At 35.6% G+C, this 288358-nt stretch overlaps 2 protein-coding genes and 1 long non-coding RNA gene across 4 annotated transcripts; 2 read left to right on the top strand and 1 right to left on the bottom strand.

The window, feature by feature from the left end:
• The first annotated feature begins 50646 nt into the window (after positions 1-50646).
• Positions 50647-205841, top strand: LOC113188251 (uncharacterized). 2 transcript variants are annotated; one of them, XR_013342738.1, is made up of 4 exons: positions 50647-50831; positions 117457-117598; positions 175327-175370; positions 205282-205841. It is a non-coding gene; the product is annotated as an uncharacterized LOC113188251 (long non-coding RNA). The 2 variants fall into 2 exon arrangements; XR_013342740.1 differs by lacking the exon at positions 175327-175370.
• Positions 205842-211003: 5162 nt separating this feature from the next.
• LOC144253421 (palmitoyltransferase ZDHHC19-like) lies at positions 211004-219349 on the bottom strand. Its single transcript, XM_077795522.1, has 7 exons — positions 219222-219349; positions 218795-218916; positions 218135-218274; positions 217198-217367; positions 216664-216769; positions 211518-211588; positions 211004-211166 (listed from the first exon to the last, which is right to left on the bottom strand). Exons 1-7 carry the CDS (start codon positions 219347-219349, stop codon positions 211004-211006), a joined length of 900 nt encoding a protein of 299 aa, XP_077651648.1.
• Positions 219350-256753: 37404 nt separating this feature from the next.
• LOC144253420 (palmitoyltransferase ZDHHC19-like) lies at positions 256754-265926 on the top strand. Its single transcript, XM_077795521.1, has 8 exons — positions 256754-256881; positions 257200-257321; positions 257843-257982; positions 258749-258918; positions 259348-259453; positions 263704-263774; positions 264126-264186; positions 265881-265926. Exons 1-8 carry the CDS (start codon positions 256754-256756, stop codon positions 265890-265892), a joined length of 810 nt encoding a protein of 269 aa, XP_077651647.1. The 3' UTR covers positions 265893-265926.
• Positions 265927-288358: the final 22432 nt, after the last annotated feature.

Raw genomic sequence — 288358 nt, 5'->3', positions numbered from 1 at the left:
TACTTTCATTTTCCTTTGACTATTGAGGATGGAAGTAAGGGAATACTTACTGAGAGTTTTCTGGACCAGGTATTATACTAGATAATTTTCACAAAAATTCTAACTTATTGCACTCAGAAAACCTTTTGGGAAATGCTATACTATCCCTGTTTTACCAAAGACAAATGAAAGATTCTATAACTAGACTATGACAGCACTGGAGAACAAATATATAACATTTTGACTTCAAAATTTTATATTGTTAGCCATGTGGAAAATCTGCAGTTACATAATCTAATTTTCTCTCAAGCTTTTCATTTTAAAATTAATAGTAGATGTTGGCATTCTGAGAATTTGAGCAACCCCAGATGAAAGGAAGTAATGAAACTTTTCTCCACAATTTTTGGCTAAAAAATTACACACAAAAATCTACATTTATGATTACCATTTTTTTTTTTTGTACAATTGAAAAAAACACAAAGCAAAGTTCAATGGTGTTTCTCTCTATACGGTAGGCAAGATATCAATACTGGTTTAATTGAATTGAACACAAAAGCTCTACCACCAAGAACCAGAAGTCTGGTATAGAAAAAGATTTCCGAATTATTTTGCAGTCTAGGTTGCAATTTTGGCTTCCAACCTGAATTCCAGTTCATTTAACAGATTTATACCTTTCCAAAGTCCCCTTAGTTAATATTCCTCAGGCTATAAGGTTGTCTTTTGTCTGACTTATCACAACTAAACACCTTTTCTTAGCCTTTAAAATTTTTTAATATCTACCTTACTATAAGAAGCTAACTTTAGGATAGAAGTATGAAAGGAATGTTAGAGAATGAATGGAAAGAGAGAAGCCATAGAATACTATTGTGAATGTTTTGTGTCTTCAAAATTCTTAGTGTGAGTTACGTGTAACTCTTTTTAACTCTGAGTCATATGTGTTTGTCATGTTTGTCTATAAGAAAAATAAACTGCTTTTCTCACTTTTTCTTGCTTTTTCCATCTCCCTTTATGTACTCTCTATGGATCCTGCCTGATCCCCTTTTCCCTACTGGAAAGATCCCTGTTTACTCCACATAATTTTTTTTCAGATTCTCTTCCTGACTCTTCTTTGATGTTCTTCAGTCAACAAACTTGGTCTGCCTGTACCCTGAAAACAGGGTATAATGAATGGATTGTCATATAGTTAAGTGTAACATAATTAACAAAATGAGGTGGAAATATGGAATTGTATTTAAGAAAATCTGAAATTCAAGTGTGATCCAGAAGTATAGTTGATAATCCTAGTTTCTTTAACGTAAGTACATCAGTACTAAAGTAAAATTACTTGACTGGCAAGTAAACATTTCCAGATCGAAATCAGAGAAATGATGGGTGATGCTATGGACTGTTTCTTCTTTCTGGTATTGTTTTTGTTAGAAATTAGTACAATTTAGTCAACTAGTCTACACTGAAGGTCGAACTTACTTTCCATACAATTGTAGTATGGTATTCATGTAGTAGGACTTTGGATGGAAGAAATAACATTACTGCATTGATCTCTAGATCCAGTGGTTGGCAGGTAGAGTAAACTAGCAAAATAGCCTTTAACAAATCACAGTTTCATTCTGATGTTCTTCTATCCTTTCTGGCTGTTTGTTCTATTGCTTACACACTAATGTCATAGCCATAGCAGATGGGCTCCGGTCACTTTTTTTTCTGATTTCCCTTTGGTGGCCTTAGTTTTACCTGGACATCATCTGCCAGGCTTCCCATGTGTGGTGAGCATTAGGTTTTACTTTCTCTCCCCTAGACCATGTGGCTATCAAAATGGCAGCTCAAATTCTCTTCTGATTGCATCACAATTTCCTTATTAAAAACTGGTTTCACTGATCACTTATAGTCCAGAATTCTTGCTTCCACAGTATCAATTTTCTTCTGTTTGTGACAAAATTCCTACTATGATTAAAGAAATATTTTTCAGTTTAGTATTTTAAGGTTTAGATGGTGGAATATTTTAGGATTCCTAAACCATCCACCCTACTGGAGATGGAAGCCAGGTTCCCGCTGTGATTCAGTTCCTGATGATAATTGTGGACCAAACTGTATCTTAAGACATTTTAACAAAGTAGTCAAGAGCTGATTCTGATAAAATTTATGAATTCTTAATCAACATTTAGGTGTTGGATGGAACATCTAAATTTTAATTACAAGCTCAAAAATTCCTGAATTTTTGAATTTATATAATTATTTTATCTTTAAGCCTCAGTTTCCTTATTTTCTACAGAGAAAATATATTATTATTATCATGTGCCTCAAAGGATTATTTTAAAGACTAGATATGTATTATGAGACATGCGAGGGAGGAAAGGCACGGTGGTGGCAGGTACTGTATTTTATCTATCTCAAATGGTAGCACTGTCAATTTTCCCTCCTGAAACTAGCAACAGACATTTCCTAAGTGTCTTATTTTGCTCCTTCACTCACCATATACTGGGAATGGCTCTAGCTTTACTTAAATAATACAGAAATAAAAAATAAAACCTGGCAGCTGACATTTACTGAATGTTGGCCAAGTGTCAATAGACTAGGTGTTCAACATTAAGAATTATGTCATCCACCAGATGCAGTGGTGAACGCCTGTAATCCCAGAAGCTTGGAAGGCTGAGGAAGGAGGATCAAGAGTTCAAAGCCAGCCTCACCAAAAGTGAGGTGTTAAGCAACTTGGTGAGACCCTGTCTCTAAATAAAATACAAAATAGGGCTGGGGATGTGGCTCAGTGGTTGAATGCCCCCTGAGTTTGATCCCTGGTAACTGCCCCCCCGAAAAGAAGTCATCCCACCAATCCCAGAGGCATATTGTATACTTCCCCATGATAGGGATATGGAAACTGAGGCTTAGACATGTAAAGTAATTTGTTCAAAGTCACACATTTAGAAATAAATGGAGACAATTTAACTTTGGAGGATATAGTCTTAACATCCTATAATGTTTTTGTATGAAGTCAGAGTTCATACAGAGAATTTTGTGCATATGCATATTTGACTGTTTCTACTCCATTATAGTCACCCCTTCTCCACCAATATTATGACTGTTATAATCCTAATGCTATTTCAAATTTTTGCTTTTACCATTCTGCCTTTCCCAAAGATCAGCAGAATCAAATACTTCCTGTTTTCTGCTCTCTCAAAAGCACCCATTGTGGTCTCTAGTTACTAATTTCTCACCTGCCTTCTTCTAAATATTGTCTTATTTCCCAAAACTCTTTTATAATTTTAATTAGGATGATGATGATGATTGTCTCTATTGTTATTATTTTAATCATCAGAGATGAATACATTACTCTTTAAAGGGCTCAATGTTTGTTTTTTAAATGAAAAATCTATTTTTGGATTATTTATGACTTCTTTGTTTCTCTCTTTCTTTCCTTCTATAATACTAGGAATTAAACCCAGGGCTTTGTATATGCCAGGCAAATGCTCTACCACTGAGCTACATCCCCAGCCTTGATTAATACTTCATTGAGAATCAAAGAATGTCTAACTTCTGATTGTTCACAACTGCCTGTGAACAATTTAACTTTGGAGGCTATACTTTGAAATTTGTTTGCTTCTGGGTCCATCCCATCCTGCTCTATGTTGGCAGCCTTTCCAGGCTTGGGTGTAATGCCTTGTGTATTTGTGTTCATGGGCCCCCAGATCACCATAGGTTTTTAATAAGTCTTCTTCTAATCAGTGTTTTGAAAATGGAGGTTTGTGCTTTACTGTAGTCAGTTATGTAGGTGGCTGTGACCAGGCCCTTTTCTTTAGCTACAACCACCTTCCTAGAATTGTTTTTCTTTCCTTAGCTCCATTTACATGGCTACAGCCTTTCAGAACCATATATTGCAACAGAATTGCATTTTCTCTTAATAATAGTAGGATATCATTTTTTTTTTACCACCATGTTATTTATTGGTCCCTTGGTTATACCAAAAAACTAGGATTCTCACACATGGTATCAACTGTAGCTCTGGTAGCTGAAGATTTACTACAGGCCAGCATACATTTTCAGATCTCATCTCAATGTCCTGGTGTTATTGCAGAAGGATATTTGAGCCTGAATCTTGAGCATGCCCCACATCTGGACATTCCTGTGTGTGTGTTTATGTTGATCTGGATAAAAACATAATTCAGGAAAATTATGCTTTCAAATTTAGGTTTGTCTTTAATATTATCATTGGTGTCACATGTCTGTGATCATTTTCCCTTTGGTAAACATCACCTTCTTTACAAAATCATTGTGCAGTTTGCATGCTTTAGAGATAAGGCTAAGTCTCTGTCAGAGCACTTAACCACAGGTGTAAAAATGTGATTAAAAAAGAGACTGCACATTTAAGTAGGAGTTAATTAGAAGTGAATTCTTAATTGCAAAGTTACATAAGCATTTATGCTTTGTTTTACTATCCCAAGCCTTTGAAAGTTGCTCTATAAATGCAAATTGCTTCTTACATCATTCATGTTTTGTATTCATGACATTGAAAATGTGCATTTATACTGAACTAAGCTTAATAATAAAATACTAAATATAAATATCTATTAAATAGCTACATTTCTATCAGCCAGAAAACTACATTTCTCTGTTATCTTTTAAACATGTACCTATGCTGATGAGATACAAGTTCTATCTTTGTGTCTGATTAATAAAGTATAAAAATAAAAACTCTTCAGACTGATTAAAGTATAAAACTTTAAACAGTTTTAAAGAATATTTTTATTGTGGTTTAACAGTATTTAAATTAGACAGTTTCTGAAAGTGAACTGCATGCTAGTTGTAGTACATTAGTTACCTGCTGATAATTTAAAGAACATCTTCCAAGATTCATAAAGGTGGTGATTTGCGAACTCTCAGAATATGCTGTTGCTGGAAGCATTTTATCCTTCACTTTGCCCTCCCCATGCAATCTCCACATCAGAAGTTTGGGTACTATAGTTTGGTTCATACACTCAATTAAGACCAAGACTTAAAACTCATGGGAAAACAAGTAGGATCCTGTCCTTACAAATATAAGCCAGGAACTGGTAAACTTCACATCCCCAAAGCTTCTATGTTGTACATATTTGTTAATAACAATAAATTATTTTAGGAAAGTGCTGTCAATTATTTATTTATTATTATGTCTTTTGGAGATTTTTTTTATATGCAGATTCTGCTTAGGGAATTTGAAATGGAACCCAAGAGTTCACATTTATTACATTTTATACTGCAGATGCTATTGTGTACAGACCACACCTAGAGTATTAAGGTTTTAGGACAAAGGTCTGCAAGTTTTTTTCTATTAAAATGTGTCTGCAATTTATATTGTGTTTTCTTTTCTTCCCTATATCTCCATCACCTTTCTTCATTTCCCATGTTATAAAGTTCCTAGGTAATATCAGTATTAGATGGCATTTATCATACTCATAGAACCTTCAAGAGACTCCTCAAAGAGCAGAGTTGGAAAGTAATAAGGGTTCCTTATTCTTTGGATAATTTCTTCCTTGTTTGTTTTTCAGCATCACATAATTCAAATACTTAAATTATGCCCTATCATTAACTAGCCAGGCATTTTAGTCATCTTTTTGCCACTGTAAGCAAAAGACCTGACAAGAACAATTAGGGGAGGAAAAGTTTATTTGGGGGCACATGGCTTCAGAGGTCTCAGTCCATAGATGGTCAACTCTATTCCTAAGGGCCTGAGGTAAAGCAAGATATCATGGAAGAAAGTTGTGGTGAAAGAAATTGGCTCAGGACATGGCACAAGGAAGGAGAGAGAGATTAACCTCAGCTCACAAAATACATATCCCTAAACCATATCCCGGGGGACCCACTTCCTCTAGCCACACCCTGCCTGCTTACAGTCACCACTCAGTTAAACCCTATAGAAGTATTAATGCACTGATTAGGTTAAATCTCATAACCCAATCATTTCCTTTCTAAACTCTTGTATTATCGCACACATGAGCTTTGGGGGACACATAATATCTAAACCATAACATAGGTCATTATTGGTTACCAAAGTTGAAATCTATGATCAGATTGCTCACATCCAATCATTTTGGCTATTGGGGCTAAGATTAGACTCTCCCTCTGGATAAATCTTTTTATCTTCCAATTGTAGCCTCCTTGTGGAGTCTATTACTCCAGAATTGCCATTTCTCTAAATTGGTAAAGTAGGTTCACATTCTCTATTCCATAGTGAGCAAACATAGTATCAATATTTATAGTAACCTGTACTTCTGCATTTCAGGTGAAAGAAAATTAGAAAACATGCCAAATTGTGTTGGTATTAGGTATTACTCCATTTTCTGTTGCAAAACAGAATACTTCAGATTGGGTAATTTATAAATAATAGAGACTATAAACTGGGTGTGGTGATACACACTGTAATACTAGAGACTAGGGAGATGCGACAGGAGGATCACAATTTTAAGGCTAGCCCAGCAACTTAGTGAGGGCCTCTCAAAACCTAAAATATTTGTATCAGTTTACAAAATGATTGGTAAAACCTATGCTAGAGCATCAACATTCCACAATTCATGTCTATGTACTTCACTTGAACAGGATTACTCATACCTCAAATACTTTTTTTTCCTGTTTTTCCCCTCTGCAAGCCTGAATCGCATTCATCTCTAAGAGTTGGTTCTAGACAATTTTCTTTGATGAAGCAGTGATTCCTCTTATCTCTCTCTCTCTCTCTCTCTCTTTATATATATATCTCCTCTGTTGCCTTTCCATTCATTTGTTTTGTATTATGGTTGTTGCTATCTGACATTTTCTTTATTGGTCATTAATCCCCAGATAATTTGACTTTTCCAAGAAATGAAGGATCATATTTCTCTGTTTAGAACCTGGCAGAGAATCAGACCCAAGTTTTGATCAATGTATTGTTCCTAATATACAATGATCCATGTAGTGTGTACATTAAATTTAATCTTGGTGAAGTGATGAGTGAATTCTTGAAAGCATTGTGGATATGTGACAGAATAAAAAGGAAGGGTACTAAATCATTCAGGCATTGTTATGGAAGTTCTGGAAAAGGATGTTTTATGTGTTGTGTTATTAAAGAGGTAGTAATTGTTTTTTATGAATGATGGTTTATGTATTATTGCTGCAACTTTATTTGGAATCAGGCAGATTCTGATAGTCTAAACTGATCATGATCTTTAGGATAAATGTAGTTGTTATAAACGTTATAAGCTTGTTCTCTGTGTGTGTCTGAGAGAGAGAGAGAGAGAGAGAGAGAGAGAGAGAGAGAGAGATCTAAAAGGTTCTTCCTTCATTAAGTTCCTGTGTTAATAAATATATATAAAACAACATACACTCCCTTTAATACTTGGTGGTTGGAAGAGTATTTTGAAATGAAACCTACATTGTCAAAGACATTTGATAGAATGTCTTTAGGAATATATTTTTAGAACACTTTTAAAAAGGATACAATCTTCAAAATAACTTCCAGAAGATTATGCATTAAGTATATTTCTTTCATTTTTTCAGAAGATTTCAACAAGCTGCACTTCTTGTTTATACATGAGGTCCAAAATTTCCTATTTTTAGGGTTTCCCATTTGTTAAATTGCTTAATATAAATTAAAGAGCTAATAAATGTGAACCCTGGTTATGAAAGTTCAGACAACGTGACTAGTGTTGTTTATTCTAGATCTGGTTCCATTTGAAAAGATTTATTCTTTAATTTCTTAAAATAAACAGAAAATAACTAATTGTGGAGGACGGATTTTTAAACATCTGAAGTTTATCCCAATTCTCTGCAATAATCAGTAAAGGAAGGAAGGAAAACTAGTATGTTTTGTGGAATCAAATGTTTGTTCCATACCAACAAAAATAGGAATTAGGAAGTATAGATATCCATTTTGTTACACAGCTCACATTTTCAGGGAATATTGCAAATGTAATGGCTTTCAATGAAAATCGTTCAAATGTCTGGTAAATTGCTGTCCCACTGATGACATGTAGTTTATCTCATTTGGCATCAAGTAGTTTTGATTGCCTTTATAATGTTGTAAATTTAAGAAATAATTACATCCATTAATGTTTTACTACTAAGTTAGTATCCTGATGTCGTTCAATTTCTAGTTTTATTTTTATTTAAAATTTTACAAACAAGTGATTGCTATTGTTATTAGGTTATACTCCTTGAAAATTTAATTACATTATAGGCCATCAAACTATGTTTCCTAAAGTATTTTCTCCTTAGACTGTGTGTTGTTTTTATAAAATTATCATTTATCTTGTGGTCAATTTTTCATTAATTTTAATATAAATGGACTTTATTAAAAATATATATTTAGCTAATATAAAAAGTTAAATTATAAACAAGTAAATGCTTAGACACAGAAATTTCTTAGCAAGAATTTATACTACTCAAACATTTACAGAGGCATGAAAAGTATGATCAAAATACTAACAAAATATGAAAGATTATTTATAACTTCATGATGGTAAGTAATCCCAGAGAAACTTTTGAAATAAATTATGATAATAACATCCATTAGAATATTATATAAATATTTAGAAGAATAAGGAAAAATTGTCTATACTAATAAAATAATGTATAAATTTTAAAATAAGAAAGCATTGAAGAACTGGACTTATTTTTTATTTAATACTTTTAAAAGTAATACACATATAGGCTAAGTAATATATACATTAATATATATGTTTGTATATAAAACATTCAAGAATGTCTATATATCAGTTTATAGCCTATGTCAGAAAGAATCAGCCAAAAATGATTAATGAAAAATTTCTATTTTAATCAGTCTATTCAAATGACTCTTGAGGATAGGCGTTAGGGAGCCTGAGCTTGGGGGTAGATGGTAATTTTTTCTGTATTATTTGAATATTTCATTATAAGAATTGTTTTTGTAATTAAATAATACTAACAATTGAACTTACCATATTTCCCCTTTTTCTGGGTGTAAGAGAATTTGGATAGAAATGAAATACACATCTTTTTCTCAAAAAATGAAAAGGCAAAAATTAAGACTCCAAGACTTTTATCCAGTGTTGTAAGAATAAAAGGTGAATGAAGTAAGAATGAGAATTTGTTATATGCACCACTCAGAGGAAAGGCTATGGTTGGCACTTTTTGATATTTTCATAAGAGGACTGTAAAACTATACAATTTCATAAGTTTAGAATGACATTTGAAAGTATATCCTCCTGTGTAATTGTGTGGCTTCGTTGTCCTGCTGACAGTTTTGATTGGCACTTAGTTATTGGTTGTGGAGACATAGAGGATGGTGATTTTTTTTTTTAAAGTAGCTGGGAATTCTGTCATTTTTCCTCTCAGAATGCCTGAGTGGAACATCAAGATCATAAACTATCTTTTTCTAATTTCACTGAGTAAATGAGGGGGTCTCTTTGCTTTAAAAAACAATTTATTAAAAGTAAGAATGTCACATTTCTATGAGTACAAATTAAAGGATACTTTGACCAAAATATTCACTTGCTCTTCTGACAGCATGAGCAGCAAAATCTCTCCATTTTAATCAGGCTTCTAGACTAGTGTTGTTCATTATAGACCAGGTTCTACTTGAAAAGATTTATTCTTTAATTTCTTAAACAGAAAAATAACTAATTGGAATGAGGACAATAGCATTTTATTCTAGATCTGGTTCCATTTGAAAAGATTTATTCTTTAATTTCTTAAACAGAAAAACAACTAATTGTGAGGAAGACAATAGCATTCATGCCTATAATTTCAATGCTGAATATATTACCTTAATATTAAGCCAATATCATATTATATAGAAAAGAGGGGGATGTCATTACTTCCTGAATCAAAAATAAAACCTCAGAAGATAGTCTCCAATGTGAATATAGAAAAGAACCAATTGCTTCTTAAGACTTGTACTTTAGCATATTAAGTTAATGATCCCTACGATTCTGGAACATAAGCCAAGATACATTTGATACATTTTGGGGAAGCTCTGTAATGTGATTATTTAAAGAATTATATTGATAGCTATTATTTGTCTATCCCCCAATATAACATTATTTATGATTTTACAAGCCAAAAATTTATGTTTTGAGGTCATCTCTAAAAGTTCTCCTGCCTCAATATTATTTACAAGTCTTTGTTCAACTTAGTTTTTTTTTCACTTCTCCTTTTGGTAAAGGAACTTCAGCAAATCATCTTTTTGATCATTGTCAATAACTTGCCTTTTAAAAAATTTTTTATTTTTGGTGGTGTTGGATATCAAACCCAGAGACTTGTGCATGAGAGGCAAGTACTCTACCAACTGAGCTATGTCCCCAACCCCATATCTTGCCTTTTTTTGAATTTCAAAAGTTATAAAAAATATCTTGATTATAAATTTTGTGTTGTTTTGACAACCTGAAATTTGTACATTTTAAGTTTTCTGGTTATTCACTTTCCTTTCATTGCTATTGTGTTAAGGAATTATGACTTTATATTATTGTTTTTATATATGGTGAATATGTTTGCTGATATTGCCAATTGGTGTGTCTAAATAATCACCAAGAGTATATTTTTTAGAAATCTCATATTTAAATATGAAATTTTGATTTTTTTCATCTTGCAGTATTTTGGAAAGTTTTTTATGGTAAAATATAAAAATGATTGTGATGATTTTTTTTCTGATGAATTCAAATCAGACATTAGATATATGTGTTTTGTTAAGCATTCTTTGGAAACTGAAAAAACAAGTTATATCCCATATAAAGTAATTGAATACATGTTTAGATCAAAACTAAAAAAAACCAAATGAAATTGGAAAGAAGAAAGGCAAATGAATTAATAAGTTTCTTTGTTTTTCTGGATACTCCTTTGAAATCCAGAATGATATCTGAAATTATAAATAATAAGTAATACAGGAAATGTGTAACACAGGAAAGTGATGGCAATTCTTAAAACTTTTTTTCTTACTTCTTTTATGCCAATATCCCTGTTGAGAGTCTTCCTTGCATCATATTCCAGAAGTGAAACTTACATTAGTAAATCTTAAATTGACTTTTTTGTGGGGAAATTTCTTTAAGATGTTGTGTTGTGCCAGAAAATGTTTTACTTTTGTAGAGAAAGAGCACAATGAAGTTGTGGCACAGGAATAGTGCAATGGAAGGAATGCTGTCTTAAGAGGTTTGGATTCTGACACAGTTGTGCTAAATAATTGGACCTAAGTTCAAACATGTTACTGTCCATATCACAGCCCTTATTTCCATGTTTCCAGCTCCCAAATGTTATGTCTCCATAATACCAAGTCTCTATTGATCAATAAGTATATTGTCACATTGGCTCATATAGATTCTACAGGTGGTAAACTTAATTATACGTGTGGATTTATTATTAATATTATTGATTTTGATAAGTGCAGAATTCATTAATGCATCAGCAAGTATTTAATGAGTAATTACTAAGCTCTAGACTCTGAACCATGTAGAGGATGTGTTGGATGAAGCATATGTGGCCATCTAGCACTATTATTACTCACAATTATAATGAAGAGTAAAACTTCACATGCCACTTTAAACTCAGAAAGATATATACTAATAAGTTATGATGCTAATATTGAATTAACATGATCACTAAATTATATATATGTCCATACATTGATTTACAGCTCACAAAAAAGACTTTATTCATATTTAAACATTTCAATCTTTATAATAACCTTTGAGGTGGTTATAAAAGACACATAAACTGCTCTGCTCCTGTGAAGTATGACATGAAAAGTGGCAAATAATAAATGGGCTCAGGGCAGGAGACATTGGCAGCAGGGCCAAGCTGCAGCACAGGCAGTTCTGCCTCATGGGCCTGTGCCTGTGTTTGAGGTGTCTGTGGAGGGGGAATGCCAGGTGGAGTGTGGTTAGTCTCAGCAGGAGAAACACAAATGAAGCAAAGATCTACAGAGAACTGTGTGCTTTTTGAAAAGGTTTCCCTTTTTGGCAACTGAAAACTAGTAGAGATGGCAGGCCTCACCAGGGGTTATCAAAAACCCACTTGGGCACAGCTTCCCCCTAGCTAGATGTGTGATTAAGATGAGGAGGTGCATCGAGAATCCATTGTAATATGGAGGTCAAACATCTGGCATCAGACTTGAGTAATGGCAGAGGACAAAAGTGAAGCTAGATCTTATACAGATGACCCAGATCCCCCTCTGCTGCTCCCCCTTTAACTTTACTCCGCCCCACCTCTATCCGCCATGTCATTCACATTTGTATTGTAGCCTCTCATACTGCTTTTAATTGTGGTTACATGGAGATTTGGAGAAGGAAAATAGCTGAACTTGATTCATTAAAAATGTGGCTCAATATATTTGTTAGGTGAAAAATTAACCTTGTAAATGTTACTGTTGCTTTTGAGAAAGCAGTAACCTTCAAAGAGGCAATGGTGAAGCAAAACTCACTCTAATAGTGTGTTCATCCACCTTAAGAGGAAAGAGAAGTGGCCCAACCTTAGAATATACAGATATTTATAAGCAGTAGTAAGTGGCTTGGTTGGATGCTTACGGGCTTAGAGAAAGAATGGAACATAGATGATAGAGTCCTTGCTGGAGGTATGTATGTAGATCTAGGGAAGTGGAAACAAAATGTGTACATTTTTGTGTCACATACTGATAATACCAGAGCATACCACTATGGAGAAGGCACTAAACAACCAAGTAGATAAAACAACTTAGCTAACTGATGTCAGACAGCCTGTATCATTGGCCACTCCAGTACTTGCAGAAAAGACATAGAGGTAATAGCCATGGAAGAAAAGAGGGGACTATGAGGGGAATCCACAGAGGAGAAGATGGAGATAATGAATATTAATTACATTAATTATAACCCTAATGGGCTATAATTTTGTGGCATAGGCTTTATTCATACCACTAATCTTCTGTAGGTCTGACGCAGTAGAAATCTATCATAACTCTAAGTCTGGTGGCTCCAAGTAAGAACATACAGGAAGTAATTGATCTGAGCAGCTCAAGGGATATACTAGGGTGAATGCTGTTATGTGTTGTCTGGAATGGAGGTATTTATTCTTACAGTTTCTAAAAGTGCAACAGACTGAAAAACTCAGTTCTTTCTGTAAATGAGAAACTCTTGGTTCTTTTTATAAATGCCTTTGGCTGGGAAGAGGTTCCCAGACCAGGATCACATCCCCTTACAGTAAGTAGTTTATACTCAATAACTGGTCAATGCAACAGTGTAAAGGTCTTTCATCCTCATCACAATGTAAAGCAACTGTGAGGGTGTTTTGGTGTTGGCTGAGGCCTCTGCTGAAACCATACACAGCTCAGTTTCCTTCATTGTCCAACACTGCCTCTTTTCCTTCCCTCCATCCTCTCCTTCAGTGTACAAGTGTTGATGCCAAGGGTTCCCATAATAAATTCTCTGCCTGATGATCTTTAATCATAAAATGTTTTCACAGGGAATACTCCCAGCAGCAGGTAATGCAACATTTATAGCCAAGTAATTTTAATTGATATCACCAAAGCCCCCCAAATCATTTGATTCAAATTTTAGAAAGAAATATAAGTTCCTAGGGACTGCTGTCTTGAATCTGCTATTCTGGTGAGTTTATTTTTCATTTTTTTTCTTTTTCAGTAGAATGCACTGCGGCCAAACTACTTATTAATAGTGTTGCACCTGGAACCATTAGTTATAATTTAATGAACATAATCTCTGTTCATATTTAGTACAGTGAAAATGGAGAGGTCTTCTGGAGCCTGGGTTGCCTCCTTACAACTCCATTGATGGCTCATATTGTATAGACAACACCAAGGTTTAAAGTCCCTCCAAATTGGGAAACTTGATAAGTGATGTGTAGAGGTAGAGTCCCTCTGAATTCTTTTTTTTTTTTTTAAACAACTGCATGTGAACCTACAATTTTCTCAGAATGAAATGTTTAATTTTAAAAGTTCTATAAAAGAGGTTACCTGTCCCTCCTTCCCACTCCCCAGTAGGATTATGTACATCTTTTGGGAAATGTTTTCTGTGCTCAATGCTTAGGATCCATTGTGGCTGAATTCAGACCAAAGACTTTAGGCCTTTATAAAACAATTTAGTTATTGGCCAGTTTTACTTTGAGGAGAAGCTGGAGTCTTTTCTGCAAGAGAACTAACTTTAGATAATCAATTGCTTTTGTCATGCTTCTAAAACCTTCATATGCAATCATGAAGAATGCGTTATAACATGTCACTGAGAGAAATTATGAAGGTTTTCATGTTCATCCATTTTTTGTGCTTTATTTTATTTTCATTGGTTCCTTTTAGTTATACATGACCATAGAATCCATTTATAAATAATTATTTATACAAGCATGGAATATTCTGCCCACTTCAGCATTCTCTATAATAGACTGTGGATAAGACCTGCTTTGAAATCATATACTGCTTTTTGAAGGTAGTGCTATTTAAAAATATTCTATAGACTCTTCTTAGGCTTACTTGAGGCTATATTTGGAAAATAGGAAATATAATACCAAATGAAACTGAAAATTGATGAAAACAAACTTAAGAAGAATATACTCACATAAAGTTCCAAAATATGGAGTAGTGATCAATCCTCATAGTCTCACATCAGGTTTGAGCCACCTAAATCTTGAAGTCCATGTTTGTGTCACATGGAGCCTATGCTCTGATAGGAACCAACCAAGGACATCAGTGCCTTGGGTTAGTGCAACTTTGCTGTGACCCTGAACTGAGGTGAGCCTCTTCGTACTGAGGCAGGGTACAGAGGAAGATGTCAGAACAAACTGGTAGCAAGGCACACTTCCTAAGAGGGATTCCTTTCAAGAATCATACATTGAACACCCCTTTCAGGTTCAGTACTGAGATTTATGGTTTGCATTTAAGATCTGGTTAAGCCAGTGGAGTTCCAGGTGCTGGGACAACCAACATTTATTTGGAGGCTGCTTTACTCTCTCCCTCCTAGTCACAGTGGAAACAGCAGGTTACAAAGATTTTGCTCATGAATTTCTCCTTCTAAAAGGGTACTGACACCAAAGACCATTCTCCAGAATTTTCCACTTGTCTGTATTCATAAACTGTGTAATGCACTCCTTTGTGGTTTTGATTAAATATTCTTTAATGAAATGCCCAGACTTCTCCTTTCATGCTTTTCATTTTCTAAATTCTCCCAATGTGGATTTTCATTGTGAACAAGGCAGGGGAAACTTACCAGGGGAAATCATTCATTTATGAGAACAACTGAATTTTTTATGGTTATTAACTTAAATAGCAGGGATCCTTAAAAGGAGAACTAAATAATTCAATAAATAAATCTCAGTGATATTCTTTGTGCTGCTTTTCTCACATTGACAAAATGTTGAGTCATGGGGACACATATATACCATTTCCAGTATAAGGCCTTGGATAGTTTCTTTGATGCCATTTCTTCTTTTTACTTCTCTTCTAAAAATAATGTTATTTTCTCAAGCTGTTGGGCTGTGACACTACCAATTTCTTGAAATGGAGAGAACATGATCTTATAATTCAATATACTCAAAAGGTTGGGCAGAGCTTAATAGCCTGAGAAGACAATATCAGCAAATTGTGTTCTGCCATCTGCACCAGTCATGAAGATTACAGATTCTCAGATTAGCATTTACCTAAGAGACAGAAGAAAGCAATTATGAAGACATTTAATACATTTCACATCTCTTGATTATTAACTTTCTCTATTTTAAGAAAGAATAGGTGGAAATGTGTGGCATGTGATAAGAGAGCTGAGCAATTTCCTGACTGCAGCAGGGTTCGTTTATCTAAGTATTTATTGACATCAAACAGAAATTTTGCTTATGATCAGGGTAAAAATACAAAGCAATTATTCTGTTTTTTGTCTCATTGCTGAAATATATTTTATCCTATTTAAAGTAGAATAGAAATAAAACATACAGAGAAGTGGGCAAAACTAAAGACTATATTTACTGTGGGCAAGGACTGATTATTTGCACTCCTTAAGCTATATAAAAGACTATGCGATGATTATGGTCATCTGAGTCTGCCATATGTATACAATCACAATCTAATATAATCATGTGGATCCATTGCAATAAAATAATAATCGACTATGTTTTGTGACTATTTTGGAAGTAAGATATGATTCTAAGGTGATAAGATACTGACTTTTTGTAAGGAGTGGGAAAAGAGAAAAAAAAAAAAAAAAAGCTTGGTTCCAGCATCTCTAGCTCATGATCACTAGAATTCTGTTGTCAAAAATAATACCTCCCAATTGTATGACTGACTGACTCAAACTGAGCATCTGCAGAACTGTTATCACTGTACCTACTTACCTTCAAGTCTTCATCATTGCATCAGAATACCTGGAAGCATGCCCTTTAAACAAGCCTGCCCATGGCTGGTTTTCTTTTATACTCACCACTGAGTACAGCCTAATGTGCCAGACAAACGTTTACCACCCTGCCTATTTTCCTAATATCTAGTATTTCATAAAACATAGATTTATTGGTGGTCTAATATATTGTTCAATATTTTGAGAGCTTCTAGCCTTTGAAAGAATTCATGTGCAGTAATTTTCAGACTTCCTTTTAGCACATGGCACTTAATTTCCCGTGGAAAACAAGATGCAGATATCTTATCTTCTGACATTGGTTTAACTTATTTCTTGTAAAGTAACCAGGAGACAAACAACAATTATATCTCTCATTGATTTGTTTTCTTGGTCTCAAATGTTAAAGTATATGATGGGTTCTAGCATCCAATTTCTTGTTTGGGGAGACTATTGAGAGATTTGAGTCACAGTGTTTGAGTTTGCTTTTGAGCTTTATTTTCAGGGCTAGGCAGCTAATTTTGGAAGAGAATCACCCTAATATTTGAAGCAAGGATATAAGCACTCTCTTTAGACACTGTAAAAGAAACTTCAGCCTGGATTAGTGTGTCAAATTGATAATGTCAAAGAGAATCCATTCATAGTGGTTTTAAGACTTCTTTGAAAAAGGTTTAAATTATGCTTCCATTTAAAAATTACCTTTTAAAAATATATAACTAAATATATGATTTAAATATGTTGGACACTTGATATTTGTGTATGGTGTTTCCTTCTTGTCATTATAAGCACATCATGCAAGCCTAGTATCTTTATTTCAGGAAGAAATTTAATGCCTAGAGAATAGCTAGGATTTAAAAAAAAACATTAAGTGCAAGTAATTTGTAAATTAATGAATAAGCTTTATCTTAAAGCTTCTTAATTAATATATAGAGACATAGAAATTGAATTTCTTGGTTACAAATAACAAATCTTTTCAACATTTGAAAATTTTAAAAAATCCTGTTTACTTAGTAGTTTTGATTTGTAAACACGAATCAAAATGAATACCTTCAAGATTGCTTTTCCTGTGGAGAAGTTCCTACATGAGTACAGGTTCTGTTAATCTGCTTTTCTAACCAAGTGTGATTATAACAAGCTTTTCACCCAGGGGCCAGCTACCTGCCTCAGGTGGATGGACCATGAACAATTTAGATCACTGATTCATTATATTCAGGCAAAATGTAGTCAGTTATTAGATCCATGATTTACACAGAACTTTTATTTAAAGAATCTGGGAGTGCATGCTTCTCATTGAATATTTGCCACAGGTTCATAGGGGTAAATGTTGTGTGGCCACTTCCTTCGTAAAAGCTATTCACTAGATAGAGAAGTCACAGCTATTGTATTTCAATATTTATATGAGTATATTGTAAAGGAATGGGACTTCCAGTTCACACATCATGCCATTTCTTCATGTAGATGGCCTCAGGTAATCATATTTTTTTAAAATATTTATTTTTAGGTGTAGATGGACACAACACAATGCCTTTATTTTTTATGTGGTGCTGAGGATCGAACCCGGGTCCTGCTCCTGCTAGGCGAGTGCTCTACCGCTGAGCCACAATCCCAGCCCCAGGTAATCATATTTTTAAGAATATATGTAGTGTCCGGAGTAGCTAAGAATAATAGATCATTTGCTTCTTGCTGCTCACATTTGCTGAGACTCTTATGAAGATTTTCCCTGGGCACATGAATCAGTTTAATAATGATTGCTGCCAGTTGGTGGCTAGACATCAGACTGCCAGCCTACTCCACAGCATTGCCATCTGCTATTTGGATTCACAGTGTGTTGCTGCTATGCACCACCTCATTAAGAACGGGATCCTTGTGAGCCATAGACAGTAGCTTATTCAAGTGAACTGAAGCCAGCTCCTCCCCAAGCCAAATTTGTAGAGGCTGCATGCATCTCAGCTCATTTGGAAATTGCTCTGTGCTGATCAGGCAGTCTGATAGCTCATCATCTCTGATCATTTAGGTGTTAAGTCTTTCAAGCCAGCTTCTTGTTTCAATGCAACATCAAAATACAAATAGGATTATTTCAAAGAGTCAAAAAAATTCAATCCAGTTTTTTTTTTTTGTAATAGAGTCACATCTTGAAATTATTTGTTGCTATTGGCTTGCCAAGTACAAATATTTTTGTAAGTTAAATAGTTAAGTGTATTTAATCCACTGAACTTTTTTGGATAGATCTCTCAGTTTTGAGGATTTTTATTTTTTATTTTTGTGGGATTCCTACTGCACAGTTTTTATTTCTTGGAAACAGATTTTCAAAGACTTTCATCATACTTTCCCTTTTCTTTTTCTACTACATTTTCAAAGGCAGCAGTGAAATGCAAAATATTTTTATTTGTTAGCAAAGAATGCCTTTTATCCAACCACTGATAACTTTAGAGATTTAAACATTTTTTTCAGAAAAAAATTTGCACAGATCATATCATATTTAATTCTTCTCATCTACCTCAATAGGTAAGGTACCATGAGCACTGGAGAGTCACATCTCAAAATTGGGCTGGTTTCAAATTTCAAAGGAATTCATGGGCAGCAATTCAAGGCCTGGACCCCATTCCCCACATGAAGACTTAGCCCAGTTCTCATATCTGCACTTTCTGGCAGTCAGAATGTGAATCTTAAATGCTATGCTTGTTGAGTACTCAATGAGAAAAGGCTTTTGCTGGCAAACAGCATCAGGAAATGGGGGCTCTCAGACTGAAACTCTTGAGATATAGTTTAATCTTCTGGATGTTTATTAAAAATGCCTTTTAGGGATAGGGGTATAGTTCAGTGACAGAGTACTTGTCTAACATGCACAAGGTCCTGGGTTCAATCTGCAGTTATGAAAGTGAAAAAAAAAGTGCCCTTTGGGTAAACACTTGTAAACAAGAGAAGAGGCAGGATTTGGTGGAGTGAGAAGCTAGGTTGTAATGCAGGTCTAGTAACAACACCACACACCACAGGAAACTCTGGGGTTAGAATGGCCTTCAGAGGAAAACACTGAGCAGGGATCAATCACTGGATATGGACCACCTTGCCAAGGAGTGTGACCTTAGAATGTGATTCTCTGTGGCTGAGGCAATTCTGGAAAAGGTTTGACAGCTGCACCTTGCTTGCTAACAGTTCACCTAGCAAATGGGGAGCAAGTCCCTCTTTGAAGGGGGATCTGGGCCACTCTTCATAAAGCTACCACATAAAGGGACAGATCACAACATGTCATTGGAAAAGGTACAGGAAACAGTCACATGTGAATAACTGAGAATCTGGCAGTGAAGAAACTTTCCAATTTTGTTTCTCTTTTAACATCCTATGAGCTAACTTTCCACAGAACACAATTTGATAAATATCTCCACAATTGTACAGTACCTTAAAGGCTCTGTATAAAGAACTGCATATAGATGGTTTGCTCCTGGCTCACCTGCCCTTCAATATCTGTTTATCATTCCTGCCTGAAACTTTGGTGTTGCCATAAATTGACTTGTAAGTCAAATACTCAGGTGTAGGAAAACTGGCTTTATTTTTCCATAACTGAATTTATTTCTTAAGTTCTCATTCTATCTAGTGGGAAACACACACACATACTCCCAGATCCTTAATCTTAGATATTTTCCAGATAAATGTAGTCATTACATTTTAAACAAATTAACACAATATTTTCTCTTTCTCTTAGTTTCCTGAAAATATTATAACAAAACCTGTATACTGGGTAGATTATAAATAACAGAAATTTATTTCTCATACTTTTGGAGCCTGAGAAATCTAGATCAAAATGCTGGCAAATTCCTTGTCTGTAAGCTCACTTAATGTTCATGAACAACTGTTTTTTCCATTGTGTTCTTCCATGGTGGAAAGGAATTTGTGTAGTTATTAAAAAAAAAATACCTCAGGCAACTATACAAATCTCCAAAAGGGCTCACTTTCTAAGACTGTCACTATGGGGCTCAGAATTTCAACAGATGAATTTAGTGGGTGTGGGAACATAAACATTCAGACCATAGTTCTCTTCTACCCAGGTTTGTACCTAAGCTCCAGCAAACGAGGTGATATCATGGCATCTGATTCTTGGTTGGCATCATTGGCATCAACTGAGTTGAACAGAGTGCTTTCTGGAATTCACTAGTATTCCTCTTCGTGCTGGCATCCGATGCATTCTAGGACCCCTACAAAGGATTCACACTGCATCTCTGCCAAGAGTCTCTTGGGTCTGTCAGCTGTTAGGATAATTTCTTTATGTTCTTAACTATACCAAGAAAACATTTTCTTGACCTCCCTCCCCCAACCACATGGTGATTAAGAGGTGATTAAAAAGTCCCTGGGCAGTCAGTGCTTATGTTTCTACCTCAGTATTCACTGCCAGAGTGTCAAAGCCACTTTCGCTAATCAGACAGGAGCCAGGGCATGAGTCTCTCCATTCTTAGATAATGCACATTTTCTCTGGGGTTTCTTTTACATTCTATTTTTCAATATTGAACTCCTTGTCAGGAACTTTAAACAGTAATCAACTTTCCTGTTTTTCTTTTCAATCATAATTTACATTTTTCTAACTTAATGCTAAGATTTTTCTTTTCTTTTTTTTCTCCTCTGAGTGAGTTTGGAGGAGTAGGGCTTGGAGAAAATTCGCTTGACAAATATTCTTCCAACACTGAATTTGAATGTCATGATTTTGGTCCTTGAAACTAAAGAGCCAATAACTAACTTTTCTTTTGCATGTTTCTTTTGGTGGCTCTTTTGTGGCTTCTTTTTCCCAAGACATTCTGCTTACAATTTAGTTTGAGTGGGAGAGTGAGCTTGGGCAGGGGATAGGTACTGAAGGAACAAAGTGTTTGCCTGTAGAGAAAAATGCCCACTTTTATTTCTCTAGTTTATTCCATTAGTCTATTATTATATCATTGTACCAAGACTACATAGTGTCAATTTCCGTAGCTTTGTGATGGGTCATGATATCTGGAGTTAGTAAGCCCTATTGAACTTACTCAAGACTGGCTTGGCCTTTGTAGGTTTTTATTTCCATATACATTTTATATTGAGTTTATAAATATCCTTAAAAAAGTCTCCTGGTATTTTAATTGGGATTACATTGCCTCTGTCTATAAATACAGAAGTAACTTCAAGAATATTCATCTTGAACTATTGAGTCTTCCATACATTAACATTGTTTATATACCTATTTATTTAAATCTTCTTTAATGTCTCTAATATTTTATGGTTTCCATGTAGAAAAAAAATGTAAATCTTACAATAGGTTTACTCTTAAATATTTGCTGTTTTTGACATTGTTGCAAATATTATATATTTGAATTTGTTCAATTGATCCAATGTAAGGATGTGCAATAATATGATATTTTGACCTTGCTAAATTTATACAGTCATTCTTGTGATTTGCAGAATATTTTGGAGTTTCTACATTCATAATCATTCAGAATAATTCCTGCTTTTTCTCTCATCTCACTTTTTTATTGCCCTGGTTAGGACATAAAGAAACGCTGAACGAAGGTGATGAGAATGAACATACTCATCTTAATCTCAATATGGGGTTGGCAGGAAGATTCTTTATTTTACCTTTTCTCTTGTGGTATCGTGAATGCACCCGAGAGTGCTTTACTATTGAGCCATACCCTCAGGCACTTTTATTTTGAGACACTGTCTTGCTCAGTTGTCCTGGCTAGCTTCAAACTTGAGTCTCCTGCCTTAGCCTCCTATGTTGCTAGGATTATAGGCATGTTACTCTGTGCCTGGCTATCTGTAGGTTTTTAATAGGTTATTATCCTTATCAGGTTAGAAAGGTTCCCTTCTGTTTGTAGTTTGCTGATAATTTATATTGTAATGATTGTTGACTTATTGGCTTTCTCTTCATCTACTGTGGTTATAATATGTTTTTCTTATTTATTCTGTGAATTATTTTTTCAAATGTTAAACCAGCTTCATGGTGTATTTGTCTCTCTACTGCACATTTCATTTGATAATGTTTTGTTTAGTTATCTGAGCATCGAGATTTGTGATCTTTATTGGCCTCAGAGTAGAAAAAGAGTTAAGCAGCTAGCCTCTGATTAATTTCTCTCTGAGAGACATCCTGGGGAATGTTTCAGGAAAGAAAAAAGGCAGGCAACGTAGGTGAATCTTCTTGTACACATATTGATAACAGATTTCATGAAAATACTGTAATATTAATTCCTAGAAGGTAAAATTTTATCTATAAATTGTTTTCACAGGATATCCCTGATATAGGACTGATTATGAAAAAGAAAATCAGACTATAAACTTATAAAGCATGGTTCTCAAGAAAATATTGTATAAGTTACATTAACCCTGGATATGAGGAAGAGAAACATCCTAACCTAACATGTTGTATATTACAGAAGGTCATGAGGCTCATATCATTACATCTTAGCCAAAAAGTTCATCTAATTCAAGAAAGAAGGACCTTGGTTTCCAGGACACTGTTCAAGACCTCTGTCTACTTTGCTTGTGCTCCATGACTTATGTATCTTAAGATGAGTGTAACCCTATAATGAATAAAATCCCTTATTCTTATGAGTTTTTGAGTCTGATTTGCCAATCCTTATACGTTATTTCCATTTATAATTTTCTTTTTTTTGCAATGTGTCTGTCAGATTTGGGTATCAAAGTTATGCTTATCTATTATAATGAGCTGATAAGTGTTTATATTTTCCTATTAGGTTTAAAAACCAGTAAGCTTGGTATTTTTCCTTCTTAAATGCTGGAAGAGCTTTCCAATGAATTCATATTTCTGGATAGCACTTTATGGATTGCTCTGTGCTCCTCCTCTCATGGAAGATGCCAGAAAGGCACCTTCTCAGCATGGCAATAGGTGGGTGTGTTCTCCTGAGATATCTCTATCTTCTTTCCTAGTGGTTAGGAAGGTGACTATGGTTAAACTCAGCATAAAGTTGGTAGAGAAGTGAATTTTAACATTTCTCTAACAAGAATTTATTTATGTAGAGGAACTTTAGCAGGACACAGTATTTATCAACTCTGTGGCAGCCTTGAATGCCCCCCAAAATTCACTGTCAAAACTCAGTTGCCAATGTGATAGTATTAAGAAGTGGTATATTTAGAAGTTGATTAAGCCATGAGGTTGGAACCCTCATGAATGGGACTCATGGCCATTCAAAGAGCTAAAAGTAACTAGCTAAGCCCTTTGGCCTTCTGACCCCTCTGCCATGTGAGGACATAATGTTTGCCACTCTAAACACTGGTACTTTGACCTTGGATTTCTATCCTCCTGAAATCAGAGAAATCAATTTCCGTTGTATAGTAATTATTTAGTCTCAGATACTTTGTTGTAGCCCCACCAATGGATTAAAATAGCATCCTAGCAAGAACCGGAGGGAATAGGGCAAATCCACTGCTACAGCAGGTCTTGGAAGCCTAAAAATAGAGATGGTCAACACTGATTTGGTAAAGGGCAGCAGAAGGAATAAAGAGGCTGAATACATAAATATTTTATTTTATATGGATTAATATTGTGGAAATTTTTGTCCATATTTTTTCATTATTTTCTAAATTACCTTAGTGGACATATATTACATTTCTTACTGGGGAAAAAAGCTATTAAAATAAGTAGTCTGAGATTTCTTGAATTAGTTTCCTACTAAACAAACTTATTAAAAAATGTAGGGACTATGGCTTTGCTCCCTACATTTTTAAATAAATGAGCAAAGAGAGGTGTGGCTGCTGGTGTGTGTGTGTGTGTGTGTGTGTGTGTGTGTGTGTGTGTATTTTCCTGGTAGCCTTGATGAATACCAGAAACTCACCATATACCACCAGGAGAAAAGGCAGAGAGCAAAGGATACCAGAGATGATGAACTAAGTAAGGATAGGGGTGATGCTCAAGCACACAGGGATGGGGTGGGACTTAGTCCTTGCAGAACCTGGGTCCTTAAGACAATAGATGAGGATAGTCACTGAGTTCTCAGCCTCTGAGCCAGGCAGTGCATGACAAGCCTCTGATCACTGTCATCTTCATGGTTTATGAGGCCAGAAGCCAATAATTTTTTTTTTTCTCATTTTTACAAGCTTGTTTAAACTGACGAAGACGAATCTGTGACAGAGGCAGCTTCTGGTCTCCAAATCCTAAAATATTTGCTATTTGGCTCCTTACAGAAGAAGTCTGTCAATCCCTTAATTAGAGAGTCTATTTAGAAAAATTTCTTAAAGTATTTAAAATTCTTACCTGGGAATGGGCTTGCTGGCGAGGAGCCGGGTGTGGAACGAGTGTGCCAGGCTGCACTTGTACTGCGCGGTGTAGTACTGCCCAGGCTCAGCAGACTCCTAACTTAGAATCCACTTCAGAGAGTGTCAAACTGCACCTCTGAGGAGTCCAGCCTGGAAGTGGGGATGGCCTGGCCCTTCCTGGTTGGTCCAAAAGGGTAAGAATGCTCACCGCGGCCCTCGAAGCATCGCAAGTGAGGGTTCCGAGCTTCCCACCAGGAAGGCATCATTGTCATTCCTGGAGAAAGCCAGTGAAGCCTCCACCAGGATTTCTTTTCCGCTCTGGGTCGTGGTCACTAGCAGGTTCCAAGGGGTGTGCAGGACAGTAGCTAACTTGGGGTAAAGCACCAGCAGGTTGGGCAGTCCTCTCAGAGCTTACACATTGCCGGCCCCGCCCCGCGCAGGCTCCGCCCCGCCCCGCCCCGCGCAGGCTCCGCCCCGCCCCGCCCCGCGCAGGCTCCGCCCCGCCCCGCCCCGCGCAGGCTCCGCCCCGCCCCGCCCCGCGCAGGCTCCGGCCCCACGCAGGTAGTCCGTTGCCTTTCGCGCGGGTGGGAAAAGCGCGCGCCACTCCCTGGGCTCCCGAGGGCGGAAGGCCTTTGCAGGATTTGGAGAGTTGTGAGCATTGTAACCCTTCACCCTTAAATCCTGCCCATGTTTGAGCTATACAAAAGACAATTACGTGAGATTCTGCTTAATAGCTCAGTGTGTATACCCTGAGTGTAAGGGGTTTCCTACCTCAGGGTTTCTCAACCACCGGGCTGTTGGCGTTTGGGGCAAGAAGGTTTTTAGAGCGTGCGGAGGGGTCATGTCGTGTAGTAAATAATCAATGTCTAGCGGCATCCTTGGGCTATACCTACTAAATGCCACCAGCATCCCCTCCTTCCCCAATTCTGACAATCCAAAACGTCCCCACACATTGCCACGTACCTGTGTGGTGGTGGCGAGGGGAGCAAAATCGCCAATATCGACATAAGCCATATAACATCGGATTCACGACAAGGATCATAATTAGGAAATGTGACATTGCTACATTACTGTAATCAGGATAGAGTTCGAATATTTTGACTTCCTCAAAATATATTTGTTTATGGTTGGTAAAAGAGAAGCCTGAGATTAAGTAAACTGGGACACATATTACATTTAGTTGTCAAATCTCTTTAGATTCCTTGACTTAGAGCAGTTCCACAGTCTTTGTTTGTTTCCCTCCCTTCCTCCCTCCCTCCCTCCTTCCTTCCCTCCCCTCCCCTCCCCCTCCCTCCCTCCCTCCCTTCCTTCCTCCCTCCCTCCCTTCCTTCCTTCCTTCCTGGAATTGACATTTTTTAAAAGCCTAAGCCCGTCTGCCTATTCTGGAATATCCTTTACTTTGGACATGTCAGATTTTTTTCCTGATTATCTAATTGAGAATAATTATATATTCACATATATACACATATATTTACATATATGTGTACATACATGTATGTGTTTTAGTGGTAATTATACCAAGATAATTTTATATCCAATTTTATCTGTTTTCCCAGGACTATTTTCTATTTTAAATGACTGCCTTACATTTTTTAAAAGTACTCCCCTAGTGTTTTACGAAACCATTTTTTATTATATGTATGTAAAATTTACATTATATTTGGGTCTACATATTTTTAGTTATTTTCATTGATTATTCTACACATTTGTTAAATTTAAGCTGTTTTGATTATAGAAACTATAATAGAGTTCAGTATCAGGTGAGGCTGGTCCTGACTCATTGCTTCTTTGTGTATGTGCATGCATATTTGTGGGTGTTTTTATTATTGCTTATTTTTTCGGAATTCAGAATCTAGCTATATAAAAATACTTTAAATTTTGCATCAATTTATGATATTGCATTTTCTTATTGAAGAAGAGTATTTATTTTTCCTTTTACTCAAGTCCCAATTTTGTGTCTTTCAGGAAAACTAAAGTTTTTCTCCTATAAGTTTTTCACATTGTTAAATTTATTGCTGATATTTCTCTCCTGTTGTTAGTGTAAATTGAATCATCTCCTTTATTTTCCATTGTAATTGTTCATTGCCTAAAACAAAGAGCATATGGATTTTTACATGTAATTTTATATCTTGCTGCTATATTTAATCTCCTATGGATTCTAGGAGTTTTCTGTTGATTCACTTTGCATATCTATTTACACTTTTATATATTGCAGTGATTACTCGCTTTGAATTTCAAATCGCTCATCTTTAGCCATCTTTGGTTCTTGTGTTTATTTGATACACCCTCTAGTGTCCTAATGGTGTCCTTTCCACATGTCTTTTACTTGTGTAGTATTGTACAATTTAAAATACGTTTATTTGCTCCAGACCTAGAATCAACTGTTTCTCAAGAAGCATTGCCTTCATGACAATGATAATTGGAGACTACACTGTGTGCACTTAAAGATGCTCATGGCTAAATGGCTTGTGGTTATTTCTCAGCCTTTTCAATACAAGATCTAGAAACTGTAGTTTTTAAAAGAAAAAGCAAGAATTTGTTATATTATTTAAGTTTTAATAAAACACTATAGGATTTTTTTACTTTTTTTGATTTTGTGTTGCACCTTTTCGCTCTTATGCTGAAAAAGCATAGTTCCCAATGATTCTAACATGCTTATTTACTTTTTCCCAGGTCAACTACTAATACAAATTCTAAGTGTAATTTAATCAAACTAGGTTTGTTTCATGTTGTTTTCAAATCTAAGTTTGCTTCATTAAAAGGAAGTTAAATCCAAAGTGGGGGGGAAAAAGCAAGTGGAATATCTAATTCATGTATTTAATCCTCTAATTTTTATTGCTATAAACACATATTTGAATTTTGTTTTACATATCTTTACCTGTATTTTGTAGACACCAATGCTACATTTTCATTCTTTTCTAGATGTTCTCAACATCAGTTGATATTTTCATTTGATTCAAGCTCCATTTAATAGAAAATTTCAAAATTTTAAGGTGAGAAGTCTTTCTCATGTTTTGATTGTTATGAATTCCTAGTTTTATCATAGTGTTTTTTTTTTTTTTTTTTGTGTGTGTGTGTGTGTTTTTCTGGGGACTGAATTTAGGGCCTTGTGCATGCTAGCAAGCATTCTACCTATAAGCCATATCCCTAGCCCCATCATACTATTAATAGAAAATATGATTTTTATTTTTATGTAATTTATTGAAGTAGTCATATCTAAATTATGGAATCACTTTTCATAATTTTTGTCATAGATTAAGTATGTTATTTGCATATTTCAGTTTTTCTTTGAATATCTTTTATTTTTTGCTGAGGAGAATGCTGTTATTTTCTGAATATTTTTTCTATGTCTTTTGATTTCATTGTGAATTGTAGCATTATAAGATTTGTGCATGTAGTGCTGGTAATGGATTTTGATCTCCATTCTTCTTTTTTGGATTTCAAAAATCTTGATTTTTTTTCTTTTTTTAAATTTGCTTTTCTTGTTATGCCTTTGTCCATCTTTTCTTTTGTTCATGTCATTTCTTAATTTTTTTTCTTTAAGTATGTCTTTGTCTTTAAAAATAGCAGTTAAGTTTTAAGTTTTTCTTTGGGATTAACCCAGTTTTTGTTTTTTTTTTTTTTTTTTTTTTTTTGCTTTAAGTAATGGGGTTAAGCTCTCTGTTGACTATTATACTTGGTCTGTTATCTCATTAATTATATTAACATGTAATATATGACGTGTTAGATGGCGATAAGTGCTATTGAGGAAAACAAAGAAGAAAGGAAGGGATAGGAAATGTTAAAGGGAATATTCCATTTTAAATAGGTGATCAGGGGAGGTCTCTCTGAAAACATGACTCATTTGGATGATTGAGGTCAGATTGTTCTTGAGGAGAGAACAACTTGGGGGAAAAGCAGGGCACAAGAATGTCTGGAGTGATATCAAGAACAGCAAGGGAGCTGGTTCGTGTGACTGTCTCTCTTTGGGGGCTTATGGATATTGTATTCTGGGATGCACTCAAACGATGCAGCATAGTGGTTTCATATTTGCTGACTTTGAAAGTTGAATTACTAAACACCTTTCCAAACCCATACCATTTCACTGATCTGTGAACATCTTCTTCAAATTTTTGATGTTTCAGTTTGTACTTTGTATTCTACCTCCAAACACATCCAATACAGATCACCATTTAGCTTTGGGCTATTTATCTGAAGATACGAGTTTATATGGGAAATTTCTGTTGCAACACAAGAATCAATGAAATGTATCTTGACTAACAAATGTTCAAAATGCAAAATAATATTATTCTCAGAAGCTCGATTAAAGGCCAGAAAATGAAGGATTTTTTTTCCTTTCTGGTAATTATTTGGAAAAGTCATATATTCGGCTTAAAATCTTTTTCCTTTTTTTAAACTTTTTTAAAAAAAAAGAAATCTAAGTTTTTATAGAAAACAGAATGAAATGAGTGTATGTGCGAGTGAGGGAGGGATAAAGATGAATTTAATCTGTAATTCAACAAAACAGTGTCCAGGATGGGAAGAGAGAAGGAACAAAGTTTATTATCTATATGCAGGATCACTTCTGCCTTGTCTTCTGCTTCATTTAAGAGCATTTTGTCTTTAATTTTCCCCTTTTCCCCTTGTTTCTTTTTCTTGAGTAGGCTGTCACAGTGAAATATTGTCTACCCAAGGCACAACTCCTATAGAAAACTGAACCGAGCATTATAAAATAGGACACAAAACAAAAGGCTTCATCTGAGAGCTGAGATCATCTTGCTGGCAGGTGCACACAGACCAGGTTCAGCAATGCAACAGTGTTTCTCAGAGCCAAGGGGGTTCTGCAATTCTTGGTGCACTATTGTCTCCTGCTTTCATAAGTGCACATTTTAGCGCAATGTGAGCATGCTTTCATGCTCACATTGAACATTGGATAAGTAGTTTAAACAGAATAATTTAAGGAATTTCTTTTTAAAATTCTAAATATCAAATAAATTCCAAAGCAGCTTGTTCTTCTCCCTGATAGGGTGAAAAGGAATGTGATTCAGATTTTGTCTAAAGATTCTAGTTTCCTTTTTAAGTTTGTGAGGCTAGCAGAGTCCAAGGCAGTTGGACTCAGAGTAGCTCAGAGATAAATTGACAAAGACAGAGCAGGGAGTAGAGAAAATGGAGGGGAAAATGTGCAAAAAGATGAGAAAAGGAATGGAAATTTCTCAGAACAATTTTGATATAGATTAGAGCTTTTGAAGTGGAGTGGAGACACAAAATCTATGGAGCTGATTTCCTGGTCCATTCTGCAATGTTTGAAGAGGTCAGGGACTTTGTCCTAGATGGAAGTCTACTGTGTGCAAATACGTGTTTTGAGCATAGGGGTTACATGTTAAGTGCTTCCAGTTTCAGAACTCTGTTACCCATGGACTGCTATCTAGTTCTTGCATGCCCCAGTTTCCAGTGGAATTAAGGAATAAGGTTCAGAGGATCTGTAAATGTTATTTAGAAGCTGGGATCTTGCTTCAGCAATTGTTTTGTGCTCAGACTCTTTGTGAGGAACACAATTAGAGAACCATCTTTTAATATTCAAAAAATTAAATACATTCCTGCTATGGTAAACCTAGACATGCAGCCTGAACTGCTGCTGAAAAGTTTAGTTTTTGACATACATACCACTAAGAGTGTCACTTCTAAAGTGTCTGAAGTCCCTATTTTAAAGGCACAAATTAGTTTCATAAGCAAATCACACGCATATTTAATTTCAATAGAGAAAAGGAAGAATTTGGAATTTTGCATATTCTTGAGGGCAGTGAGAAATTTTATTAATAAAACTGCTATAAGAACACAAAATTCTGCCCTTTAATTACCTGAGGAAGTTGCTGTCTAATGGTTTTCTTATGTTGCCAATATATGTTGACTTTTTACATTTCTGTCTGTTCCATTCTTTATCAGATCTCTGTAGATATGCCTATTGAAAATAGGTTGGAAACTCACACGTTTTTTTCTTCAATTTCAGAGAATAGATGATTATGAGACCTGTTTTTCAAAAGGAAGCTTAAATTTAGTTATTCTTTTAGAGTGAAGAATGAATTTACCATTGTCTTTTCACATAAAATTCATAGCTTATTGAAATCTGGTTTTGCCTTTTTAATTGTTGCAATCCAGGTTGCTCCTGTTTAATTGTCTTAAATTATATACTGATATCAAACAAAATACCAACACCAATTTCTAACAAAACTGTAACTATAAATGATTCCAAAATTTCATTGAGTCCCTGAGAAGTGACTCTGTAAGTGTACTATGGGATGTACTATAGAGGAATTATTTTCTGTTAGGTGGTAGTGGTGGGAGTTAGGATAGTGGAAGCTCACAGGGTTGAAGAAACATGTTGACAATAGCAATATATATTTTTAAGGCCTGTTTTAATTCTCATGTTTTGTGATTCTCTTGAATATAAGACATAGCCTAAAGTATATTTTTAAAAAGTGAAAATGTTCTAGTTTTGTATGTGAGGTGGTTCACTGTCTAATATGATTACCAAGAAGCATGCTGTCAAGGCTTCATTGTGTAGGGTGCTAAGTCAGGTGCTGATTAGAATCAGCACCAACTGTATCCTCATCTTGAAGATGTTTATAATAGAATGTGAGAAGAATAATAAAAATGTCCAAAACAGAATTGAAAGCAAAGGTAAGATGTTTAAAATTTTAGTTAAATGTCTTTTACGAGCCTTTATTAGTGCAGGGCAGAGGGGTTAAAACTGTTAAAAAAATAAACATTTGTCTCAAATTATCTAGCTTAAAACTAGAATTTATTAAGTGTAGCTCCCCTGCTTGGATAGAGCAAAGAAGGAGTGGTTTCTCCACCCTCCACCCCCATTTCTAGTTTAAGCCCAGATCTTCTCTGTCTGGGATGTTTCTGATTAAAAAATGATGGCAATCATTAGATTGTTTCATAACTTATCACCTGTGCAAAGCCAGGTGTACAGGTAGTTGAAATGTCCATGCAACTGAAAAAACAAAACAAAACAACAGAAAAACCAAATGTGCTTCCATGATGCTGAAAAACATCATGAAATTGCTCTAATGTATACAACAAATAATTTGCTTGTCTTAATCTGATCTGTGGGAGGTTTATATGGAAATGTCATCTTCCCTCTATTCAAATTGCCTTAGGTTTCTGGGTATTGAAAAATATTTTGTATACTTTAAAATTCTTTTATAATTGATGTGGCTGTTTGCTTATAGTCCAAGTCTAATTTGTAAGCTGGAAAGTTCATTTATTTTTTCATCTCACATCTGTTACATATTTACTATGTGTCAGGTATGATGGTAGCAATTGGTTTTTCAGTTAATTTCAAAACTTATTTATATCATTGTGAGTTCTATTTGCCTTAATTCCAAGAAATACAGTGTGCAAAACAGATCATGTCTCCATCAAATGGGCCTTTCACAATTTACGTAAATCTCTAGTGTAGAACTTTTTTTTTTTTTTAACATTAATTTTGCTGGAATGAGAGCAGGGTCTGGATTTGGTCTTCACTGTGTCCTCAGCATCTAATACAAAACCTGCAACACACTAAGATACAAAAAGGATGGACTGGATAAACAGAGCAACACATGCATAGGCTTGCTCTTTCAGAGATGTCTTTGTTAGGTGCTAACACCATTTCACACTGTAGGATATCTTCTAGAATAAGGCAAAACCTTTATTTTAAAACTCTGTTGTATCTTTCACCCAGAATTAGACTGAATATTTATCTGAAGCTCCTTAATATGACGATGAAATATGATTCAAGTCATATTTTGTAATAATTTTGTAATAATCTTCAGTTTAGAAGAGTATTTGCTTGAACAACTACTTTATACTAACTTGAGAATATTTTCCAGTTTGCTTGGTAGGTAAAATAATAAGGCTTTGGAGAAACAGTTTGTGTTGGGGAAATGGTGACAATTGTTCTATGAGAAATTTTTCATACCATCCAGTATTTAGTTGCTTTTTGTGTATTCAATGGGTTTACATCCACATAAACATTTTTCTATTTGTGTACTGAGTATTAAACAGTGCTGAAAGGAGATAGTATTCATGTGTTGCCAAAAGTTTATGCAATTCATGTGAAATTTCTGATCATTTTCATTTAGAGTAGAAGTAATGGTACTGTAGCAAAATGTCTGGCTTCATACTTATTGCACAAAGTCCTCTACTGTTGAGTACACTGTGCACTGCAAAAAAGATACCCATCTAAAGTGCATACTGTTTAAATCAGGTATTACATATTTGAATATTCTTTGAGACAATTTTATGGGCAGTGAAATTTTTCATTTTAGTAAACTCAGCATATTATGATATATTTTATATGGCAAAGGGAAGCAAAGTGTCTTGAAGAAAAGGTACCTTGTTTTTTTAAATTTGCACAAAGGCTTGATATGAGTTAGTGGTGGCCTGAACTTTAGTAAATTAAATAATTCGGTTTTTTTATTAGTCAGTTTTGTGTAATGCAATAAAATATCTGAGGCAGGTAACTTAAAAAGAGAAAAAGTTTCTTCACTTTACAGTTTTTGAGGTTCAAAATCTGAGTTTGTGTGATCCGACTATTTTGCCTTCTGGTTAGGGGAGTAGAATATCATGTGGAAAACTTCTGTTAAATATCATGTGGAAAAACTTCTAGTTAAATATCACTGTATTCCTCTGCTGTTCCTCAGGCCACTTCACCCTCTTGCTCACTGCACTGAATTCCTCTCAGGTCATCTGCTTACGTCTGCAGGTTTGGTTCCTACATTGGTACTCAGGGCTCCAGGTATAGAGTGACTATTACAGGGTGATTGCTTCCTGCTTCCTACATACTGTGGCATGATTATATTCATAACTCTCTAATGTGTATTACAAGATGTCTTATATCTACTATTATTTAACAAAATTATATTTATTTTGCACAGGTTGCCATATAAGATTTTTTTTTTGAAAAGTGTAGATGAACTCTCTGACTCCTTGAGGAGTTTATCATATACTGTTTCCAAAAATCAAAATGTGAACAATAGTGAGGGCAACCTTACTAGAGCTCTAGGTTATTTAATTACCATTTAGGAGAAATTTTTGGTTCAGTTAATTAAAGTGACTATAATGCATACAGTGTTGGACAGCTAAGAGATGGGTAGCCAAGGAGGATCTTATATAGCTTTGTTTCTATGATCTGTTTCTATGAATAATTCACTCACTATTTTTTTCCCGTTTGATTAACAAAGGACATGACACTAAGCACTTACTAAAAATCCTTGATATCTGTTTACCTACTTTTTTTTCCTTAAAAAGTGCATGAAACTCTCAGTACCATGTGTACTCTGAATCAGTCTTTGGAACAAGAAGCTCTGCCTAGTACAATACTAGAAGATGCCAGTTATAACCCAGCCACAATTTATAGGTATATACACTGCTTTGCTTTGCTTTGTGTCTTACATCAGAAAAAAATAACAAAGATAGGTGAAGTAATTAATTAGAAGATGAAGGCAGGGAAAAGGTTTCTGGGTAAAGGGTAAATGTTTGGTAGCAGCAGGAGAGGGAGGTAGAATTGGATAAATGTTATATCATAATGAGAGCAATGGCCAGCATCTCATTCGGGGGTTCTTTTTCCTGCTGAGGAGGATGTAAGCCACCTGAAAACTTTAAAGTCTCAAAGAATTAGTGAAGAACAAAACACAAATAGAAATATATGTACAAAAAGTAGAGCTCCTGATAGGTCTAGTCCACATGGATACTGGAACAAAGGAAAGATGGCTCCAGTGGTTTATTTAAGGGTGTACATCAAAGTCAGAGATAAAGTTTCAAGGGAGGAGTCTTGCTTTGTGATGTCTTATAGTGAGCAGGTTGATTGGCAACTTGGCAGGTCACACCCATCTCATGTGCTATGTGGGACATGGCAGAGCAGAATAGAAATTCACACTGTCCCTGGGCAGTTGACCAGAGAACATGTCCACTGATCATTCCCAGACACCAGATATCTCTATCCACTAGGCTTTCATGAGTGGTAACCTACACACACATTCATGTTTAGCTCATGACATCATATTATTAATTCCTTAGAGCTTCCATAACTAATAACCTCAAACTTTGTGGCTTAGAACAATAGAAATATGTTCTCTTGTAGTCAGAAGGCTGGAAGTCCAATATCAAGGTGTTGCCATGGCAGTGCACCCTCTAAAAGCTGGAAGGAGGACTCCTTCCTTGTCTCTTGCTGGTGCTAGTGGCTGGTGGCAATCTCTTTTTTTTTTTGTCAATAATACTTATTCATTCCAATCTCTGCCTTTGTTTTCAAACACCTTCTTTTCTGTGTATCTCTGTGTCCAGATCTCTCCCCTTTTATTTATGAAAACATCACTCATTGGATTAGGTCCTGACCTACTCCAGTATGACCTCACTTTAACTTCTTTTCAGGAGCATTCTTTGTCCTATTTTATCACCAGAATTCAAAGGAACTTAGTATGCATGCAAGAAAGCAGCTTTCTACAGATAACACTAACTTGCCCTAATTCCCAGGATGCATGAGATAAAGTCAGTGTCCTTTAAGATAATTGATGTCTGCACACTTCAGCTCAGACTCACTGTCATTGTTTTGGCGAGTGGAAAGAGATATTTCAGGGACATGGTATTTTCTGTTATCATTTTCTCCAAGGATGACATGGGTGGTTGGCAAACAAGTCATCAATTGTAGTACTGAACTGGTTGCATATTCTAATCTTAAATTCTGAAATCTGAAATATTCCCATATCCTGAGTTTCTGAGCACTGACATGATACCAGAAGTGGGAAATTCTACATCTGACCCCATGTGATGGGTCATAGTTAAAAGAAGACATGTGAAAAATATTGTGTAAAAATTTTCAGGATATGTGTATAAAGTATATGTAAAACACACAAGAAAGTTTGTGTTTGAACTTGAATTCTGTCCTTATTATATTCATTATATTTTTGCAAATGTTCCAAAGTCTGTGAAATATAAAATCTGAAAGGCTTCTGGCCCTAAGCATTTTGGATAAGGAATACTCAATCTGTATAATGGAATTATATAGAAAGTTAAGGTCCTGTGGTACTGAAACAAGGTGAGTGTGAATTGGCCTGGGGGGAGGAATTGGGAAGTACTTCTCTGGGAATATAGTGCTTTACTATGTTCTCAAGCCAAGAACAGATATAGAAAGAAGTCTGCAGCTGCCTGAGCAAAGATGACAGAGAAACACGCAATAATAAACATGTTTACAGATCAATACTTACTGTTCAGTATTACTGTTATGAAGGCTTCATTTTGAGGAGACAAAGAATAAATGTTTCTATTTCCTTTCCTCTAAAATGGAGATAATTTTATCCCCTTTATAGATTGTTATAAACACTAATCAGCTGGAAGATTCCAGACACAAAGTCATGATAAGGAGATGGAAACATTAATTGTCTTGATTTGATCAGTGCACATTGCATACTTGTTTTAAATATCACACTGTATCTCATAAATATGTGGGATTATTCTATGTCAATAAAAAAGTTTAAAAAATACTTAAGGAAATGGCAAAGCCAACTACTGCAATTTGATTATTACACATTGTATTTATTTATCACATGTCCCGTAAATATGTACAATTAAAATAGTAAGAATTAATAAAATAAAATTTTAAAAAGTGCCAGTATATATAGAGTACCTAGCACATACATAGGTGCTCAACAGTGTGAGTTCCTTTATTTCCCTACCAACTACTCTGTCTTCTTTTTTTCTTCTAATTTTCCAAAGTAGAAAACTCCTATGGTGACTAAGTTATCATTTTGGAAATGTTGACATGTTGAGGAATATGGATGGAGGAAGTATGTACTTTTTCTGACCGGCATTATGGCTGTGTTAGCTTTTGGTAGCTGTGACAAAATACCCAAGAGAAGTAATTAAAAGGAAGAAATGTTTATTTTGGTTCATGGTTTCAGAGGTTTCAGACTGTGGTTGCTTAGCCTCATTGTTTTGGGACTACGGCAAGGCAGAACATCATGGTGGAAGTACATGGTAGAGCAGAAGTTCTCACCTCTTGACAGCAGAATATACAGATAAAGAGAAGAGAAAGAGAGAGGAAGTGGCCAGGGTCCCAATAGTCCCTTCTGGGCACATCCCCAATGACCTAACTACCTTCCACTAGACCTCATCCCCTGAGGCTTCCACTACCTTCCATTAGAATCATGGGCTATCAACCAGGCCATTAGCATGTGGGCTTTGGGGGACATTTCAGAAGCATACCATAACAGTGACATGTTTAATTGAATGGAGACAGTCCTCAGCAGTACCACCAGCAGCACTTCTTTGGACACTTTCCAGTTTTCTCTTTCATCAGAAATAGTATTCAAGGAAGGCACAGTTCTAAAAGGGCACAGTAGCTTCATCTGCCTGTTTGCTCTCCTGAGTTCCTTGTTGAACACTGGTCACATGCACTGAAGTGTCTGGAAAAAACAAAAAACAAAACTTTGATGGATAGTCTTGTGTCTCCAGTCTTTTCTTTTGCTACTTTGAGGTCTCTGAATTTGGATGTGCATTAGGAAGCAGATTTTAAGTGTTTATTTTTTTTTCCTGAAGTCCATAGCTTCCATGACCCAGTAAATAATCAAGTATCATTCCTTTTAGAGGGTTTAACCTACAATTTGGTATTTCTTTCAAGAAGCTTTGCCTCAAATACTGAATTGGTTAACTGGGAAGAGTTACCTAGTTTGGAGTGATTTTCTTCCTCCTATGGTTTGTTGTTAGTAAGAAACTATTATATATGTTCAAATATTTCTCAAATTTTTGTCATTTTCAAATACCTTTGTCATATTCAAATACCTTCAATTTTGTAATTTGCTTAATATTTTTATGAAAATTCTCCAACATTTTAAATATGTTCATAAATTTAGCCTCATCTTAATAATAGTTATGAACTCATAGGCATGATGTGGTAGATTTAATACTGTTTTTTATATATATATATATATGTGTGTGTGTGTGTGTGTGTGTGTGTGTGTGTGTTTGTTTGTGTGTATATACATCTATACTTTTTATAAGCAAACCTAAAAAAAATTTATTCATCACTAATAGAGAAGTTGGGAATCACAGCCAAGTCATTTGTTTATGTATTCTCTTTGGCTGTTTTCAAGTCACGATAACACAGTTGTTAAGACAGAGACAATATTGTTTGCAAAGATTTGGCTATTCTTTTTAAGAAAATTTTTGCCAAACACTGACCTAAAATTATCTCCATACCATCAACACACACATGAACACTCTATGAACATTGCTCTAGTGAATTTTTCAAGAGACAGTGCACATTAAATCCTGAAAACTTTTCTCCAGAACCAGAAAATACCCTTTTATTCCATAATTGAAATATCTAATTATAAATAATTTATGTTCTGAAAACTTTGGTGAGAAGCCTGTTTGAGACCAAAGACATAGGCATTAAGAATAACTGGTGTATTTTTAAATAAAGGGAATGTTTGCTTATAAAAACTTGTAATGACACAGAAGTGCAAAAAGCAAGAAGTAAATATTTCCCTGCAAGAAAACTCCAGTCTCACCCACTAAGAGCCTTCTTTTTATTTCCTCTTAGTCATTTTCTCTGCATTTTCAAGGTTAAATTCATTCCTTTTGTTATTTAAAATATAATTATTTTTTAATTAAAAGAGAGTATATGCAACCTAGTTTTTATAACTTGGATATATTTCTGCTTAGAAAGTTAAGCAATATGTCTAAAATTATGAATTTTTTTGTCTTGAGTTTTATTGAAATATAATTTACATACTATAAAATCATCCATTTTAAGTAAGCAATTCTGATTCTTAGTAAGTTTTAGACTTATATAACCATTAGCACAGTCCAGTTTTAGACTATTTTCATCTCCTACATCCATTGTAGAAGATTCCTCATCTTTATTTGCTATCCATCTCTATTTTTACCCCCAACCCTAGGCAACTAACTGCACATCTATAAATTTACTTTTTCTGGACACTCACATATGTAAATAGAATTATATATTACATGCCTTTTGTGTATGGTTTCTTTCACTTAGCTTTTTAAAGTGACTTTTAGGTAAAAGAAGTGTTCCAATAGCCCAAGGTATCTTTATTCTTTTGCTTAGGATTCTCTATTTGATGTTTGTTTCCTGGCCTTTTGAAATTTTCTTTGGAGATAAGCAGTGATAACTATACCAGGTAATATTTACAGACCTGGTAACCATTCACTTTCCCCTCTGCAAAACAAGTAGGCCTGCTGGCTCACAGGCTGTGTTTATTTCAAATTTTGGTATCTGTTACCTGAGTGGCAGGTTGGCTAGCGGGATCCTGACCACAGCTGATGGTTCAGCTTGTTCAAGGTGGTAACTATCAGGGCAGTGGTTCTCAGTGGAGGTGGAGATGGGTGAGGATTACTGTACAGAGTATCTGTTGCGGGGATAGTCTTTCCAAGAGATTCTGATATGGACCCCACTATGTTTTCTGCCCACAAGATTGAATGCTGCTATGAGGGTTACATTTAGTATTGAGCTAAATGCACTATTGCAAGTAGCACCATGGTTTTGGGGTTTGTTCTTCTTGACTAAGGAGAATAGCCAGTGTAGGAGAAGAAAGTATCCCTACAAACTGATGCTAAAATGTCTTTGGTCTAGGTAGAGAAAATATACATAAACCTCTTATGACTGTTCTTAAAAAAAAAGAGTCACCTCTTATTGCTGTGCAGACATTTGGTTTATACTGTCCTTTGATGATGGGCTTTTTTCCCCCTTCCAGTCTATACTCACTGCTTACTTTAAACTTTCAGAATGAGGGAAAGTTGGGAGTGGGGTAGCTCCCCACATGGCACCATGCATTTGATTGTACAGGATCGAGTAACAGGCAGAAGCCTATCAATTCCTGAACATTTACTTTTGTACTTTAATAAAATAATTACAGGATATACTTTCAAGTTATAGGTCAATGACATCCTTTAAGTTTCAAGGAGGGGATAGAAGTAAAAGATGATTTTTTAAAATGAGTGTAGAAAGACTTGCAAATTAAACAGCAATGTATTAAATTCTGAATCTCAGTGTACTGTGGAATAAAGAGGTAGTTGTCAGTCAACTTCCAAATTATGGTATTTTCATCTCTGTTGGAATTTCTTGGAAGTGATTCCCACTTGAAAGTTTATAGTGAATATAATACACCATTTCTTCTGATCAAAGAAAGTTACTTAGTATCAGGAAGCTATTTGGAATTAGAGTGTTTACTGAGTAATTTTTAAATTAAGTCTGGCACATGGTTCTCATTGTTTTAAGAAGGAACAAAGTACCTCAGCAGCCCAAAGTCAAACCATAAGCATTTTGGCAAATGTAAAGGTTCAGCATAGCTCAAGATAAACTCCTTTTTTTTCTCTCAAATACTACATCAGTGTCCAAGTGTGTTCTATTGTTAGTTCAGGTCTTAATATGAGCAGCAAGTGAGTATGGCTTATTTGTATAGCAAGAAAACAAAATTTGAATCTACTTATTGAATTGTCCTCACTTTTATCCACAAATAATTTATCACCCACGTCCCAGTACAGTCAGTGGAATGGGTTACTCTTTGGTGGTATGGGATGGCTAAGAAATAAAAGCTAAAAAAAAAAAAATAGAATGGTGAAATAACCACAGAACACAGAAAGTAGTTTCAAAAGTGAGGACAGAACAGGCAAGCTGACCAGATGGGTCCAGCTTCTCACCAAGTATGGAGTCCGAATTTGCTTTATTTATATTGGAAAACATCCAGATTCTATGGAAAGATCTTCACAAAAAAGTTTAGAGGTGGGGGCAGGTAGGATGCTCAGTTCCCACGGGGTTACACCCACCTCCAGTGTTCATACATGGGACCTTTCCAGCAGAGTGTAGGAGAAAGTCATGTGCATTAGGTGGTCTGTCTCAGTGGGAGTGCCACGGGAATTTTCCAACGCCAGACCTATCTCCACATTTTTCTGGTTTATTAGAGGAGCACAAGGTATGGATAATTATTCTTTTAAAAATGCCTTTTATCTTTAATTGTCATGTACTACGTATTTTTTTCCATAGAATATAGTAAATAGGGGAAAACTGGGAAAGATATTGCTTGGTGCAGTTCCCAGCTTTCTGTTTTTAATATATAATTGTCCCTCTGTTCTAATGTGACTTCAATAAAGATCTCAATCCTCCAAGCAATACAGTCTCCTGTGAAATGAAGGGTTAGTTAGAACAGATGACATATAGAGTGGTTGACTTGTCCCAGTTTGCCTGGTATTTTCCCAGTTTCAGCACCAAAAGTTCGAGGTTCCAGGAAACCCTATTTAAAAACTTTTAGTTCAGGGACTTCTCCTGAGAGTCCCCAAAGTCCCTGGAAAACTGGGAGAGTCAGTTATCCTACTTATATAGTTCTGTCTGAGACTAATATTCTGTGGTTATGTATTGAGAAAGAATATTTGGCAGTGTTTATGAGACAGGACCACATAAGACACTTAGACTGAAACACTGAATATATATTAACAATGCTATTGTTTTCCTCTTTACAAACAAAGAAATCCTAAAGGGTGAGTTATTTAAGTACATTTTGGGTGAAAACAGGCTTTGTGTACTAGCTTGTGACAAATATGCTAATATTTTATTTGTGGAAAAATGGGTTTTTTTTTCTTCCAAGAAAATATCTCACAAATAATTACTTGCCAATGCTCTGGAGAGTCAGAGTTTTATGCAACCAATCCTTGATTGTGAGCCTCACATGTCTCCTCTGTTAAGTCCAGTGTCGTGGAGAGCACTGGCTTTTAGTCAGGCAGTTATTGCTCTTTGACATATTAGCCATGGAGAAAATAACTTCTCTGTAATCCAATTTCTTTGTTTATAAAATATGAGTAATAATAGGCCCCTGGTGGGGTTGTTGAGGGACCAGAGCACCCTGGCATTTAGTAAGAGCCCAACAGGTATTTGTCTTTTTTCTCTAAACAAGGTGCTTTCTGTTCTTATTAAATCCAAGGGATTTGGATCAGATCAGGATACAGATGAGAAAGACACTCTTTACAGACATGTATAGTTAAAATGTTTAACATATATATATATATATATATATATATATGTATATATATATGTATATATACATATATATACACACACACAAACTCACACACATGCACACACACATATATAAACACACATATGTATGCACATTTACAAATATATGCATGTTTATATACAATTATTTATTACCTGTTAATAATCCCAAGAGAGCCAAGGCATCTTCTAAGTGCTACTAGGATCCACCCTAGGTCTTAAAGTTATAAAGAGCTAAAAACTGATTTAACTTGTCCAATATCCATTAAATCTAATAATTTACTTGTATTTTAAAAACAAAAGATAACAAAAAGCTACAATTTGCAGGTGATACTTTCCAGAGTGCTGATGTGTAGGTTACTCTAAGGTGGTAATCTTAGATTTAAAAGAAATAGTTTAGGTCAAAAATTCTTAAGTGTATATAAAAAACAATGACTAATGAGTTATAACAGTATATATGCCAAGTCAGAGCATCATTATCCTAAGATCTAGAATAATATAACACCCCTCAGCAGTTCTACATGTATACATTTCTCAGCTAGGGGACTCACCTCAGTTTGTATCTCACAAGCCGAGCCTTTTTAACATCCTCATTTTCATTTGTCCATATAGACAAAAATATTGGCCACCAAAACCACAGCCTTTGAGAGTTGGATTCTCTAGTTCAAGGCGTGTTAACCAGAATGCTGCTGCATACCATTGTGTGCATGGAGGTGTCAAAAGGAATGGTCATCATGTTTAGATGAATGAATAGGCAAACACATGGCAGGCATATTTCTTGTCCTCTAAGAGTTTATAATTTTGCTGAGGAGGTACAATTTTATGAAATAAAATAAGCACTTTAGCTGAGATTATTTAAGCATAAGCTTATATTTTCTCCTTGAATACAAAAAAAAAAAAAAAAGGACCAGGGCCACAAGTGATGCTTTCAAACTTTTTCATTGGAGCAGCAAAAACTAGGCAAGTGCTCTACCACTGAGGCCCCAATGGAGCTCTTGACAAGACGCACCTAAACTAAATCTAAAATTCATATAGGGATGGTGGTGACAAGTGTATGTAACAAGAGAGGGTCAGAGAAATTCTAAAGTGCTAGAATGAATAAACTCTAAGAAAGAACAACACTACTCTGTTTTATAACAGATGGAGAAAGCCTGGGGGAAGAATCATGCACTCTGGTAAGACTGCAAATATCCCCACAAACCAAAGGCTCTGATTTATGGCTCTGGGATTCCATATGGATAAATGGGTGTAACAAGCAGTACTAGAACTGCTTTTTGGAGTAAATACATCAGGCATCTGTGGAAAAGATTTCAGTGTTTTAGAAAGCTGAATGTTGGATACATCTTGGTAGTGTGATTTGAGGATTCCAATTCTCTATGAAACTTTTGAACAGAAAATCCTGTTAGTAGGAATTTCTGTGTGATGAACATCATTTCCCCTTGTCTCTTTCTAATTTTGCCTGGAGAATACTGTAATGTTGTTAGGGTAGAAAGAATAATGAAATGACACTAATGATGATGATGGTAACAACAACCAACTTGTAAAGTTCTTTGAACACTGATGGAAATATGATTAGAATAATGTAATAGTTGATAAATTATTAATACTAATTTTCATGAAAGTCAAGGTCAAAGAAAACTCACCCATAGGGTTTGGCAGGGGGACTAAATTCATGAGATTTCCTTTAGCAGGGTCATGGAGCAAAATAGTTTCCAGCCCTGGGAGGCTGTGATATCCTTCCTGTTTCTTTTCTTCTGTATCCATTCTGTATTATGCTACTTTGTCTCTAATGTTCCCCTCCCCACCACATACCTTCTGTTTTTTATTGAAGACCTAAGGATATTGTGATAATTTCGATTATTGCTTTTGCATTTATGTAGCTGCTTTAAAATTCTCCTCTTTTTAGCAGCTGCAGCCAGACAAACATGAGTCAGTGGGAGGGGCTTAGAGGAACTGTCTCAGTTCTTCAGGGAGCAGTAACCTTTTGGCAGCCTAACAAACAGAACATTTAAAGTCCAGTGACTCCAAAAGCTCACTCAGTCCATGTGATAGCAACTGCAGTTTTCCCAAGATCTGCTTTTTTTGAGAGGGAGTCGGGTTTCTGCCTATATAGAGAGACACATTCCTGTAGGCTTAATTCTGACCTCATAGCTAAAGTGGATACAAAATAAAATCTGGAGAAAGCTGGGAAATGATAAGGGGGTGGGGGGAAGAGTAGGAGGAGGGAGTTTGCAGATATGGAAGTTAAAAGGCTTTATTCACTTTTAATAGCATTTGTTTCCTGTCTAATATACAGCCCAAATAGTGAACCCTACTTAATCTTTCCCACCTTCCAGTAGTTCAGGGTATCATATCTTTCTTTTAACTATATTCACATAGATTATTTTCAAAGTGTGTTTTCCCTACCTATTAGTCCTAGGGAGACTTCTGGATGATGGGTATTATCAACTCACTTTTTTTCACCTGTCCATTCTCTGGATATGACAGTGATTTACTTCTAACACCTGATTGCTATTGCTATTTTACAAAGATGTCAATTTGATCAACCTAATATTAGGAAGAAAACAAAGATAGGCATGGATTGTTGACCTGTAAAAAAAAAAGTAAATTATTTTTATTTCTCCATTTTCTTGCATGTTGTTCCCAATACATATTTTTCTTTCTTATTCATTGCTTGTCATAAAATCAAGAGTGAAGAGTAAAAGAATATTGTTTAGAAGGAATGAGTCATGAAGGTTTTGCATATGTGTGTGTGGCAAGTAGGAATAATCTATTCTTTTGCTGAATGAAAATTAAACAATATGTTCCTTGATAGAAATTTTGCAAAGATCATGTGTCACAATCAAGAAATCTGTTTATACTGAAAAAGGCAACAAAAGTGATAGTATCTTACTTTACATGAAAAAAAGTGGCAATTAGAGGTCAGTTGATCCCCACAGACACAGTCCCTATGAGATCGGAAAGATTTACTTGATGAACCAGGTACCAGTTGAAGTTCTTAGCTGCAAACACCAAAAACCTCTCAGATATGAAGAAAAATAATTTGTTGGAAGGATAGAGGGTTTCCTAGAAATTGAAGACAGGGTTAGAGATCAGATTCAGAAAGAGACTGGGAAACAAGGGAGGGGAAACAGCTACAAACACAGCTTAGACTGCCCATGGCAATAGCCTGCTTTGAGTCAGTCACTATCCCTGCTGCCCTTGTCACTGCTGCTCCCTGCTGCTCACCAGCTCACCACTGGCCCTGGCCTCAGGTATGGGGCCAAGAATATTCTTTGATTCTTCCAGCAACTTGATCTCTCTCAAGAATCAAAGGCTTACAGAAGAGCATCTAATTGGCTGAACCAAGACCACATGCCTTTTTCCAAACAGCTATGAGTGTGTGCTCAAGGTGTGTGGGTGTCGGGGATATTACAAGGTGGGTATTTTAATTCTGACTCAATTGAATTCCATCTATTTATTGTCCAACAGTGACAAGATGCTTCCTCTCCTTTTCTTTAATAATATTGGAGGCAGTAACATCCCATTTTGCAGTACTTTGTACATTGGTTTTATTGTTTTGTTCTATTCATAATTTACATGTCTGCTTTTCTCCTTGTGACTATTAATTTATGGAGAAGAGGGACTATGTTGAGTTTTTAGCATTATCACCTACAATGCCTAACAGGAATAAGGTGCATAAAATATGTAAGTTCAACAAATCATATTTAGTGAGATATCACAGGGAAAGCTAGCATAATGCTTATAAATAAAATAATAATAGCAATAAGTATTGATGGACACATGCTATATATGGTCCATTCTATCATTTAATCCTTGTAACAATGCTGCAAAGTCTGTTCATTTCTTTTCTTCATTTTATGAATGAGGAACTAAGCCTCAGCTTAAACAAATTGTTCTAGTTTATGTAAGGGAAACTGGCAGGGCAGGGACTCCAGCTAGAGCAATGAGAGGCCACACAGCCCATCCTCAGAACTATACTGCCCCCCTGGAGGAGGATCAGAGAGAGAAGGAAAATGGACCCAATCTCAGAAAACAGACTAGACCCCGAGCTGGCTATTCTCTATTCTTAGATGTTCACCTAGAGAGTGGGTGGTAATTATTTGATGATCAATGATCCAAGAAAGAGTTGTTTTTACAAAATTTTTTGTAGTTATAGATGGACAGAATACCTTTATTTTATTTATTTTTATGTGGTGCTAAGGATCAAACCCATGCTAGGCAAGCACTCTGCCAGTGAGATACAGCCCCAGCCCAAGGAAGAGTTTTTATTGATAAAAATTAAATCTTCTTTTAGATTTAAAATAATACTGGTGGAACTGGTATAACAAAGCATTCCTTATTCATAGCATTTTTGACTAGGTGTTTGCCTGTAATATAAATAAAATATAAGTAAATCCAAGAAAAGTATCCAATTAGCATCTTTAAATTTTGTATCTCATATAAAAATCTTTTTCTTATTTAATTAATTGAAGTCAGAAAATGGAACTTCATATTTTACCATAAAACTTAAGAATTTTAAATGTATTTTCTTTCTCATCAAAGATGAATGAAAATTGGTAAAGTGCTTGCTTTGCATGCACAAGGCCATGGGTTCAATCCCCAGCACCCCACCCCCCACACACAAGATGAATGAAAATCATAATCAAGTTTTCTGCTTTTGAGAAGAAGTCTTGGTCAAATATTAATAAGCTTATTTTATAAAAAAAATCATCCAAATTTTTATAGGCATGAGTATATATATTTATTTTAAGGTGATCTATAACTGAGAGGGAGCACATATATGCTTTTATCAGAAATGATAAAGACATGGTTTGGAGAACTGTTACTACAAAGTTGCAGAAGGCCTGGCTTTCACATATTCTGAACTTGAAGACATTGCCTCATTTGGAGTGAGCATAGATGAGTTGGTCCTCCTTGGGGAGACAGAATCTAGTAAATCTATAGAGTTACCAGCCAAACTTAAAGGCATTTAGAGACAACTGTTTTGTATGTGAATAATGAATTGCTAGAGTAAAGATGTATTCATGTCATCATTTTATTCCTGTATAAGTTTCAAGTACATGAACAGGTAGTCAATTGGGACATAAGGGAGTAGTTTGAATTGAAGTAGCCTGTGGGAAAGACTTTATAAGTCATCGAATATTGAGTCATTGACTATTTGTAGTGGAGGGAAGAGAGGTGAGAGGAAAGAAAGAGCAAAGATATGAGAGAGGCAGGCAATTGTTTATAAGCCTACAGATTGTTAGAGGAAGCGTGGAAGGAAAATTATTAGGTTCACTAGGAGAGACTGGGAATGGAAGCAGAAAAGGGACATACAAAGATCAAGGCCTTTAGGGTGGGAGAGTTCTCAGAGATGATAGGCTTCCAGGTGACTGGAGTGGATCACAATTTGCACTTGTTTCCCACTGAGAAGTTCAAAGACAGTGGGATTGCAGATGGAGGGCTGTGAGTTTTATCTTGGTTACTAAGGGTCTTTAATTGAACCTGGAAATGTGTCTTGGAGGTCATCTGATGGTGGTGATCAAGATGTAGGAAAATGCATAAATGAGCAAGTACGCTGCAAAAGAGGATGCTGAGAGTGGAGGGCACTTGTTTGGAAGCAGCAGTGAGGGTATGTAAGGCTGACTCCTCCAGCCAACTGAATTAAGAGAAGTGGGAGTGAGTGGCTTCTACTTGAGAGAAGACTGTGAGTGACTATCAAATAGGAAAGTTAGGATGTCCAATGTGGATAGGAGAAAGCACATCCCTTTTTGGTTCTTTAAAAAATTATTAACACACTCTCAATGTGTAACAACTATGTTGTAAGTCACATTGGACATTGGGAGTTTAGAGATTTTAAACAACAAGCTATCATGAAAAATGGGTGAACTTTGACTTTAGCTGGGGTTAATTTTCCCAGCTGCTATTATCTGCTGCTCTGTGGCTCTGTGAAATTTCTCAACATCCCTGAGTCTGTTTCCTCATGTATAAAATAAGAAGACCAATAACTTGTAGAGTTATTGTAAGGATAAAAATATTGTGTAATTATATTGTCTATCAAAATGCTACCTCATAGTTTCTATTACAGTAGTCCATCCTTATCTGTGGTTTAACTTTCTGTGGTTTTGTTTACCAATGGTTGGTAGCAGTTTGCAAATATTAAATAAAAAATTATAGAAATAAACAATTCATAAGTTTTAAATGACACATCATTTTGAGTACCATAAGTGAGACCTCACACCATCTCACTTCCAGCTGCCCAAGATGCAAATCATCTCTTTGTTCTGCATATCCATACTGAACACAGTACCTGCCCACTAATCAGAGATTGAGTGTTGTGGTATCTAAATGCTTACATATAGGATTTGGCACGCTCTAAGGTTTCAGGCATCTATTGGAGTTTTGAACATGTCCCCAGTATATAAGGGGGAACTATTGTATTATTTTCATTGTTATTTTGGTTACTAATGTTATAATATACTTGAGCAGATGAACATACATAACCAACAATGAATTGGAAGAAAGCCCAAGTTTAAACAATACTTGACGACTTTATAAGCTTTGGAACTCTGGGTTAAGTTGATTGCGCTACCCAGGCCAATACACATTAACACACTGCAGCCTGGAAGGCCCAGTGTCCATCTTGGAAGCATGTTGTAGTAGATGAAGCAATTACACCATAAATTAGAGAAATCATCTATTTGGGCTTCAGACTGTTTATTTGTTGGGACAATAGACCTCTACCTCCTATTGGGTTGTGAAGATTGCAAGAGATTGTGTAAGAGAGATTTCTTTGATAGCTGTGAAGGGTGTATCCACAGAGGGTGTTATGTTTATGAACACTGGGCAGAATTTCTAGTGACTGCTGTTTCCACCATCCTGATAAGACACTGTTGCAATAGCTCTGCAAAGGAGTAATAAACCCAAGAGGAAATAAAGGAAAACAAAACAAGCCAAACAATAACAAAATAAAAAGAAAAAATGTTTCACCTTATAATTGAAATATTTGTGAATCATCAGAAAGACAAATTTTTGTAGCTCTGTGGAGAGAGCTTATCTGGTAACTTCCAGTGTTATCTAGTCAGTCACTAGAGAACATTTTTCTTAGCAACCAATATTGTAATATGATGAGATGTGATATTTTTCTCAGACATTCTTGGATTCTTAAAAGGAAAAAGCAACTTCCATTTTTTATTTGGAAGACTATCAGGAAATGGATTTCTTGGCCACTGTTATTTCTATGCAGACTTCTATGGCTTTTCTCTGTAACCACCCAGCTGTTTCTAGCACATAGCCATCCCAATGCCCCCACCAGACTCTGAACTGCTGTTGTATGGTTGAAGCAGGTTCTTCTGCTCATTGAACTCAGTTCTCAGTTTTATTTGGTTTTCAAATGATGGATTTCATCTAAAGTTTTTTTTTGATAGTAAAAGTAATAATTGTAATATTATTATGATAGTAATAATAGGTAAAAGTGAATAAGTGGAAGGGATTGGTTCCCCAGAAAAATAACACCCATTTGAGACCAGATGAAGAGATTAACATCCATAATAATGCTTGATGTACAGTGAATGTAACCATGTGCCAGGTGCTGTTCTTGAATCTTGACATGTTTCAACCTGAGTAGAATCCTCAGTACATTACAAGTTTCTTGCTCTTACTGCCGTATTTTGTGCTGATAGCCCAAGTATCCTTACTCTTAGGGGACATGTATCCTCAAATTTTTAGGCTTATTTTAAGGAGAATCATGAAGTTGGTCACCTTTCATTCTTGTGGTCTTGTTGATAGCATCAAAGGCTGGAGGAATTTTTTTAAAAAAGTATATATATTTAAGGAGTACGACAGGATGTTTTAAAATACATATTCATGCTGAAAGGCTTACTACAGTCAAACAAATTATCATATCCACTTATGGAAAAATTTTTATGGGCAGATTTGTGGAAACTTGTTAACTTCCTCCTGTGGGTTGTATTCTCATGTCTATGTCTCTACTGGAACTTTCTCCTAGTTTTTTAAAATCTCTTGATGAGGCGTTAGAAATAAATTGCTCTCCCTTTGACTTTAGAGACTGATTTTGGGTGACAATCATATAACAATAAAGGGAACAATGATATTATGGTCATCAAGAGGCAGGAGGCTTGGGTTGCTAGTAGTGTGTATAATGACTATGAATTTACTGTTACTTATAAAGTACGCTAAAGAGGAATTTTTCATTATGAAACTAGCATGATAGATTTTGAGATTCTTAAATCTGTCTTTGCAGAATTATTCTGTTCTAATTTGTTGAAATGTGACACTGAAACTTTCATTTATAAATGTGGTACTGACATTGTAACTGAATTTTTATGAGTCTTCCTCTTTATTTAAGATTGTTTAAAAGGGATGATTACTTTTTTAAGTTTTCTAAAATTTATTTTCTTTGACCAAATTTATGATTTTTTAAAAAAAACATAAGATTAAAAAATATTGTATTTCTAGAGCTAGAACAGAGGTGTATTCTTATTTTGTCAAATATTTTAGCCAAATAAAGAGCCAAATAAGGGATGTGATCCTTCTGTAAGCTCTTAGAGACAAGGGTAATAAATAGTACACTCTCAATTCAGTCACTACTGGAACATTCTTGATATTTTTTCAATAATAAGAATTGATATTTTTGTATTATACAACTTAGAAATATTAAATCACCATTCCAAATGCCCTTTATTGAGATATGCCATATGAGACAAATGCTGTGGTGTTTTTACTGGAAAGCTGCAATATTCCAGTGATGGCTGGGCAGTTATTAGGTGACTTGAGGGAAATGGGGTAGCGTAGTCCTCAGCTTCTATGTTGATCAGACAAGAGCCCAGCTGCCAGGGGAGTTGGGCAAGAAGCTTGGCCCAGGGGAAGTATCCTGGCCTCTTGGGCACAGCTCTATTACCCTCTGGGCCTGTCTGTTGTCTTCCCTTAGTCACGCTTCATGCTAACATGAGAGGAAAATGCCCTCACTGGAACGTTAGAACATGAAGGGCTTTTACAAGTGTCATTTCTGACAGCTTCTGAAAGGGCTTTTCAGCTGTCACTAGAACCCTGCTGGGTTAAACATATTTCTTAACATGTGGAGGAATGGTGAGGCTTACAGCCTCTGCTTGCTACTCTGTGCTGCTCCTGGACCTGTTTTCTGCTTGGCTTGCCAGTATTCTAATCCTGTGGGGCTCGCAGCTGCCGCACACTCATACCAGTTTCAATTTGGTGTTTCCAAGCTCTGGAAGATTTCGCCACTTCTGCTAGAAGTTCTCCCAGTTGTTACCACCTGGATGGCTTCCAGTTCAGAGGAAAAGCTGGAGAGACCGCCCTCCTTCTCTTAAGTATGAGCTGTAAGTTTGTGGAGGACAGCTGTGTTAACTGCTTGAGCCATGTCACTGCAGAGGCTGTGCAGAGGAACACTTAGGGTCACTCCCCATGTTTTTCTAGTCCCCTCTGTTGCTTCTTGCCAAAAGAGTATCTGGGTTAACTTCAATTTCCTATTAAGCAGGAGATCTTTCCTTTGTAGGACTACAGTATAAACTGGTGATGATCAGTCTTGACATTTAATTCCAGTAGCTTTTTAAAAGGGATCTACCTCGTGTATTCAAGTGAAGCCTTCAGTTTCTTGCTGTTTCCAATCTGTAAATATGGGTTCCAAATTTGTCAGGGTAAAGTGTATCTCCCAGGAGTCATGTGGATTTTTGCAAACATTTTCTCATTTAATCCTGGCAAAAGCCCTATGATCTAGTTACTTTACTCCTGTTTTAAAAATAGAGACAGTTCAGAGGACTAAGTATCATACCCTGATACAAATTTGTAAGTGATAGAAATAGTTTCAAAATCAACTTAGTCTAATTCCAAAGCCAGTGTTCCTTCACTTGAATATACTTATTCCATGATCAGTTCATACCTTTAAAAACATATAAATGTCTTAATATTCATATGTGAAGGCTATTTACCTGTCTTGTTATATTCTGCCAAAACCATGCCAAAATTATTATCTAGTTTATAAGATGTGATAAATATGTTTTCTTATTTGTGCCAAATGAGAGCTATACCTTAATATTACACATGCCTTTTGATGCTATGAAATGATACCAAAACCTGTGCCTACATGTGGCATTTTCAGAAAAGTTCTGCTTTCAAAGTAGATTTCTAATCTATACCTTGCTGAATATTTAAGATAAGTCAGCATTTTCTGAAAGGGTACAAGCAAGAAAGGACATTTTGGTAGAGGCTTGGACATGTATGTTGGTATCTTCTAGAAGACTTGTAGAGTACTAGCAAGTTCTGGATCTGGATCAGAAAAGGAGGCCAGAGAGCAGCATAGTTAAGACTATGGGTCTATGATGCAATAGAGTTGGGCAAACCCCATCTCTGTCACTTAGTAGCTGTATGATGTTAAGCAATTAATTTCTTTGATTCTCCATTAATCATCTTTAATATGGATATAACGTTTCCATCCCCTTCCCACAGATTTATTGACATTAAGCAATAAGATGTATTCTTCATACATTAGTAAAATATATGGTATACAGTAAGATCTGATGAAGTGTAGCTATTATTTCCTAGGACTATCAATGAAATGCCTTCTATAATTTGCTAAAGTGTTTATATTTTTGGTAAGATCTTCATAAACAATGTAATCAGTAAGCACCACATTAAATTGATGTTTATGCCAAATAATACTGAACTGCATGGATCAGAAGTTTGTGAAAGTGTAAAGAGCAAGTTTCAGGAACAATATATGAAATAACAATGTACTAGAGATGTATAGAATAAATGACAGGTGATAATATAAAGGGGGCTGAATTGAATTGCACTGATTGTTTGGTTTGAGAAAGAAGGAACTAGGGTAATTCTGGTTTAGGCCTGGTTGAATGGGTAGTATTAATATCCAAGGAAATGAATCTAAGAGTAAGCAGATTTAGGGAAAATATTATTTTTGAGGTATGTGATTTAGATGCCTTTGGAAGAGCCAGGTGAAAGCATGTGACAAGCACCTAAAAGAAAGCCCAGTGCCTAGAAGTTGCTCAAAAATATTAGGTGAATAAATAAGAGAGTAAACATGGGAGTCAAATATCAATAAATTAAGGTATGAAATTTAATGATGTTCCTTAAGAAGGAGAAGAAATCCAGGGAATAGGCCTATTGAGATCTGCTAACATATAAGCACTCATAAAAATAAGGTATCTCAGAGGAGAGATGGAGAAGAAATGTCAAAGAAAGGGAAATAAATCAAGGTAGAGTTTTGCAAGGGCAAGGAATTATTCCAGTTATTGTTCCAAGCTGTCTTCTACAATGTAAATATTCACAGAGTGGACAAATAAGATGTACTATGAAAGGAATCCACATTTGATGATGAGATTAATCATTTTTCACCTTTTTAAAAGTTCCTTCAGTGGAGGTAGGGGCAATCAATGACTTGAAAATAATTGGAGATTAGGATTTGAATGTAGCAAATGGTGATTGAATGTAATGAGGTGTTCAATGAACATAGTTGTCAAGAGATGGGGAGATGGGGTGGGGAGAAGATTGAAATAGGGTTCTTCTACTTGACTATATGAATGCATGAGCAGAAGCAAAAAGGAAAACTACAGGATAGAATAGCTTGTCCAGTAGAGAATTGAAGAGATTGGAAGGGGTCATCTAAAGAGCATGTGCAATGGAATTAATCTTGAATAATAGGAAGGCCAGGTTTCTGGCTGTTTTTGGTAGAAAAAGGATGAGATGAGTCAGAAAGTTGAGAGGGTCCATATTTACTAGCTTCATTGCGCAGAGGAGATTAAGTTTCTGTTGAGTACAAAATGGATTATAGTGAGAAGGGGACTTGAAGAGACATTGGAATAGATGCTGTGGCGAATTAAACCAGAGTTGCATAGCAGTGGTTTGATGATCCTGAATTTGGAGACAGAATATTTGGTTTATTCTAGGAATGATAGATGGTTGCATTGATAAATATAAGTATAGCTGTTGGGAAAGGAATTGTGGTACTGAGGATAATGGCAGAAGTTGTGTATAATGAAAGCATCCTGGGTTTGGGTTAGGGAAGGAACAAGTCATAGGAGGAATTAAACAAGGAATAGACTAAACATCACAAATTTTGTATGGTATGAATATATAGTGGACATCACCAGGTGCTAGCAGCAGGTTGCCTGATTCCATTCTTTATCTGCTTCTGTGAATATTACAATGGGAGGGTCAGGGATCTCCTGCCAAGTTGAAAGACTTCAAAATGTGTTTAATAAAAGATGTAACTATTTTTTGTTTAAAACTCCAGCCCAATGTAGAATGTCACTTACTATGTAATTTTAAACACTCAGTTAATTCTTGTGATTTTTGGGGGGTGACAAAAACAAATAAAATCAACTTGTGGGGCTGGGATTGTAGCTCAGTGGAACAGCACTTGCCTAGCATGTGTGACGTACTGTCAGCACCACATATAAATAAATAAAATAAAGGTTCATCAACAATTTAAAAATAAATAAAAAATAAACACATAAGCAAATAAAATCAACTTGTATCTAACTATTACATTTATATTCAATTCCAAAAGTAAAATGTTCAATTAGAGTCAACAAGAAACCCCTAATCTGAGGTCTTTCAGATTTTATTTTTTTATTCCAAAGATTTCTGAAACGGGGCTCCTGGTCTTTGAGGACAGAAATTGTTTTTCCTATACTAGGGCAGAACATAAAGATCTTTAGATTAAGGAAATTTAGGTTATAATATTGTAGTTTATAATGACAATGCACATACAGTCTTAATAGGCAAATTGAGCTAAATATGTGTCTTTCAAAAAACAATTAGCTTCAGTTACATTAGAGGCAATTTCAAAGCTAAACTAGCATGACATTTCATGAATCATTCCTATCTTTATATAAGTTGACCCCTACATACAAAAATGAAGTCTTTTAGAATAAATTTATAACTACATATACTGATAAGTTGAGAAATTTTTAAATGTCACAAAATTGTCATAAGCAATAATTTTATTGGAATTGCTTTTCACAAGAGAGTGCTTCTCTTTATTACTTCTGAAGAATTTGTTTTTTGGATACACTCTGTGTTGATTTCTGTGAAAAGTAATAATGCTATTTATTTGAAAGGTCCATTTTTTTCCTTGAGAATAAACTGATTCTTCTTATTCTTTTGTCTAATATACAAGCATTGTAGGTATAAATCAAGTTACAAATTAAGTTAGATAACAGATTGATTCTGACAATTGTGTTCAAATGAAGTAGCCTGGATCCAGTAAGATTCTATTGACTTCCAGAAATGGCACTTGGGATAAACTTGTGGTACTAATGTGATGGTTACGGCTGGATATTTGTACTCAGCTGTGGTACTAGGATAAATATAAATTGGTAAGATTGGATAAATAACATTGTTCAGATGTTCTGAATGATGGCATATCTAATGTAATTGTATTTGCTAGTTTCTATGTGTTGAAGCAAAAAATGATTTTGAACCATATATAATTTTGATAGTGGAATTCAATTCATTTACTTCTATAATATGCTACAGATTATAAATTTTCATTACAATGATCCAATCACTTGAGGAAAGAATGCATTTTAAATCAGTTTTCATGCCAAATATATCATTTGTGGAGCTATGCTGCTTAAATTTTGACAAACCGATTTCCTTACTAAATTTGAAAATAAAATGAAAGCATTAAAGCCATCTTTATTAGCATCATGATATAGTAATACATATATTCCTGTAATAAATATTAAGAGCTACTAATAGAACAGCTTTTAAAGTGGGAGAATTCTCATACAGACTTATGGTAAATTGTTAAGATATGATTTTGAAGGCCTGGGTATTGAAATATGACTTAAACATTTAAGAACCCTATCAGCCCCTCTAGGTAGATAATAAATATCCCCTTTAGATAGTCCAATGAGATGTTGTGGGCTCTAAAGCCCAGGCAAAATGGGCTATATTTATTACAAGATTGTGAAAGACTATGTGATCACTCGCTAATTGATTACTACAACTTCCTTATGAGTTAAAAGGCTGATTTTACTTATTGTTCTTTTTGTATCTGGTCACTGTTCAAGAGGCTAACACTTGAATCAATCTCTTTTGGACCCAGTAGCTATATAACTCAATTGTATGATTCTGAGTTGATGTATAATACTTAGAAATTCATTGATATTCTACTTTAAAAGATAACTCATTTTATCAAAGGTTTTATTCCTATCCTGATGCACTTATCTCTTACTTCTTAATTTTAAGTTTAACTTTGTGGCTTGCCAGTGTTTCTGATTTCTGTCAGGCAGAATCATAGAATCATGATTAGAAATAATCTTTAAAGTTTCAGGTTCTGACACTAAGCATGAGTTCCCTCTTTGATATTTCTGAAAGATGGGCACTGGGCCAGGATCATAAATAAGTTTTATTCTCTGGATTCTATAGGAAGAACACCCTAATTTGTGTCTCTACCTAGTAACCCTGGTGGAGGAGGGGTGATTGCAGTTTTTCAAAGTCAACTTTTCAGTTAAGAGGCAATTTTAATGATTTTATAGTTTTATTTTTATTTAAGGTAAAACTTCATTGGCAGTGGCCCTAGGAATAGTATGGAACTTCTATTTTTTTCAGCATTTTTAATAAATGATATGTACATCTTTGGAAAATTCTTAGCCTCTCCACATTGTAAAGACTAAGGAAGTGTGTTTGGAAGAGAACCAAAAGGGTATGTATGACCATAGACCATTTGATAATATTAATCAGTCATCTAAACAGAATCCAGTACCTATTATCCAAGAAAAAGGGAGAATGACCCTGAAGATAACTTAGAAAGCATCAGAGCTGCCACTCCTATCACAGACCCAGAGTAAAAGGACCAATGGTACCCGCAGGATCTCAGTGCATCCTATCTGGCACTGCCTAACATCACAGTCTCTGCTTACAGTACTCCAGGTACCATACCCTTTCACTGCCCCAGTTATGACTCTTGAGGTCCCTGATGTAGTGTGGGCTGTATGCAACATATCCAATGGGGCATGCATCCCTATCCTAATTTTACAAGACAGGTCTCCCTTCAGAGTCACAGATATGGGACCCCACCTCCAAGGATCCATGGGGCCCAGGTAGAGAACTGGTGTAAGGGTAGGGCCAAGGCATAGAGATGCTGGGGTGGGGTAGGGTCACTCATGGGGTAATTTGCTTGGAGACATGGGAGACTCCGCCTGGCAAAGCTGTGGGGGAATAAATTCTTCCCCAGTGGTTTAGGAGGGTAGAACCTTCTTCAGGGAGACTAGAACATCCACCCAAAGAGGATTTTTCTTGAATTTTAAGGTCTAATGGATTTTATTCCATTGGATTTTGGACTTGAATCCTGTTACCCCTCCTTTTTTTTTTCCTGGTTCTCCCTTTTGAAATGGGAATATCTTTTATATGCCTGTCTTGTCCCATTATTGTACTTTAGAATCACTTAACTTGTTGGTTTAATAGATTCACAGATGGAGAGCAATTTGCCTCAGGATGAAATGTACCTTGAGTCTTCATTTAAGAGGTAGCTTTAATGATTATAGTTTTACTTTTATATAAGATAAAACTTCTTTGGAAGCAGCCCTAGGAATTAAGGGCCTACTAATTTAGATGGTATTTAATGAGATTTTGAACTTAGATTTTAAAGTTGATGCTGGAATAAGTTAAGATTTTTTATGCCATTAGAATGGAATGAATGTATTTTGCAAGTGAGAAGGATGCAGAATGCCATGGGCAATGTTTGCATCTTCTCCAAATTCATAACTTAGTCTCTAATATAATGGTATTACGTAGAACCTTAGGTAGGCAATTAGATCATGAAGGTGGAACTTTCAAGAGTGGGATTGATGCCTTTATAATAGAGACCCCAGGGACATCCCTTACCTCTTCTTCCACATGAAAATACAACAAAGAGTAGGCCTTCTGTGAACTAGAAAGTGGGCCTTTGTGAACATCAAAACCTGCCAGCATGTTTGTTTTGGACTTCCTTGCCTTTACAACTGTGAGAAGCCAATTTCTGTCTGGATAAGCCACCTAGTCAATTGTATTTTATCAGAACAACACAAATGGGCTAAGACAGATATTATTCAATTGTGGAATAATGACATCTTTACTACGTGGAATCTTTCAATCTATGAACATTGTACATTTCTTCTTCTATTTAGATCTTCTTGAGTTTCTTTCATCAGTGTTTATTTGGAAGTTTTAACATGCAGATCATATGCATGTTTTGATAAGATTATTCCTGAGTATTTCATTTTCTTTAGAATGATTGTAAATGTACTGTTTCCCTTCCCCTCCCCTTCTTGTACCAGGGATTAAAACTGTGGGTGCTTAACCACTGAGGTAAATTCCCAAACCCTTTTTTTATTTTGAGGCAGGGTCTCACTAAGTTATTTAGGGCCTTGCTAAGTTGCTGAGGCTGGCCTTGAACTTGCAATCCTCCTGCCTCAGCCTCCTGAGTTGCTGGGATTATCAGAATTTGCTATCTTTATTTTAAATTTGTCATATTCACTGTTGTATATAGAAATGCTATTGACTTTTAGGTGTTGATCTTATGTCTTGCAACCTTACAGAACTTACTTATGGTTCTAGTAATATTTATTTTTGTATATTTCTTGGGATTTTCTATGCAAACAATAATGTCATCTGCAGATAGGGAATCTTATTTCTTACATTCCAAGCCATAAGTCTTCCCCCTCCCCCACCATTTATTTCTTTTTTTATTGCAGTTGAGTGAAATCGTGAGAAAAGGCTTTCTTTCCTTGTTCTGTTTTAGGAGGAAACATTTAGTGTTTTAGCATTAAGAACATTTGTTTTCCCTTTATCAAATTAAGGTAGTTGCCTCTCTCTTCCTAAACTCCTCAGAGTTTTTCTTACATAATTATGGTTGTAAAGTTTTGTCAAATACTGTCTCAATCATATCAATTGATACGATTGTGTAATTTTTCTTCTTTAGATGTTAGTTTGGTGGATTACACTGATTAATTTTTAAATTTGAAACAGCCTTTTATATCTGGAATAAGTCCCAGTTGGTTGTGGTATTTAATTCTTTATATACATTACTAAATTTGATTTACTTAATAATTAAGGATTTTATGTGAAAATTTATGAGAAAGTTGGTCTGTACTTTTGTTTTCTGTCTTATCTTTGTATAACTTAGATATTTAAGTAATATTAGCCTCATAAAGTAAGCACTGGAGTGTTCCTTATTTGCTGGAAGAGATAGTACAGAATTAGTAGTGTGCATTCTTCTTTAAGCATTGGGTAGAGTTTGCCAGTGGAACCATTTGACCTAGAGATTTTTTTCAGAAGTCTTTAAGTTATAAATTCAATTTCTTTTGTGGTTATAGGACTAGTAAGGTTATTAGCTTCATCTTAATATTTGGTAGATTTTGGTGTTCAAGGAATTGGTACATTTCTTCAAACCTGTTGAATTTATAAGCATAAAGTTGATTGTAGTATTACTTTATAATTTTTAAATAACTGCAGGATTTGTTGCAATAACCTCTGTTTCATTTTTTACATTTGTAATTTTTTTCTCTCTTTTAAAATAATTAGCTAGAGGTTTGCCAGTTTTATTAATATTCTCGAACAAGCAGTGTTTTGCTTCATTGATTTTTCTGTCTCGTTTTCCTGTTTCCAATGACACACATTTCTGTTTTTTATCTTTATTACTTTTATTTTTGCTTACTTTGGGTGTATTTTTCTTTCATTTCTAATTTTGGAGATAGCAACTTATTAATTTGAGACTTTTCCTCTTCTCTGATGAAAGTTGTTTTCTCTCAATCATACTTTGTTTTTCACATATTTTGATATATCTTAATTTTCATTCAATTCTTTTCTATTTTTAAAACTTCCTTTGAGTTTATTTGATCCATGGATTGTTTAGCCATGTATTGTTTAATTCCCATAAGTTTAAAGATCTTCTGTTATGGATTTCTAGTTTGAGTCTATAGAGTAAAAAAAAAATAAGTAAATTTCAATTTAAAAAAAATGTTAAGGTTTGTGTTGAGATTCAGATTGATGAATGATTCATGGGCACTTCAGTAAAACAGTATATTCTATGTAACTAGGCATAGGTGTCCTTTTGGTTGTACTGTTTAGATGTGTATATCATTGCTGATCTTTGTCTAGTAGTTTTTTCAGTTGATGAATGTTAGATATTGAAATCCTCAACTATGATTTATCTATTTTTTTAACTCTACTAATTTTGCTTGAAACTATTTTCTTGTTTAGTGTGTACACATTTGAATTATTATTTTCTCTTGATGGATTGATCCCTTCATCATTAAATAATATCATTCTGTAGAAGCTTTATATAGCTGTGAGAAAATCCTTGAGAAAATCAACTTAAAGGGGGAAAGATTTATTTTGTCTCATGGTTTCAGAAATTTCAGTCCATGGTTAGCTGATTGCATTGCTTTGGGTCTGAGGTGAGGCAGAACACTATAGAGGAAGGCAGCCAGGAACAAGTGTGAGGGTGTGGAGAGAGAGATAGAGAGAGAGAGAGAGAGAGAGAGAGAGAGAGAGAGAGAGATAGATAGATAGATAAAGGGCTAGGGACAAAACATACCATCCAGGGCACACTTCTGGTGACTGACTTCTTCCAACTAGGCCCCACCTCCTATAGTTTCTACAACCTCCCAATAATGTCATAGATTTATGAATTCCTCAATAGATTAATCCACTGATGAGGTTAGAGCTCTCATAATCTAATTGCCTTCCCAAAGGCCCCACCTCTGCACATTCCTGAATTGGGGACCAAGCCTTCAACATATGAGCCTTGGGAGGTATTCCAGATCAAAACTATAACACATTCTTTGTCCCTAGTAATATCCTATTAATTACTTGAAATACAGTGTAGCTTATCAGATATTAATACATCCCTCTACATTTAAAAAAATGGATTTTCTATTCTTTTATTGTCAACCAACCTATATTGAATTTTCTGAGTTTCCTGTGAACAGCATAAAATTGGATCATAGTTTTTTTATTCACTTTGACAAGACCATATTAGTTTGCAGGTCCTGGCCTCATTTTGTAAATTTGATTCTGGTGGAAGCTTAATTTTTAAGAACTTTGTGCTGCTGTTTTCATTTATTAGCTGTTGAGTGCTTCTTGGGCTCCCACGGGTCTCCCCAGTGCAGGCTCCTGGTGCTTCTGGCTGGAAGAAGGGAGAGTATGGTCTAAGATGATGATAAGCACTTCTTTCTGCCTGCTTTGGTTCTGCCTAGGAGAAGAGATTCTCTGGTCCTTGTGGACCAAAAGGCAGCTTGAGCTGGGCTACTTGATGTCCTGGATTCCCATTTGCTGGTGCTGTATGGTAACCCTCAGTTGGGAGAATAGTCTTGGGCCCACATAAGAGGAGAGTGCTTTCTTGGCCTTTTTGTCAGTGGAACTTCTGATCAGTCTTCAGTACTGCTAGGCCTTCTGGGTTTTTGCAGGGTTTCCATTTGATTTAGGAAGAAAAAAATAATAATAAGCCTTTCTGGATTGCCTTCTGTTGTTAGCTTGATGTTGGGAAATACCAGAACCGAGTAACTATCTTCTGTTCAGTTAGAGATCATGAAAAAGTCTAGTGCTCTATCCTTACAGTCCTGGGGTCCCTAATCAGTTTGTCTTCCTGTCTCTACACTTCTGTGTTTTCCTTTAGTTGCCTCTTGTGTTATGCTCAAATTGGGGACCTCCAAAGACCACCAGAGACCCAAGATTGATGTAAGCAGCAAAGAGGTATTTATTGCGAGCTAGCTTGGTCCTCAGCGCGCACACACAGCAATTGGTAACACTGAGAGGCCCTGAGCCCAGGGTTTGCAGCATTTTTACACATTCTTTGGAGAGAGCAGGGACTTCACATACATCATAGCCTTCCTTAGCAAATCATCACACACCGTGGGAAAATCAAATAACAACTCTAAAACATGATTAGCACATTCACTGGCAGGAACAAGTTGGGTAGGGGGGATTGGTCACTACAAAAGGGGGATTCATTTAAACTGATTGGTTTAAACCATGAGGATGTTGCAAGGGGAGTACATGCCAAACTGCAGGGCTTCTAGTTTAGATACTGGTCACCACACCTAGGTGGAAGCCATCTGGAATTTCAGATATGTGATTATCTTGGCCTATCTGCGGCTTTTCCAAGAACTGTTTCCACAGAGCTTTTCTGTAGTTTCTTTTTCCTGACTTTAGGACTACAATAAGTCAGAGGTTAAGTTTCAGAGCAAAATAAGATCCCAAGCAGAATGAAATTGCTTAGGTCTTTCATTTGCATTATTTCCAAGAGTTGTATTTATACTTACTACACATTGTCAAGGAGCAATGAAACAAATTTATGCCATGTTTTCCACTACGCACTATATGTCTTAATTCTAGGAAATGCCCTATGACATGGGAATATTTGCCTCCAGGCTGCCTACTTCACAAGATGTTTTTCCTCAGTTGTTGCTGCTATGACTGTCAAAAATGTTTTGAAAATATTAAAAAATATTTTATATTATTTTAATTCATAGTCTAGTAAAAATGAAAACCATGCATTTGGGAAGATTACATTTTAATATTTTTCCAGTGATTTTGCATTCCTTCTAGTTTTTCCCAATAAATGAACAAGGGACTTTTGAATTGTTCTCCACATTATTGTCAAATATTATAGTTTTTGGTATGTAATTTTACCCATTTAATAAGTTTATTTATATTTAATCTATTTCATTATTTTAGATCTTTAAAGATGACATGAATTTTGTATCTGATGTTCTGAGGTATAATATGTGAATATGGAGACTTGCATCATTTAAATAATTTAGATATATCGTTATTATATACATTTTATTCATTTTTTTCTTTTAATAGCATTTTACAGGGATTTAAATACTCTCAAAATGTCATTGATAAAATGGAGGAAAAACAGGAGTTTAACAGAGCTATGATCTCTGTTGTTTGTTAACATTGCACTCTTTTTTCCCCAAAAGGGTCTATCCATCTACAGAGCTTCATTTGTTCTGAATATAGGTTTTGCTCTCTCATATTTCCTATGATTTTTTTTTCATTCAATGTTTACTCTAAAACTTCTTCTTTCTGGTTCACACAATTCTGATTAGGTTCTTTTAAATGAGGGAAAATGTTCTGTTATACTATCAGTCTGAGATACCTTTTGATTGCTTTTGTGTTTGTGGGTCAGTGGTTTTCTTTTTCATGAATATGTAGGATTTATCTTTTTATCTCCTTTTAATAAAAGTTGTCAGCTTTTAAGAGTGATATAATTAAAATTGCACTTTTATAATTTTGACATGGCTATCAGGGAGAGGAGTACAATTTTAAGATATGCCAACTAGTTATATGAGATTTGAACCCAGATATTAGCCTTTGGGCTGATCTGGCTACCTGTATGACACTATCATAAATCAGAATTTGAAGAATTGTTGTCAATTAAATGGGCTCTTTAGGATTATGAAGTTGTTTTGGGCATTCATATAAGATGAATATTTCAGTTTCTGACTACTAAAGTGTTTTGTTCTAACTATTCACTCCTAGGAATTCATGGTCATATAAGATATAACTATTATCTAAAAATGAACGTTATGGTTTGGATGTTAGGTGTCCCCCAAAAGGTCATGTGTAATACAATGTAAGAGAGTTCAGAGGAGAAATGATTGGGGTGTAAGAGTCTTAACCCAATCAGTGATTAAATCCCCTGATAGGAATTAACTGAGTGATAACTGAAGTGGTAGGGTGTAGGTGGAGGAGGTGGGAATTGAGGTGTGGCTTTGGGTATTTATTTGTATCTGGCAAGAGGAGTGTTGCTCTCTGCTTCCTGATCACAATGATATGAGTTACTCCCTCTGCCACCCTTTTGCACCATGATGTTCAGCCTGACCTCAACCCGGAGCAATGGAGCTATCCTTCTATGGACTAAGACCTCTGAAAATGTGAGTCCTCAAATAAACTTTTACTTATCTGTAATTGTTCTAATCAGGTCCTTTAGTCACAGCCATGAGAAAGCTGATTAAAACACTGACTTGCTCAGATGAAACTTATTCACTCTTAGTTTTAGACAATTCTTATGACCCAAGGTAGTTCTCAAACTTATTTTTCTTATAAATAAACATTCCTCCACCATTTTAATATTTTCTCTATCTCATTCCATTTCTCTGGACAGTAACTCAGTTGTGTGATATGAGAAACTATTTTAACACTCGGACCAGAGGAGCAGGAGATGCCACAGTTAAGTCCATGGCTTTATAATCTGAATGCATCCAAACTCCAAAACTGAGTAGTTTAACTATGTAAACTTGAGCCAGTTAATTGAAGTACTTATACCTCAAAACAAATTGAAAAGATGGTGGTTTATATTTTGGGTTGTCAGCTTTTAAGAATGATATAATTAAAATTGTACTTTATCTGGCCTGAGGCCCACCTTTATCTGCCCCCCTATGATTGATTTATTTTTTTCCTTACTGGCGTAATTCACATGCCATAAAATTCATCCTTTTATGTGTACAGTTTACCATTTTTCTACATATCCACAAGGTTTTGCAACCATTACCATTATTAGATTTCAGAACATTTTTATTGACCTCAAAAGAAATACTGAACCATCCCCATAGAACCCCTAGAAACCACTGTTTATTTTCTATGGATTCTTTTCTGGATATATAATTTAATAGAACCATAAAAAATATGGTCTTTCATGTTTGACTTCTTGCACTTAACCTGATGTTTCAAAACTCACCCATGTTGTGGCAGTATTTCATTCTTAGTTGAAGTGGAATTATATTCTGTTGCATGGATATATCATCTTTTGATGTGAGCTACTCAGTCACAGTCATCTTCCACTTTTCCTTGCTACGAGTTTTTGTGTGAACCTATTTCAATTATCTTGCTTATGTACCTGAAAGGAAAATTACAAGGTCACATGGTAACTCTGTTTCTGTGTTTAACTCTTTGAGGAACTGCCAAGTGGTTTTCCAAAATTACTATATTATTTATTTTACACTCCATCAGCTGTGTATGAGGGTTCTGATTTCTCTTTACACATTGCTACATCATATATTATTATTAATGTTATCACAGTCATTTTTATGAATGTGAAGTGGTGTCTATTATTTCATAGAGGTGTTGTTTTACATTCAGTTAATGATTAAAGATGTTGAGAATCTTCTTATAGGCTTATTGGCCAAATGAATTATCTTTCAAGAAATGGTTTATTTTCCAAGGCATTTTCCATATATTTTTTTCCTATTTTCTGATACTGAAGATTGAACCCAGGAATGCTTAACCACTGAGCTACATCCTCAGCCCTTTTTATTTTCTTATTTTAAGACACAGTCTCTCTGAGTTGCTTAGGGCCTTGCTAAGTTGCTGACACTAACTTTGAACTTCTGATCCTCCTGTCTCAGCCTCCTGAGTTGCTGGGTTTATAGGCATGAGTGACTACACCCAGCTCATTTGTCCATTTTTAAAATGGGTTATTTATCTTTTTATCATTGAGCCTTAGAATTTTTTTATATTAGATTGTAATCAAATATATCATTTGCAGGTATTATCTTGCATTCTATGAGCTGTTCTTTTACTTACTTTATAGTGTCCTTTGATGCACAAGAATGACTTTACTGTCATTAATTTTTTTCTATATATTTTGTTCTCTATATTATTAATTTATGCTGTAGTTTTTATTATTTCTTATTATTTATTGGTTTTTTATCTTCTCTAGTTTGTTAAGGCTGAGAATTAGATTATTTATTTCACACATCTCTTATTATAATTACCACTTATTATATTTTTATAACAATCTTTTATCTCTGTAAAACAGATTTTAATTTATTTTAATAAAGGGCAGTCTGTAATTTTTGTTTTCTACAAAGTGTCCATATATCCTTATATATTGCAGACAATTAGATATTAGTGAATTGAACTGATTTTCATGCATCTCTCTTCTGTTTCACGTTTTTTTAAAACACTTTCATTTTATTTATTCTTTACGTGTTGCTGAGGATCAAACCCAGTGCCTCACACATGCTAGGTGAGCGCTTTGCCATTGAGCCCCAGCACCAGCCCCCAAAGCAGTTTGAGTTCTTAATAGTTTCTGTCTATCCTAATTTCATAGCATCCTTACTTATTTGCCGGACTCCATCTGTTTTCACTTTTAACCAATGTATATATTGTGTGTTCATAATTTTATAACCTGAAGCAAATTATACCTGTTTTCTTCCTCAAACACCATACTGTCTTCAAAATAAAATCTCGTGTACTGAAGACAGCAACTAAAATTCTCTCATCTCTTAAACTTATGTATATGACATCCAACTCTAAACTATATCTATATGTCTTGGCCCCTTGAACAAGCTCTGTGGTGTCATGGTACACATTGGAATAACATGAAGAAATCGACTATGCACAACTGCTCTTGACATGGGTAATTGTCTAAGGGTTTCTGGCTGTTTCATTCTTTACTCACCTGCTCCCTAGATTTGAGAACTTATTTCATCACAGTTCTAATTTATTTATGACACAACTTGAGGAAGCTTTGTGTTGTGCTTATGTGCACTTGAGCCTTGTTCCTGTCTCCTTTTATGGGAAACCTTCCCCTGCCCTAATTTCATAGGCTTCCCTCCACCTGCCTCACCTACCACTTTGCTTTCATTGTCAAAATGTATACCTGTATTTTAAGATCTGACTCTGATGTTGCCTCAAAACCTTATCTGGACTTCTTTTTGTTTTTTCCCTAGCATCTTTTTCATATATTTAAAGATGAAATTGCAGATATTCTCTATGGTATTAGTTATATCCTTGTTACCATCTCTTTCTTCATCTCCATAAGGTTGCAGATTTTTATTTTCATACTATTCACTTTTTAATCTACTTACTTTTAAATCTTTCTTGGCAGATAAAATAGTAACCTACATATATAGACATAGAATAAACTTTTTCTAGTTGGATTGCTAGCATATACAAGTAATATTTTAGGCTACAAACTGAAGAAAACAATTAGATTAATAGAACTGTTAGTCATTTCTTTAAAAAATTAATCTTGACTTTCCTACCTCATTTTCTTATAATCATTAGTTCAATATTTCTTAAACATTAGTGTGCATAGCATAACCCAAAGGACTTGTTGAAACAGATTGGTAGGCCCCAAGTTATAGTGTTTCTGATTCTATAGCTGTAGGGCAGTGTCTGAGTTTAGCCTTTCTAATAAGTTTGCATGTGATGTTGATGCTGCATGAGGTTACAAATATGATTATTTTGCTTTATGAAGTCTTGCAAAAATATTTCGAGGATTTTTTTTGCATATGTATAACAGGTAGAATTGTTGGGCATACATGAAAACTAGAGGTTTTCAATACATGAAAAGTTGAACTCCACCATACTTCATTAGTCTTATGCGTAGGTGATAATGACTTTCCTTCAGCATATAGTTTTTTTTATATGTAATGGTATTCTCAATTTGCAGACATATGATGTTGTGCCAGAAGAGTTTCTCCCTGTGGCTCAGGAATTAAGAAAGATTCTTAGATCCTCTGTTTTTTATTTATTATCCACTAGATGTTAGAGGTCACGAAGTCTACATTATGGTTGTGTCCTAGTTCTGAAGCAAAGAGGGAAGAAAACCAGGTGCAGACTCTGATTCCATATTGAAAATAACTGATGATAGCAAACGTGTAAAAGAGAGATGAAAACAACTAGCAGTGAGATAGACACATGTACCTTGTGCCACGTGATTTTTTTCTTATATCCTGTGAAGGGCATTTCGCCTATAAATAACAGTCAATTATTAAAGGCAGTGTCATTTTAATTATGTTGTGATTTCACCATGGCTTTATGGATGACACTTGTGAAGCTGGCCATCATTTATAACATTGCTTCTTTGAATGATGCTTCACAGTTCCAAAATAGTAATTTGTAGATCAACTCAGGGAGCACAACATACCTACAAATTAGGTACTGCATGTACTGCAGTTTCTAAAGCATATTTATTCTGCTCATTTCCTAAAATGGCCCATTTGTTTACAATAGAGCAATAATAGGAACAGGTGTTTAGTCTGTGTAGAGGAATTGACAATTTCCTACAGACATCGTTTGTTTACATGGGGTGGCAATAATGATGTAAAAACCATAAAACACCTTCTTTGTGGAATTTGCAAATTCTTGTTCTGGATGAAGTGAAGGCTAAAAGCTATGTCTACAGTAGTCAATGTGATGAGCATTCTAAAGCTATTTTGTAAGTTTCTCTTCTATTGGACATGTTTGGTTGGTAGGCAGAATGAGGAGGACATTTAGGAAGGGAGGACCAGAATAAGGTAATCAGACTGGCCAGGACAGTAGGAAAAACACTGGCAGTGACAGTAGGAAAAACAAAAACAAAAATGAAACAAAACAACAACAACAACAAAAACAGTGGTTAAGAAGCTTTAAATGCTCATTTTACCAAATTTTGTATTAACTATACGGTGTCAACAATAATAGCTAGGTGAGTGATTTTGTGTAGGGGATAGAGTGACCAAATTTTACCAAATGGATTCCTGAAGGTGACTCTGAGTCATGAAATCAGCATACAGGATGTTTATGAGAGAGGGTTCTTAGACCAAAATCTGAATTATTCAGTCTTCTTCAGAGAAACAGAACCAATATGATATATTGGTAGATATTTATAAGAAGAGATGAATTAAAGGAACTGAATTATACAATTATGGAAGCAAATAAGTCCCAATATCTATCATCTTCAAATTGGAGACCTAGAAGAGCTGGTGGAGTAATTTGGTCTGAGTCTGAAGAAAAAAGTACCAGAAGTAGTGTGAGGGAGTAAAGCAGAAGTCTATGGTCACAGGTGAATAAGCAATTACAGGGCTCTGGGCAGAGAGGAAGACATTAGAAAAATATAATATGGTCCTGCTTGATGGAGCATCATCTATGTTTCCATCAACTCATACACAGTATTGTTAGTTTACATGGTAGCCCTGAACATAAGCATTAATGCCACTTTACAGAGAGAGGCTTAAAAGGAAAAGTGGCTTGCTTGCTGGAAGATGAATAAATGCCCAAAGCAGACTCTCCAAAGCTTGTTCCTTGACTTTTCCCTGAACACACTCAAGAAATTTAGTTACATAGATTTTTGCAAGCAGGAAAAATCCTGTAGTGGCCTCAGACTGTATGAACACAGGCGTCTGGAAGCCACCCCAGGTGTGAAGTTTTAGGTGATAAGAGCTGTAAGAATTAGTAACAGAAGCTGACCTGAGCTTGGCCCACACTTAGGCAGAGGTGGGGGAGAAACCAGAACAGACAGTAGAAGCTAAAATTGGTGTTTCTCATCATAATGAGATTGCTTACTGACTGAACCTTGGGTTTGTTAGTGGAGAATCAGGGTTGCAAGTAAAACTCAACACTACACTGAATTGTACAAAGGACTTAAAGCTTTCTTAAGTTTTCTTTCTTTCTTTCTTTCTTTCTTTCTTTCTTTCTTTCTTTCTTTCTTTCTTTCTTTCTTTCTTTCTTTCTTTTTAATACCTTTATTTTACTTATTTAATTTTTATGTGGTGCTGAGGATCAAACCCAGGTCCTCACACATGCTGGCCGAGCACTCTGCCACTGAGCCACAATCCCAGCCCTCTTAAATTTATGAAAATAATTGTAGATGTTTGGGTGTAGAGTGTAATGTTTTCAATACATGTATACATTGTATAATGATGAAATCTGAGAAATTAGCTTCTCCATTAGCTCTCTATCACATATCTCTTTGTTGTGAGGGCACTAAAAATCCAGTCTTCCAGTTATTTTGAAATACATAACATGTTACTATCACCTATATTCACTCTACTGTGGCATATAACACCAGAACTTATTACTTTTATCTAATTACAACTTTCTAGTATCTTTTCTTTCCTCTTTCGCCTCCTACCTCAGCCTCTGCTAAATATCACTTTACTCTCTACTTCTGTGAGTTCACCTCTTTTAGATTCCACATAAGAGCAAGACAATATTGTTCCTTTCTTTCTATGTCTAGCAGATTTCACTTAACCCAATGTCTTCTAGATTCATCTCTGTTGTCACAAATGGCAAGATTTTCATCTTTTTAAATGACCGAATCATATTTTCATTGTGAATATATACCACATTTTAAAATCCATTCATCTGCTAATGGACATTGAAGTCTACTCCATGTCTTGGCTACTGTTGCTACAGCTGCACTAAGCATAGGAGGGTAGACATTTCTTCAGCTTATTGATTTTAATTCTTTGGGTCTATGTACTGTAGCGGGATTGGTGGATCATATGGGCATTCTAGTTTTAGTTTTTTCAGTAACCTCTATACTGTTTTCAGTATGGCTGTTGATACCAATAGTGATATCTCACCTTCTCACCAAATATTTATTATTTTTCATCTTTTTACAATAGCCAATCTAACTTGAATGAGGTGATGTCTCATTGTGGTTTTAGTTTGCATTTTTTTCATGATTGAAGATGTTGAACATTTTTTTTCAAGTATTTTTGTCCATTTTTATGTCTTTTTTGGAGAATATTTATAAGTCCTTTGTCCGTTTCTTAATATGATTTTTCTTTTCTTATTGAGTACTTAGTTTTTCTGTGTGTTGCAGATATTAGCTCCTTATCCAATATATGATCTGCAAATATTTTTTCCCATTCTGAAGCTTGTTTCTTCACTCTGTTGTTTCCTTTACTGTGCAAAATCATTTATATTTGATACATTTCCATTTGTTAAGCTGGGCATGGTAGCACTTACATAAAATCCCAACTATTCAGAGGCTGAGGCAAGAGAATCACAAATTTGAGGCCAGTCTGACCAAATTAGGAAGAACTTGTCTCAAGAAGTAAAAGCTGGGGATATAGCTTAGTGGTAAAGCACCCCTAGATTTAGTCCCCAGTACCAAATCACACCACACCTTACCAAACCAAACCAAACCAAACCTCATTTGTCTATTTTTGCTATGGTTGTTTGTGCTTTTGACATCTTATCTAAGAAGTTCTTGCCCAGACCTATGTAATGAAGATTTCCCACTATATTTTCTACCCCAAAAAGATCTATGGATTCAAAGCAATCCCTGTTAAGATACCATTGATATTTTTCACAAAAATAGAAAAAAAATCCTAATATTCATATGAAACCACAAAGACCTGTTATTATTCATATATGAGTTCATGTGTGAGACACTGCAAGAGTTTTCAGAGGTATAATGCCTTTACCTAATCAGTTGAATAATCCACTGAAGGATTCATTAGTGGTGACTGTATGCAGGTAGGGTGTGTCTACAGGAGATAGGTCATTGTGGGTGTACCTTTGGGTTTTATATTTTGTCCGTAGTGAGTAAAGCTCTCTGCTACCTGGTTGCCATATCTGGAGCTGATTTTCTGTGCCAGATCCTTCTGTCATGATTTTCCGCCTCTCCTCTGGCCTAGAGCTATGGACTGAATGGACAATGGAGTGTACCTCTGAACTCTTGAGCCAAAACAAACATTTTCTCCTCTAATTTGTTTTTGTTGGGTATTTTGGCCACAACAATGCAAAAACAGACTAAAACAATCTTGAGCAAAATGAACAAAGTGGGAGGTATTTTACTACCTGACTTCAAAATATACTAAAGCTATAGTAATGGAGATCATGTGATACTTGTGAAAAGACAGAAACATGGGGCAACAGAATAGAGTTCCCAGAAATAAATTGTTGCATTTAAAGCCAACCGATCTACAAAAGTGCCAAGAGCACACACCAGAGAAAGGATAATTTCTTCAATAAATGATGTAGGAAAAACTGCATATTCCCAGAGAAAAGGGTGAAATTGAACCTTTATATCTTACCATATAAACAAACTCAAAATGGATTGAAGATTCATGTTTCACCAGAAACTGTGAAACTCATACTTTTATTTTCTGTAAAGGATTTTTTGAGATCTACTTTCTAACTAGTGTGCAGGGGGGAAGCAATTGCATGTAATCATTTTAATCTGATAAATTATATGAACTCCAGAGGTAAATCAATTCTTTTATACAAAGTCCTGGTCCTTCAGATTTTTACTTCCTCACATTTTCCTTATAATATTAGAGGTTGTGAAGGTATAAGTGGTTTGGCAAGATTGTGCTGGGAAAAGATGGTGGAGCACAAGGCGCCATGAGAAGGTCCGGATACTGCCTCCTCTACACTAGGCAGTAATTTCTCAGGTCAAGTGGAAATATCTTAGCTCATACTCAGTTATCCCAGAGAAATGTCCTGAAGACTGAATCTAACCTTTCCTTTGACAGTCCCATGGGCCTCCCTGAAATCAGCTTGTAAGATTTGATTCCTAACTCTGGTCTTTCCTGTTTCTTCTAGTCTCTGGGCCATTTGACCTCTACAGCAAGTATTTCTTTTACCAGACAGAACTATCAGCTTCCCTTTGTGTCTCTCCACAGTGCATGTGGAAATACCTACCTATTGTCCATGCCTCTTAGGAGCTGAAGAGATGTCCAGAAAGGCATGAGCCTTCTACCTCTAACTAACAGCAGTGCACCACCTCTCTGATTCTAGAATGGCCACTCCCATGCTGATCTGAGAATAGCTTTTAAATCATCACCTGATAATTCCAGAAAGAAATGGGGCTAAAGCCTGCTGGCTTTGGCTTGACCCTTAAACTCTTTACCATGCCTCCTGTCTTAAATGAAGGGGAGAACAAGGAGGACAGTGTTTGCTTCTACCCCTTTTTCCTTTCACAGACTCCCTGCGGTTTTAGGATTTCATGTTCCTCCTTCCTCATAGTGTTTTTCACCTTCTTTTCCAGAGCAACAATGGTGGAAATGCTGCAGTGGGGTGGGGTCAGGGTGGGGGAGAATTGAAAACACATCAGCTCAATATTCCCAAATGTTTCTTTTCTGTTAGCTATGGCACACACAGTGAATCATCTTTGCACTCTCCCTCAGCATCCTAATTTACTCTGTGTAATGCCTTCCCACTATTTGCCTTAATTTCTACTGACTTATAATGCCTTTGAATTATACATTTTGCTGAAGTGGAGGAAAAGCCTTTCTTAAATTTTTCAAATAAATTACTGAATTCAATAGTTTAAAGCAATGTACTCTTGTACATTGCTGGTGGGACTGCAAATTGGTGCGGCCAATTTGGAAAGCAGTTTGAAGATTCCTGGGAAAGCTGGGAATGGAACCACCATTTGACCCTGCTATTGCCCTTCTCAGACTATTCCCTGAAGACCTTAAAAGAGCATGCTCCAGGATGCTGCCACATCAATGTTCATAGCAGCAGAATTCACAATAGCTAGACTGTGGAACCAACCCAGATGCCCTTCAATAGATGAATGGATAAAAAAAATGTGGCATCTATACACAATGGAGTACTATGCAGCAATAAAAAATGACAAAATCATAGAATTTGCAGGGAAATGGATGGCACTAGAGCAGATTATGCTTAGTGAAGCTAGTCAATCCCTAAAAAACAAATACCAAATGTCTTCTTTGATATAATGAGAGCAACTATGAACAGAGGAGGGAGGAAGAGCAGGAAGAAAAGATTAACATTAAACAGAGACATGAGATGGGAAGGAAAGGGAGAGAAAAGGGAAATTGCATGGAAATGAAGGGAGACCCTCATTGCTATACAATATTACATATAAGAGGTTGTGAGGGGAATGGGAAAATTAACAAGGAGAGAAATGAATTACAATAGATGGGGTAGAGAGAGAAGATGGGAGGGGAGGGGAGGGGGGATAGTAGGGTATAGGAAAAGTAGCAGAATACAACAATTACTAATTGGGCATTATGTAAAATTGTGGATGTGTAACCGACGTGATTCTGCAATCTGCATTTGGGGTAAAATTGGGAGTTCATAACCCACTTCAATCTAATGTATGAAATATGATATGTCATGAGCTTTATAATGTTGTGAACAACCAATAAAAAAAAAATTCAAGTAAAATAGGATTGTTAAAAACCAATACCCCCCAGGTTTATAAGGCAAAGACAAGGAAATCATACTTGGTATAGTTGCACTATGGGCAGGAAGTAGAAAATAAATAATCAAGCAAAATCAAAGTAGGAGGAGACCACTATTAATGAAAAGAAGAGAAAACCTATGAATTTCACAAAACTTGCATAAGAATGATATGCTTCATACATACCCATTATATATAATAACCCTTATATAGGTATCATGTAGGTATTGAAAAAAAAAAAAAGAATCTCTTGGCTTCTTATTGGTCAAAGTATTAAAAAACTGTAGTTAAATTTCTCAGAAATTGAAATATTCATACACTTATTTCTGATGTAATTGTGATCAATACTTTTAAACCCATGGTATATGATCAGAAGTCTAAGAGGTCACAAGAATAATTTTAAATCATTAATATTAATGACTTCTTATTCATTCAGTTTCCTTTAAAATCTCATCAATATGTAGTTTACTTTCATTTGCTATTAATAGACTATCTCTAACATTTGACAGCTTAACAGTGTTTTTACAATGCTTGTATTCTAAAATGCTATGTAGTTGACAGTCTTGCTACTCAGAGTTTCCTCCTGGTTCAGAACAATTGGCCTCATATTGAGCTTGTTATGCAGAATCTTAGGCTCACTCAAACCAATTGCAGCAGAATCTGCACTTTAATTACATCTCCCAATAACCTTTATGCACATTAAAGTATGAGAAGACTGGTCAGCAACATGGCAGAATACCTTCTAAAGAGACATCATTAATTCACTTAGTGTGTTTTAATAAAACACTTATAACAATTAAAATGGAGTGGAAGTAAATCATCCCTTTGCACTCTGGCTCATATATATATATATATATATATATATATATATATATATATATATATATATTTTTTAAATCTGTGCACATCTCTTCCCCTAAATAAAAGAGACAGCTGTTTACTTTGTACCTGGGTTATGCCTTGTGCAGGCTCAGTTAGGTTTCTGTTAGTTAAGCTGGCTAAGTAAGCATAGCAGTGGCATAGCTATGGCATCAGCAGTTCTTCTGGCTACCTGTTACAACAAACGACATTAAAACACTCCCAAACAATCTTGTCTCCAATTCTTTCCTTCTTGGTACCCCAATAAAATCTTATAGTAATTGAAAGCAATGTAGATTTCTTGCAAAAGTAAATCTCTATGAATAAAATCAGTTGGTATATGGAAGGGACCTAATTTTATTGAGCAGTTCCATTCCTCCATACCAGTTAAAACCGCAGATCAGAGAGGGATGGATGTGTGTGGGTTATACAATTTCCTTATACAATTCCCTTAGCAATTCACCAGGAAAGGTCTCTACAGACAAAGCAAAGTAAGGACTTAAACAAAGATCTTACTAATGCAGACCAACCTCAGAACTGCCAGTATAGTTGGAGATAAGAGCTGCTTTGTTTTCCCTCTCTGTTCCTGCTATTTCCTCTTGTCTCAATCTTCCATTTAGCTTTTCCTTCTTCTATTACTCTACCTTTTTAACATCCCTCTGATCATCTACCTTTTTCTGTGTACACCCATCCTTTCCTGCTCAATAGTCTTTTGTTACTTGATTAGCTCAGTAGTGAGACTGATTTCTAATCCTAGCCTACTTTTAGTGATCAGAATCCCTAAATGGGCACACTCAATATCATGGAGCAGAGAATTATGAAAAATAGGGTGGTTAGGTCTCAGAATCCAGTATGCCTGGTGAATAGATGTAAGCATCTAACTTTTATTATGGAAGTCCAGCAATTATTCTAAAGATGATAACAGTAGCTACATTTGAATTCCTATATCATGTTCCTTTACTTAGTACAGAGCTTGGAGGCAAATGTCCTTATTATCATCACCATCATCATTGCTTTTGGAAACTAAGGCTCAGATGAAAACCATTTCCATTGTTAGTGAACTACTGTATCAGAATTCACATTTATGTTTGACTCTCAAATCACTGCTCTTGCTCCAATGGCCTGCTTCCCTTCTGGGTGTCTCAGCAGATGAGCACTGCATGAATACAAACATGTCTGGCAGCAAGACTATGTGTGGCTATGCAGCCAGGTTGCCATATGGTGGGCATTAAGAAAGTCTGTTTGGAAGTAAGAGAACATCTGCTGTGGACTCAAGGTTTAGGGGCAGAATTTGAATGCTGAAAGTGTGGGCAGAAACCAAGAAGGGCCATTCTTAGGAGAACTGGGATTCATGACAGATATAATTTGCAGACCCATCTGGAGAGAACATGTGGCTAAGTCCTAGTGTCTACTTACTGAGAACTAGGGACAAAGTCAAGGAAGAAAAACAAGGAGGTAGGAGAAATATATCTCATTTGTACAGGATATGAACAAGTGAATTTTATTACATTGTGGAATTCTCTCTAATGAACATGGAATTGGTTCCAGAGAATGGCATACAAAAGTGAAGATTAAAACAAGAAGGAACAGATATTTTTTTTGTAGCATCCTTTTGCAGTATTAAGAGATTTAAGTGGAAATTACAGAGTGAGGCTTAAGCTGAATATAAATGGTATGATCCAAGACTCAGGACTCCAAAGGGGAACAGATACTCTGTGAAGGCATTGTTCTTCTGACCCCTAGAACTTATGAAATATTTTTCCTGCTTCCTAATAACAATCCAAATTCTTACTGTGGACAAAGAACTCTATCTAATGTGTTCCCTGTCTAGCTCTCTGACCTCCACTCTGTCAGTTTCTCCTTCATTCACTGTTCTTTTAGGGTTGCTCAAAGAGGTGCTGGTATTTTGGCCAAGAAAATTCTTTCTGGAAGCAGAAGTGCTTAAAATATTATTAGATATTTAGTGTTCTTGACTCCTGTTCATGAAACCCTCATGCTATCACATGACATTCAAAAATGTCCCCACATATTTCTGACAGTCCAATGGAGACCTGATCTGTGGCTTTTTGCCATCCCTTCTCTTTAATATGCCAGCTCATTACTACCTCAGGGTTATCATGTTTGCCTGGTATCTTCTTCCCATGATGTTTCTCTCATTTTCTGGTATACATATCACTTTCTCTAAAAGCTTTTATCAGAGAATTTATCATGATTGGAGATGACTTTCTTTTCTTTGCCTTTTTCTTCTCTTTTCCCCTCAGTTACTAGAATGAAGTTTTTATGAGAAGGGGATGTATACTTTACATTCATCAGTGTCCACTGACACATAAAAAACTGCTTGGTGTACAATAAGTCCTCAAATGGTATTTAGAATCTTATAAATAAATAATCCTGAGTTTGCATATTATGCATCACAGGAAAGACAATCATTTTCCCAGATAACATAGAAAAGATTTCTGCTTTGGATAGAAAACTGAGCTGCATATCAACTGTAAGTGTCTTCTGCATCTGTTCTATAGCTTCTGAAGGAGAAGGACTTTCATCCCATGAGCCTTTAGTTTCCTATTAGTATTCATTTACCTAAAGATAAATGAGACTGTATAGCTAATAACATAATTAAATCTCTCTCTTGGAAAGCATATTTTAATAATGAAAGGAATCTTTACTTCATCAAGACAAACTACAGGACATAGATTCATAAATATGGAATCAAGAGACTGGATGTGCCCTAGTCTTCCTAGTTCTTCTGAAATGATTGGAAAGATAATAGAATCAGTAAAAACTCTCAAGGAAGAGTCTTGATTTTGAAATACGACAAAACCCGAAACCTTCCCAAACTCAAAGCATTGTTCATCCCATTTTTTTGTTGTATGTCCTCTGAAATCCTGGCTTTCTGATGGGTACTGAGAATGGTAGGTTTTGGGGAGCACTTCATTCAGCTGCCCCCATAAGGCTTATTTGTTTCAGAAGCATCTCAACCCAAGCCTACAGGTAGAGTACAGTTGTTTCATGAGTACCAATATGTCTAAGCACTATACAATGTTTCCACCCCAAGCCTCAGGGGTTCTTTGAACATAGGTAACACCAGTCCTTTGAGAAAAGCATAATTGAAGTTGCTCTAGTTTGCCCTTTGGGTGTTTCCAGTTCACATACCCAGATCTTTCCTGGTCAAACTGGATCTGGTTTCAGAAATCTAACACTTCTGGGACCTAGAACTCCTCTGGTTGCCAGTCCTTCATGATATTTTTGTGTACATCCCTACCCATTTTTCATTGCTGACTTATATCAAGGTGGCAGGCTTGAAAAGGACATTTTCCAGAAGTCTTTTCAATTAACTCCAGTTAGGTGATGGCAATGTTAGGCACTCAGACTGCTGGGGAGCAGGAACAAGGGGATACTGGATTGTTTTCCATTTCTCTCTGCTTTTGTGTCTGGCACTGGCTGTGTTTTCTCTGTGATTCAGCTCTTGCCAGGGGACTGAACTCCAGCAATCTGGCCCATGGTGGTTAAATTCATGCATCAACTTTACTTGGCTCTGGTACCTTGTTGTTAGTTAGGTCATATTCTAGTCCATATGCTGCTGCAAAGGTATTTGTGTTCATGATGAGCAAGTCCAGTATCCATAGATTTTACTTGACACATACATCAAAGAGGTTTGGCAAGCAGGCTGATCTTTGCAGGTTTCCTACCCTCCCATGTCTGAGCCATGTGCATACTAATATATTCTAGACCTTCCTGTTCTCTTTCTTTTAGGTTACAGAACCAATCTTTTATTGTTAAAAATAGGGGCTAGGGTTGTGGCTCAGTGATAGAGTGCTCATCTAGCTCACGTGAGGCACTGGATTCAATCCTCAGCACCACATAAAAATGAAATAAAGATACTGTTAAATATAAAAGGGAGATTATTTGATAAGGAAAAAAGAAGTTAAATTTAAAGTCTGCATCATACTTGAGTCAGAATTGTTAATAGTGAGTTATATAAAGATGGTTTAGAGAGAAGGCATGCCTTTCATATACAATAAATGACCAAAATAGTATTGTGGCTGATAGGTAACATTCAAATGGAACCAAGGAATATGATGTAATGTATATTATAAAATACAGATGATAATCAAAGATTAGCCAAGTTTGACTGCCAAGGGTAGATTTGAAAGGGGGCCCAAGAGTCCTCCAAAATCTTATGCAAAAATGTTATTTAGAGAGAGGGGAGTGAAAGGAGGGGAGAGGGGAGGGGGTCTGGGGTTAAGAAGGATAGTAGAATGAATTAGACATTATTATCCTGTGTGCATAACTGGTGTAACTCTACATCATGTGCAATCAGAAGAATGAGAAGTTATTACTTCATTTATGTATGATGTGTCAAAATGCATTCTACTGTCATGTATAACTAATTAGAACAAACAAAAACATTTAAAAAGAAAATTTTAAAAATGTGATTATGCATTTTTTTATATGGAGAATTCATAGTGTTCATTAGAATCCCAAAGGGAGACTCTGAACCCCAATGCTATGAACTATAGTTTTAAGAGATTATTTCCTTGCACAGACATTGAGTTCCTTGTGGAATTTCTGACCTAGCAATTTCACTAAGGCTACTCCTGGTGCTTTTGCTAGTGTTGATTCTATTGAAAGCCCCTGGTCCTTGACCTTCAATGGGTTGTTAATATAGGAACTTCTTGTAATTCTTAAAATCAATCTTGAAGGGTGGTAGAGAATGAAGAAAGGGGAGTTTGCCGAATAGTCATAATAAAAACGATATAAATAAATTCACTTTATCTGTATTTATTATAATTTATGTTGTAGCAGTTTCAACAACAACTAGTTCTGTAAAGTATTATCTTTTAGCACATAGATTTTTTTATATAATCACCTTACTTTAAGGTATTCTTATAACCACAATTTTGCTTATTTTAGATAATGGTCCTTCAAATTCAAGAAAAGTCTGGCTCTCTTTCTTTGGCTACCTTTTCTTTTCTGTGTTGTGATTACCAAGAGGAAGTTGTGTCTATTTTAATAGTATATATGAGGGTAGATTGAGATTTTGTGGGAGCTTGAGGCTTATAAATTTGGGGCTCTTCTTTAAGAATAATTAAATATTATGATCACAGTAATGCTAGGGACTCTTTACTGTGCCTTAAACCAGTGAGGGTCCCTGGAGTTTGGGTTTCATTAGTACCACACATTGAGGATCCATTCACTAGGGGAACAAACCTGTTTAACTTTTACATGTTGATGTTCAAGGTTAACTTTGCCCATTTTCTTTAATTTGAAATTAGTACAACCTTTAGGAAAGCTGCCTGGCCAAATTATTTGTTCAATGTTAGTTTGAGGTATTATACAAACGGGTGCTCAGAGAGAACTGATTGGATTTACAGGTTCCAAAGAATAGAGCAAACTAACCCTACAAATCTATTCCCTTGAAATGGTCAGAGAAGTGTCTTAGTTTAGGGAGAAAAAAATAATAGAATGGAAATTTTGTTATAAAAGGTTAGTTTTTGCTTTAAGAAGTCATCTATTTTATACTCTGAATAAATTTGTAAGGGAAAACCAATATTATTGTGGAATCTTATCCATGGGTGTCACTATTTCAAAAATTATCCTGAAGAGGTTGAGAATAAGATTGAGTGAATAAGAGAGAATGGAAGGAGTTAATTGGAAAAAATAATGTTATATACAAAAAAATTGGTATGATCATACAAATAAAATTTGCAAAAGTGCCATTAAAAATTTCATCTTATAATTAATTTGTAGGTTGCTAAATGCTAAAATTTTGAATTTATTAAAGACATGCTTGATTACAGGAAAAGAAGAAAAACTTGCGTGGCTTTGAGAAGAAATAGTCTTAGGAACAATTATTAAAAGTATTTTTAATATCAGGTTAAAGTAAAAGAATTGCATTTCTTCTACCACTTCATGACATAATCTGGTGAAGAGCCAATCAATTAAAAATATAGTTACAAGGAACTTTTTGGGGGGAGAAGACTCAAAGCAGTAGAAGTCCATGGACATCTTTTTCTTCTCCTCAGCCCAAGTGAAAATTGGCCCAAGTGATAAACCTCGATTATCCTTTTATCAAAGAAGTTTACTCATTTGCTGGTGAAATGGGGAATTATATCTCCTGAACAGAATAGTATACAATTTTTCTTATGGAAAATAATTTTATTTTTCTGTTACATACTTTTAAAAGATACGGTGTTTTCTTAGGTATAATTATTGTTTCATGTGCAAATGTGTAACCATCTAGGGTAATATTTAAATCTCTGCCTTGAATTTCTTTAGAGTTTTTGTTTAGATATAATAGGCACATAAAGTGATGATGTTAATGTATTGACACAAGAAGCAATATTAAAAGGTATTCTATTTTTCAACTAGACTATATTTCTCATTGTATGCAAACATTCATGTGTGTGTGTGTGTGTGTGTGTGTGTGTGTATGTATGTATGTGTAGATAAACAGAACCTCCAGCTGACCTATTATGGGCAGGTAACATGAGTAAGAAGTAAAACTTTCTTTTGTAAATCATTGAAACTTTGGAGTTATTTGTTACTGCAACATACACTAACCTATTTAGACCTGTATTGTCTGAAATTAAGGGTAGATATGGCAATGTTTTGACAAAAGTATAGTTCTGATGACTCAGGTTGGGGAAAACAAAACAAAAGAACCTCAAAAACATCAAAAGGAAACCAAATACCATTTAACACTTGGAGTTCTTTCAAGAATAATTGCTTCAATTTCTATAGATTACAATTTCATTTTTGATAAGGACTCTGAAGAATCTGTTGTACTGTAAAATTTTTAAGAAAAGCTGAATAAATCACTTGGAAAATTCATTATTACCTCTAAATATGTACAGTGTTACACAATAGAAACCTGTTCTTACCACTTTGGGTATAGCATAGGCAATGCTCATTTTTCTTAACAAAGTTGAAGCCTTGCCTAACTATAACCTTGATTTATAACATGTACCAATATGATGCAAACTTGATAATTTTGTGTTTTGGGTCTCTCACTAAACACATTTTATTGATTTCAGAGTTGGACAGTTAAAGGTACTCTAGAGAGTTTTAGAAGATGCCTAAAAATGCTGAAGTAGTTGGCATACTCTAGATGAATCTTCATTTCCTTCAGAGTGTCACTTTTTTGAGGCAGGAACCAAATATTATATTGTTGTAGGTAAGTTTTTTGAAAGAGAGCATATAATTAATTTCCCTGCTTTCTAACATTCTTACTGTCACAAATCTTTGGTCACCATTTCCATATATCTGCTCTAGAAAAGGGTGTTTTTTTTTCTCATTAATTCCAAATCACTAAGATCTTTGAATATATTTCTGTCATATATTTCTTATTTCTCTGAGGCTAGAGAAACTGACTATGATGTGTAACTTTATGTGTCATCTGAGTCCCACCGGTGCCCATATGTTTGGCTAAACACTATTTCTGAGTTTTCTTGTGAGGTTGTTTCTAGGTGAGATTAGCATTCAATTTGGTAAACTAAAATAAGCAGATTGTGAGTATGTCTCAATGTGAGTATGCATCAGACAATAAAACAAGGACCTGTAAAGGGGGAGAATTTACTCTGACTCTTAATTCTTAGGCCCTTAGACTTCAACTAGAACTACAGCACTGGCCTTCTCAGTTCTTCAGAAATGCAGATTATGGCATTTCTCAGTCTTTGTAATCACATGAGCCAAATCCCCCCCCCACTCCCTCTCTGTCCCCACTTTCTTATCTATCATCTGTTTAATCTACTCTGTTTCTCTGGAGGACCCTAAGAAATCACTTCCTTAAACCTTTCTGTTCCTGGATATCAGTCTACTTTAGAGGTTCTATTTGTCCACAGGAACCTTGTCTTTATCTCTGGGATCCTCTTTCTCTTCTTACCATTTAGATATTGGTTAATAGTATCTTTTTAGTTGGCAACCTATATGTTAATGACTTATATATCTTTAAAGCTCAATCATTGGCATAAGAACCATATTAAAAATATTAACCATATTAAAAATATTGGGATATTCCTTGTATGACTTTTCCCTCACCAGATGCCTCCACTTGAAACCTGGTCTTTCTTTTATATTTCTATAATTGATGAATAAAACCTCCATCTGCTGAGCTATTAAATCAAGAACATGGGAGTAGTTATAGGTCCTTTCACATATGTTTAAATCCTATTGTTTTGACTGCCTAAATTTCTTGAATTTATCTCTATATATCCTTGTTAAAGCTGCCATATTTCTTATTTTTTTTCACCCCAAGAATTAATTTATTAAATAACTAGCTTCTTAGCTAGTTATTTCTTCCTATCTTAGCTTTTTAATTTATCTTTCACAGGACAATCAGAATAATCTTTCTAAAGACAAATCAGAATATTTCACTGCTTTGAGCAAAACCCATCAGTGGCTCTCCATTGATTTAGAATTATACTTCAAACACTTTTCATTTATTTATTTATTTGTTTGTTTATTTTTATTCGTTGCTCAAAACATTACAATGCTCTTGACATATCATATTTCATACATTTGATTCAAGTGGGTTATGAACTCCCATTTTTACCATGTGTACAGATTGCAGGATCACATTGGTTATACATTATGGTATATAATGCCCCTTAGAATTAGTTGTGTCCTATCTTTTCATATGTGGTCCAGATGTATATGTTTTATTTTACTTTTCAATCAGGCTATTCCTTTTACTGAGATCTATCTCAGTGTGCCTGGAAGTCTCTGGTTTTAGCTCTGAAAGTGGGTTTAGTTACTCCATCAGGCAACCCAGTAATCCTGTGTATTCCAGGAAGGTTTATCACTTCAGCTTAGACTATCTTTTTTCCTTTAGTCTTCCTGAGTTATTCTTCAAGGGTCTGCTTAAACTGAGTTCTCCTAGAAATAATTTTCCAATCCTTTTTTTTAAAAAAAAATCCAGGTCAAAACATATGTACTTGTATATTCTTTGAGGGAAGGGATTACTATATCCTACTTTAATCTGGTCCTGCTTGCACACTTTGCATTCTTTGAGAAGAGCTATTCTGTGTTGTTAATCTACACATCTCTTATTTGAAGCACATCTGTCACAGTGTTTATCACATAATTGACCACTGATAATTGTAAATATTTCTAGTATTGTATGGTATACCCAGGATGTCTATCTTGTGCTCTATTCCGTAAGCATCATAAATATTTTTTGAGTAGGTATTTCCAAATATTTCCATTATTTTTACCTCGAAATAAGATGTTATAGTTTTCCTCATTTAATTTATTGCTATTCACTAAAAAATACTGATTATTTTTATTCTTCAATAGATCCCTTATATTATGCTTAACATTCATTTGTATATCTCCTACCTGCTGCCTCTGTCCTTGAAGATTTAGAAGGATTTGGAATACTTAATAATATTTCAAAAACAATTTCTTATAACACTTAACAAAGCTCTCAAACATACCAAATATATATTGGTGTGAAATATAGGAGTAAAGGAATTTGACTTCTCCTTTCCAGAACTTTTCAATCCAGGTGATAAGGCAAGCATATAGAATTAACTATAGGATATATTTTAAGGATTTCTCTTGGCACTGAGAACTATAGAAGGAAATTACAAATATACAAACTAATGATAGGGAAATTTCTTCACCTAATATACAAAATATTTGGTTTGTTGAGACAGAGAGAAGTAGTGTATTTAAATTGTTATTTGCCATGTACAACTAATAAAAGCATAATATTTGAAATAAAAAACAGAATTTCTCCCTTTTCCTTTTGTTGCTTTAATTTCTAGCTTCCCCAGTTTTAATTTTTAAGAGCTTCTAATGTACCATTGTTTCTTTTTAATAGAATTATGCTCTTTGTTAATGGTGTTATCTCATTTCTTAGAGATATGAATAATAGTTTTTTATAAATGATTTCTTATATACTGTATTGCACCTAGTTTTTCTGTATTCCTGGTTTTTTTTCTGTTTATTTATTCTTTTAGAGGATTCTTTCAAACAGTTGTGATACTTTCCTCTCTTTTCATATTTAAGAGTGAGGAAAGAGGAAGTTGATGGAAAGCTGTGGGTCAGGGCAGTATATGCTGATGTCTTTGCTGTGCTTGTGTATTCTCCAAGGGTCAGGCATTGCCAATGTGGTGATTTTGAGAGAGAGGACTTTAGAAGGCCATGAGGGCTTATTTTTAATGAATATGATTAAACCCTCATATAAGAGTTTTCATACAGCATTTGACTCACTTGCCCTTCCTTCTTCCACATGAGGACATAGTCTCTTCCCCTCCAGAGGGAGTGGCCCCAAGGCACCATCTTGGAAGCAGAGAGCAGTCCTCACCAGACAATGAAACCTGCCATTTTCTTACACAAAGATTTCTTCAGCTGCTAATTAATCAATTGATTAATTGATTTTTTTTCTCTTAGGATGGAACCTTCTAATATACTACCCTAGGATAGGGTTTAATCTCCTCTCTATAAGGAGAGAAGAGAAAGAGGGCAGGGGACTACTGTTCACTGAGAGACTTCACATTCCTGTTGTGAGTTCTCACCTTTGCATCCTCTATATAGGCCTGGTGGTTTAACTCTGCAGCCTTCATATTAATTTTCCCAGAAAATAAATCTCTTATATTTTAGGGGTGAAGGAATGATGGTGTGGAGTTGAGGAAGGATAACTACCAAGATGTGAGGGGTGGTTAGGGAAGGTCTACAGATCTTATCTCTTCACATGAAAGGTTTCAATTAAAACTTTGGTTTCAATCATACGTCTTACTCATACCCCATGTTTTCCTGACGTTTCAAATCTGAGTTACTAAGGCCAACTGACATTTTTTTTTATTTCCTCCTTTATAGAATACCCAGTTCATAAATTCTTTCATATATTAAATCTTTTAATCCTACATCGCTTTTTTATATTAAAAAATCTGTTGACATCTCTTAACTTCTGTGGTCTTCTATTTGTTTTCCCTTGTGGCTTCTACCTTTTATTTTAAATCCCTATATTTTTATTTGGAAGGAATTTCAGGACAGAGGAAAAACAGTTGTACATGTTCAATCTACTGTTGTTTCAAATAAATTCATTTTGGATTAAATAATTATTAAGCTTTTATTTGTTAATTTTCCTTGAAATATTTATTAGTTTTTATACCTTTATACTCTGCTTCTCATTTCTTATAGAGCAGAGACACTTTCAATCATTTTCTAGACATAAATGCAATGAAGTGTGTTGTTGGCCGCATAAGGAATGGTTTCTTCGGAACAAAGCCTGTGGACTAACTGGAAGCTAACCTTCTTTAGAAATTCTAGAAAATGCTGGATTACAAACATATCCCCCTTTATCTAGGGGTTTTGATTTCCACAGTTTCAGTTACCTGTAATCAACAGTGTTCTGAAAATATTGAAGTGGGAAATTACAGAAATAAACAGTTTTTAAGTTTTAAATTGTACTGTTCTGAATACTGTGGTGAAATATTGTGCTGTTCCACTCTGTCCTAAACATGATATGAATCATCCCTTTGTTCAGTGTATCTGTGCTGTGTATGTTACGCACCTGTTAGTCACTTAATAGCTGTCACTGTTATCAGGTTGATTGTCACAGTATGACTATGCTTGTATAAAGGGTTTAGTATAATAGTCTGTGGTTTCAGTTGTCCACTGGAGGTCTTAAAACATGTCCCTGTAGATAAAGGGGACTACTCTGTACCTTATTCCTAAAAACATTATGCACAAGTAATCTTTTTACTCGTTTGCAAAATATTATTTTCATGTGAAACGAAGTTATAAAAGAAAAAAATCTTAAAATTTTTGAAGTGCTAGTTTTCTACTCAGTCTTTTTTTTTGTTTAATGTCAGACATAACTAACATATAACATATTTTTCTTTTCCTTGTTTTTCTTTGTACATTGATGTAAAAAAAAAAAACTTTTTCCATCTCCAGATTTTGTTGATTTTCTTCCCTATTTTTGAATGTTCTATTGAGTCAGCCCAGGTCAAACTACCCTGCCCATTCAATTGTTCTAATGAAAATAGCAAACCCTTCTTCTCTTTCCCTGCATCCTCCTTCCCTTATCCCAGCCTGTTTTTCAGACTTCCACCCTAACAATGGCTTAAAAATAGATGTAATCCTAATCCTAGAACAGAGATTATTAACTTGAAGTCATCCATGGTTGGTGAAGTTCAGAGGTGTGTGAATCCTTTGAATTATAAACCCCAAATAATGTTTACAATTATTTATAATTATTTTATTTAAGAGGAGTGCTTATTCAGAAATTTTTATCATATTCTTTAATGTCTGTACTACTCTCAACTATTAAAAATTACTCCATAGAGAGTTAAGTTGGGAATAACCATAAAAATAGCTGATGATCTCAGTACTCATGCCCACAGAACATCTTCATTATTTTTCAGGAAATGTGGTTCCTAAAATCCAAATGGCATTTCTATTCAATTGCCATTCTCTTTTACCTACATAAAGATAGAAAAAGAATAACTTAGTGAACTGTCTGTCAAAATGAACTATACATATTTTCATTAGGTAACAGAAAAATGGATCAGTTGTAAATATAATTTGCATATCACAGAAGTGTCTAAATTAAGGACAGCTCTGGAAGAGCAGATAGCCATTTTTTAAATTATATATGACCAATGTGGCATTTTTTGATATGTTAGTAACTGAGGTCATGTTTCATAGGAAATGTCATACCTATCTATGTAATTTTGTTTGTTACTTTTAAACATAGAGTGAGTCCACTAATTCCTATCCCACTCAGAACAATCATGCTTTGTTTTTTTCCTATTTGTGCAATTATGAATATTTCACCTCATTTAACACTTTTATGTTTATGCCTATGAACATTTTCTGGGAAATAGACCAGAGCCTTAAAAAAAAAAAAAGTTATTAGCTTCCTTGACTTCATCAGGTTGTTTGTGGAGAGGCGATTTCACAAACACACAACAAATCAAAGAGATATGATATCTTTTTATGTTATTGGGCAACATGGTGGAAAAAAAGTGGAATTTGTGAACTTTATTACTCAAGGTGACAAGTTAATATGTGGGTTATGGTGTGCAGCTCCCAAGTGAGATTTGTTGCATCCTCAGAACTGCATAAAATGTCTAAAGAGAGAGGGAAGCCTCCATACCCCAAAGAGACTCCCGAGGAAGTAAGATTGGAAACTTACAAGTCCACAGGCAATGTGTGAAGTGGAGAGTGAGGAGAAGACTGCTTACATGAAGAATTTTAATTATTTGAAAGTTTCTTTTCTTCTTACTAGTTTTGGTAGAGGGAGGGCAGTGAGGTAAGGAAGTCATCTTTCAGATGTCTTCCCCCCCACACACTAAAGACAATGAATGGTTGATTTAGTACAAGCATCATAGAGCTGAAAAACAAAACATAGAATTAAGTCAAAATGATTCTATAGTTGTTATTATTCCTATGAATTTCTGCACTTTCACAGGCATATATCTCAGCTAGGAGAATACTACTGGAAATTCCTGGTCTCTGCAAAGAGGAGCTATTAGTTATTGGGAAAGGTGTGCCTATTGAATGGGACAGGCCTGTACTGGGGCTGCTGCCACAATACTCATGATTCAAGGTTGTACATTTCTTCTTTTCAGGTAAGACAAGGTGAGGTACATTACTTGCTGGGTAAGAGAGGGGAGGAGATTAGTTACTAGGAGCCATCAATTCATTATTATCCCATTTAGTATGTACATACTAAAAGGATCATAAGAGGATCACTGAACTAGATAGGCCTAAATCATTCTTTTCAACCTGTCCATTAGAGCCTTGTCCATCCTGCAGTGCTGGAGTAGATGGTGAAAGTGGAGACTAGATAAAGTCAACACTTCTACAATTAAATGAGGTCAACCGTTTCTGTCCTGGCCCAAGTAAATGATGCTTCTATGTCAATTTTCACATGCATACTTTGGAGGAAATTAGTATCTCATATTCTCATCTCATATTTTCCATAGCATTCTTAGAAATGTTGGGAAACTATTTTGAAATCTTTGTTAAACCTAGGATTTGGGTTCAAGATTTTTTTTTCTTTATATAGGTCTTCTCAGTTTAAATTGTTTCATATCTTTACCTTTTTATTTTACAAATACAAAACAAGTTATTTGTTCATCTTTGGAAGGGCTAAAATAGTATCACCGATTGGAAAATTATAGCTGTCCACTTGGACCAGAATTCCTTTTTTCTTTTTTTAAATTAAGTGACTAATTTATTCTAATTATCTACCTTTTTTTCTAAGATTGCATACAATTTTTGATCTAAAATAACACTAGATTTACAATATCGGATCTTCATTTACTAAAAAAAATATGAAAGATCAGAACCTATATTTGGGGGGCTACTGTTTCCCTGTTAAATCAGTGAGTGAAATAGCCTCAAAAGGACTATTCAGCCAAATTCAAGAATACATTATTTGAGACCCCACTGCATGTCAAACTCTGTGACAGGCATTGGGGAGAAAACGGCAAATGTTACATCATCTAGAAAAGTAAGTAAAGATATTTAACAAACAACTCTAACACAATTTGATAAGTGCTGTGATAGAGAATTTGGTTCTGTGATTTCAGTGTCAGTTAATCTCATCTTCCCAAGAAAATATTATGTAGTGAGGAATTGTCATCTCAGTGCACCATTGGAAATTACTACTTATCAAGTTGTCATTTACTTGGATAATTTTAGTAGGTATTGCCTAACAGAGGATGCTGAGGGAAAATATAACTGTTTTCAGTAGAGCCCCCTTTGACCTGCAAACCATGATATTCATAATATTTAGTACATAGTGCAATTTAGCCACCTGCCCCTCCAGTCTTCTGGTGAAGGAAAAAATACTTGGTTTCCAAAAGATTTAGTATGAATGCATGCCCTCACTTTCTTCTTTGGGCCTCCCCCACCCCCCTTGAGAATATTTATGGGGTACAAATGTAAATGCTTCAGAGGTTTTGAGCAAAGGTGTTATGGATACACTCCTGATTTACTACTTATCCCTAGGCTGAATTTTAATTGATCTGATCTTTTTTTTTTACCACCAAAGCTTTATCAGCTTTATTTTTTAATCACATAGAAATAATTCATTGTGTGTTTCAATCTAGGAGATCCCTGAGTTTCAGAACTCTGAAGGAAGGGCAACAAAGGAAGAATTAGTATATGCTTTATATTCTGCTCTTATTTATTATTACCTGCAGCTTTAAGAGTTAGGATGAATACCTAAAATGCTGCACAATTGCTTCTTCCATAGTCACCTCCTGTGAACCACAGTGAGCCTCCTTGGCTCTTCACAGCTTATTTTGCCAGGTTAAAATGTACTTAGCACTGCTCCAGAGGCACTACAGGGCCCTGTATGGTGCTTGCTCTGCCTCCCTGTTTCAGTAACCATGAACATGAGGTATCCCATCCCCTTGCCCAGCGCTTAATGACATAAACTAGAAGCCTGATCTCTGTTTCCAGCAGAGATCAGACCATTGTAACCCAAAAGAAGGGGCATGGTCACATTAGATGAGCCACCACTATGAAAGAGGCCTTGAGTATGGAGAAGAAACTCACTCAGGGATTCTGGAAGCATTCTGGAACTGGTTATAGATTGGATCTCTTTAGTTAAAACTCCTATGAGATTTGGGCAAAAGTGAGTGAATAACTTGAAGTGATGGAGTTTTGTGATCTTAATAAGTAATATTGTTTAACCTGAGTTCTTGATACAGATTTCTGATATTCTGTCTAAGTTTTACAGAATGATTTCTTTTGAGTAAATTGCCTTACTCCTCTGAGCATATTCCAGGTAACCTAGTTCTCTTCACTGTGAAGAACTGATAGAGTTCTCTTTCCTTGGGGGATGTTTAAAAATACATAAAGAAAAATTATATCACCTTAAGTACGTTGAGTTTAAAAACATGCAGTCAGCCCTGCCAAATTTTCCTTCACCTTGGAGAATTAGAATAATTATTAAGTGTGCAGACAAAACTAGGTTTCTCTTGCAGGCAGATTTTTATGATTCTGGCTTGGACTTTTGTTCAAGAATCATTTTCATTTTCTTAGTGTAGCTAAATGAAGTTGCTGCAGGTAGGCCAGAGGGGGGCACCAAATCATCATGATTGATAGAGCAGTTTGAGTATTCCTGGGAGGCTTCACCATCAAGCCTGTGAACGTTGTGTCTGCCATGAGCATTTTGGGTGGAAAACAGATTGAAGTGTCTGTTTACCGAATCATTGTTAATCCAGGAGCTCACACACCAGCTTCAGTGACTCCAAATATGCTCAACTGCTGAGGAAGCACCAGTTGGCAGCTGTGTGTTTGTAAACATGTCAGGAAGCCTCTGTCCTCTTCCACTCTTTCCTTCTTTCCTTCATTCATTGGATGGAGGTGAACTGTGGGAAGAATTGAGATAGTAGCTGCTTTGACCTTGGAAGGCAGGAGCACAGGGATGGATCTTTCTCAATGAGATAGCAAAATTATTGGCAGTTATCGAGATTTAATTGTTCTTGATAAGTTGTTGAAGTATTTGGTTTTCAGGAAAGGGCATGCAGTGTACAACATTTAATATTCTCCTTTCTTAGTCTTTCAGAGGAATTGCCTTCCTTTATCCTATTTCCTAAAGGAGGGTTCCTAAATCACAAAACAAAATGGTTCCACCACAATTATTGGAATTTATCTAGTATGGAAAAGTATTTCATGCTTGTTGGTTGTTACTACCCATTAGTGATCTGTAGTTTGCTACCTGTCTTTATTCACAGTGGATTAATTTAAGGCAAGGTAAGGGTTAGGGTAAAGTAGCCAAAACATCTTCTGTCTCAGTAGGGAGGGTATGAGTGTGTTTACTCTGTTCATTGTTAATGTGGGTTAGATTTCAAGTCTTTGTGCAAGCATGTTTGAATTCCAAACGTGATTAATTATGATCATGAGAAACTTAGAACTCACTTAAGTCCTAAATTCTGCATTGTCTTCTCTTTTCCTCTTCGACATTGTGTTTGGCACTGGACCACTGAGCTACATCCCCAGCCATATTTTGTATTCACAGAAAGGGTCTCACTGAGTTACTTAGCACCTTGCTTTTCCTGAGGCTGGCTTTGAACTTGCAATCCTCCTACCTCAGCCTCCCCAGCTGCTGGGATTATAAGCATGCACTACCGCACTAGGAAAACAGGCTTTGAGGATCTTAAAACATTATAACCCAGTGTTTAAAAACTTGGATTCCAGAGCTAGACTGCTTTGGTATAAATATAGACCCTGCTGCTTAGTAGCTGAACGATCCTGGTAAATACCTCCCAGTGCCTCAGTTTCCTCATCTTTAATGTGCAGAAATGATAGTATCATAGTGTTAGTGTGAGAATTACATGACTTATTTTTTGTAAAAATGCTTAGAATAGACCTGATGTATAGTATTTCATGAGTATATGAGAAATAAATGTTTAAAGGTGATGTAAAACCCATTATAGTAGGTGAAGACATTTTTAATTTTTCATAGACTCTTACTATCAGGTGACTTGATCCTGTGCTTAGCTCCCTGGCTGGTATTTCAGGACTGTACCACCATCTCTTATGCTAATAGAAAGCTTTAAAAGAGAAGAATTGGAATAACAAAAATCTTGCACAAAGATCATATTACACTAACTCTTAACATAATTTATTTAGCAAACATCTATATAGAACTTACTGTGTGCCACAGACTATTTTAAACACTACACAAATATTAACTCATTTAATCCTCATTATAAAATGAGAATACTTGTTGAATTTCAATTAAGTGATGTGAGAAAATTTTCTAGCTTAGTGTCTGATATGAAAATCCTTCAATAAATATTTGTTGAAGGAATGAATACCTGTGAGTGACTCAATCAATCAGTCTATCTTGTTTGGCTATCAAAAAAGTAAACAATACAGCAGGATGTTATATTAAGTGGCTAATGTATTCTCAGAAACTGGAAGAAATTGAGACTCTTTTCCTACAGTTTTGATCAATTTGTACTGAGGGGACTAAAGAGGCTTAATTGTTCCCATGCCTTTCTCAATACTAAGTAACTTTTTTTTTTTGCATTTTGTCTGAATGTCATAAAATTGATGAAGTCTTTGATTATCTTTAGACTATTAGATTTAACCTATATTTGATCATTTGAGACCAATATTCTTAAGTTTTTAATTTGTATTTTTATTTTGGATTTTGAGCACAAAGTATTTTAGTTTCCTTTATAACAGCAAGATTTGTAAATTTTCACTTGAATTGTATCTTTTATGTTTGTTCTATTTTATAAAAAATTTGTATCAAATTTCTTTATTTGTCACTGTCTGTAGAAGATTAGTAAATAGTACTTAATATTTTATATTGCTTTATTATAATTTTAAAAATCTGCATATTAATCCTGATAAGTAACTTATTTTAAAAAAATAATGTTGGACTTATTTAACATCATTTGGGAGCATTTAACAGATAAATGCCAGTTTTTTTATGAGCCTATAATAAATGTTTTTATTCAATAGGCTTTTGCTTCACTCACTGTAGATTCCTTTTATACTCACTAAATTAGTTGCTTTAGATTTAAATTCTACTGTTCTATCATGTTAACTGTGACACACAGTTAACATGATAGAATCAATATAAAAAGAACAACTGAAGATGTCAATAGCCTCTGTACTGCTTTTCTCTGACTTTCTGGTTATCCATCAAAATTTTGTCTCTTCCTAATCCATGACAATATTCTGGTGAAGTGGAATTTATTTATTTTTAAATGAAACTATTGAGAGCCAAAGGGTACTTGGAAAAGTATGGGTAAGTTTTCAGGAGGAGCTAAGGTCCCTTTGTAGTCATAAAGAAGTGTAGAGGAAGGATCAGATCTGTAATCTCTTATCTCTGAGAAGAAATGTTACTGACACTACTGGAGCAGACATGGGTGATTGTGGACAAGGCAGGTCAGGGGCGTCAGCAAGTCTAAAGTCACAATGTTGTTAAAAGTAATAGTTGAGGAATGGGGCTGCCCTGTGTCTCATCCAGTGGTAAATTGAATATTATGAATTGAGGGTAAAACCTTTCCCAACCCAGGTGATTGGCCTAATTAAATCCTGGGGAAGTGGCTTTTTGAGTGACTTAAGTATTCCAGTGTAACTTCTACACCCCTGTTTGGGGTAGCCCTGAGATAGAGGTGGAGGCCAGCTTCCTCGTTGCATATTGTGGGTTTAATGAAGGGGTGAAGGACAGAGTACTGAAGAGGTACCTTTGGAAAATCTGGATTTCAGCTGGAAATGGAAGCCTCAAGTTTGGCAGTTGTGACAGTGGGTAGCTTCTCAGACCAGAACAACAAGTTTTGATAGGGTTTGTAGTACCTTCCAGCTTAATGTGACACAACCAAATTCTGTCTCCTGAAATGAGAGGTGTGAGCTATGGGTCTTAGAAACCAGTAAATATTGTAGAGGATTCCTAGACATATCAGGATAAGGTAGTGGCAGGCTCTCTGCAGAACAGGTACTGGACTTGTTTATTCAATTATCAACTTCTCCATGCAGATACTTAATGAAAATCTAGGTAGCTTAAGAAATATTTGTGAAAATATTGAAAGAAATTAATATTTTGAGTATTGTCCTTTAAAATACTTTTCAGGTCTCATTATTCACATGCCAATCTGTGAAATAGGACCCTCAGTTTTCAGTTTACCTGTCCCTAGATCCACTCCCACACATACATGTTCAGGTATCATATGCACCCTCATGTACTCCCTTCTGCCCTTTCTGCCTCCTCTCTGGGTAATATCTATCCCTGTCTCATGGACTGTAGCATGTTGGCCTCTGGTCCTCACACCTCCATGAAGTCAGATTGAGCCCTTTGGCTTCCCTGAACTTGCATGGTTCATCATGCATCCAAAGATTTCTCAGTTTTTAACCCCTGCAAATATTGCCCATACTTTAAGGTTGAATGAGACTTTGGATAAATATTTAAAAATCTGAAACCAAAGTTTTCCAAAGGTACCTCTTCAGCACTCTATCCTTCATCCCTTCATTAAACCCACAATATGCAGTGAGCTGTCCTCCATCTCTATCTCTGGGCTACCCTGAAATAGGATGTGGAAGTTATACTGGAATTCTTATTTATCCAAACTTTTACTTCTTTGCTGATCTTCTGTAATTTATATTTTATGATAGAGTAAAACCTTCCTGAGTAGGGTCCACACCTTTGTTGTCTTTTGTTATCATCTATTTTACTATGCTCTGTTGATGCTTGAATATAAACCAGGTTTCTGTTATATCGGATTGGATGAAAATAGGATCTATTGGATAAATAAAAACACACTTATAGATGGATTCTGGAATTTGCTTGCTGATAGGGGCTGTGGCTATAAACTTTATAAGCTTAGTTTTTAATATGTTGTCAACAAACACAATTTCATTAAGGCATAAGTAAGTATTTATTCTTATGAGGAAGGGTGTGTTCACCTAAACTTTTCCCCAAATAAGTGACAAAACATCTTCTTTTCTATGATATCCTGGAAAAATACCAGTTTTGGTGTTTTGCTGCATGAAGTATCTCCTAGTTTATATTAATGATATATTGACATAATCTCTCTTGAATAAAAAATCTTATTAAAATGAGTGTATTGTTTATTCTATGAAATATAATTAATTTTTAGATAGTTATTTTTTAGTTGAAAATTTATTGAGTTAATAGAAATGCTTTGCATAGACTTCCAAAGATTTTATCACATGCTTTGAAGTTTCATTTTTCTTTGGCATTGTATGGTCTTTAGGAAATCCTTTAAGTTAAATATATTAAAGTAGAAACTGAAAGAAAATAATTAGAGGTAAAGCAATAAATTTGCAGACAGAGATTTATTTTTGAGATTTCTTTAAATAAATGTCCACTGCTATATGTTTTTTGTTTTATTTATTCTATTTTGTTATACATGACAGTAGAATGCATTTCAATACATAGTACACATATATAGCACAATTTTTTATTTCTCTGGTTGTACACAAGGTACAGTCACATCCTTCGTGTCTTCATACATGTACTTAGGGTAATGATGACCATCACATTCCACCATCTTTTTTACCCCCTTCCATTCCCTTTCCCCTATCCAAAGTTCCTCTATTCCTTCCATGTTCCCCATCACCCTCAATATGTATCAGCATCCATATATCAGAGAAAATACTCAGCCTTTGGTTTTTGGGATTGGCTTACTTCACTTAGCATGATATTCTCCAACTCATCTCATTTACTTGCAAATGCCATGATTTTATTCTCTTTTAATGCTAAGTAATATTTCATTATATATATATATATATATATATATATATATATATATACACATCTATCTCACATATTCTTTATCCATTCATCTATTGAAGGGTATCTAGGTTGATTCCACAGTTTGGCTATTGTGAATTGTGCTGCTATAAACATTGATGTGGCTTTGTTACTGTAGTATGCTATTTTTAAGTCCTTTGGGCATAAACCAAGGAGTATGTAGCTGGATCAAATGGTAGTTCCATTTCAAGTTTTCCAAGGAATCTCCAAATTGCTTTTCAGATTGGTTGCACCAATTTGAAGACCCACAAGCAATGTGTTTTAATTATATATAATTAAAACTATTAATGTCTCCAAGAATTAAAATACTGTTGGAAAAATGTTAACTTTCAATTTATGGACTCTTAGGTAGACTTTAAACTATATATACAATAACATTTTTCTTTGGAAAAATAAACAAATCAGTGGGCATAAGCCAATATGTCAAAGTGCTCATATTTCCTCCATGTACTGACTGAGTTTATATCATATATTAAATTTTCATCATTCTCCATATTATATTTACTTTTCACAGGATCACACTAAGTCTATTCTAGGCAACACAGAAATCAACACTGTTAAGGACTGATTCTGTGGCTGAGTAGTTTCAGATCATTTTGAAATTGAAAATAGTGAAACAATTGAAAACATATCAATTGTATGTTAGAAGGAGTTAAATATGGAAATTCAATGAATGCAATTCATGTTAAGAGTGTGTTTCTTTGGAGCTGATACAATAATTTCTGTTGCTGATACAAATATATATATATATATATATATATATATATATATATATATATAAATAAAACAATGATTGTTTTCCTCTATGGTCCTGAATAGAGTATTTATCCTTTAACATGTTAATCACCTCCAGTAAAATTAGTGCTTTATCCTGGTGAAATGTAGATGCCTCTTTGATAGAGCTTTAGATCCAATTGTGGTACTTTCCCTAAGAGCAACTCCAAAGGAAAGGGCATCCTCTCCTGAAACAGAACTAAAAGACCCAACACATTTGAAACTAAAATTTTCTAGGATCTTATTTATTTATTTGTGTATTTATGTATTCATGTATTTATTTATTTATTCTTTTTAGTTATACATGACAGTAGAATCCATTTTGACGTAATTATAAAAGCATGGAATATGTCTTATTCCAATTCAATCCCTAGTACCTCTTCTTCTTTTCCCCTCTCCCACCCGCTGCTCCCTATCCACTACTCTACTGGTCTTTTTGCCATTTATATATAGTTATTCTTTTTAAATCAATTTCTTATAGATGTACAAAATGGTGAGATTCGTATATGTATATAGGAAAGTTAAGTCAGATTCACTGTCGTTTCTTTTCCTATTCCCCTCCCTTCCCATCACTCCCCTTTGTCTAATCAATTAAACTTCTATTCTCCCTCAACCTCTCTTATTGTAGGTTAGCCTCCACATATCAGAGAAAACGTTCGACCTTTGGTTTTTTGAGATTGGCTGAGTTCACTTAGCATGGTAATCTTCAGATCCATCCATTTACCAGCAAATGTCATAAAGTTATTTTTCTTGAAGGCTGAGTAATAATCCAGTGTGTGTGTGTGTGTGTGTGTGTGTGTGTGTATGTGTGTGTATCACATTTTCTTTATGCATTCATCTGTTGAACGACAGCTAGGTTGGTTCCATGACTTAGCTATTGTGAATTGAACTGCTATAAACATTGATGTGGCTGCATCACTGTACTATGCTGATTTTAAGTTCTTTGGGTATAAACATAAAAGTGGGATGCCTGGGTCAAATGGTGGTTCCATTCCTAGGTTTTTAAAATTTTTTTAAAAAATTTTAATTTGTTACATATGACAATAGAATGAATTACAATTCATATTACACATATAGAGCACACTTTTTCATATCTCTGGTTGTCCACAAAGTAGAGTCACATCCTTCGTGTCTTCATACATGTACTTAGGTAATGATGACCATCTCATTCCACCATCTTTCCTACCTCTTTGCCCCCTCCCTGCTCCTCCTCCCCTTATCCTCTTTGCCCTATCTAGAGTTCATTTAATCCTCCCTTCCCCTTCTTTAGCTCCATCCATTTGTCTGCAAATGTCATGATTTTATTCTATTTTAAGGTTGAGTAATATTCCATTGTGTATATATACCATATTTTCTTTATCCATTCATTTATTGAAGGGCATCTAGGTTGGTTCCACAGTTTAGCTATTGTGAATTGTGCTGCTATAAATATTGATGTGGCTGTGTCCCTGTAGTATGCTGTTTTTAAGTCCTTTGAGTATAGACAGAGGAGTAGGATAGCTGGGTCAAGTGATGGTTCCATTCCCATTTTCCAAAGATTCTTCATACTGATGTCCATATTGGCTGCACCAATTTGCAGTCTCACCAGCACTGTATAAGTGTGCCTTTCCCCCCACATTCTTGACAACACTTTTTGTTGTTTGTATTCTTAATAGCTGCCGTTCTGACTGGAGTAAGATGAAACCTTAGAGTAGTTTTGATTTGCATTTATTGAACATTTTTTCATATATTTGCCAACAATATGATTCTATACCTAGAAGAACCCAAAAATTCCACCAGAAAACTTCTAGAACTAGTAAAAGAATTCAACAAAGTAGCAGGATACAAAATTAACACCCATAAATCAAAGACATTTCTGTATATCAGTGACAAATCCTCTGAAAGGTAAGTGAGAAAATTACCTCATTTGCAATAGCATAAAAAAATACTTTGGGAATCAACTTAACAAAAGAGGTGAAAGATCTATACAATTAAAACTACAGAACCCTAAAGAAAGAAATCAAGGAAGACCTTAGAGGATGGAAAGATCTACCTTGCTCTTGGATAGGCAGAATTAATATTATCAAAATGACCATAGTACCAAAAGTACTATACAGATTTAATGCATTTCCAACCAAAATCCCAATGATATTTCTCATAGAAATTGAAAAAGCAGTCATGCAATTTATCTGGAAAAATAATAAGAGACCCAGAAAAGCTAAAGCAATCCTTAGCAAGAAGAGTGAAGTAAGTGGCATCATTATACCAGACCTTAATGTATATACTACAGAGCAATAACAAAACAGCATAGTAGTGGCACCAAAATAGGCTTGTAGATCAATGGTTCAGAATAGAGGACAGAGAATAACCCACATAATTACTGTTATCTTATATTTGACAAAGGTGCCGAAAACATACATTGGAGAAAAGATAGGCTCTTCAACAAATGGTGCTGGGAAAATTGAAAATCCATATGCAACAAAATGAAATTAAACCCCTATCTCTCACCTTGCACAAAACTCAAAGTGGATCAAGGACATAGGAACTAAACCAGAGACACTATGTCTATTAGAAGAAAAACTAGGCCCAAATCTCCATCATGTCAGATTAGGCCCCAGTTTTCTTCATAAGATTCCCATAGCACAAGAATTAAAACCAAGAATCAATAAATGGGATGGACTCAAACTAAAAAGTCTCTTCTCAGCAAAGGAAACAATCTGTGAGGTGAATAAAGAGCCTACATCTTGGGAGCAAATTTTTACCACACACATCATATAGAGCACTAATCTCCAGGAATATATAAAGAACTCAAAAATCTTAACACCAAAAACCAAACCCAATCCATAAGTGGGCCAAGGAACTGAACAGACATTCCTAGGTTTTTGAGGAATCTCCATGCTGCTTTCCAGGTTGGTTGCACCAATTTGCAGTCTCACCAGCAATGTATGAGTGTACCCTTTCCCCCACATCCTCGCCAACATTTATTATTACTTGAATTCTTAATAATTGCTATATTTACTGGAGTGAGTTTTAATTGCATTTCTCTGATTGCTAAAGATAGTGAGTATTTTTTTTCATATATTTGTTGACCATTCTTATTTGTTCTTTTGAGAAGTTTCTGTTTAGTTCCTTTGCCCATTTATTAATTGAGATATTTGGTGGGTTTTTTTTTTTTTTTTGAGTTCTTTGTGTATCCTGGACATGTCCTCTCTGAGGAGCATGTGGCAAAGATTTTCTCCCATTCTGTAGGCTTTCTCCTTATGCTCCTATTTGTTTCCTTTACTGTGAAGAAACTTTTTAATTTGATGCCATCACATTTGTTGTTTTTTGATTTTACTTATTGTGCTTTAGGAGTCTTGAGGAAGTTGGTTAATATCTGCTTTTGCCATTCCTCTGTATTTATCACTGTCCTCTTACCAGTACACTGTATTTGAAGGTTTAAAAAATGGTGTTGCTTTTTGCTGCAATTTTCACTTATTAATTTAGGAATTCTGGTAAGTGCCAGCAACAAAGGACTTGCATTAGGACATTTATTTGTCCTGAGGATCATCACGTTCACCATGGTATCAGGGCATCCAAATACTGGATAACTAGTTTTAATACAGAGAAGAACCAGAGTTTGATTCTTCACTTAAGGATGATACCAAAACATTGATTAGTGACTTCGTTTTGCATGTGAACAAAATAAAACACAGTAAACACTATAATTTCTCTAAAGTCACATATGTACTGCATGACAGAGTCAAGATTTCAGCTTCACTCCATCTGGCTTCAATACTCTTGGTTATTTCACTAGTGGGATCATTAATTATTTTTCCTCCTTTAAAAATATTTCCTCTGTATTTTACTAAATTATATATGCTGTTGATTCTTTTAAAATTAAGCAGCAAATGTTAATAAAATAGAGAAAAAATTTTATTAATTTTTTATTTATATATGACAGTGGAATGCATTGCAATTCATATTACAAATATTACACACAAATTTTTCATATCTCTGGTTGTATACAAAGTATATTCACACTGATTCATTTCTTTATACTTTGGAGAAAACATATTTTTGTGTGATCTGAAGAACTGACAAAAGGGATTATTTTTCCTATTAATGAGAAATGTATTTCCATTCTTCATTTCTGTCTTGGATTGTTTGCTGTGATTCCTCCTCCCATCTTATATAGAAATGACCTGAAGACAGACTAAAGCAATGTGTTCTATAAGACTGAAACTATATACCCTGACTTCTTGTTCAATTAATGAATCTGTGATCAGTCTGTGAAAAAATCAGCATGTACTATAAATGAAAATATCTTGAGTTTTAAATCCTTTTTTAAATTTTAATTGATTTTTTAAAAGTAATGACATTGGAATGCATTACAATTCTTATTACACATAAACAGCACAATTTTTCATATCTCTAGTTGTATATAAAGTATGTTCATACCAATTCATGTCTTCATACATGTACTTTGGATAATAATGTCCATTATATTCCACCAGCCTTACTAACCCCCAGCCCCCTCCTTTCCCCTCCCACTCCTCTGCCCTATCAAGAGTTTGTGTATTATTCCCATGCTCCCCCTCCTTACCCCAATATGAATCAGCCTCCTTGTATCAGAGAAAACACTCAGCATTTGTTTTTTTGGGATTGGCTAACTTCACTTGGCATTAGTTTCTCCAATGCCATCCATTTACCTGCAAATGCCATGATTTTATTCTCTTTTATTGCTGAGTAATATTCTATTATGTATATATGCCACATTTTTTAATCCATTCGTTTACTGAAGGGTATATAGGTTGGTTCCACAGTTTAGCTATTGTGAATTGTTCTGCTATAAACATTAATGTGGCTGTGTCCCTGCAATGTGCTGTTTTTTAAGTCCTTTGGGTATAGAATGAGGAGAGGGATATCTGGGTCAAATAGTTCAACATACATAAATCAATAAATGTAATTCATCACATCAATAGACTCAAAGATAAGAATCATATGATCATCTCAATAGACACAGAAAAATCATTTGACAAAATATAGCACCCCTTCATGTTCATATTCCTAGAAAACTAGGGATAACAGGAACTTATCTCAACATCATAAAGCCTAACTACTCTAAGCCCCAGGCCAACATCATTCTAAATGGAGAAAAATTGAAGGCATTCACTCTAAAAACTGGAACAAGACAGGGATGTCCTCTTTCACAACTTCTACTTAACACAGTTCTTAAAACACTGGCTAGAGCAATCAGACAGATGAAAGAAACTAAAGGGACACATATAGGAAAAGAAGAATTTAAATTAGCACTATTTGCTGATGATATGATTCTATACCTAGAAGACCCAAAAAACTCCACCAGAAAACTTCTAGAACTAGTAAGTGAATTCAGCAACGTAGCAGGATACAAAATCAACACCCATAAATCAAAGGCATTTCTGTATTTCAGTGACAAATCCTCTGAAAGGGAAAATGAGAAAAACTATCCCATTTACAGTAGCCTCAAAAAAAAAAAAAAAAACAAAACACATGGGAATCAACTTAATGAAAGTGGTGAAAGATCTATACAATGAAAACTACAGAACCCTAAAGAAAGAAATCAAAGAAGACCTTTGAAGATGGAAAGATCTACCTTGCTCTTGGATAGGCAGAATTAATATTATCAAAATGATCATGCTAATATAAACACTATACAGACTTAATGCAATTCTGATCAAAATCCCAAGACATTCCTCATAGAAATAGAAAAAGCAACCATGAAATTCATCTGGAAAATTAAGAGACCCAGAATAGCTAAAGCAATCCTTAGCAAGAAGAGTGAAGCAGATGGCATCACTATACCAGATCTTAAACTATACTACCAAGGAATAGTAACAAAAACATCGTGGTATTGGCACCAAAACAGCCTGGTAGACCAATGGCACAGAATAGAGGACACAGAGACTAACCCACAAAATTATAATTATCTTATATTAGACAAAGGTGCCAAGAACATGCATTGGAGAAAAGATAGCATCTTCAACAAATGGTGCTGGGAAGATTGGAAATCCATATACAACAAAATGAAATTAAACCCCTATCTCTCATCATGCACAAAACTCAACCCAAAGTGGATCAAAAATCTAGCAATTAAACCAGAGACTATGCATCTGGTTCTAATAGAGTTCTAAATCTTAATAAAAGCATAAAACAGTAAGAACAGTTCAGAAAATGTTTAAAACTATTCACTATTTATTTGCTTTAAAAATAACTAATTGATTTATTTTTTATGTTGCTGGACCCAGAGACTTACACATGTTAAGGAGCACTGTGCCACTTAGCTACATCCCTAGCTCACTACTTAATTTCATCAAGTCCCACACAGGATTCTGTTTGGATCTGGAAACTTGATATGAAAAGCTGCATGAAATAATCTTCATTTCTCTTTGGGCTAAGTGTGCCAGCCTCCTGGGAAAAGAGAAAAAAGTTTTGGAATATTTTTATATTCACAAAGTTGCTCTTTTTAGATGTCTGAGGAAAAGAGCTACAAGGAGGATAGAATATGTTGCTCCTGTTCTGACTTGTCTGCTTACTAAAACTAGCTGATACTGTACACTTTAATGACCTTTCTAGAGTCAAAACCAACATTGGCATTAAGAAAGAGGATTTGGAACAGAGAACTGTATTTATGCTGGGAATCAGCCCCACCACAAACTGCACATTTTATGTTACTTTGTTCTGCCTGATTATACAAATATGTATAATTTGTATCTATATTTGTATCTATGTAAACAGAACAATCTCCTCAGGACTTCATTCTAGGCCAGGGAGGGAGAATTAGAATGACATGGCTTGATAATTTACAGAATCAGTAACCACTGAGATTCTTCAACATCCATTAAAACATCTCCACTTGAGCCACGTGTGTAAGTGAAAGAGTTCAAAGGTATTTCAAAAACAAGCATGTGAAGAAAAGTCATTTGATTCTGGTGTGGTTTGAATGTATGTGTCCCTTTGAAATTTGTATGTTGTAATTTAAATTCCAATTTAAATGATGTGGGGCCTTAAGAGGTAATTAGGCCTAGTGGGATTAATGTTCTTATAGAAGAGGCTTTTGTGAGCGCTGCCTGACTCTTCCATCTCTTCTCAATTTGAGGAAATAATGATTGTCCTTTTTTATCTTTCTGCAATATGAGGATACAGAGCCAAGGTATCACCTTGGAAGCAGAGAGCAGCCTTTACTGTACATTGACTCTGCCAGCACTTTGATCTTGGATTCCCAATTTCCAGAACTGTGAAAAGTAAATTTCTACTCTTTTATATGTTACCCAGGCCTGGACATTTTGTTTTAGCAGCATGAGCAGAATAGGACAGATTCTGAGAGTCATATCAAAAGTACTTTATAAAATATTCTAAATAGTGAATGATTAAAGATTAGTAATGAAGGACTTGGCAGTGAAGAAAAGCCATGAGTTGTGGAAATGGAGGGATATTTAGAGACACAACTGGCTTAGTGAACTCTCTCTAGGGAAGGTCTTAAATGACTGAAAAATCAAGTGCACCTCTGATCTGAACCCTATTTTTGTGTAGGTCCTACAGTAAAGAATGCTCAGCTTCAAGAGCTTCTTAAGAACATGGTTCCTGGGCCCAGCATGGTGGCACATGACTGCAATCCCAGTGGCTCAGGAGACTAAGACAGGAGGATTGCAAATTTAAAGCCAGCCTTAGCAATTTAGCAAGGTACTAAGCAATTTAGTGAGACCCTGACTCAAAATATAAAGTAAAACAGGCTGGGGATGTGGCTTAGTGGTTGAGCAACCCTGGGTTCCCTGTCCCTGGTTGTAAAAAAAAACAAAAAACAAAAACAAAACAAAACAAAACTTAAAAACTCAAAAACCAAAACACACACACACACACACACACACACACACACACACAACCAAGAAGAATATGCTTCTTACAGCTTGGGGGTCTGTAGCTGTAATGAATTGTGGTATAAGTTAGTAACTTTCAAAATTAAAGAATTATTTTAAAACTATTATTCTGTAGAAATAATATTTTCTAGAAAAATACAAAAACATCCAAGATTTGAGAATCACCATTGCCCTACAGCAATAACTGGATCATAATTAGCCTACAAGTTTTATTAATGATTTTGGGATGATAAACATCAACATTTTCCTACACAGTATAAATTTCTTTGTTTTACATCAAATGGAGGCAATGCTGGATATTTGGGTGATTGACTTGTACTGTTAGGAGAAGACTCAAGAATATTGATTATTTCCATGGCCTTAGTATCTTAGGAAATAAGAGAAATAGCTAAAGTGAAAACTGCTAGTTGATTACTTCTCTGAATTATTTAATGTCCATAAATAGAATATTTTAGAGATTTTAACCAAGGAGAGAATTTTTTTCTGCATAACTGCAACCTGAAAATTCTACCAAAGTACAAGTGGAATAAAAATCTTTCCACTGAAACAACTTATAGTGGATAAGGGATATAATACAGCAAAAAATAAAAAAATAGGCACACAGTGGAGATTACTCAGAGCTGGGAGAAATTTTCTGAGGTAATAAACAGTTGAAGCCAGGATTTTCCAGAGTGTTCTGGAAGAAAACACCTGCTAAGGAAATGTAGCTGGTATAGACAATATTGAAATTATGAATTTTAGTATTTGTGATAAAGAGACCAAAGTTATTTGTAAATGCATTGAAAACAAGTGATTAAAAAGTAGTGATAATCTTAAATAGATATTTGTGGATGATATAATCAGTGTCAAATACAGAGTCTGCACATGGAAAACAAGTAAGTGACTAACCAAATTTGGGGCCAAACTAGGATAGTGCAGAGTTATTTTTCTTGGCGTCCTTGATTCTCCTCCTCCTTAGGAGCTGATTGCTAATCCCAGGACCAGACTGTAAGATTCTGTAAGTGAGGGATAGATTAAGTGTGTGAGGATGAGTTTAGCTTTAGTTTCTGTATCAATAACAAATTTTTACTATTCAAAATCTCCTCTTGATTTCTAATAAGGGTGGCCCCTCCATGGGGACCTTTATTTTGTTGAAGTGGGTGGCCTGGAAAAATACAACTTGCTGACCTTAAGGATGGGTTGAATTGTTTCACTTAAAGAAAACGGATAGAGAGGTGAAAGGTTTGTTCTGGGAGAGGAGGTTACACAGAGAGAGTACTAGCAACTGAATGGGACAAGAAGTTTGTGATAAATAAAAGCAGTTTTAAAAAGAGCATTTCTGATGTTTTGATGGGCAGGATATATTGAAATTTGCTTTTTTTTTTTTTTTGGTTTTGTTTCCACATGGCTCCTTCATTAAAGTGACATTATGTTTGGAAGTGTTAAAGAAATGTAAAAATTGTCAGAATCAAAATGGAGTCACTTGTGTTAACCCTGACAAGAAAAAATAAATGAAACCAGGATGTTATGGAGGAAGGGAATGCCTGTTAGGTAACTACAGAGTCACAAAACTCTTCATGTACTACCTTGCACAAAGGCCACCACAACTTAATAAAAGAAGTAATTCTACAGTGGCATCTGCCAAGCCACTGTGTAGGCAGCCTGCAATTGACACCACTCTTGTTATTAATCACTGTGGCCAAGGATTATTGTTTCAAAATATGATGTAATTTTTCTCAATTTTGTCTGTAAAAACTCCCTCTGGCCTTAACCTTTTTGAATGTGTGCATATGCTATCACTTCCATATTCCCATTGCCATGCTCTGCTATTCCCAAATAAATATCATCATTATTTGGAAAATCTCTGATTTTTTAAAAAATTTAGGTTTGTAGAAATGAGTGCATGTGTGGGTGTGTGTGCGTAGTCTATGTGTGTGTGTGTGCTGACAAATGACCTATCAAGTTTAACTTTAAACATTTTTAGGAGGAGAAGGGAATCCCAAGATGGCCAGACTCATTTAGATCATAAGAGAATAAATTGAATTTTAAACTATATCCAGTTATTTTTCTAAAATCTATAGTGTGTATTTAATTATTCTCTTCTTTAACTTTATAACATATTTATTTAATCCCCCATTACACATAATTAACTGAATTGAGGGAATTTCTACTAACAGTTGTAGTCAGCCATCTGTGGCTTGAGGGTCTAGTGGGTAATATACTTTTTTATAGAATGATTCCAGAGAAATTTTTATTTCTGTTGACATGAGCTCAACATAATGTATGCCTACAAGTTACTATAATTTGCAGATTAATAAGATAGTTTATAAGCTTCTTATCTGTTTTAGTCAATATGTAATTCTTTATTCAACTAATGAGGGATTGTTAGCATATAAATAACATTCTGAGAGCATGCCTTGCCTATTTTAGTAAGTCAAATACTTATTCAGTTGGTGATAAAAGCAAGATCTAAACTCAAGAGCACTTTATGTCTTTCCTCAGTTGAAGGTCTAACACAAAATAAATTCAGTTTCAATATTATTGATTAGATTTTTAAAAGCATTTTGCACTTTTCCTAAAAAATGCCTTGAGGCATTAACCATAAAATTAACTTGAGCATCTGCATGTACTTACAGCAATAATGATATATATTCAAACTGAAATCAGGAGCATGCAAATCAAGCTTTATGCCCAGTAACCCTTAGAATATTGAAGGATACATTAGAGATAAATGGTTATTTTAATTAGGAAGAGTGAAAATCTTTCTTGTGTCCCTTAAAAAACAAAACCAACCAAACAAACCATGTTCTGTACTTCTTTCAGTAAAACGGCCAAGAAAACAAACTACTGTTTGTCAATGATTAGAAGTTATCATTTGAGAGAGCTCAGCTTAGCATATGAATTTCCAAAGTGCCTTTTCTGTCTGATCTCTGTCACAGACCCTCAACACTCAGAGTGTGTGGAGGATGGCTCTGCACGTCTGTACCACAGGCACCAGCCATCTTCCATGGCATAGATGTATGAGTCACAGGTGGCTCCTCAGTGCACCTGCTGCTTGGGAGCTGTGTGCATCCATTGTTTCATAAAATGAATTTTCAGTAGTTTGCTAGGGGATCCTCCTTATTTATGCTGTCTTCATTTTTAAAATAATTCAATATATAAGAGGGAAGATTAGAGATACATAGTACATCTTGGCTGGGGAATAAAAGGAGCTTTGAAATAGTGCTGTACCCCATTTTATCTTGCACTGTGATCCCTTTTATGCTGATGGAGTAAGAACTTGACAGTTAAAGATAATTAACTCTCTTCTGGCTAAATAAGCCTCTTTTAGATAAATATTTAATCTGTCCAAAATTCTAACTCATGTCCGGCCTACTTCTTTTCTTACAAGTGGTACCACCTCCTGCCACCTCCGTCTCTGCCTTGTCAGGATGGCAGGTAGGTGCAGGAGGAACATAAGTTCTGTCCCAGTGCAGGTGAGAATTAGAAGCCTGGAAGCCAGAGGAAGATCCCATCCACCCAGCCCTCCATACCAGTGTGTGTGCTGTGTCCTGTTTGCTTGCGATCAGGGAACTCTGCCTTGGCTGCTTTGTTTGTGGCTATCCCATCCACTGTTCTTTCAGAGTAGCAGTGAGCTCTGAGTTGTTGGGCTTCTCTTGATTTCTCCTTCTTCTTCTCTATTTTTCTCATGTTATAGATCCTGAAGCTTTAGCTGTGCTTCTCATTCAGCTCTAGCTTGACTACAAGTCCTTCTGGTCTCCATCTCAGGATCACTTCTCTCTGACAGGCATTTGAAGTCCTCAGCAAGAAAACACAACCATTCCTTTTGGGACAGAGGATCCTTTGGTATTGCCTAATGTCACAGAGGCCCTAGAGAATGTGGGTACTGTCTTGGGCCTTTTCACTGTTTATACATGCCTTCCACCATAGAGGCCCTTGATTGGCAATGCTGATTTGAACAGTTACCTTTCAGAGTTCCAAATAGCACTTTGTGCCCCTTTAATGTAATCTCTTGTCACTCCTGACCCTCAACTGTAAGTCTTTGTAAACTCTCTTTCTCAGTGCTATTTTCCTCTCATTTTTTCACTGCAGAAAAAATATATTTTATATATGGGAAATATAAAGGAGCTGGGGAAGAAATATAAAGGAGCTGTAATCCTTAGTCAAATACGTATCTCATTCCCAGACCTCCAGAGCTTGTTGTGTGCTGTGACATTAGATTCTTTGATGCCTGAGTTCAGATGTAGGGCCAGTGTCTGTGTTAGCAGGTTAATTGGTAAGGAGAAGATCAGCCCCAGAGAGCATGCAAGGAGGATCTGTTGCAAAAATCTTTGTCAATAACTTCATAATAATAGCAAGAAGACTGTAAGACAGTATGGGTTTGTTTTCACAGTTTGAGAAATGAAACTAGTTCAACAGCTTTTGTTTTCTTCTTTGCTTAACCCTTCATTTAAATAAGAACCAATTACTTTATATATGCTATATTCTTAAACAGAAACTATATTAACTTTTAAAAGCTACAGTAAGAAAAACAATTTCCATACATTGGATGGCTTAAACAACAGAAATTGGTTTCTTCACAGCTCTGAGACTAGAGGTCCAAGGTCAAGGTGTGGCAGATTTCTTCTGATCCTTCTCTCCTTAGCTTGTCAATGGCCCTAGGCTTACTGTTTCCTCACATGGCCTCTCTTCAATGTGCACTCATTCCTGATGCCACCCCTCTTCTTAGAAGGATATGTCATTTTGGATTAGGATCCCACCTAAGAACCTCATTTTAACTTAATCACTTCTTTAAAGACTTCATCTCCAAATTTGGTTTTATTCTGGGGTACTGGGAGATGGAACTCTATTTTATGGATTTTAGTTTGCCACAATTCAGTCCATAATGGCAATTTAAATTCTAAATTTTAAACTCTAATCAGTAAGGAAACAACTGCTTTAAAGAATCTTTAAAGAACTTTAAAGAATCATTGTCTTCCTCACTTTATATTCAATCTCCCTTTTTCACAAAGTTTAAACCTAGTTAATATTTTAATATCTATTTCTCCAAATAAATAAACAATACTCATACCCAAATGTAATATTTATATTTTTAAATTTTGATTTTGTTTTCCGAAAGTGGAGTGGTATTCTATGTATGGTTGTTGTGGTTTTTTGTTTGTTTGTTTTCATTTGATGTGCTTTGGAGATCTTTCCATCTTTCTCACCCTTGGCATTGTTGACATTTGGGGCTGAATAAATCTTTGTTGGGAGAGGGTTTCTCCTGTGCATTATAGGATGTTAACAGCATTCCTAGCCTCTGATCATTAGACACCTGTGACACTTCCTTTCTGCCTGCTTTATCAGTCACAAATGCTCCCAGATATTCATTGGCAAATATGCCCTGATGGGCAAATTTGGTCCCAGTTAAAAAACCACAGATACAAAGAGAATTTTCTATTTTTTAAAAAAATATTTTAATCAAAACATAATAATTATATATGTTTATGTGGTACTTTGTGATATTTCAATACATGCATGTAATGTATAATGATCTGATCAGGTAACTGCTATGTCTATCCCTTCAAACATTTGTCACTTCTTTGTATTGGGAGCATTCAAAATCTTGTGAGTTATTTTGAAATATATAATTAAACATCATCTGTCCTAGGTACCCTACTTTGCTGTAGCTCTACAGTTTCCAGATTATGGGTTTCACCATAGTTCATTTACAAACCCATATTGATGGAAATTGAATATATTTCCATTATCTTACCATTAGGAACAATACTGCATAGACCATCATTACATATATTCTTTGTTACATGTGCTGACATCACTTTAAATTAAGATACTTAGAGATTTAATTGCTGGATCAAGGAAAATGTATATTTTGATACATGCTATCATATTATTCTTCAAATGTTTTATGCAGTTTTTATTTCCACAAATGAGTGCCCATTTCTCCACAGTCTTGTCAAAGTCTAGTATAAAATCTTCCAATTTTTTTTTCTGAAGCAACTAAAAAATGTTATCTAATTTCCTTAATTTGTAGAAGTCAAACATCTATGTACTTGTGTTTCTGTTTTTGTGCTCTATTCATATTTCTTCCTTGAACCTTTATAAGGGTGGTTTGATTTGTAGAAGTTCTTCATATTTATTCTGATTCCTAATACCTCTACTGCTACATGCATTGCAAAAATTTTCTTCCATTTTGTTGCTTATTTCCTAATTTCATTAACACAAGCTTTGTGGCCCAAAACTAAGTTTATATGAACTAAACTTTTTAATGTTATTTAAGAAAGCTTTCCAAACCTTTATAATACACCTCTTTATGCATTTTTATCATGTTTCACTTCTTATCATTTATATCTTAAATCCAGCTATATTTTATTTTTAAAAAGAGTTTTTTTTTTTTTTAGGCTCTCAGCAAAATTGGGAGGTAAGAGGAAGGTACAGAGATTTCCCATTTGCCCCATTGCCCAACATATACAATCTCATCCATCATCATCATCAGGGGTAAATTTGGCATAATAGATGAACCTACAGTAACACATCATAATCACTTAATTCCCTAATTATATTAAGTTTGAATCCTAATGGTGTACATTCTATGGTTGGACAGATGTATATGTCATATATTCATCATTATAGTATCGCAGAGTATTTTCACTGATTTTTTTTAAAAAAATCCTCCATGATCTGTGTATCCATACTTCCCCCACCCCAACCTCTGACAACCACTGATCTTTTAATTGTCTTCATAGTTTTGTCCTATTCAGATGTCATATAGTTGGGTTCATATGGCATGTGGCCTTTATATATTAGCTTCTTTTACTTTTTAATATGCATTTAAGTTTTCTTGATGTCTTTTCATGGGTTAGTAGCTCAAGGGAATAATTTTCCATTGTCTGGATTGACCAAAGGTAATTTATCCATTCACTAACCGATGGACATCTTGGTTGTTCTCAAGTTTTAGCAATTATGAATAAAACTGCTATAAACATTATGATGCAGGTTTATGTGTGGACTTATTTTCAACTCCTTTGGTAAATACTAAGAAGGATTATTGCTGGTCCTGTGCAGTGATAAGAGTATGTTTAGTTTTGTAAGAAATTGCTATGCTGTGTTCCAAAGTAGTTATACCATTTTGCATTCCCATCAGCAATGAATGAGAGTTCTGTTGTTCCACATTTCTGCCAACATTTGGGGGTGTCTGTGTTCTTGCTATAGTAATTCCAATATATTTGTGGTGTTATCTCATTGTTTTAATTTGCATTTCTTTGATGACACATGGTATACAGAATTTTTACATATACTTATTTGCCAGCTGCATATCTTTCTTGGTGAGGTGAATGTTAAGGGGTTTGGTCCATCTTTTAATTATGTGATTTATTTTCTTACTGTTTGAATATTGAGAGTTATTTATATAATGTGGATAGTAGCTCTTTATCAAATATGTATTTTGCAAATATTTTCTTCCACTCTGAGTGTTGTCTTCTCATTCTCTTGCTATTGTATTTTGTATAGCACAAGTTTTTATTTTAATGAAATTCAGCTTATCAATTATTTCTTTCATGTATTGTGACATGAGTGTTAAAAGACAATTGTTGTTCCCACAGTCAACAATTGTCTTTGATTTTTAATTTTTTAAATTTTTGTTAATTTTTATAAAGGATGAACTCTGCATCTAAATTTTTTTTGGCCTGTGAATGTTCACTAGTTTTAGCACCATTTGCTGTAAGTACTACATATTACCTTTGCTTCTTTGTTGAAGATCAGTTGACTGATCAGTATTTATGAGGATCTATTGCTAAATTCTCTAATCTCTTCGACTGATCTATTTGTCCATTCTTTCATTAATACCTGTCTTAATTACTGTAACTTCATGGTAAATCTTAAAGTCAATTATTCTCAGCCTTCCAATTTGTTTTTCTCTTAAATATAGCATTGGCTCTTCTAGGTTTTTTCCTCTATGTATAAACTCTAGAACCATTTTGTAGAAATTCACAAAATCACTGATGGGGTTTTTAATTGAGATTTCTTTGAATCCATAGATCAAGTTGAGAAGAACTGACATTTTGAGAATAAGTTAATGAGTCTTCAAATCATGATCATTAAATACTGCCCATTTGTTTAGTTCTTTAATTTTGTTCACCAAAGATCTGTGTTTTTTCTTATATACATCTTCTCCATACTTTATTAGATTTATACCTAAGTATGTATTTTCCTTTTTTAATGAAAATGTAAATTATATGGTCTTTTACTTTCAATTCCACTTGTTCATTGCTAGTATACAGGAAAGTTACTATTGACTATTTTTCATCAATCTTGCTTATGCTCCAACTGCTTTTCTTCTTTAGGAGTTTTTTTTTAGTGGACTATTTTTGTACATGAACTAAACACAGGAAGAGCTAGAGGAGCTTCAAGGAAAACTCAGGAAGGGCTAGAGGCAGAGATTTCAAAGGTGCTGCTGAAAAGAGCCCAAAGCTTTAGCAGAGATGAAAAAAAATCAATGGATTCTTTATATTTCATTATCAGTTCTGCACTCATACTGGATGACTACAAACCCGTTCATGTTCAGTGGAAAGTTAATTAAACTTTATATTCAGGAAGGAAAACAATGAAAGAAGTTGAAAGGGCCCCAAAGCATATAACACTAGCAAGATCATACATGAAAAAGAGCACAATAAAAACCTAAAGTGGGAAGTGACATCTATTTCTTCCTCCCTCACCTCATCTCCTCCCAGTGCTTCCTCCTCTTTCTTACCTCTTTCCACTGCCCCTCTCAGCTCCTTGCAACTCCATGAACACCCTAAGAAGCTGCTGCTGTTGAACTTGCCACTTTGATCAGAGCACTCTCATCCCCAGATGTCTCTGCCAACTAGCTCACTGTCTTCAGTATAGACACCTAGGGAGTAAGACATCCCTGGGCACCATCCTGTCTAATAATATGCCTCTCCAACCATCTGGCCTGGATTTCTTTCTTTGAAGCACTTGATATCTTCTGCTGTGCTTTGTATTTTTACTTGTGAATGTTGATTATTTGTTGTCTGTTTCTCTCACTGAAATTAAAATTCCAAGAGTGATTTTTTTTTTTTTTTGCTTTCTTTCTTTGGCTCATGTTTTATCTTCAGTGCCTGGAACACTGATTGGTGCTCAATATGTATTTGTGTTGAATGACTAGATTGGGGTTACTGAGTTAAAATGTGGGGAAGATATGACACGAGTGTCATCATCTGATTACTGATTCTTCTTTATAGGGACCTAAAGGTATTTTGTCTAAGATACATAATGATATTCCAGGATAAGGTCAATATACTTTTAGTATATATTTGGTTTGTAACATGTAGGGGATGTCTAACATGTGATCACTGATAGGGCATATTATATGTGTTGAAATAAATGTTGTTGTCAGTAACTTAAGAGTTGTGTGAGATTAGGAAGCAGGAACCAAGGGAGACAGCGTTACTATGATATATTTCCACTTTACCCGTGGTTAGTTTGTACCTCTCTATGAGGCCATCCAGGCAAATCTTTCTGTTTAAGACTCCTTTCAGTAAGGTGCACTTTTAGGCAGAGATTTCTCCTTTACTGAAAAATAGAATCAATAAAATATTAGTGAGATGTTCATTGAAAACAAATAAGTCAACCAAAAGAGTTCATGCATATATTTGGGTAAAGATATATTTTTTCTTTCATAGTAGCTGTTTCTCAATAATTATCACTTTTTTCTCTTTACCTTATGATATAGTTACATGGAAAATATAATAAAAAGTTAATTTTTTTTTAGTGCTGGGGATTGAACAAAGGGCATCCCAGGGCCTCCCACCTCTTAAATATGCCTTCAGTTACTGAGCTACACCTTCAACCCTCACTCCCTTTTTGGAACTAAACACAATTTTAATGAGTGCTGTAAGTGTGCAGGGGGCCAGATAAAACCTTTGAATCCTACATTTCAATCTTGAATATTTTGATAAGATGTCTGTATCATTTTACAATATAAAATAAAATATATCAAGTGACTAGAGATTACTGAATTGCAATAACAACCATTTTCAAATCCTATTTCATAGTCTTCTGAAATCAACCCTATCCTCTCAATGCATTTGGAGTTTTCCTGTTTTAGAACAAAGAAATACTTTGGACTTTCCCCCAAACACTTGCTGGCTTTGTATTCTAATAAAGTATATATATATTCCCATTTGTTCAAAGAGATTGCACTGCTAAAATTTATAGTTTAAATCGAGATAGACCTTTTAAATTTGTAAATTTTACAAATGTCAGTTTTGTAGTAAGACACAATTGAATTTTTCAATTTGATTATATGTAAGGAACCCCAAATGTTTATTTATAATAAAAACATTTTAAAATTGATCAAACTGTATCACCCAATTCTAGTAAATTAGAGACTAATTTTGTCCTCAAAGATAAAATAAAATATGTCCCTGAAATACATGGGAAAATAGGAAGAGAAATAATAGACAAAATTAAATTACTAATTCCAATACTTAGTTCTTGTGCTAGTTCTGTATTTCTGACAATTGTGATGAAATTCAAAGGTAAACATATACTGAGAGACAATGAACTTTCCTTTGAATGAAGCATGCAATTGCTATCATTTCTAAGCTGAACATTTAAGCTAGATGAAAGAGCTCATGTAATTGCTTTTATGTACACTGGCAACATGACTGCTAAGACTGTTCTATCATGTAGTACCTAGTGGTATTAATGATGTTAAGGGTGGAGAAATAATTCACTTTGATTATTAAACAAATAGCTTCCAATTTCAACTTGTTATTTTTTAAAAATCCTTTGCCTGTTTCTGGATTTTGCCTTAATATCAATTTTAACAGAATCATCTACTACAGGGCTTCTTTTTTCAGGGATAGCACCCAGGAATAGGTTAACTAATGCTTTTTTGGAAAGGTTATTTCTAGAAAGATTGTTAATTCTTCGGCACTTTTGTCCAACTTAAAACTCATAAATTTAATTGCTTAATTGGCCTAATGAAATAGTACTCAATAAGTATTGAGAGCTTACTGATTCAGTAGGAATCCTTAACAATAAGTATATTGCTGTTATCTAAAAGCAGACAGCATTGCTGTGGATCCAAAGACATTTCTCATTCTCAGATGTTTTTGAAATGAAATAGAACTGGTTTCCAGTGAACATAGATATAAACCAGGGCTAATGATATTTGTAGAAAAAAGTGCCCATAAAACTGTGAGAAAAATAAAATTTCCTTTGGTTAAAAACAGAAATCTCTTTAAGAAAAACTTTCTAGTCAAGCCAAACTTACCTGACTTATGTGGTGGTCATTTTCAAGGCCCATGTTCTTTTTAAAAAATTTTGTTTTAACTTTTTTTTCCCCCTTATACAAATGGCAACTAGGTTATTTGGAGGCTAAGTATTTATTTTTGAAAAGAGATAAAGGAAAGAACAGCTTAGGAGCTGGAGTGGTTTTTCTCTTTCTTTTTCTATCTAAATATTTATGCAGTTGATCTTCTTGCTGCCAGGCACATGGTATTGGATATCAGCGTACTAGCAAGGAAAATATCAAGATTGCACACTTCTTTCTGCATGTCATACTTTTATAGGATGGTCACTCTGGAAATAATCATTGACAATTATTGCTTTTCATTACACAGTGTGACAGAGACCCTTGGACTATTATCTTTCCATGGCGTTTTCATTACAAAGCCCATCAAAATAAGTTTTATTGTCTCAAGTATCCCATGTGTTATCCAGAATCACTGTTCAAAGCTGATATTATAAACTACTTCATACATTTATGTTTTGATCTGTCAAATGAAACTAATATATTACTGTCCAAAGTCTGAGGATGTGGTAAAATAATACCTATGGAGTCCCTAAAAGAAACTAACCATTGTATGATACTGCCTTTAATTAGGGCTCCAGGCCATTCTTTGCCATTAACCAGTACATTTTTTTGTAGGCTTTCTTTATTTCGACATTTCTTCTGAATACATTGATGTTTTTGGAAATTCCTTGTTAGGTCCCCTGCAGTGGTATGCTGCAAAGTGATCTTGGCTAACACAGAGAAAAGGATGGCTTACATTATGCATTTTGCATTTCAGTCTATAATTTTAGAATCCAAATACTACTTCATTTAAGAGGGGAGTAAAAAGAGGGTGGAGCTAAACACTAAAAGAAATCAGGAATCTGTGTCCCATTACTAAAACCCTGCCACTATAATATTTCATTTGAGCAAGAAATGCCTTTATTAGAGTTCAGTGTCTGTAGAATAAGCAGAGTTAACAACCAAGGTGTCAAATATAAATTTATTATAAAATTGTCTGTGTGAATTTCTGTACTGGATAATCACACCCCCCCCCCATTAGTTATGCTTCAGAGACCTATTAGTTTCTCATTAAACTGAAGGACTGAAAATGCACATTGAAGAAATCAAACTGACACAGAAAACCAATACATTCTTTAAGAGCTTTTCTTTGGTTGTATGCATGCTTGTAAAATGTGAGTAGTTTTAGAAAAGAAGTAACATCTTCTGAAGGTGTGTTTGAGTTCATACTATTTAATATCTGTGGATAAAAAGTATTAAAAGACCATGAGCATAAGGAAAGTGATTTAAGTTTTGTTTGATTCTAATTTATTGTGGAGATCATAACAATTCCAGTGTTTTCCTATATAGTTTTAGAAGTTGTTCATTGTGCATGCAAAGACTACCAGGATCAGTTTCTTTAGGCAGGGAAGAAATAGAAGAGATTCACCTAGAAAAGAACTTTCAGAGTCCCAAATGTCTCCCAAACCTTCTTCAGGAGACCAGGGCTCTTCATGCTGTGCAAAAGAGCAGCCAAAGAAGTCAGCTTGTTTTCATCCCTGTAAGTCTCTGCATAGTAGTAGATGATGAGTCTGGCTCTTGGCCAGAGACTAAGTGTGATTTTTTAGGTTTGACCATGAGAAATTACAAGAGTTTTACCTGGCAGACTTTATGGGGAAAGCACTTATCTTTCACCAGATTTGGTGAATAAACCAGAGCATTGCAGTCTATAAAGGGAGGGACAGGACCTCTGGATGGTCATGTTTTTATGCTTATCTGCATTCTTAGCCCAGACGCTCTCTTATGGTTTGGATATAAGATGTCCCTTCAAAGCTCCTGTTAATGCAGAAGTGTTCAGGGGTGAAATGGTTTAATTGTGAGAGCTGTAACCTAAATAGTCTATTCTAGTTGCAAAGAAGTAACAGAGTGGTAATTGTAGGCAGGTGGGGCAAGGCTGAAGGAGGTTGGTCACAGGATGTATTCCCTGAAACAGTTGCTCTGTCTCCCTCTCCCCCAGACTTCCTGACCCCAGCCTGAGCTAACCAGTTTTCCTCTATTGGATCCTGCCCTCATGATGTTCTGCCTCACCGTGGACCCAGAACAATGGAGTCAGCTGTCTATATAGACTTAGACCTCTGATGCTATGAGCCCCAAATAAGGTAATATTCACACCTGAGCTATCTTCCTTCATCCATCTGCCATAGCCACCTTACGTTCTATTTTTATAAGAATTTCAACTAATTTAGCTTCATTTAAACAATACCCAACACTTATTAGATGAAAAATTTGTGCTACATACTATGTTGAGGATATTGTGTTAAAAACTTTACATCTTTTACAAAATATTGGAACAAAATATAGATGAGTAATGCATAAAAGCAGATCAGTATAGTATTACATTGCAGAAGATTAGTTCTTTACAATAGCAGGGTGCTGTCTAGTAGTAGCTGAGAGAAATAGAGACAAATAGGTGGAAGACTCTTGTTATCTAGCAAAATTTAGGGAGTGTCAGGATCCTGACCAAGTAGAATGGAGGTCAGAGAATGGTACAAACATTAAGTTACTGAAATGTTTGAAAGAAAAGTAGAGTCATATAAATGGAAACTGATAAGCATCAAGAAAGGGAGGAAAGGTCTGGTGCATTAATGAAAGGTCAGCCATGCTAATTTCATAAACAGACTCTGACTCTAAAGCTTCCATCCCAATCCTGTATATATAACCAAAGGTTGGTAGGTGAGCTGGTGAGACTGCTTATTTATCTGTTGTACTGATGATAGTTGGCTTATGATCTGGAACATCAAGAGGGCTCCTAACAATTCAGACTAGTAAGTGAGAAGGAAGTTTGAGCATCCTTCATTATTACTGGATAATCTGTTGAATAGGAAAGATATAGACCTTAAATACAAGGACTTCTGTTGAGAACCAAAGCCAAAAGGGCCCCAGCAAACTTCCAGCTGCCAGCAAACTTCCAGCTGCTGGCTGATGATTGGCTCACAGCGGCCCCAGCAACATCTAGCTGATTGGCTCCTCTGCGGTGATGTTCATTGGGCTGTTTCCCTGCCCTTTCAGACCACGGAGCTGCTGATTGGGGGACTTCTTTGGCTCTGCCCACGCGACCCAGCCAATCGGCCTCAAGAGCAGGAGGATTGGGGGAGGTGGTGAGGTTTGTGTGGGGAGAGAGGCTTGTGGGAAGCCGGTGGTGGCAGTTGGGCTCTGAGGATTTTTTCCTGAGGAGCTGTTTTGTTTGGCTTGTAGTTCTAAAAATAAAGTTAGTTTCTTTTGACAAGTGGCTCCTGAATTGTGCCCAACCAGACTGCAGCAGACTTCTGTTTCCAGTTTTGAGGTAGAAAATTGCAAAAGAGTATTACTCCCAATATAAGCTGAGACAATCCAATAAACTTTAATAGCAAAAAGCTAGGGAACCACCGTGAACTAGTTTATAAGAAAGGAAAAGCCCTTCCTAGCAGAGAAGAACCTATGGCTACTCTCATCCCTGGAGGAATAATAGACAATGTACTGGTTCACCATGAACTGGATGAGAAGAAACCAGTGGATTTTAATAAACATTTAACAATGTGTGAGGATTGATTTGTTGGATGATATTCCCAGGAGACCCATTCAGAGAGCAATCTCACATCTGCCCTCCATTCATTGCTCTCCTAGAATAGAGAGTCAGCATGAAGGCTTGGACCTGGAGTGAGAACTGAGAGAAGGCCCCCTGGTATGCATGCAGATTTACTGACTACAGGGCAATGGCCCAGTGACTGTTGGGGCAGGACAGAAGACTATAGAGAGAGATGTTCATGGCTTAGGACAAGAGTACAAAGGGAGCTACACACATATCTTAAAAGATGGTGGTGGGCTTAAAAATAATGGAACTGGAGCATTGCTGGTGTTTGAATCACACTTCTAATCCTGCTGGGGAAATATTTGAGGAATCAGTAACAAGAATTTAAATAAAACTGCAACAAATCCAGACACAGCTCAACTATAGATTGGATTGACTCATTCTGGATCTGGCACAACATCATTTCTCTTGCCTTCTGTTGGTCAAAGTCAGTTAATAAGGTAGTGCAGATTCCAGGGTAAAATCATCTACATAATTTGATGTGAAGTATATATGTACTGAGATGGGAGGAGTGTTGGTGACCATATTCAGAGATTAGTTAGGATATATTTATAAATAACCAAATAATAAATTACAGGCTTTAAAAACAGACCAAAAGAAATTAGAAAATACTTCGAGTTGAATGATCAAGAAAGTACAAACTATCAAAATTTATGGAAAGTAGTTAAGAAAGTTAAACAGAGACATAGAGAGAGATTTATAAGAGAAGATCACTGTAAGGTGGGGAAGGAAAAAAGAGAGAAGAACCCTTTCGATTCTATACATCAACATAAGTTAGAAATCACTCTACTCCTCCCTCTATCCCATGTGCTTTTATACCTGAAGTCTTCTACTTTTCCCCTCCTGCAAGGGGTGCTGAGAATCTTAGCAAATCTTTTTAACAATATTTTATTGGAATCCTTAAAACTAGGTGCTTATATAAGGTAAAGAAAATATAAGGTAAATGTTTTTACTTGACATGTAAGTCTCTCAAAATTTCTAGCCAGTCTTTTGCTCAACCAGTTGACAGGTTGCTCACATAGGTTAATACAGGAAAGATGTGAGTTCCTAGAATCTGCACAACTCCAGATAGAGGACATCCTTTGTGTCAGCAAAATCCATAGCAACCAGGAAAAAAAGGCTTGCTCTTCCCTTGTCACAGCCTGATGATGAAGTAGCAGGAACTATTACCAAGCAGATCAGCCACACACACTGTCTCTAAAGGGTAGATCCTAAACCTTGGGCCAGGTTAGTGCAAGATCTCTGTGAAGGGGCATTTTGTCTGATGGGTCTTCAGAGTTCTCATGCTTTGTTCAAAGATAAGACACTAGTAAATGTCTTAAAACTCCAAATTGGGGAAATCAGACATGGAAATAATGATTATTAAGCACTTCTGATTGCCATCTTCCAGGAGCCGAGATACTAGGGATCTTGACCCAGGAGAAGATGCTGTGAAGATGGCGTTAGTGAGACACTTGTTGTTCCTGGGGGGTCATCAGCAAACCTTTGATGAATGAAAGCTCACGGAATAGGATGTCTCTTGGCTATTGTTCTGGTGGTCTGGACAATAGCCAAGAAACCCGATTCTCACAAGTAATTTCTTGTTTGATATACAATGGATAGAGAATGTTCTCAGTGTGATAATGACAGTGGGGTGATACAAGTTGGGGACTAAGCAAGTTCATCTGAGTTTTCTTTAAATCTGTGGCTCACAAATGAAAGCAATTCTGTCATTCTGAGGGATGTTTGGCAGTGTGTGGAAATATTTGACTGTCACAGCTGGGGATAGTTGAGCATTTCTAGCCTCTAGTGGGTTGAAACCAGGAATGCTGCTAAACTTCCTATACATCATAGGACTGCCCCCAAGGTATTATTTGAATCCAACTGCAACAGTGTTAAGATGGAGGAATGCTATTTTAAAAGTATATTTTTGTCATTTGTTCTTCGGGGAACAAGGATTTTTATTCAGAGAAACAACTCAAAAGCAGTGACAATATCAACAGTGGTAAAATCTTATGCAGTTTTCCACAGGGTTTATAGTTCAGACCCTTGAACCTCAGAACAAATGGGAGAGTTTGGTGTCCTACTGATTCACCCAGAAAAAATAATTTTCTCATAGCATTAGCTATTCTTGGCCTTTTCCCTTTTTAACCTTTCAGATTATATTACTTAAGGGAAAACAAAACAAAACAAAACAACAATGATCTATGCACTCTAATGAAACTTGAGTAACAGAGATCAATGGAAAATAAACATTTGATGTTTGGAATATAAAAAAAAAATGAAAGAGTAGATAGTAAGTTCATTTCCCTTTGCAGAGCTTTATTACCTTCTACTTTTTTTCTGATTCTGACCAGAATCTATTCACATGTAACCTCAATTAGTTAAAAGATGCAGCATAAATACCTTCCAGGGGAAGGCTGATAACTGAGTTCTGGTGGGCTAATTGCATTTCATCTGCTCATTTCTGAATGTCACCACAGATTAAAGCATGTGAAAAATTAAATAATATGAGATTGCATAGATTCTGGGGTAGAAAGGTTCTTGACCCATATTAAATCCTATCTTTGCTTAATTTCAGTGGAATTTATTGATCTAGAGGAAAATGTGGACTATTGAGCATTTAAACTTGTCTTAGATAGCTAAGGAAATCAGATTGTTGGAGTTGCAGTAAAATGGTTTAGAGGGTTTGGAATGCACTCCCTTAAATTGCTGATGAGGAAGTGGAGGCTATAAGCTGGTACGTTGCTGGCCATGGGTCACAAGTTAGTTGCAGTGCTGGGACTAGAGGCCAGAACTTCTCATCTGAGCCTCATATTCTTGTAGCACAATTTCCAAACTGTAGTTCAGAATTACTTCTGGGTGGTTGGAACTGTCCAGAGTAAAGTGTACCAAGGTCTGACCATCATGTCTTGTATGTATTCTAACTACTTTCACATGTTATCTCACATCAAAAAGCATTCTTATTACATAAATAGAACTAAAGTGTTTGTCTCTATTGATCAGAGGAAATCAAAACTCAACGATATGGAGTAACCTATTTGAAGTGAAATAACTAATAAAAATAGTCGTGTTTTATTGTAGTACTATCCTTTTCTGTTCATTATAGGTTTATTACAGAGGCAAACAATTCTACATGGGTATGAAAGGAGCTTTTCTTCACAGGTTGCTTACTCTATGAATTAGCCCATTTGTTCCTTGTAGTTATTACAAGAGGTAGCTATGATTATTAATCTCATTTGCTGATAAAGAAAATGAGGTTTGGTGAAATTCAGTAATGTGCTGAAGTCTATACCACTAGTAAGTATATACCAAGATCTGTTTTATACTAAAGTCCACATTTTAATCATTACTATATAGTTTATCATTGTTCCTATGGTGTTTCTGTGGCTATTTTGGTAATTAATACAATGTTCTGATTGGAATAGCCATTGAACACCCAGTTTTGTGCTTGATGTTCTGATTTAAAAGTGAATATTTTACATTTTTTTATCACTACATGATGTTGGGGAGAATGCAGACCATTGGCTAAGATAATTTTCTCCTCTACTTTTATTCAGGAACTCCTAACTGATTTCCCTCTCTCAGCATTCCTGCATGTATCCATCTAATCTAATCTACCTAATGCAGCAAGAGCAGTCTTTCTAGAAAAGGGATCTCATTATGTCACTACTTAGAAATCATTAATGAATTACTCCTAACTTCAAAGACATGATACTCCATAATCCATTCTCTATTATATAATTTTACATCCTGCTTATCCATCATAGGCTTAGTTCCAGTCATCCTTCAGTTTGATTGTTTCCTAATTAAGTCATGCAGCTTCCTGTGTGTGCATTTTCACATTCTTTGAATTACTTCTTCATGCTATCCCTGTCTCCCTTTCTTGCCCCAACCTGGCCCCTAATTCATTGCTTTGTTTTTTAAAATCCTCTTCAACAATTTTACTTCTGACTGCTCACCCAGTGAGAGATTGCTCAGGATATATATCTATTGAAAACATATCACTGTAATTGATTATTGATTTTACTTTCCAACTATGCTATGATTTATTTGATAGAAGGAACCATTTCTCATTTCTTTATTTTTCTAATGCTTACTTCAGTTCCTGGCATATGATATCAGGCTAATATATCAAATGAATTGTTGTGCCCAAAGAATTTTGATTATTGAGTAGATATGGAGAATAAAGTAGAGAGGTGAGTGAAAGATAGTTTCCAAGGAGATATCTGGAAAGATCTTTTTAACTGAAACAATACTCAATACTGCTGTAGAAAAAAGCAAGTGGGTAAACATGGTTTATTCACATTCCATGTTGAATATAAAAATATGACCATAAAAATAGTAATTTCCAATCATATACATATTATGTGTTTAGTTGAGTGGGTAGAAATTTAGGATTCCTGGACAAATTCATTTTTAAAAAAGATTCTGTTATTTTTTTAAAATTGTAAAATAAATAGATCTTAAGTTCATCTTCAAGTCATGTATTTGTTTATGAATATGAGAGGAAAGAAAGGAGCTGGATTTCTTGCTCTATCTTCATGTTTTCTTTCTTCTATTACCTTTTTTACATTGTTCATGCAGAAGCAGAAATTGACCCTAAAGTTTAGGAGCAACTGATCTGTAGCAAATGAGTAAACTGTAGGAGCTTGGTCAAATGGAATGCTATATACAAATGGAAATTTTTTGGTAATTAAGTAGTTCTTAATAACATTGTGTAAATATCATTCATTGAATTAGCAGACTAGGAGTTGTTTGCTTTAAGATACTTATGCTTATTATTTAATATTTAATAGCACTTGTTAAGCAATAAATTTGTTTTTTCTTTATGTGGACTTGGCTATTCTCAATTTCTGTACTGTGGAAACCCAGTCTAGGTTGGAAATAAAGGAACAGAGAGAATAATCCTGTGAGGAATAAATTCACTTCATGGTATTTAAACAGAAAATACCATAGTGTAGCAAGTACATGGATAACTAACAACTTTGCTTTTCCTGGAATGGACATATATGGTTACTTCACTATTGTTTTTTCCCCTCCAGTATGTATGCATATCTTTTGGCCAAATTTGGCCACAGTATGTTCTCATTCTACAGGATGTTGAACATACAGAGTACCTCTAATTCTCTGGCAGAAGGGCTAACAGAAGCTTTGAGTTATTTTAAATACAGAGAACTTATTGTGGATGCAGTTTGTGTATAAAATATATGAGCTTGCACAATAAAGGTGTGCACACACACACACACATATACACAAACATATACATACATACATACATACATTTTGTGAAGAGAGGACATCAATCACTTAGAGTCTCCTAAACACATACATTCTGCTGACTTCTCTATAAGAAGTCATCTATAATGCCATTTAATTTAATTTTTTCAATAATGCTAAGCAGTGTATGTAACTGTCACAGTCATTTTATAGATGAGGAGACTGAGGAACACAGTCAAGATAACCTGATTAATTAGTGCCAAAAGCAAGGCTTAGAGAGAGTTTGGCTTACCCCAAAGCCTGTGTTCCTTTTCCATGCCATCTTACCTCCCTGATTCCACCAGCATTCCTCTTTGGATCCACTATCTGCCATTCTTAGGAAAGTGTAGTGGGTAGAAGTTGGGAGGATTCGCAGCTTTCTCCACAGCTTTACAATGTCCAACTTTCCTGCCTTTTTTTCTTCCTCTATTATTCCATTGGAAATCCTTTCCTCTTCTGAATACATTTGCTGAGGAAGTCCTCTGCTGGCTGCCCTGCTGCTGTGTGTTTGGATATCGCTGCCCCATTCTTGCACTCTGTATGGGGTTTAGTCTTGTCTGCTTCATTACTATCCACTTGCTTTCCTTGTACGCTCTTCATTTCCCATCTTTCCATTGTAGGACACCACCCAGTGCTCACCTTCTTAAGACTTGCCTGTTGTTTAACATCTACTTTAGCTCACCCAAGAGACTTCAGCATTGGATAAGTGGTTTCATGTGCTCTTCTGGTCCCATTTATTTCACCTGTTCCCTGCCACAGTACAGCTGGGAAAAATAACCGGGAGGTGACAAGAAACTTGAAGGTTGAAGCAGGAACTGCTTTATTATGGAACAACAGCGGTATATATATACCTAACTGATTACACACAGCTTGACTCGGTTAGCATCATCCAGATACAGCAATCAGCCAATAAGGGATCTCCACCATCTCAATGGCTCTGTGGCATTGCCTCACAAACCACTCCTCCTGGCAAACTGCCAGGTGCCATCTTGACTTGATTCGCGGCCCCCAACAGTTCCCTTTATAAAACAGATGCTTACTTTTGCTAGGAAATTCCCCTCTTTAAGTAGAAAAAGACTTACCTATGAGAGTACCTCCCAGGAAAATATCTTCTCAAGACAGAAGATAAACTCTTCAAGGTCTTCTCTTGTTTTATTTGCAAAAGATTCCGAGTTCCTATGATCTGTAGATATTAAATCATACAGAAGGTTAATCCAACTTGCTTCCAGACCTGAATTTTCTAGTACATGTTCCAAGGAGCACTAGTCCTATAAGACTATCCTAAAAAAATTAAAATCACAGAGACATCTCTCTCATGCCAATGACAGGATATCTGAGGTGGGGAGGAGCCATTCCCAGAACTCTGTGCTCCTTGTGGCATCACCTCTGGCTCTTACTTCTGACCACATTTCCCATCTCTTCACCACAAAGTACCCAGGAGACCCACTGAAGGAGGTTACAATTATATCTAACAATCTGTCTTTTTCTAAGATGCAATCCCTGCATTCTCACTTTCCTGCATGAAACCCAAACCTCTAAGCTCATCCTTCATTCCTCTTATTCTCACATCTTCAATATGGCTATGCACATTCTCCAACAAGTAGTCTGAGTGTTCTTTTCTCCCCACTACACATTGTAGAGCTCATGATATCTGTATAAATCAGGAAAGGCCTGGTTTTACTATGGCAGCAAATCACAGAACATATGCACACATGCATACATGTGCACACGCACCCCATTCTAAAATACCACTAACCCCTTAAAAAACTATGTTCAACATTGATTGGCAGGGAGTCAGCTCTACTTAGTCATCCAAAGATGAAACTGATAAAAACTTCACAATCTTCTATCAAAAACATCTGGAAATGAAGCCTTTGTGGTGGTTTGAACAGGCTAAGACTGAAATGGGTGAATTGTACAGGGCTCCTCACCATCTCAGCTGGAAGTGATTCACAGCACTTCTTACATTTCTTTTCCAGGAATGGTCAGATGACCCTGCCTATGTACAATGTGATTGAGAAATTTTGTCTTCCATGTGCCTGAAAAGGAAATCACCAGGAATATCTATCCTATTCATTTAAAAAACAACACTTTCATCAATTTCTTATATTTTCCTTCAATTTCTTTCTTTAAATAAAATTTGATTATTGCTAAGGACCCTGATTTTCCTCCAACCCTCAAATGTTGGTTCCTTTTTCTCTCGAACCCATTTTTCCCTGTACTTGTAGGTGGAATAGTGTATCCTTTGTTCACCAGTTCTACTTTCAGAATAAGGGTTTCCCCTTGCTTTCCTTACTCCCCTGAACCCCCATACTCCCCAACATCTTGGATCCTTTAATACACAGGACATCAACTGGATCACTGATGTCTTCCTTGTTACAGCCATCTGCCTTCTTCCTGATGAGTCCCTTTCTTCCCTTTCACCCTTACATTAATGGAAGATTTTAGCACTTACTCTATTTTGACTGACTCTGTTTTCTCCATTGTGGCTTCATGTTAGCTTTGCATTGCTTTCATTAAAATACCTGACTAGAAGAACTTAAAGGAGGAAAAGTTTATTTTGGCTCACAGTTTCAGAGAGTGAGCCTGCTATCTGCCAACTCCATTGCTCTGGGCCTGTGGTGAGGCAGAACATTATGGTGGAAGGGTATGGCAGAGCAAAGCTGCTCAGCTCATGACAGATAGAAGGCAAAGAGAATGTGAGGTGCCAGGGAGAAAATATAAACCCCAAAGGCTGTCTTCAGTGACTTCTTTCTCCAACCACACCCTACCCTCCTACCTTTACTATCCAGTTAGTCCACTCAAATTATTAATCAATTGAATTAATCTATGGATTAGGTCACACTCTCATAATCTAATCATTTCACCTCTGAGTATTCCTGCTCAGAGCTTTGGGGGATATAACAAGCTTATTTATTAACCTTGGTGACCCAGTTATCTACAAGGGCAATACATTCCATATCTTGTTCTTGACTTCTTCATTACACAGTGTTTTGTCTTTTTCTTCTATTCTGAAACAGGTTCTCTTGATCATACTCTAGATCTTTGCCTCAATAACCTCAATTCCTCCCTTGTCATCGCTTTTTATTTTTCCATGTCCATTGCCTTGTAATGGTCTGAATTGTATCCCCCGGCACACACATTTAAATGTTGAAATATTAATTACTGTATTGGAGATAAAATCTTTAAAGCAGCAATTATGTTAAAATGAGGATATTTGGGGGGGCTAATCCAATGTGAGGAGAAGAAAAAACAGACAGTACAAAGGAGTGACCATGTGAAAGTATCAGAAGAAGGCAGTCATCTACATCCAAGGAGAGAGGCCTTAGAAGAAATCAATTCTATTGGAACCTTGATCTAGGACTTCCAGCCTCCAGAGCCATATGAAAATACATTGCCATTGTTCAAATCACCAGTCCTTGATGTTTTGTTAGGAGCGCTAGAAAACTAGTGTGCTCTCTAGTGTCCTGTGATCTTTCTCTGCCCTTCTTAACTCAGATTTCATGATCAAATAAAAAATACAAATAAAAAATAATCATGCCCTTCTTTTTTTTTTAGCCCCAGGGTTGAACCTACAGGTGCTTAACCACTGAGCAACATCTCCAGCCTATTTAAAAAAATATATTTTATTAGAGGCAGGGTCTTACTTAGTTGCTTAGGTTCTCACTAAGTTGCTGAGGCTGGCTTTGAATTCATGATCCTCCTTCTTCAGCCTACTGAGCTGCTATGATTACAGGCATGTAACCCCATGCCTGGCTTCATGCTCTTCTTTACCTCTTTGTTGTTTTGGTTTCTTATCTCTCTGTTGCATGTTTTATAGTATAAATCTTGCAAAGCTGCCACTCTGGTGACACACAGGTTTTTGCTTGGATAAAACCTATAGCCAAGCAGCCATGCATGGTTAAAACATACCCCTCTATCAGTCTATGTTGGGTTAACTCATTTTCAAGATCTTTCTAATTATTTACTTTCCTCTTCACTTGAGAAGACTGATTCATGCCATCTTCTTGTTCCTCAGACTTCTAGTTCCCTCTGTATTCTCAGGCAATGATTTCTATTTTTCTGGATCCAAATGAAATGAAAGGGACCCCCCCCAAAAAATCTCCTTCTATTAAGTCTACCCAATTCCTTGATTCTATTCCTACATACTCTAGTATCTTGTTTGTGGGAATGAATGAATGAATCATCCATATGTCTGGCTATGGCACAGATTTGCTTGTGCTCTGGATCATCTACTCAAGAAAATTGCTCCTGAATTTGTCCTCCATCAGTGCTCCATCCATTCTGAAGGATCATTTGCATCAGCATACCCATGTATCTTAATAGTTTTTTAGAATAGGTATGGATATGCTGCAGTTAATGTTCCTGAAAGCAGAGCAATGATTTCATTTTTTTTTCACACACATCAAAAAATGTATACAGGGTGACTCTTCAGCTCTCTTCCTTGAGTGACACAGGTGCTCTGGATCCTCTTACTTGTGTGGTCACCATCTCAATATATAGCTTGTAAGAGGAAGATAGAGGTAAGGATGGAAATTATGCAATTGGGATTTTTTTTCCTGGGAAAATCTGTGTTAGAGATAAACATTGAAAAAGCCAAGATGTATGTGTGTGTGTGTGGGGGGTGGGTGTGTATATACACAAACACACACACAAACACACACACACATGTTCATTTAAAGGAAAAAAGTTTATTTTAACAACAAGAAGGAAAAACTACTTAGAATCCTTTTATAGAATAATTTACCCCTACTTAGAAACAGATTGCCCCACAGCTATATACAAAAGAAAGGTATAACATTTTCCTTGGTTTTATAATAAAACATGAAAAACATTAAAGTTCTCCAGTTCATAAGGTATTCAAGGGTTTTTACAAAGTGTTTTGTTGGTGTTTTTATTATTTATTTGTTTGTTATTGTTGTTGTTAAAACAGTGACAGCAAAATAACTTAGTGGAATATACAGATTAGACCTGCACTAATGAAGAGAGGTGATGTTTTCACAGAACAAGTGTTTTCCCCCAACTCCTTTCCATTTGATGTCAGTTAAAATATATCATTGGTTATTTAGTTTTGAAAATTAATACAATATGACATAATACCTTTATTTATTTTTATGTGGTGCTGAAGATCAAATCCGGTGCTTCATACATGCTAGGCAAGTACTTTACCAGTTTGGATTGGGCAGAGTTGGGTAAAGGGAGGGGAGGTGTCATGGGAGTAAAAAGGATGGTGGAATGAGATGGACATTATTACCCCATATACAAGTATGACTACACAACCGGTGTGATTCTGCACTATGTATAGACAGAGGAATGAGAAGTGGTGCTCAATTTGTGTACTGTGTGTCAAAATGCATTCTAGTGTCATGTATAACTAATAGGAACAAATTAAAAAAAATAATTCAACATCCTCATGCACATATAACAGCTACTTAATGTACAATAAAAGAACAAGGAAGGAGAATATAAAAGAATAGAGAAGTATGTATTACTGTAGTAGTCAGGGTGTGGTGGAACCAAATTCAGTTTTCTAATTGAGAATGTATTCTTGATCCTAAGAATAGAGTTCTGGACTGAAGTAGCAAGTTCTATCTTGTTTGCTTCTGGAACATATCAATTGCATATTCTTCCATTTCCAACTGTGCAGGTGTGTCTGTTTCATTAATTGGCTTGCTGGTCAAATAGTTCATTGACCAACACTGTCATTGACAACAGGCTTTCTTTAGTTTACTAAGTAGTGTGTGACTCTTAATCCTAAACTGCACCACAGAATCATTATGCACTTGCACCTTTAAATTAATTGATGGTTGTTATTAGTCTTTACTCCTTCTTGGGCTTTTTATGGGCTATGATGAGGGGTGGAATTTAATCAGTTGCTGCTTCGCAGCAGAAGTACCAGGTTCATGCAATTGAGCACACCAGTACCATCAGGAGCTGGGACAGGATGGAAAAGTCAGGAGGTGACAGTGATGGATAAGGGAGTACAAGACATTTTAATTTTAACTCTTTAATCTTCTACGTGGGAGTTAATCTGCCATTGGCAATTAAAATAAAGATAATGCTCTCCTTTGCATGCGCTGGACCTAGTATTAGAGTTTTCTTTCATTTTGTGTGTGTGTATGTGTGTGTGTGTTCTCCACAATACACTTACCTTGCCTTGAGGAGAGCAAGGGTGTTTTCATTCAATAAGTGTATAGTTGAAGAGAGGGGTTGCTCTTTGTTAACTTTTTTTTCTAACTGTACAGATTCTTGCATAAAACCTGGATCCATTAATGAAATGAAACTAATGGTTGCCCATTCTAGTCAGGGTTACAGCAAGTGGATTTGTTTAAGCCTTTACATTACTTATTGGGATTTTCACATTATTCCAACCTAGTTTTGATTTTAAGAACCCATCTGCATATTTACTAATATGTCCTTCAAAACTAATGGAACTAACGGAGAAGAATATGGTGGACAATTGTCTTTTGTAATATAACCACACAAAATATGTGACTTAAAACATTTTAATTTATTTAGTCCATGATTCTGTGGGTCAATGTTCCTCTGGACTTACTGGTCTGCCATTGGCTGGCCCTCAGCTAGGCAGCTCTGTTTCATAGGGCTGGCTGGCTGTAGGCTGCTCAAAGATGGAGGTGACTGAGCTAGTGTCTTTCATCCTCTCTAGGACAGTCTAGGTGTTTACATGGAAGCTGAGCAGAATCTCCCAAAAGAGAGAGTGAAAATCCAAAGCCCTTAAATCTAGAGTACAGACTGAATTTCCAGTACAGTAAATTCTCAGTTCTGCCTCAGACTACAGATGTCAAGGTTCAATGTCAACCCAAAGTCATGGAAAAGGGAAATAGGCTTCAGCTTTAGATGAGAAGAGCTGCAAAGTCAAGTGAAAATGGATATATGAAAAGGAAGATAAATAATTTATAGTTATCTTGTAATGTAACACATAGGACAAACACTTGAATAATGTAGTCTGACATGTTTGATTTTTTTTCCAGTGGCCAGCAAGGAGAGCAAACATCAGAAGTATTTCTTTGAAATAATACTTTCCTACATACTCTCTCTTTGCTTAGTTCTACTGTCACCATTAAACAAAGAAAATAGTCATCATTTAAAACTAAATACTTCAGTATCTAAGCTAATCCCCACCTCCCCAAGTTGAAATAGTTTTGCTGAAAGAGGAAGTGTGTTGATTGCATTAAGAATGACCAGAATATTGAATTCTCCAAGTGTTCACCATCTGGTGTTTTAAGACCCAATATACAAGTAGTACCACTTTTTATAATGTGACAAAATGAATTTACATGCATATCAAGTAAAGGACAGTGGGCCTACAGGTATGGATTGGAATTGGATAAGAATGATGCCCTGTGAGATAATAAGAACATGGTTATATTGCTGAAATAATCATAAGCATAATAGTAAATTGATCTTCTTGTACGAGATACTTGTATAACTCTGCTATCTTAAATAAAACACAGCCCTTTTCAATCCATAGGAACAGACTATGTTTTAATGGTTATATACATCTAGGGCATGAGGTTTAGATACATATGTGCAAAAACACAAGATATATGTATATATGTATGTATATATGTATATATATGTGTGTGTGTGTGTATATATATATATATATATATCACATACATATACACAATTACTGAGGTTGAATTTAAACAAAAGCAGCTGTAAGAGATCCATTATTAGTTAGTGGAACATTTTAATTATCAGTCCTGGCCTGACTCATCATCTTTTAAAGAAGATATTTAAGAAATATAATGTCTAAATCATAAGATATTTGTGTGGATGGCTGGATTTTCATGGAAAGTTTTCACTCCCATGAACCTTTGTCTCATTGCTACTGGGGCTTTCAAAACTTGGAATTTAGATTCAAATCAAACTACATCTCCATGCAGTGATTTTTGGTACAGAAATTATATATTTAATATCTGTCTGTATCTAGACTACTGTAAGCTGCACAGAACCATGAGAAAACAAATTCTTGCTCTCTGTGGTAACTGAATGGCTGTGGTTGCTGCTGAAACTGTGAAGTAATTTTCTATTGTAAAACCCATAGTAATAGAATTCAGGAAGTTGGAGCACTAGGGGTACTGAAGAGGGATGTGTATGGAATGGTATTTAATGACTCACTGGGTAGGATTGGAGGTGTTCTTCAGATTAGAAAAAGGAAAGTAGTGGGTTGGTTGGAAAGATAAACATAAGCTTTGAATTGAGAAGAGAAGGAGTTCTTCAAGGACCCCTTAGTGGGTCCCCTGAAGTTCCCATGATGGTGTCACAGAACCTAAATCCTGACACAAACTGCAAGCAGCCTTTTTCCTTATTGGCTAGTGTAACCTGATTAACAAAGTCATTGTAGGTAGATATGCTTTAAAACCTGGAAAGCTATGTACAAAGAACTTATCTTCTTCACTGTGAGCCCACAGAAGGAGTGATGGAACAGAGGGTAGGTGGTAAGTGGATTTTTTCTTAAAGAAAATATTGTTGATATGCACCTCTACCCCACACTCCCCTTTCCACAGCTTTTCTCTCAAAGCTATAATTCCTTGGATTCCTTGGGGACCATTCATAATCTATCCTACATAGTCTTATGAATGTCTATCTTCTGTATTCCATTTATTTTTTACAATCATTCTATGATGTATTTATAGGTCACCAATCCTATAGCTTCAATGCCAAAATCCTTTAGAAAGTTCTAACTTAAAAAGTTCTTTTTGTAAACAAATAGCCCAATCAACAAATGGGCCAAGGACCTGAAAGAACACTTCTCAGAAGAGGATATACAATCGCAGTAGACAGACCACCCCAACTGGAGGAGGGGCCCAGCCAGTGCCTTCGTGGTAGGCAGACCATGTGACCCAGAGAAGGGGCCCAGTGGCCTGCCTGTGGGGTAGACAGAACATCCCAAATGGAGGAGGAACCCAGCCTCCCGCCCATGAGGTCACCCTACTGAACTCTGGACAAACATAAGGTTTCCCCAACACCCCTCACCTTATGATAAAAACTGATGGAACTGATCTTGGAAAATCACACCAACCCTTAAAACCCACCAATTGGTGTGCATGGCTACCAGCTCTGTTCTGCAGTGGATCAGGCACCTGGTTTACATCTCAGAGAATAAGAGTAGAGAGGCCATAGGTGGAAGTTCAAGTCCTCTCACACTGACTACCACCACCATCCTGAACCCAGTGACTCAAGCTAGGAATAGACAATGCCACCAACTGGAAGAAAAGAAAACAGAGTTCTGAGAGACATTTTTTTCTTTATTTTTTTCTCTTCTCTCTCTCTTTTCATCCATTCATCCAGTCTCCTCTATCCTTCACCCTCTGGTCCTTGCAACCTCAACATATGTGAAACCAAAAATTGTGCATGAAAAAGGTCTTTAACAACTGAATCACCAGAATAATATAATATAGAGGAATTGCATATGCCCCACCTCCCTCCCCCCTTTTTATTTCTTTTGGTTTTTCTCTTATATTCTTTTTCCCACTCTCTTTTTTCTCTTTCTTTCCTTGTTATTTGTTTTTCTCCCTCTATCCCACTTGCAACCCCCTAAATTTTACTATTTATAACTAGGATAATCTAATAAATACAGATAGGAATTTGAATCTATACATTCTTCCATAAATTACCCATCTATTGGTTAGAGCTTTCCAAAGTTACTAAGTTAGATTAACCCAATACCCTCAGTCCTTTCCCCCTAAACATAACATCCTACACCTGAAATTCAGTTTTCTTCAAGCTACCAGAAACGGTATGTCTTTCATGAAACTAATGACTATATTTGTAAACGATAATTGAAACCAACATTTGTGGACATAAAGTCTAGCTATAAATGTAGTAATAAGGAAAACGTGTGCTTAGATGATGTACTATTGATATTGAGAACTGTTAACATTGTCTTTCTCCACAAAAGGGAGACTTTGCAACTATACAAGAGCAATATAAATATATAGGGGGAATATCAATAACACAACAGTTACAAAAAGCAGAAAGAAACATGAGGAGTATGAAAAGACAAGGAAAGAAAGGACCACAAGCAATGCAGGTCAATTCAACATTAGAAGAGGTAATATCTGCAGCAGATGGAATGTCAGATAAAGAATTCAGGATATACATGCTTCAGATGATCTGGAGTCTCAAGGAAGACATCAGAGAGCAAAATCAGAAAATGAAAGATCACTTTGACAATGAATTACATAAACAAATCCAAGAAGCAAAAGATCAACTTTACAGGGAGATAGAGGTTATAAAAAACAAACAGAAATCCTAGAAATGCAGGAAGCAATAAACCAAATTAAAAACTCAAATGAGAGTACTTCCAGCAGAGTAGAACATTTAGAAGATAGAACATAAGACAATGAAGACAAAGTATTTCAACTTGAAAAGATCATAGACAGCTCAGCGAGACTGTTAAGAAACCATGAGTAGAACATCCAAGAAATATGGGATAACATAAAGAGACCAAACTTAAGAGTTATTGGGATACAGGAAGGTTTAGAGGTCCAAACCAAAGGAATGAGCAATCTGTTCAACGAAATAATATGAGAAAACTTCCCAGACTTGAAGAATTAAACAGAATCCCAAATCCTAGAAGCCTACAGGATGCTGAATGTGCAAAATCATAAGAGATCCACACCTAGACACATTATAATGAAGATGCCCAACATACAAAACAAGGAGAGAATTTTAAAAGCTATAAGAGAAAGGAAGCAGATTACATTTAGGGGTAAACCAATCAGGATAACAGCTGATCATTCAACACAGACTCTGAAAGCTAGAAGATCCTGGAACAACATATTTCAAATGCTGAAGAAAATGGGTTCCAACCAAGAATTGTGTATCCAGTGAAATTAAGCTTTAGGATGGAAGATGAAATTAAAACCTTCCATGATAAACAAAAGTAAAAAGAATTTGTAGCTAGAAAACCAGCTCTTCAAAACATCCTCAACAAAACATTACAGGAAGAGGAAATGGAAAATAACAATGAAAACCAACAGCAGGAGGTAGTACAGTAAGGGGAAAAATAATCAAAGAGAAAAAAACAAATCATGTTAAGTAACATAAATAAACAAATATGGCTGGAAGAACAAACCATATCTCAATAGTAACCCTAAATGTTAATGGCTTAAACTCACCAATCAAGAGACACAGGCTAGTAGAATGGATCAAAAAAAAAAAAAGATCCAACAATATGCTCGCCTTCAGGAGATGCATTTGATAGGAAAAGACATATATAGACTGAAGGTGAAAGGTTGGGAAAAATCATATGACTCACATGGACCTTGGAAACAAGTAGGAGTATCCATACTCATATCAAATAAAATAGACTTCAAGCCAAAGTTAATCAAAAGGGATACAGAAGGACACTACATACTGCTCAAGGGAACCATACACCAACAAGACATAACAATCATAAATATATATGCCACAAACAATGGTGCAGCTATGTTCATCACACAAACTCTTCTCAAGTTCAAGAGTCAAATAGAGGATCATACAATAATTATGGGAGACTTTAACACACCTCTCTCACCACTGGGCAGATCTTCCAAACAAAAGTTGAATAAACAAACTATAGAACACATAATACAATTAATAGACTTAATTAACATATATAGAATATACCATCCAACATCAAGCAGTTACACTTTTTTCTCAGCAGCACAGGGATTCTTCTCAATAGATCATATATTATGTCACAGGGCAACTCTTAGAAATTATGAAGGAGTAGAGATAATACCATGCATGCTATCTGATCATAATGGAATGAAACTGGAAATCAACCATGAAAGAAGGAAGGAAAAATCCTGCATCACTTGAAGAATGAACAATAGGTTACTGAATGATCAATGGGTTACAGAAGACATCAAGGAGGAAATTAAAAAATTCTTAGAGATAAATGAAAACACAGACACAACATATCAGAATCGATGGGACACAATGAAAGCAGTTCTAAGAGGAAAATTCATTGCTTGGAGTTCATTCCTTAACAAAAGAAGAAACCAACAAATAAGTGATCTCACACTTCATCTAAAAACCCTAGAAAAAGAAGAGCAAAACAACAGCAAAAATAGTAGAAGGCAAGAAATAATTAAAATCAGAGCTGAAATCAATTAAATTGAAACAAAAGAAACAATTGAAAAACTTGACAGAACTAAAAGATGGTTCTTTGAAAAAATAAATAAGATCGAAAGACCCTTAGCCATGCTAATGAAGAGAAGAAGAGAGAGAACTCAAATTACTAGCATACGGGATGAAAAAGGCAATATCACAACAGACACTTCAGAATTACAGAAGATAATTAGAAATTATTTTGAATCCTTATACTCCAATAAAATAGAAGAGAGTGAAGGCATCGATAAGTCATATTATCTGCCCAGATTGAGTCAGGAGTATATACACAACCTAAACAGACCAATGTCAATTGAGGAAATAGAAGAAGCCATCAAAAGACTACCAACTAAGAAAAGCCCAGGACTGGATGGATATACAGCAGAGTTTTACAAAACCTTTAAGGAAGAACTAATACCAATACTTTTCAAGCTATTTCAGGAAATAGAAAAAGAGGGAGAACTTCCAAATTCATTCTATGAGGCCAACATCACACTGATTCCTAAACCAAACAAAGACACTTCAAAGAAAGAAAACTATAGACCAATATCTCTAATGAACCTAGATACAAAAATCCTCAATAAAATTATGGCAAATCGGATACAGAAACATATCAAAAAGATCGTGCATCATGATCAAGTAGGATTCATCCCTGGGATGCAAGGCTGTTTCAATATATGGAAATCAATAAATGTTATTCACCACATCAATAGACTTAAAGATAAGAACCATAAGATCATCTTGATAGATGCAGAAAAAGCACTCGACAACGTACAGCATCCCTTTATGTTCAAAACTCTAGAAAAACTAGGGATAACAGGAACATACCTCAATATTATAAAAGCTATCTATGCTAAGCCTCAGGCTAGCATCATTCTGAATGGAGAAAAATTGAAGGCATTCCCTCTAAAATCTGGAACAAGACAGGGATGCCCTCTCTACCACTTCTGTTCAACATAGTTCTCTAAACACTGGCCAGAGCAATTAGACAGATGAAAGAAATTAAAGGCATAAAGATAGGAAAAGAAGAACCTAAATTAGCACTATTTGCGGGTGACATGATTCTATACCTAGAAGACCCAAAAGGGTCTACAAAGAAACTACTAGAGCTAATAAATTAATTCAGCAAAGTGGCAGGATATAAAATCAACACGCATAAATCAAAGGCATTCCTGTATATCAGCTACAAATCTTCTGAAATGGAAATGAGGACAACCTCCCCATTCACAATATCCTCAAAAAAAAAAAATACTGGGGAATCAACCTAACAAAAGAGGTGAAAGACTTATACAATGAAAACTACAGAACCCTAAAGAGAGAAATAGAAGAAGATCTTAGAAGATGGAAAAATATACCCTGTTCATGGATAGGCAGAACTAACATCATCAAAATGGCGATATTACCAAAAGTTCTCTATAGGTTTAATGCAATGCCAATGAAAATCCCAATGGCATTTCTTGTATAAATAGATAAAGCAATCATGAAATTCATATGGAAAAATAAAAGACCCAGAATAGCAAAAACAATTCTAAGAAGGAAGTGTGAATCAGGCGGAATAGCGATACCAGACTTTAAACTATACTACAGAGCAAAAGTAACAAAAACAGCATGGTACTGGTACCAAAACAGCAAATGGACCAATGGTACAGAATAGAGAACACAGAGACCAATCCACAAAATTACAACTATCTTATATTTGATAAAGATGCTAAAAGCATGCAATGGAGGAAGGATAGCATCTTCAACAAATGGTGCTGAGAAAACTGGAAATCCATATGCAACAAAATGAAACTGAATCCCTTTCTCTCACTGTGCACAAAAGTTAACTCAAAATGGATCAAAGAGCTTGAGATCAAATCAGAGACTCTGCGTCTGATAGAAGAAAAACTTGGCTCCAATCTCTGTATTGTGGGGTCAGGCTCCAAATTCCTTAATAGGACACCCATAGCACAAGAGTTAATAGCAAGAATCAACAAATGGGACTTACTTAAACTAAAAAGTTTTTTCTCAGCAAGAGAAACAATAAGAGAGGTAAATAGGGAGACTACATACAAATTTTTACTCCTCACACTTCAGATAGAGCCATAATATCCAGAGTATACAAAGAACTCAAAAAATTAAACAATAAGAAAACAAATAACCCAACCAACAAATGGGCCAAGGACCTGAAAAGACACTTCTCAGAGGAGGACATACAATCAATCAACAAGTACATGAAAAAATGCTCACCATCTCTAGCAGTCAGAGGAATGCAAATCAAAATCACCCTAAGATACCATCTCACTCCAGTAAGATTGGCAGCCATTATGAAGTCAAACAACAACAAGTGCTGACGAGGATGTGGGGAAAAGGGTACACTTGTACATTGCTGGTGGGACTGCAAATTGATGCAGCCAATTTGGAAAGCAGTATGGAGATGTCTTGGAAAGCTGGGAATGGAACCACCATTTGACCCAGCTATTCCCCTTCCTGGTCTATTCCCTAAAGACCTTAAAAGAGCGTACTATAGGGATACTGCTACATCAATGTTCATAGCAGCACAATTCACAATAGCTAGACTGTGGAACCAACCTAGATGTCCTTCAGTAGATGAATGGATAAAAAAATGTGGCATTTATACATAATGGAGTATTACTCTGCACTAAAAAAATGACAAAATCATAGAATTTGCAGGGAAATGGATGGCGTTAGAGCATATTATGCTAAGTGAAGCTAGCCAGTCCCTAAAAAAAAAAAAAAAAAAAACGAGTGCCAAATGTCTTCTTTGATATAAGGAGAACAACTAAGAATAGAGCAGGGAGGAAGAGCCTGAGAAGAAGATTAACATTAAACAGGGATGAGAGGTGGGGGGGGGGAAGGGAGATAGAAGGGAAATTGCATGGAAATGGAAGGAGACCCTCATTGTTATACAAAATTACATATAAGGGGAAGTGAGGGGATAGGGAAAAAACAAGGGGGAGAAATGAATTACAGTAGATGGGGTAGAGAGAGAAAATGGGAGGGGAGGGGAGGGGAGGCAGGATAGTAGAGGATAGGAAAGGTAGCAGAATACAACAGACACTAGTATGGCAATATGTAAAAGAGTAGATGTGTAACAGATGTGATTCTGCAATCTGTATACGGGGTAAAAATGGGAGTTCATAACCCACTTGAATCAAATGTATGAAATATGATATGTCAAGAACTATGCAATGTTTTGAACAACCAATAATAAAAATTAAAAAAAAAACAATAGGCAAAAATATGCCAGACAACTAAAATCAAGGAAAGTAGGTGTTGACTTAGTGTTGTGATACAAAGAATATTCAAGATAAGGTAGGAGGATTTTTATAGTCAGAGAATACAGTTTTCATGAATATATAACTGTCCTGAGTTATTGTGAATCAAATAAATATCACAAATTATTTTAAGAAAATCTAAAAAAGAAAGTGAAATGGTTATCCTAAAATATCATTTACCTCAATAAAGTTTTAAAATATGCAACTTCATGGTGAAAAATAACTTTAGGAACATATATACTAAACAGTTCTTCCCCATTGATAGATCAGTACTCTAAAGCATATGAGCTGGAAATGTTAACATCATTAGGAAGAAAAATATAAAGTAGTGCTACATCAGTGTCCTACAACCTAATACATTTTTAATTTTCTTATTATGTTTTGTTCATACCATGTTTTTACCTTTTAGCCCGTTCCTCCTTGAAATTGTTGTATAATATTGTAAAAATAAGTAAAAATAGTCTGATCTAAAACTATTAATGGAAAATTTTTTTCCATTATATATTAAACAACTTGAGTGTTCTGTAATTATCCTAAACAATGTTTTAAAGATTTCCTAAACATGTGTATTTGAGGATGAAAAAAATAGTCATGATGTTATTCTAATAGATTTTACAGTTCTACAAAACCATATGTGTCATTGAAGTATTTGTGTTTTTTATATATATGAAAATAATTTATTGTAAACTTAAGCTATATAAATGGAATAATAAAATTGTAATCTCCTAAGTTAAAAAAATAAGATGATATACAATCAATCAACAAATATATGAAAAAATGTTCATCATCTCCAGCAATTAGAGAAATGAAAATCAAAACTACTCTAAAATTTCATCACATTCCAGTCAGAATGGCAGCTATTAAGAACACAAACAACAATAAGTGTTGTTGAGGATGCAGGGAAAAGGAACACTCATACATTGCTGGTGGGTTTGCAAATTGGTGCAGCCAATTTGGAGAGCAGTATGGAGATTCCTTGGAAATCTGGAAATGAAACCACCATTTGACCCAAGTATCCCTCTCCTCATTTTATACCTCAAAAACTAAAAACAGCATGCTACAGGGACAGAACCACATTAATGTTTATGGCAGCACAATTCGCAATAGCTAAATTGTGGAGCCAACCTGGAAGCCCTTCAGTGGATTAATGGAAAAAAAAAAGATGTGGCGTATATACACAATGGAATTTTATTCAGCAATAAAAGAGAATAAAATAATATAATTTGCAGGTAAATGGATGGCGTTGGAGAAGATAATGCTAAGTGAAATTAGCCAATCTCTAAAAAACAAATGCTGAATGTTTTCTCTGATATAAGGAGGCTGACTCATAGTGGGATAGAGAGGGGGAGCATGGGAGGAATAGATGAATTCTAGATAGGACAGAGGGGTGGGAAGGAAAGGGAGGGGCTAGGGGATTAGCAAGGATAGTGGAATGGGATAGACATCATCATCCAAAGTACATGTATGAAGACTCGAATTGGGTGTCAACATACTTTATATACAACCAGAGGTATGAAAAAATTGTGCTATATACATGTAATAAGAATTGTAATACATTGTGCTGTCATTTATTTTAAAAAAATCAATAAAAATTTTTAAAGTTTCTTTTTGAAGCTTTGGTAACAATTTCAATTGCCATAAAACCACAAATAAGTTTTATCCCTTTCAGTGAATTATTGATACATTTTCCTGAAGGAATAACAATGTTTGCTTACTAAGTGCTACCTCAGAAATTGGAGGTGTTATATAAAATTCAGAAAACTCACAATATTGTTCTCTAAGAAAAATTCTGAATGTAGTCATAAGGACATTATGTAAGAGATGATGGGTATGTATTTTCTTCACACTGAAGGGGGAGTCATGTTTAGTGAGTGCCTGGCTTCATAACCAGGAACCTATGGACAGGGATTTCAACTCAGGTATGTTTAAGGATGATAGTTTCTTTCTTTACCAAATTGGAACTAGTTTTAGGGCAAAGAAATGAAAAATCATCATTTTAAATGAATAATGAAAGATGGCTTTGTGAGCTGCAGCTACAGATGAGCATCAATTTTTAATCCATTATTCAGTTTGTGAAAGATGGAAGAACTTTCTTTTTTTATACGTTTGCAGAAACTCATTTGTTCCTTATCCCTTTCTCTTTAGCATTAGTCCTGGGATGACACACAGGCTTCCTATAATACCAAACCAAATGTCCTCTCAGTTACACAGGTAGAGCACGATGAGGTCAAGCAAGTTCCAAACACAATCCCTTTACCCAATTCTTCTACCCTAATATTCTTCAGTGTCATAAGTCTGAACTTATGACCAGTGTTAACTCTTTTCAGGTCTTGATTCTTCACAAAAGTCTATATCTGTGTTCTTTTTCTCTCCCTTTTATATACTCTGGGAAAGAACATTGTTGGTGTGGTGCTATCTCAACTTCTTCTGGAGTTACTTTTAAAGGGTTGATTTTACTTCTTTTCCCAATCCCATGGTTCATCTCGATAGATCAGGTGATTTTATTGATTCTGTGATTATAGTTCTATTTATTATAGAACTAGAAAAGTATGTAAGACAGAACTCACCTATTTAATATAATCATCTTCTTTTGTATATAAAAATGTATATAGGTATACCTAGAACAATGAATTAGGAACCAGAAAGTTAGGTTCTGATTCTTGCTCTTGGAAACAAACCAACCAATGAACCCAACAACTTAAACTTGAAGTTTTGTTTCATCATCTATTAAAAAATGAGGGGAAAATATATGATCTACATATGGTATCCCAGCTCAAACAATTTTGTCAAGTCTTAATACTATATGGAGAATACAGCAACTCTGAAGTAACATCTCTAAAGTGAACTTTAAAGACTTGTAACTTTACTTTTTCTTGTCTTTTATTCTTTTCAGTTTTTATACTGTTCTCTTTTTCTTATTGTTCCTTTTCCAGATAGTTCTGATTTTGCTACTCTAGGCGGGGGGACAAGAGACAGAGAAAGCATAGCAATTATAAAAGATTGAGAACAAGTGAGATGAAACCATATTTCTGTGGAATATATTTATATGCATTTTGTATTTTCAAAATAAAAATAGATACAGTCCCCCCTTCAAAATTAAAAACAAACAAACAAACAAACAAATAAAACCCGACCTGGTATAAAATTGTAGAGCATGTAGTATTAAAATTTTCTTTCCTAGTGGGTAAAAATCATGTAGATATTTAAAAACACTTTTTTCCCCTAAAAGACTGCTGCAAACTTGTCTTGAACATGTCAATTCAAAGTGTAGAAAGCAACAAAACTGTCACCTGTTCAGGTTGGGTGTGATTTTTGTCCTTTGTCTTTTCTGTCACTTAACTTTGCAGTCCTTGGCTTTAACTTGGCCCACTTTTCAAAGATGCAGTTGTGTCAGTTTCAGGGGACTGTTGGTTCTTCTTCCCCAGTTGCTTTGGGCCAGCTCTGGCCTCTGAACACCTGTGATGGAGGCAAGGCTCAGAGTTGATAACTCTGAAGAGGCTGCTCATCCCATGATGGATTTCAAGATGTGCTGAGCCTTTGGGACAGATGAGGCATGATGTTACTAATAAAAGACATCCCTGCTGCTGATAGGGGGGAGGGAGCAGATGTGAGGGTAAGATTCAAGTGACAACCTTCTCAGTGTTCCAGTGATACAGGATGTTGTAGAAAGGGGAGTGGTCAGTATGTGCAGAGGTGAGACCTGAGTGTGGGCAGTAGAAGATGCAGCTTTCAAAGATTTCTGACCTTCTGCCTGCCAACTTGGAATTAGATTTCTTGATGGAGGGGGAGAAGGACAGTAGAGCTGGAAAAGGCAGATGCCAAGAAAGATTACTGACCCAGCAACCAGACAAAGGATGCAGCGGCTGGCACCTGAGGCACAGAGGGACAGAATAGTGTAGCTGGCTGGTCTAACACAAAGGGCTCAGTGCCAGAGTCTGAACTGCTGGAGAGTGGTCTGAGGTGGCCTTTTCTGTAGAGAAATAAAGGGAAAAAATGTGAAATTTATTATCTTTGGAAAGATTTTTAGAGTTGACATATAGAAGATTATTTAGCTACCTTTCTCCTATCATAGAAGCATAAGCTTCTATACTCAAATTAATAATATTTAAAAATAATCCCAGAAATATTACCATATTTCCAGTTCCAGATTGACATAGTGGGATTTGACAACAGCCCTCCTTCACTCCCTGACAGTGAATGGTAAGTGACTTTTCCATATTTCAACTATTGTCCCAGAGTAATATTATTGACTGAATGACCTCACTGGTTCCATCAGAAGACAAAGCTACACAAATGAGAAAACTTTATATTTTAGGAGCATCCTTCAAGGCATTTGCTCTGGTCTCTCCCTCCACATTTGTTTCTCATCATATATCCATAATCCACTAGATGTCGCTGTTAACTCAGGCCTTTGGACAGCAATAACAGCAATGGGCCTGCCCTTTTGTGCCAGGGGAAAAAAACAATCTTTGGAAGTGGAGGATAATGCTATGGACTTTAATAAGACCTCTTTGCTTGGCATTTTTATCTAAAAATAGATATTACATATGCTATACAATTTGGTTGCTATTTCCCTTTCTGCTTTTGAAAGGGGAGAGACTGAATTAAATGTGTTTCTTCCCAAGAATGTACCTTACCTTTTATCCTCACTAATTCTTTTTTTTTTTTCTGTATTTCTTTTATTTTATTTTATTTTATTTTTTTATTATTGGTCGTTCAAAACATTACATAGTTCTTAATACATCATATTACACGGTTTGATTCAAGTGGGTTATGAACTCCCACTTTTACCCCGTAACTAATTCTTAATTCTCCAATGAAATATAGCTTTTACCCCTATACTATGAGGAATATTTTTTTTTTAGAAAATTAGGAAAATCACCATCCTGTGGACATTCAGAATATATGAAGGGATTCCAAATATTTCTCCCCTAATCTCTTACAAATCTTAGAGGGTTTCAAAACACAGCATATGATTTTTAGGAAAAATGATGTAATTAACTTAGAAAAGAATCCTGCAAAGGACAGGGATTCAGAGTTAAAATTCTGTCTTTATGATGAGTCTCAGATACATGCTTGAACCCAAGGGACAGATGTTACCATGAGTTTCAGGTTGTTAAATAAAGGTGTTAGACACACAAAGCACTTATTTTCCTACTAAATTTCCTTTTTCTTTACTAAATATTGGCTACAGATGTATATTTTGAGATTTACTCATTAAAAATATCAAAGTGCTATTTAAACATGAAATTAAATATAACTAAGTAGCAAAACATTTATAAAGTGCTTGTTGAAAATATATTATTTATAGCATCTAAATAAAAAGCTTCAACATAATTTTACTATAGCAAGTTATAGCCCATAATGAGTAATAGCAAGATGATAGCATTAAAATAATAAATAAAACTTTATAGAATATATCTTTAAAAGCAAATTAAGGCCTTACTTGAGTGGATGGTACAACATGAATCAAGTTCTTTTTTTTGAACTTAATCAGTAACCATTTAATATTTGTGTCTTTAACTTTTGGCTGCTTCTAGTAGTTACTGAGCCAGTTGACCTCTAAAGTAGAACTACATCAATCTGCTTTCTCTCTGACTGTGATACCTCAGGATTTATAGGTTATTCTGCACTGTAATTTTACTCTATAGAGCTAACTTTCACCTATGGGCTCATGCCAGCTCACTTGAACTCAAATGGGGACGATAGCCCTTGAGGTGAAGTTGCCATGGACTTTAGGAATTTGAGGGCCCCATTCTTTCCTTTCCTCTCCTCTACTTAATCGTCTTGCAGTTTTACCTTCCCCTTTTCTTCCCTTCTCTCCCTTCCTTCAGTTCTCTTTTTTTCTTCTGTCCTTTTTTTCCCCTCTTGCCTTCCTGTAGTTTTTTGACAATTCGATGTATTATAGAACTTGTATTACAGGTAGAATCATGACCACCTCAAGATTAGTTTGCAAAGACTTCCATGACAAATTACAACAAACTCAACAACCCAGACAACATGTTTTTTATTCTATAGTTCTGGAGGTCAGAAGTTTGAAGGTGTCCCAATTTCAGGTCTGTGGTCCCTCAGGAGGCTCCTGGAGAATGTTTTCTTGTCTGATTCAGCTTCTAGACCTGTGTTCTTGGCATCTTTTGGCCTTCCACTCTTCCCTCAGAGCCACCAGCCAAGCATCTTCAAACCTCCTTCTCAGTGAATGATATTGCCTTTACTCTTTTGTGTCATATTGCCTTTTGCCTCCCTTTTGGGACACTTTTGATCACATTTGGGGCCCACCCAGTAGCCCAAATTAACATCTTCATTTCGTAATCCTGACTTAATCTGCAAGATCCCTTTGTAAGTCCCCAGTAAACATTTACAGGTTCCTAGAATTGGGGCTTGTGTCTCTTTGGGGGTCTTTTTCAGCCTCCCTCAATTTCCTAGCTGTGTCCTTGGGGAATTTTCCAAGGCTCTCTAAATTTCAATTTCTTACCAGTGGTGTTTCTGTGGGATTTTAGTAAGAAACTACGTGTCAAATACTTAGCATAGTGCCTGTCAAAAAAAAAAAGACCTCTTTAAATTAAAATAATTTAAATGCTAATGAATACAGTTCCTACTACTAAGTATAATTATCTTAAATACCACCTAATTCTTTTTTTCTCTTTCATCTTTTCATCTCATCTTCAATTGAACTTCTTTCCTCACTAATCTACAAAAATACTATTTCATGGTCAACAATCTCCAGATTTAAAGACCAGTTCTTGGGGTTCATGTGAGGAACATTTAATTAATAATTTAAACTTTGCTTGGAAACACTCCACTTACTTTGCTTCTGCCATATAATATTTTCTGTCTTATTCCTTCTTTCACACTGGATATTTTTCTTATTTCCTTTGTCATCTTCTTCTGTCATCTACTACAAAACATTAGTGATTCTCAGAACACTTTTGGATGCTTACCATCTGTTTTCTATGAGGTGCAGAGTAGTCTGAAGTAGGTCAGGACAGTGGGACCGGACTACAGATAGTCAGTCCTGGGATATAGCTGAGGTATGGTCTGGATCATATTTTTCAGTGATTGTAAGGCCTTGCTAATAAGAATTTTGGTGTTAATCCTGGTGATGCAATGCCATGGGAGGCTTTGACATTGGTGAGCTGGCTGTGTGTTAGTTCAGGCTGCTATAACAAAGCATATTCTAGGTGGCTTATAAATAGCAAAAATTTATTACCTGTAGTTCTAGAGGCTGGAATTCCCAGATCAGGTTGACAACATGGTTGGGTGCTAGTAAGAATCCTCTTCTGATTTGTAGATTATTGACTTATTGTATTCATACATGAGGATGAGAAAGAGTGTAAGAAATCTCTAGGGTCTCTTATAAGGGCACTAATCCCATTCCTGAGGGTTCTACTTTCACCTCCCACAGCCCTACTTCCTAATATCTTCACCTTGAGGATTAGGTGAATTCTGGAGCACATAAACATTCAGTCTTTTCCAGTGATGCTGATAGTGAAGAACTCTTTAGTTATTTATTCCCCATAATGCCTACAACTGAATGATCTCTTTTCTGAAAACTGCACAGCCCTTGAGAATATAATATAATAAAATAATATAACATAATTGTACCTGATACTTCTGGACTTGGATCAAAACCCACAGATTACAGGGCTTTGAGGAGAATGACAGGGGTTCAGCTCTTATTTCCTATGTTTAGTTATGATATGGGAGTTTCCTATAAATAGGGAAAACACCCACCAATTGTGGCTGTGATTTAATTGGGACAGTTTCATAGTACACTTCTACATGAATGAACCCCAACTGTGGCTGATGTAAGGACAATAAAGAACATTTGTCTTTAGCCTGCTTTCCTATTCAAGGGACCAAAGTGCAGGGGAGTGCCCTTATAGAACCTACATAGAGCCAACACTTGGATACCTCTTTTAAAGGTGAAACAGATAAACAGTTCATGTTCAACAGAGACATAACAACAACTAAAAGAAAGAGAATGGTGGACTTGTCATCAGGCATTGTAGTTGCTCATGTGATTAGGTATTTTACTGTTTCCTCTTAACTGCCACTGAAGCTCAGATGGAGGTGCTGTCTCTGTAGACTTGCACTTGTAACCAGTAGTGTGTCCTGCTTTTGTGGAGGGGGGAAGAAATTTGAATAAGATATGAGAGAATCTTAACTAAAAATAGAGAAATGTTATAATCATCAGCTGAAAGATCTATAAAGAGATTGTTATCTAGGAGGAAAGAGGGTGATAGGTGACATTATTTGGATTATTTGGCTAAACAGTAAAATAATTTCAGTTTTAATTCCAATTACTAAAACCAAGTAGATCCATATTTATGTTATTATCATGTTGATTCTTACAAAAAAAAAAACTTTGAGTTGTTACTGTTTCCATTTTGTAAATGGGTAACAGGAGGTTACATGAAGTCAAGTAATTTGCCCAAGGACACAAGGATAGCAAGATGCAGATGAGAGATTAAAACCCTCATCTCTCTGACTTTGACCTCTGTGTCTTTCTAACCCACAGTTCTGCTCTATATAGAAAACTGTTACATAGGTTCCATGGCAGTGGTGAGTTTAAATAAACTTAAAAAATAAATAACTTTTAATCATATTATAATTCCACGTAGAGCAAATCATCTAAGAACATATAAGATAGACTGAAACAAATAATGGACTAATTCTGAAGTTAGATTTTGTTAAGACTGCAGAAAGACTTCCATTTTTCTCTATCAGGTAGCTCTGGATTATTTTAACCATAGTATGTGATTATCATTTTTGTATTATCTATTTGGCTTCATTTTGGAATATAAGCACAGTATCCTATTTTTGTCCTCCTTCCTGATATTTTACTATCACCTAGAATCAAGGATTGGCACTTAATAGGGCTTCCATATATATTTTTGAGAAAATAAATGAATAAGGAAATTATATTTAAGCTATTGCCTAAATTTTACCCTAAAGTCTTAGGGACAAAAATGGAGGAGTAAAGGAGGAGGAAGAGGAAAACTAAGTATAATCCTATCATGTTGTTAAAGAGTTAGTAGATGAGGTCACATGAGCACATCATTACTGGAAAAATTTACCTTCCTAATGGCTTTAATGACACTTGAATAACAACTCTGGATAAAAGCTAGTTGTATCAAAATTCCTTTTTTTTTTTGGCTGCTTAGGGTAACTCAACCATTAAGCCACATCCCCAGCCCTATTTTGGGTCTCACTGAATTGCTTAGTGCCTCACTTTTGCTGAGACTAGCTTGGAACTCAGGTGATTCTCCTGTCTCAGCCTACCAAGCTGCTGCGATTATAGATGTGCACCTCCATACCTGGCTCTTTTAAAAATGGTTTAATGAGCTGTCAATCTGCTTCTACCTAGCCTAAAATTTCTAATATTTGTATCACTTATTTGGGTAGGTAGGGATCTGAGCTTTTGTCAAAGTGAAATTCAGACAAAAGAATATAACTTTTCTGTTGGAGGGTCTGCTAGAGGTTTTTTCCTAGGGACACTAGAGATATTTTTTTGAGAAAAATTATCCTCAAGGGAATTTGACTTTGATCCAAAAATGAAAATTTATTGTTTGAGTTCAGGAGCATGTCATCTGTTTCTTAGCTTTTTCTCTGAGCACCCATAGACACATATCTGAGTCATAGGATAGATATGGATGTTTGATAGAGGGGAGTGTTTCTGTCAGCATTTTCACTGCTGCAACCAAAAGACCTGAGAAGAACAAGTAGAGGAGGGAACGTTTATTTGGGGGATCACAGATCAGAGGTCTCAGTCCATAGAAGACTGGCTCCATTCCTTGGGGCTTGAGGAAAGGCAGAATATAATGGTGGAAGAATGTGGTGGAGAAAAGTGTCTCACATTATTGCATCCAGAATCAGAGGTAGGGGGACACTTCCCTCACCATGGATGAAAAAAATATACCCAAAAAGCACATCCCCAATGACCCATCTCATCTAGTGATCTCCTACCTGCATACAGTTACCACCAAGTCAATCTGTATCAGGGGATTAGTTTACTGATTAGGTTGAGGCTTTCATAACCCAATCATTTCACCTCTAACCCTTGCATTGTCTTACATATGAGCTTTGGGATACACCATATTTAAACCATAACAGAGAGGTTCTGAGAAGACAAAATGAAAAGCTGTTACACTCAAGTCATTATGAAATATCAAAGTCCAATCAGCCCTACCTTGTTATCTTAGTCCAACCCTGCTAATGCAACTAGGACTAGACCTTGAATATGTTGAGCAGCAGTGGTCTAACCATTCATGAGCTAATGAGAAGTGACTTGCAAAACTCTAAGATGGTGAAGGGGATTATGGAGTGAAGGCCAATGAACTATTAATATTGTAGCCAGTAAGAATTTGTAAGTAAGTTTACTTAGAGGTTTAAAGAAACACAAGTACTTTTCAAAACTCACCAATCCATACTCTTCCTAAAAGTAAAAACATTCTGTGATTGTAATAGTTTATTAACTCATTCAACTTCTAGCTTTCTCCATCTTTATGTGAACTGAATTAATTCAGAATTACCCTTTCCCTGGTCTTCTCAAACTGGCATTAGTGTTCTGGCATCAGAGGGAGCCATCTGACCTAAGTTGGTATCTCTCCCATGCAGGTATCTATGATGTTACTCATTCTGTCTGGTCTTTAACAGTTGGCATTACTCCCTGCTACCATCATCATAAATGTTGGTGTGTTACCATCTGGTACCCTGTTGCAAAGCTGTCCACTATGGGACTGAAGTGGGGGTAGGGGGTGGGGTGGAGTCCTCTGTCACAATCACAGGACAGGACACTTCAGGACTAAATTTCGCATCTTTATAGCCACCAGAGAGATTGGACTTCTCTCCCATTCTATTCTTGGCTGAACAAAATCTTTGTTGACTGTTCCAGGCTCTCTCAGATACAGAAACACGCTTTGTTCTATTACAGTTTCATCACTGGGGCCATGCAGAGTGCTGAGAATTTTAGGATTTCTTCCCTCTTTAGAGCCCCCACCTAGGGAAAGATGTTTTCTCTTCATATTCCAAAATGTTTCTGAGAGTTCTAATGTAGTCTGCTATTCTGGAGCTGGTCAAGTCATAATTTGATTATACACAAAATTGGAGGCTCAAGATTATATGTATATAATACATTCAACTGAACTCTTAATTTCAACCATATCTATTCCAGTGTTTCTCATTTCAGGAGATGGTATCCCATGTACTCTGAAAGTCAGCCTTAAGTGCTGCCTTCCATCTGTTCCCTGCATTTACTACAACACCACTATGGTCAGCTCATCTTACAAAATATACCGCAAACGGGACCACTGATTATCATCTCCAGCAGGACCATAGAGCCACCAGTACTTCTAGATGCTTCTATCTCAGCAACCTTCTGGTCTCTCCATATTTACTCTGTTACACAAAGATGACAGAGCAGTTTTTTTTTAAGAATATAAATCTGATCATGTCACTTTATATAGCTGAAAACCCTGTTAATGGCTTTCTATTACATTTTACACAAAACAAAAACTCCTTACATAGACTAAAATATTTTGCATGATCTAATTTTCTCCTTTTTAAATCAAATATGAATTCTCTTTTCATCTACTTTCCTCCTACTCTGATAGCCTTCTTGTAAGTAGGAAGATTTCTTCTACCTTAGGGCCTTTACCTGCCCTCTTTCCTCTGGAGAGCTCACCCAGCTGTCCATAATGTAACTGGATCTTTGTCATCCCTCAGGACTTGGCCATAGATGATCATATTTCCTATTATTATTAAATTATCTCCAACCACCTTTGTTATTTATCTTCAGAGTTCTTCAGTGATAATAATATACCAGTTCATTGTCTGTAACTCTAAGCTGACTACTAGCCCCCCCAAAAGGTGTCATCTCTTTTTTTCATTGATGTATCCCCCTAAAACCTGACATAGAAAATGGCGCCAAATTATGCTAAATTTAATGTTTGTTACATCAATGAATACTTGCACAAGTGCTAAACAATATCTTTGTTAAGACAGGGGAATATGGTACCAGATTTTCCTGAATTCAATTCCTTTCCTCTTGTGTGATTTTAAGCAAGCTGCTATCCTCTTTGTAACCAGGTTGTTTATGGGTACAGTGAGGTCATAAAAGTATCAAACATATAGAATGGTTTTAAGATATAATACATTATGTATTTTATGGAAACATTCCTGGCACATAGCAAGCACAGTGTGTTAGCCATTATCAGAGGAGAGGAGATGGAAATTGTTCATGTGGACATAAAGAAAATGAGGGTGATGCATGCCTGTTATCCCAGTGTCTCCAGAGGTTGAGACAGGAGGATTACAAGTTCCAGGCCAGCCTCAGCAATTTAACAAGGACCTGAGCAAATTAGACTTTGTCTCAAAAATAAAATAAAAAGTATGGGGGATGTAGCTCAGTGGTAGAGAACCCCTGGGTTTAGTTCTCAATAGAGTAAGGGGCAAAGAGGGAGGCAGGGAGAGGGAAGAGAGATAGAAAGAGACTAACACTGGTACTGACAGTCCAAAAGAGCAGCAGAAATGGACATCAGTGGTTGCATCCTAGCAGAGAAAGGGGCAGGTATAGTAGCTAAATCAGAGAGAGAGAGCCTGGAAAATTGAGCAATCCTCACTGTCTGAAAAGGGGGCTCAAGGAAGAGTTTGGGGGGGCTTTGTCAATGGCAAAGCAGTTATTGCATAATTTTGTCTGTGGTTCAGAGGGAACTGTCTTTCATTGGCAGGTAAAGACTGCTCCTGATTTTGGCATGGATACATGAAACTGATATTTTTTAGTTTGTTTTGCTCCATGAAAAAAAAAAAACAACCCTGACTAACCATCATAAGAGAGGAGAAATGTGCACACTTACAGACCTGTGGTTTGCTAATTGCTTATAATTCTCATATTACTGTCTGCCACCAAAATACCTTGGCCTGACAAGATCAGAGCTACTGTCATCCTTTTACATTTGATTTTAATTTACATGAAATAATGTTCTTCCTGCTCCATTTCTCACAATCCTTTTCTTCTCCTCCCCTGTTCATTTTTCCTCATCACTTCAAAGTCGTCCTTTCAGCAATGTCATCTTCTCTCACTGTAATGTGCTTCACCTTTACACGTCTCATAAAATGCATTATTTTCATTTCCAGTTTATGTCTTATGCTGGCACACTTCTGAGCACTTAAACCTAGAAAAACTGACTGTTTAATAGGAATGATTTTGCTTTGGTTAACAAACATTTTGGCTGTCATTTCCTGATATTCAAAACTTTCATCTTCAAATTTAATTTAGATATCAAGGGAACAGTAGAAAACTCGTGGCTGCTTCTTGTTTCCCTCCTTTCTTCCTTTTGTTTCCACACTTTTCTTTCCTTCCATGTCTTTACAACATACTTGTAATGTATAAAAGATATGTTTTATATTGTATTTTGGCTTGTGGTTTGTGTACTTTCTATAGCTTGAATTAGTAGGTATATAAAAAGCTTTTGTTAAAAAATTATGCTCACGCAATACCCTGCATTTAGGATTAAATTCAGCATAAGATCATTGGCACTGCTTGATGTAAATATATAATGCAGAAACTCAGGGACAGAGTTTACTTTCTTTTTAGCTCAATAATTATGCATTGGTAGCTACCACTTTCTGAGTCTGAGTAGTGTCCTAGATAAACTACAAACTTGCTCTAATTATTTGTAATTTTATGTGCTTTCACCAGCACTACACATTTATCATTATTTATGACCTTTACACTTGTTCTTCTTTGAATTTGGAAACTTTCAATGCTCTAAATCCTTCTCTGTAGTAAACTCAGGTTAGTTTCGCCTCCTGATTCAAATCTCACCTCTTACCAAACGCCACCACATTAATAAAATCATGTGCTGAATGTTCTGGCCAAAAGATTTTGCCTTTGCTATTTTTTCTCCAACAGATGATGACTACTATCCTTTTGAATTATCACATCCATTTGAAAAAAGGAACTAATTAGTCTTTATTTAAACAGGAATATCCTGTGACTAATGTAGCTAGATTCCTGTGAAAATTTACAAATGATAGTGAGGAGGTGATTTTTCTCTCCCAAAATGTAATTTCAAGAATAATTTAAATGAAACATGATGAAGTGCTCATGCAGATATCTTATTTCTATCACTGATATGTCTGAGTGCCATATACTTGGCAGATCCTCAGTAAATATTTCTTCCTATTCCTGACTTTTGTGCTGGCTTTTGGAAGATTTGCATGGAGTTTTCAAATGTATATATATATAGATAGATAGATAGATAGATAGATAGATAGATAGATAGATAGATAAGACTTTCTGTTTTCTGCAGTGATATCATGGCTGACAACTTGATACTTGTGTGTGGATGTGGTCTGGCAAGATTATAGTCCCATCAGTATTCTTTTCCTTGCTGCATACAAATGCACTTGTGCACCTTGGCTTGCGATCCTTTCTTCAATTATGGAAAAAGCTTCACTTCTTTCTTTCAGGGCACATGCTTTGCTGCACTGTTGGAAGTTTTGTGACAATTATAAATTTATTTTTCTATTTCCTGTTACAGATTCTTCTTCAGCTCACTAAAACTGGCTGTAGTTTTATTTTATTTTTCATATCATAAATTTCATGTATGCTATCCATTTCAGCAGAAATGCTTATAAAATAACAATTTTTCCATGTTTCCATGACTTTGGTGAAACTCACTGTGAAAGAGAACAACAGAGAAAGAGAACACACTTCATAATTGAACAAAGAAGAGAACATTAGAAACCTGTGTCAGGAGTAATGGTACTTATTGCCTCCATTGATTCATTGATCTTGCATTTAAAATCTCTAAACAAGCACTTACTAATTGACTATTCCTGGGACTTTGTTTTTGTCTTCACTTCTGCTTAATTTCTTAGAGGAAATTTTATTTTACAATTTAAGGAGAATTTGATTTGATTGGCCCCATACTCTTTTCCTGGTGGCCCTTCATGGTTAGAATGTATGACATCTGTTCACAATGGGTTGAGTTGCCTGGTAGCACTTCAGAAGGGTTCTAGTTGTTACAGCCATAGGAAGTGAACTGTAACACCCTTCTTTTTTGACCTTTTAGTTTTTTGTTGTTCAATCCAAAATTGGCATTGGATATTATCCAATACTGATCTGGATTTGATGCTCTATCTGGGTATTCATGGTTTTCTTGCTATATGAAATATCTATTTAACTCTCTATTCCAGAATTCTTTGACGCTGATAACAAACTTCCAAACAATACCAACTTCTTCTCATGTATTATTGATTGAGACTTGAAACTTGATGAAGCCTGCATACATTTGTTTTCCTTAAGCAAATTATTATTTCAGAACAATATGTATCATCATAGTCAGAATTATTCTATCTTTAAGTTTCAGGAGAAGAGTTGTCAGCATGTATAGAAGCTTCCAGATAGTATGGATATATTGGGTAGTATGTTATGTTAGTGTTTACAGAATAGCGTACATAAGCTTCAAGACTAAATAAGACTGGGACCAACATGCTGTGTAACATTTTTGGTCATGAGGGAATTAACTAATCAATTTAACTTATTTCTGAACAAAGATATGTCTAATGTATTATAACACTGTGCCTATCCTCTAGTGCTCTTTCCTCAATACTCTTACAGCTCTGCTGTCTACCATGTTCTCCTCATTTCTTTGAGAAGGAAACACACTGACATGTGTGAGAATATAAAATGAGTATGTTGACTCTAGAAGTGCATCTAATGACCAGAGTACTTATAGTTGATATTTGGTCCAGAGCTCCAAACTTCTGATGGTAGCACCTGGAATTCTCTAGAATAAAAATTTAAGATGTAGGCCACAGTGATGCTTCTCAAACTAATGTGTACATGGTTCAGCTGGGAACCAAGTGAAAATGCAGATTTAAGTTTAATAGACTTAATGTAGGGCCTAAGAGGGCATTGCTACAATTTTGTACTTGAGCTCATGCCTAGGAGAGCATTTTTGAATTTAAATATAAAACCCCTAACTGTTATGGATTATGAATAAGATTGATATTCTTAAGTGCCCATGTAGAGGAATTGAACCCAAGATGAAGGCCTTACCATAGATGTTCATATACTGAGTTGATAAACTCAAAATTCTCAAGCTGGAGTTTTGACTAAATTCTTCATTCTGAACAGCCCTGAAGTTACACAAATTCTGACATTACTTATGGCTTCTCAAGTTTTATGGAAATGTAGAGACAATTTGGATGGATGGAGAGAGCATGGAATGTAGAGGCAGAAGAACTGGGGTTAAGCCCAGCTTTCTTCCTCCTGGAGCCATGATCTTGAGCAAATGATATATTCTCTTTCAATTTCCATTTTATCAAGTATTGATTTGCAACAATAGTAAAATGTAACTTTATAGGTTTGCTTTGATATCAAATATGAGAATTATATAATACTGTTTTGTAAATGATGAGTGCAATGCAAATATTAGTTGAGGGTTCTTTAACCTAGGAATCATGATTTATACTATATCAGAACACTGATATTGCCCAGTGTTCTCAAAATTTTTGTTAGTTTTTGAAGCAAACATTCTGAGTAAGAATGTAGGTATGTTATTGTTTTCCCTAGATATTATGTGTATAAAGTCATGGTTATAATTCTAAAGTTTAAAATAAAAACACATTTTTCCCTTAAAAGATCACCATTTTCTTTACCTTTCCAATGTATCAGGGGTTGCTGTATGAGAGTTGGTACAGAACTCTGCTTGGAAGTTCTAATTGGTTTTCTGAGGTGGCTGGGATGGTATTACAAGTTATCCACAACTTCAGAGAATTGTTTGATTAACATAGAGGTAACTTTGGTCTGAAGAGAACATGCTTTCCTCACCCCTAGGGAAGAAACTGGCCTGTAGGCAGCTTACATTTTAATTGATTTCTCAGAGTATTGACTGTATTAAATCTTATGCAAAATGCTCCATAACATTTGTCAGTGATAAGTGATAGGAAAGACATTAAAAGTTTACTGAACACTTAGGAATTCCTTATTAGGCTGCATTTATTGAATGCCCTCTGGGTGGGAATAATAATGCCTGCAGTTATAACTTACAAATTATTTACACATATTCTATTTTGACACATTTTTTTCTTTGAATGTTTTCCTTTTTGAATAAAAGTCCATTTTTGTGGGGCTTTGATTTATCGTTAATATATTACAGACCTCAGTGAAATTTTCCTTTCAGAAGGAATGAGAGGAGAAGAAGTAGAGCTGAAAGGAAGGAGGGATGGAGATAAGTTGGAGGGAGAAAGGAAAGAAATAGAATGTTAAATACAAAAATGTTGTTATTTTCCAGAAAACTCACTTGGACTTCATGCCCAAGAGCAGAGGAAGTGGTTTAGAATAACTAAATATGTCAGACTTCTACACCATTTTAGAGCATTTGGGGGCTAGAGAAAGTTTTCCAGGTGAATTTTCAATAGCATTTAGACAATGCTAATGTATTAGATATTTTGGAGTTAATATCTTACTTAATTAGTTAAAATGTATATCAGTGAGCCTTGGAAATGCTCAGTAGCTATTTTGGCATGTGTTTAGTGTGACATAATTCAAGTTTGCTTTTCTTTATGGACTCTCTGGTTTTCTTTTTTTCAACTTTAGCCATCTTTTCATGACTGTCATTTCTCTTCTATATTGAGGATTTGTCAGAATACTTGAGGATTTATAATGGAAGTATATGTTATGCTAGACCCCCAATGTCTTTCTTTTAAGACAAAGTTTGAAGCAAGGTAGATGACACTTTCCATGGACATGTTTTTATGGCTTCTACTTGTGCTCACGTTTTCTTTTGTGTTATTAGATGCATTTCAGACTGGCACAGACATGTTGGTTCCAGAGGTAGAGTCTGGGTGGTTGCATTCATTTCCATTCTAGTTCACAATGAGTAGAGAAAGGAAGCAAGACATTTCTGAGAGTTTGAAATAAGTATTATTTACAGAAAACAAAATTTTATATTTCAGATACACATGGCATCTATTTTGTCTGTTCTAGTGACTAGTAAATCTATATCTATGTATGAGGAAGTTAGAAATATGAAATGAAACAGCCAGCTATTAATCAGTTACTAAACAACTTTTCCAAATGTTTCCTGCTTGAATTCATCCATTTATATATAATAATATAATTTATGTTTAATCATATCCAAAGCCTTGCCAAGTAGTAGTTGTCTCACAGGAATTTTTCTAATGAATACATAAGCATCTCTTATATTGATCATATTAATTGCTTATATGAAAAAGATTTAAGTACTTGAATAGTTTGGCTGAAGAAGGATAAACATCTCTATAATCTCATATATGATATTCATTTGCTTAGTAAACCCTTTTCTAATGGATTATGTAAAAGCAAACTTTATAATTGAATGAATACAAATTATCCTGAGTTTAGGAAAAAACAAATTAATGAGGGTTTTATGATCTTGAGTTCCAGGCCTCTTCATCACCTGATCCACTATGGGACATAATATACCATGAGCTCCTATGAATGACTTATATTTCCACATTGACTATTCTTTCTCTACCAGCTTTTAAATGAATCTCTAGATAATTTTGAGAAATAGAATTTTCATTAGCATTTAGACAATCAGGTGACTCATTATAATGATATGGTGACAGCACTTTTATCCTCTCAGCATTTATGTACCTAGATCTTCTAGAACCTTTGTCACTCAAGGCATCCTGGATGAAACTTTTCTCATATTTTAAGGTATCATAAATTCATTTTAGGTATTCTTAAATATGGAAAAAGTGGAATAGCATATCTCAGCATGACAGAACTTTTGATGTTAGTTTATAAAAAACACTTTTTGATGCACAAATCCTGATTTCTAGAAAATATTTTGTTTTTAATTTCTCATTCAATATGAAGAATTTTATACATATGGGGGCAGGCAAATATTCATATGCCCTTCCATCTATCACAAGCATGCATTTTCAGTCATAAAAAACAGAGAAAAATTCTTTATAATCATAAAGAGGCAAGTGAATATATAAAAACCACCCACATGTAGGGTCCTGTACCTGAAAAAGAGCACTTTGATTCTGATCAGAATCACCAGTTGATAGAAGAAATATAGGAAAATAGGTTCATTTTGAATTAATTCCTCTAAAAATTTTCAAGAATCTCAATTTTCAAGAATCTCTTCTAATCCTGCTTTCTGTTTTTTCCTTAAATGGATATATGATCTTCTAAATCATAGATTTGAGTAAAATTTTCACTGAAATTTCTTTTTTTCCCCCAAGAATATTTCTTCATCTCAGCAAATTTCTGATTCTTGGGCATGTTTTCCGAAGTTTGTTCTCTATAATTCTGCTTAAACAAGATATAAGTAGGCCTTATGATCTTCTTTCAAGTAAACTAAGAAAATTCTAGATATATTTGTACATTTATTGAAAAAGTATTTGACACAATGCAAAATGCTATAGATAAAATGCAACAATGCAAATTGCTATAGATAAAATGCTGGGCAAAATGTCTATGATCCCTGTCTTCATATTGCTTGTGGTCTAATAAGGAGAATAGACTCTACCAACTAATTGCACAAATGGGCAGCATCTAACTGAGATTCCTGTAATAAACAAAAAGTACAGGGCATTGTTGTAGATTGATTTAGTATACTTCTACACCATTTTAGAGTTTGGGGGCTAGAGAAAGTTTTCCAGGTGAAGAGGGAAGGCAGAACAATGAGTGAATGAAACAGCTTGTGCCTAGGACTTGAGATAAATAGAAACACCATGTACCAGGAACTTAAATAAGGTTAAATATAGTGAAGGCACAACAAGGAGGTTGGTAAGATGAGCAGAGGCCAGAACAAGCCAAGAATCAATGGTTTTATTAAAGTCCATTTCTGAAGGAGAGTGACAAGATCAGATTTTCATTTTTCAAGTAGCATCTTAGTTGAAGTATGGAGATTTAAGTAGAAGGGTTTGTTATGGATTGGACTGTGTTCCACTAAAACTTATATACTGAAGTCCTAACCTCTAATGTGACTATATTTGGACACATTATAAAAGTTATAAAAGTTAAGTAAAGTCAATCTGTTAGGACTGGTATTCTTAGAAGAAGAGAATGAGACACTGGAGCTCTTTCTCCATCTCTCTGTACATGGGAAGGCATTGCTGTAAGGTGGTCATTTGCAATACAGGAAGAGAGGCTGTGTTAGTTACTGTGACCAAAATACTCGAAACAACTTGAAGTAGGAAAACTTATTTCAGCTCACAGTTATAGAGATTTCAGTCCATTGTCTGCCAGATTCATTGCTTTGGGCTAGGGGTGGGTGAAGCAGAATATTATGGAGAAAGGATATTGTAGAGGAAAGCTGCTCATCTCATGGCATCTGAAAAGCAGAGAGAGAAAGGAAGGGCCCACGGGACAAAATACATTCTACCAGGGCATGCTCCAGTGTCCTACTTCTTCTAACAAGGCCCCACTTTCTATAATTTCTATCATCTCCCATGAATCTATTCAAATTATTAATCTATCAAATGGATTAATCCACTGATGAGATTATTAGCCTCATGATCCCATCACTTCATAAAGGCCCTACTTATGGACATTGATGCTTTGGGATCAAGCCTTTAAGCACATGACTCTTTGGAGGACAGTTCAGAATCAAACCATAACAGAGTCATCACTAGATATAAAATTTTTAATCTCTTTGATCATGGATTTCCAGCCTCTAGAACTGTGAGAAAATAAATTTCTCTGTTTTAAAGCCTACCTAGCCTGTGGTATTTTTCTTATGGTAGTTTTATCAGACTAATATAGAAGGAAATAGTGGATATGAGAGTCCTGGTAGGAATTCACAGCAGTAGTTATGGTAAGACAGATTGGTAATTGTCTTACAATGCTAATGGCAAATATAGACAGTAATGTACAGAAATGCATGAGTTGTATTTGGAATTAACAGAATTGATGTTGGATTATGTATAAAAGGCAAAGGAAGCTGGGCATGGTGATGCATGCCTGTAATCCTAGAGGTTCAGAAGGCTGAGGTAGGGAGATCATCAAGTTCAAAACCAGCCTCAGCAAAAGCAAGGCACCAAGCAAGCAATTTAATAACACCCTGTCTCTACATAAAATACAAAATAGGGCTGGTGATGTGGCTTAGCGGTTGAGTGTCCCTGAGTTCAATCCCCAGTATCCAAACAAAACAAAAGGCAAAGTAAAGACTGAGATTAAATTTTCTTATCTGTATAAGTAAATGAATGGTTTGCACACTTTAGGAATCAACCAGAGAAGATCGCGTTTGTGTCTATAACACTTTATTTCAGTGACACTTTTGGACACATTGAAAGTCAAATGGGACTAGAGCTGAGAAGGAGAAATTAAACAAAGATTAATATATTTGGTTACTGCATAATTTCTCAGAACTTTTAATATATTTAATATATTGATGTGAATTTTGACTCTCCAATACAGGTTATAATTATTTGAAAGTTTTTAAACTTAGAGTTATTTTCTCAATGAGAGTATTTCAGAACTAGTATCATATAAAATACATTTAATAATTGCTGGTCTCTATCTATATATTTTTTTTAATCATATTCCTTCTCTACTGCTTGAGATCAGTAGTTTTATTTTGTTTAATAAAATATTTTTATACTCATGATGGCCAGGGTATTTGGAAGCTGAGGGAATGAATGAAGAAAGATTCAATATAGGAAATTTAGTTTCAGAGTTTTTCAGTGAGTATTGCTAATGTCCTTTAGTCTGCCTTGTAGGAGCTGAGTCATACGCTGAGTATAAAATTAAACTTTTTCTACCTACAGCCTCTCGAACTTCATACCTTCACCAAGCCCACGCCCTTGTCCCCTTTATACAAGTTGCTGAATATTTTTCAGAGACATGAAATTCTCAAGATTGAACTCCATCTTGAAAACTTGGAAAATGCCTCCTTTGAGTTGGCAAACACCAAGTTTTCTAAGTTCTTACTAGAAGGCTCAACTCAATTGAGTGTTAGGGGCTCAGAATTTAGATAAAAAGAATTATATATAGTATAGTCCTCCTTAGTATTTTTAGAATATATGAAGTCATACTGTATGCAAACTTTTACAACTGATTTTTTATTACACACACACACACACACACACACACACACACACACACTTACATGTATATACATGTATTTTTTTCCTGGAAATTTATTCACCTAACTACATGTAAATGTACCTATTTTTTAGACTACTACATAATGTTCTTAGTATAATCATATCAAAATATATTTAGATATTCAATTATATCTAGCTTAAATAAAAAATTAAACCATGCATAAGGCAAATTAGTAGGAGAACGAGGAAGAGGGAGATCAAATATAAAAATTGATTTGGCCTGCTCTTTCCAAAATATTATAAGAGTATAAAAAGTTTATTTATATTAATGGCTTCTTGTTCATATTTATTTTGGAGAGATATGACCAACTTAGAAGATTTTTCTGATGAAAGACTTTGTGCAAAATTTTATTCCTGGGGCTGGGGCTGTAGCTCAGTGGTAAAGTGCTTGCCTCAAAAGTGTGAGGCACTAGGTTCGATCCTCAGCACCACATAAAAATAAATAAAGATGCTGTATGTTCATCTATAATTAAAAAAAAAAAAAGGCTGGGGATGTGGCTCAAGCTGTAGCGCGCTCGCCTGGCATGCGTGCAGCCCGGGGTTTGATCCTCAACACCACATACAAACAAAGATGTTGTGTCCGCCGACAACTAAAAAAAAAAAAAAAATTAAAATTCTCTCTCTCTCTCTCTTAAAAAATAAAATATTTAAAAAAAATTTATTCCTAATGTGAAATCCTCCATGACACATTTGTTCCAAAAAATATAATTCCTCACTTTTTTAATGTTTCATCTTCATTCTATTCAAATCACCTAGAACCTTGAATTCTGGTTATTTGTGATAACTTGTTAAGGCTGGCAACCTGTTTCTTTGTGCCTCAGTAGCTGTTTCATTATGGTTTCAAAGATGATTTTGGTTTAAATTTTGAGTTAACTTGATTATTCAATTCTGGTTGTTAGGTCATCAATGGGATTCTTTAGTTTCATTTGTATCATTACACTATGAAGGGATATTTTTTTTTTACCTGTAAGAATGGAGGTTAATAATGATTCAAATGTTGCCCACAATATATCTGTTGGTTATTCATACTTCCTAGTGCCCCTTCTACCTTAGTAGATTTTTGTCTTCATGACATACAGCAGCAGAATAGTTACTAGAGAGTCAAAGCAATTTTCTAATTGCTACAAGATGGAAAAAGGAAATTATATGAGCCATAGTTTTCATTAGTTTTCATTATAAAATGTTCATAAAAATGAGGGTCAACCTGTGTTATAATAAAATGTTAATAAGACTCTTAAGAAGATAATAAAAGAAATATGTTTATTGCTAGGTTAACTACACTCAAATCTATTATTCCTCAACTTACCTATAGGGTCTGTTTTGGTAATTCAAGTAGAACGTAATCAGATAGATACTTGCTTTTCTTTAGGAAAACTTTCCATTGATATGACATTTTGTCATGGATAATTTTAATTTTAGCATCTTCCTGTGGCAACTCACAACAATTGGAGGTATATTTTATATGTGCTCAAATTTTCCTGCCATAATATGTTTAGTAGCAGTTTAAATCAACTTTATTTAGGGAGGGATATAATCCCCTAAGATTCTTTGCTGCTCAAATGAAGATCATAGTCAAGGAACAATTACAGTGCTCAGAGCTTAGGAATTCCAAAGCAGACGCAAAAGTGAAAAGCCAGAGTCTGCTAAGAGTTAATAAGCTACAATAGAATGAGTGGAGTTTCGTCTTCTATTTTTTTTTCATACTTCTTTTCTTGACTGTAAGCAACTATAGGAGATGTCAATTTCCTGCCATTTTCCATAGCAATCCTTCTGTCAGCTGAGCTCATTGGCCTGTGAACTCTGCCTCCTTCAATTCACTGTTGTGGAATCTGACCTTCCTGGGTGGGAATGCTGCTGAACTGCTCCTCTGAAATGTCAGGAGATATTACTAATTGCAACTCTTGCATCTTATGACAATAATACATTTATTGACAGGATATAAAAATTATAACTTGGCTTTTTAAAAAATATTCATTTTTTAGTTGTAGTTGGACACAATATCTTTAGTTATTTTTTTTTTTAATTTTTATGTGGTGCTGAGGATCGAACCCAGGGCCTTGCATGTGCTAGGCGAGTGCTCTACAGCTGAGCCACATTCCCAGCCTCTAACTTGGCTTTTTACACCACAGGAAAAAGCAAAATTTTAAGTATGCTTTTAGCTTTCTATAACAGTATTCTAGAAATGATGGTCACTTTTTACTGGAATTGCTGATGACCTTAACTTTGGATGTAAATTATCAGTAGGAAGCAATGTTATGTTAACCACAAAAGAAAGAGATGAAAGCTGTAGCTTACATAGAGTAGGCTGGAGTTGCTAAGAACATAGGTTCTCTGAGTTTCTTAAACATAGTTTCCTTTGGTTACCACATTCTTTAATAAATTACAAACAAATGGAAGACAGTGTCTTCTCACTCTTTTGCATAAAACTATCATTGCTGAATTCTGGGTATTTTGGTCTCACAGTGTGCAATCATGGCTGGCTATTGCTCTTTCTGGTAATTATAGCAACTGTGCAGAAAAGTGCATCTTATCATCTGTAGATGATTCTTTCCATGATTTGAAAACAATTGATATGGAAATGTAATTCTGGAGACACCACGTTTAGCTTTTAATTGTAGAATTTCAACACACACTTATGCAAATATAGGACTTCATACATGTGACTTACTGTCAGTGCTTATCAGCATGGTGAAAATTTTTAGCTTTACAGATGAACCTAATTTACTGCTAGGTTAACTGCATTCAAATCTGTTTTTCTTCAACTTACTTGAAAAAGGTCGTTTTGGTAGTTTAAGTAGAACATAATCATATAGATACCTGCTTTTCTTTAGGAAAACTTTTCATTGATATGAAATTTCCTCATGGATAATTTTAATTTATACCATTGAAAGAGTATACAGAATTTTATATTGATGGGAAATATAGTGTGTGTGAAGTAGGTAATTGAGAGCCTTGATCTTTTTTGAGGGAGGAAAATAGTGAACATTTTATTTCTCTTTTCTGAGGGAGGAAAATAGTGGACTTTTGATTAAGAAAAGACATTAACATCCCCTCATTCCCTCCTGAAACCTCTCTCAGGATGAAGACACCATTGGTGTTGCAAGCTTCAAATGAGAAATACGTGCGGAGTTTCAGCTTTTGGTTATCCCAGTGATATGAAACACTAATTTTCTGCGATAAACTATAAGTTCAGAGAAAATAGGATTTCCTAGCATTCCATTTTTGGACATTCTCTGAGTATCCACCAGAAAATGCTGTGAGTTGCTTCTGTCACTGTGACTAACATAAGCTCTTAAAACTGTTGAGGAGTTATAATTCTTTTTACTGACTTTCAAACAAAATTCTTGATATTATTGTGCCTTAACTTTTATGTTAATGCAATGACAAAATAAATGATCAAATGAAAAAATTTCAAATAAAACATTATACTTAAAATTTTAACCTCAAAAATATCTATATGTATTGTCAAATTCAATGACCATTTGATTGTAGGTTTTGCATGTCACTTCAGTTTTTAAAAAGTTTTAATATATCCTCTGGGATGTCCACATTACTTGAACTGGTTTGAGCTAATACTGTGGTAATAATCTTTCTGTGTAGATTGCTTATGACTTATGCTTTTACTCCATGGTTGGTATGTTTATGTTGTAGATTATACTTTACCATACTGTTTCTATGCTGAGGCTAGTTGTGCTCCTATGTACAACAAAATTGTTTGTACTTCAATAAATTAATAAATATAATAATAATAAAAATAAATATGATTTATCATATTCTAAAATCCAGTATCCATATATTTTAGAGTGTTTAGTGCTGACTTCCACCTTTTGATTAAAGACCTATTCTTTTGAGCTTATTGATACTTAATTTATATCCCAGAATATGGCCCATTCTTGTAAATAGACCATATTCACTTAAAAAGTATGTATTTGGCCATTGTAGGATAAAGTGTTTCTCTAAATGTAAATCAGATCAAGGTGAATACAGTGTTATTCAAATCTACATTGTTATTGATTTTATATCTCCTTGTTATATTAATCACTACAAGGATATTGAATTCTCTGTAATTTTAGATTGGTCAATTTCTTCTTTTATCATTTCTCATTCATTTTGACATTATGTTATTAGAACCATAAAAATTAAGGATTTTCAGATCTTCTTGAAAATTTAATCCAGTTATCATTATAAAATGACCTTTTATTATCTCAGGCCATATTCGGTGCTGTGAAATCTACTTTGTGTGATATCAATATAGGTACTTCTACTTTCTTTGATTAGCAATAATGTAGGATCCTTTTTCTATCCTTTTACTTTAAAATTATTTGTATCTTTTATATTTAAGATGGGTTTCTTGTAGGCACTCCATGGTTGGGTTTGCTTCTTATTCAATCCATGTTTAGATCATTTACACTTAAAGTGAAAACTACTACCATAGTTATCTATATCTGTAGTCTTCTGTTACATTTGATGACAATGTAGTTTTCCCTTTTTCAGGTCAAAAACAAAAAAGAGAATAAGAAAAACACTCTTTGAATTATAACTGATTCTTATATTTCTCATATAATCTCTATCCAATTTGTTAGGACCCTCTGTTAGTTTTACCTTAGAACTACATTCTGAATCTGTGACTATTTCTCAGTGTTTTCACTGAGCTTCATTTGAGTCACCATCAAGTCTGATGCTTGCTTGGATTTGAGGTGTGGGTCCAAGTTAGAGTCAACCAAATGTTGGAAAAAATACTTTTTGGGTATTGGATCATCCTTAATTGAGCACAGTATTATACATTCACTAACAATGTAGCTATGTTTATAATAAATATCTTTAGAAAATGTGTGGTTCTTTTGCTGGAGAGCTTTGATATGAAAGAATTCTGAAGTGGCAATGTGATAGCTTAGATGATAGCTACATTTGGATCAGTCTTAAGTGGTCCTATAGATGTTGTCTGAAGAGACTTGATCTGAAGGAAATCTAGAAGTCAATTCTATTTGGGACCTTCTAGTTGGAGATACAGAAGATCAGTTTCAGAGTAACAATATAAAATGAGAAAGGGCATTCTTATCCCCCTTTTTTTAATGGAAATCTGCTGTATAGTAGGATGGAGAAAAAAGTAGCTTCCAAAACACAAAGAAAGTTTCTACCTTGATTGAATCACTTTGGCTTCAAATCCACATGAAATTCTGGATGAACATATTCAAATTTGAAATAAAGGGGTAAATATATTCCTATTTATCATTTTTTTTGTCATTAGCTATTGTTTCAATCAGCTTTGCATCTCTGTGGCCAAAAGAGCTAACAGAAAGAATTAGAGGAGGAAAAATCTATTAGGGACTCATGGTTTCAAAGGTCTCAGTCCATGTGTCGTTGACTCCATAGCTTTGGGCACGAGGTGAAGCAGAACATCATGGTAGAAAGGTGTGGCAGAGGAAGGCAGCTCCCAATAACAGACAGAAAGCAGAGAAAGAGGTCTGCTCATCAGAGACAAAATATAAACCCAAAGGCATCCCTCCAGTGACTTCTCAGGCTATATCCTACCTGCTTACAGTTACTATCCAATTAATTCATTTCAGTGGATTAATCAACAGATTAGTTTACATCTTTTGTAATCTAATCATTTCACCTCTGAACCTTCTTACATCATCTCACATGTGAGCATTTGTGGGACTCCCTCATAGCTAAATCATAGCTGCTATATTCATATATCTGTGAGAGAAGAATCAGAATGGCAGGTTCATAATAGAATGAACTCTTGGGAGGTAGGGGAAATGGTAGGAGGTGGGGCCCAGTTGGAAGAAGTAGGTCACTGTGATCCTTCCCTGGAAAGGTATATCTTGTCCCTGTCCTCTTCCTCACTCTTGCTTGCTCTCTGCTTCCTGGCTATCAAGAGGTGAACATTTTTTTTTCTCTGCCACACCCTCCTAACCATGGTGTTCTGTTTCACCACCAGTCCAGAACCAATGGATCCAAGTGACCTTGGACTGAAATCTTTAAAATTGTGAGCCCAAATGAATGTTTTCGCCTTTAAGATTTTTATTTCAGGTATTTTGTTACAGTGACAGAAATGTAACACACTCATTATTATACTACTATTATGAGGGTAAAAGGAAATACAGAAACCTTTTAAGGAGTATTTTATCTTTTTATGTTGGATGGGAACACCTCCATTCTGCTCTTCCCTTTCCACTTTCTTCTTATATCCACCTTCATGAGAGAAGATTGTTTACTGAGTCATATTCAACAGGTAGGTGGACCAGTAAATCAAAATCAGGTGGTTATGCTCTATTCTCTTAAAATAGCTGGGCATAATGGTAGACTCAGGTCAGTTCTATCTATATCTTCTACTTTTAAATTTTAATACAAAACTGCCTAGTTGTTGGAAATGTATTTTTCTTCATATGAGTATGCCTTCTCACAGAGAACATACACATAACATGCATGAACAACAAACATGCTTTGGTCCTCTATCATAATGTGGAAAAAGGGAAGAATTTCCTCATCAAAGATGAGAGCAGAGGATTCTGTTGTCACTATTCTATTCATGGGTAATGCAGGCTGATGGCCAAGAATAGGAAGTTGTTATTTTAATAGTCTGAGAGTTCCAGAGGAAACTAGAGGAGGGGCCACCACTGTTGTCACTGGTCTTTATTGATTCAACACACCTATCCTATAGCCAGCCAAAGGCAACCCTTAAGGGAGTGGTGATTGCCTGAGCATAAGAAGATTAGTTTCCTAAGTGGGAACTGATCCCCTACCTAAACACAAAGTTTAGTTTCTTAGAGCAGATGTCAAGGATTTTTCTATAGTTTAGCTCTTACAATGAAATTGCAGATCATATTATTAGGCCTCTTTTTCTGTTTTAGAAGGCAATATGGGGCAATACTAACACTGGCCATGGATTTAAATATTGGATTCAGATCTGAGATATGCCACTTATTTGCTCTTTGTCTCAAGAACAGTCTTCTCTTATGGAAAATAGAACTAATAATGGAAGCTTTCCTGAAGATTCACATTAAGGATCAAAGAAGTTTGTAATTTTAATGGGTAGAATGAGTCCTGAGACATAGTAGGCAATAAAAAAATTAGTTATTATTACTAGTTTATAAACAAAACTATGCTTTGGTCCCTATTCATTACACATTGCATTATATTTCCTTTGGGAATGCCTTGGAAAGAATGGGTGATTGGCAGGACAAGGTTTAGGAATTTCTGGGTCTCTGGAAGCATTATATACCTCAATTGAGTGACTTTTAACTATATTCCTAAAAGAACTATGGTGGTTATTTCAATTAGATATCCAGTCATCTGTCAAGATTAGCATGTTTTTCAAATTATTACTGTGCAGTAATTACCTGAAATCAATGAAGAGTCAATGTGAGAACCCTCTCTGTCTAGGGAGAAGTGAACTATCAAACAGAGGGGTGAGAGATTAGCCAAGGACTGAAAAACTATGTACCAATAAATTAAGATCAGAGGCCATCTGTTCTGATGGGAATCTCAGTATATCATTTTTGAAATTGTTTTCACTGCTCCTTGAGTTGTTTTTGTATTATCTTAAAATTGCAACTTTTTTTGAGAGAACAGGAAAAAAAATATTCTCCTTGCAAAGCTATTGGAGCTGAGAAATCAAAAGACAGCATTAAGACATTGAGTATTGCATGTAATCAAATTGTATATTGGATACCAGAAATCAGAAGCAAGAGGAAGCTCTTTTGAATAAAGTATCCTTTGAAGGAACAATGTCAGGTCCTGGCACATGGTTGTTGTATGCATGTATATCAATTTTACTAATTTAATCTTGATTTCTTGGATGTTTAAGTATTATAAGAAATCATGGGAATGGCTAACCAAAGTGCAGAGGGAGTTTATTTTGATTACAGTACTCATTGCCTGAGTTTTTTCAGATTGATACCTTAAAATCAACCCAATTTTCTAGAGGAACCTTCTCAAATTTCACTTAAAAGTACAGTAGATTAACTTATAAACAATTGTGCATCTGCTTATAAAAATATGTAAATTTGAAGAAATGTTAGTGATTTAGCTTTATTTTTTAAATTTTTTTTAGAGAGAGAGAGAAAGAGATAGAGATTTTTTTTTTTTTTTTTTTTTTAATATTTAGTCTCTAGTTTTCGGCGGACACAACATCTTTGTATGTGGTGCTGAGGATAGAACCCGGGCCGCATGCATGCCAGGCGAGCATGCTACCACTTGAGCCACATCCCCAGCCCCCTAAATTTTTTAATATTTATTTTTTGGTTGTAACTGGACACAATATCTTTGTTTTATTTATTTATTTTTATGTGGTGCTGAGGATCAAACCCAGGGCCTCCCACGTGCTAGGTGAGCGCTCTACCACTGAGCCACAATCCCAGCCCCAGGGTAAACTATTAACATACAGTTTTCATCACTACAAATCCTGGGATAAAGATTTTGAAAGTAGCAGGCAAAAGTCAAGTTTAAATTCACAGGTCATTGAACATATGCCTGGTAGCCCTCTGGACTGGGGTGGCCTGTCAAAGGGTCTACCTCCTCCAAATGAATTTGTACTAAGACCTTCATCAATTATTCAGGTCATATAGGATAGGCTATTACAATACATATTAAGAGAAGAGAGTAAGAATATTAACTGAATTTTATATATCTATGGTGCAAATACCAGTAATCTGAATATAGTAGATTACTCCTGAGTATAAGACTATAGAAAAAATAAAAAAGGTGGGTGGGGTTGTGATATTGGAGAAAGTCTTGGGAGGTAGCCCCATTCAAGGAAATATTATACGCTTTAGCATTCTGTAGAGATTTACTCTATCCACTACAGGTAACATATTTTACCTAATTTTCTTTATATTCAGTTTCCTCATCTGTAATATGGGCACAATATCTCCTACTTCCAGGTTGTTATGAGGAGTAAATGTACCATCTTATGCAGGAGAGGAAGTGATTAGTGCCTGTCAAGTACGGATCTGGGGATTTCAAGTGACTTGCTATTGCCATCTAGGAGAGTCCCTCTGTATTACTCCTGGAACGTGATCCCTCCTTCCACTTCCACTGTGTTTTCTGTTGTTCCACATCTACCAGGCTAGTCTTAGTCTTCTAACTTCTACTGAAAAGATTTAAAAAATTCCTTTTTTGTTGTTGTTGTTATTGAATGCTTCACTCCAGGAAATATGAGGGAAAATGGTAAACCTTTTCAGTGCTGCATTATCTCATAATACATCTCCCACTGCAGTTTAATTTATGTTTTTTTCGACATAATTTTTAAAGGCTAAAATAGATTTTCAATGGGGGGAAGAATAATAAGAAAAAAGGAGAAACAAATAGGTGTAAATTGAGAGGGAAGAGAAACTTGATTATCTCTGTATTGGAGCCTTTGCTGATGCAAACAAATAAATGGTGGCAACTGATGTGCTCTGGGCTTTGCAGAGCCCTGGAGTGCTGCCAGCCACTCTTCACCTTAATATTTAATAGGCATTTGTACAGAAACACCACATAAGTATAAGAGATGTTAATTGCTATTTTTTCTATTTTCATTTACAGATTATTAGTTATAAAATAAAAAAATGTTGTTTGGTTAGGTTGAAATTTTAATGTTGAGCTCTTAAATTTTTCCATGAGATAATTTTTCAGTGAAAAGTTAGTAATAAATTATTTGTATTTGTATCATGCCTCACTCCAAAGACATCAAAGTCCTGATCAGAAACTCACAGAGACCTAGGAAGAATTCTAGGCTCTTCTGTACTCAGTTCAGCTCTTCCAGAAGTGCTGCTTATAGCAGTGGGTGCAAGCCAGAGGGAAATTGTCTCTTTTATGTACCATCAGCTTCTTGAAGTTCTGCTCAGTTATTGACTTATGTGCAAGTATTGCAAATCCTGAAAGCTCATGGCCCTTCTGATTTTAACACAATCACTGAATGTTTATATTTATCTAAAATCAGTTTTAGTATGGGGAGAGTTATACAAAATATCTATACAGAAACACCAAATAAAACAGTTTCTAATAATCTCTTAAAAGATTGTAGCAGAAAGAGAAGGCATACCTGATGGTAATCAGATTGTATTTTAGAAGAGAAATCATCTAGGTGGGACATTTCTGAGCACTCTTAGCTTGTGCTCTTTTAATGCAAGATGTTATCACCTCTGCTTTTAATGTTATTTTCACATTTTTTACTGTGAACATTTTTTTTTCCTTTTTGTATCCTCAAAAGTTACTTCCTCTGAGAGTTTTATCCAGACTTAACTATAAGGCTGAATATGTCATTATTTAATACAATCTAAATGTTCCTTCTAATCTAGTATTGTTTATCCATAGTACTGTAATTATAACTATATGTTTATTTCTCTAACCATGCCAAGAACCGTTTGAAGAGAAATCATCTATCTTATTGTTTTCTGAATTTTTATTGTCTAATGAAGTGCCAGACACAAATTGTTCATAAATGTTCCTAGAAAGAAAGCTTTTTATAAATTACCAAAAGTTTTTACAAGATCCAAAACTGCAAGAGATATTTCAAAGATGCTCTTTTCTGCTTCTACCAAATCAGCATCATGTCAGGGGATGTTCTAGTATTAATGTTTTTAAAATAATTAAACCATTTCCTGTATTAAATTTAAATGAGCATTCAAGTAAAGAATAGAAAAAAAGGAAGCAATCTGTAAAAATAAAATATTGATAAGATAATTTGTAACATAATTAGATTTTTAAAGTAAATTTTGTTTAAAGTGGGAAATTTTTGGAGCACAAACAGAAAAAAAATGCCTTGTTTTCAACACCTTTATTTTTATGTGGTACTGAGAATTGAACTCAGTGCCTCACACATGCCAGAGGAGTGCGCTACCACTGAGCCACAACTCAAGCCACCTCCCCCCCTCCAAAAAAATGCCTTTTTGTGAAAGACCAAAAGCTGTTTCAATTTCTGGAAACTTCTACAGATAGTTAAATAAATTCTTTGCAATATCAACCCCAAAGCAATATAGGCACTGGCTGGCTCTTGTGTGTTAAATTCAGCTCTTCATTTTCTATCTAGTTTTGTCTGCTTGAATTTTTACAGTGTATGGTCCTATTTTGAAGAAAATAAGTGCATCCTCCCCATTCTTCCTTACTCAGTAGAACCTTGAGGCAGTTTTTCAACAAAATAGTTCCGTGAATTTCTACAGACCACAGAGCAAGTAAGCTGTAATGAAGAGAAACTTTCAGGTCTCTTCTCTGCAATCCCAGTCTACTCTATGAAGATTAAAATGTTCTATCCTTAGACCACATATTACAGTGGTCTGCAAAAAAGTGTAGATTTTTTGAGGTAGCATGACCACTCACAAAGAAATAAATATACATGAATTACAGAGGCTTAAAACAACATATCTGGAATGAAGAGCCTTAAAAATATTACATCCACTAATTCCATTCCTTCTATTTTGAAGAAATTCTCAGATATTAATGCCAATATTTATGCTGAACAACTTTACATCATTGTTTATCTTAGTAAAAACTGGAGGACTATTTTATTCAACAATGTAGACCAGGTAAATAAATCACAACACCTCTATATGACAAAATATAACACAAAAGTTCAAGTGTTGGAAGATTTTTATAAAGATGTTTGAGAATGACTACACTATAATATTATGTGAAGAAAGACAAGAACAAACTGGTGCATAATACATGAAATTACTTCCTTAGAAAAAAGTATACATACTATCATACATATTAGGAAAAAATGAAGAAGAAGGAATTAAGAACATTACATGCTTTAAAAATGCTTTTTAATTATCTTACAATGAGAATATATTGCTTCAAAAATATCAAAGATTTTGAACAGGTACAGACCTATAGATTAAGTCTGATCTTTTGGGATCTTAGTACAGTAAGTTATTTCTGACGGTATATGCAGCACATAATAAGTTATAAGTGATAACAAGTTATCCTGGAAAATGCAAGTGGAATTGTAATACAATGAATTGGAAGTAAAAAATACTGCCTGGGACTTGTCTTTGTCTTGCTGCTTAAGCTTATCTGGAAACATGACAGTGGAATTCAGTATGTATATTTGGTAAAATTTTCCACATAATTCAGAAACACATCAGTAACTATCCTATATTAATTTGATTTGAGATAAAGCTTAAAATGAAAAGTTGAGAATGGATGAGAGGAAGGATTTAACGTCTGATAGGAAGAATAAGTGAGGTGCTCAGAGGCCTTTGAAAAGGAGATAATCATTGAAATAGCTTTTCTAGTAGTGCATTTGCTTGTTAACTAGATAAGGAAGACTACTTGTTACCTTATTACTTTTTTAAAATCCTGAACTGAGGGTAAACAGAAAAGTAATGAATAGATATAATTTTTTCCAGTGTTTTATTTTTATCTAGTTCTTATACCACAATTTTTTGAGTCAGTGTTTATTCAGATTGACCCCAAAATTTGGCAATTTGTAACTTCCTTCAATCAATTTTCTTCTTTTTCATTGAATTTCTTTCTTTATTTTTTATTTGTTTTTGGTTATACATAACAATAGAATGTATTTTTACATATTATAATATAAAGAATATAACGTCGCATTCTTCTAGTTTTCTCCATGTGAATTGTTTTGGTCATATATTTATATATGCTCATAAGAAAGTAATGTCTGATTCATTCTACTATGTTTCCTATTCCTACTCCTCTTTGTCTAATGGACTTCAAATCTTCCCTACCCTCACCTGCTTATTGTGATTGAGCATCAATCCAATATCAGAGAAAACAGAGCACCAGAATACATAAAGCAAACATTGATAGAACTGAAGAGAAAAATAGTAACACATTTGTAAATTATCGGAACTGTAATACAATACTTCCAATATGGATAGAACATAGAGACAGAAGATCATTAAAGATACAGAGGGCTTGAATAACATTGTAGATAAAATGGACTAGCATACATGGAATATTCTCCAGGAGAGATATATATCTACATATGTGTGTGTGTGTGTGCGTGCGTGTATTTAATTTAGAAAGATTGAAATAATACCAAGTATATATTTTCCAATTATAGATGAGATGAAACTATAAAGTAATGGTAGAAGAAAATCTGGAAATTTTCCCAAGAGGTGAAAATTAAACCACCTGATCTTGAACCAATGGATCATGAAGAAATCAAAGTGGAAATTAGAAAATACTTGAAGACAAAAATGAAAATACAATATATTAAATCTTATGGGATACAGCAAAAGTGGTATTAAAATGGAAGCTTATGGTGATTAATACCTGTATTAACTTTACACCTGGATGTAGTTTGGATCCTATGTGTTTTCCCAATGTCCATATGGTAAAGGCTGGGTTTCCAGCGTGATACTATTGGAGCATGAGGAAATCTGTAAGAGATGTGGCTCAGTGGGAGTGTTCAGGCTGCTGGGATCATAACTTTGAATGAGGTGGAAGGAATCCTACCCCTTCCTATTCCCTCTTTTACTCCCCTGCTATGAGGTGAGCAGTTTTTGTCCTCTGTGCACGTCTATCATGGCTTACTCTCTCACCACAGGTTGAAAGTAACATGATCAATCAAGGATGGGAAACTCCAAAACTGTGAGTCAAAATAAGCCTTCTCTTTTTATAAGTTGATTTATCTCAGATTCTTGTTACAGTAATGGAAATTGACTAACATACACTTCCAGGAACTAGAAAACAAAACAAAACAAAATAATCCCAAAGTAACAGAAGAAAGAAAATAAAATTAGAGCAGGAAAAAAATGAAATAGGTAATAGAAAATAATCATTGAGATTGAGTTGGTCCTTTAATAAATTAACACAGTTGAAAATTTTAGCTAGATTAACTGTCTTGGTTTGTGCTGTTATAACAAAATACTTTAGAATAAGTAATTTATACTCTATATAGTATATTAAGAACAGAAATTAATTTCTTACATTTATGGAGACTGGAAATCAAGATCAAGATGCCAACCCTGGTGTCAGCTGAGTGTTGCTTTTTGCTTCCAAGATGGCATCTTGTTGTGTCCTTATGGGCTTCAAGACAGAAAGGCAAGAGAATACTTTCTTCAGAGCCTTGAAACCTTTTATAAGGATGCTAATCCTGCAGCCATAGTTCTTTTTTTTTCCACAATTTTTTATTGGTGCATTATAGTTGCACATAATGATGGAATTTGTTGTTACATATTTGTACACGCACACTATATAACAATATAATTTGGACAATATCACTTCCCATCACTCCCCCTCCCTCTCCTTTTTCCACCCCTTGAATTAATTTCTGCTCCTCCCCCCCCCCCACTTTTCTTTGCCTTTTTTTCCTCTATACTTTCCACTGTGAGAATAAACACAGGACTCTTGACCTTCTGGGTTTGACTTATTTTGCTTAACACAATGGTTTCAAGTTCTGTTTTCCTGCAAAAAAAAAAACAACAACATTTTTTTTTCATTTTTCTTTTTGTACACATACCACATTTTTCATAATCATTCATCTGTTGATGGACATCTAGGCTGGTTTCATAGTTTGGCTATTATGAATTGTGCTGCTATAAATATGGCTATACATTTATCATTATAGTATGATGATTTTACTTCTTTAGTATAAACACCAAGGAGTGATATAGCTGGTCATATGGTGGTTCCATGTCTAGCCTTTTGAGGAACTTCCATCTTGATTTCCATAGTGCTTGTGCTAATTATAGTCCCTCCAATAGTGTAAAAGTGTTCTTGTTCTCCATATTCTCTCTAGCATTTGTTAATATTTGTATTCTTGATGACTGCCATTCTGACTGTGTGACATAAAATCTCAGTGAAGTTTTGATTTGCATATCCCTAATTGCTAATGATGTTGAACATTTTTCTTATGTTTGTTGGCAATTTGTATTTCTTATTTTGAAAAAATGTCTGTTTAATTCATTTATTTGTCAATTGGTTTATTTCTTTTTTGACATTGAGTTTTGGAATTATTTATTTTAATCCTGTCAAAATACTAGCTAGAAAAGATTTTCTCCCATTCAATAAGTTATCTTTGCACATTCCTAAGTGTTTCCTCTGCTGTGCAGAAGATTTTTAACTCGATGCCATCCCACTTACTAACTCTTATCTCATGAGCTTTAAGAAAGTTTTTGCCACAGTTCTACATATCATTGCATAGGAGATTAAGGTTCAACATGCATAAGGGAACACCATCATTCAAGCTTTATAGCATTCCACCTTTTATCCCCAACACTCATGTCCTCACATACAAATGCATTCATTTTATTCCAGCAGCTCCTTAAGCTTTTGCCTCCTTTTATCATTTAAAGTCTAAATCCAAAGTCTCATCTAAGCAGTGTCTACATCTTATGTGAGACTCAAGTATGATTCATTCTTAGGGCATTTTCCCTCCAGATATGAGACCATGAAGTGAAACAAGTTATGTGCTTCTAAAATACAATGATTAGTACAGGCAGGTGGTAGACATTCTCATTCAAATAGGGATATATAGACAAGAAAAAAGGTAGGAAATCCAAAAGTCCAAAATCAACACTAAAGTTTAAGGCTTGAGAATAATCTTTTGGACTCTGTAATCCAACTTCCAGACACTGGGATGGGGGTTGGGTCTCCTAAACTTCAGGACATACTATCCTCATGGCTGCTGGGTATAGTCCTGATTGTACCTTTATTAGGTTGGAATCAGGTGTCTGAGGGCTCTCCCAGGATAGGGTTGAATGCAGGTGAATATACAGTTCTGAGATCTCTGGAGTAGCCCTGTTTCCCTGTTTCCACTAAGCATTGAACTAATGGGAACTCTGTGATGTTCAGAAACCCAAAATTTCCTGTCATTACCCTAGTGGGGACTCTGTACACAGCCCAGCCTCTGTGGAAATTCTGATTAGGTTTCAAGGCTCTTTTAAACTTTTTTTTTTTTTTCAAATCTAGGTTGGGGTATCTAGGTCTCTACAACTCTTCCACACTTGTGCCTGTAGTGTTAGCCCTATATAAATGTTTCTGAGGTTTACAAACTATATATTTGTATATTATATTTGGCCTGAATAATGCATTACCTGCTTGGGTAATGCAGGGGAGGCATAGTAGCATTGCATGAGAATACAAAGAGAAGAGATTTGAGGCATTACTAGTGGTGAGCCCCTGAACACCAAGAATTCATTGAAATGGTTCTTGCATTAAGGCTCTGGGGCTATGAAGAAGGTGACAGCCTTGAAGATCTCAGAAATGTCTTCAGGGTCAATCTCTCATTATCTTGATGAATAGATTGTGGCATCCTTCCATCTATTTTAATCTCCTTTTCAAATTATATTTTAGCCACACCCTTGATATTCTCTCCCTAATATACCTTTTATTATTCTTTATAATTGTGTCAAGATTATAATTTTCTAAATCTTTAAATTCTGCTTCACTCTTGATTATAAATTATAAATTTAATTAATTTAACTCTGTAAGTAATTGAGAAGCCATAAAGCACCTTTAAAATTTTGCTTAAAGATTTCTTTTGCCAAATATCTAAAGTCATCCCTCATAAAAATTGCCGATTCCATCCCAATTCCAGATTTTGATCCCAATCCTTAGATAATTCCTAAGAAGACTGAGGTTTTCCATACAGCTCTACTCTTCTGAACCCTTACCAGAATCACTCTTAATGCTCTAACAGTGGAAAACTAGACATTTTTTAGCATGTACTTATAAACTCATCAAGCCTCTACTAGTTCCAAAGTTACTTTCATATTTTTGATCCTTATCTTATAGTATAAACACAAATAAATTGAAAACATACCAATAACTTTATTGTAAAACCTGAAACTGCAAAATTCCTAGAAGAAAACAGGAAAACAACCCTTACTAACATGGTCTTGGTAATGATTTCTTGGATATGACACTAAAAGCATAGACCAAAAAAAAAAGGGAAAAATAGACAAATGGTACTACATCAAACTAAAAATCTTTTGCACAGCAAAGGGAAGCATCAGATTGAAAAGGGAACATATGGAATTGTAAAATATATTTGTAAAATATGTATCTGATAAGGGGTTAATATACCAAATATATAAGGAAATTTTACAGCTCAGTATTTAACAAAAGAAAATGGGTCAGGGTCTTTGATAGCCTTTCTCCAAAGAAAACACACAAATGGTCCAAAGATATATGAAATGAAGCTCAATTGTTAATCATTAGGGAAACTCAAGTAAAAATTACAGAGATTATCTCATCATGTATGTTAGCATGGTGATCATAAAAAAATGTGTTGATGAGGGTGTGGAGAAATTATAATAATTGTGTACTCTTGATAGGAATGACAAATGGCACAACTACTAAAGGAACAGTATGGAAGTTCCTGAAATAAGTAAAAATAAAACTACCACAAATTTAGCAATCCCTCTTATGGGCATTTATCCAAAGAATTAAAAAATTAGGATGTTAAAATGATATTTGTACACACATTTTATTGCAGTATTATTTACAATTGCCAAGCAACAGAAGCAACCTAAATGTTCATTATCAGATGAGTATATAAGGAAAATGTAGAGCATACATACAATGGAATATGATTCAAACATAAAAGAAGAAGGAAATTCTGTCATGCTACAAGTAAGATGAACCTTGGATAAATTAGGCTATGTGATGAAAGCCAGTAACAAAAGGACAAATATTGCATGATTCCATTTGTATCGAATATCTAAAATAGTTGAATCCATAGAAAGAGAAAGTAAAATGGTGGTTTTAGGGACTTGGAAGAAAAAGAAGTGGAAAGTTGCTGATATATATATATATATATATATATATATATATATATATATATATGATATAGATGTTCCAGTCATTCAAGATAAAAAAGTCCTACAAAGCTGATGAAAAAATGTGTTTATTTTTAATAATAGTGTACTGTAGAATTCGAATTGCATAGATTCAATTTAACAATATGTAATGCCAAAAAATCATGACAAGTATGGATTATGCCAAGGAAATAATATTGTTTAATATTTGAAAACTTTGATCACTACATTTTTCCACATTAACCAAGTCAAGGGAAAAAGGCTTGATACCTTATTAGAAAATGAAAAGATTTGACAAAATTAAAAATACAATTATAAAAGTTTTACTAAGATAGAAAAGAAGGGAAATTTCTTCATTTGAAAATAGTATCTACAAAGTATCTATACCTAAGTGATACCTGTTATGATTTGGATATCAGATATCCTCTGAAAGCTCATGTGGCAATGCAGGGGTGAAATGAGTAGATTGTGAAAGCTGTAACCTCATCAGTAGATTAATCTTTTTAATCTGATTGAACTACTGGGTGAAAACCATAGGCAGGTGGGACACAGCTGGAGGAAGTAGGTCACTTAGGGCAAACACTTACTGTTTATATTTTGTCTATGACCCTCCTCTTCTGCCTCCTGGCTGTCAGAGCTGCCATGAGCTGCCATGAGCTGCCATGAGCTGCCATGAGCTGAGCAGTTTTTCTATATCATTCTCTGGCACCATGGTGTTCTGCCTTACCTCAGGCACAGAGTGTTGGAATTGGCTGACCATGGTCTGAATATCTGAAAGTAAGCCCAAAATAATTTTTCCCCTTTAAATAACTTTTGTCAGATATTTCATCACAGTGATGAAAATCTGACTAACCCTAATGTAATGATAAAATATTGAAGGCTTTGTTTTTTAAAGTCTGAAATGAGATGAGAATGCATATTATCTCTTCTTTTCAACACTATACTATTGTTAAAATCAGTATAATAGTGCAAAATTAAGTAAACAAGTATATTAAAAATGCAGATGTTAAAGCAAGTGTTGTCTGCAAATGATATAATTTGAAATTTAAAAGAATTCAGTATGAATATATTTTAGAAAAATATCAGTGAATTTAGCCACTTTGCTGAGTGAAAGTAAATATAAAAATTAATTTTATTTTTATATACTGGTAACAAACATTCATAACAGTGTAAGATATCAAATATCTAAAAATAAATACAATGAAAGATATGTCAATTCTCTCCTCTAAAGTTTCAAATACGTAGAGTAATGTACACAATGAATGAGAAGATTTCATATTAAGAGGTCAATTTAACTTAAATTGTTATATAAATTCAAAGCAATATTCATCAAAATCCTGACAACATTTTCTTCCAAATTTGGTTGATGAAACTAAGGATACAGAATAGCTAAGATGATTTTGAAAGAGAAAAAAAGATAGAGTAATGAAATTAAAGTATAGAACATTTCTTTTCTTTGTTCCCCTGCATTGGATGTTGTTATTTGTTTAAAACAACCTGTTACAGAGGTTTTTACTAAGCTCCATGGTAACCACAAAGCAAAAACATCTAATATTTATGCTAAAATTGAAAAGTGAATAATCAAAATATACTGTCATAAGAAATCAATTAACCATACATACACAAACATACAAAAAAACACAGTAAAAGACAAAGTAAGGAACAAAAGGTGTATAAAATATTTAAAACTCAAGGAAAAAATGACAGAAATAAGTGTCTACTCTTTAATAATTATCTAAATGTAAATGGATTAAATCTTTAATTAAATGCAGAGAGTGTCACATTGGTTATGAAAACAAGACCCAACTCTATGTTGTGTAGAAGAGAACTGCTTCACTATTAAGGACACACACATAGACCAAAAGGGAATGGATGGAAAAATAAATTCCATGCAAATAGAGACCAAAGAAAGCATGAATACTTTTCTTTCTCTCTCTCTTTCTTTTGTACTGGGGATTGAACTCAGGAACCATTTACCATCAAGACATGTGCCCAACCATTGTAATTTTTAAATTTAGAGATAGGATCTACATTTATTTCAGATAAAATGTACTTCCAGTCACAAACTATAAAAAGAGACAAACAAGATGATATATAATGACAAAGGCATCAGTAGAGCAGTAAGTTATAACATTGTGTGTGTTTGTGTTTGTATTCCCCAAAATCAGAACACTTAAATATATACAACAAAATTAATAAATTTTAAGGAAAATATAGTTTGCAATATAATAATAATAGGAGACTTTGATATACAATTTCCATCAATGAAAAGATCCTACAGACAGGAAATAAACAAAGAAACATGGAATTAAAGCCACATGATTCATTAAATGAACCTAATAGACATCTACCAAACATTCCATCCAACAGCTACAGAAGACAAATTTTTCTCAATTGCATATGGAACATTTACAATTTAGATCATGTATTTGGCCTTAAAATAAGACAAAATCATATAAAACTCTCAAAATCATATCAAAAATATTTTAAGACAAAAGAAATGAAAACAAAACAGGCCAAAAGTTATAGGATACATTGAAAATAGTTCTAAGAGAAAAAGAATTTACATGTACTTACCCTAATGACAAAAGTTTAAGGAAATAGAATATTCTAAATATTCTCAGTTTATCACTATGAAACTTGTACATGAATCAAAACATCACAATGTGTCTTATAAATATGTGCACAAATTATGTTTCAAATAAAAAATGAAAAAAGAAAATAGTTGCAGGGCTTGCTTTTTTTTAATAATATCATCTTTCCTCTAGAGACAGTTATTGCTATGAATTTATAAAAACACGTTACTTTTTTGAACATTATATAAAATGAAATAAAACAGTGAATAATTTTTGTGCCTGTTTTCTTTGACTCAAATAGTGTCTGAAGGCTTTATTCATGCTATTGATTGTCTCAGTAGGTTTTTGTTTATTTTTTATTTTGTTTTTGTTGTTAATATGCTGGGAAGTATGAATATAACATAAGCCTGAATTGTTTTTCCATTTGTAGTCTTTCTAGTTTGTGCTTGTTAATATAAACAAATCTGTGTAAATTTATGTACAAGTCATTTTATGGGCATATGTTTTTCTTTGTCTTGGATAAGTGCCTAGAAATTGCTAACGTGGTAAAATACAAACGTTTGTAAGAAACTGAAGAACAGTTTTCCCATGTAGTTGTACCAGTTTGATCTCTCACCTATAATTTTTGAAAGTTTTATGTTTCATTTTCTTGTGAATATTTGTGTTTAGTCTTTTAAATAATGTTTTTAATATGTCATTCCTTGATGACTAATGATTATTACAATCTTTTAAAGTGCTTATTGTCTATTCCTATATACTCTTTTATTAAAAACTCTTTTTGAGTTAACTGTATTTTATTTTTCATTTAGTTGGTACATTTCTTATTGATTTGGGTGTTATTTTATATGTTCTAGATATGAATCCTTTATCTGCCAACTACAACAAATATTTTCTCAAAATCTTTGGATTGCCTGTATGAGTCAATATTTTAAAATAAACATGTTAAAAAAATTTCCCAATATATTAATGAGGTAATCACCAAACTTTTAAAATGGTTTCTATGAGATTTCGAATAATAGAGGTTTACATTTTCTACTGAACAAAATTTATTTACATTGTTATGAAGAGTGATCATTTTATTATTAGGAATAATTTGCATCTCTATCACTTTTCTGCAATTCAATTACTACTTCCATAGAGCTATAATTTCCCCATCAATAGAAAGTTAATGAAATGGACATGCCCTGTATAGAAAGAGATAATTCCTAAAATATACACTAGGCAGTGCCTAGCACTTCATTAAAAGGATATTTCATAGCCTCTGTCTGTTTACAAGTATTGGATGATTTTTCTCAACAGTATTCTCCTTTTTATTCCACTGAGAAAATAATCTCTAAAACTTATTCTTATTCACACACAGAATAAATCTAGATTTGGCCAGATAACTTATGTAGATGCATCAGTAATTTTAATTAATTCAATATGTGTTCTTTTCCTTTATTTTTCATTTTTAGTTATACGTGCCAGTAGAATGTATTTTGACAGAATATACATACATAGAGTATAACTTATTCCATTTAGATTTTCACCCTTGTGGTCATATATGATGTGGAGTTAACCTGGTGTCTGCAAAAATAGAATCATACAATAGACAGTGACTACTAAGTAAGTCCACAGTATTTATTCTTTGTCTGAACATTTATAAGGATTCCTGGGTTATAATTTTAAAATACTTCATTAACTATTTGTATGGATCAAATAATTAGAGGTCCTCAAAATTCACGTATCAAAATCTTCACTTCCAAGATACAGTATTATGAGGAAAGGTCTTTGGGAGGTGATTAAGACATGAGGGATATGAATTGGATTAGTGCTCTTAAGAAGTTGAAGAGATCAGATTTTTTCTACTGCCATGTGATGATATGGTAGTAAATGCTGTTTATGATGTAGTAATCAGTTTTTTACCAAACATCAAATCTTCTGGCAACTTGATCTTTGATTCTCAGCTTCCAGAACTATAAGAAATATTTTTCTGTTGTTTACAGGCTTTTCAGTTGATGATACTTTGGTATAACAGCCCAAATGGACTAAGACAGTGCTCTTCTAAATTGATTTGAGGAAGCCAAGCCCAAGGAACTCCCTCCATCAATTTTTGCCTTCATATTTATAAAGTGAAGAAGTTACTTCTTGTGGAGAAAGGTTTCTATGGCGCCTGATCTGCTAAGTGAACTTTTACCTCTCAAGAGATTTGAGATTTTGTGAACCTAGATATCAGGCAAAGTCACTGAAAGGGTTTCATAGTAATTAACTCCTTAATATTGTGTTTGTCCTTTGTAACTAGAAAATAATAGACTTCTACATATGACCCTAGTAGCATAATTGATCTGCCTAATCAAGGACTTATTGAATCTATGAAAATAATGGATATTTCCATGAACTATAAATGATAGTCTGTAGAAGTGTTTGCATTATCTGGGTTTAATGAGATTCACAGTTCATTTTAAAGTGGTATGTTTCAGTGTAGAAAAGAATCTATGAAGGCCAGTAGCAGTGGCATACACCTTTAATCTCAGCTACTCTGGAGGATAAGACAGGACGATTGAAGTTCCAGACCAGTCTCAGCAACTTATCAAGGTCCGAACCAACTTAGTGAACCTCTGTGTGAAAACAGAAAATTAAAAGGGCTGATGATTTAGTTCAGTGATAAGGAATTAAAAAGGATATTTCACAGCCTTTTCAATCTTTGCCAAAAAATCTATTAAATTTCAGGATTTATATATCTTAAGAAAGGAGAGAAAAAATTCTTCTCATATATCCATACAAATAAAACAAAGTGGTACCCAAATATTGCAAATACTCATATTTAAATTTCCCTTTTCAATTATTCATTCTATAAAAACAATTCTTGTTTTACTGGATTTTTGGTCAATAGCCAACTTCTTGACTGAGAAAGAAGTCTTGAGACTCTGAATTAGTCCACTGTTATTATCTAAAAGTATAAAATGTGAAGTGGTGTAACTTATAAGTCTGAATTCAGGACTCTATACTTTGAAGTATCAGAGTCCAATATATCTAGTACAGAGCTTACCAAGATGCTCCCCAAACATCATTCCTTGTGGAAGACACAAATTCTGACTTGGAGCTTATAATTGCACCCATAGGCCATGATTAAAATTAAGGAGAAATAATCTGAAGTTACAAATGACTGCTTTTGTATTTTATTTATAACAATAGCCAAAAATATCAGAGTGATAAAAAGTAAAATTATTTTAAAAAATTGTATAGAGCAGTTTGAGGAAAATTCCATCTATAAATATTGATCTGATTAATAAACATTGTATATCTTTCTATATTTGTTTTCTTTTTTTAAAGATAGAGGAGAGAGAGAGCGAGAGAGAGAGAGAGAGAGAGAGAATTTTTAATATTTATTTTTTAGTTCTCGGTGGACACAACATCTTTGTTTGTATGTGGTGCTGAGGATCGAACCCGGGCCACACGCATGCCAGGCGAGCGCACTACTGCTTGAGCCACATCCCCAGCCCCCTTTATATTTGTTTTCTTTAAAATATTTGCAGTGGTGCTTTGCAGTTTCAGTAGAAATACATGGCACATATTTTAATATTTTGGGATATTTAATGTTTTTGATATTGCCATCTATTTCTCTAAGGAAATTGAAAGGTAGATAGTTGAGAACTATAGGTATTATATAAGATTTAGCATCATTAAAAGTTGTGAATAAAAATAAAACAACTTTCTATCTTTTACATATTCCTTTACATCTTCAGTCTTAGTCAGTTAATCTTGCTATAACAAATTAAAACAAATCAAGTGTATTTCCCATAGTTTTGGAGACAGCAAGTCTGAGATCTGAGTGCAAGCATGGATAACTTCTGATGAGGGCTGTCTATTAGATTGCAAACTGCTGACTATTTGTTTGTTTGTTTTTGTTTTGTTTCTTCACATGTCAGAAAGGGGTGAGAGCATTCTGTGGTGTCTCATTTATAAGAGCACTAATTCCACTCAGGAGAATCCCAGCTTCATGACCTAACCACCTCCCATAGGTCTCATCTCCTAATATTGTGACTGGGGTTAGGATTTTAAAAACGAATTTATGGGAACACAAACATTCAACCCATTTTACCTTCTTTATGTGTTAAAATTCAACATATTTAGTACAAAATAATGTAAAGTTACTATGAGGCACATAATAATGAAAACAATAACAAAAATGCATATAAATTTAAAAATATGATGAGTGATCAATCATCTAGTAATCAGTAGCTATTATAGAGTTCTGAAATATAGTATATAAAATGCATATAAAGTTGGAATTATTCTTAGTTATTAATCTTCCAGTAATAAATTCTTCTTAGAAATAATCTAAATATCAATAATTATATATTTATCACTCAATTTAGTTCAGTGAATCCTTGCATTGTGCTCTGGAAATAGTATGCCCCACAGTGTCAATTGGTGCTTCAAATATTTTGCAGTTGTGTTATTACATGTAAACATTTTTAGAACTATTATTTTTAATTAATAAATTAACATTTTATTACTATAAAATGATCAATTTTTTTCCTGTAATTCCTTTTGTCTTGAACACCATTTTGTATGTAAATATGTCTACTTCAGTTACCTTGTAATTAGTATTTGCCTTGTAATTAGTATTTTCCATTCCTTTTAATCTATTACCATCTATACACTTAAAGAATGTCCCTTGTAAGCAGTATTCAGTTGGTTCTTGATTATTTAATCTGGCCTGACAGTGTTCAACAATTGGCATTTTTTTCCCATTTACAGTTAACACAGTGGTATGATTTTAGTATTACTTTATCATGTTAATATTTGCTTTCTATTTGTATCATCAGACCTTTTTAATTTATATATGAATTTCCTGCATTTTATTTTTAGAGAATTTTATTACAAATATTATGTCTAAAGGAGAGGAAATTGATATAACACTTCTTGATCTGGAGAATGGGATCTCATTCCTCCTTTATGTGATTAGGGTGTGATTCTTATCATTCAGAGTCCTTTGCATATAATGTTGAGATAAGTCTTGTGATAGCTTCAATTAAATTGAGTTCATCCCATTTTCATCTTGTAAGTAATTTTGCTGGGAGAAAGTTTGCTGTATCTTTCATTTTTTTTTTTGATTCATCGGCAATAAGACTCAAAAATCCTGTCATTGTGAGAATGCATAAAATTATATTTTGAGTCCCTCCTATGTGGCAGCTCTCTGCAAAAATTTTGGGGTATTGCTGATGCAGAGAATTGTCACACCAGACAGTTGATTTTGTGCTTGGGCCTTTTCTAAACTCCAATTCAGTCCCTACTGTCGCCCAAGTTTTATTTGACCCATGCTGTTCTTTACAAAATATTTTCATTAGTCTGCCCAAGGTGTGGAAGATGCCAGTTTGTTGAGGTTTTCCTGGAGCATCTATTCCCCTGTAGTCATATAGAAAGTTAGGACTATTCTTTGGTCTAGGTTTCTCTTCTTACCACAGAACCAAGGTCTTTTTAAAAATTATTTTCTTTCTAAAAGCATAAATATATAGTGTTTTGCCCAATAATTCTTGGTGTTTGAACCTAAGAATGTTTAGTCTACCTTACTTCCCATTTTTCTGAAATAAGAATGAAAGCCATATATTTGTCTTTACATTATGATTTTAAAAAGGACAATATAATCGTATTTTAAAACATTAATGTGCATTAGAATTATGTTAAGACTCTAAAAATATAGATATCTTGGTACTATAGTGGACTGTTCAAATTTATTCAGTTTGGGGCTAAGCCTCAGGGGATATGTGTTGTCCAAAAGATCCTCAAGATGATTTTGATGCAAATTAATATTTTAAAAGAATGGCAAATTAAATAAATAGTTATCTAAAAAAATCCATGATATTTATCTACTTTTTATATTGCCAGTGTCCAGAATAGTGTTAGCAAATTTTCAGTTTGTATTTGTTGAATGAATGGGTACATTTATTGTGGTCACTTGATTTTGCATGTAAATTATATATGGGATGATTTAGACATTTCTATGTTATTTCAATAAACTAAACTGTAGCCATATTAAAAGACTGAATCATTTAATTCATTTCTTTTTTTAAAAAAATTACTTGTTCTTCTTAGTTATACATGACAGTAGAATGTATTTTGATATATCATACATACATGGAGTATAACTTCCCATTTTTGTGGTTGTACATGATATGGAGTTACATTGGTCTTGTATTCATATATGAACATAGGAAAGTTATGTCTGATTCATTCTATTGTCTTTTCATTCCCATCACTCCTCCCTTCTCCCCACTCCTCCAACCTCCCCACCTACTATGAGTCAGCATTTGCATATTAGAGATAAAATTCAGCCTTTGGATTTTTGGTATCGGCTTATTACACTTAGCACAATAGCCTCCAGTTCCATCCATTTACTGGCAAATGCCATAATTTTATTCTTCTTTTTAACTGAGTAATATTAAATTGTGTATCTGTATCATATTTTCTTTATCCATTTATCTGTTGAAGGACACCTATGTTGGTTCCATAGTTTAGCTATTGTGAATTAGGCTACTATTGATGTGGCTGCATCAGTATAGTATGCTGAATTTAAGTCCTTTGGGTATATGTTGAGGAGTGGAATAACTGAGTCAACCTGTGGTTACATTCCAAGTATTCTGAGGAATCTCTTTACTGCTCTCCAGAGTGGTTGCACCAATTTACAGTTCCCCCACCAATGTATGAGTGTACCTTTTTCCCCACATCCTCACCAGCATTTATTGTTGCTTGTATTCTTGATCATTACCATTCTGGAGTGTAGGTTTAATATGCATTTCTCCAGCTGCTAAAGATGTTGAACAATTTTTTCATATATCTTTTGACCATTCATATTTCTTATGTAAAGTATCTGTTCAGTTCTTTTGCCCATTTATTGATTGGGTTATTGTTTTTTTTTTGTGTGTGTGTGTGTGTGTGTTAAGTTTTTTGTTTTGTTTTGTTTTCTTTGAGACCTTTATATATCCTGGAGATTAGTCCTCTATCCGAGTACAGGTGGTAAAGATTTTCTCCCATTCTGTAGGATCTCTGTTCATATTCTTGATTGTTTCCTTTGTAGTGAAGAAGATTTTTAGTTTGATACCATCCCATTTATTGGTTCTTGATTTTACTTCTTGTGCTTTCAGAGTCTTGTTGAGGAATTCAGTTCCTAAGGTGACATGATGGAGATTTGGGTTCACTTTTCTCTTCTAGTAGGCACAGGTCTCTGGTCAAATGCCTAGGCCCATGATCCACTTTGAGTTGAATTTTGTGCAGGGTGAGATACAGGGGTCTAATTTCATTTTGTTACATATAGATTTCTACTGTTCCCAGCACCTTTTGTTAAAGAAGGTATCTTTTCTCCAGTATATGTTTATGGTGTCTTTGTCTAGTATGAGATAACTTTATTTATGTGGATAAGTCTCTGTCTTCTATTTTGTACCATTGGTTTACATGTCTATTTTGGTGCCAATACTATGCCATTTTTGTTACTGTGGCTTTGTAGTATGGTTTAAGGTCTGATATTGTGATGCCTTCTTCACTTTTCTTGCTAAGGATTACTTTGGCTATTCTGGACCTCCTATTTTTCCAAATGAATTTCATGACAGCTTTTTCTATTTCTGTGAATAACATCCTCAGAACCTTAATAGGAATTGCATTAAATCTTTATAGTGCTATTGGTAGTATGACCATTTTAACAATATTAATTCTTTCTATTCAAGAAGGTTTACAATAGTCATTGATACAATAAGCAGAAATTATGTGACTAGTTCCCTACAACACATCAAGTTTGCAATAGGGTTTACAATTTCAAATGCTAAACAGGGAGAGAACAAAAGTGACATACAATGTAATGATTATGAAGGAGAAGAGAATATAGAAGCAAAAAATGTAAGTGTGAAAGAGAGAACAATAGATATTGACCATTAGTGGAATAAAAGAAAGAAAAAGAACCCAGGGAAATAGGTTAGAGAAAAATGTATATCTAACGTAAAAATTTTAAAAAATTAAAAGTAAAAATAATGAATCAAAAACAAAACTGAAATATACTCACCAAGTGTCCTACTCCTTAGCAAAACTCATGCAGAAGAAATAACTGGCTTCAAAAATGTTAGAAATGAGGAGAAAAAAAAAACAAGTATGCTTATGTATGAAGGTTTATAAACCATTAAGGTCACAATTAAATAGAGAAAAGGAAAAAGAGAGAATTTTTTTCTGAAAAAAATCTCAATTAAAAGTTAAAGAACTGTTTCCATTGGAGTTCAAAATATTTTCAGCTTCTCTTCTCAGCAATGTTTTGTGGGGTCATCTAGAGCATGATACACCACCCTCTGGATTGCTGGAGTGAGAAATGCAATCCCATAGGCAGAATTGCTGGAGGTGGGGTTTAGCCTTAGATGGGCTCCAGGCTCTTTATTGAATGCCAATTGGTCTGGAGATTTTAAATTAATACACTCCAGGGTCCAGCAATTGCCCATCTACACTGGAAGACTGTAACCCAGGGATTTCCCCTGGGTTTCACTCCTGTGTTGGAGGAGCCAATTCTTAGACCACTATATTGTCTGCAGACCCCACATTTTCTGATCTCGGGTTCAGTCTCCAAATTTAGTCTCCCCTGCCCCTGCCCTTTTGAATTCCCAGCCAGGTGCCTGTCTTCCAGCTGGTCTTGTAAGCAGCAGATTAGAGAGAGAAGGGGAGAGCTGGATGAATTTCCATGACCGATATTCTCTTGTATAAACCTCTCTACGTATCTGATTTTCTCCTGGCCACTTAGGCACACACTATGTCATGCAGTATGGGTTTTCCAAGCCTGGATTTTGGGCAAAACTCTGGTTTGCCAGAAGTCAGGTCCCCCAGCTGCCAGCCCTTACACTTTGGCTGCAAAATGGTTTCTTTCATGTCCTCTGCACTCTGCCAGGAGAAAAGCAGCTTCTTTCCCACACAAGGATATTTTGCAACATGCCTTTCCAATTAGTTTGGCAGTGTCTTTGATCTCTAAGCTCCTTGTACCCAGACACACCTCAGGCCTCTTAAAAATGTGGGTTCCTTTAATTCCCTTATCCCCTCACTCTGCTTGTGGAGGGATCATTCTTACTGGTACCTCTGGCTATGGCAACAGCTGTGGCACTAGCTATTTCTTCCTTGTTTTATTGTATCCAGCCTCCTGCATCCCTAATCAGCTTTGAATTTCCAGTTTTAAATTACAATATAGTCCTACTTTTTTGGTGTTTTTGTTCAACCACCTTGCTGAGAGTCTGCCTGTCTGCTTTCTTTGTTTTGCACTATGGAGCTGTAAGAAAAATGACCTTCTGTATTCCGCTACCTTGAAAACAATTATCTTGTTTCATTGATTTTGATGAAGTTAACAATGTCCTCCTTGTTGCTTAATCCAATGGTCAGTTTACCTTACATATCCTATTTGACCGCTTTGTAGAGTGTGGTATTAGTTTTCTTCTAAAAATAAAGATTTTCCCTTGCATTTGTTGACACCACAATTTTCTGATTTTTCCCTCCTTACTGGCCTCTTAACTAGATTTTTTAATTCTTCTTTCAAAATCTGGAACTTCTAATTTGCTTTTGAAAATCATCACAGTTGTATCAGTTATCTTTTGCAGGGGTGCAAGTAAATTCCTTTTGCAAAGAAATTCACATCAGTTGATTATTTTTTGTGTGTGTGTATGTGTGTGTGTGTGTGTGTGTGTGTGTGTATTCTCTTTCAACAGTAAACATTTAAGTTTTCTTTATTGTGGCTACTTGCTTTGATGCTGTGAATATAAAGAACCTTAGGATGCCATCTCTGTCCTTAACGATTTTATAAATCAAGTATATAATGATATTGTTATAATTCTGAAAAATTCTGAGAATGCTGGCTAAGCTATGAAACATAGTTTCCTTTATCCCTGAAGACTTTATACATTCCCCTTTACCTTCTATTTTTATTTTCTTGGAAATTTATTTTAAGTATTTAGTCCCTTCAAGAGCAAAGAGGAGTAAGGTAAGAGGGAAGAAAGAAAGGAGGCTCCCAAGCTTTGTGGTGCCTGCGTCTTGTTTACCACAAATAAGCATAAATGAAATTAAAATGCACTTTAGTATTTAACTTTCTAAGGGGTTCTTAGAATTTCACTGAGTTTTATTTCCACAACCTTTAATTATGCTGATGGAGAAGCTGGATCAATGTGTGTCCACATGCCTATCAGACATGGCTATCGTTCAGTGTCCAGAGCCTATTTTTCATTAAATATCAATAATAGTTCCTACTGGTAGGGTTTTGTGCCTGGGCTCTTACTTTCTAAGTGCCGGTTCGTTTCCTTCTTCCTCTGAATTTTCTTTTTATTTCTGGAGATCAGTTCTTCCAAAGACAGTGATATTTTCATGGCAAGATGTTCTTTTCCAAAACCAAGACAATAATTTTAGGTCTGCAATTTATCTGAAGGTTGGTTTTTCCTTTGATTGTGGCTCCTAGCACCAAAAAGTGGAATAGCTGGGTCAAATGGTGGTTCTATTGTAACTTTTTTAAAATAAGGAATCTCTATACTGCTTTCCAGATTGGTTGCACCAGTTTTGAGTCTCACCAGCAATGCATGAGTGTGCCTTCCCCCCACCCTCGATCTTTGTTAATACTTATTTTTGTATATATTCTTGATAATTGCCATTCTGATGGGTGTGAGGTGAAATCTTAGAGTAGTTTTGATTCACCTTTCTCTAATTATTAGAGATGTTAAACATTTTTTTTCATATATTTGATGATAGATTGTATATCTTCTGAGAAGTGTCTGTTCAGTTCCTTAGGACATTTATTGATTGGGTTGTTTGTGGTTTTTTGGTATTAAGTTTTATGAGTTCAAACTAAAAAGCCTCTTCTCAGCAAAAGAAACAATCAATGAGGTGAAGAGAAGACCTAGAGAATGGGGCCAAATGAATTTCATAATTCCCTTTTCTATTTCTATGAGAAATCATTACTTTTAAATCATACCCTTCCTGGGAGAACACAAATGCATTGATCTTATTTATGAACAGCTTCAATTTCTGGTCAAGGGTGTGGGCAGATCTTTGAAGGAGAAAGAGCTTAGAACAAAGCAGTTTATCAACTAGTAAACTATCACTAATCATGATAGAAATCATGTCACATATTCCTCCTCTAAGATATACCAATACTTTCTAGCATCTTATAAATCACTATATTCTGGTCCCATATGTGTAAGGTTAATTTTAAAATTGCCTTTTAGCAAATATGTATGCAAAGAAATTTCTAGAACTATTATGCATTGCTTTTTATCATTGTCATGCTGAGCATATACATCCAACAGTGAGCCATGTATCCCATATGAAGCCTGAAAGGTGAATCCTTCAAGCACAAAGTAACATAAAACCACAATGACTTCAATAATAAATATGAGAGTTACTCAAATACCTTATTTTTAATAATAACACAACAATTCAGATATATTTATATCTTATTTTATAAAGGTAATAAGCCTATTTTTGCTCTGCATGCTGACTTATACAAAAGAAACTGTCACTATACACTGTTTTTTGGAGGTTTAGGGTTTTTTTTTTCTCCTCTAGTTTAACACAGGATAGAATTAAACTTCATGATCTCTGACCTCTAATTACTTTTTCACTACTGACTGAACCTCTTTTAGTCAAAAGGTAGGTTTAATTACATAAGAAATTTCCTCAAATCATCAATTCATATGTAAATTTTTTTCCAGATTCTCATTGGCCTTTAGGTTTATAGGACCAAAGTGATCTTGTCTTTATCCATGAATACCTTTTAAAATGGTCGATTACTGAATATATTTTTTTTCTGTTGACTCAAAGAATGAAAATAGTTATTTTTTTCTAAGACTTTATCTATACAGACTTTATGGGATATCATTGAAATAAGGTGATCTTTTAAAAATCATTGGTCTTTTAAAATAAATTAATTAACTATTTTAACAAAAATAATATGATTCATTGCTAATCTTTGAAAATAAGTACATTTTTGCTTATAAATTCATAAGCCACAAAACTTAATTTGCTGACCCATATATGAATGGAATCTCAGCATGTTGGATAATCTATTTCCAGATGGAAACATGTGGCAAACAAGCACATTTTCTACGACACAGCTAGAATAAAAAATCAACCTATACAGCAACATAGAGGGAGTTGTTTAATAACATTCAGAGTGCATGACCCATCCTGAGAGTCTCCTTAATGAATCATCTCATCCCGTATTCTTTTTCAAAATATTAAATGAATTAAATGTTTGGCTCACTGATAAGTGGGATTCAGCAAAAGTAATTGAATGTGGTAATTGAAAATTTGTTAAACCTGTCAGTGCACATCATTATCAGTTTTAAATCAAACACCACACAATTACCTTACAATAGTTATAGTTGAATCAAGTCCATAATATGGTTGAGTAAGTAATGCATATTTTTCATTAAATTAGACTCCAAGTAGGTGAACAGAATAAAGGTTGCATGTGTGAATGGTACAAATAAGGTAAAGTACAAGATTTATGGAGTGCTAAACCCATTTCCTGAAGCAATGTGGGCTAAATAGCCTTCATTACTGCCTCTTAGCCAGCAGACATGCATAGATCAGGCAAAAGCCTAAAAATTAAAATGTGCTTAACTCCAGCCCCTGGCTTATGATTGATTTACCAAAAGTAAATAATCTGATATGTGACCATTAGTAAGTGCTAGATACTCTCCCTTTTCCATGTTTACCACAAGAATACTGAAAATTGCAAAAGTGGAAAATTAACAACCTTTTATTGTTCCTCATGTTTACATGGGAAGGCTTGTAGGGAAGAAGATACCATCCAGTTCTTCCAGCTGATTAGTAGTTAAAATCATTTCTTTAATGGCTAAATTCATGACAAAAACCCTACTCAGATTTATTCGATGGTAGAAAATCATTAGAAGTTATTTGTAAAGATATATTTGTTTAGCATAAAAAATAAATTGTAATGGTTGTAGGATGTATTCACATATACATTCATAAAATATTTCAGGTGAATAATATGTTTTGGGAGATGACTATTTGGGTAGCACAGAGATAAGAAACGTAGGACAATTGTACAAATCCTGGCTATAACTCAGTTATATTCTGTTAGACTAAAGACTGAAAATTTTTTGATATTCAAAGGTCATCTGGTGCAGTTTTTTTTTCTGCTATGACTAAAAGACTGACCAGAAGAATTTTAGAGAAGGAAAATTTTATTTGGAGGGGTCATGGATTCTGAGGTCTCAATCCAGGGATGGCCAGATCCATTCCCTAGGCTCAAGTGAGGCAGAACACTATGATGGAAGAGAATTTGGGGTAGGGGAAGAAGCTCACATGATGATCAGCAAGGAGAGAGAGAGAGAGAGAGAGAGAGAGAGAGAGAGAGAGAGAGAGAGAGAGAGAGAGAGACTCCACTAGCCAGATACAAAATTTATACCTCCAAAGTTATGTCCCCAATCACCCACCTTCTCCAGCCTTTTATTGGCCCTTAATTACCACTCAGTTAATCTCATCGAGGGACTAATTCACTGATCAGGTTAAGGCTTTCATAACCTCATCACTTGTCCTCTAAACCTTTTTTCAGTATCTCACACATGAACTTTTGGGGGACATCTCATATCCAAACCATCACAGTTTCCAACCCCAGTACAGACCTGAGCACTTCTGCGAAACCTTGCTGGAGACATGTAAACTCATCCTTCTGAGTTTCCATGCCTTGTAATCACAACATGTTGGCTCTTGGTGAGCATTCAGGCATTTTTCTGATTAGTAATTTTAGGCATGTTTTGGGATCTTCAAATTAGAGCTCAGCTAACAACTCTGTGGCTTATTGACTATTAAATGAATGTATAATCTATTTAATGATCTGTAGGTATTCTGACCATGGAAATAGACAGGAAAGCATTCCCCTGGTGAGCAAATTCCCAGGGGGTAACTGGTGCCCCCATTCCCATGATTGGAATGCCCAGCAATTCCTTGATGAGGCTATTAAGATAACTATGCAGATACACTACCTGGTTTACATAGTGACATCCTTTGAAGGAGAGAGGCTCTGTGTTTGCATTAACCTGGACCTTATTTCTGTTAGCTAGCACTCAGAGTTTAAGGAACACTGGTCAGAGTGTAGTCACTGGTGGTGGGTAATCTAACTTTTTGGGTTATGAAAGATCGACAACAGAGAATGGTAGGACTACTTTTGTCTGTCATCCTTCTGTCTGTTTGCACCTTCCCTGTGTGTATCTGTGTCTGTTCTTTGTGCACCTCCTCCACAATTCTCCCTGCACAGGTGTTCCTTTACAATGGCCACTTTTATCTACTAATAAAGGGATGTTTTTTCATCTAAGATATGACCCTAAACTGCCTATGAAGAAGGCAGGAAATTATTCTGATATTTGGTAAGTTGATGTAGAACCTGCCATGTTTGTGTCATATAAATTAGTGTCTTTTTTTAACTTATTTTAAGTATTTCCACTAGCATTTTGGCAGGTGATATTTTAAGGGAATATCATCACTTTGAGGCTGTGAGTCTGCATACAATTTTCTTCATTCATTGGCCATTGATGACATTTTATCTCATCTCTAGTTGTCCTTAGCTTACTAGATTTGGACACTTGGCTTCACCTGGGTTATGACCCTTCTTTGGAATCATTATACCAGCCAGGTTAGGAGTGTAGGAGGACCTTATATATATTAGCTATTGATATTTTTTCTTCTCTATAAAAAATGAAATCAATACCTAATGTAAAACATGTTTGGAACTCTACAGATTTGTTTTTAAATTAAAGATTGTGTAGTTGAATGCAAGTATATAATAATCTTAGATCTTGTGATTTTGAGTAAATTAGGCATTATTTTATAAGGGTCCTGGCCTTACCTGAGTTTTTCAAAAATTTTCAAGTATGAATAATAGACACAATCATCATTTAAATATCACCTGAGTCTGTGGCACTGTACCATATTATCTAGATAGATGATGCAAAATAAATAAAAGGCAGACCTTACCAAGAAATTTACAACTTAATCCAGATGAACATGTATGAAATATAGAGCCAATAAATAAAAACCATTTTTACATTAGTTCTAGGTATTGTGGTTCAAACCAAGCTAAGTTTTGTTGAAGAGTAGAAATACATAACCTCAGAAAAGCACACTGGCTACATCACATAAAGCAACACAGTTGTACATCATTCAGATCATGATGAACTGTAAACAAAGAGAGGTATTATAATAGAAAATCCAAGCCAGTCAGCTTTCCTCAGTCTTTAACACTGGAAATATACCCATATTAGGAGTGAGGTTACATGAGCTCAAAACAGACCCTCAGCTCTCAACATTCACACAAAACTAGAACACCAATGAGATAATAGGCCAGGGAATGGTTTGAACAGTTTTAAATATTTATTTATTTATTTTAGTTTTCAGTGGACACAACATCTTTGTTTGTATGTGGTGCTGAGGGTCGAACCGGGACCACACGCATGCCAGGCGAGCCGAGCATGCTACCGCTTGAGCCACATCCCCAGCCCCTTGAACAGTTTTAAGAGACAAGAAGACTAATATGTTTTTAATCACCTCAAAAATGATTTCAATTATTTTTTATAAAAATCTCCAAAACATGGCAAAATTTAAAAATAAATTTGTGTACCAGTATCTTAACCTTTAAAAATTTCATAATTAACACATTTCTACATTTTTTTATCATGCACATAGTCACCTATCCTCTCCTCTATACAACCACTCAGCCATCTATGTTTTTAATGCATTTGAAACAAGTTTCAGATTTCTACATACTTCCCACCTAAACAGTTCAGCATGTATATAGTATTTTGTTTATACTTTGGGTTAAATGCCTCTGCTGTGAAATGCACAAATGTTAAAGGTAACATTCAACTGACCTTAAAAAAGTGTATAACCTGTAACCAAAACCCTTATTTTTAAAGATCTACTCTTAAACTTTTGAGTATCAAATATCAAATATCATTGATATTTTTATCAATGATCATGTAGAACTTAATGGGAAGTTAGGGGGAAAGCATATTCTATTGACTTAATCCAAGCCAAGGACAACCATTGTTTTTTTTTTTTTTTTTTGCAGATTCCTTTTTTTTTTTATTGGTCGTTCATAACATTACATAGTTCTTAATACATCATATAACACAATTGATTCACGTGGATTATGAACTCCCGCTTTTACCCCGTATACAAATTGCTGTATCACATCAGTTTCCCTTCCATTGATTGACATATTGCCTTTCTAGTGTCTGATGTATTCTGCTGTCTGTCCTATTCTCTACTATCCCCCCTCCCCTCCCCTCCCCTCCCCTCCCCTTTTCTCTCTCTACCCCTTCTACTGTAAATCATTTCTTCCATTTGTATTATCTTGTCTTGCCCCTCCTTTCCTCTTATATGACATTTTGTATAACCCTGAGGATCGCCTTCCATTTCCATGCGATTTCCCTTCTCACTCCCTTTCCCTCCCACCTCTCATCCCTATTTAATGTAAATCTTCTTCTCAAGCTCTTCGTCCCTACCCTGTCCTTGATTACTCCCCTTATATCAAAGGAGTCATTTGGTATTTGTTTTTTAAAAAATAGTTTTCCACCCACCAAAAATTAGTTTACCTGCTTTAGAATACCAAAATAAAAAAATAGAATTGAATAGTATGAACATTTTAAGGATTCTTTCACAATGTATATTTTTGACATTCATCTTCTCATTGTATATAAATACTTTTTTTTTTCCTTTATCGTTAGTGGCATTCCATCCTATGAATATGCTGTACCTTGTTTATCCATGTATCCACTGATGGACATTTGGTTTGTTTTCAATTTTGGATCATTATTGCTCCTAAGAACATTCCTATACCAGTCTTACGGTGCATATATGTTTTGACTTTTCTTGTAGTGAAATTGATGAACCACAGAATAGGCATATGTTTAGTTTTATAAGAACCTATGAGACTCCTATTTTATGCTCTCACCATCAATAAATGAGAGTTCCAGGTGACCTATATCCTCCCCACATTTGGCATTTTTCTACACACACACACACACACACACACACTTTTTTTTTTTTTTAAAGAGAGAGTGAGAGAGGAGAGAGAGTGAGAGAGAATTTTTAATATTTATTTTTTAGTTCTCAGCGGACACAACATCTTTGTTGGTATGTGGTGTTGAGGATCGAACCCGGGCCGCACGCATGCCAGGCGAGCGCGCTACCGCTTGAGCCACATCCCCAGCCCCACACACACACTTTTAGCCAAACAAATATGTATGCATAGTTGTATCTATCTGTAATTTTAATTTACACTAATAAGTGTAAATTAGTCTGGGCCCAATCAAGACATAGAAACCATGAAGTAGTTTAAACTACAGAATCTTAATTTTTAAAAATTAAAATAGTTAAAAATTAACTATTAACCCCTCCTAAAAAAAGAGAATGAAAACTTATATAAGAATTCTGTATAGTTTCCTAGGACTGAGAGAGAGTAGCTCTAGAAGGACAAAACTGAAAAGGGGCCCTCTCTCCAAGGATGGAGCTCAGCACTTGTCAGAGAAGGTATATATTAGCCCACGTAATAAAAGAAAATTCCTTGGTTTGTCCAGGCTAATGATGATCTTCAAAACCAGGTCAGATTGATAGGTAATAGACATAAGTGGTGGGAACATAGGCTTAAGGGGATCATTCTATAAACTGGGTCTATTATGCTGACCCCATGTGTTTTCTTTAAAAAAACAACTTACTTGGGGCTTCACCTGGCTTAATTGGATAGAGTACGCTACACTCCTCAGCAAACCATCTATTGTCTGCAGGGGGAATGCAGGCCCCAAAGGCTGCTCCCTGATGACAAGAACACAAGTTACTCAGAAGGGAGTGCAGTGACTTTGACTTTCACTCAGACTGAGATTTCAGAACGGAGGGAGACAAAATAATCGAAGCAAAAACCCCTAAACATAAAATCTGTAAGAACAAGTTCTAATCAGACCCATCAGCATGGGCCAAAAATGACCCAAATTTGCCTTAGATTTTTAGCATGTCATTGGAACAGTAAACTCTCCCCTGGTGGGGTACAACAATGCACATTGGAGACTAGAAACTCTGATGCAATCCTGCTGGCTGTCAGTAGTCAAGATAAGGACTTTGGTAGCACTCCCTGGAAACTTCAATGGGTCCCCTATAAAACTGGAGAGCAGGAAGGGTGCACTGTTATTCTCTCTGAGGGGACCCATTCTGTTCCTCAGGAGTGTTCCCCCTTATCCCTTTTTACCTGAGCTTTCTAATAAATCCATCCCTTACACGGTGTGTCTTATCCCTTCTAATAAATTCATTTGTGAGCATATGCTATAATGTACAAGCACCTGAAATTTTTCCTGTGTGATCACAAGAACCAGTAACCAAGGACTTCCGTGGTCACTTCATCTCCATGGTGGGCCCTTACTCTGTAAAAACCACCCAGCAGCTCACCAGAGTGGGGGGAGCAGACCACCAGTAATCAACACTGGCCATGCAGAAGGGTGGGAATCCTGCAGGCCCCAACTCATAGACTTTGGACCTGCAGAAGGAACAGAAGCAGGGTAGGAAGTTATGGGTCTCAAAGAGCCACACTGATTCTATAGAGGAAATCAGGGGTTTTGTGCTAGCAGAATGTCTTCAGGGCACTGTTTCCCTGTGCGGCCTGGGGAAAGTTACCATCACAGCAGACTGAGGCCAGGCATGGTGGTGCAGGCCTGCAGTCCCAGAGACTTGGGAAGATGAGGCAGAAGGATCACAAGTTTGACAACTTAGTGAGACCCTGTCTCCGAATGAAAAGTGCTAGCACAGTGCAGTGTCGCATGCCTGGGCTTGCCTGTAATCCCAGCTGCTCTGGAGGCTGAAACAGGAGGATCAGAGATCAAAGCCAGCCTCAGCAATAGAAGAGGGGCTAAGCAACTCAGTGAGACCCTGTCTCTAAATAAAATATGAAATAGGACAGGGGATGTGGCTCAGTTGTAGAGTGCCCCTGAGTTCAATCCCCAGTACCAATAAATAAATAAATTAATTAATTAATTAATGTATGTATGTATGTATGTATGTATATATGTATGTGCTGGGGATATAGCTCAATAGTAGAACACCTGTGGGTTCAATCCCCAGTACTACTACCAAAAAAAAAAAATATATAGTCAGAAACAAAGGAGAGAGAGAGAACATCTGAGATTGCAAGTCTGGGTGAAGCTATGTGTTCCAGGCCTGGAATGAGGTGAGGCCTTTCTAACCACTTTTCAACAACCAGAAACTGAGGAAGGGGCCCTTCTACTTGTCCAACACTCCAAGAGCGCCCTCTACTGGGAAAGCTTAACATTGAGCTCACTTTAAAAGAGAAATGCTTAAAGGAATCCTGTGGTCACACAGCATATACTGAAGCGGGGATTCGGAGCTCAAAGGCAAAAAAATTGATAACTGGTATAATAACCAATGATATACAATTTTCTGTGTGCAGTGACTGTTCACCCCCCCAACACACACACACCCCTTTCTCTTTTCAAAAAACCCACCCTTTGCACTTGGTCTTGCTTCAGCTCTATCTGGGTACATGACAGCAGCAGTAGAGCGCCAACCCTCGTGCATTCTTATGCTTCTTCTAAATGGTTTTGATTTTACAAAGAATTGCTTCAAAAGACTTTGGTATGTAATTAATATATATATATATATATATATATATATATATATATATATGGATTGTGAATTTTGTCAGAATCCAAATGGTGTCACTTATGTCACACCCTAACAAAGAAAATGATAATGAGTAAAGCCTGAAGGATATGAAGGAATGAATGAATGAATGCCAAATGCAAAATGTATCACAAAAGACTCTACCAGAGGGCTCTGGGTGTAGTTCAGTTGATAGAGTGCTTCCTGAGCATGCAAAAGTTCCTGGGTTCAATCCCACCTTATAAGAGTGCCACACCTGTACATACAAATGGCTTTTTTGCATGGACATCATCATCTGTTTAGGCTGACACTACCCTTGTTATTGTTCCTTGCAGCCAGAATATTGTTTCAAAATAATTTTTGTAATCTCCTCAGTCTTTCTTGGAAACTTTTCCTTGTCTCAACCTCCTTGAATTCACACATGGTTTACTATTGCAGGAGTATTCTCATTGCAGGGTCACTCCCAAATTAATTTCCTAATCTTTGGAGTCTCCCGCTCCCAAAGAGACTAAAGTGTTTAAAGGGCTGTTTATGTAAGCATTAGAAAAGCAGAATAATAGTTTGTAGTTCAGTGGTAAAGTACTTTCCTAGCATTTGTGAGGCACTGGGCTGGATCCTCAGTACCACATAAAATAAATAAATAAAGGTATAATGTCCATCTACTAAAATAAAATAAAAGGCAGCATAATTATCTGACTTTGGAATCTGATCATATGTACTGAATTACTGCTTCTATATTGACAGTGACCTGGGGTAAGTTGCTTAATGTCACTCTGCCTCAGTTTCTTCTCCCATAAAATACAGATAATAATTGGACCTCATTGGGCTGTTATGAGGAATAAATCGTGAAATATTTGTAAAGTACTTAGAATAGTTTCCAACATATGATAGGTTTTGGTGCTTAAATATGTTTTTATATATTTCATGTTCACATACTTATATTAATTATTGAGCTATTAATCTTTACCAGTACATAAAATATCTTAAATCTGTCAGTAATAGAAATTTGCCCCCCAAATATACGCATGCTTTACAGTCTTTATTGTCAGAAAAAATCAACTTGTAGAAAACATATCCTAAAGGATTTATATCTAATTTATTTTTCTAGATAGACTAAATTTCAATTTGAATAAGACTGTCAGAGAAACAGATATTAGCTACCTTGTCCTTTACCATTTTTACAGAAGAGAACTTTGAAATTGTTGCATCAACTTTGTATCAAGAGACAGAAGTCAAAATTACAAAATATATTTCTGCATTAGTTCAGGGTGGAGTTCATAACATGTCTACTAGATTATGTAATGTGAATAGTCTCAAATTTCTAATGGTGTTTTCCTCTCTCAAATATATTTCACATCCATCTAAACTAGTGTTTCTTTGCACAGAGAATGATATTTCCTTTTTGCCTCCTGTAAAGTTAAATTTCAAAAACTTACTGATCTCCTGGGGATGGATATTGGACAAATTGTATTATTACATTATGTGCATGTACTAATATGTATACCATTATCTAAAACTATAATGCACCAATAACAAAAAAATTAAAAGATTTACGGATCTCAAAGATTATTTGAACCATCTCTTTATCTCTAGAGATTATCTCCAAATTAGTGCAGAATGGTGACCAATTTTTGACATTTATATTTGAATATATGGAAAATGCTGCATATTCTATCTTACAAATAGAAACTTACCTGGAGTTTGTAATGTCAAAGAAAGATTGCATCCGATGGAGTTAAATAGGCAAGGAAGACTTACAACACGGGGAGAGATAGAACCCAAATCCATTAAAATAAAGTTGAAGAGTTTTTAAGCTCAGGGATGAGCTAGTGAAAAAATACTGCAGAATTTTAAGGGATACGTTGGGTCAACCAATTGGCACATAGTTAGGCTCCCACCCTCCCACAGGGACTGGATATAGGGCCTCTATCTTCCTTATGTTTACATTTCCAAGTGATGGCTCCCAGGTCCTCGAGAAAGATTCTCTTGGGTTATAGAAACTGGCCCTTGACAAGAGGAGATTTATATCTCAAAGAGACAGAGCACAAACTTTGTAATATTTAAAGTTTTTTAAATTAAATTCTTGAAGAAAGAAGATGTAAAGCACCTACAATTAGGAAAAATCCTATCTAAAATTTAGTCAAGGGAAAAGTGAGACCTTCTTAGGAAATCAATCTAAAATTAATAAGTTTTAATAGTTTGAATACACACGTAAACCCATAGGAATGGGTAACTTGGTCTATTTAAAGATCGATCCTAATTTGTAAATTTTTAATGATGGTGTGGAATTTTACAAATCTGGGATTCTTCTACCTTTTCCTGGATGTGTCCTGTCCTCTTCTACAGTGATTATCTATCTCCTATTATGAACACTGCTGAGATTTTTCTGGGACAATCCTCAATTAACTGGCTCACATTTTGTCTCAGATACCCACTGAATTGTGAAGCTTCAGTTACTAAAGCTACCTAAATTGACAATTTTCTACCCAAGACACTCATGTGTACACCTTTCCGGGCTGTCGTGAGAAATGATGGGGATAATGTATGTAGAAGCACATTGTGCATTCCCTGGAAAGTAGTTAGCATTTAAATGGTGCTTTTTTATTTGTTTAATCTTTTATGCATTTGTTTCACTTTATTATTATTATTTTTTAACCAGCTCTGCCCCTCTTCTTTTTCGAACTAGTTCCCTGCTCCAGCTTCCATCTACCTGTCTCCCATCCTTACCTGTGGGAGTTTATGGCCCCTGAAACACACCATTTGAAATTGAAAGCAACTTCCTGATAGCTGCTTTTGTACACCCTAAACATCCTCATATTAAGAATGGAGGCCATGCTAGGAAGCCTGAGACTGACATTTCTGATTAGCCCAGCAAAGTCTATATATCACCTGGCTTTTGTTTCTAAAAAATTGGGACCACTTATGTAGGACCTCAGAGAATCAGTCTAGTTGCTTCTCCACAGTTTACTCAAACTGCATAGAATTCATTTTCTTTTTTCATCATTTATTCTTTTCTTATATTGGTGGGTGGTTGAATCCAGCCAACTTATATGCAGACAGGCTTCCTTATCGGCTACCAGTAACACCACCACTGATGACAGCTTGAGTCTGTGGGTCCAGCAGTAGTGATACCTTTGCTTCATAATGTACTTCTAGTCTACCTGCTCACATGCACTCCCTGGTCCTGACTCTCTTAGCTCTCTCAACACTTAACATTGAGGAGGGGCAAGGCTGACCTGTCTGATCATCCACAATCACAGGATCATCTCTGGCATCCATAGGTTGACAGAGTGGCCCTTGCATCCCTGGTACATCCTGCACCTGAACACTCACAAAATGTCCTGAAAATTTTGATTCTGTCTTTTAAAAAAATAGGCTCAAAAATGGTTCAAAGGAAAACATATGGGGAAATAAAATTTGTTTTAACATTGGAAGGAGAAAGGTTTTGTTTGTCTTTTGGCTCATTTCATTTTTTGTTGTTTTGCTTTCAAGGACTCAAGGATTAGAAAATGACAGCATGGGAGAAGAGCAGACACTTGTGGGTGATGACTGTCTTGGGGAATCACTGGAGAATCAGCATCCTGGTAGGAAAAGACCATGCAGCCCCTGACAATGGAAAGTCTAAATTGTTTTTCTTCAGTTCCTGCCTCTACAGGCACCCTCATGCCAAAATAACTCAATTCTTGGTTTACTGATCAAAGTGAGATCATTTAGAACATTTTAATTTTTTTCTAAATTTCTTCTCATTTGCTCCTGTTCTCAACTCATCTCCCACTTCAAAGGAATATCCCATCCTATTACTTGGGGCGCTATGTGTTCAGCAAAGTAAAGAATATCTGTAGGTCTAGCACATATTGCAACTCTATTACAAATATTTGAGAAACGATTACAATTTTCTTGAATAATGTGTACTATGTAACATGTAGTATATATAAAAAAAAAGATTGAAAAAAAGGAGTGAAATCTAAGAACCAGAGAATATTATCACATTTCTTGAGCTCACTCTGCCATGACAATAACTTCATGAATGTTTTATAATGAAGGATGGACTGAATAATGATCCAAATAAAATTTTAATTTTCTTTCATTTAAGTCTATTCGATAGTTATTATGCTTATCTCTTAAAGAGGATAAAATAGCACTTTTCTTTTATTCACAAAAGAAGTACATTCATGTGAATACATACTATTGTGTAATTATTTTATAAGTCTCTTCTGTAACGCTCAAAGAATTTCAAATATAATCAATATTAAGTGGAGCTTTGAATGTTGACAGAGTCACAAAATAATAAACAGGGAAGGCTCAGAAAGAATATTCATTACTGGGAGACACAAGAAATGTGCTTATGGAAGAAATGAAACATGGAGTCAAGACTGGCTTTTTTTTTTCCCAGTGGAATTGGTGCATTTCTCCTATTAAACTTGTAATAACCTGGATCCAAAACATATTTAATTAATGGATCACTGCTGCAATAGTGTATCAACATGTACTTAGGGAGTCTTCAATTCATGGATCACTGCAATGATAGACTGCAATGGTCCCTTACCTTCAAGTTAATGCTTGTTATCCTAGGACACTAACAAGAAATTCCCAAAAGCTCATTAAGTTCATCAAAAGTATAATTAATAAAAATCAGTAACAAATTGCTAAGAATTTTAAGAAAAATATTTATAAAACACAAGCTTTCTTCCATTGCATTCTACCTCATTCTATCCCATTTGAAATTCAAAACAACTTCCTGATAGCTGCTTTTGTATACCCAATATATCCTCATGTTGAGATTGGAGGCCATGCTAGGAAGCATGACACTGACATTTCTGAGTAGCCCAGCAAAGTCTACATATGTATATCATCTGCCTTTTGTTTCTAAAAATTGGGACCACTTATGTGGGACCTCAGAGAATCAGTCTAGTTGCTTCTCCCCAATTTGCTCAAACTGCTTTGATAATCATTTTATGTTAATGTTGAGCTTTTCCTAAACTCTATCTTTTAATGAGGTATACTTAACTCTGTCTGCATTTTTATCCCAGGACTGGGAATTGAAGTCAGTGTGTTCTACCACTGAACTACATTCCCAACCCTTTTATTTATTTATTTATCTATCTATTTATTTATTTATTTAATGTTTGTGGGGAGGAGGGTACTAGGGATTTAACTCAGGGGCACTCTACCACTGAGCCACATCCCCAAACCTATTTTGTATTTTATTTAGAGCCAGGGTCACACTGACTGCTTAGCCCTCACTTTGGCTAAGGCTGGCTTTGAACTTGTAATCCTCCTGCCTCAGCCTCCCAAAGTAGGTAGGATCACAGCTATCCACCATCACATTCAGATCCTTTGTTACTTTTTAAAATCTATTATGTGCATCATTTTCTTAGGCTTTTTCATAGAAAAATGGCAGTTTGAAGCCAAGTATCTAGAAAATGGACAATCTGGTAAATGAAAACAGTCAAAAGATAACTGTAGCTGATTAACTGAGATTGACACACACCTCCCATCACCCAGTCAATGACAAGGTGTATATTACTTTACATTAAGACTTTTTTTGGGCATATCATAATTGTTGACAGACATGGACACTCTCTGTTTTATAAGAAAACTTTATCAAACACTGTTGATAATGCACGTGGAGCATTTTAAATTCCCCATAGAATTCAGTTCTGCTTTCTCTCAATTGACAGCTATTCAAGAAAAACATTACATTATTAAAAATGCCAAACAATAATAATCATAAAATATATATGTTCATATATGTATAATAATCACTCTATTTGTTTTCACTTCCACCTCCCTTCTATTTCAGGGTTTAAGGTACAATTCTCACCAGCACTGAATATTGTCTGAAATTATGTGGCAAGTGGTATTCTCTGGTTTTGATTTGTATTTCCTTAATTACTAATGATGTTGTGCCACATATGATAATTTAAAAGGAGATGGGAGGATGGTTTAAATTCTTCACCTCAAATGCAAGAATATTTACTTTTCAAAAGTCTACTCTGTTTCAAAATGGCCTTGAACACTATCAGGTATACACATATGCCTTTCTCAGAGATGTGACCTTGCTTTCTTCTTTTCTGGACCTTGGGTTCAGAGACTGAACTTCAAAGTTGATAACCTGATTTCTATAACCACGGTATTCATGTGTAGGAAAAGTACTTTAACTGTGCTGAAAAAGGCATCTAACTAGGGTACTTCAACTATGTAGAAAGATGAGTACATTCTTATTTATACCCCAAACAAGAAACCATATAGCTGACTAATAAATGTCTACACTCCTCAGCTAACACTTTCGGCTCTCTAACTCAGAAGCAGAGTGATTGTAGAATAATGGCAGAGGGTAGATTTTGTCAAGTTCTGATTATAAATTCTTGACCAATAAATAACACCAAGGAAGTTTGAGGAGGTAGAAAGAAAACTGAGGTCCAACATCACATTCCTTAATGTTTCTGCATATGATCATTTGCATGAATAGACAAAAGATCAGCAATGTCCTTCATTAAGCTGACTTCTCTCACTAACCAAGTAATATCCTTGTAGCAAAAGGACCTTCTCAGTATTGACATTTCAAAGTGGCTAGCTTCCATCAAATTATAAATTTCCAAGTTTTTATCCCAATGATTAAAATAACCTCAAACATATTTACCTAAGAAGTGAATTATGTTGGGATTCTTTAATTCTTTCATCACCAAGAACTCATTAAGAATCAGTTCCTTCTGTGGTTGTCTCTGAAAATTAATCTGTTTAATAGCAACCTATAATGGAAATGTAATTAAAAAACAAATCAGTGGTTTTCCTAATTCTCTGAGAAAGTAACAAACACCAAACTGTTAATAATTTGTACTAACATACTATATATTATTACATAGTGAGATTATAACTGACAAATGAGTAGTATTTTGACTCACACACTGAAAATGTACAGTATTTTCCATTACCTAGACCCTAAATATTTTCCAAATTTTCCTTGAAGTTGATTAGCCAACCTAAGCTCAGCCCAGTGCCAGGAATTAATCCTCTTTTACTCCTACCTGGGAAAATACTTTTTACAATATTTGCTAATTCATGATATAATGCCTTATTTGTTCCCCCTAAAGTGAGAATGGTATGAAATTATATAGATTAATTCTTAGAACATATCCAAATTTAAAAATTACATTCCTATTGATTATGCTTAGCTTCATCTAGTGTTTCTCCTAAAAGAAAGCTAATATGCAGGTAGAAGTATGAAAAAGTTGCTAACTTTTATTGACCCAGAGCCACATCAATAGCAGTAAAAACTGTGCCAGAAAACCTAAGGGGAAAAAGACACAATCAGAATTAAGACTTGTAAATCACAGCCATTTATACTATCCAAAGACTTTGCCCTTCTCACAATTGCAAAAGGATCAAAGAACACTTAAGAATTAACATCTTAAACAAAAAAGGAAAGAGAAAAGAGGAGGCAATCATTGTAACCAAAACTTTTATTTGAACTATTTCAGACCTACAGAAATATAGGGGGGAAAGGTAAATAACAGAGACTCATGAATACAGGGAAGAATTTCAACCATCTTCCCATCTCTTTTTAAATTATCATGTGTGGTGGCACATGCCCATACAAGGACACGGGAGTCAGCTCAGTACCTAAAATAAATTAAAGAATAAATAAATAAATAAATAATAATAAAAATAGATAAGTTTACTTTGGTTTCTGATATATCTCCATATGCATAGGTATTATTTCATTTATTATTAATTATTCAATATATAACATCTCTTATTTTCATGTTCAAAATATTCAGGTGATTTTCAGTATTTTTATTACTAATAAAATTAATGTTAAATTGAATTTAGTTGTTAAAAAGAAATATCCATGAAAGTTTACAAAAATTCTCATTCTACATTCTACTAATTCAATCTAAATTCACAGAACACTTTCGACAGATTAATAACATTCCTCTCAAGCAACAGAGGAAAGAGCTTAGTATAATTTAAAAACAAATTTCTGAACAAAATCAGAATGGCAGACTCAAAGATCAATACTTATTGGTAGGATTCAAAACCATTTATGTATTTATTTACTTTTTTAGGACTGGGGATTGAACCCAGCTGTGCCTCACCCCCAAGCTTACTCCCCAGTCCTTTTTAATCTTTGGATCTAACTAAATTGCTCAGGCTGGCTGAAAACTTACAAGCAGGCTAACTCAGCCTCCAGAGTTGCTGGGATTATAGGTGGGTACCACCCCCTAGAAGCTAAATGTATGGGTTTTTGCCTTGCTTTGCTATTGTTTTTGCCATGCCAAGGATGGAACCTAGGACCTCATGTATCCTAGGCAAGCTCTCTACACTTAACTACATGTTCAGCCCCAAATCAAGGTTTTTATGGCCTATCATCCTGCAGTAAAATTGTGTCTTAATTATATCATGGGTAATTTTTTCCATCTAATAATCCCTGGCCATGTATGAGAAATAATATTCAAGAAGAAACAAATTTTCTCAAAACATTTTACAAAGATATAATGCCTAGCCTCCCTTTCTCTTCAATGAGCCAATTAAAATGAATGAAGCAAACACATCCACTATCATGAGATCAGGATCCAATGGCAGGCCTCAGAGCTCTGTCTGGGAACTGCATTATGTGTCACCACATCATAGTCCCCTGCAAGTCCCATTAGTAGTTCTCTCTTCCTGGCTCCATGTAAGGTGATTACTATGGAAAATCTCTCTTAGCTGGTGAAGAATTTCATGCTCAATTGTCCCTTAAATGACATTCAGGCTTTGAGAGAGATGTAAATATAAAAACATAAAATACATAATTTGGGGAAGAGAAAAGTTCCAAGTTTTAGATATAATAGTTATACACAATAGGAAAGGGAAAAACCAGTGAAATAGAAGACTTCCTTGGAAAAGAGGACAAAATATAGAAAGCAAAAAACCAGTGAGTTAAGTGTTATGACTTTTAAAGAAGCCATAAGATTATTTGTCAAAAAAGCAGTAACCAGAATGTTCTATGGTATAGAAAACTTATGGTTTAGTCTTATTATGTCTTTGTCTATCCAGGGACACCTCAGTGTGTTCTGAAGCCCTGTGACCTGAACAGTGCACCTTCCAGTTCCATAATCCCGATCCTTAGGCTCTAATTGCTTCAGCTTCGCAGCCAGCCCAACAGGAAGGCTTTCTCCCAATAGGTGTGCAGCCCACAGACACCCCTGTTTCAATACACACCCACTACTCCTCACACCTCCTGTAAAGTTGCAGACTGGCCACTACTTGGGGGGACTAGAGTTGGAGACTTGGATGCAGGGAGGTGTGTAGGATGTTGTGCTGGAATGTATACCTCTGTTGGCTCCCATTCAGTCCCCAGCTCTATTTGCAGACTGACAGCTTGGGTCATGTACCTGCAGAACAAAAGTTCAAGGGCAAGGGGTCACTACCACATTGGCCAGTTCTCCCTCACCACCCTCACAGCTCAGCTTGGAAAGCATAAAGCTCAGGGCTCTCATCCAGAAGCATCATCCAGGCAGCTGTTCCCCTCTACCCCCATTTCTTGTAGCAAGAACCTACAAGGACAAGACAGAATGAAATTCCCAGAGGCTCCCAGAGTGCCATAGACAAAACCCCAAAGGGATGGAGCAGGGAGCATCAGGGTCTTAGAGCTGGAGATTAAGGGACCAGGGAAAGGGACCCAGCTTCACCCCATCCCACCAGCCCCAGGGTCCACCACTTCAGCCCCTGGTTTACCAACTTACTTGGGTCCCAGTGGCATACACATCTGGATGTAACAATTTTTGAAGCAGCCTTGGTCAAAGGGATTGTCAGGCTGGAGGGAGATGGGGATGGAAAGAGGAGTTCAGAATCAGCAGGAGTGGGCAAGACCATCTCCCAGTGACAATCCTTAAGATGGTAAAAGTTAATGCAGGGCTCCATACAGACCTGTGGAAAGATTCCAAGGGCAGGGGAGCCCAAGAGTACCCAGAGCCTCCAGCCTTCCCAGGCTTCTGAAAGAATGACTTCCCTGGACACACTTGTGAGCAGCTCTCTTCAGACCAGTGCTGACACTGCACCCACATCTCCTGCCTTCTCAGGGCTCCCTCATCACCTTTTACTTCCCTTTGCCACATAGTTCCTCTATGTCCATTGGCCACACATGTCCTCCTGCCATGTCCTTCCAGATATCATTTAAGACATTTCTAGTGCTGCTCTGCTCAACTGATGCAATAATGGTGTCTTCATCCTGCTCCCACATTATTTTCTCACCTCTTGGTTTCTTTCTAAAAATATATCTTCATTGACTTTCACACTCTGGGAAGGCAGTGGAAGCAGAAATGCCCAATCATATTTTCAGAGTCACAAATCAGATGGACCAGGAAAATCTGGGCTGAGGCCTTTAGTACTCAAAGCATTAAAGGTCATGCTCCAATGTCAAATCCTCCCATGGACACTGACTAGCTTGTACTCTTTCTTACTCTATTTTCTCTTCCCTCTGACTTCATCCATCAGTCTCTCCCATTTCTGCTCCCAGACTAGGTTGAGTCTCACCCCAACCTCAAGAGCTTTAACTAGCAAATATTCTGGAACAATTGCAAGTGACCCAGAAGCACCTGTGTTCACCCCCAATTCTCCATGGCCTCCACAGTAAGACTTTGATCTTCAACACTATTGTGCACAAGAAGGAAAGAGGATTTCACATCAGAACATCTCTGGAATACACCCAAAAAGCAACAGGAACCATTGTGCTCTATGAGGTTCTGCCTCCTTTAAGGTATTCACAGCAATAAAGAAATTAGTTTCCTTCCAGGTGCAATGTTAGATGCCTGAAATCATAGTGACCTGGGAGGCTGAGGCTGGAAGATCACAAGTTCAAGGCCAGCCTCAACAACTTGTGAAGGCCCACAGTAACTTAGTGAGACCCTATCTCAAAACAAAATATATTAAGGATTGGGGTACATATGGTATAGAAAAAAGCTGAAAGGAATGATAATTAATAAACTTTTAAGAACTGTGCACTGTTTGAATACCCCTACTCTCTCACACTCATGGAATACAACCCAACCTGAATAGAATCCAACACCTCTAGAGTACCCAGAGCAGCATCTCACACTGGCTCCACTCTTGTGGCTCCTGCTCACATTCTGGGTCTCAATCAACAGACCAACATCAAATGGTCTCTTCTTGTCCATTTTTTGCCCAACTTCTTGCTGCCTCTTTTACTTCCCTGAACTTGGAGACTCAAGACATCAGAATTCTCTCTGTCTCTTTATCTCTTTTCTTCTATCTCAAATGTTGATTATTTGTTTGTTGGTGCACTCACTTATTCAAATGTTACTTGTATACTGGGTACTGAAGAACCCAGGGCCTTGCACATGCTAAGCACATGCTCTACCACTCAGATACACCCCAGCAAGAAATATTTCAGGGCATCAAAACTATCTCAGTCAAAGCAGACGTGGTTGTATATGCCTGTAATCCCAGTGACTCAGGACACTGAGGCAGGAGGATCAAAAGTTAGAGAGGAGCCTCAGCAACTTAGTGAGTCCCTGCTTCAAAATAAAATATGGAAGGGACTGAGGATATAGCTTAGTGGTAAAATGTCCCTGGATGCAATACTCAGTAGCAAAAAAATAAATAAATAAACTCTAGTCACTGCACTGGGTTTTGAAAACACATTACAAACAGCATGGCCAGCCTACACTCAGGGTCAAGAGTGCAGCTGCAACATGAGGCCCTGGGCACTGTGGGGAGTTGCCAGGGTTGTGCAGGGAGAGGGTATCAAGGGACCTATATAGGCAACCTAGCTCATACCACCCAGGTACATGCAGAGGAGACCCCCAGAGCATTAACCATTAAGACATGCAAGAAGGCTAATTCCATTATTTCTGGTTTCAGAGGCTGTGTTCTGTCCAGAAAGAGTAGTCTCAAGAATGTCTGCTGGCTCTGCCCCTAGTTGAGAGCATCATCATGAAAGAAAGGGCAGGGTCTGGACTGCTGTGGGCCAGGAAGTGAAGGGTGGAGCTAGTGAGCACTGTCAACTCTTTCAGGGAATAAGGCACAGAGGGTACAACAAGTAGAGTGGAGACCTAGGATGTTAAAGGTGAGAGTTACCTGGGTTTTAAGATGAGACACATGTAGCTGACCACAGAAGGAATGGTAGTAATACTAATAGTAGCAGGTAGGACACTTTCTGGTACCAGGCACTGTTCTATGTGTCTTGTGTGAATTAACCCATATTTCCCTGTTTTTAGACATTGGAAAACTTATAGACAAGGGGTGTAAGTAGCACAGCCAAGGTCTTCCTGCAAGTCAGTTATAGAACTGCAATTTGGAAAATGTGCTCTTCCCCTAGATTCCTTGCCACCAAGCACCAAGTCTAGGAGGAGCTTCCGGGTCAGGGAATGGAATAGGGAAGGGACTGCAAGTTGGAACATGGAATTAGTGCCTGTTTCAGGTGCTGCAGATAATGGAAAGGAGCCCTGTCTGGTGAATCCCAGAGTGCAGGCCACATTTAGGTCCCTTGAGACTGGGCAATGTGGACATGGAGGGCCTCATTCTGAGCAGAGCAGAGGAGGAAGGGCAATGGCCTAAGGCCTGACCTGGAGCTAGAAGAATCACAGGATGGGGGAAGGGAAAATGCTGCCAGGGAAACTAAATGATGAACTGAAGCTGGAGAGAGGAGGAGGAGGGCAGGCCACAGGGCTGAGGAGTAAGGGCTAAGCAGAGGAGTCACAGGGGGGAGGGGACCAGATATGGCTGTGGTGAAAGGGTGACTAAGGATGGGAAATGCTGAGCCCACAGGCTCCTTTGTCTTCCCAGCTGTCTCTGGGTCTGCAGCTTTCCCCTTCCCCCATTGGCACTGCCCACAAGTCTTCCTGAAGGAGCCTTTAGAGGAGTTGTTGTCATACTAAAGTTGTCCCGAGGCTGTCATGACCACCCTTCTCATTCCTGTTCAACCCCCAAATGAAAAAGCAATAAAGACCCATAGATTGGAAAGAAAGTAATGAAACTAATCCCTGTAGAGGACATATTTTCCATGTAGAGTGGGAAACAACAAGTAATGCTGGGGGAGAAACTTAGTGGTGGAGCATCCCTGATTCAACACACATTACTGGAAAAATAACACTACTAAGAACTCTTGCTCTTTGGCAGATGCTATGAAGAAACTGAAATGAGAAACCACGAATCGCAAGAGAATATTTACAAAATGTGGATCCTCATATAATATACAGAACCCATATGGGTGGCTGATTAGACATGATAATATGCTCATCATCATTACTCACTAGGAAAACACAGACTGGAGCCCTAATGAGATACCACTACTCCTGTAATGGACAGGCTATAATTTGAAAATAAAACAAAATACCGACAAATGACAGTGTTAAATGTTGGTGAGGAAGTTTAGCAACTGGAATTCTCATGCATTGCTGGTAGAAAGAACGAATGATAAGGTGGTTTCCTTTATGTTGTTCCACCTAAGTTTACTTTGTAACTCACAATACCCACCCCTAAAACTTTTCCTAACAGACATGGAAACTTGTGTTCAGATGCTTGTACACCAACGTTTGTAGCATCTTTCTTCAGAACTGCCCCAAAATATCTGGTACAGTTGTCCAAAACTGTATACTCAAGACTTGGTGGTTGAGACAGGAGGGCTAAAGCTAGCATCTGTAACTTAGCGAGGCCCTAAGCAACTTAGAGATACTGCCTCAAAATGTTTTTAAAAAATTCAAAAAGGAAAAATAGAGGGGACTGGGAATGCTGCTAGGTGATTAAGCATCCTTGTTTTCAATTCCTGGTAGAGAAACAAAGAACACACAAAGAAAAACTACTGCCCCAAGCTAGATACAATGTAACAATCCTTCAAATGGTAAATGTCTTACACTATGCAGGGAACCCATACAGTACTATACAGAAATAAAAGGAAACAGACTACTGATATGAGCAACAACATAGATGACTCTCAAATGTGTTGTGCTAAATGAATGAAGCCAGACTAATAAGCACACAACTGCACCAATGCATGATTCTGGGAAGCAAAAAACCACAAGGATGTGGGGAGAGAAATTGACAAGAGATGAAAGGATTTTCTGGAGTAATGAAACTGGTCTCACCTTGACCATGGTGGAGAATACTCAATGGTATGCATTTGTCCAAATCCCAAACTATAGACGAAAAGGATAAATTTTATGGTTTGTAAAGTATTCCTCATTAATGACATTTTGAGGAAATTTTACCATGGCTTCCAGGTTTGACTTCATCCAAACTAATTACCAGGGTTGAGTTTCTGGGCCTTTCTAATCTTGACCCCATGGGGTTAACCTCATTGCTCATGCCACCCTGTGTTTAAATTAGATCCCTTTCTCCATTGTTGTCTTCACACCCTACTTCCATGTTTCCATGCCTTTGTGCACAGGTGTGTCTCTCACAGGCAATGCAATCTGGCCTTCTTCCAATCCAAAATCACACACCATCCAGGGTCACACAGAGTGGCATGTCCTATTCTACAGCCCTTGCCTTGCCAAACTCCCAGTTTCTTCCTGTCTGCTACACCACTCAGAACCAACCCCATCTCTTCGAGTGTTCCTGGGTGTCAGCTGGTGTTATTCTGATTGCAAGCTGCTTATCATCATGAGGGCAGGATGTTCCTACTCACATCTATACCCATCCATCAAATAACACACAGCCTAGTTCACAGTAGGCTTTCAATGCAATGCGCCCAGGAGGGAGCATGACCATCTAGCTCCATGGGGAGGAGACATCTGGGCTGCATCTTAAGATGTGGGTCAGGAAGGACTCAGGGGCATCATCAGGGCCAAGGGAAGTGGAGAAAGCAGAGATAGTGCCTAGTGGCAGAGGTGGCCAGCTGGGTATCAGGGTAAACACATTTGGTCCCCTTACCTGGGTCTCATAGGGGCGCCTTGCGGTGGTCACCGCACTGGCCTTGATGAGCAGCTGTAGGATGAGTGGCAGCAGGAGGCCAGCGGAAGGTACAGCCACTATGATGCTGTGCACAGGCTAAGAAGCCAAGCCAGGGAACAGTTCCCTCCTGGCCCCGCCTTTCCATCAACCCCTCCCCTTTAATTTTCGTGCCCCAACTGCCCCCACCCACCAACTCTTCCTCCCTGGACTGGACACTTAGTCTACTACACCTAAGCCCAACCTCACCCACTTCACTATGGTCCTTCCTGTCCCACTTCAACCTTCTTTCCCCACTCCATGCCCCCCCCACTCTGGATTCTCAATTCCACAGGCCATGTCCTGCTCCACCCCCACTGGCCTTCAAGGGATCCACCAATGGTTCTCCCAACTGACTTCTCCCTCTAGCCCGCCCAGTCATCCCCACCTTCAGTTACCCAGCCCCTTGGCTGACCACCCCTCCCTCCCCTCCACCAGAGCTGGTTCCAGTGTGGGCCCTTGGGACCATGTGGATACGTCAGGGCTCGGTCCATGAAGGGTATGTTGCTTCTGTGTGCCAGGAATACCCGACAGCTAGCCAGCACGGCACCCAGGTAGAGGCACAATGAGAGGAGGAGCAGCATGTAGAGCCTGATGTTGCGGTGCCCCACACAGTTGTTTACCCACCTGCAGTGGTGGTCGAATTCCTAGGGGAGAGGAGGCAGCACTGAGGGTCTATCTGGCCTGGCTTCCAGCACCCCCAAATCCTGAGGCCTCCCACAACCCAGCCCTCTAGGCTTCTTGCTCGTGGGCCTACACTTGAGCTCCCATCTCCAGGGAGAAAGCGGCATTTCCATTGCTAGAGAATAGTTAGCACTCCATGGCTTATCAGTTCACCTGTCATGACTGAGGTCTTTAGAGACAAGACCTGCCCAGTGTCACTTGGAACAGGATGTAGAATAAATCTGGGCCTCTATTTTCTCAGATACTGGATAAAGATGAAAGAAACAGCCTTTCCCAGCCAGCCTTGTGCACTTGTAAACCAGGGCAGGGTGTGCACACAAGAGAAAAGCACTCAGAACCCAGGAAGCCCTCCAATTGGGACACCCAGAGGGGGACAGACAAAGATCCCCAGAACAGGGCAGCAGCTGGCCTAAAGGTCTGGGTATATAGTATCAGCAAGGCAGGGGATGGGTCAGTCACTGCCTTTCCTCCCCCTGACTCCACCTGGTCAGCACGGATGGGATGCCCTTTGCATGTCAGCACCAGTGCAAGCATGGCCAGTCTCTCAGGACAGGTGCAGACACAGAGCCAATGACATATGTAAGTGACCAACAGTGTGTCAGAGCTACTTATAGCAGTGTGGGAAGATGGTCTCATAGGGATCCCTGGCCCCCTTATGATGGGTGGTTCCTTCTCCTGGCTAGGTGCCTGGGGATGGGTTGGTGAGTGGACCGGGAGGACGAGTACTCACCTCCACACAGATGTTGCAGGTTTCACAGTGGTGTGTTCGGGGCAGGCGGTGGAGATGACATTTGGCACACCATGGCATTAGGAAAGATTGGTTGTTCAAGTATGCCACATAGGGTGCCTCTGGTTTCTGCTCGACAGAGCCTGGCATGGGAAGAAGTTTGGGTAGTGGCAGGAGGCCCTTGGAGCACTCTGCTGCTTGGGGCAGCCCCGTAGATTCACAAGACAGCAAGAGGGTGGGGAGGAGGTGGGCAGGCGAATCCAGGTTCCTGTTGAGCAAGCTGACCACTCACATGAGCTGGCAGTCAGAGAGAAGGGGGTTTCCAGCCAGAAGAGCTCTCTATGGAGCTCCACCCTTTGGAATAGTGATCAGTGATTAAAAACTTGTGTGAAATAGGAAGGAGTTAGGATCAATTGCATGGTTTGGAGGAGCCTGCCTGGCCTCTTTTGCCAGCCTGATAGGTCTTCTAAAACACTTGGAAAACCTCCAGGATTCTGTTTTATCACACCTCAGTGGCTTGGGAAATAAATTGCCAGCACCTAATTAAGGATGACATTGAGAGAAGGGATTCTGAGGCCCTAGGTGGGGTGAGCAATTCAGAAATCACCCCTATAGGCCCCAGCCCTTGGGCTGCCCCTCCTTCTCCAGGTTCTGAGGCCTTACCTCTGTGCAAGATGCCTGGGTCTGATATATTCATGCAGATGAGGCTGTAGAAACTGAGGAGACAGAGGAGCCCAGTGGCCACTGGAAGGGCCCATTCTCCACTCTGGGCCAGGGCTCGGCAGCTGAAAACAGAGCCAGACTAAGTTCTAGTCTGGGGCAACCCAGAGTGCCCGATGAGGCCTGGCCTTCCTGAGATAGGACTCACACCATTAAGGACAGTTTTAAATATCTAGGCTAGAAACACGCCACAGACACCATCAAATGTCACTAGCATTATCCACAGTTTCCTAAATGCATCAGGCACTCTAGATCTCTATGCTTCTGACTATATATCCTTCTTCCCCTTCCTGATCTTCTCTCTCCCCTTCCCCGTCTCTTCACTATCACTATTTTCTTTGTAAGCTAGCAGCTTGCATGAGATACTCACGGGATGGATAAAAAGAGGCCACTCAAAGTGGCCAGTGCTGCCACATTAAAGGATGCCCAAATGCTTGGCAAAAGCCAGACAGATGTGGCTGGAGTTTTGGGTGAAGGTGAGAAAACATTTGAGACCATCTTGGCTCAACGCCTGCTCTCAAACAAATGGGAGCCACCAGATGGCTCTTCTGGGTTTGTACCCAGAGTGCCATGACGACAAGTGTGACATCAGAGAGGTTCTGGAATGGGGGCTCTGGCTGCTTCCAGTGGCTTCTGTGAGTAAAGATCCTCTGCCCCCACATACACATGGTGATGTTGGGAGTCAATCTGCTCTTATCTTTCCAGATAATTTTTGTGTAAAGTTTCATTATTGAGAGAAACTAGTCTAAGGATTTTTAATATGTAGAACTCTGTTTAAATCATCACTGTTAGTTTAGAGGATTAAACTACACTATAGATTCTGAATTTTTCTTTAAAACTATACTTGGTTAAAATAAGAACAAAGGTGTAATTATGGTGCTATTACTTGCTTTTTGGTATACTAGTTGTATTCATATATTTCAAACTAATATTATTATGTCCCCTTTACAAGTAAGACCTACACACTGTTAAGGAGGTAGTTTAACAGTGTTCAGCTAGTGAGAGGCAGTCAGGATTTGAATTTCATCCAGATTGTCTGGTTTCAGACTCTATGCCCTTATCTCCATGCCCTTTTTCTTCAATGTGTAAGTCCCCGGAGTGAGTAAAAAAGCATCCTAGTGATTAAAAGTTTACTTAGAAACATGTAATAGTCTATTATTTCAATCCAGATAATTAAATTATCATCATTTCCACTTCTTTTTCTTCATAAATTTAGTGTTTATACTAAATGAATCATTCTTCTAGATATATTAAATTAGAGCATATTTGATTTGTTCTATTTCCTCCCCCCCCCCACACCTGTTTAATGAATACTTAGTCTAATCAGTCCTCTGTATCTGGCTTCTAAGGATGAATTCTTAAGTTTCTATTCTCATTATCTCTTGCCTGCACTATTCTGTTAGCTGCTAAAATGTCTCTTTGTCTTTGGTATCTCTAATCCCAATTTATCACACACACTATGTTCTAAAGTACAACTCACAAGTTACTAATTTTATGATATGAGATATAGATTAAGAAGGCCTTAGTGACAGGGATTCTGCTTTCTATTTCTTACCTCCAATTTCAATCACAGTTATTGGAACCTAGTAAATGATTATTAAGATTTTATTGAAGAGGTAGAGTCATAGATTTCTCCCACCAGAAAATGATGTATTTCATTTTTTTAGTGAGCTTCATCAATATCCAAATATGAATTGTTGACTGGAGATATTTTATCATGTTACACATAACAATTTTAATTACACAAAATCCTGTTTCTTATCATTAAATTACATAAATTATCTAGTATAATGTGCTATCTATACCAGGGTTCCATACATAATGAGTGAGTGACTGGGTTATAAAATCAATCTATTAAACTATATAGTGATAGAATGCTAATTTGAAGATAATATAAATTCTGATCAACTAGTAAATAATGCATATCTAAAATTTAGTAAATATTATCTATGAATGTTTTAGAAATGGTTTATAGACTATGTTTGCCTATAATTATAAGCCTAAAGAAAATTAGTGATTCCTAATTTATGGCCAAATTCACTTTTAAAATGACATTTTAAAATGTCTCAAAATATGACTTTTGTGGACAAGTCTTACCTTTTTGAATTAAAAATAGAAGACTAAGCAAAATCAATTCCATTTATTTCATGATTCTAATTCAATGCTTGGGTCAGAATTAATATTCAGTAAATGGTTCCTTAATACATGTTTTAGAGTAACTTTTTTTTTTTTTTTACAAAGTGTATTGAACTTACTCATTTGGTTGGCCAGGGAACTGTTGAAATGTTGTAGACATAATTTACCTGAATTGGATAAGTACTTAAAAGTTAATTAGCTTAAATGTGGAAAGGTCTGTTGGTAAATAATATAATCAAGTACATTGGTAACTGAGTGCTGTTTCTTGAATTAATGTCAGTAGAGGCCACAGCCCTGTTCTCCTTGGTTGTGTTTGATTTCATACTTTAGTTAGTGACTTATGCAAGTGGGAGAAGTAGCTCAAATATGACACAAAGCTAATAGGACCATACAGAGAATTGAAAGAAAGAGATGTTCAAATGATCCATTGAAAGACACCATCAGCATCTCAAGTGATCTTAAAGAATTTGAATGAGAAGCTAAACCCAATGATGAAATTTAATAAAAATTTTATGTAAAAATATCTACTCTTGAGATGACATGATTCACAAGAAGTAGATGTTTAGTAAATATTAAGGAGCTTAGCAGATTATAGATTCAATAAGCCTGTCATTTTTTTAATGTTGATTCTAAAAATGCTGTTTCTATCTGGAACTGCTTTAGAGGGACAGATGGAGCTCAAGTCTGGTTGAGGATAAGCCTATTGTACTTTGTATTAATGAAGCATAAATATAAACAAAAATCACAGAAGTGTAAAAAGCATCTAGAGCATCGTGTCTAGTTGTAAGTTCTAAAACTGCTATCAACTAAAGCATCCAGGAAATGTTAATGGGATGGTAACAGTGGTTAGAAAACATGTGATGAAAGATTGAAGATGGTAATAATGTGTGTTCTGGAGATGAAAATAACCTCAAACAAGACACTAGATGATTTCAAATGTTTAAAGTAAAATTAGCCTTTCTCTAAGTGACTTCAAAGTCTTTCTCTAAGTGACTTCAAATGGAAGAATGGATTTGAGCGATTAAAATGGGAATTGTATCTAAATAAGTAAAACATGTTTTTTAAACAACCACGTTTTATGTATGTACCAAACTATTATTTATTGGGCAAAAATTGCTGTGAGGTCCTGGTATAAAAAATTAACTAAAACATGCTTGATTCTTTCAAGGAGTTCATAGTCAAGAGAGTTTTATATTTACACAGATGTTATTAACTACTTCTGGAGGTCTTAAAGTGAAACACTCAAATATATGTATGGAAGGCAGAATTCTGACAGCTCCAGAGATCTCCAGTTATTTATTACTTAAAAAAAAAATATATATATATATATATATATATATCTTTAGTTGTAGATGGACACTATGCCTTTATTTTTATGTAGTGCTGAGGATCGAACCCAGGGCCTCACACATGCTAGGCAAGCGCTCTACCACTGAGCCACAACCCCAGCCTTCTCCAGTAATTAATTCTAAAATAACCTTATACACCATTTGTGTGTTCAAATGCTAATCACTGCAAAGGTATTTTGCAGCTATAATTAAGGAACCAAATCAGTTGAAAATAAATTTAACTTGAGTGAACCTGACTTAATTAGGTGATCCCTTAAAGGGGATAGCATTGCTGACTTGAAGTTGGAGAGGGCTGTATGGAAAGGTATGCAGGTGCCCTCCCTTCTTCACTCCTCTGAACTCGCTGATATCTAGACCAAAGTCTTGAAATTCCATGAGTTGAGACCCTACTTGCTCCATGTCAAATTTCTGATCTTTAGAGCAGCCAACTCTGACACTTAGGTATTAAGTCACGAAAAGTGTGATAATTTATTATGCAGTAATGGAGAACAAATATGATATATTGGTTGACTATTGTCAGATATGCACAGGCATTAGTTGAGAAAGTAGCTAAGATGTGATGTGAGGGTGAAGACATGCTCTCCTTTGTCTCTGAATTGTAGAATGAAGATGTAATGGAAGAGTCAAATAACAAAAGAAATCTATTTAATTGTGTGTTAGTTGGCTTTGTGTTTCTGTGACCAAAACTCTTGACAAGAAAAATTAGAGGAAAAAATGTTTGTTTGGCGCTCATGGTTTCAGAGGTTCAGTCCATGGTCAGCCATAGCTCTGGGCCTGAGATAAGGCAAACCATCACAACAAAGGGTGGGCATAGGACAACTTCTAAGCTCAAGGTAGACAGGAAGCAAAGAGGGAGCAGAAGGAGCCAGGGACAAAATATGTGGTATCCAAGGCCCACCCCCAGTAAGCCACTTTCTCTAGATATGTTCTAATTGCCTATAATAGCCCATTCAGATTATTAATCCAAGGAATAGATTAATCCACCAATTAGATTTCAGGTATTATAATCTAATCATTTCTCATCCTGAATTAACATGGGAGTTTTTGAGGGGACATCTTATATCTAAACCATAGCAAATTTGTTACAAAGCAACACTGAAATCTACCAGACCCCAGAGATACTGAACAAATCTCTAACAACATACAATTTCAATATCATATTCACCATCTCAGGTGACAACTAGAAAGATATAACACACACAATAATGAAAAAAATAGTTGATAACTTTTCAGAACCTATTATGTCCCAGCATCCCATATAAATGATACCTACAAATATAATAATAAATGTTATCCTTCTGTCAAGGTCATCAAATTTGACAAGACAAATTATCCAATTTTTCATAATTTAACTTCTGATAAGTTAAAAATGAGGCACATAGAAAATACAGTAAATCCTGGAGTAAAATTGAAAAATTTATGATTTTAATGCAGGGCATTGAATCTTTTTTAATGTTTCCATATTACATTGATAGGATCTAGACTTCTTTGTGCAGAGACTTTAGCATAGGCACATGCAACTCATCATTACTCTTGTCCTCATTAAACGTTTTTGTTGTCTCTGAAATAATCCCTCCTGCTTAAACTCATATATTAGAAAAAAATGAATTGATGTGCCATCAAGTTGATATATTTATCCTCATATTTATTGTTGGAAAATAGTGAAACTTAGGTGAATGAAGATTATCCTCCATATAATTATAGGAAAATGTCAAGAAAGAATTACAAGAAGATAAACAGAAAGCTGTACGGTTGGTTTCAAGTTTTAAAATACCTGTTCTTTTTAAAATAAATTTTTGTAACTAATTTAGACATAAGATAAATAGTATCAATATTCAAAAAAAATTAGTACAATTTGAGAACGTAAAGAATAAGTTACTTAACATAACTACAATAGGTAGGTCAGAAAGAAATAATTGAAAATGGCTAATCAAAGATTTTAGATAGGTAACAATGCAATTGAAATTTTATTCTTAAGTCATTATAAAACTTAAAACTTACATTTCACTTTCAAAAACTATTAAAAAAAGAAGCACATCCATTGCATAGGGTTGTGGGGAAATAGTTCCTCTGTGCACTACTGGTGAGATCATAAGTCAGCATCTATTTATTTAGGATGTGGGGGGAGAAATCTGATTTCTTTAATAAATTAAATAAATTCAAGATTTAAATTAAAATTTAAACTGCATATTTTCCCTCCAAGAAATGCTACCTTTGAGAATCTAGCCTATATAAATAAGTGAAAGATATGTAATGCCATAAGAAAGATGTATGAAAATTTTTAAAAAATATTTGATGTTTAAAAAGGCTGAAAATATCTGGATATCCATCAGTAGAGAAGGTGTGCTAATTAGTTTGCTCTGTTTTTTCACTCAACCTATCTGCAGTACCATATCTACCTCTATTTCTATATTAACCCAAAAGAGAAACCATGATAGTTTTAAGCAAAGCAAACAAACAAAACCCCCAAATTAAAATCAAGTACAATACATATATGATGGCATTATCTAGTGATGGTAAAACCAAATCAGCACACACAGAGAGTGATGCTCCTGTGTACATACCACAGGGTCCATACTTCCTTCTGAGGTGGAAACTAAAGAAAAATGTAGGGGAGGATGCTAAGTTTTTCATCTCACATTCTGGTATTTCTTAGGTTGTGAAATCAAGCTTTGTTAACTTTGTGATGAATTTTTTAATTTTGAAAATAAAACAAAACAAATAATGGGTAAGAAAATCAAGCCTATCTTCATTCACATCCTCCTTTGGGTAATTTTTACCTTACTTTTCTGCTGCACAGAGGCCAGTTGATGAATTATTTGAGAAGGTAGACTCAGACAGCATCCTAGAGTAGATTCTTCTCTAATTCTACTGGTCAGGTTCTGTATGAACTTTGGAAGATCTTTTCTTTTGGAACTTTCCCAGTCTATTTGTTTCTGTAGGTAAATTCAGTCTCAGCATGGTTTGAAAAGAATGTATCAGAATTATCTGGGGGATTTCATCCCCAACATATCCCTTTCTGCATTTAATATCTAACCAGTATAACCCACAGGCCTTAATATTCACTGCTGGTAATGGGAATGTTCTTCATTACTTGGTATGTTGGTTTGGGAAATGTTTGTGTGTCACTGGTCTGTAAAATGCTTTTGCAAATCATCCAAAGTCAGAAACCCTCAGTTCTCTTTACCACACACATCTGTTCACTCCAAACATAAAAACATCAATGTGGAAAATAAAAATAATTTAATTCTTACTGCTGTTTATTATTACTTACTGATTATTATCACAGATGTTTAGATTGAAAGAGAACTCTTCCTTTTAAGAATTACAAATGGAAGTCAAAAAGTGATGTGACATGATCATTATCTCACAGGCTGATGGCTTACTGGGATGCCATTTAATTGGAATGGTTTCTTAGACTTCCTTAAAGATACTTGAGAAAAATCTCTTTTCTTGGATGAGGAGCTTAAGTGTAGAAGCATATATAAAAAAGGATCACCTTTCATGCTTACAGACTGGTCTTCTGTAATTGTATCTTTAATTCCCTCTTCTTTTGCTATTAAGAATTTATTATATTTTCTGAAATAAAACTCCTGAGTTGAGCTTTCTCCACAACCTTCCACCTAGATGCTGTGGAATTCTAAGAGTGTGACAGAGACAGTCACTGTGACCCAGGTATTTGAGAACTGCTTCTCAATAATAAGTAATCTCTCCACTCTCACCTATTTCTTTTGATCACTTGCCTCTAAGTCTAGGATTTAAGTTCCCAGAGAAATGTATTCCCAACACTGTTCCCTGTGCTGTGGAGAGTCACAGGAGTTGGAATGATTCAGACAGAGGCAAAAGAGGAAGATATGCCTTTGAACCTGCTAGTATTAAAAAATTATGCCAAGCACACATTCAGCTCATTAACTTCTTTACTTGGAGACCAAAGCTTCTGAACTGGATTCCTGGCAGCCAGCATTTCCTCATCTAGCCCCATAAACATATAAACAACTATTTTAATTTATTAGCTATGATCTTTCTCAGGCTTCTAAATTTGGATTAGGTTAATGGTTGCTATTAGGCAGCCAAAGTATTGTCCCAGAGCTAGAGCCAACAGTGTTCTTGAAGCCAAAGGTCTGCCTCTGAACATAACCTCTTCTGAGAGCCCTTGGCCTGAGCCTGGTTGTAAGCCTTTTGATATTATGTATTGAGACAGGGGCATGTAAAAAAAAAATTAGGGAACTCAAGGTATGTGTGGGCTCTCATTGAGTGAGGAGGTCCACGGAACAGGGTAGAGTAGAGTGTGGCTGTGAAGTCACTAATCAAGACCTCTGGAGACCAAGCAGGAAGCAGGTCTGATTTTATTGCACAGTTACCATGTATATATACTCAGGCAGTAGCTAGACCAGTTACAGGTAGCCACCATTGCAATTTCTGCTAACTATCCTTGCAGAGACCTATTGAGGAGTGGTCTGTGGAGCAAGCGCAGGGCCTCACACCAGGGCTGTGCCTAAGATGGGTAAGCTTAAGCATCCTGTGGCTCACATGCCTAGCACAAGGGGAATGGCCTGCCACTCAGATGCCCTAACCTTATACCATGTATGCAATACTCCATGCATTTGTCCCCACAAAGGCACGAAGCCAAGGAAAAGCAAACATAAGGGAAGAAGGATTTTAAAATTGGAAGGATGAGAAGAAAACTTAGAATAAGGCAGAAGCCAATTTATGACCATGGCAACTAGGTGGTTATGTTGTACCTACTAAAGGAGTAGTGATGTTAGGAACAATAATATGGTCCTTCCATTCTTGTCGTCTCATTTTTGCTTCTCACTGTAACCCTTCAGGACAATGAAGGAACTGAAGCTCAGAGAGGTTGGGTGACTTGCCTAAGGGTACCCAGATTAACAGCAAACAAAATGTAAAACCCAGATCTGATTTTACACCAACTCCTCAGGCTTATGTTTCTATTTTGATAGTTCCCTTTCTTCCCCCAAAATTTGCAATCAATTTTTATCAAAAGAAACCAATGTGATTCTGCAACCTGTACACTCAGAAAAATGGGAAATTATACCCCATTTGATTCAAATGTATGATATGTCAAGATCATTATACTGTCGTGTGTAACTAATAAAAAAAAAAGAAACCCTTTAAACACAATAATTTTTTTTCTTTCTGGGGGAATTTTTATGTAGGAAGAATAAGAAACACACTTAATAATAATATGTGTATTATGTTATACAGTAAGGGTCTTATGTGACAAGTGACTTTTTATAAGACTATAGTTTATAAAATAAAATCAGACATATTTACCCAAATAGTCCTAATAAAAACCCGGTGAATGTGTTGTTATATAATCATGGTTTTTAAATAAGTCACTGGGAGTTCACAGAGGTTAAGTTTCTTGATCTAGCTTCTCTTGAAAGTTAAACTTCATTTAATTTTAAAATAACTCATGTTGAAATTGCTTTTATACCAATGACTCTGCTAAAAACTGAAATTCTTAATGTCATGGACAAGAGCATTCCTACAAAATCTTTTGCACGGTACAGCTTAGAGAAAGCAGTCTCTTTAAATAAAAATCTCTACTCTAGAGCAAATATCCCCACCATGATTTTACCTTTTTTAAGCCAGATTTTATTGCACTGCCATTTTATTCTGGAAACTAGTGGTGATAATGTTCCACTCAAAGTTCTCCAAGAAACTATTTGTTTTTTTCTTCCAAGCAGAGTGAGCATTCTTTTCTACCTGATTGTTTAATTCCTAAGACCAAGGGTATACCCACATTCTCCAGAAGGTGAATTTCTCCTGAAGGTGCTGGCTTGCCAATTACAGAGTACCATGTACCTCTCTATTAGCTGACCTGTAAATTAGTGTTAAAGTTCATTGCTAGGCCACAAGACTGCAAAACAGAAAAGAAGAACAAAGGAATACTGCAGAAGACATTATATTCCCCTTTTAAGCAGTAAATAAAATGTCACCAAGAATTCAGAGAAATTTACCATGAAAGAGAGACCACAAAAACAATAATCAAAAGAATTTAGGCCTCAACAAACAGTTGCTAGCACATGCAGAAAATAATTGATAAGGGTTTATTTTAGCACAGAGAATTGCAAGAGAACATTGCTACCTAAACATTCACCAACTATGTTACATGAATAATAAAAATTGACCAATCACATAATAGAAAAAATAAATGAACAAAGGTAACAGAATGGTTCCAGAACCTAAAGAGTAAATTTATATACTAAAAAAGTTAATCTCAAAACAAGGAGATGCAAAGTATTAAGTGCATGATAAGACAAAGATAGTGGAGTCCATGTTCTAAATGCATATAATAAAAGATTGAGAAAGTAAGAGTAGGGGGAAGTAATATGTTATAGACATGAAACATTAGAGAAACATTTATGTCTTAGGTTTTTTGCTCTTCTTATCAACAGACCTGACAAGAACAATTTTAGGAGGAAAAATTTATTTGGTGCTCACAGTTTCAGAGGTCTAATTCCATAGACAGTCAACTCCATTCCTCAGGGCTAGAAGTGAGGCAGAAAATTATGGCAGAAGAGTGTGGTGGAGGAAAGCAGCTCAGGGCATCATACCACAGACAAAATATATACACCAAAGTCACACCCAGAATGATCCACCTCCCTCAGCCACATCACACCTGCCTAGATTTGCCTCCCCGTTGGATCCCTACCAGGGTAGTAATTCACTAATTATGTTAAGATGCTCATAAGCCAATCATTTCACTTCTAAATTTTTTTGCATTAACATCTGAGCTGCTGGGGGATACCACATTTTCAAACCACAACAGTTTCTTAGAACTCAAAAATGTTGTGTCTTCAGATTAAAAGTCTATCCCTCCTGCAAACACACAGCAGTACTTAAGGAAAGCTGTCAGAACAACTCTGTTTCCTAATGAAATTTAGAATATAAAGGCAAGGACAGAACCCCAAAGTTTCCAGAAAGAAACTAGAAAAGAGTGTTTGACATGAAACAAATGGTAAGATTGAAATTAATTTCACCTTAAAATTCACTAGATTCATAGATGCAAGAAGATACTGGAAAATGCATTTTAATGTAAACAAATTTGAACTTAAAATTCTTTATCTGATTATTTAATTGTGATAGTTAAATAGGGTTGTTTTGCACATGGAATTATTTAGAAGTGTGTCACAAACAGAGGTTGAATTACTGTTGGATGTTCTCAGCAAGAACACAAATATGAATCTAAGAGGAAGAAACAAACACAAAAAATAATGGTAAACAAGTAAATTAGTTAAAATTTGTAATAAAGTAGCACCTACTTCCTCTAAAATTAAGAGTTTAAGTTAAAAAATTTCAAGTGATATTAATCAGGGAAATGTATGATGGATAAAAGTGTAAGTATGTTGACTTCTAGTAGGTATACAGTGTATAATTTAATGATAGCCATATCCAACAACAACAGAATTAGAAGGATGGGGTTTTAAAAAATAAAGCTTACTACTAGAAGCAGAGAACAGGATGTATAGCTGTCAAATCCCTTGTAATTTTTTTTTAATTTGATAATTTAATAAAAGACAGGAAAGGGTAATTCATACATTTAAACATTGAATTAAGAGAAAATAATATGTAAGTTGACAGAAAAAAAACACCAGAGACTCAGGAGGCTTAGTCAGGAGTACGGCAAGTTTGAAGTCAGCCTTAGCAACTTAGCAAGGCCCTGAGCAACTTAGTGATCCCAATCTTAAAAATAAAATATAAAAAGTGCTGGGGATGTGGCTCAGTGGTTAAGTGCCCCTGGGCTCAATCCCTGAAAAATACACACACACACACACACACACACACACACACACAAACACAAACACACACACAAAATTCTTAATGAACACAAATAATATTCAAGTAGTGGCTTGAAATTAAAATGTATCATTAATGTCTAGAATTTACTTCCAAAAATGTAAAAGTAAAATTTTTCAGTGCATTATGTAATAGCAACAAATTAAAGGAGAAAAGAACCTTATAAATACAGTGTAAATGGCACTCCTCAGTGATCAAACACTAGAAAGATTTTTGATATATTTTTTACAAAAATCTATACAAAGTATCATTATCATATTAAATGTCATTTGAGTTTTTCCCATCAGAAAGGACTACTCTACCTCCTTTACTACCTGACCAGTCAATAGCAGCCCAGCCAGGGCAACAGAAGCACTGCAGCCATGACAGTGTCAATGGATGACCTGGAGAGGATGATTGTCACATGTACAATGCAGGAGAATCAGCTATCCGCACTCAGGAGCTTCTTAGCAAGGCAGCTAGATAAAACATCAGCATACAAAAGCAATCACCTTCCTACATGCTGTAATAAAGGAGGAAATAAAATATTAAAAATCTAAGCAAAAATAGCCGGTAACAAGAGAAACACAAAACCATTAGGCACTTAAGAACAAAGTCAACAAGTGATGTCCAAAAAACTTAGTTTAAAATTCTAAAATACACACATGATGTTTAAAGAATTTTTAAAAAAGGTATGTAGATAGAGAAATAGAAAATTTTATGGGCGAGAAAATGTAACACTTAAAATATTACAAATCTCATAGACCAAATCTATAATTTAGGATCAAACCACTCAATATCATGGATTTGTTTCTATTAAACTCAAGAAGTATACTTATAAATTAATAAGTATAAATGAGAGTAAAAATATATCTAAAACAATATTGAAAGAAAACAGTGGCAGGGTCTTGTGCCATTAATATCAAAGCATTAAGAAAATAGGAATTAAATGAAACCACAGTATTATTAAATGAAAAGATAATAGTTAATAGATAAATAAAGAGAAATGTTAAAAATGTTAGAAATACTAATATCTCTCTTCATTTTTCTTATTTTAACATATTATAGACATTTTATAGGAGGGAAACTGAATTATTTAGTAAATTAGAGAATAAGTTGGTATCTATTTTATAAAATTTTAAGATATTATTTTTCATTCTTACAATGAAAATAGATTCAAAAAATAAAAATAAGTTAAAATATTCATATAAAAGTAGATTATAGAATTATAAGAAGACATATCAATGACAGTATGTTTGAGCTTTAAGTGGAGAAACCCTTCTAAAATAAAGCCAAAATGTATGGAGAATTTTGAAAAATGGACATGAAAATTAAAATTTAATAAAAATCTCAGAATATTTGCAACACAGTTAATAAGAAAATATGAATATTTTGAATATACTAGAAAATATCACAAATCAATAAGGACAAGATAATCAAATCTATAGGAAAACAAAGAAATATTTGTACATGTATTTCATGGAAGAGGAAAGAAAATTTAAGTTGAAGGAAAGAAAAGCTTTTCCTCAATAGCAATAGGCATGTTTTTACATTGTTATTGAAATGTTTATGCATTTGCATTTATATGTATAAATTATATGAAAAATATTGTATACCTTTATATACACCTGAGAATATATAGTACTTTACATATAGACCTACATACACATAAAATAGTATTTTTCATGTTTGTATGCATATAAACATAAATTCTTAATAAGAGAGACAAAGATGGAAATTTTACTGATTTTTGCGCATTATTCTGAGAAGGAGCTTGGAATTTCTATCAGCAATCATCATTTTCTTTAACCTTATAACGTCTAAATTTTGTACAAGGAAAATATATTATGTTGCATGTGTTTAAAATTATTTTAATCAATTTATGTATATGGTATTAAAAAGTAAAATGAACAGTTCTCATAAATAGTTTTTACTAAATTGCCAACTCTAGATATTAGTAAACCTAAACATTTCCTATAACACATACCAACAGAGCAATCTGAGCAACATTCATTTTTGGAAAAATAATTATAAAAATTTAAATTATCACCAATAAAGTTCTGGATGGCCAACACCACTTCAAGTCCCATCTATGTGCTGAGCTTCTTGATTTTGCCTCTTGTGGGACTATCAAAGATTGCTGTTAGCCTTCAGGTTACACTAACATTTTCCAGAGTTTGTATTTCAATCAAAACAGGGTTGATCTATAACCTCTTAGAACTCTAATGTCATCTTCTGAGAGCCATGTAAACAAAGCTTTAATTCCACTTTGGGAAGATGTTTATAAAATTATTTTTAAAAAATGAATTCATAACTTTACAAGACAATGAAATATTAAAACATTTGTAATACAGTGATGCAAAGTTATTCAAAATATGCTGTAATTTGGATAGGTTCAACTTACATTGAAAAAATTTGCTAGCACATTTTAGTAATGGACAATGATGATAACATAGTTTAAAGATTATGAAGGTTAGTTCCTTAAGAGAACTGATGGAAAGGGAGACGGGTGGCATCCGCCAATCATCACCTGATACAGAAATCCTCAGACAAGCACTACCAGGGAGAGTGGTCAAATAAATCCACCCTGTTTTTTATACTTCAATGCCTCAATTATTTAGTAGGTAGATTTTAAAACCAAAGAATGACTTTTTTCAAGAACTGGTTCAAAAGAAAAGAATTTCTTTACTTTCAAGGGAAAGCTCCCTGGGATGGGTATGGTGTGTGCACACCAATGATGCAATCAGAAGCATTTTGATCATTCCTTAGCAGGCCCCCAGATTTGCAGGTGACAAGATTTCTTTGCAGAGCAGTGGTTTTTCTGGCCTCCTTTTCATGTACCTTTGTAGCCATTATGCTTAAAAACTTAAGACTTATCTACGGTTCCAAATTTAAGATTAAAAATAATCATCTATTAAATTTATGTTAATTTTCAAACCTTCAGGAATTTGAAAGTTTTGTACCAAATTAACTACTTAACTTTTCTCATGCCCATTCTTTTAACTGATTTTCACATCTATATTATATTTGTGTTTATAAAGTATGGAGGCATCTGCTAGAACACATTCAAACACATTTATACTCTGACGTGTTCAAAAGAAAATAAAGTGAATATAGAATGGAAAAAGTGAGTAGATACATGTTTTAGGAAAGTAGAGTAACATGAGTATTTTTGTCAGACTGAAAATTGACCATGGATTTGCTGGTAGGAAAGGACTAAAGGGAAATACATAGTATATAATCATCATGGTGTATCTTTTTGCAGTATTTTAAGAGAAAAAAATCAATAAATTCTTACAGAGAAGAAAATGAGTAGAATTTTTTAAATCACTTTGAAATTATCTTTACCTAATTTTATTTTAATGATTGCTAGATACTGACATTTATTTAACCATTTTCTTTTTTAAAAAATGTCTTTATTTTATTTTTATGTAGTTCTGAAGATCGAACTCAGTGCCTTACACAAGCTAGGCAAGTGCTTTGCCTCTGAGCCATAACCCCAGCCCTCTTTTCCTTTTTCTAATGTTTCAAAATATTTTCTCCTTTTTGTTTTGGAGGGGGTGGTGGTGCCAGGGATTTAATTCAGGAGATCACTGAGCCACATCCCCAGCCCTATTTTATATTTTAGAAACAGGGTCTCACTGAGTTGCTAATAAGCACCTTGCTTTTGCTGAGGCTGGCTTTGAACTTTCAATCTTCCTAACTCAGACTCCAGAAATGCTGGGATTACAGGCATGTGCCACTGTGCCTGGCTATTTGTTTCTTTTCTTAATAGCAAGCAATACAGTTTTTGTTTGAAAATATAAATATACAGAAAAGCAAAAAAAAAACAAATGAAATCTCTTATAATACTAGGAAGTTAGAGTGATTGTCAGCTTTTTAGAATATTGTATTCTATACTTTGATGTGCATTTTACATAGCTGAGAATATACTGAATATTGGTGTGTTCTTTTTATTACTTAATATTAATTCATATGTTGCTATTTACCATATTAAAAAATTTAAAGCATTATTTATGTAAATATATCTTAATTATTTTCTAAAGTTGAATATTTATGTGTCCCATTTTTTATTATAAATAACTACTATAATAAATAGCCATTTTTCCAATTAAGTATTTTAAAGTAGATCCTCTAAAGTAGAATTGCTTGTTTTAAGGTTTGGATGGTTTTCAAGTAAGTAATAACTAGAATGTTCTTCATGTAAAAGTTATATCAGTTAGATTATGATCACTTGTGGTTGGAAGTGCCTTGCTTTATTGCACTATTGGTAGAACTGGATGATTTTTTAAACAATATTAATGTTATGAGTTCAAATTTGTAAATGAGCATGTAAATGAGTATTAGAAATATTTAACATTGTTAAAATATTTATTACGTATTACTTTTGCTAATTTGTCAAGTAATTGAGTTGTGTTATTTTTTTCAATTTTTAGGGAGGTTTCTGATTTTTATTTACCAATTTGTATCAGTTCTTTGCATAAGAAGAAGTAACATTTTGTCCTGGTATATACACTTTTTATGTTGTAATTTTAATCTACATATTTTGGAATATATGCTGCTTAGACTTCTCTAATGCACTTTTACTTTGTTTTAGAGGAATCGATGTACTGTATAATTCCTCCCTTTTTAAATATATGAAGTCTTTCTTTGTGGCTCATATTAGTTTATATTAATTATTTATAAATATTAATGGTGGTTCTTTCTCTGTGAACTAAATTATTTTTCTTGATTAATTTTTTGGATAAAAAGTTATTATGTTTTACATACTCTCTGAATGAAATATATTGGATGACTAATGTTTGGTTGATTAGTAGTGTTATATTATGGTGGAGACTTTTATTGTTTCATTTTTAAAGTAACATCAATAAAATACTGTTATGTTTTCTAAAACAAGTTAATAGTCCAATGTTTATGGATGTACAGTAATATGTATGCAGAATTATTGTATCAGTTATTTGATTTTTATTTATTTTATACATTGTTAAATAAAAATATTCATTTGTAGATAATAAGACCATTTCTAAGTGAAAAATAGCATGTTGCTCCCCAATGACTGAAAGCATCAGTACAGTGAACAGGTTTCATCTTCATTCAACATTTATGTATCATTATTTTCACAAATTAGGTTTAAAAAAAAACTCTGTTGACAAATGAAATCATCAGATTAGACTTCAACACTGCTCTTCAAAACACATGAAACATTCCTAAGTTATGTGCCTTCAGTATAATTATTCAACTTTTGACAGCCACTGAGGAGAAATTTGTCAGTATTCAACTTGTGAACTTGTCAGTGATTAGTTTTGGATGAGGGGAACATATATGCCCTGACCTTTTAAGGTCAATAAATGTCTAAGAACAAATTTGGAGTAATTATGTTTTGCCTTACTGTTCCTTTTTCTATAAGTGGATATGTCACCTGAACACACCTGAAGTCCTACTTAAGCTGCATGCTTAACATGATAAAATTTCCTGCAATGCTCACATCGAACTACAAAAAATTAGTTTTGCAAAAAGAAGGAAGTCATCAACTCATAGTTCCAAAACTCCTCACGAATAGTGGGAATACTATTGATTACTTGGGTATGATAGATGAGAGTTAATAAAATTTTAATCATTTTAATGTATGGCATTCACAGTAGGAGAACTCTACAGGAAGTTGAGGGTCTATGAATTGATAATAAGTTCAGGAATTTAGACAAGTTATTTAAAATCTGTCAGCCCTACACTATGTATTTATAAACTAGAAGTATTTGCAGAGAAGCTTTAAAACTTCTTTTTAGAATTAAAATCAAAAGAAAGTTGTATATAAAATAAAATGTAAATAAAGGTACAAGACTTGAGATATCATTCTCCCTTGATTTTCAGAGGCATAGAAGCCTAGACATATTTTCTCTTAATACTATATATGGCAGGTTGTATTTTCTAAAATGGCAGCAATAAGATCTTCCATTCTATCTATACTTCTTAGAGTGTGTTTCAGGTATTTTTCCCATTGAACTTTTGGGGCCACAAGTACAGTTATTTATAAGAACTATACTTGAATTTGGGCATGCCAGTGACTAAAGTATAAGTGATACTATATGACTTCCAAAGCTAGATAATAAAAGGCAGTACAACTTACTCTTTGAACCCAGTAACCATCCTGTGAGGAGATGATCAGAATAACAGGAGAAGAACATTTGACAGTGTTCTAATAACCCCTTCCAAAATCCCAGCTTGTGGCCATCCTCAGTCTCAAGATCCACTCAAGGTGCTTGAATGGCCAAAGCTTTGTATGGTTTCAATCTCCATTCTTTTTAAAAAAAAATTAATTTGTTTTAATTAGTTTATAACAATAAATGTTGGCAAGGATGTGGTGAAAAGTATACTCATACATTGCTAGAGGGTCTGCAAATTGTTGCACCACTATGGAAAGCAGTATGGAGTTTCCTCAGAAAATTGGGAATGAAACCACCATTATACCCAACTTTCCCACTCTTTGGTTTATACCCAAAGGACTTAAAATGAGTCCCCATTAAGTTACTTCCAACCTTTGAATCTTCCCAACTGAGACTCCAGACATTGTTGAGCAAACCATCCCCTGTGCCTGTCCAAATTTCTGATGCATAAATTGTTAGATATAATAAAATCTGCAGGAGGTATTTGGGCAACTTGTTGCTGAGCATCAGAAAACCAGAACAGATTTGGGTGATAGGAAGAGAGAGCTAAACAAATCAAAGAGGTGACTTTGATTTTGGGTGGCAGAGAGAAACTGGAAGGATGTAGGGGAGACTTGGTTAAAGTCTATCAGGTCTGGAGAAAAAGCTAGGCAGTGCCTAAAGAATCTTAGAGAATGAGATTGTGCCTGGATGTCCACAAGGAAACCATTGGTGTGAGTTCAGAGGAAAGGAAGAAAAATACTGTTAAAGACTAGAAATAAAGGAACTATTGCTATTGAGCAGTGAAAAGTTTCATAATACTGTCACCTGCAAAATACCAAATGTATACAATGCTTAATAGCAAATGTATATAATTAACTCAATTACCTATTCAAAATGCAGGCAGAATGTTGAAAATGCCACTGAGCTTCTTCTCAGATCTCATGATAAAACATGACCCTGGGAGGGAGATAAACTCAAGACAAAACTCAAATGTAAAGAAGCCAGAATTTTTTATATTTCAAAATAAGCCTTTTATCTTCCCACCTCTCCAGATGAAAAATGATTCTAAAACCTTAGGAAAGGTTTCTGGTAGAGATCAAATCCAAATCAGGTCACTGTGGGAAAAACATAGTCTGAAGAAGAAGCTGGGTGTACGACTCTAAAGCCTCTTCCTAAGACCCAGGGTGGTGTCTCATGGACTCAGACACTCAGGACTCTCTAAGGATATCAAGGGTGTGCCTCCTACATCCTAGTAACACATGTCAAACCACAACCCCCTTTCAAGGAGGCTGAGGTAGAAAGGAGCTCATCTAGAAAAGATTTGTGGATATGTCCTTGACCTGATTAAGTGAACACCAAAAAGATTTATAGTAAATTTCACATAATTTTTAAGAATATTCTTTTCAGGGAAGCACTGTTACCTTGAAGTAAAAGAGTTAGAGTCCAATTCAGGAAAGACTTTGTGTCCTATTTTCCCCTATATCTACTAATTGGAAACCATCCTGAGAAAACAAATTTAGCTGCAATTGTGGGATGACTTATTCATAAAAGGAAATATAATCTATAGGGCAGAAGAGAGCCTTAGCAAATCATTCCTAGGGAGTAGTACCAGGTTTGAATCAAGAAATTGTCAATAAATATCAGAATGAATTTCAGAATCACAGGAGACTAGGAACTGCTGTGTGTGTCCTGTTTTCCCTCTTTTTGAATGGGAGTTCTCTAGTGCTTGTCTTATTCCTGTTCCACTATTGAGATCTTAGTCACTTGTGTGAAAGACACTGCTCCAATAATCTATTGATTACTGTCTCCTTAGATCACAGGTATGCAACTTGAGAAGTACATTGGTTTAGGAACTGTACTTGAGGAATCTCAGATGAGGAACCTCATTCAACTGCATTTAGTGATGATTCTTATGGACTTTGAGCTATTGCTATAATGGAATGAAACTTGATCAGTTTGATGGTGGAGATGAATGTATTTTTCCTGTCCTTGAGATATGAATTATTGTGGCCAGAGTATAACAATGTATTTTCCATGTTGTCTACAACAAGATCTCCTTTCCTGTGTGATTTCCTACATGTAATGTTGATGCTTTATGTACATGGAGCTTCTGTTTGATCATCCAGACACTCAGGAAAAGACACAATTAGACCATGGATGGGGGGCAGCTGATTCATTTAGGAGTTGAAGCAAGCCTCCATGGGTACTTCTAGAAGCTTGAGCTATGTTTTTTTATACCCGAGATTTCACAGGGCTCCCTCCTTCTTAAGTGTCCTGGACTTCCTAGGATCTTAATGATGCATAGTTGGGATTTCGTCCTTGGACACTCTCCTTGAAACCAGTTATCCTGACTCCTAGTTAGCAAATAATTGGAGACATTTACTCACACTTTTCTCACAGGTTTAGCTTATGCTTTACCACTAATATTTGTGAAACCCAGGGAAGAGTATAAATAGAAGGTCATTTGTCATATATGTAAGTATTTAAAATTTTTAACTTAGGCCAAGAAACTGATGAATAAAATATATTTTATCTTCCTATTTTGATAAGTATACTTTTATTAAAACCTAGAAAGTTCACTTTGGATTATTAGACTCTTCCTCCCATTATCAGGCTTTTCTTCTATGAAGAGCTATATTTGATTTCACCTCAGGCCTATATTGGCTTACACCAGTTAGTAACTCTTAGGGTTCCAGATTCTAGAAATGACTCATACAGAACATGGGGGAAAGTTGGGCCATTTATGGAGGGCACAAGTGGTCCTCAGAACACAATAAGACCTACATTGAGTATGGGGAGTGCAGGGTCTGGTGGAGGCTAGTCCCAAGGTCCCAAATATTCCTCTACTCCTCACCTTGTATGTAGGAGAATGAATGGAAGAGGACAAGAGAAAGTTCCTGCTTCCCTGGTAAAGGTGGTAACTATTGCCAAAACACACACACACACACACACACACACACACACACACACACAAAGTTACATTGCAAAAAAGATTAGCCTGAGCTCTATCTTTATTGGCTTCAGTAAGCTAAAATTTAGTCAATGTACCTTAAACAAGTCTGAGAGGGTGAAAGAGAAGATGTGTTGAGGAGATATGTATCTCCTACATACAATTCAGAATGAGGAGGTTCACCTAACAGCCTGATTATTATTTCCTGGAGACTGTGTCTAATGAGGAGTGAGGAGAAATCCTGAGGTGCTCTGGTTTTCTTTAGCTGTCAACCAGGTTTGGTAGTTCTTTAAAAAGTTGATTCTGTATTTAAAGGCTTAGCAGTAAGAAGGTATAAACTGTTTTCAGTTTTCACAGTTATGCAGAGAACAAAGGGTTCAGGAGGTCATCCCAAGAGAGAAACAGAGACAGGGGAGATGGTATTTACAGATATGAAAGATAATTCTGATGTTTGCATATAAACTGCATAAAATTATATCCATAAGCATACAGCATACTAGCAATAAATTGTCTTGATAAACAGTTGTTTATTATAGATGTTTCAACTTTTTATTGAAATGTCTTTAGTTTCATTAAATTAAACATAAAGCTAGGGATCCACAGCTGAAGATGAATATTCCAGTATGAATGTTATGGATGTAAAATAAATTTAGTGTTTATACAGTCCTATTAGCATATTTCAAGTTTTGCCTCATGGAAGTACTTAGTTGGCAAAGAATTGAGCTCACTGTAACTTTTGATTTTCATATTATTTGGGGATGCATGTAAAAGTCCATCATGGAACTTTTCAAGCATCATGGGTGGAGGGAGAAATTTCTTCCTTGAACCTTCATGGCTTTCTAGTGGCTAAGGATTTTCTAATATTGAGATATAGGAAATCCTGGCTTTTCTCAGATAGTGCTTCTAATTTTCAGTTTACTTTACTCTTCTGTGTGTAACATTGTTTTCCACAACTATTTCTCTTGTCCACAAGTATTTCAATTTAAGAACATCAAAACTGTAAAGCTGGTAGGTCATCTTCTCTTTCTACCTATACTCCTCTGGCCATATTGCTATAAACACTACATATTTATAGACAAATGTATACCAGTTTTCTATCTCTAGTCCTAGCTCTAGGTGTTGATTCTACATTAACAGTGTCCCCATTGACATCCACAGTTCAACAAGTCTGAAATAGAAGTCTTTGTTCTTTCTGCCCTTACCTCTATCTTCCTTGTGTTGTTCAATAGCATTGCCATTTGGTTTCAAATCCCAAAGTCACATTTAAATCCTTTTTTCCCTTCATCTCCCATAACTAAGTTCTCACCATGTTATGTTGGCTTCACCTTCAAAATATTTTAAGTAATTTATCAACTAAATTCAAGTGATACATCAAAGGATCAAGTAGCTTTCCAAAAGGCAGAGCTAATAAGCTGTTGAACTCCTCTTGAGTAATAGGTATTGTAACCTGGCATCTGTGCCCTCCAACTCTAAAACCATAGTGTAATCTGCATTCCAGAGAGTGACCAGAGTAAGCTTTTCAAATGTGAACTTGAGACTTATGCTTTTGTAAAAATAAAGTGTGTTTTTCTCTATTATCCTAAGGACAAAAGAATCTGGTTAATTTATATAAAACAAATATTAAAGTCTGTGAAAGGTGAAGAAATGAAGGTAGACTGACTTAGGATCTTGGGACTCAGGAAATGACAGAGTGGAGAGTTCTTGGGTTTCTTTTTGCCTCAAATATCCTAGATTTGGAGTCGAAACTATTGGCAACCTGGAAATGCTAACAGGGGCAGAAAATAAAAGAGAACAAAATAGAATAATTTCTTTTCTCTGGCCAGTAGACCAGGAAAAAGGCAGCCTATTAAGACAGAAAACTTTAGCAAATAATATTTTACTTCTTTATGTACTGATTCCTCTTCCTGTATCTAAAGACCAAGTGAGAGCCTAGACATACATTTTGGCACCAGCCCCTGCCTTCCACCACAGTGTTGACAGAGAAGTTAAGCAGCAGCCAGGACTTATTCCTGACACATGTCAGGGGAAACTGGTAATCTGGATTTGCACCCTGCCCAGGTGGTCCTGTAGGAGGAGATCTGGTAGAATCAGGGCTTAAATCACTGCTCAATGACAAGGAAGCCAAACATGCAAACACTACAGAAAACCTCAACATCTACCTCTGTTGGAAGTAACAGTCATCACCACCCAGCTTGAGATGTGTTACAGAAAAACAGCTAGAGCAGCAGAAGGTTTAATTAAGATACAAAATCTCATACCCATGATGTTCAGATTTTAATGAAAAATTACTCATTAATGCCAAAGAAGGGAGATATCAAACTTAATGAAAAACACAATCAATAGGGACCTAAAATCAGACAAATATACTCTAATTATTTGAAAAAAAAATTTAAAAGCAAGCTATCATAAAAAAAAAAATTGCTTTAATGAGCAATCACCAACTTGTTGGAAGGAAGGAAGAAAGAAAGGAAGGTAGGCCTCAGGGGGGTTATAAAAGTGCAACAGAAGAGGTTATCATAGTGATGGAAAGATTCTGTATCTTTATGTACTGATGTCCTCAACCTAATTGTGGTATTGTGCTATACTTTTGCAAAACTTTGCCAACATGGGAGATGGGGCAGATGGTACATGACACCTGTCTATATTTTTTAGAACTGCATGTAAATCAGCTAGAATTAAAAAAAATCCTAATTTAAGAACATCAAAACTGTAAGACTTGTTCTTCATCTACTCAGAATCTTTCAGTCTTTTTCACAATTCTTAAAAGAAAATCCACACTTTTCCCCAGGGCTACAAAGTCCCCAGAGATGTAGCTCTTGTTTCTTTGTCTCCACATTCACTCTTTCTTTTCCTCTAACATTGCAACCTGGCCTTGGGACCATCGGGATGGTCATTTCTGCTGAATGCCTACTTCCCATTTTCTCCATGACTAACTTGATGATTTAATTCAGGCTTCTTTTCAAATGCCAGCTTCTCAGAGATCCTTCACGTTTTATCCCATTTAAGGAATTCTCCCTCATCTTCACCAAGAGTCTCTGTCTCCCTCTCTGACTCCCAGTCTCTCTCCCTCTCTCTCACTCTATTTCTCTTCCTCTAAATACTACACGTAATCGCTCAAAGTTCAAATAAAAGTAATAAACTTATAAAAATTATGAATATTCTGTTTCAAGACAAAAATATGTTTACTTACAATAATAAAACATTATAAAATGCTAAGGTCTTCTTTGATAATGAAACTAAATTTGTGTCCATTTCCCACTCCTCTGTTAGATGTGTTTATTTACATATTTTTTCTATAAATTTATGCACACACACAAACATACGTGTACACACGTGAACTCCATATAAGAAGTTTTGCACTTCTTATTTCATTGTTTGTGTGTAGAAGTTAACGTATTGCAATTTATTTTCCTGAGATATGTCTTGGAAATCTATCCATAGTAGATATAATTAGTATCATATAGTTTAAATTCCACACATTAAATGTCCCGCATTTTATTCAGCAATTTTATTGATCATATTAAAGTACATTTTTTAAAACAATGATTCATTGTACATGTGTCCTTGGATATAACTATGAAAACTAATTTGTAATTTCTATTGGATTTCTATGTAGTGCAGTGACTGGTAATGTGGATTTTAAGATGCATACAATTTTCTTGAAATTTTTTTGCTTACTTTGTAATTTTTTAAAATATGGCCAATGAATAAATACTATCAGATACCAAATTTTCAAAACCTGAGATTTTCTTTCTAGTTGTTCAATTTTTTCCTTCCTTTCTTTTTCTTTCTATATTTTCTTTTTCTTTTTAAAATGTACCAAAAAGAAGTCACCACATTTTATATAATTCTTTGTGAGTATGTATGCATTTGTGTGTGTGTATATATATATGTAGGTGTGTGTTAGATCAAAATCCTCTATACCAATTTTCTTTGCTATTTTATCTGTTGTCTTCTGAAAGATTTGTGATATTCTCCTACTGTGATCTATAATTTTCCCTGCTTCTCCTGGGGAATATCAGTTCTTCCTTTATAAATTTTGGATATATTCTGTTAGATTGTAAAATTTCTGATTTTTATATCTATTCATTGGGTTGTGGATTTATCAGTAAGTCAACCTACTTCAAAGCTCTATCTTTTTTTAAAGCTTAAACTTTCAATTCATTTTGTATGCTATTGCCAATCTAACTTAACTTTATTTGTATTTGTCTTTATTTTCAACTTTCTTGTGTCAAGTTTACAAATGTGTGTCACTTTTACATAGAATCTGGTTTGGTAATTAGCTTACTTCAGTAAATTTTGAAATACTTTCTAAAAGATGAGCTAAGTACATTTTTATTTGCTATGTTTATTAAAACCTTAATATCTACCTTCATGTTTATATTCATCACATTACTTCATTGCTTCTTTTGTCTTTCCTGGATTTTGTTAAGTGCTCTAACTTTGAAGTTTTTCTGGTTTTTGTTTTTTTGTGTGTGTTTTCTAATTGAACACAATACACTTATTAATTTTTCTTTGTTACTTTAGCAGAAATATAGTTATACTTTGTAAACATACATTTTGCAACTGAAAACAATATTTGTATTCTTAAGTTTCCCTTGTTACTTTAGTAAATGTTTTAATAATGCATTTTAAACTTTCCAGTAACATTGAACAATTAACTTAGCACTTGTTTTCTTGACTCTGCTGCTTTCCCTTGCTTCTTTTCACTATTTGCTGAGGTGCTCCAGTCAGTCTTTCACAGACATTTCTCTGGGACAAATATTCTGAGTCCTCATAAATCTCAAATATCCTTATATTAGTCTCACTCTTCACAAATAGTATGCCTTTTATAGAGCCCTAGGTTATGAGGTGACTTGAAGGCTGATTGATGCTTGGACCACAATTTTCTTTATCATCTTTTTATTCAAACAACATAATATAGATACTTTGGATTTTTTTGCAAGCTAATTAATTCATTTGTTTCAGAAAACCTGGTATTCAAACCACTTTGCCTATTAAAGTAGTATACCAAAGCTACTATATACTGGGATAGAGTCAACCATGTTTTCTCTTAAATGAGAATACAAGTGAAGTATAACTTCAGGAAAATAATGAAATGAACACATTAAAGTATGATCTTAGATGTGAGATAAAATAAGTTTTGAAGGAAGAGAAGTTCTCTAGTATTTTTTGAGCTTTCTTATATTGACTTGCCAAAATTGAACTAAAGTATAAACCAGGGGTTTCCTGATAAAGTGAGCATCAGCTTTTGTTCCTTTCATTTTGTTTTACTGTCAAAAGACCCTCTGGACATCTATCAAAACTACAAAGGGGAAATTGGTTAGCTTCATTTAACACCATATCCTGTTGCAAAGGCCTCACATTAGGGTACTTGCCATTTAACATTCTTCTTATTTTAATAGTTTTCCCAGCTTCAAAAACTTAGGGGTGTAGATACCTGAAGGCTCCCATTGTAAATCCCTCAAGACCTAATTCTTTGATGATATTAAAAACATGGAGTTCTAGCAGTAATTGGAATATAAACTTTCTTTTATTCTTCATCCTAAGATTGATGAAATCCCACTGATTAAATCAGGAAGGCCTCTGGCAATATGAGCTGACTCTCTAGTCCTTTAACAGTGGAGAATTCCGTGGCTTGGCCGGCCCTGTCTTTTGTGCTACTTGTACTTTTATATTTAAAAGTCAATAAAACTTTTCTGATTTTCACTCACTCTACAGAAGAATAAGACAGGAAACCAAAAAATCATTTCCTCAGAGGAAACAATGTTAAAAAGGACAAATTATAATTGCTTTAGCTTAATTCTATTTTGTTTATGAATATGAAAGTGAATGGGATGTTGTTTGTAGTTTTCATACTGAGTTTACAACTATAAACCTCACAGATGAGTTGTGTTACAGTTGTAGGGACAATATATTTACATTTTGATGTATGTCATAGATACTACACCAATGAACTATTTCTCTTGTTTTATGGATGAAATCCCCTTCTTCAATGTTCGACAGATTTTCTATTAGAAAGACATTATTTTGGTGAATTATTAGTCCAGAAATGCAGTTCTGGATATTTTAATGGCTAAAATAAGAATATTAACTATCAACATTTGTAAATATTTTTTTAAATTTATAGAATAGTGTTCTGTGTAGCTTTGTTTTAGATTTGTTCAAGGAATATATTATGTACTCCATTGTGAGTACTTACTTTTGTTAAAAAAATGCTTTTTGGATTCTAAGTTAATTGAGATTTTAAATAATTTGTGTATGACCAATAAGTCAAAACCTTTTCATTTTGATGCTGACTAGGGGTGGTGGTGTCAAGAATTATTACTCAATCACCTAAAGGAATCAGAAAAAGAGGTCAGTAATTATACCTACATTGGAAGAAAAAATTAATACATGTTCTTAGTTTGCTATTTTTTAAAGAGAGAGCGAGAAGAGTGAGAGAGACAGAGAGAATTTTTTAACATTTATTTTTCAGTTTTCGGTGGACACAACATCTTTATTTTTATTCTATGTGGTGCTGAGGATGGAACCCAGAGCCCCGCCCATGTCAGTTGAGTGCATTACTGCTTGAGCCACATCCCCAGCCCCTTAGTTTGCTATTTTAACCTGACAATCAGAAATCTTTTCTTTTAATTTTATTTACTTAATAAAGCTTTGTACTTTCTAGTAACAATTTAAAAGTCAACAAAAGAAGAATATTTTGGGTTTTTTCCCTTCCTAAAAATAAAAGGTTTTTTTTTTGTGTGTGTGTGTGTGTGTGTGTGTGTGTGTTTGTGTGTATGTAAACTTGATATATTTTTTCTTTTGTACTGGGGATTGAACCCATGGGTGTTTACCATTGAACTAAATTCCCAGTCCTTTTTTTAAATTAAAAAAAAATTAAATTCTGAGATAGTGTCTCACTCGGTTGCTGAGCCTAGCCTCATGAGTTTCTGGGATTGTAGTCATGTACCATCATACCCAGCTTAGAACTTGATTTTTAAATGGACATTACTTTTTGGAGCAGACTTAGGTTCACAGAAAATTGAGAAGAAGGTACAGATATTTTCTCCATACCTCCTTCTCCCCCACATGTGCATAACTTCTCTTATAATCAATATTCTTCACCAGAATGATTTGTTATATTGGAAGAAACCACATTGACACATCATTATCACCCAAACTCTGTAGTTAATGTAAGTGATTTCCAATTATTTATTTATAGTGTATCATAACCAATCCAATAGCTATAGAGTATACCTGAGAAATGCTTACCCCAATAATGCTGCTAGCTCTTTTTAGGAAAGTATTGTAACTTTCCTCTTCATTAACCAATCACCATTTCCTAAATTTTGCCTCTTTTATTGCTTTCTCATCACTTAGCTAAAGGAGTTGCCCTAAGCTATGATCCAGGAGGCTTTTTCTCTCTCTCTTTTTTTTGGCCCCATATAAACCTTCTCTTTGAGTGCATGCTTTTGTCCAGGAAGCTTCTCTTTGACACAGCTGAAAGGTAATTAAGTATTGGTGGCACTTCTATGGGTATTTAGTTTTGGATCTGTGCTTCATGGTTAGATTTTTCCACTAGTCTACAAAAAAGAGAACCAGTCAGGGTAGTTGGGAAAGCATGTCAGTGAATATAAGAGAGTAATAAAACACACTGACTGAAAGAAGGAGAGGTTAAAGAAATCTTGTTCATTCCAGAAGCCTGCTTGGCTCTCTGAATTTCTATTGTACATAGGTTTTTGATTTCCTTGGTTACTTATACTGCCTAGATGAGGTTTCTCTAACTTGAGATGGAAGAAATAAGTCCAAATTAATGTACCATCCCTTCAGTGAGCTACAGAGGTTGTTCATATGTAACTCCTGGGTAATAATTTTCTGTTAATTAATGCTATTCCAAGCTTATTCCAGTCTGATCTGGCATTTATTAATAAATCCAAATGTTAAAAGGACTTCACAATCCATTTAAAAACTATTGCTCTAAGATAAACTTCATAGATGCCTTTCCTCCTTTTAAATTGGCACTCCCACAAAAGAAGAAACACCTGGATGACCAAAGCCTTGAGGCAGAGGCAGTTGAAAGGCTTTGGGGAAATGAATTTAGATCACAGCTTGACAAAGTCTTATATTTTTGACCAGGAAAAATAGGAAACAGAAGACACAAAAGAAATCAGTCAAGAGTGCCAGGAGCTGAAGGTGAATTGGTGACAGGTAAAACCTTGAAAATGGATGAAGTATTGGAAGGGATTGGAACTGAGAAAATCCCCACAGATGGAGTCCATAAAGTTTGTGTCACCTGTTTTTATTTAGGATCCAACTGTGTCCTCCAATCCCTGAAACAGAGGAATGCACTAAGTGTACCATTTTATGAATGCTAAGCAAGATTTATAGTCCTGGTATTGTGATTCAAGTAACAACCTTAACATGGTGTGAACCCAGAAAAAACAACATGATAAAAGTGATAGTGAAGTTTTGAAGATTTTCATATACTATAAGTAAGATCATGGGTACACAAGGCAAAATGAGATAAGGGCTAAATTTCATTCTTCATTCTAAATTTCATTCTTCCAGCAGAATCACCTCAGTGGTGCAAGGTCTTCTCACCTCACTGAGGAGGCTCTAGAGTCTGAATAGACTCTGGGCCATAGGTCTCCCAGCCCTCTCCTCAACTTTTAACAAGAGACTCTCAAAATATTCTCCATTTCCTCTCAGGAATACGTAAAATATTCAAACAACAGGAAATTCACAGAGAAAAGTGAATGTCCTGTTGATTTATACACACTCCACCCACTGTCCTCAGAGATATTCCCTGTTAAAAATTTGGGGTGTAATCTTCTAGACTGTCTATGCGTTTATGCATATGTATGTATTTTTTTAAGTATATAAGATTAAACAATTTCCTAGAACTATCTATTTTTCCTGCCTTAATTAAAATTCCTGGGTTATCTTACAATTATTAGAGGTCTACCTCATTCTTTTGAAGGACTGTATTCCATTGTATGAAATAAAACAATTACGTAACACAAAAAGACTCATTCTTCCACAGTTAGATATACTGTTTTCTCATCATTTATTGAAGAGAAGTTTTATTCCCATTGTGTCTTCTTGATGCTTTTGTAGAAGATCAGTTGACCATAAATGTGGGGATTTATTTCATCACTATTTATTTATATCTGTTCCTGTGATCTCAACTCTTGCTCTATTCTAGTACCATTCTGTTTTGGTTCCTCTAGCATTGTAGTGGACTTTGAAATCAGTGTGATACCTCCAGCTTATCTATTTTTGTTCAGCTTGCTGTGGCTATTTGGCATCTTTTGTTTTTCTATATAAATCCTGAGATTCTCTTTTCAATTCCTGTATAAAATGTCAATGGAATTCTAAGAGAAGTTGCATTAAACTTGCAGATATATCTCTGTATTATATTCAATTAATTTCACCATAATTATATAGTTTTATGAATATAAATCTTCCCCTTTGATTAATTTTTCTGTTTGGGATATGGCGGACATTAGTATAATTGGAACTTTTTTCTCAATTTTATGTTTTGGATAGTTCACTCTGTAGAAATTCTATTGATTTTGCTATGTTAATTTTATATTCTGAAGCTTTGCTGAGTTTATTTTTTAGCTCTAATAGTTTTTATTGGGAAGTCTTTAGGGTTTTCTGTATATGATAACATGTTATCTGCAAACAAATATTACTTCATTCTTTCCAATTTAGATGCCGTTATTTCTTTTTCTTGCTTTAATTCTTGCTTTATTTTTAATTGCTCTGTCTAGAATTTGCATTACTATATTGAATATAAGTGTCAAATAAGTTATATAAGTATACTGCTACAGGTTGGCACCACTGTGAGCTTAGAGAATGGTACAGAATATGGGATGGGGAGAATTTGCAACCAAGGGAATTTGACTATAGGTTTAATTTGGGGAGGCTGGGTTGGCTTCAATAGAGGCATCTCTAAACCCATGTTTACACAAGGAAAGAGGATGATTCCATTGAGTAGCTAGAATTTTTATGCTTAAAAAATAAGATGGTTTGAGAACTAGACAGGGTGGTTGATAGGCAAGCGGCACAGGACACTGGGCAGCATAAACACATATCATTCTGTAGTTTCACTTTGTCATTTTAATTGACTCAGAGAATTTGCAGACTCTAAAAGTCAATAGCTTCTTTCAAAGGCACTCCTCAGATTCTCACAATCCCATCAGAGGAGAAAAAATTATCTGCTGCTTCTTTAACTGGAGAGGAGGGTACATGGGTGTTTGTTATTTTGTGATGATAAATTATTTCATAAATATTCATATTTTCTGATCATGTTATACATTTTTAAACACCCTCTTTTAGCAAAAATTATAACTGAAATTGACAATAATTCCCATTCCTCTTAGAAATACTAGTCCATGCCTTTAAACAGGTTGCTTTGTGCACATTATGTTTCTGTGATGTTTGCCAATAAGTCTAACTGAATAATATTGAACAATAATATCTTACATCCTTTTCTGCTGGCTCTCCCTGACACTCCCCACAAGGTATCTTACTGCACAGAAGCTCCCTTCTTCCAGATGTCTTTTTGGGTATCATCTTTTCATTGTCTATTTTTTCTTTTATGCACATAGTTTTCTTTGTTTTCCACTTGTGAACTTCTGTTTATCCTTTAAGACTCAATTTAAAAAATCCTTTCTTGTCAAGCTTTTCCTGACTCCTGTCCATTCTGTACTAGCATAGCATTACATACAGACCATTTTTCTATTACATCTTAGTCACATATCCATTTCTTCCTCTAAATTTTGAACACAACAGTATTTCCCGTGTCTTAGGCTCCTTTGTATTTCTACTTTTCCCATTATATACCTAATACATTGTACTTAAGTTTTAAAAAATTACATTTAAGTTTGCTTACTCTACTGAGTGCAGAGTACAATTAAGTAGTTAGTTATATTCTGTACCCTGTGCTCTGGCACATTTTGCAGATAAATCTCTGGAGTAAAGTGTTTGCAAATGAAATTCAAAATTGAACCATAGCTCCATATTTTTCAGATTGCTAGTTCTCTTCTTTTGATAAATTGTCCATTATTCTGATCAGTGTTTTATCTCATCTTTGACAAAACAGAAAATAATATTTATGCAAACACTTTATGCATTGTGGGATATACACTATTTATAGAAATATTGTTTAGAATTTTTTATAATCTTTAAAGAATGTAAATAATTATTAAAAATTGTAGGTTTAGAACTACTTAGACTATTGGGTATATTTTATCAGCAAAATAAACAGTATTCACTCTTTCCTCTCAGAACTAACTTGAAACATTTTTCTTAAAATGATTGATTTATTGATTACACAAAATCTAGTCAGTAGTTTAGGAATTCCTAACTTTATATAATTTTCATTTATTAAAAATTATTTTTTATTGTTCACTTTTTTATTGAGGGTAAATTATATCATTTTGAATGACTTATGTTGAATTTGAAGTTTACAGTAAGAACTATTGTACTTATGATCAAAATATCTTATTTATCTTATTCTTGTTTTTTCCCCTTCTTTTCTTCCTCCTTTTAAATTTTCTTCCATATTCAATACTATACACAATGTCATTAAAAAGAGATTTCCTAAGCAATTTTTAGAAAATCAAAACAGGCAATTTTGCTGAAAGATTAGCTGATACTGACATATATAACATGAGATATAGTTATTCGAATGAGATAAATCTTTGTCTAATAAGGGATGATTCAGTAAATTTTACATGAATAAACTTAATGTAAATTAACAAACAATATTAAAATGACTTTAAGACATGAATGCTAACATCAACTATATGAAGCAACAGTAAAAGCTGAATCATAAAAATCAACCCTCAGGGTAGCAGTTTTGTGTAACTGTTCCTTCAAATGTATGAAAAATGAAGACAGTCTTTAGCTAAAATTTCAGAAAATGGTCACAGAAATGTGTTTCTGTGAAAATTAAGCTCTTTGAATATTTGGGCAAAGAGAATTCAAGGAAATGAACTCATTGTTGTGCAATTGCTTGTCAGAATTTCATTGAAATGAATATAGGTCTCTTATCAAAATAAACATGAGACAAATTCCTGTGCTCATTATTTATTTCTTTGCTGTTGGCGGTGCTGTTGGTTTTTCTTGTAGTCATAAATGATGCTGAAAGAATGCAGCCTACAATCTAATGAATTTTATGCCAAGCAATCACAGAGTCTCATAGTTTTCACTGTCATCCTATTTATGAAGGGATATTTTAAAGAAGTCTATAGAATTCATTTTTTATTAAGTTTGGCAAACAAAAAAGACTATCTGTTTGAGCTGCAGTATTTCTCTATTTGTGTTTATTCTAAGGATGATAGAAATTGTAAAGAAGGGGTACTTTTTAGGTAGGATAATGCTAGTGCTAGATTAGTTTTAGAGGTATTTACTTTGGCACAGAGCTGCTGGTAAAAGTCCAAGTTGAGTCATCATTTAGTGCAAAGATGCATTTAGAGCTTTTATCCTGAATGCACTGCTGCAAGCAGGGAAACATGAAACAAACAATCCCTTATTGAGTGGGGAGAGTGTTCTCATTTACCAGAAAAGAATGGCACCTAAAATACTAAGCACCTTTACTCACAAGAACTCAAAACTCCAAATAGCTTTGGCTGCACATACTTGTTCAATATGAAATCAAATCAGACTGTCTTGTTAGAGGCCAATAACAAAGGATTTGATTAAAAACATTGTGTGCAATCATCTTAGAAACAGAAAGCAAGCATTGACTACAATGCATCATTATTGAATGCTTTAAACAATGACTGAGCAATATTTTATTTGGAGACAATATGAAGCCTGGGAGAATAGTTATTTAAATTTAAGAAGCCTTTTTTAAAATGGTTGTTTTTACATACAGAATAATTTAATAGAGGTGGGAGTAAAGGAGTTCTACACTTAAACCAATCACTGATTTAATTCCCTGAGTGGTAGATGAAGTGGAAGGATATGGCTGGAGGAGGTGAATTGAGGCATGATTTGAGGTATATATTTTTATCTGGCAGGTGGATTCTCTCTCTTCTTCCTAATCATGTAAGGCCTGTCCCTCTGTCACACTCTTTTGCCATTATGTTCTGCCTCAACTTGAGCCCAGAGAAATGAAGGCAGCCTTCTATGGACTAAGACCCATGAAACCATAAGCCCCCAAATAAACTTTTCCTCTTATACAGTTGCTCTTGTTGGGTCTTTAGGTCAAAGTAGCAAAAAAGTCTGACTAAAACAACAAGTATACCCCAAAATTTCATGAGGAAAATTACTATGTAATAGGCTTCTTGACAGCACTATTTTATATTGCTCTTATTCAGTAATCTAAGGATACAGCAGGATTTTAACCAAGACTGCTATGACTAGAGTTCACATCCTCTAAGGAAAAAGAGTTAGCCTAATTTTTCACAGGCCACAATGGGGCAATGAATTTTTCCCATCTATAAACATAATACAAACTGTTTGCCCTATTAAGAGCTGATGAATGAATTGAAACCTTTTCAAAGTTAGTATAGCTGTTTTGAACAACTTATAGTATGAATAATTATCAATAAAAAGAGAACTTTTGAACTCACAATAGTACAAATGTGATGGAGAAGACTGTTTCTCTAGTTTAGATTAGAGGCTTTTTGCTATTCTACTTGTCTCTTGTCCTAAACATAAACTTAGTATCATGCAAAAAAAATGCACATTACAGACTTTTGATGCAACAATACTTCACAAAAGTTTGATTCTCATGAAGTCAATACTGTAAATAAAGCATATATATTTGGATTCATTTTTTTAAAAAGACTGATAAATAGCACTTCTTGAGCTTATTTATATTTCATGAATTTAAAACTTATATAGTAGGATAAACTAGTATGATTTGGTGAAACATGATGGCAGATGCCAGAGAAAATTAAGATTTTATGGGCATAGAAGAGAACTCCACATATAACATGGAAGTAAGACAAACCACAGATTTTCCAAAAAGTCGCTAATCTTTTTCTCTGTTCATAGCCACTCTCTCTGTTATCCTGACCTGAAATTTTTATAAAGTTCCAGATTTACGCTTCACTAAAAGAAAGTCTGGTAGTAATGCTGAGTCCTATCATATTGTATTATAGTTCAATTAGGCAGGAAATGCTCATAAAGGACTAAATAAGAAGAACTCATATCTGAGAAAGCTACTCTGAAGAAGATTTCTCACCTGAAGGCCTAGAATGGAAAAGACGAACCTAAATAAGTGAGTGTAGTGTGTGTATATATGTGGGAGACAGAGAGAAGAAGAAGACAGGATGGAGAAGATGGAGACACAAAATTGGGGGGGGGGTAAATATAGAGAACTATGCTTCAAGTAGATTTGACCTAGAGGCTAATACTGAGACCACAATAAAATATAGACAATGACTACAGTCATGAACCTCATTTCCTTACTAATTGAGCAAACTGTGCGAAACCACAGGAAATACTTCATGGGCTAGAAAAAAAAATTGCAAATTATTAAGTTCAGAATTTTTTACTATTAAGAAACATAGGCATATACTTACACTTTATGTTTCAAAAAGGTTACAAAAAATCTAGGTTTTGAAGTACATAACATAATTAAAAATATGTAGGAACCAATGATTAAAATGATGACTTTTTGAACTGAACAGAAAGAGCCTTATGTCTCCCTCTTTGTCTCTCTCATATATTCCTAATAAATGTTCGCTGATACAGACACATGCTAGTATAATTGATAAAACGTCAACAAGTACTTTAAACCAAAAAACTATATATTTCATTCATTCTAAACAAGAAAATTAATTATTATTATATTTAAAAATATAGTAAAGCCAGGTGCAGTGGTGCACATCTCTAATCCCAGCAACTTGGGAGGTTGAGACAGAAGTACTACAGGTACAAGGCCAGCCTCAGCAACTTAGTGAGACCCTACCTCAATATAGAACATAAAAAGAACAAATAAAAAACAGTAACCAAGAAAAAAATATGGGGTGGTAAAGAGATCCTGGGTTCAAACCCCAGTTAGTATATAAGTATAATGAAAGAATGGATTAAGTTCTCTTCATTACCCCATTTGATTGCTGAGGTAATTAAAGCTGGGATGTTGAGAACTCACATAGTTAATAATGACGGATGTAAGATATGAAGTAATCTCCAGTTGTTCCAGAATTAGAAGAGCAAAGTGGTTGATCTGAGCAATTCAGTGAGAAAATAAGCTCTACCTGCCATTCAAATGTTTTTTAAAAATGAAGGCAAGTCAGTAAACACACTTTGGTGAATCCCCTTTCAATTATTGATCACTATGTTAAAAATGACTTCAAAATGAAATGTCTTGAAATGATTGAACATTTTCTTTTGCTCTTCTTTTAAAGGTCAGAAGATGAGGAAGTGTTGATGTGGGTGGTCACCTCTGTTCCATTTGGCATCAACTGAGGTCAGCTGATGATGGGAGACCAACTTCTGAGTAGGGATTTTCACTCTAGCACCTTAATTTTCCTGGCTTTTATATCCCTAATGTGGCCTCCTATCATCTAGGTCCCTCCACTTAAGTTGGGTGTGGGTAGCTGCACTTAATATATGGTGACTACTTTACAACAGCCAGGAAACAGACACATAGAGGCCATTTAAGGGTTATGACTACCACTGTCACGGTGTCCATTTTTCATATTCTACAAGTCTAGTAATCACTGGGCCATCAGATACAAGTAAGTACAAAAACATCTTCTACCTCTTGATATGAGAATTGTAAGGACTGGTTTGAAAATGGAGGTTTTTTTTTTTTTTTGGCCAAATTTGGAAGACAAGCTGTCACAGACTTCAAAACCTAAAATTTCAAGTTGATTTAATTCTAGGTTCTTAAGACCTTTAATATATTTACAATCCACAAAGGGACTTCAGCTTCTGATTCTCCACAAAAGCTTATTTTAACATCTACTATTAGTACATCCACTCCAATTTTAAATACTAAGACTGTTTGGATAAATCAACTTTGAAAGTATAAATGATAAAATATGTACAAAAGTACAAAAAAATCAAAACATGAAAACAATATTAAAAGATTATAACATGAAAAATTAAGAAATGATTAGAAGTAAGACCAATAAAGTTTTGGATACAGGGATAACTACTGATTAAGAATTATAATCAGAAAGAGCAAGAATTTTGTATTCTAACTAGTACTACTAGAAGTTTGAACTTGAATATAGTGTCAGACTTTAGTATGATGAGGCCCCATGAAGAGGATAGTGCATACAAAGTTCTCACAGAGTGTCTAGCACAAAGTTAATTTGGGACCCCCAATTTTTGGTTATATTTACTTATTCACTAGGAAGATGGTCTGATACTTTTCTGTTTTTGTGCAATATTATGTATTTCTATATATATGTATTTACATCACCGAATCTTTTTTTAATTTGTTATAATTAGTTATACGTGACAATGAAATGCATTTTGATTTGTCAACATAAGTGGAATTTCTCATTCTTCTGGTTGTACATGATGTAGAATCACATTTGTTGTATACATGGACATTGGGTAATAATGTTAGATTCATTCTACTATTTTTTCTACCCTTTTACCCATCCTTCCCTTCTCTTCTCTCTACCTAATCCAGAGTGACTCTTTTCTTCTCCCCAGTTGTGAATTATCATCCACTTATCAGAGAAAGCAGACAGCCTTTTTTTTCTGTTTGTTTGTTTGTTTGTTTGTTAATCTTCGAGACAGGTCTACAATGTACTGGGTTTTAACTTTAATGTCTACCTTTGTACTCATCTTTCCCCTTATATTTAATTGGGCTCAATCTTAGTACTCAGAGTCAGGCTTACATCTTGTCTATCTTATCAGTGAAGGTCTAGCATCTCTAATGAACTCTAGTTATTTTAGTGAAAGTTGTATTTTTGTAAAGCATTAACAGAAAATATTATGCAGTTTACAAGAAAAATATGAAATGATATTAGCAAGAGTAAAGCCATATTGAGTTCGTATAATAGCTATGATGCACGAAACATAATTTTTATAATCTGAAATCTTTACTTTAGACTTCAGTTTGAAAAACAAGAGCTTGGTGGAATGCTCTTGTAAATCTAATAAAATTTAAAAGATTTGTATATAAGAAAGATATGAACACAACTAGTATACCAAGAAGCAAGTAACAGCACCATAATTACAATGTTGTTCTTATTTTAACCAAGTTTAGTTTTAAAGAAAAATTCAGAATCTGTAGTGTAGTGTAATCCTCTAAACTAACAGTGATGATTTAAAAAGAGTTCTACATATTAAAAATCCTTAGACTAGTTTCTCTCAATAATAAAACTTTACACAAAAATTATCTGGAAAGATAAGAGCAGATTGACTCCCAACATCACCATGTGTATGTGGGGGCAGAGGATCTTTACTCACAGAAGCCACTGGAAGCAGCCAGAGCCCCCATTCCAGAACCTCTCTGATGTCACACTTGTCGTCATGGCACTCTGGGTACAAACCCAGAAGAGCCATCTGGTGGCTCTCATTGTTTGAGAGCAGGCGTTGAGCCAAGATGGTCTCAAATGTTTTCTCACCTTCACCCAAAACTCCAGCCACATCTGTCTGGCTTTTGCCAAGCCTTTGGGCATCCTTTAATGTGGCAGCACTGGCCACATTGAGTGCCCTCTTTTTCTCCATCCCGTGAGTATCTCATGCAAGCTGCTAGATTTCTTACAAAGAGCTAGAAGGGAAAATAGTGATAGTGAAGAGACTGGGAAGTGGAGAGAGGATCAGGAAGTGGAAGAAGGATATATAGTCAGAAGCATAGAGATCTAGAGTGCCTGATGCATTTAGGAACCTGTGGGTAATGCTAGTGACATTTGATGGTGTCTGTGGCGTGTTTCTAGCCTAGATATTTAAAACTGTCCTTAATGGTGTGAGTCCTATCTCAGGAAGGCCAGGCCTCATCGGGCACTCTGGGTTGCCCTAGACTAGAACTTAGTCTGGCTCTGTTTTCAGCTGCCGAGCCCTGGCCCAGAGTGGAGAATGGGCCCTTCCAGTGGCCACTGGGTTCCTCTGTCTCCTCAGTTTCTACAGCCTCATCTGCTTGAATATATCAGACCCAGGCATCTTGCACAGAGGTAAGGCCTCAGAACCTGGAGAAGGAGGGGGCAGCCCAAGGGCTGGGGCCTATAGGGGTGATTTCTGAATTGCTCACCCCACCTAGGGCCTCAGAATCCCTTCTCTCAATGTCATCCTTAATTAGGTGCTGGCAATTTATTTCCCAAGCCACTGAGGTGTGATAAAACAGAATCCTGGAGGTTTTCCAGGTGCTTTAGAAGACCTATCAGGCTGGCAAAAGAGGCCAGGCAGGCTCCTCCAAACCACGCAATTGATCCTAACTCCTTCCTATTTCACACAAGTCTCTAATCACTGATCACTATTCCAAAGGGTGGAGCTCCATAGAGAGCTCTTCTGGCTGGAAACCCCCTTCTCTCTGACTGCCAGCTCATGTGAGTGGTCAGCTTGCTCAACAGGAACCTGGATTCGCCTGCCCACCTCCTCCCCACCCTCTTGCTGTCTTGTGAATCTACGGGGCTGCCCCAAGCAGCAGAGTGCTCCAAGGGCCTCCTGCCACTACCCAAACTTCTTCCCATGCCAGGCTCTGTCGAGCAGAAACCAGAGGCACCCTATGTGGCACACGTGAACAACCAATCTTTCCCAATGCCATGGTGTGCCAAATGTCATCTCCACCGCCTGCCCCGAACACACCACTGTGAAACCTGCAACATCTGTGTGGAGGTGAGTACTCGTCCTCCCGGTCCACTCACCAACCCATCCCCAGGCACCTAGCCAGGAGAAGGAACCACCCATCATAAGGGGGCCAGGGGTCCATATGAGACCATCTTCCCACACTGCTATAAGTAGCTCTGACACACTGTTGGTCACTTACATATGTCATTGGCTCTGTGTCTGCACCTGTCCTGAGAGACTGGCCATGCTTGCACTGGTGCTGACATGCAAAGGGCATCCCATCCGTGCTGACCAGGTGGAGTCAGGGGGAGGAAAGGCAGTGACTGACCCATCCCCTGCCTTGCTGATACTATATACCCAGACCTTTAGGCCGGCTGCTGCCCTGTTCTGGGGATCTTTGCCTGTCCCCCTCTGGGTGTCCCAGTTGGAGGGTTTCCTGGGTTCTGAGTGCTTTTCTCTTGTGTGCACACCCTGCCCTGGTTTACAAGTGCACAAGGCTGGCTGGGAAAGGCTGTTTCTTTCATCTTTATCCAGTATCTGAGAAAATAGAGGCCAGATTTATTCTACATCCTGTTCCAAGTGACACTGGGCAGGTCTTGTCTCTAAAGACCTCAGTCATGACAGGTGAACTGATGAGCCATGGAGTCCTAACTATTCTCTAGCAATGGAAATGCCGCTTTCTCCCTGGAGATGGGAGCTCAAGTGTAGCCCCACGAGCAAGAAGTCTAGAGGGCTGGGTTGTGGGAGGCCTCAGGATTTGGGGGTGCTGGAAGCCAGGCCAGATAGACCCTCAGTGCTGCCTCCTCTCCCCTAGGAATTCGACCACCACTGCAGGTGGGTAAACAACTGTGTGGGGCACCGCAACATCAGGCTCTACATGCTGCTCCTCCTCTCATTGTGCCTCTACCTGGGTGCCGTGCTGGCTAGCTGTGGGGTATTCCTGGCACACAGAAGCAACATACCCTTCATGGACAGAGCCCTGACGTATCCACACGGTCCCAAGGGCCCACACTGGAACCAGCTCTGGTGGAGGGGAGGGAGGGGTGGTCAGCCAAGGGGCTGGGTAACTGAAGGCGGGGATGACTGGGCGGGCTAGAGGGAGAAGTCAGTTGGGAGAACCGTTGGTGGATCCCTTGAAGGCCAGTGGGGGTGGGGCAGGACATGGCCTGTGGAATTGAGAATCCAGAGTGGGGGGGGGCATGGAGTGGGGAAAGAAGGTTGAAGTGGGACAGGAAGGACCACAGTGAAGTGGGTGAGGTTGGGCTTAGGTGTAGTAGACTAATTGTCCAGTCCAGGGAGAAAGAGTTGGTGGGTGGGGGCAGTTGGGACACTAAAAGGAAAGGGGAGGGGTCGATGGAAAGGCGGGGCCAGGAGGGAACTGTTCCCTGGCTTGGCTTCTTAGCCTGTGCACAGCATCATAGTGGCTGTACCTTCCGCTGGCCTCCTGCTGCCACTCATCCTGCAGCTGCTCATCAAGGCCAGTGCGGTGACCACCGCAAGGCGCCCCTATGAGACCCAGGTAAGGGGACCAAATGTGTTTACCCTGATACCCAGCTGGCCACCTCTGCCACTAGGCACTATCTCTGCTTTCTCCACTTCCCTTGGCCCTGATGATGCCCCTGAGTCCTTCCTGACCCACATCTTAAGATGCAGCCCAGATGTCTCCTCCCCATGGAGCTAGATGGTCATGCTCCCTCCTGGGCGCATTGCATTGAAAGCCTACTGTGAACTAGGCTGTGTGTTATTTGATGGATGGGTATAGATGTGAGTAGGAACATCCTGCCCTCATGATGATAAGCAGCTTGCAATCAGAATAACACCAGCTGACACCCAGGAACACTCGAAGAGATGGGGTTGGTTCTGAGTGGTGTAGCAGACAGGAAGAAACTGGGAGTTTGGCAAGGCAAGGGCTGTAGAATAGGACATGCCACTCTGTGTGACCCTGGATGGTGTGTGATTTTGGATTGGAAGAAGGCCAGATTGCATTGCCTGGGAGAGACACACCTGTGCACAAAGGCATGGAAACCTGGAAGTAGGGTGTGAAGAAGACAATGGAGAAAGGGATCTAATTCAAACACAGGGTGGCATGAGCAATGAGGTTAACCCCATGGGGTCAAGATTAGAAAGGCCCAGAAACTCAACCCTGGTAATTAGTTTGGATGAAGTCAAACCTGGAAGCCATGGTAAAATTTCCTCAAAATGTCATTAATGAGGAATACTTTACAAACCATAAAATTTATCCTTTTCGTCTATAGTTTGGGATTTGGACAAATGCATACCATTGAGTATTCTCCACCATGGTCAAGGTTAGACCAGTTTCATTACTCCAGAAAATCCTTTCATCTCTTGTCAATTTCTCTCCCTACATCCTTGTGGTTTTTTGCTTCCCAGAATCATGCATTGGTGCAGTTGTGTGCTTATTAGTCTGTCTTCATTCATTTAGCACAACACATTTGAGAGTCATCTATGTTGTTGCTCGTATCAGTAGTCTGTTTCCTTTTATTTCTGTATAGTACTGTATGGGTTCCCTGCATAGTGTAAGACATTTACCATTTGAAGGATTGTTACATTGTATCTAGCTTGGGGCAGTAGTTTTTCTTTGTGTGTTCTTTGTTTCTCTACCAGGAATTGAAAACAAGGATGCTTAATCACCTAGCAGCATTCCCAGTCCCCTCTATTTTTCCTTTTTGAATTTTTTAAAAACATTTTGAGGCAGTATCTCTAAGTTGCTTAGGGCCTCGCTAAGTTACAGATGCTAGCTTTAGCCCTCCTGTCTCAACCACCAAGACTTGAGTATACAGTTTTGGACAACTGTACCAGATATTTTGGGGCAGTTCTAAGGAAAGATGCTACAAACTTTGGTGTACAAGCAACTGAACACAAGTTTCCATTTCTGTTAGGAAAAGTTTTAGGGGTGGGTATTGTGAGCTTCAGTTCATCATTTAGTTTCCCTGGCAGCATTTTCCCTTCCCCCATCCTGTGGTTCCTCTAGCTCCAGGTGAGGCCTTAGGCCATTGCCCTTCCTCCTCTGCTCTGCTCAGAATGAGGCCCTCCATGTCCACATTGCCCAGTCTTAAGGGACCTAAATGTGGCCTGCACTCTGGGATTCACCAGACAGGGCTCCTTTCCATTATCGTCAGCACCTGAAACAGGCACTAATTCCATGCTCCAACTTGCAGTCCCTTCCCTACTCCATTCCCTGACCCGGAAGCTCCTCCTAGACTTGGTGCTTGGGGGCAAGGAATCTAGGGGAAGAGCACATTTTCCAAATCGCAGTTCTATAACTGACTTGCAGGAAGACCTTGGCTGTGCTACTACACCCCTTGTCTATAAGTTTTTGCATCTCTAAAAACAGGGAAATATGGGTTAATTCACACAAGACACATAGAAAAGTGCCTGGTACCAGAAAGTGTCCTACCTGCTGCTTTTAGTATTACTACCATTCCTTCTGTGGTCAGCTACATGTGTCTCATCTTAAAACCCAAGTAACTCTCACCTTTAACATCCTAGGTCTCCACTCTACTTGTTGTACCCTCTGTGCCTTATTCCCTGAAAGAGTTGACAGTGCTCACTAGCTCCACCCTTCACTTCCTGGCCCAGAGCAGTCCAGACCCTGCCCTTTCTTTCATGATGATGCTCTCAACTAGTGGCAGAGCCAGCAGACATTCTTGAGACTACTCTTTCTGGACAGAACACAGCCTCTGAAACCAGAAATAATGGAATTAGCCTTCTTGCATGTCTTAATGGTTAACGCTCTGGGGGTCTCCTCTGCATGTACCTGGGTGGTATGAGCTAGGTTGCCTATATAGGTCCCTTGATACCCTCTCCCTGCACAACCCTGGCAACTCCCCACAGTGCCCAGGGCCTCATGTTGCAGCTGCACTCTTGACCCTGAGTGTAGGCTGGCCATGCTGTTTGTAATGTGTTTTCAAAACCCAGTGCAGTGACCAGAGTTTATTTATTTATTTTTTTGCTACTGAGTATTGCATCCAGGGACATTTTACCACTAAGCTATATCCTCAGTCCCTTCCATATTTTATTTTGAAGCAGGGACTCACTAAGTTGCTGAGGCTCCTCTCTAACTTTTGATCCTCCTGCCTCAGTGTTCTGAGTCACTGGGATTACAGGCATATACAACCACGTCTGCTTTGACTGAGATAGTTTTGATGCCCTGAAATATTTCTTTCTGGGGTGTATCTGAGTGGTAGAGCATGTGCTTAGCATGTGCAAGGCCCTGGGTTCTTCAGTACCCAGTATACAAATAAAATTTGAATAAATGAGTGAGCCAACAAACAAATAATCAACATTTGAGATAGAAGAAAAGAGATAAAGAGACAGAGAGAATTCTGATGACTTGAGTCTCCAAGTTCAGGGGAAGTAAAAGAGGCAGCAAGAAGTTGGGCAAAAAATGGACAAGAAGAGACCATTTGATGTTGGTCTGTTGATTGAGACCCAGAATGTGAGCAGGAGCCACAAGAGTGGAGCCAGTGTGAGATGCTGCTCTGGGTACTCTAGAGGTGTTGGATTCTATTCAGGTCTGGTTGTATTCCATGAGTGTGAGAGAGTAGGGGTATTCTAACAGTGCACAGTTCTTAAAAGTTTATTAATTATCATTCCTTTCAGCTTTTTTCTATACCATATGTACCCCAATCCTTAATATATTTTGTTTTGAGATAGGGTCTCACTAAGTTACTGTGGGCCTTCACAAGTTGTTGAGGCTGGCCTTGAACTTGTGATCTTCCAGCCTCAGCCTCCCAGGTCACTATGATTTCAGGCATCTAACATTGCACCTGGAAGGAAACCAATTTCTTTATTGCTGTGAATACCTTAAAGGAGGCAGAACCTCATAGAGCACAATGGTTCCTGTTGCATTTTGGGTGTATTCCAGAGATGTTCTGATGTGAAATCCTCTTTCCTTCTTGTGCACAATAGTGTTGAAGATCAAAGTCTTACTGTGGAGGCCATGGAGAATTGGGGGTGAACACAGGTGCTTCTGGGTCACTTGCAATTGTTCCAGAATATTTGCTAGTTAAAGCTCTTGAGGTTGGGGTGAGACTCAACCTAGTCTGGGAGCAGAAATGGGAGAGACTGATGGATGAAGTCAGAGGGAAGAGAAAATAGAGTAAGAAAGAGTACAAGCTAGTCAGTGTCCATGGGAGGATTTGACATTGGAGCATGACCTTTAATGCTTTGAGTACTAAAGGCCTCAGCCCAGATTTTCCTTTTCCATCTGATTAGTGACTATGAAAACATGATTGGGCATTGCTGCTTCCACTGCCTTCCCAGAGTGTGAAAGTCAATAAAGATATATTTTTAGAAAGAAATCAAGAGGTGAGAAAATAATGTGGGAGCAGGATGAAGACACCATTATTGCATCAGTTGAGCAGAGCAGCACTAGAAATGTCTTAAATGATATCTGGAAGGACATGGCAGGAGGACATGTGTGGCCAATGGACATAGAGGAACTATGTGGCAAAGGGAAGTAAAAGGTGATGAGGGAGCCCTGAGAAGGCAGGAGATGTGGGTGCAGTGTCAGCACTGGTCTGAAGAGAGCTGCTCACAAGTGTGTCCAGGGAAGTCATTCTTTCAGAAGCCTGGGAAGGCTGGAATCTCTGGGTCCCTCTTGGGCTCCCCTGCCCTTGGAATCTTGCCACAGGTCTGTGTGGAGCCCTGCATTAACTTTTACCATCTTAAGGATTGTCACTGGGAGATGGTCTTGCCCACTCCTGCTGATTCTGAACTCCTCTTTCCATCCCCATCTCCCTCCAGCCTGACAATCCCTTTGACCAAGGCTGCTTCAAAAATTGTTACATCCAGATGTGTATGCCACTGGGACCCAAGTAAGTTGGTAAACCAGGGGCTGAAGTGGTGTACCCTGGGGCTGGTGGGATGGGGTGAAGCTGGGTCCCTTTTCCTGGTCCCTTAATCTCCAGCTCTAAGACCCTGATGTTCCCTGCTCCATTCCTTTGGGGTTTTGTCTATGGCACTCTGGGAGCCTCTGGGAATTTCATTCTGTCTTGCCCTTGTAGGTTCTTGCTACAAGAAATGGGGGTAGAGGGGAACAGCTGCCTGGATGATGCTCCTGGATGAGAGCCCTGAGCTTTATGCTTTCCAAGCTGAGCTGTGAGGGTGGTGAGGGAGAACTGGCCAATGTGGTAGTGACCCCTTGCCCTTGAACTTTTGTTCTGCAGGTACATGACCCAAGCTGTCAGTCTGCAAATAGAGCTGGGGACTGAATGGGAGCCAACAGAGGTATACATTCCAGCACAACATCCTACACACCTTCCTGCATCCAAGTCTCCAACTCTAGTCCCCCCAAGTAGTGGCTACTCTGCACCTTTACAGGAGGTGTGAGGAGTAGTGGGTGTGTATTGAAACAGGGGTGTCTGTGGGCTGCACACCTATTGGGAGAAAGCCTTCCTGTTGGGCTGGCTGTGAAGCTGAAGCAATTAGAGCCTAAGGATGGGGATTATGGAACTGGAAGGTGCACTGTTCAGGTCACAGGGCTTCAGAACACACTGAGGTGTCCCTGGATAGACAAAGACATAATAAGACTAAACCATAAGTTTTCTATACCATAGAACATTCTGGTTACTGCTTTTTTGACAAATAATCTTATGGCTTCTTTAAAAGTCATAACACTTAACTCACTGGTTTTTTGCTTTCTATGTTTTGTCCACTTTTCCAAGGAAGTCTTCTATTTCACTGGTTTTTCCCTTTCCTATTGTGTATAACTATTATATCTAAAACTTGGAACTTTTCTCTTCCCCAAATTATGTATTTTATGTTTTTATATTTACATCTCACTCAAAGCCTGAATGTCATTTAAGGGACAATTGAGCATGAAATTCTTCACCACCCAAGAGAGATTTTCCATAGTAATCACCTTACATGGAGTCAGGAAGAGAGAACTACTAATGGGACTTGCAGGGGACTATGATGTGGTGACACATAATGCAGTTCCCAGACAGAGCTCTGAGGCCTGCCATTGTATCCTGATCTCATGATAGTAGATGTGTTTGCTTCATTCATTTCAATTGGCTCATTGAAGAGAACGGGAGGCTAGGCATTATATCTTTGTAAAATGTTTTGTGAAAATTTGTTTCTTCTTGAATGTTATTTCTCATACATGGCCAGGGATTATTAGATGGAAAAAATTACCCATGATATAATTAAGACACAATTTTACTGCAGGATGATAGGCCATAAAAACCTTGATTTGGGGCTGAACATGTAGTTAAGTGTAGAGAGCTTGCCTAGGATACATGAGGTCCTAGGTTCCATCCTTGGCATGGCAAAAACAATAGCAAAGCAAGGCAAAAACCCATACATCTAGCTTCTAGGGGGTGGTACCCACCTATAATCCCAGCAACTCTGGAGGCTGAGTTAGCCTGCTTGTAAGTTTTCAGCCAGCCTGAGCAATTTAGTTAGATCCAAAGATTAAAAAGGACTGGGGAGTAAGCTTGGGGGTGAGGCACAGCTGGGTTCAATCCCCAGTCCTAAAAAAGTAAATAAATACATAAATGGTTTTGAATCCTACCAATAAGTATTGATCTTTGAGTCTGCCATTCTGATTTTGTTCAGAAATTTGTTTTTAAATTATACTAAGCTCTTTCCTCTGTTGCTTGAGAGGAATGTTATTAATCTGTCGAAAGTGTTCTGTGAATTTAGATTGAATTAGTAGAATGTAGAATGAGAATTTTTGGAAACTTTCTTGGATATTTCTTTTTAACAATTAAATTCAATTTAACATTAATTTTATTAGTAATAAAAATACTGAAAATCACCTGAATATTTTGAACATGAAAATAAGAGATGTTATATATTGAATAATTAATAATAAATGAAATAATACCTATGCATATGGAGATATATCAGAAATCAAAGTAAACTTATCTATTTTTATTATTATTTATTTATTTATTTATTTTTTTAATTTATTTTAGGTGCTGAGCTGACTCCCATGTCCTTGTATGGGCATGTGCCACCACACATGATAATTTAAAAAGAGATGGGAAGATGGTTGAAATTCTTCCCTGTATTCATGAGTCTCTGTTATTTACCTTTCCCCCCTATATTTCTGTAGGTCTGAAATAGTTCAAATAAAAGTTTTGGTTACAATGATTGCCTCCTCTTTTCTCTTTCCTTTTTTGTTTAAGATGTTAATTCTTAAGTGTTCTTTGATCCTTTTGCAATTGTGAGAAGGGCAAAGTCTTTGGATAGTATAAATGGCTGTGATTTACAAGTCTTAATTCTGATTGTGTCTTTTTCCCCTTAGGTTTTCTGGCACAGTTTTTACTGCTATTGATGTGGCTCTGGGTCAATAAAAGTTAGCAACTTTTTCATACTTCTACCTGCATATTAGCTTTCTTTTAGGAGAAACACTAGATGAAGCTAAGCATAATCAATAGGAATGTAATTTTTAAATTTGGATATGTTCTAAGAATTAATCTATATAATTTCATACCATTCTCACTTTAGGGGGAACAAATAAGGCATTATATCATGAATAAGCAAATATTGTAAAAAGTATTTTCCCAGGTAGGAGTGAAAAGAGGATTAATTCCTGGCACTGGGCTGAGCTTAGGATGGCTAATCAACTTCAAGGAAAATTTGGAAAATATTTAGGGTCTAGGTAATGGAAAATACTGTGCATTTTCAGTGTGTGAGTCAAAATACTACTCATTTGTCAGTTACAATCTCACTATGTAATAATATATAGTATGTTAGTACAAATTATTAACAGTTTGGTGTTTGTTACTTTCTCAGAGAATTAGGAAAACCACTGATTTGTTTTTTAATTACATTTCCATTATAGGTTGCTATTAAACAGATTAATTTACAGAGACAACCACAGAAGGAACTGATTCTTAATGAGCTCTTGGTGATGAAAGAATTAAAGAATCCCAACATAATTCACTTCTTAGGTAAATATGTTTGAGGTTATTTTAATTATTGGGATAAAAACTTGGAAATTTATCATTTGATGGAGGCTAGCCACTTTGAAATGTCAATACTGAGAAGGTCCTTTTGCTACAAGGATATTACTTGGTTGGTGAGAGAAGTCAGCTTAATGAAGGACATTGCTGATCTGTTGTCTATTCATGCAAATGATCATATGCAGAAACATTAACGATTGTGATGTTGGACCTCAGTTTTCTTTCTACCTCTTCAAACTTCCTTGGTGTTATTTATTGGTCAAGAATTTATAATCAGAACTTGACAAAATCTACCCTCTGCCATTATTCTACAATCACTCTGCTTCTGAGTTAGAGAGCTGAAAGTGTTAGCTGAGGAGTGTAGAATTTATTAGTCAGCTATATGGTTTCTTGTTTGGGGTATAAATAAGAATGTACTCATCTTTCTACATAGTTGAAGTACCCTAGTTAGATGCCTTTTTCAGCACATTTAAAGTACTTTTTCTACACATGAATACCGTGGTTATAGAAATCAGGTTATCAACTTTGAAGTTCAGTCTCTGAACCCAAGGTCCAGAAAAGAAGAAAGCAAGGTCACATCTCTGAGAAAGGCATATGTGTATACCTGATAGTGTTCAAGGCCATTTTGAAACAGAGTAGACTTTTGAAAAGTAAATATTCTTGCATTTGAGGTGAAGAATTTAAACCATCCTCCCATCTCCTTTTAAATTATCATATGTGGCACAACATCATTAGTAATTAAGGAAATACAAATCAAAACCAGAGAATACCACTTGCCACATAATTTCAGACAATATTCAGTGCTGGTGAGAATTGTACCTTAAACCCTGAAATAGAAGGGAGGTGGAAGTGAAAACAAATAGAGTGATTATTATACATATATGAACATATATATTTTATGATTATTATTGTTTGGCATTTTTAATAATGTAATGTTTTTCTTGAATAGCTGTCAATTGAGAGAAAGCAGAACTGAATTCTATGGGGAATTTAAAATGCTCCACGTGCATTATCAACAGTGTTTGATAAAGTTTTCTTATAAAACAGAGAGTGTCCATGTCTGTCAACAATTATGATATGCCCAAAAAAAGTCTTAATGTAAAGTAATATACACCTTGTCATTGACTGGGTGATGGGAGGTGTGTGTCAATCTCAGTTAATCAGCTACAGTTATCTTTTGACTGTTTTCATTTACCAGATTGTCCATTTTCTAGATACTTGGCTTCAAACTGCCATTTTTCTATGAAAAAGCCTAAGAAAATGATGCACATAATAGATTTTAAAAAGTAACAAAGGATCTGAATGTGATGGTGGATAGCTGTGATCCTACCTACTTTGGGAGGCTGAGGCAGGAGGATTACAAGTTCAAAGCCAGCCTTAGCCAAAGTGAGGGCTAAGCAGTCAGTGTGACCCTGGCTCTAAATAAAATACAAAATAGGTTTGGGGATGTGGCTCAGTGGTAGAGTGCCCCTGAGTTAAATCCCTAGTACCCTCCTCCCCACAAACATTAAATAAATAAATAAATAGATAGATAAATAAATAAATAAAAGGGTTGGGAATGTAGTTCAGTGGTAGAACACACTGACTTCAATTCCCAGTCCTGGGATAAAAATGCAGACAGAGTTAAGTATACCTCATTAAAAGATAGAGTTTAGGAAAAGCTCAACATTAACATAAAATGATTATCAAAGCAGTTTGAGCAAATTGGGGAGAAGCAACTAGACTGATTCTCTGAGGTCCCACATAAGTGGTCCCAATTTTTAGAAACAAAAGGCAGGTGATATACATATGTAGACTTTGCTGGGCTACTCAGAAATGTCAGTGTCATGCTTCCTAGCATGGCCTCCAATCTCAACATGAGGATATATTGGGTATACAAAAGCAGCTATCAGGAAGTTGTTTTGAATTTCAAATGGGATAGAATGAGGTAGAATGCAATGGAAGAAAGCTTGTGTTTTATAAATATTTTTCTTAAAATTCTTAGCAATTTGTTACTGATTTTTATTAATTATACTTTTGATGAACTTAATGAGCTTTTGGGAATTTCTTGTTAGTGTCCTAGGATAACAAGCATTAACTTGAAGGTAAGGGACCATTGCAGTCTATCATTGCAGTGATCCATGAATTGAAGACTCCCTAAGTACATGTTGATACACTATTGCAGCAGTGATCCATTAATTAAATATGTTTTGGATCCAGGTTATTACAAGTTTAATAGGAGAAATGCACCAATTCCACTGGGAAAAAAAAAAGCCAGTCTTGACTCCATGTTTCATTTCTTCCATAAGCACATTTCTTGTGTCTCCCAGTAATGAATATTCTTTCTGAGCCTTCCCTGTTTATTATTTTGTGACTCTGTCAACATTCAAAGCTCCACTTAATATTGATTATATTTGAAATTCTTTGAGCGTTACAGAAGAGACTTATAAAATAATTACACAATAGTATGTATTCACATGAATGTACTTCTTTTGTGAATAAAAGAAAAGTGCTATTTTATCCTCTTTAAGAGATAAGCATAATAACTATCGAATAGACTTAAATGAAAGAAAATTAAAATTTTATTTGGATCATTATTCAGTCCATCCTTCATTATAAAACATTCATGAAGTTATTGTCATGGCAGAGTGAGCTCAAGAAATGTGATAATATTCTCTGGTTCTTAGATTTCACTCCTTTTTTTCAATCTTTTTTTTATATATACTACATGTTACATAGTACACATTATTCAAGAAAATTGTAATCGTTTCTCAAATATTTGTAATAGAGTTGCAATATGTGCTAGACCTACAGATATTCTTTACTTTGCTGAACACATAGCGCCCCAAGTAATAGGATGGGATATTCCTTTGAAGTGGGAGATGAGTTGAGAACAGGAGCAAATGAGAAGAAATTTAGAAAAAAATTAAAATGTTCTAAATGATCTCACTTTGATCAGTAAACCAAGAATTGAGTTATTTTGGCATGAGGGTGCCTGTAGAGGCAGGAACTGAAGAAAAACAATTTAGACTTTCCATTGTCAGGGGCTGCATGGTCTTTTCCTACCAGGATGCTGATTCTCCAGTGATTCCCCAAGACAGTCATCACCCACAAGTGTCTGCTCTTCTCCCATGCTGTCATTTTCTAATCCTTGAGTCCTTGAAAGCAAAACAACAAAAAATGAAATGAGCCAAAAGACAAACAAAACCTTTCTCCTTCCAATGTTAAAACAAATTTTATTTCCCCATATGTTTTCCTTTGAACCATTTTTGAGCCTATTTTTTTAAAAGACAGAATCAAAATTTTCAGGACATTTTGTGAGTGTTCAGGTGCAGGATGTACCAGGGATGCAAGGGCCACTCTGTCAACCTATGGATGCCAGAGATGATCCTGTGATTGTGGATGATCAGACAGGTCAGCCTTGCCCCTCCTCAATGTTAAGTGTTGAGAGAGCTAAGAGAGTCAGGACCAGGGAGTGCATGTGAGCAGGTAGACTAGAAGTACATTATGAAGCAAAGGTATCACTACTGCTGGACCCACAGACTCAAGCTGTCATCAGTGGTGGTGTTACTGGTAGCCGATAAGGAAGCCTGTCTGCATATAAGTTGGCTGGATTCAACCACCCACCAATATAAGAAAAGAATAAATGATGAAAAAAGAAAATGAATTCTATGCAGTTTGAGTAAACTGTGGAGAAGCAACTAGACTGATTCTCTGAGGTCCTACATAAGTGGTCCCAATTTTTTAGAAACAAAAGCCAGGTGATATATAGACTTTGCTGGGCTAATCAGAAATGTCAGTCTCAGGCTTCCTAGCATGGCCTCCATTCTTAATATGAGGATGTTTAGGGTGTACAAAAGCAGCTATCAGGAAGTTGCTTTCAATTTCAAATGGTGTGTTTCAGGGGCCATAAACTCCCACAGGTAAGGATGGGAGACAGGTAGATGGAAGCTGGAGCAGGGAACTAGTTCGAAAAAGAAGAGGGGCAGAGCTGGTTAAAAAATAATAATAATAAAGTGAAACAAATGCATAAAAGATTAAACAAATAAAAAAGCACCATTTAAATGCTAACTACTTTCCAGGGAATGCACAATGTGCTTCTACATACATTATCCCCATCATTTCTCACGACAGCCCGGAAAGGTGTACACATGAGTGTCTTGGGTAGAAAATTGTCAATTTAGGTAGCTTTAGTAACTGAAGCTTCACAATTCAGTGGGTATCTGAGACAAAATGTGAGCCAGTTAATTGAGGATTGTCCCAGAAAAATCTCAGCAGTGTTCATAATAGGAGATAGATAATCACTGTAGAAGAGGACAGGACACATCCAGGAAAAGGTAGAAGAATCCCAGATTTGTAAAATTCCACACCATCATTAAAAATTTACAAATTAGGATCGATCTTTAAATAGACCAAGTTACCCATTCCTATGGGTTTACGTGTGTATTCAAACTATTAAAACTTATTAATTTTAGATTGATTTCCTAAGAAGGTCTCACTTTTCCCTTGACTAAATTTTAGATAGGATTTTTCCTAATTGTAGGTGCTTTACATCTTCTTTCTTCAAGAATTTAATTTAAAAAACTTTAAATATTACAAAGTTTGTGCTCTGTCTCTTTGAGATATAAATCTCCTCTTGTCAAGGGCCAGTTTCTATAACCCAAGAGAATCTTTCTCGAGGACCTGGGAGCCATCACTTGGAAATGTAAACATAAGGAAGATAGAGGCCCTATATCCAGTCCCTGTGGGAGGGTGGGAGCCTAACTATGTGCCAATTGGTTGACCCAACGTATCCCTTAAAATTCTGCAGTATTTTTTCACTAGCTCATCCCTGAGCTTAAAAACTCTTCAACTTTATTTTAATGGATTTGGGTTCTATCTCTCCCCGTATTGTAAGTCTTCCTTGCCTATTTAACTCCATCGGATGCAATCTTTCTTTGACATTACAAACTCCAGGTAAGTTTCTATTTGTAAGATAGAATATGCAGCATTTTCCATATATTCAAATATAAGTGTCAAAAATTGGTCACCATTCTGCACTAATTTGGAGATAATCTCTAGAGATAAAGAGATGGTTCAAATAATCTTTGAGATCTGTAAATCTTTTAATTTTTTTGTTATTGGTGCATTATAGTTTTAGATAATGGTATACATATTAGTACATGCACATAATGTAATAATACAATTTGTCCAATATCCATCCCCAGGAGATCAGTAAGTTTTTGAAATTTAACTTTACAGGAGGCAAAAAGGAAATATCATTCTCTGTGCAAAGAAACACTAGTTTAGATGGATGTGAAATATATTTGAGAGAGGAAAACACCATTAGAAATTTGAGACTATTCACATTACATAATCTAGTAGACATGTTATGAACTCCACCCTGAACTAATGCAGAAATATATTTTGTAATTTTGACTTCTGTCTCTTGATACAAAGTTGATGCAACAATTTCAAAGTTCTCTTCTGTAAAAATGATAAAGGACAAGGTAGCTAATATCTGTTTCTCTGACAGTCTTATTCAAATTGAAATTTAGTCTACCTAGAAGAATAAATTAGATATAAATCCTTTAGGTTATGTTTTCTACAAGTTGATTTTTTCTGACAATAAAGACTGTAAAGCATGCGTATATTTGGGGGGCAAATTTCTATTACTGACAGATTTAAGATATTTTATGTACTGGTAAAGATTAATAGCTCAATAATTAATATAAGTATGTGAACATGAAATATATAAAAACATATTTAAACACCAAAACCTATCATATGTTGGAAACTATTCTAAGTACTTTACAAATATTTCACGATTTATTCCTCATAACAGCCCAATGAGGTCCAATTATTATCTGTATTTTATGGGAGAAGAAACTGAGGCAGAGTGACATTAAGCAACTTACCCCAGGTCACTGTCAATATAGAAGCAGTAATTCAGTACATATGATCAGATTCCAAAGTCAGATAATTATGCTGCCTTTTATTTTATTTTAGTAGATGGACATTATACCTTTATTTATTTTATGTGGTGCTGAGGATCCAGTCCAGTGCCTCACAAATGCTAGGAAAGTACTTTACCACTGAACTACAAACTATTATTCTGCTTTTCTAATGCTTACATAAACAGCCCTTTAAACAGTTTAGTCTCTTTGGGAGCGGGAGACTCCAAAGATTAGGAAATTAATTTGGGAGTGACCCTGCAATGAGAATACTCCTGCAATAGTAAACCATGTGTGAATTCAAGGAGGTTGAGACAAGGAAAAGTTTCCAAGAAAGACTGAGGAGATTACAAAAATTATTTTGAAACAATATTCTGGCTGCAAGGAACAATAACAAGGGTAGTGTCAGCCTAAACAGATGATGATGTCCATGCAAAAAAGCCATTTGTATGTACAGGTGTGGCACTCTTATAAGGTGGGATTGAACCCAGGAACTTTTGCATGCTCAGGAAGCACTCTATCAACTGAACTACACCCAGAGCCCTCTGGTAGAGTCTTTTGTGATACATTTTGCATTTGGCATTCATTCATTCATTCCTTCATATCCTTCAGGCTTTACTCATTATCATTTTCTTTGTTAGGGTGTGATATAAGTGACACCATTTGGATTCTGACAAATTTCACTATATATATATATATATATATATATATATATATATATATATATATATATATATATTAATTACATACCAAAGTCTTTTGAAGCAATTCTTTGTAAAATCAAAACCATTTAGAAGAAGCATAAGAATGCACGAGGGTTGGCGCTCTACTGCTGCTGTCATGTACCCAGATAGAGCTGAAGCAAGACCAAGTGCAAAGGGTGGGTTTTTTGAAAAGAGAAAGGGGTGTGTGTGTGTTGGGGGGGTGAACAGTCACTGCACACAGAAAATTGTATATCATTGGTTATTATACCAGTTATCAATTTTTTTGCCGTTGAGCTCCGAATCCCCGCTTCAGTATATGCTGTGTGACCACAGGATTCCTTTAAGCATTTCTCTTTTAAAGTGAGCTCAATGTTAAGCTTTCCCAGTAGAGGGCGCTCTTGGAGTGTTGGACAAGTAGAAGGGCCCCTTCCTCAGTTTCTGGTTGTTGAAAAGTGGTTAGAAAGGCCTCACCTCATTCCAGGCCTGGAACACATAGCTTCACCCAGACTTGCAATCTCAGATGTTCTCTCTCTCTCCTTTGTTTCTGACTATATATTTTTTTTTTTTGGTAGTAGTACTGGGGATTGAACCCACAGGTGTTCTACTATTGAGCTATATCCCCAGCACATACATATATACATACATACATACATACATACATACATTAATTAATTAATTAATTTATTTATTTATTGGTACTGGGGATTGAACTCAGGGGCACTCTACAACTGAGCCACATCCCCTGTCCTATTTCATATTTTATTTAGAGACAGGGTCTCACTGAGTTGCTTAGCCCCTCTTCTATTGCTGAGGCTGGCTTTGATCTCTGATCCTCCTGTTTCAGCCTCCAGAGCAGCTGGGATTACAGGCAAGCCCAGGCATGCGACACTGCACTGTGCTAGCACTTTTCATTCGGAGACAGGGTCTCACTAAGTTGTCAAACTTGTGATCCTTCTGCCTCATCTTCCCAAGTCTCTGGGACTGCAGGCCTGCACCACCATGCCTGGCCTCAGTCTGCTGTGATGGTAACTTTCCCCAGGCCGCACAGGGAAACAGTGCCCTGAAGACATTCTGCTAGCACAAAACCCCTGATTTCCTCTATAGAATCAGTGTGGCTCTTTGAGACCCATAACTTCCTACCCTGCTTCTGTTCCTTCTGCAGGTCCAAAGTCTATGAGTTGGGGCCTGCAGGATTCCCACCCTTCTGCATGGCCAGTGTTGATTACTGGTGGTCTGCTCCCCCCACTCTGGTGAGCTGCTGGGTGGTTTTTACAGAGTAAGGGCCCACCATGGAGATGAAGTGACCACGGAAGTCCTTGGTTACTGGTTCTTGTGATCACACAGGAAAAGTTTCAGGTGCTTGTACATTATAGCATATGCTCACAAATGAATTTATTAGAAGGGATAAGACACACCGTGTAAGGGATGGATTTATTAGAAAGCTCAGGTAAAAAGGGATAAGGGGGAACACTCCTGAGGAACAGAATGGGTCCCCTCAGAGAGAATAACAGTGCACCCTTCCTGCTCTCCAGTTTTATAGGGGACCCATTGAAGTTTCCAGGGAGTGCTACCAAAGTCCTTATCTTGACTACTGACAGCCAGCAGGATTGCATCAGAGTTTCTAGTCTCCAATGTGCATTGTTGTACCCCACCAGGGGAGAGTTTACTGTTCCAATGACATGCTAAAAATCTAAGGCAAATTTGGGTCATTTTTGGCCCATGCTGATGGGTCTGATTAGAACTTGTTCTTACAGATTTTATGTTTAGGGGTTTTTGCTTCGATTATTTTGTCTCCCTCCGTTCTGAAATCTCAGTCTGAGTGAAAGTCAAAGTCACTGCACTCCCTTCTGAGCAACTTGTGTTCTTGTCATCAGGGAGCAGCCTTTGGGGCCTGCATTCCCCCTGCAGACAATAGATGGTTTGCTGAGGAGTGTAGCGTACTCTATCCAATTAAGCCAGGTGAAGCCCCAAGTAAGTTGTTTTTTTAAAGAAAACACATGGGGTCAGCATAATAGACCCAGTTTATAGAATGATCCCCTTAAGCCTATGTTCCCACCACTTATGTCTATTACCTATCAATCTGACCTGGTTTTGAAGATCATCATTAGCCTGGACAAACCAAGGAATTTTCTTTTATTACGTGGGCTAATATATACCTTCTCTGACAAGTGCTGAGCTCCATCCTTGGAGAGAGGGCCCCTTTTCAGTTTTGTCCTTCTAGAGCTACTCTCTCTCAGTCCTAGGAAACTATACAGAATTCTTATATAAGTTTTCATTCTCTTTTTTTAGGAGGGGTTAATAGTTAATTTTTAACTATTTTAATTTTTAAAAATTAAGATTCTGTAGTTTAAACTACTTCATGGTTTCTATGTCTTGATTGGGCCCAGACTAATTTACACTCATTAGTGTAAATTAAAATTACAGATAGATACAACTATGCATACATATTTGTTTGGCTAAAAGTGTGTGTGTGTGTGTGTGTGTGTGTGTGTGTGTGTGTAGAAAAATGCCAAATGTGGGGAGGATATAGGTCACCTGGAACTCTCATTTATTGATGGTGAGAGCATAAAATAGGAGTCTCATAGGTTCTTATAAAACTAAACATATGCCTATTCTGTGGTTCATCAATTCCACTACAAGAAAAGTCAAAACATATATGCACCTTAAGACTGGTATAGGAATGTTCTTAGGAGCAATAATCATCCAAAATTGAAAGCAAACCAAATGTCCATCAGTGGATACATGGATAAACAAGGTACAGCATATTCATAGGATGGAATGCCACTAACGATAAAGGAAAAATAAAAGTATTTATATACAATGAGACGATGAATGTCAAAAATATACATTGTGAAAGAATCCTTAAAATGTTCATACTATTCAATTCTATTTTTTTATTTTGGTATTCTAAAGCAGGTAAACTAATTTTTGGTGGGTGGAAAACTATTTTTTAAAAAACAATGGTTGTCCTTGGCTTGGATTAAGTCAATAGAATATGCTTTCCCCCTAACTTCCCATTAAGTTCTACATGATCATTGATAAAAATATCAATGATATTTGATATTTGATACTCAAAAGTTTAAGAGTAGATCTTTAAAAATAAGGGTTTTGGTTACAGGTTATACACTTTTTTAAGGTCAGTTGAATGTTACCTTTAACATTTGTGCATTTCACAGCAGAGGCATTTAACCCAAAGTATAAACAAAATACTATATACATGCTGAACTGTTTAGGTGGGAAGTATGTAGAAATCTGAAACTTGTTTCAAATGCATTAAAAACATAGATGGCTGAGTGGTTGTATAGAGGAGAGGATAGGTGACTATGTGCATGATAAAAAAATGTAGAAATGTGTTAATTATGAAATTTTTAAAGGTTAAGATACTGGTACACAAATTTATTTTTAAATTTTGCCATGTTTTGGAGATTTTTATAAAAAATAATTGAAATCATTTTTGAGGTGATTAAAAACATATTAGTCTTCTTGTCTCTTAAAACTGTTCAAGGGGCTGGGGATGTGGCTCAAGCGGTAGCATGCTCGGCTCGCCTGGCATGCGTGTGGTCCCGGTTCGACCCTCAGCACCACATACAAACAAAGATGTTGTGTCCACTGAAAACTAAAATAAATAAATAAATATTTAAAACTGTTCAAACCATTCCCTGGCCTATTATCTCATTGGTGTTCTAGTTTTGTGTGAATGTTGAGAGCTGAGGGTCTGTTTTGAGCTCATGTAACCTCACTCCTAATATGGGTATATTTCCAGTGTTAAAGACTGAGGAAAGCTGACTGGCTTGGATTTTCTATTATAATACCTCTCTTTGTTTACAGTTCATCATGATCTGAATGATGTACAACTGTGTTGCTTTATGTGATGTAGCCAGTGTGCTTTTCTGAGGTTATGTATTTCTACTCTTCAACAAAACTTAGCTTGGTTTGAACCACAATACCTAGAACTAATGTAAAAATGGTTTTTATTTATTGGCTCTATATTTCATACATGTTCATCTGGATTAAGTTGTAAATTTCTTGGTAAGGTCTGCCTTTTATTTATTTTGCATCATCTATCTAGATAATATGGTACAGTGCCACAGACTCAGGTGATATTTAAATGATGATTGTGTCTATTATTCATACTTGAAAATTTTTGAAAAACTCAGGTGAGGCCAGGACCCTTATAAAATAATGCCTAATTTACTCAAAATCACAAGATCTAAGATTATTATATACTTGCATTCAACTACACAATCTTTAATTTAAAAACAAATATGTAATGTAGAGTTCCAAAAATGTTTTACATTAGGTATTGATTTCATTTCATGAGATGATTCATTAAGGAGACTCTCAGGATGGGTCATGCACTCTGAATGTTATTAAACAACTCCCTCTATGGTGCTGTATAGGTTGATTTTTTATTCTAGCTGTGTCGTAGAAAATGTGCTTATTTGCCACATGTTTCCATCTGGAAATAGATTATCCAACACGCTGAGATTCCATTCATATATGTGTCAGCAAATTAAGTTTTGTGGCTTATGAATTCATAAGCAAAAATGTACTTATTTTCAAAGATTAGCAATGAATCATATTATTTTTGTTAAAATAGTTAATTTATTTTAAAAGACCAATGATTTAAAAAAGATCACCTTATTTCAATGATATCCCATAAAGTATGTATAGATAAAGTCTTAGAAAAAAATAACTATTTTCATTCGTTGAGTCAACAGAAAAAAATATATTCAGTAAACGACCATTTTAAAAGGTATTCATGGATAAAGACAAGATCTCTTTGGTCCTATAAACCTAAAGGCCAATGAGAATCTGGAAAAAGTTTTACATGTGAATTGATGATTCAAGGAAATTTATTATGTAATTAAACCTACCTTTTGACTAAAAGAGGTTCAGTCAGTAGTGAAAAAGTAATTAGAGGTCAGAGATCATGAAGTTTAATTCTATCCTGTGTTAAACTAGAGGAGAAAAAAAAAACCCTAAACCTCCAAAAAACAGTGTATAGTGACAGTTTCTTTTGTATAAGTCAGCATGCAGAGCAAAAATAGGCTTATTACCTTTATAAAATAAGATATAAATATATCTGAATTGTTGTGTTATTATTAAAAATAAGGTATTTGAGTAACTCTCATATTTATTATTGAAGTCATTGTGGTTTTATGTTACTTTGTGCTTGAAGGATTCACCTTTCAGGCTTCATATGGGATACATGGCTCACTGTTGGATGTATATGCTCAGCATGACAATGATAAAAGCAATGCATAACAGTTCTAGAAATTTCTTTGCATACATATTTGCTAAAAGGCAATTTTAAAATTAACCTTACACATATGGGACCAGAATATAGTGATTTATAAGATGCTAGAAAGTATTGGTATATCTTAGAGGAGGAACATGTGACATGACTTCTATCATGATTAGTGATAATTTACTAGTTGATATACTGCTTTGTTCTAAGCTCTTTCTCCTTCAAAGATCTGCCCACACCCTTGACCAGAAATTGAAGCTGTTCATAAACAAGATCAATGCATTTGTGTTCTCCCAGGAAGGGTATGATTTAAAAGTAATGATTTCTCATAGAAATAGAAAAGGGAATTATGAAATTCATTTGGCCCCATTCTCTAGGTCTTCTCTTCACCTCATTGATTGTTTCTTTTGCTGAGAAGAGGCTTTTTAGTTTGAACTCATAAAACTTAATACCAAAAAACCACAAAAAACCTAATCAATAAATGTCCTAAGGAACTGAACAGACACTTCTCAGAAGATATACAATCTATCATCAAATATATGAAAAAAATGTTTAACATCTCTAGTAATTTGAGAAAGGTGAATCAAAACTACTCTAATATTTCATCTCACACCCATCAGAATGGCAATTATCAAGAATACATACAAAAATAAGTTGACAAAGATCAAGGGTGAGGGGAAGGCACACTCATGCACTGCTGGTGAGACTCAAAATTGGTGCAACCAATCTGGAAAGCAGTATAGAGATTCCTTATTTTAAAAAACTTACAATAGAACCACCATTTGACCGAGCTATTCCACTTTTTGGTCTATTCTCAAAAGAGTTAATATCAGCATACTACAATGATACAGCCACATCAATGTTTATAGCAGCACAATTCACAATAACTAAGTTGTGGTCTCAACCTTGATGCTCTTCAATAGATGAATGGTTAAAGAAACTGTGGTTGAAATATTACTCAGCAATAAGAGAGAATAAAATTATGGCATTTGTAAATGAATGGAGCTGGAGAATATCATGATAAGCAAAGCCAATCCCCAAAAAACAAAAAACAAATGTTTTCTCTGATAAGTGGATGCTAATCCATAATGAGAAGGGACATGGGATGAATGGAGGAATTTTGGATTGGTTAAAGGAGAGGGAGGAGAGGAGAGTGGGTATTGGGGTAGGAAAAATGATGGAAAGAAATGGACATCATTACCCTAGGTACATGTATAATTGCACAAATGTAGTGATCCTACTTCATGTACAATCAGAGAATTAAAAAATTGTGCTCTATTTTTGTACAGTGAATTGAAGAGCATTCTGCTGTCATGTACAACTGATTAGAACAAATAAATAAATAAATTTAAAAAGAAATTTATTTGGATAAATAAGAGACCCAGAGTAGCCAAAGAAAATATTTGCAAGAAAAGTGAAGGAGGAAATACCACAATACCACTTCATAAAATATACTACAAAGCTATAGTAACAAAAATGACATGTTATTAACATCAAAATAGACACATAGACCAATTGTACAGAATAGAAGACACAGACACAAACCCACATAAATACAATTAACACATACTAGACAAAAACACCAAAAATTTACATTAGAGGAAAGATAGTCTCTCTAACAATGGTGCTAGGAAAACTGGAAATTCATACACAGCAAAATGAAATTAAAACCCTGCACAAAACTCAACTCAAAGTGGATCAAAGACTTAGGAATTAGACCAGAAAATCTGCACCTAAAAGAAGAAAAAGTAGGCCCAAATCTTCATCATGTTGGCTTAGAACCTGACTCTTAGCAAAATTTCTAAAGCACAAGAAATAAAATCAAGAATCAATAAATAGGATGGATTCAAAATAAGTGTCTTTTTCAGAGCAAAGGAAACAATCAGTAATGTGAAGAGAGACCCTACAGAATGAGAGAAAATTTTTATCACATGCACATCAGAGCACAAATGTTAGCATATATAAAGATCTCAAAAAACTTAACAAAAGAAACTCCAAATAAACCAATAAATAAGGGGGCTAAGGAACTGAATAGACACTTTGCAGAAGAAGAAATGTAATCAATACATACATGGAAAAATGTTGAGTATTTATAGCAATTAGAGATCTAGAAATCGAAACTAAGATTTCATCTCTGTCCAGTGAGAATGGCAATTATCAAGAATACTAGCAAAAATAAAAGTGTTGGTGAGGATGTGGGGGTAAACAGACACTTTTACATTGCTAGTGGGACTGCATGCGCATTGGTGCATCCAATGTGGAAATCAGTATGGAGATTCCTCATAAAAAGCTTGGATAGAACCACCATTTGACCCAGTTATCCCAACCTTGGTCTATTTCTAAAAGACTTAAAATCAGCATACTACATTGATGGTTTATAGCAGGTCAATTCACAATAGCAAACTGTGCAATCAACCTCAATGCCCTTCAATAGATGAATGGATAAAGAAAGTCTGGTTTATATATACAATGAAATATTACTCCACCTTAAAGGAGAATGAAATTATGGCATTTGCTGGTAAATAGAGTTGGAGAATATCATGCTAAGTGAAATAAGTCAATACCCAAAAGACAAAGGCCAAATGTTTTCTCTGATATGTGCATGTTGATCCATAATGGCTAGGGAGGGGAGGTGCAAGGGAAGAATGGAGAAACTTTAGATTGGCCAGCTGGGAGTGAGGGAGGGCAGTGGGTATGGGGATGGGAAAGATGGTGGAATGAGATAGACATTATTACCCTGTGTATATCATGTGTCTTTGCATCATATATAACCAGAAAAATGAAGAGTTGTGCTCTATTTGTGTAAAAATGCATTCTGCTTTCATATACAACTAATTTGAACAAATAAATTAAGAGGAAAATGAAATGATTTCATTTACAGGAAAATGAATGGCACTTGAGAATAATATTCTAAGTGAAATAATTCAAATGCAGACAGTCAAGGATAATATGTTTTCTGTCACAAATGAAAGCTAGAGAGGAAGGAGGGAAAGAAAGATGGGGTGTGGGGGACAGTGATCCAATGAAAATCAAAGGGAGATCAGAAGAGGATGGGAATCAGGGGGTGAATTGGGGGATTGGGAAAAGTATTGGGGAATGATATTTGCCAAATTTTATTGTTATATTGTGTGTATGTATGAATATGTAACAACAAATTCTATTGTTATGTACAACCATAAGGCACCAATTAAAAAATATGGAAAGGAAAGTAAAGCCAGGATCATGCATAATTGTCAGATCTTTCCTCTAGTTCTGTATGCATTGTGAGAACAGGACTTACAAAGCAATGATATGAGAAGTGACTTTAGGGACCCTGTGTTCAGTTTTTTAAAAATAGGATACCTTATTAAAATAAGAAAGTAGCCCTAAATTTTGTGTTTTATCATTGTGATATAAAAGAGATTGAAAACAGTAAAGCAAATCAATAAGAAGAACACAAAAAGATGGGATAATAGCAGATTATTAAATAGCATATTATTGCTTCATGAGGGTCTGAGCAGGACTCCAGAAGTAGAGAAGGCCCCTCCTAGGACCTCCCAGCTTCTTTATCAAGTCACAGAAGAGAATGTAAGATGCAAGAGGTACAAGGAAGAGAGCCTGAGACTTTCTTTAATGCGGAAAAATACCCACTCAAGATTGGGAGTGACAGCAATCTGAGTGTCACCTGCCTTGGTCTGAAGTTCTATCACTTGTAGAGGGACAGTAGAAAGGGGGCTGAAGAAGAGGTGCAGTCAGAGCAGGGTTGCATAATTCTGGGCCTGTTTTCCTTGTGGGTTGCATATCACCATTGCATGTTCCAACCAGGCTACTTCTCTGTATCTCATGCCTCAATGGAGTCTTAAATCTCCAACCAGGAAGGTGTGTCTTACTATTATAATGACATTAAGTTGATTTTTGGTAAGTCTTTAAAGGCTATGCTCCCTGAAGGATTATTTCCAATAGATGTCTGGTGCTTTTAGTGCTTTTTCAGTCAAGCCTCAAGCCCTGGGCAGGGACATAGGCTCAAGGATGCCAACTGGGTTGCACACTAGTTATTTGTTCTACACTGCAACTCTTTATGGGCATTTCTCTTCGAAGACAGCATTCACTCTCTCTGTATCATGGAATCCTTTCCCAAGTACAAATGTTAAAGCAGTTATTCTAAATGTAATGATGAGATTTAATGCACATGAAGGTGATTTACTGTCCTGCAGACAATTATAATATCTGAAAAAAAAATTTTTTTAAATGAATACACTGGAGAGTGATGATAAAAACAAAAGCAAAGCTGGAAGGGAATTTTGTCCTTGAAGAAAATTATGTACACAGGGTAAAATACATTCGGCTTTCCCCTCAGAATACTCCCAAGTCTATATAGTACTGGCACGTATTACTTAAATTAAAAAATAGCATTTTACAATATTTTATTAAATGAGGTATCAAACTAAGTAATCTGGGCTCTCAAAATAAGTGCAAGTTAAGAAGGGATCCCATACGAGGGATCCCCATGGAAGAAGACACAAAGTTATCATTAATCTCATTCTTGCCTGATTCCTAAATGGCAAACACCTAAGCAAGACTTGAAAAATTCTAAAGGAAAACAGAGCAGATGTCCCAGAGGTTTGGCACTGTATGAGAATTTTGAGCTTGAGTTCTCTCATGTTAAAAAAAAATAACTTCAGTAAACACTTGCGGTTTCCCACATCTCCTTCATAACCAAACACAGGAAGAAAAGTCTATTAAGTTGAATGTGAACAAAAAATAATATATCTTATTGAACAAAAAATAGCACTCATTAGAGGAAGCTTTTAGATCAACAGTCTCTATAATAAATCAAATTTCTAGGGAAATTATTGGTATAAAATCAAATAAGAAAAATATGACCAATTGTCATATATGGAGAAAGTAGTCAATAAAAACAAGCCATGATATGATTAAAGTTGGAATTGACAGACAAGAAATTTAATTTTTAAAACTACACTTGGTGTAGTAAACAAAAAAATATGGCTATAAGAATTAAACAAAAAATAGAATATCTTAGCATTATAATGGAAACTATGAAAAAAATGAAAATTCTGAAATGGAAAAACTACTCTGGATTATAGAAAAATTTTTCTTGATGGGACTAAATGCAGATTGAAGAAGAAAGAACTGGTAGTAAAATTTTTAAAAAATCAATATAAATAATTTCACCTGGAGAAATAAGAGTAAACAATTGAATAATAAATATTAATTGTCAGAAGCCTGTGGGATTATTTGCAGTAGTCTACTATATGGGAAGTAGAGATTTTGAAGGAAAGGAAAGAAAAAAGGGGGTTGAAAATATATTCAACCTGGGTATAGTGGCACATGCCTGTAATCCAGTGACTCAGGAGCCTGAGGCAGGAAGTTCACAAGTTCAAGGCCAGCTTCAGCAACTTAGTGAAGTCCCAAGCAATTCAGCAAAATCCCATCTCAAAATATAAACAAATGTATATAATTTTTTCAAAAATATTGATCCAAAGTTTCCATTTTTTGTTCTAATGCCAAGGGACAAATTCACAAACTTAAATTAACCCCAAATTGAATGATATTGAGGCACATTATTGTCACTCAATACAGAATGCTGACATTAACATAATTGATGGAGACTGAGGAATGCAGGGTTGTGACAATAGGATATTGTGAGGATTAAATGAAGTGCAACATGAAAAATTAGTTGGCCTGGTGTTTTATATTCAGGAAACCCTCAGCAAGCAGTTAAAATTAATCTATTCATATTCACATCCAAATTTTTCCAAAGCACAAATACTAAGAAACATAAAAAAGCTTTCTAAAAACATTTTCTTATTCAGAAAATGCACTCAATATGCGACTCCCTTATAATAGTTCACTCTTTTTTATGTTACTCATTTAGCTTTTACTCATTTTTCATGGGATACATTTTGTGCAGGTCAAAATTTTTCTTGTTTGGTAACATTAAAAGTTTTATCCAAGTATACAAATCCATATATCTGAGTAGAAGATGTTTTTTCTTAAATATTTACTTAGTCCTAATTGTTCCATTTAAATTTCCTACCCTGTCAAACTCTCAAGTATGTTAATCATTCCTATTGCTCTTCCAATATATTATCCTTAGTTTATCTAGTTCCAAAGGCACATGACAGTGTGGAGGTCTCAGTTTTAATTTGTTTTTGAATATGGAAACACTAAAAACTTTTTCAAATAGTTATACTAAATAGATACTAAAGCCTATAATGTAATTATAATTCTATCAATTTGGAAATCATCCTCTTATTAATGCTGCTTATTGCAAGAATTATTTTGAGTGAGGAAATTTCAATATAACTCTATTTCATCCCTTCAACAAAATGATTAAATATATTTTTCCAGTATCTTTGGTCAATTCATGAAATTTATTTTCATCATAAAATAAATTCAATACATGATATATAGTATCCTTATTTATTAGTGTTTTTGAATTTCTTTCTACAACTTCTTCAGGAAGCCTGTGGGATTGATTTTTTTATCTATTTTAATCATTAACAAAGCCTTTCCAAACAGGATCAGGGAAGAAACAAGTGAAGGTGAAATATTATAAATCAGTTATCAGTTTTACTATTCATCCATAGCCTCTTAAACACTAGCAATGGAAAAGAAAATAAGACTGAGAAACCTTCTCTACCATGGCGTAATCTGAGGAAGGATATTGGAGAATGAATAGACTTTGGATACTAGCCACTCAAAATAGTTTTTGCAATAAACAACATTATTAAGAAGGAAATTTCTGAATTGATAGAATTATAATTATATTAAGGTCTTCTAATTAGCATAACTATTTGACAAAGTCTTCAGTGTTTTAAAAGCTAGATGCATCTTCTCAATGCCAATTTCCATTAAACTTAAGCCATATCACAGTCCTGACTTTGGAAACCTTTTTAATACTTGAAGAGTTAATGATAATGCAAAATATAACTAAAATGGGTATTAAATACAAACATGTCAATAAACAAGATCTTCTTGGAATACCAATTACTATTCTATTCCTAATAATGTGTATATATCTTAAGATTGTATTTACACTAATAACAAAAGAATATTTTTTAAAAAATGTTTTAAATATATTAGCATTTATCTACAATAATAAAATTTAGCCTATACCTTAACAGAATTCCATGCATTCCACTTTAATATAATCCAAATTAAATGCAGAGTTTTTATGGTTTATTTCAACTTTTCTGGTCTATTTTTTTCCACTAACATATTGAACAATTCTCAATTTTGCCTGTAACAAAGAATCAGCCAGACAAAACCTTCCTTCTTTTCTTATGAATATTACCCCTTCAGTGGTACATTAGTTCTAATATTTTTTATAAACATCACTAAAGTTAAAAATTCTTACTTTAAGACTGGATAATGGGGCTAGGGCTGAAGCTCAGTGGTAGAGCACTTGCTTGGCACATGTGAAGCACTAGGTTCAATCCTTAGCACTACATAAAATTAAAATAAAGGCATGCTGTCCATCTATAATTATAAAAACATTTTTAAAAGACTGAATAATGATGAGTTAAAAGGAAAAATATGATCAACTGATCATTCTTTGTTATTAATGTTTATTTTCTGTTTTGTTTTAGCCTACTCTGAGTGCACAAAGCATAAAATGCATGCACAATTCAAGAATTTAAATATATGCTTTCCTAGGCCCTTCATAAAAGGGAGAGCTTTTCATGACAACTCCAATGTAAAAGGCAATATTAAAAAGATAACAAATCATGATTTTTGTACAAAAATAAAATCAACAATTGTCAAAGATCATATTAAGATCAGTGAGTGAAGGAACTAGTGAGATACTAAAACTCCCTCAAAATAATTTTAAAGTGCTATTACATACTATATAGATAAATAAGAATTCTGAAAAAAATGAACTAGCAGTATGAATTCCAACTTCCATGCACTAGGAATCAACCCTACTCCTACTCTGCACAGCAATAAACTGAACATGTGAAATAACAGCAAGAAGGAAAATAAAATATGTGAAAAAAATTAGATGAAAGGGTATATACATACAAGAAGGAAAACAAAATATATTATGTGAAAAAATTAAATGAAGTAGTCACAGGAAGACTTGATGAAAAGATAACATTTGAACATAAACCTAAAACTGTAGAAAGAAAGCACCATATGCAAATTACCAGGCAGACATTTTCTGCACAGGAATATAAAAACAAAAACAACAAAAAAGTTATATTTACCCTGAAGAAGGAGCTCTGGACACATGAGGGATGGTTAGAAGCAGCAAGTAAGTCAGTATGGCTAGAACCCACTGACAGGACAGACAGTAGGGGATAATGTTAGAGAAGCAACATCAGGGGTCACATTTTGTAAGGACTCTGAAGAAATGGAAAGCCCTCACATGAAATATATGGTGGTAACAGTTCAATCCCAAGGCTGCCAGACATTTACACAAGTGTAATATCCACCTATTGCATTTAAATTTGGTAGTTGTAAAATATTAACTTGCAGCATAAAATTTGCTAACTATTAAATAGCTCTGTGTGTTTAGTTGCTGTAATTAAAATCTAAAAGCCAGTAGTAAAAACAAGATAAAGATTTATTTCTATCTTGCATAAAAGAAAAAAATATTTCTATCTTGCATAAAAGATTTCTATCTTGCAAATTAGATCTGGCAAAACAGTTCCTTCTATTTTCTTTACCATCTCAAGCATTTTGCCCTCTTCAGGATGGTCCAAAATGAATAACTATTCTAGTGAGTGAGAAAGGGTAAAGGGAATGCCTTTCCCATAAGGATGCAACCAAAAACTGTGCAGATTGTTTCCTCTCCTGGTCCCAATGGAGTTTATTTCAGTTACATGTAACTGAATGGGAGGCTGGGATACCTAGTCTTTATTCTGGATAGCCACCTGCCAACTTAAAATGAGGAGATTTGTTACTAGGGAAGAAAGAGATAATGAATATTTGAGAACAATTAGTGTTCTCTGCTTTAAGTATATTCAAATAATAATTTTACTTTCAAATATACTCAAAATCTTTAAAAACAGTGTGACAGGAAGGACAGAATACCAGTAGCTGACCAAGCACCAAGGGATGGTAATTCCATTCTAGACCAACCATGACTAGCTGTACAATCTTCAAGCAGTCACTTAATATCAATATTCATTCCTTCTTTTGTAGTACCGGACTGAAAATACTCAGTTGCACCTAAGAGAAGCATTGTCTTTTTAATGTCATTTTTACTAAATGTATAATAAATGGAAAATACTGAAGAATGGACAATTATACAAAAATTCAACAGCAGAAATATTTGGCTTCCAGCTCAAAGAACACCAGATGTGTCTCTTAAAACCCACTACCTTTGGAAGTTTAAAAAAAAATGCAAAAGACAAGTGGAAATAATCTGTTCTACCTCTGTCCAGATAGAACTATACAATTGCCTCACTGATGGGGCACAATGACTCAACTAAATGCACACAGGATAACTGGCTGATACTCTGAGGTCACAGTTAATAGACAAGCCAGATAACCTTCCAAGGTGGAGATAGAAATGAGCAGTTCACTTTACTACAGCCAGTGAATCTGGTTACCACAGTATTCACTCACAGAAAGCCACTGGTTGTAAATGTGCCAGAGAACCAAATAAAT

Source organism: Urocitellus parryii, chromosome 2 (assembly GCF_045843805.1).
Source record: "Urocitellus parryii isolate mUroPar1 chromosome 2, mUroPar1.hap1, whole genome shotgun sequence".
NCBI classification, from domain to species: Eukaryota; Metazoa; Chordata; class Mammalia; order Rodentia; family Sciuridae; genus Urocitellus; species Urocitellus parryii.
The sequence above is the reverse complement of the archived record's forward strand: the minus strand, read 5'-3'. Positions and strand labels throughout refer to the sequence as shown.

Excerpts from the sequence above, each read along its gene's own strand:
- LOC144253421 (XM_077795522.1), bottom strand. The coding sequence starts at position 219,349 with ATGGTCTCAAATGTTTTCTCACCTTCACCCAAAACTCCAGCCACATCT. Across the intron at positions 218,275-218,794 it reads CCCAGGCATCTTGCACAGAG|GCTCTGTCGAGCAGAAACCA; the intron begins GTAAGGCCTCAG and ends TTCCCATGCCAG. Across the intron at positions 217,368-218,134 it reads CCTGCAACATCTGTGTGGAG|GAATTCGACCACCACTGCAG; the intron begins GTGAGTACTCGT and ends CCTCTCCCCTAG.
- LOC144253420 (XM_077795521.1), top strand. The coding sequence starts at position 256,754 with ATGGTCTCAAATGTTTTCTCACCTTCACCCAAAACTCCAGCCACATCT. Across the intron at positions 256,882-257,199 it reads GCCCTCTTTTTCTCCATCCC|CTGCCGAGCCCTGGCCCAGA; the intron begins GTGAGTATCTCA and ends CTCTGTTTTCAG. Across the intron at positions 263,775-264,125 it reads TGTATGCCACTGGGACCCAA|GTACATGACCCAAGCTGTCA; the intron begins GTAAGTTGGTAA and ends TTTGTTCTGCAG.